Here is a 255,816-nt window from a genome sequence, read left to right on the forward strand (position 1 = left end):
GGGATGCAAATCAAAACCACAGTGAGATGCCACCAGGACAGGCAGATTAAAAAGACCAACACTCAGCCTGACCCAGCAAGTCCATTTCTAGGAATTTACCTGAGACAAACAGACTGGTACAAGGATGCTCGCGGCAGCTTTGTTAATAATAGCCCCAAACTGGAAACAACACAGATGTGCACGCCCAGGAGAATGGATAAACAAATTTGGTACATTCCTACTGTGGAATGCTCCTCAGCAACAGAAAGGATGCATGAACCAGTGCTTTATGAAATGTGAACCAAAACACAGCTAAGCAAGAGATGCTGGACAGAAAGAGTAACCTACATGTCCCGCATACATGAGGTATAGAACACGGAATGAATGCGTCTCGGAGGCAGGGACCAGCTCGGAAGGAGGGGAAGAGATTTCCCGGGGGATGGGAAGAGTCTGTGTCTCGATAAGGAATGGGTTACACAGGCAACGGCACTGGTCAAGACTTACTGAGTTGTACGCAAAAGAGCCATGCATCTCACGGTATATAAATTATTCCTCAATTTAAAAATCTTATATTTATTATTTTAAACTATATACCAAATAAATTCCACCTGGATTCAAGAGCTAAACTTGCAAATAAAATACTAGGAAATTGTACTGGAGAATATTTTTATAATTTGGAGGTGGAGGTCTTTCTAAATACAGTACAAAATCAGAAATCACAAGACAGATTTTACCACATAAAAATTTAGGTTCAGCATGGGTAAAAGGCTACAATATATAAAGAGCCCATACAAATCAATAAGAGAAATATAAACAACACAGTAAAATTTTACAAGGCAATTCACACAGGAGGAAAGCCCCAGCCGTAATAAATAAGACAGACATTCGCGTTTATCAGTAACCAAACAAGTGTGAAGTAGCACACTGATCATTTTTCCTCTAGACATTAGAAAAAGAAGTCCGACAGTGCTCAGTGCTGGACGTGGGGAAATTCACCCTCTTCGAGGAGGCAGAAATCAGCGCACGTCTTAGGAATGGGGTTTTGGCGACAGATTCCAAAATGTGACTCTGCAGTGCCCTTTGGTCTCTTCTCTAAGAGGGTAATTGCACAAGTAGAAAAAGATGACGCTCAGAATTCTTTCCGGCCCCGTGGAAACGGATGCAGCTGTCAGGAAGAGTGGGTGGGAGTGGCCCACTGTCCAAAGTTGGCAGGGCGGGGGACACCCCCAGGCAGGCGGGAGGCGGTGACAGGTTTGCCTTTGAGGAGTAAGTACAGCCGGGTGAGACCCTCACGCTCCAGCCACGTGTGCTCCGCCACCGTGGGAGTCCCCTGGCCTGCCTCCCACCCACCGGCCAGCCCTTCAGAGCCTCATACCTGCAGTCAGCGTCCCATGGAACAGAGACCCAGGCCCATCCCCCAGGCCTGCCAGCAGGATTGGTGGGGGAGCACCACACAGCCCCCAGGACAGGCTGACAAAGGAAGCAGCCCAGCACCCACTGCCGAGACGGCACCTCGTGGGGGCCCTCACCCCACAGACCTCCCCAGCACCCTAAAGGTTTGCAACTAGACTGTCTTGGTTCAACAGACAGTTGTTTGGACACCAGCACTGGCCCAGCACATAACAGGTGGACCGCCAACACACAGGGACCTTCGTCCGCTGCAGTCCCCTGGGCTTGGAGCCCGAGGGCTGGGCTGGGGGAAGGCACACAGGGCTGGCGGGTCTCAGGGCCTGAAAACCAGCTGCAGGTGGGCCCTCCCCGCCAGCACAGCCCCTCCTGTGGTCCTGTTGCCCTCAGAAGAGAAAGGCAGTGAGCCCTGAGGACCCAGCCCAAGTCCTCCGGGCAGAAAGGGCTCTTCGGGCGGACCAGTCACAGCTCAGGCTCCTGGCTCCGCACATCGGGCCTTATCCACGTCCACAGGGAAGGCACCCTGTTTGCGCTGTTTGCAAAATGCAGGTTCTGGATAAATGTCTGAAAGTGTCTAACTGAATGACGTCTGTGTATAAAAAATAGAGCATTCAAGCTGCTTCTTGTGTTCGGAGGCTCCCGACGAGTTTTGGGACTGGAGGTTCCGGCAGGAGGAGAGGGCCCAGCCTTACCACGTCCAGACACAGATCTGATTCCAGACCTCCGTCAGCCTCCAGAGAGCTTGGCACACACAGACGTGCCCCCCACGCACACGCACAGGCACACGCACGCACAGGCTGCCTGGGGAGGGGCGGGCCGCGTCCTCTCCGCAGGGATGAGTGGGGGTGTCAGGTCCACCTTCTCAGACTCGGCACAGGGCTGGGCCTGCCCACTGGTCCCCGGGGCCGTGTGGGACCCCACGAGCACCGCACCCCAAGGGAAACACGGGTATTTTGCAGAAACCAGTTGAAACATGATACCATGATGAAACCTCATTTAAAGTACTTCTTTTTTTTTTTTTTATTGATTTCATTGAAAACAGAACAAGAAATGGTCTGAGCCAAAAGACTGCTCTTAGAACTTGTCAAAAACATTTCAACAGAAAAAATAAACATGACTGCATTATGAATGTTTTAGAAGAGTCGCACAAAAAAACCCACTGTTACTGCACTAATTACAGTATTTAAAAAAGTATATGCCAAAAAAAAGTATATGACCTGGCAGGCCATCACACAAAAGGTGATGGCAAATTTATTCACACTACAAGACTAACATATTAAAAAAAGTTTTCTCCTGCATTTTATTCTAAAATCACTTTGTTCTCTTTATACAGTTGATAGTTTATTTTCACATGGTGAGTAGAAACCACACCAGAATCAGCACCGTTGTCTGTGTTTTCTGTTTTTTATTTTTTGTTTGTCCTAATGTCCAATAATGGTAGAAAATAAATCAGTTTATTCATCATCAGAGCGTGTGGCTTAGAAATCAACAGAAGGTACCGGCCTCACGGCACTCGCAGGACAGGTGTGGGTCCTCCGTGGGCCGTGGCCCTCCTGCACCCCCAGACCGCTTCCTCGAAAAGAAACACGTTAGAGGTCTGGTATATAGGACTAGATATAGGATTTCTTTAAAAAGCAAACCCACGTTTTCTCCAAGGTCAGTGGCAGCTCGGCCCTGACCTCTCAGGAGCGGTGGGGACAGGGTCTGCGCGGCCCCAGGAGCCGGCACCAGCCCCTCGGGCTGCGGGTGGGTGACGGTGGCTTTGGCGGGGCCACACGGAGGGGTCTGGGTCGACAGGACACTGCCCACAAGCCCAGCGGTGGGACAGGAACGACGGAGAGCAGAGGGGAAACGAGAAACGTGGAAACGACAAAATCACCATCAGAAACTCACGGGCGACACCAGTGCAGAGTCCCAGAGCGCCCACCGCGCAGCCCAGCCCCGCCAGCACCAGGCTGGGACCTCAGACGTCGTCGTGTGCGCTTCTCCTTTTCTCCCCGAACCGCAGCGTGAACGGCATCCGCTTGGGCGCCCAGGCCGTGGCTCTCTCTCATAGCGGGTCGGCGGGGGAGGAGCTGGTGTCGGGCAGCCCGTCCTCCTGGGCGGCCTGGGCGCCGGCCTGCCGCTGGGCCAGGGCGGCGCTGGAGTGCCGGCACTTGGGGGAGCCACAGCGGCAGCTGAACAGCTTGCCTTTGATGTCCCAGAAGCGCTCCCCGTAGTCAAACCTGGGGGGAGAACAGAGCTGGGCGGGGGTCCGGGCCCACCAGCACCTCCCGGGAGCCGGGCCCACCGAGCCCCGCCCGAGCCGTCCAGTCTGGGGCAGGTAGCGCGTGCGCCTGGCGGGCACCTACCCCAGCTGCTCCCCGGCCTCGATCAGGCGGGTGCTGAAGAAGGCGATCCTGGGGAAGCGCAGGTCCTGGTGGGACATGAAGACGCGCACAGGCACCAGGTTGGGCTCGCAGTGGTGGTTGATGAAGCGGCTGACGTTGCCATAGAAACGCGCATCGATGCAGTACAGCTCTCCATCCTGGGGGAGACACGCACTGAGCGTCCCAGGAGGGCAGGCGTGGGCACCGCCACTGCCACGCAGCGGACGCCACCCTCTCCTCCCCCTCCCTCCTGGGGCTTCAACTCCAGGGGTGAAAACGAGCACAAACATGGATAATCTATGTGGCTGGCACCGTCCCATCCGACGCTCTGATGCTGTCAGCACCAGGACAGAGGAGGACAGCATTATGGGAACCACGTGGGGTGGCTAAGGGGCCACATGGTCCTGTAAGGACCACTGGGCAGCACAACTCCCCAGGGACCTGGTGATGGAGAAGCAGGGATACAACTTAGCAGGAGTGGGAGATGCAGGGGGCACTGGGCAGGAGGACAGACGGGAAAGGGGAACAGAGGGACGGGGGGCAGAGGGGCAGAGGGACACGGGGACGGGGGGCAGAGGGACAGGGGGGCGGAGAGACAGAGGGACGGAGGGCAGAGGGACAGGGGAGCAGAGGAGCAGAGGGACAGGAGACAGAGGGACGGGAGGCAGAGTGACAGAGGGGCAGAGGGGCAGAGGAGTAGAGGGACAGAGGAGTAGAGGGGTAGAGGGACAGAGGAGCAGAGGTGTAGAGGGACAGAGGGGCAGAGGGACAGGGGGGCAGAGAGGCAGGGGGCAAAGGGGCAGAGGGGCAGCGGGGCAGAGTCGCTTGGGAGCTGAGGGGCTGAGGGGCAGTGGGACAGCGGGAGGGAAGCTGCCAGGTCGCTCACGAGGGGACTCAGAAAACCACAGACCCTTCAGGACAGAGAGGAGCCCCGGGACCGGGGTCCCAACCATGCCTCTGGCATTGCTGCCGCGGTAACAACACAGGGCAGAAGGGGCTGAGCTGACCGTGAGAAAGGGGCCTGGTCTAACCATCCGAGCCGTGGGAAAGAGTTTTCTCTGGAAGGATCCAGAGCACAAGATCGACCCAAAGTCAGAGGGGCCACACGGCGAGGACACCCACCCAGAACCGAACCCCTGAGCGAGCAGCAAGCAGACCCCCCGGAGCACCACCATGCCGTCGGCCACTGCGGGCTGACCCTCACGCCAGCGGCCAGGGGGCCAGGGGCCAGGGAAGAGCCTCAACTATACTGATTTTCTCCCCCTTTCTGTGTCTTTATCCATAAAGACAAGAGTAAGAAATCCTTGGAGGAAGTGAAACATGTTTTCACTTTTTCTCTTTTCTTTTTTCCTGAGCTGAACAAGAGACTAAAGGAGCAGCAGAAAGGGGTGGGTGAGAAGTAGGTGCCCGTGTGACGAAGGAAGGAGGCCCGGGGCTGGACCCCAAGCAGCGAAGGGCCCTGCGGACACCGCCTCTACCACCCAGGGGCGCGAGGCGGCCCAGACAGCCCCTCCCCCCTGGGTCCCTAAGGGGAGTCCCTGTAAGGGTCCTGCACGGAGACCCCGCCCAGAGCCTGCAGGACCCACAGGTGGCCCCCCAGGGACACCAAGGCTTCCTGGGGGACAAGAGGGGGTTCTGCCCACTGGCCCCTGGCCCTGGGCCCCCGCCATGCTGCCCACACTTCCCAGGAGTTATGTCCTGAGCCCTTGGTCACCGGCCTGCACCAAGCGGGGGCCACCCATCCTGAAGACCTGACCATTCCCCTCTATGAGGACCCTGCGTCCCTCCTGCGACAAGCAGCCTTTCTCGGTCTTTAAGATGTGTCCTTTCAGATGTATGTGCTGCCTTTTTAAAGCTTCTCTGATCCAGAAACCACCCACACCTGGTTCTGAGGCAAAAATACTGTGGGGAGGGAGCCCCACGCCCACACGAGCCACCCACATCGTGACTCTGAGAGGCTGAGGGCGTGAGGGCACCCGGGTTAACCAGGGGACTCGAGAAGAGGCTTGAAGCGGGAGGAGATGGGGACAGAGCAGGTGTTTGGAAGGTTTCAGAACAGCAAGGAGAGGGACAGACTCAGCAGCATGAGGACAGGTGATCAGACCCAGGAAATACCTGGAAGGCAGAACCGGAAAGTTTCCTGATGCCTCAAATGGTGGGTGGGGGAGCGAGGCACGGGCAGATGGCCCAGTGGGTATGGGCACTCTGACATGCCAACACTCGGGGACACACAGGCCTGAGCTGGAACGGCCGGGGGACGTGCTGCATCCGTGGCTTTTTACGTGCCCAGAACGAAAGACCCATGGGGTAAGACTGAAGAGGGCTACCTGCTCGGGCCCAGGAGGAGTGGACCAGAGCAAGCAGGAGACCCACACAGCTGGGGGCCGGGGCTGAGGGCCCAGAGTCAGCGGCACTCGGGTTGCCAGGACCCTCCCAGGGGCACAGCCCGGTGTGCGGGGCTGAAGAGACGGAAAGGCCAGGGGTCAAAGGCAGCGGTCGCAGCAACGGGAGGAGAGAGGGTGGCCATTGGAGAGATGTCCCTATGGGGGCCAGGGGCTGGCAGGGGTCCAGGAGCGGCTCAGGGGAGGAGCTGAGAAACAAGCACAGCAATCAGACAGGGTAACTCCACGTCTTAGAATCTGATAATTAAGAAATGGGCTTGGAATCTGCAGTGTTTTTACAGAAGCACCAGCCAGAGCAGTCTGGAGACAGAAAGCTCCTCCCAGACAGGTAAGCGGGGAACATGGAGAGGCCTGTGTGGGGCCCCCTTGGGGCCCCCAGGAACGCCCCCTCCGCCCCTCCCTGGACAGCGTCCGCACATGCCCCATCTGTCAAAGGATGTCGGTGAGAATCAGAGCGCCGACCTGTGGTCAGGCAAGCTGCCCGGTCTGCGGAGACTCGAGACAGCCTGACAGAACATTTCAGAAAAAGCAACAAAGAAAACGCCTCGTGAAGGAGCGGACGCTCCGGGAAGGCTCCTCCACGGGGGTCGAGCTCAGCGGCTGGCGTTCCTAGCTGCGCTGCACAGCGGGCATGAGGCCGGGGGGCTAGGGCCCTGCGAACCTTCCTTGCTACAGGTGGGACCCTGAGGGCTGCACCCCAGGGCGAGGGTCACTGCAGGGGAGGCTGGGCTAGACTCGGAGAGGCTGGCGGCTGCAGCTCAGCCCCGAACCACCCTCGTTCCCACAAATGGACCGAGTGATTCCAGATGAGGGCTCTGAAGCCTCAATGCATTTCTTCAGGCAGGTTTGCAAATACAGAGTTTGGAACCCAAACAAAAACGCATCAGGAACAAGGGGCAATGGGCAAACAGAATGAAAATAAGCAGGAAACCCCCAGACACTAGACACAGACCCACAGGCACAGATGCTAGCGGTGCCAGATGGTCGGGGGCAGGCTCTGGGGACACGTGCAGGCCAGCCTATGGGCCAGTGCAGGCCGACCACCGGCAGCACAACGCCCCGTGCTGAAGCAGGCGTGAGATTACAAACCAGTAATGATGGCCCAACAATGGCCCATAAAATCAGATTATCCACCATGTTACTACAGTAAGTACAAGAGAGATTGTAGGGGCATTTCAGCAGATGCAGAAAAACACTGAACACAGCCTAACGTCAATCCAGGTCACTCTTGGTGGACTAGGGACAGAGCTCTGAGCACCAGCGCCCGTGGGAGCCTGGGTTCTGGAAGCTTTTCTCCACCAAGGCAGGCACAGCGGCCCGGCCGGGAGGGGACCGTGTGCTGATGACACGATCGTGTCCACTGAGAAGAGAACTCACAAATAAATGCTACATCTAGTCAGTGAGTTTAACAGGTCACAGAGTTAAAAGTTAGTTGGGGGCTTCTCTGGTGGCGCAGTGGTTGAGAGTCCACCTGCCGATGCAGGGGACACAGGTTCGTGCCCCGGTCCGGGAAGATCCCACATGCCGCGGAGTGGCTGGGCCCGTGAGCCATGGCCGCTGAGCCTGCGTGTCCAGAGCCTGTGCTCCGCAATGGGAGAGGCCACAACAGTGAGAGGCCCGCGTACAGCAAAAAAAAAAAAAAAAAAGTTAGTTGGAAAAAAGTAACTATTTCTATGTATCAAGCAACTAAATCAGGGGAAAAAATGCCATTTACAAGAGCACTGAAATGGTCCAACACCAGGACCCTGCTCCCCACCACAAAGGAGCAGCCAGCACTGGACCTGCCCTCCTGCCAGGACTCTCCAGATGCTTGGGACACGTGTGCCAGGGACACGGCCGAGCCTCCCATGAAGCTGCCAGTCGCCGCCACGCGGCCCCAGGGGATGAGGACACGTCCACCCAAAGCCTGACACGAATGCTCTCAAAAGCTGCGCTAACCGCCAACACCCGGCAACAGCCCAAGCGCGTCTGCGGTGGGTGGAGGGGCAGCCCGAGGGGTATCCACACGACGGAGCAGCGACGACCCAACCAACACACACACGCGACACCGCAGACGAGCCCCCAGAGGCTCCCTCCAACGGGGAGAGGGCCAGACCCAGAGGCCATGTGCCGTGGGAATCCACCCGTACGACATTGTGGAAACGGCAAACGGCAGGGACAGAGGGGCCGGGTGTCCCCGAGAGCTGGTCTGCAAATCTCGGTGCAGTGGTGCTCACCCCAGCCTCGCTCGCTCACAGAACCCCACCCCCCTGGGCAACCTGTGACTCGCTTCTCACGAAAGCCACTCCCGCGATCACATCACACCGTGCATGGTTCTCCTGCTGGCCTTCAAGAAGGGGGCTGTGTGCTTGGGGCCCCTGGGAGCAGACAGAGCCCCGGCTGGACCTCAGTCCTGCAGCCAAGAACTTGCGTTCTGACAACCAGCATGTGAGCCCGAGGACTCCGAGGTCCAAGGTCCAGAAAAGACGCAGCCGGACCACGCCTGGACGGCCTGGGTGACCCTGAGCAGAGGACCCTGAGATCACCGATGGGGCAGGAACAAGGAGACGCCTGTCAAAACCAACAGAGCTGGACACATAAATGGGTGAATTTCCTGCATATAAATTAGGCCTCAGTAAACAAGTCAGCACCAGAACACTTCTACGAGGGCATCTACAAAAAGCTCACAGCTCACATCACACTTAGTGTTCAAAGAATGAATGCTTTTCCCTTGACAGAGACAGGCAAGGATGTCCCCTCCCACTGCTGAGACCCCAGCCAGGCTCTCAGCACAGACTTAGAAGGGCAAGGAAGAAGTAGAGCTGTCTTTACTCACACACGACACAGTTATGCATACAGAAAATCCTAGAGAATCGTCAAAAAAGCTACTGGAATTAACAAGTGGATTTAGCAAGGTCGATATACAAAAAACCAAGTATTTCCATATCCTAGCAACAATCAGACAACGAAGTAAACAGCAACACTGTTTACGAAAGCATAAGAGCATGGAATACTTGGGAATAAACTTAAGGGAACATGGGTAAGATCTACACCCTGAGAGCCCGCAAGCTCTGCGGACACCTGGACGCAACACCAGGGACCGGGAGACCTAACGCTGTGCAGACGCCGACGCCCTAAACTCAGCAACAAACGGGAGGTAACCCCAGCAGGGCTCCGGCCGCGGCTTCCTGTACTGATGCCCTGATTCCAGAATCTACAGGGAAATGCAAAGGACACAGAAAAGGTGAAACGGCTTTTGGAGGAAACAGGGTCTGAGCACAACGCGACCTGGTTTCAGGGTTTAGTCTCACAGCCGCACCGGCGCACCTTGGTTTGCTGAACTTTGCAGACACCGCATCCAGTGCGTCTGCGGGCTCCATTCTTCCAACAGTATCTGCTTACTTCCTGTCTCCGTCACATTCTGGTAATTCTCGTAGTATTTTAAACGTTTTCAGTACTACTGTATTTGTTACGGTATCTGTGGTCAGTGACCTTTGATGTTACTACTATGACCCGCTGAAGGCTCAGATGATGGTTAGCATTTTTTAGCAATAAAGCATCTTTTGATTAAGGTATATACATCATTTTTATAAGATAATGCTATTGTACACTTAATAGCCTATAGTATAAACATGACTTTTAGATGCACTGGGACCAAAAAAAAAAAAAAAGTGTGTACTGTAATACGCTCTACTGTAATATTCACTATGTTGCTGGTCTGGAACTGAACCCGCAGCATCTCCGAGGTGTGCCTGTGATCGGGACAGAGTGATGTAGGTTACGGATTGGCAAATAAATCAAAGGAAGAAAACATAGTCCAGACAGACCTACTTTCAATAGTGCAAGTAGAGACTTTACATTCACATGGACAAAAGGGAACCTCAACCCCTATCTTACACCAAAAACAAAAATCAATGCAAAACGTGAGACCCGAAACCGTGAGACTTCTAGAAGAAACAGAGGCGGGAAGCCCTTGCTATTGGTCTCGAATGATTTTTGGGATTTGACACCAAAAGCAAAAGTAAACAAGTGGACTACACTGAACTAAAAAGCTTCTGCACAGCAAAGGAAACCATGAACAAAATGAGAAAGCAGGTACCAGGTGTTCCCTGGTGGTCCACGGGTTAGGACTCAGCGCTTTCACTGCCATAGGCCCAGGTTCACTCCCTGGTCGGGGAACTAAGATCCTGTCAGCCGAGACGTGCGGCAAAAAGGAAAGAAAAAGGCAGCTACCGGATGGGAGAAAATATTTGCAAACCATGTGTCTGATAAGGGGTTATTATCCAAAATATATAAAGAACTCACACAACTCAGTAGCAAAAAAAAAAAAGCCAATTTAAAAAATGGGCAGAGGAACTGAATAATCATCTTTCCAAAGAAGACACACAGATGGCCAACAGGTACATGAAAAGATGCTCCACATCACTAATCATCAGAGAAATGCACATCAAAACCACAATGATTAATCACCTCACACCTGTCAGAATGACGTCATCAAAAAGACAAGAAGCACTGGCGAGGGTGTGGAGAAAAGGGAGCCCTCGGTGCACTGCGGGGGGGAGGTAAATCGGTGCGGCCACTGTGGACAACAGTGTGGATGAAGCTTCGTCAAGAAGGTGAAAACAGAACTACCGTGTGATCCAGCGATCCCACTCCAGGACATTTACGAAGGAAACAAAACCACAACCTTGAAGAGATATCTGCTCCCCCATGTCCACTGCAGCATTATTCACAGCAGCCAAGATACGGAAATAACCAAGTGTCCATTAATGGATAAGGAAATGTGGCACACACATACAGTGGAATACTATGCAGCCTTAAAAAAAAAGGCAATCCTGCCATTTGGGACAATATGGATGAACCTCAAGGGCATCATCTGAGATAAGCCAGCAAATGACAAAGACGGCATGGTGTCACTTTATGTGGCCTCTTACTTTTTTTTTTTTAAGGCAAACTTTCATGGAAACCGAGTAGAATAGGGGTTGCCAGGGGGTGAGGAGTGGGGGAAACAGGGAGACAGTAAATTTATAAAATGAAAAAGGTCTGAGGATCAAATGTATAACATGGTGACTACAGTTGATGACACTGTTTTGTACAGCCGAAATTTGCTAAGAGAATAGAACTTAAGTGATCTCACCAAAAAAAATATGTTAAGCGAAAAAAACAAACCACATACAAAAGTTCTTGAAACAGATCATAGATCTAAATGTAATTTTGCTAAAATACAAAAATTCTAGAGAAAAGAGAAAATCTTCACAACCTTGCAGCAAAGATTTCTTAGGACACATAAAGCACTAAACCATTAAAAACGTTTTCTGTTCTGTGAAGAGGAAGGAAAGGCAGGAGGGAAATACTCACAACACACGTTGGACAAAGGGTACCATTCAGGGCTTGTGAAGAGCTCTTACGACAAGCGGCCCGACGGAACAACCCACAATAAATTTTTAAAACTTCTCCACGAACGAAGATGTAAGGAAGCCACTAAGCTGTGAAAAGACACTGCCATATAATGAAGATGTGGTGCATACAGTGGAATATTACTCAGCCATAAAAAGGAACGAAATAGTGTCATTTGCAGAGATGTGGGTGGACCCAAAGACTCACACAGAGTGAAGTAAGTCAGAAAAACATATCATATAATACTGCTTATATGTGGAATCTAGAAAAATGGTACAGATGAACTTATTTGCAAAGCAGAAATAGAGACACAGATGTAGAGAACAAACATATGGACCCCAAGGGGGGGAAGGGAGGGTGGGATGAACTGGGAGATTGGGATTGACATATATACACTACTGTGTATAAGATAGATAACTAATGAGAACCTACTGTATAGCACAGGGAGCTCTACTCAGTGCTCTGTGGTGACCTAACTGGGAAGGAAATCCAAAAAAAAGGGGATATATGTATACGTATAGCTGATTCACTTTGCTGTACAGCAGAAACACAACATGGTAAAGCAACTATACTCCAATAAAAATTATTTAAAAAAAAAGATGCTGCCATCACGGGGCATCAAAATTAGTGTCTGAGCTGCCCTTTCCTGCTGGCGAGTGTGGGGGGAACAAGCCCTCCGGAAACTGTTTGCCGTTTCTTCTAAAGTCAGTAAGTGAACACTCACCAGACGGCAGTAATTCCACCCCCAAGAATTTACCGAGAGAAACAAAGACTCACATCCACAGAAGTCAAGTCTGAAAATCCACCGCAGGTGCACTCCTGGCCATAAAATCCAGAACCAGCGGGTCCACCCGCAGGCCAGCACACAGCCCCGCACGGCTATCCGGGTCACCACTCCCAACGGGAAGGAGCAGATGGCCCAGCGAACCATCACAGGTCAACGCTATGACCCTAACCGGATTCACAGGTCAGTGCTCTGAGCCTAACTGGTTCACAGGTCAATGGTGTGACCCTAACTGGATTCACAGGTTCAAAGCTCTGCCCCTATCCTGGTTTACAGGTCAGTGCTCTGACCCTAACTGGTTCACAGGTCAATGCTCTGACCCTAACGGGTTCACAGGTCAATGCTCTGACCCTATCCTGGTTCACAGGTCAGTGCTCTGACCCTAAATGGATTCACAGGTTCAAAGCTCCGACTCTATCCTGGTTTACAGATCAGTGCTCTGACCCTAACAGGTTCACAGGTCAATGCTCTGACCCTAATCTGGTTCACGGGTCAATCCTCTGACCGTAACTGGGTTCACAGGTTCAATGCTCTGACCCTAACCTGGTTCACCTGTCAATGCTCTGACCCTAACTGGGTTCACAGGTTCAATGCTCTGACCCTATCCTGGTTCACCTGTCAATGCTCTGACCCTAACTGGGTTCACAGGTTCAATGCTCTGACCCTATCCTGGTTCACCTGTCAATGCTCTGACCCTAACTGGGTTCACAGGTCAGTGCTCTGACCCTATCCTTATCCTTATTCATGGGTCAATGCTCTGACCCTAACCTAGTTCACAGGTCATTGCTCTGATCCTAACCTGGTTCACGGGTCAATACTATGATCCCTAATGAGGTTTACAGGTTCGATGCCATGATCTAATCTGGCTCACAGGTTCAATGCTATGCAATCAAATCCCTACAGGAGTTTTGTGGAACTTGTCAAGCTGATTTTAAAACTTATATGGAAACTTTGAGAGACCAAGAAGAGCAGACACTCCCAAGAACCCCAAGGTAAGGGGACGTAAACTAGGATAACTAATACAGTACAGGCTGCCCAAGGCAGTCGACAAACAGAGGCCAATCCAAGGTCTCGCAGACACCTGATATATGACAAAATCCACACTGCTGAGGGGTGGGGAAAGGACAATCTTTTCAACAAATGGTGCTCAGTCACACAGATGTCAATACAGGGAAGACAATAAAGCTTGGCCCCTCAGCACCCTCTGGGAAACAATATAAACGTGTGTCTCTGCGAGCTGGGTGTGGGAAGCTTGTCTTGGGCATTATAGAAACCCACCCGTATACAGAAAAAGACTGCAAAGTTGGGGGGCAATAAAAATAAGAACTTCTGTTCATTAAAAGACACCGTCAGGAAGTAAACAAGCCACAGAGGGAAGATATCTGCAAGTCAAACGTCAGGAAAGAGCACTGATCCAGAACATGGAAAGGACTGCTGCAAACCAGTAAGAGGCAAACTGCTCAGCAGACACAGGTGGGCAGGAAACCCGGCCCGGCTGCAGTGCCCCCCCCACACACACACGCGCACAGGCCGGGCAGATGGCCGCGGTGCCATGGGGAAGGCCTGGCCCCACGGCCCTGGGCTAGAGCCGCGCCCCAGGCTGCAACCTCCAGGAACACAGGCTCCTCTTCCAGACACTTGTCTCACAAATGCTGACCCCTTAGGGTGTGGCTGCAGGGGCAGCGCGGGGTCAGGCGATGAGCAGGGCGCTCTGAAGACACAGCCAAGAGTGGTAGGCACGGGAAGGGGAGCGCCTGGCTTCACCCGACCTACAGGTGGCTGTTCAGGGGTCTCGCAGCTGCTGCGGGGAACAGAGTACCTGTTTCCCCGCCTCCACCTGAACTCCCTCCCACTGGCAGCGACGGCGAGTTCTTAGAAGGTCTGAAGTCAGCAATTTTTGAATTAAGGAGCAACCCTGGGAGCCAGGACAAGGCAGGACAGGGCAGCCTGCGATGGCTCAGAAACTGCCCTGGGAACCAGGGCCCGGAGCGGATGAAGCCAGGGTCCAGCTCTTCTACCCACACCTGGGAGGGCACCGGGGTCACAGAGAGACGCACCCACCCTGTTCACAAGTGTGACCCTCACTCCACTCGAAGGCTCGACCCCCGTGCACATGGCCCCCGAGCCTCTTGGCGGCCCTCACCCTTGCTGAGAAGGAAGGTGGGGCTCAGAGGCTGGAGGGACATGTCCGAGGTCCCACACTCTCACGCGAGGCTCGCTGGGCAAGCTCAGGACCTCTGGGATCAGGGACCCAGCGCCAGTCTGGCGGGCGAGCCTCCTTACCAGCCCGGGCCCCGCCAGCAGGCCCCTCCACGTGGCACAGTCCCATCAGCTCTACGCCCAACCCCTCAGGACGCATTACCTTGTTGTCAAGGTCAAAGAGGTAAGAATCTTCCTCACGCACGTCAGCTTCCGAGTCAGAGATGAGCTCCCCGACATACCTGCGGAGGCGGAGGCAGACGAAAACGTGACAGGCGCATGTCCCCCAGGACCCAGACGCAGGGCACAGGGGCCCTGACAGAGCCCACATGACTGAGAATTCTGCCTGTGACTGAACAGGGACTTCATCCGGGTCCCAGAAAACGATGACACAGAAACCCTCTATCTGACCAGGGGTCCAAAATGATCATCCCCTACACGTCATGAAGTGCTGATGGATCTTCTGAAATAAGTTATGAGCTGGTGAGAAAGTGCAGGCAGAAACGCAGAGGTGGGCGGGGGCTGCCCGCAGCGTGAGCACACAGCCAGGCCCAGGCAGCCCCTCCCCGGTGAGCGTGGGGCCCCCCACTGGCCAGTGTGCACTCCTAGTCGCACCCTCCCCCGTGACAGCAGCAGCCCTGGGCTGACCGGGCCCTCACTTACTCGCAAACAAAGGTGCCCAGTGGGATGTCCTGCAGGGACCGCACGCCCCAGCCCATGTTCTGCGTCCGATAGAGCTGCAGCCTCGTCCTGGAAAACAGGATCAGCCACTCACGGCCACGTTCCACCACACTCAGCTCACACTCATGTTACCACACAAGTGACAGGAGTAAAAAACACAGAAAATACAACTTTCATGTCCGGAGATGCGTTAGAACTTCGCATGCAATGCAGCAGTGACACCTAGAGTTACCCCACCCCAACCGCGCCCCTGCACCAAGGCGCCACTCACAGCGTCCTTCACACCCTCAGGAGGCAGGGGAACCTCAGACACCAGCCTGAGGTCAGCGCGTGGAACATGGCCCCCGGCCCTCCCTGAGCCTCAGTGCCCTCATCGCCAACGTGTGACAAGGACCAAAGGGGTTATTAGCAGGCCCGCTGGTCCCAGGCTGCAATGCAGGCGAGCTCGGGCAGTGTGCCAACCACAGGGCTGAGCTGGCCCCTGGGGGCAGCTGCGGGGCCCCTCCCAGGCCCCGAGAGCTAGGGCATCCCGCCAGCCATTTGTGTGTCCAGTGGCGTGTCTGTCCTCACACCCAAGGCCTTTCTGCCACACGCCAGGACACAGAAGTATGGGCTGGTCACAAGTGCTGTAAGGTTACACTGATATTAATAGACCCCAAAATACCGTATAAACTTACATAGGATACAAATCCTCCCTCGTAACCTTTGATTTTCCAACTCTCGAGCATGTTCACGGAGGGAAGTTTCATGACCAGAACCCCAGGGTCTGGCTCTGGGTGGTCAGTGAACCAAGTGCCCGAGTACCAAGTGGCAACATGTTTTACATGAGACTCGGTACGTGGGTATGAGGGAAGCACATGAGTGCTCACACCAGATCAGGACCTCGTGAGCTTGGACCACACAGCTCTTGGCAAGCCTGCCTCTTGCCTTCGGGCCGTCTGACCTGAACCCAAGTCTGAGCGGGTAGGAAACATGGAAGGCTTCCGCTCTTTACGTCAACCTCTATAACATCAGCAGAGGCCAAGGGCTCCGAGAAAGCCACCTCTACGTGCAAACACACACACGCTAAACACACGCTGCTCCCGTTTGTGGACACACGCGTGAAACTAGAGAGCTGCCCAAGGGACTTGACTGCTTTCAAACTTTACCACGGAGACCCTGGCGCCAGCCCGCGGCACCTCACCTGAGGCCGTTTTGCACGACGCGGTTCCGGCAGGTCCTCCAGCAGGAGCAGGCGTGGTTGCACTCGAAGAGCAGGGGCGGCTCCGCCATGTTGAACTCGGGCAGGAGCCGGCCGTCCTGCGGACAGACGCGTAGCGAGGGCTAAGTAACTGACACCAACATGCCTCCTCAAATCAAAACACCGCCCCAGAAAGCATGGTTTCTGGCCAAACTCCACACCTGGGAGGACAGGGTAAGGCCACACGCTCACGCTTTGTCCAAGGCCACGCAAAGTCTCTGGCCAGGAATCTACATGGCTTTTGGAAACCTCTGGGACAGCTCTCCCTGGTCCCTGACTGTGGCCAGCCTCTCTGCCCCAGTCGACCTCCCCCCATCCCCGTCATCCTCTCTCAGCCTCCCTGAGGCCATCAGCTCGTGGGCCCCTGGACTCCTGCTCTGCAGCCTCCAGCCTGGACCCCCTGCCAGCACCACCTGCCACTCTGCAAACCCCCAGCTCCCGAGGGACCTGTCACCGCTTTTCTGTCCGACACCCGAGACGCAGCAGAGACGCTGGGCTGAGCCCAGGCTGTGCAGCCGCGTCCGAGGCCCTGCCAGCTCCAGTGGCTGCTCTGAACAGTTAAGAACTTGCCCCCTCTCAGCACGGCCAGGCTTCGCAGGAAACACCAGGAGACCTGAGCCCCGCCAGTCCTGCCCACGACACCTGAGCCTCTTGTCTGGACGACACTCTTGACGCCCCCTTTGCTGTAATGCTGACTCTGTGCCAGTGGCCTCCATGCCGGGCCTGTGTGCCCTCTCCATTCCAGGACACCCTGAACTCCGCAAACCAAAGCCAGGGAGGGCTCTCGTCTCAGAAACCGGCCTTGGGGGCCCTTCTCTCCTCGGCTCCCTCCAGGCCAGGCTCAGGGATGGCCACCTCTGCCGCCCAGTCAGTTCCCTCTGGCCACCCCCAGGGCCCACAGAGAATGCTGGCTCCATCCCCAGTACCCGGCCTCGGTCCCGCCCCTATCCCCTGGTGGCCTCTGTCGCTCCTCCCCAGCCAGGCCCCCACGCAGGCTCACCTTGTCGTACCAGCAGCGCATGCTCAGCTGGCCGCACATGCAGTTGCTGGAGGAGCAGTCGTCGATGCACACGCAGTACTGGAGGGAGGGGCGTGTCAGATGGAGCCCCGCCCCGCCCCCCAGTGCTGTTCACAACTCCAGTGACAATCCTCAAAATTCTGACTCTTGAGGACACGGGGGGCGTGCAGCCCCTCAGGAAGGAGGGTGTGGAGAGAACGCTCAGGCACGAGGCCTCGGGGGCTCGCAGGAGGGGCTGGGGAGGGACCCAAAGGAGGAAAGGAGGCTCAGACACTGGGTGGGCACAGCCCCAGGAGGGGAAAGACCGGCGCAGAGCCACTGCGGCCCTGAGGGCACCCCTCCCCGCTGCCCAGGCTGCTCTGGGGGCCGCAGAGGCAACATCCCACAGCAGGGCCCCCCCCCACCGCTGACCTGCAGGTGGGTAATGTTCCTGTCGATGTTCATGGGGGACGTCACACAGTTCTGAGACACGTACTTATAGTTGCTGGGGCACGGCTCGCTGTCCACACCGTTGACACACGGTATGGGGATTCGCTCATAGCCCCGAGCGATGTCTCTGCCGCAGGAAGGGGCCGTCAGCTTTCCCGGTGAGCCCTGGCCCAGCCCAGAGAGGCTTCCGCTCCGCTCCGACCCTCAACCCCGCCCGGAGGCAGGCCCTGCCTCGTGCTCCTCACCTGCTCACCGTCTTCTCCACCAGGGCGGGCCTGTCAGGGGCTGCATCGCGCAGCGCCTGGCTCATCTGCAGGGCGCTCCACACCTGCGAGTTGAGACTGGCGCACTGCAGGGGCGTCTCCCCCTCCTTATTCTTCAGTGTGACGTCGGAGTCCCGGGACAGGAAGAGGCTGGAGGGAAACGCAAGTCCACAGAACATTCAGATCTTAAGTCAAAAGATACAAGGATGAGCTTCGCACCATGACAACGATCAGTAAAAAGAAGGAGGAAACGGCATCCGCTTTCAGATGAACCAGCTCACCGGCCGGTGCTTCTGCTCACCACGGACAGACATCATTACTCTTCTCCCCCGTTTACTGTCAAAAGTCCTCCTTTTCCTCGAAGGGAAGAGCATGTAAATAACTAGGGATGGTAGTTGATTTTTCTTGGCTTTTCCGTTCAAAGGCACCCTCAGGATGAAAAGGGCAGCAATGCCTAGCCGGCCACGTACTCAGTTAACGCCCAGTAGGCAATCCGAGGCCTGACCCAGTCAGGGCCAGATGGTGCGCCAGAGCCCTGTGCCCCCAAGGTCCCTATCTGAGAGGCCGAGGGCCCCACCACAGGGGCATCCCCTAGTCCCAGGCCCCCATGAGATGAGAAGTGGGGGCCACTCCTCCCTGAGCTACCGCCAGGAGCAGAGCAAAGGCTCTGGACCTGACGGCAACGGGCAAAAGTGATGCAGGAGGGGCTTCCGGTGGTGGTGGTGGGCTCCCAGCTGGCCCTCCAGCCCTCCCGTGGGTGCCGCTCCTCTGGCCCCGAGCAGAGGTGTTAGGACGGGGCTCCGCTCCACGTGTGACCTGCGTATTTGGGGATTTTCACCACGATCCTCCCGAAGCCACGCTGACTGCAGGCGTGAACAGAAGAGCCTCGTCCGCCACAGAAAGTCCCCAGAGCACCCGGAGCCACTCACACGACACAGGCGTAGCGGTCCTCCCTGGCGGCGATGTGCAGGGGCGAGTCTCCATGGATGTTCACGGCGTGGAGGTCGCACCTGGCGGCCAGCAGGATCTCAGCGATGTCCACACAGCCCGAGAAGGCCGCCCAGTGCAGGCAGATGTTCTCCTCCTGCACGGAAGACACAAGCACATGAGGCCGAGGGGGCGGCGCGGCCCACCCGACAGAGGCTTCCTTTCCATTTTGTCTTGTTTTCGTTATAAAAGTACATTATCGGGCTTCCCTGGTGGCGCAGTGGTTGAGAGTCCGCCTGCCGATGCCGGGGACACGGGTTTGTGCCCCGGTCCGGAAAGATCCCACATGCCGTGGAGCGGCTGGGCCCATGAGCCATGGCCGCTGAGCCTGCGCGTCCGGAGCCCGTGCTCCGCAGCAGGAGAGGCCACAGCAGTGGGAGGCCCGCATACAAAAAAAAAAAAAAAAAGTACATTATCACAGTACAGAATATGTTAAAAATAGGAGAAAACATCAACCTCAATTAGACCACCCTAAACACGACACGTTAAGTAATATAACATCTAGAGATAGTTTATTTTTTAAATTATATTGACTCTGGAACACAGTTATGATTGCAGGATAGAGTACTACTTGTACAAGATTTGAAAAAGAGCCTCGGGAACCGTCGGCCTTGCAGGCCGGGCAGCAGCGCCTGCGGGCCTGTCGCCGGGCTCTTTGAGAGTGTTGGGGGGAGTAAAAAAAAAGATTTGAAAAAGACAAATTTGATTAATTAAAAATTTTATTTCATGAAAAACTAAAAACTTTAAATGACGCAAAGAAAACTTCGCAAAATATTTGTGCCATATGTGAAATAATATATGGTTTCCCAGGTATAGATTATATACGTGATGACAAAACTTTCACATTAAGTTTATCAGAAGACTACAATGTTTCTTCTTAGTAAGACTACAATTTTGAACAAATAAATGTGGAAAGAGAAGGAAAATAAAAAACAACTTACATAAGATAACAGTGAAGAATAACCCTAAAAACAAGAAAACGTCTAAACAAGAACCACCGTACATTCGACCTGCCACACTGGGGACACAGCGCGAGGAGAGCCACGCCCGCCCACGCGGCCGGCTGGACAGCCCAGGAGCCCAGCCGCCCAAGGAGCAGCACCCAACCCCCCACCCCCGCTCCCTTGCTCACCAGCCCCCCCCCCCCCCCCCCCGTCTCCCTTCCTCCCTCAGGGACGTAACCAGTGACGCTGTAGCAGTTCTCTTTCTCTGAGTTAGCCTCAGAGATGGGGCCGCTGCTGCCTGTTCTTTCTGCTCTGCGGGCAGGGAGTGTGCTTGGCTCACACAGCCGACCCCTTGGGAACCACCGGGACCAATGCGCAGCCTGGGCCCTGGGGCGCCGCCCACACCACCAAGGGGCGCAGCACGTCCGGGCGACCGGGGCACCCCCTGCACTGCCCAGCGCCCCATCCCAACACCCGCGTACATCCCACGCCTCCAGCTTAACCAACTTCAGGAAAGACAGAAGCGAAGCAGGAGCTAAGTGGTCTGTGTCTGTCACCCTCGACATCATCGGTCTGTTTCCAACGGAGAAAACTAAGGGCTGGCCCTGCCGTCAGCCCCGGGGTGTCCTGAAAAGCTGGGGCTTGTCTGGCCTCCCCTCCTGGGCATTACTCTCAGAAGCTCTCTACCCTCTGGCTTCCACCTTCTGCACATCTGCAAGCTCCTAGGTGAAACTGCAGTCTCCTGAGGGGCCTCTCTTCTCTTTCCTTCATCAGAACGATTTGTGACTTTATCACCAGAATTAGGTTCTGAGAACTTCCCAGGCCCCTAAGCCCTCCTGCCGGGGGGACTGTGCCATCTCCCAGCCTCTCTGAGGTCCACCAGCTACGTTACGACAGGCCTACACATCTGATGGGACTTCCAGCAAAGACGGGGCAAGAGGGACCACACTGGGTTTACCCCCCTCCACACCTGAAAGAACCAGAGTAAGACAGAACAGTCAAAACGTGTGCAATAACAGTTTTCAAGAACTGGACACCAGGCAGTGAAAGGCTGCCCCCCCGAGAGGAGCAAGGGAAGAACTGGACACCAGGCAGTGAAAGGCTGCCCCCCCGAGAGGAGCAAGGGAAGAACTGGACACCAGGCGGTGAAAGGCTGAGCCCCCGAGAGGAGCAAAAGGGGGCCTGTGGCCACCTGCTCACTGTTCCTCTCGGGCTCCAGGCCAGGGCAGCCAGGGCTGCAGAGCAGGCTGTGGGGCTGGGAAAGAGGCCTCTGGAGGGCTGTACGCTCCAAACCTGGACCTCCAGGAGGACACACCCCTGAGGCCAGGTGTAGAGGGCTCAGCACTGGCCCCACACAGGGGGGATGAGCAGCCTCGGGCCGAAACCTGCTCAGACCACCTAACAAACCTAGAAAGTGAAACCCAAAATGACCAGACCATTCCTAGGTCACTTTGCTGCACCCAGTGTAAGGCTCACAACAGTTCCAGGAACACAGAAATTCCCAGCAAGGTAAATTCGCAACGTCTCGTGTCCAGCGCAAGGTTACCAGGAGTGCAAAGACGCAGGAAACGTGACCCACAATGGGGAGCAAAACCAACGAATCAAACCCAGAACTGACACAGACCAGCAAACGAGGGCATCAAAGCAGCTGGAATAACTGTGTGTTCAGGAGAGACACATTTCAGAAAATACCAAGAAGACCCAAGCAGAATGTTCAGAACCGAAAACCATGATGACTGACGTGAAAGCACGCTGGATGGAATTAACAGCATAACAGACGCTGTGGAGGAAAAGGCTAGTGAGCTTGAACACAGAGCAACAGAACCAGCTGAGCAGAAACCCAGAGTGTAAGAATCATTTCAGAAAATGAAAAGCGCGTCAGAGAGCCGTGGAACAGCTTCAGGCCCCCTGGCACACGCGGACCTGGGGCCTCGAGAGGTGGAGTAGGGGCAGAAGCAGCACTGGAAAAAATGACTAGGAAATTTCCAGCTTGATAAAACCCCACACCCACAGACCCCAGGGGCTCCACGAAGCCTAGGCGCACTTGTGCACACACATAGCACCAGCCACCTCATAACCAAACTGCTGAACTCCAGTGACAAAGAGACAACCTTAAGAGCACCTGAAAGAAAAAAGACGTGGTGCATACAGAGAAAGGAAGACTTTCTCACTAGAAATGCATCGAGTGAGAACTCAGGAAAGCAGAATGTTTCAGGTACTGGAATTAAAAACTCTCAAGTTACAATTCTATATCCAGCAAAATACCTTTCAAAAGTGAAGGAAAAGGGCTTCCTTGGTGGCGAAGTGGTTGGGAATCCGCCTGCCAATGCAGGGGACACAGGTTCGAGCCCTGGTCCAGGAAGATCCCACACGCCATGGAGCAACTAAGCCCGTGCGCCACAACTACTGAGCCTGCGCTCTAGAGTCCGTGAGCCACAACTACTGAGCTCACATGACACAGCTACTGAAGCCCATGCGCCTAGAGCCTGTGCTCCGCAACAAGACAAGCACCATAATGAGAAGCCCGCGCACCACAACGAAGAGTAGCCCCCCCTTCTCCACAACTAGAGGAAGCCCGCGCGCAGCAACAAAGACCCAATGCAGCCAAAAATAATTAAAAAAAAAAAAAAAGTGAAGGAAAGTAAGGACTTCGCAGGCATTAAAAAGCTGAAAGAATCCATCACAAGCCGCCCAGCACAGCAGGAAATGCTAACGGACATGAGACGCACAGAAGCAAACAGCAGTGGATGGACGGACCTGAGGAAGAGGTGACCACGGGAGCTGACACGCCAGGATTATTATAGCCTTTTCCAAAGGTCACCGTTGTTTAAATAAACAACACTACTGTGGTGTTTATTTAGTAAAATGCACGAGAGGAACAGCATAAAGCTGGGAAGGGAGAAATGGAAGCTAATACTGGAAGGTTCTCCTTACAGGTCCTGAAGCTGCATTCAACAAGAGAGCACGACCCCAGCACTAAGACAGACCCCAGGTCAAGACCCAGAGGACTGAGTCCGGCCACAGGGCAAAGCCAATCTAGGGAGAAAGGCTGCTTTCTAAACACACTGCTGGAGTAGCTAGAGGTCCACACACCAGAAGAAAGAGCCTGGTCCCTACCTCACACCACGTATGGACATTAACACCTAAACCTAAGGGACTGCGATCGAAACACAGACAGTCTCTAGGGTCATGGGTTTGGCAGTGAATTCACATGATTCATACAAAAAGTAACTGATAAACTGGACTTCACCAAAATTAGAAACATGTGCTCCTCCAAAGACAATGGCTAGGATTTATGAGACACATGATCTGGTAAAAGACTTGTATCCAGAATACACAAAAACTCTCCAAACTAGAGAATAAGAAGCCAAACAATCCAGTAATAAACGAGCAAAAGACCTGAACAGACCCTTCACCAAAGAAGGTAAGGCCGACTACATTAAGTGCTGGGGACACCGGAAAGGAACCAGACCCTCCTACCCTGGAAACGGCTGCACCCACAGGAGTGGCAGCGCCTGAGCAGGAAGGCCACAGCCCCACCAGGGAGCCCGGCCATGATCCACAGGCGCAGGACAAGCAAGCGGACGGCCTCTCGCAGCAACAGAAAGGGAGGGGGGCCCACGCTCAGATGGGACTACGAGAAGCGAGGCCGCGACAGGAAGCAGGTGGGCTGGTCACGTCTGGTTAAGGGGGGCTGGTTAGGAGGCACAGGAGGAAACCGAGGGGTAAGTGACATCCACTGTCCTGGTTGTGTGATGGTGGCTGGGGTTAGAATTTATCTAATTGTACACTTTAATAGCACAGTCTGCCAGCCATACTTCAATGAAGCCTATTGAAATAAAACAATGACGCTGTTTCATCATATAAATAACAAACACACGACTCAATCAGTTCTTCCAATCCCTCAGAACAACCAGAGCCTACACTGCTGGACGCTGCGAGGCCGTGCGCTGCCCATGTGCCCAGACGGTCCAGTCCCGCCCAAGCACCCAGGGCCGAGGCTGCTCCAAACCACGACCCCATCCCTCGAGGAACAAGGCAGAGCGTGACTGCCGTGTGCTGTAGCTTCCCCGGACCTTGTCGCCTCCCTCCGCGCCACCCTCACCTGAAGCCCCCAGGGCTTCCCGGCCCTCAGCTGCTCTCGTCCCAGGGCCCAGCTCTGTGGAGTCGGCAAAGACGTCCCCAACCAGCTGTGCCTGGCCCTCGGCTGGGAGCTGCTGCTCCTGTTTCCTGGGTGTGGGAGGGTCCTCACACGGAGCAGCCAGGAGGACCGACCAGCCACTGCTCCCATCCTTTCTTCAAACAGTCCACTAAGGGCTCCGAACTGAGGGGTGGGCATGCCTTCCTGCCTTATTCCAGTATCAGTTTAACGAGCGTGTGGCTAGACTTCCTACTTATGGCTTGGGTAACGCTGTAAAGGTGGACACAGCTCCACAGGCCACACCCTGTCTGTGTCCCAGGAGCCCTGTCCCTCCGCCTGGGAAGCAGCACAGGGGCTCGTGCCAGAGCAGCCCCCCAACTCTGCCAGCCCTACCACCGCCCCGGTGCTGTGGGTCCCTGAAGCCCGCCCGAGAAATTCCCCTTTGAGTTCATCAGATGCGCCTGGTGCTGCCTGTGACCAAACAGCTCCACTGATACACAGCAGGGGGCTGTACCCAGAGGGACTGGCGAGTCCCCCGACCTTGGTCCAGGAGTGGGGTGAGCCCTGGGGCCTCGGACGTCACCACAGACATGGGAGCCAGTGTCTCTAAAGACCTCTAAAAATGCAGCTCTGCCCGAGGGGCAGGTCTCAGGGAACTGTGCCCCTCGGTTCACATCCAGCAGCTGGCTGACACACAAGATAACCACTGGAAACCGCACTGGGTCAACACATGGCTGGCGACTCAAGGGGAAGAGGTCAGAGCCACAGGCAGGTGCTAGGACGCTGCCACCCAACACACCCGTCCCCAGTCCTCCAGGGTCCGCCTCCCGGGGGAGACTCACGTTGTCCCGGATGTTGATGTCAGACCCCTTGGACAGCAGCAGTTTCACAAGGTCCACGTGCTTATACTCAGTGGCCCAAATCATGGGCGTCCAGCCGCCATCATCCTGATTTCAAAAGAAAGAAACAAACATCCATCACAGCTCCTCGAGACACAAGACGTGAGGCACCTCATCACACGGGACCTGCAAGGAGGCCCCAGGGGGCGGGAGCCAGCCTGAGTCCCCATTTTGTTGGAGGAAACTGAGGCTCAGAGCGCTGCCTGGGGATCCCAGCGAGCAGGCAGGGCCCACCGGGCAACTCGACACACCTGTGCACACATGACAGCGTCACCTAAGAAAAAGGCCTGAAGGCCACGGAGCAGACCCAGCTGCAGAGTCCGTGCCCGGCTGGCAGGAAGCACTGACCGGGACGCACCTGCCCACCCTTCTGGTCCCAGGACAGACTCCATGCACGAAGCAGGAGCAACAGCCAAGAACTACAGACAGACAGACGGATGGACATCAGGCCCAGAGATGAATGGAGGCCATGAAAAGTCCCAGCCTCTTCTTTAAGGGCCGGAGCAGAAGCTCACCAGGGCTGAACCCCCTGCAGGCTGGACCATGGCTGTGATGAGCTGGCTGTGTGCCGCTCTACCCCAGAGGCGACTCTTAGGAAACGAGTATTACGGTGCCAGTTCCTACTCTGCAAACACTCTAGCACAACATTCTCCACTTTCCAGTCGCCACATTTTCCTGGTGGATGCACACGGCCTCCATGACTAAAGAGAGATGGTCCCTGCAGGCCTACCACGGGCACTGGGGACACGGCAGGGGCAACACAGCCCAGCCTGGGGGAAGAAACTCACAAAACCCGACCGAGTGGGAGATAAAAAACCAAAACAGGGGAAGGGGGCCCGTGGACCCCACTAGAACAGAGGTTGGAAAAACCACACTGCAGGGAGCTGCATTTCTGGTCCGTCTGGGAGGGTCCCACAGCCAGGGTGGTGGGCACGTGAGCTGGGTTAGCAGCAATGGCTGGGCCAGAAGATGAGGGGGCGGGCTGTGATGGGAGATGGTCATCCCAGAGCTTCAAGTCATGGGCGGGCGGGGTCCTAGGGAGAGGAAGGGGGTCTCGGAGGACAGGAGGGGCCCCTGGTGAGTTAGAAGGCCCCACCCTCATTGGCTATCCCCAGCCACTCACTCGCTCAGCAGACACGCACAGGACCTGCTCTGTAACCAGGCACTGCAGGTTACACAAACACCACGCCGAGGTCCTGACAGCAGGTGGACAAGAAGCAAACACACAGGGAAGGAGGTGGAATGTCCAACAGTGGCCAGTGCTGGGAGGGACGATGAGCTGCCACGGAGATGGCACGGCACACAGGAGGCCAGGGACCCTGCTCAAGTAGCAGCATCTGAACACAGGCCACATGGAGACCAGGGCAGCCCAGGCGGACACCTCAGGACAAGCCTGCAGCTGGGCAGCGGCACAGAGCTTGGTGAGCGGCCAGTGGGCAGGCCAGGAGGGAGGTGGACGGGGGCGGAGGATGAGGCCAGGCCTTCCAGGACCTGGCAGGGGTGGGGGGTGGGGTGCCTCGGAGGGTGGAAGGGGCCAGGATCACCACGAAGGAGGACCACACCTCTGGCCAGCCCGTCAGGTGCCGTCATGAGTGGAGGAGGTGGTTTACCTGACAGTTGACGTCCATCTGCCCATTGGACAGCAGGTACTGAACCACATCATAGTGACCTTTCTTGGCAGCCAGGTGCAAACAGGTGGAGCCCTCTGCGTCCTGCAACACAAATGCATTTAGGTCCCGAGAAATCACAGCGTGATGGGGCAAGCTCGCCGTGCAGCCTGACACTTGTCACGGCGGCTGACCACCTCCAGGTTGCGTCCGCTGGCCGCCGGGCACACCTCCTAGCTGGTTTTTAGCTCCATCTTCTCAAGGACACTAAGGGTGCCACGTTAACGGAACCATCTCAACAGAAAGGCTCCTTCCAGATCGCCAGTCTGAATGCAACGGCTATTGTGCTGACACCGCTCGACACTTTTGCTACGTGTGTGTGTATCCACAAGTGACGGTTTTGTGTTTTAGACTGTCTATAAATAACATACCGTATACCTGTCTGCAACTCGTATTTAGTTCAACATTATGGTTTGCAGATTTCACTTTGTAGAGAACACATAGCACTAGTTCGCTTATGTCAACTGATGTAAAACTAGCCCGGTTTGTGCATTTGGTCGAGGAAGACTCGTTTTTCACCAATATTCACCAAACACTGCAATACATTTCCCAGATTCCTCGTGCAAGAGTTGCCCACGGGGTCCCCCAACACCGAGACCCCCCCAACAATGACACGCATGTGCTGCTCCCCCAGGTGGGCTCAGCTGTGGGCTTCACGGGGTTCTACGGCCAGGGAATGGGGTGTCTTGGGGGCTTGAAAGGCAGGCGCCTTCCCGGCATATCCCGGTCGCACATCGCTCCAGGGAACTGCCTGGTCACCTTCCTCACCCATTGCTTCCGGTTACTTTCTTTCATCTGTAGGAGGCCCTGATGCCCCCTGGCTGCAAAACCCTCTCCCGGTTGTAGCTGCCCGTCATGTACCTTGTGACATCTTTTGTTGACCAGAAATTCTGAATTCTAATGCATTTGACTTTATCAATCATTTTTGTACTTTTGTCCTGTTGAAGAAATCTTTCCCGACGCTGGAATCACAAAGCTAATCTTCCCTCTTAACCTCCAAAAGTTCTGTAATTTTGCCTTTTGTGTTTGATTCTTCTGTTTGCCACGTGCCTGACGTGTGCCCTGACCCTGCTCACTCAAGCCTGGTCCGCGTGTTAGCGTGTGTTCTCCAGGGAAGCAGAGCTGGTTCTCGCCTGCTCACTGGCTCAGACAAACGTCTGCCCTTGGCTGGAGGGCTTCATCCTCTGACACTGGGTGTAATTACGACACGGTTTTAGGGTTAGATGACCACCTTCCTATTTGTCCTACCTGTTTCTAGTCCTCTTTTCCTGCTTTTTAGTTACACAAGTATTTTTTAACATTCCGTTTTACTTCTTCTACTAGCTTTTTAAAAAGTTTTCCTGAAAGCTATACTTCTTTGAAATTATTGCCTTAATGTTCTGTAGGGATCACAAGCTTCAACTTTCCCATCCACTTAGGTCAGTACTTATTCCCTCCCAGGAAAGAACTAAAACCCGAGGACCCTGCTCACATCCACCACTGGCTCCCCCTGTGCTCCCGCTGTCCTGTCTCACTTCCAAGTTTGTGTAAACTCCATCTTACAATATTCTTCTTGCTTTAAGCAGCCTTTGTCTTTTAAGAAACTTAAAGAAAACAAGTATTTACCATTTCTAGTATTTTCATTCCCCAAGAACGGGATTTTCCTCCCACAAGCTTTAGTGTAAACCTGCTGGTAAGTCCTATCAGCTTTTGTGTACCTGAAAATGTTTTATTTCACAAGTGCTTTCTGAAGGACGCTTTTACTGGCTGTAGCATTCTGGGCTGACAATTTTTTTGAGGTTTTTTTCTTCCCTTTTAGCACAATAAGAATATCACTCCATTGTCTCCTGGCCTCCGTCGTTTCAAATGCAAAGTTGGCAAATTTTCGTAACGTTCGCTTACACGTATTGTGTGTCTTTTCTGGGGCTGTGTTAAGGTTTTCGACAGTTTAACATGAGGTATTTAGGTGTGGCAGCCTTAGTATTTATCCAGCTTGGGGTCTGCTGAGTTTCTTGAATCTGTAGGTTATTTTTCACCAAATTTGGGAAATTTATGACCATTTTTCCTTCAATAAATTTTTTTCCACTGGGTTTTCTCTCCTTTCTGGGACTCCAATTACACATCAGACAGCTCAATGTTGTCCTACAGTCTGCTTTTCAGACAGAATGGTTTCTCTGATTGGTCTTGGATTTCAAGGACCCTTTCTTCTACAGCACCCAGAGTGCTGCTAACAAGCTCATCGGTGAACTGTCTACTCCAGACCTCCTCCAATCACTTGTCCTGCAGGCTCCAGCTGCTTCTGTAAAGCCCTGAACACTGACCTCTTGCCTCTTCAGTGGTGCTTTGCTTGGGCGCTGGCTCCTGTGACGAGGCTGGGAAATCGTCCCCTGGCCGAGAACTGGGCAGAACTCACCCACCCATCCTAACGGAGAGGATTAATAACAGTTATCTATAGATAGTCATAGAAAAGCTAAAGGTTTCCAGATCTCAAAAACCACCAAAAGCAAAGGACTAAATACCAGCTTGAAAAAATATTCACAACAAATGTAAATAACTACATACAAAAAAAGTTAACTTTGAGAGAAGCAAATTAAAATAGTAAAAAAAAAAAAAAATAATCATTTTTGCATATCAAATTGTTAATTTTTTTTTTAACTGTAATGATCGGCACTTGTAAGAGTACAGGGAAACGAGTGCTCAGACACTCCCGGATGCAATTCAGAGAGAGGGATCAAAAGCCTTAGAAATGATTATATATTTTGATCTAGCAATTCCACACACACACCCAGAAATCTGTCTTAAAGAAATCAAACGTGCAAAGATTTAGCTATGAAATGTCTGTTGAAGCATTCTGTACAATAAAAACTGAAAATAACATAAATATTAAACAGTCCGCAAATCTAAAAAAATGACACAAATTGTATCATGAAATACAACACAGCCACTTGAAATAATGTTATAGAATATTTAATGACATAGAAAAACGAGTGAGAAGTTAATTTGATGGGAACAAGGAGTTGATAAATTAGTATGAACAGACGATCATTTTTTTGTTGGAAAAAATGTGTATTAATTTGAAGGGCTGTGGGATTTAGCATTTTTTCTGTTATTGCGTGTGTGTGTATATGACATAAAACTTGCCCTTTTAACCATTTTAGAGTGATTCAGTGGCAACATGAATTGCTTTCACAGAGCTGTACCATCACCACACTCTATTCTCAAAGCCTGTCCATCAGCCCAGGCAGAAGCTCGGTCACCACTCAGCAACAGTATCCCCCCCTCACCCCGGGTAACCTCCAATCTACTTTCAGTCTCTAAATCTGCCTGTCCCAGGTTCCGCACATAAGTGGAATCATACAATATTCGTCCTTCTGTGTCTGGCTTCTTTCACTCAGCATAACGTTCTCAAGTTCACCTGTGTTGCAGCCTTTGTCAGAATTTCCCTCCTTTTTGAAGTAAGGCTGAATAGCACTCCATCATATGGATGGACCACATCTGGCTTATCCATCGCCCGTCAATGGACACTGGGTTGCTTCCACCTTTTAGTTACTGTAAGCAATGTTGTGAACAAGGTGTGTACATACCTGTCCGTGTCCGCGCTTCCTGTTTCTTTGGGCACACACCCTGGACTGGAATTGCTGGATCATACAGTAATTCTATGTTTAACTGTTTGAGGAGCCACCAAACTGCTTTCCACGGTTAACTGCATCATGTTACATTTCCACCAGCAATATATGAGAATTCCAATTTCTCCACATCTTTGCTAGCACTTATTTTCTGATTTTTAGATAATAGGTGTCCTAAGGGTCTCACCATGGTTTTGACTGCATTTCCCTAATGACTAATGATGTTGAACATCTTTTCACGTGCTAACTGGCCATTCAAATATCTTCTCTGGAGAAATGTCTACTCACACTCTGCCCATTTTTGAGCTGGGCTAGAGTTTGTTATTGAGTGGTAGGACTTGTCAATATATTCTGGATAGTAAAGCCCTATCAGATACAGAATTTATGAATATCTTCCCCTTCTGTGGGTTGCCTCTTCACTCTCTTGAAGAGTGTCCTTTGATGGACAAGAGTTTATAAATTTTGATGAAGTTTAAGTTACCTAGTTTTTCCTTTTATTGTCTGTGCTTTTGGTGTCATACCCAAGAAATGATTGCCAAATCCAATGTCATACAGATTTTCCTGTTTTCTTCCAAGAGTTTTACGATTTTAGCTCTAAGTTTAGGTCTTTGATCCCCTTTGAGATAATTTCTGAATACACTGTAACCTCATCCTTCTGCATGTGGAAGTCCAGTTTTCCCAGCACTTGTGAAAAGACGCCCTCTCCTGCCATTGGATGCTCTGGGCCCCCTTAACGTTAATCACTTGATCATATCTGCGAGGGTTTATTTCTGGGCACTCTATTCACTGTTCTATACGTCTGTCTCTAGGCTGGTACCACATGGTTTTGATTACTGCAGCTCTGTCGTAAGTTTGTTTTGTTTTGTTTTGTGGTACACGGGCCTCTCACTGTTGTGGCCTCTCCCGTTGTGGAGCACAGGCTCCGGACGCGCAGGCTCAGCGGCCATGGCTCCCCGGCCCAGCCGCTCCGCGGCATGTGGGATCTTCCCAGACCAGGGCACGAACCCACGTCCCCTGCGACGGCAGGCGGACTCTCAACCACTGCGCCACCAGGGAAGCCCCTGTCATAAGTTTTGAAGTCAGGAAGTGGGAGGCCTCCAGCTTTGTTCTTTTGCAGGATTGTTTTGGTTGTTCAGGGTCCCTCAAGGTTCCCTATGAATTTTAGGATGGGTTTTTCTATAAGCTGTAAAAAAAGGCATTGGGATTCTGATAGGGATTGCACTGAATCTGAAGATCGTTCTCGGTAGCAATGACATTTTAACAATACACTCGGCACTCAGTATCCACGGATGCAGAACCCACGGATATGGAGGGCTGACTGTACCATTAAGGGACTCGAGCATCGGCGGGTTGCTATCTGCAGTGGTCCTGGAATCAATCCCCCGCAGATACTGAGGGAGGAAGGTACTGTCTTCTTCCAATCCATGAACACCAGATAATTTCCATTTATCTGTGTCTTCTTTAATTTCTTTCAGCATTTTTTAGTGTACAAATCTTTCGCTTCCTCCGTTAAGTTTATTCCTAAGTATTTTATTCTTCTCAATGCTATTGTAAGTGGAACTGTTTTATTTCCTTTTCGGATAGTTCATCACAAGTGTATAGAAATACAACTGACATTTCTGTACTGATTTGGTATCTTACAACTTTCCTGAATGTATTTATTAGTACTAACAATATTTTGTGTGGATTCTTTATGATTTTTTTACATATAAGATCATGTCATCTGTGAACAGAGATCATTTTTCTTCCCCCTTTCCAATCTGGATGCCTTCTATTTCTTTCTTGCCTAACTGCTCCAAACTGAAGACAGAAGAGAGAAGATGTGCCTATCCAAAGAAGGAAGCTGAACACCTCTGCACACAAACTCCCTATCAGATGCTTGACTATCGTCAGGCATAGTGGATCCAGTGCTCACTAGTATTTTCCACAAATAAACCGGTAACCAAGTAAGGTGAACTACCTACTTCCAGACAACCCGGTGGATGCTTGGTGGCTACCGATTTCTGAAGACGTTCCAGCAAGGAACCGGCCCTGTTCCTCTTCACGAGGAGCTTCTACATGAAACAGGGGTGTGCTTCTGAGCAGTGAGTACCTTCGGATCCACGAGGGCCCCGGCCTTGATGAGGTACTTCACCGCGTCTAAGTGGTTGTTTTCTGCCGCCTCCATCAGCGGGGTCCTCTGGTCCTCTGAGCAGGTGTCGATGTTGGCGCCCGCCTGGTGAAAAGAGGGACAGCTCAGGTGTGAGAGCTGCCACCGCAGCCACACCCAGCGAGGAAATATTTCCCAGGCTCAGCACTTGGAAACAGAGGGATCTCAGGGGCTACATTAAGTCTTTCTATCGACTAAGCCTGAATCTTCCAAAGCAGAATTCAGAGACATGGTTATTCTGTAACTATCAAAACTTTAGTTCAAGAAGAGCATTTCATTTCTAAGCTAATTGGGTAGAAATGCTTACAGTAACGTTAGTGACAGCACTTTTAGAAATAAGAAAGAAGGTTAGACCCCAGAACAGACAAAGAAGGGGTGCTGAAGGGGACTCAGCAAGGCAGGGCCAGGAGGCAGGCGGTGGCCCAGCCTGCAGGGACCGTGGGGCCCCAGCTCGGGGGCCTCAGAGACCTCTGTCTCCGGCTGTTCTAAACACCTGCCAAAACAAACTGAAGAAAAACTCATTCCCAGGATGCATTTTCCAATGGAGTGTGTACTTGGAAACCAACGAGCCAGGAGGTATGCTTGGGTAAATCGTCTGTGTGAAACTGAAACGCCCAACCTTAAAGTGGGTTTTCCACTAACAGCAAAGCAAGTGTTTGGCAGCTGAACGATTTAAAAGAGCTAATACTTATAAGGCTGAAAATAGTATCGTTTTTACTACTAGCAATTAAAAAACAAAAGTAACCCAGTTTAGTAAGAAATTTAAAAATAGACCTAGAATGGTACACATGGAAAGCCAGGGGAACTGAGGTGGTCAGGGATGGTGAAGGAGACTCGGCTGTTCCCACGGAGCAGAGCTAACGTCAGAGAGCAGGGGCATCCAGGCAGGAGATGAGTGGGGGACACAGGTCAGATGGCCCAACCTGAGCGCGAGGCAGAGCCAGGATTCCACAGCAGCTAACTTTAACAACGAAACTTGGAAAACCACACGAGATAAAGGTGCGGGGTGGGGGTCTGCGTAGCGCTGACGAGGCCAGCGTGGGGTCGGCCATGCTCTGCCAGGCTGCACAGGCCAAGATGTGCCCTCTGCCGGTGAAAGGCCAGGCGCCGCCTGTGACGGGGTGCACACACTTGGCAAGACCCCCCCACCCCCAAACCACCCTGAACACCCAGGGGTGCGAGAGCCCGGGCCGCAAGCCTGCCCGGGGGACGGCCCGGAAGGGAGGGGCCCACAGGCCAGGCAGCCCCCGACAGGGCCCATATCTGAGAGGCCCAGACGGGCAGATGACCAAGAGCAGAGCCATGGGCCGCACGGTGCAGAGGGTCGGGCTCGGAGGGCCAGGCCCTCCCACCCGACACCCAGGTAGAGTGTGAGGACGGCTGCTCGGTGTGCTTGTCTGAAACCTGCGCCGGCCAGTGACGGCCCCACCCACCAGCACGGAGGCCCCGCACAGGGACATGTGGGCAACCCAGGACCACACCTGGGAAGTCAGCCCAAAGGCTAGTGATCGTCACCAGGAAGAGGCAGGGGTGGTCAGGAGACAACGCGGAGAGATCTGAGACACGGAGGGAGGTGGAAGGAGGGCCTCCACCCAGAGGGAACAGAGGGCCCGGGAGGTGCGGGGCGAGCACAGCCCACGGCACATCCTGGGCTCCCAGGGGGCAGGGCAGCGGTTGTCGCTCTGTCCCTCCCCTCTGGGCCCATGACTGCTAGAAAACGCACCTTTTCCTATTAGTAGATGCCTCCTGGGCTCACGGCCTGCAGAGCAGGCAAAAGCAAAGCAGGCGAGATGGACCCCAGATGCAAGCAAACACTAACACGGAGGGACAGGATGGCGACAGAGCCGGCGAGCAGATGGAGACCCAGGTAGGAGAAGCCAAAGCAGTGACCACAAGTGGGGACACACCCAGGCCCGGGCCCGGAGAGCCGCGCGGCAGGTCACTCTGACCACGGGCGTGCCTGGTGCCGGCCAAAGGTTGGGGCTGGCCAAGGGTACCGGAGGGTGTCAGTGGCGGCGACCAGCACAGCTGCCCCTGACCTCGTGCCCCCGCACACCGGACATGCACCCGAGCGCCCCAGAATGCGTCCTGCTGGGGTTTCGTTTAATGTTGTTATTTACATTAAGTGTCCACCTGTGGCAGGGCCACCGCGCCGCAGTTGCCTGGATGGAGCTGTTTCCAGCGAGACCTCGGCATGAAAATTAAACAGACCGGGAAATACCCAAACCACTCCTCACAGGTGCTCCTCCACTGACCCCAAGCGTGAGCGAGGGTGCCTGCTGCCTGGGACCAAGGGCCAGAGCCCCTCTGGGGGCACGTGAGGTGGGCACCCACCAAAGCTGCGCCTCACCCTCGGATTCGGGGCAAAGCAAAGGAAATCCGTCCCACGTCGGATGGGTTCTGGGGAGAAAAGGACACAAGAGCACAGTCCCCAAGTCGGGGAGTCTGCAGCCTGGGCCACCAAATTAACCACCAGGCTGACAATCTAATCTGAAGTGATGTCAGGCGGTCACGCCTCCAGGCTCCGGGCAGACAGTACAGAGTCATAAAGATTGCTGATGTATAAAACGTTGGTTTTTTCCAAAATACATGTTTTATTCTGCAACAGCTTACAACTCACAAGAGGCTGCAAAACAGAACACAGAGCTCCTGTGTTCTTTGCCCCGGACAGTCTTCCACTCTCACGGCCAGTGGGGAGAAGCAGGAAACGGGGCAGCAGTTCAGTGAATGACTCTTAGGCTTTTGCTCTTTGAATGAAAGAGGCAGACAAAGAATTCACACTGTGTGAGGTTTACAAGTGGACAGAGCTGAGCCATGGGGTTGAGGACCTCTGTGGGGCTGTGAGCGCGCAGAAACACACACACCTGATCGTCACAACACAGGCTAGGAGAGCTGCCACGGGGGAGGGACACATGGTGCTTCTGGGGGGCAAGCAGATCAGGCCATGTCCCTTTAGAACCACTCATTAACCAAGACGTTTACGTTTCAATGATTTTTCTGTATGTAGCTCACACACGTTTTTATGTTAAAAAAAAAAAAAGTTGGGGTGTGGGGGGAATAGATTCTTTCAAAGGAGTGTGAAACTACCTTTTCCAAAGGAAGAATCATGTCAGAAGACCATCAATTGTTCCCCCTCCCCCTCTGCCCCTCCTCTTCTTCCCTCTCCTCCTCCCCCTCCCCCTCCCCCTCCCCCCTCTGTCTCAAGACTGAGCAAGTAACAGCCACTTGTTAGAATCACAGAGTGACCTCTGGAGGCAAGAAAGCAAAGACTATAACTTCCAAGCAAATAAAGAGAAAGGAAATGAGACAAAACAAAAGTCAATCCAAAAGAAGGCAGCAAAGGAGAGGGAAAAAAAAAAAAAGAAATATTTGTTTTAAGAGGTTGAGAATCAAATCTACAATATAAGAAATCAGAAATAAATTTTAAATGTCAAAAGTTACAGTAAGCATAAGTAGATTGAAGATTCCTATTAAAATACCAAGGCTGTCAGACAGAGCTTTTTAGAAGCTGGCTACATGCTACTTAAAGAGATCTGTCCAAACGGAGCCTCTGGCGTGAGCCAAACTTGGGAGGGTTCTGACAAATGGGTCTCGGGTGTTAGAAATCTAAACCAACAGGTAACCCCACTGTACAACACCAATGCAAAAGCAGGCTCCACACTTCATACAAGCACATCTTAGTCTGTGCACACAGCACAGGTGAGAAGAGGATGAAGCAGACACTCCAGGCCGACAGTGACACAGAGCAGCTGTGACTAGACAAGAGACCTGGGGGAGGGGGGTGTCCGTCCAGGGCCCCAACAGAGATGCCCACAGGACGGTCCTCTCCAGACACAGAGCCATCCCGAAGCCCACCCGACACGAAAACCTCCAGCTGACGGGCCCCAGCCAAGAGCCCACCACCGGCATTTCAGTCCTTTCCTTTACAAACAAACAGGATCCACCAGGCATTTGAGGGAAACCTGAAATAAGAAAGACCAGAATGAACAGACCAGTATAAAGCTTCCAAACACTGTGGGAAGACCCAGAGGCTACAGAAAAACGTGGCAGCACAGACGAGACCCCGAGAGGAGCCGAGGGTCACGCCGAGAGCGCCGCCCAGAAAAGCGGGACGGAGCGTGAGTCCAGAAGCTGCAGCAGGTAAACGTAGGCGCTTGCGGAAGGACCTGGAGCCCAGACAGAAAATCTCCCAGACCTGAACCTGGGCTGTGGGGAAACTCCAGACCCGTGGGTGAAAGGAAATTTCCTGAAGGCTCCAGAGATAAACATGTGGCTTAAGGGTGGCCTCCAGGAAACAGGGGCCCCAACACGGGCCAGGGGAGGGATGTCCCAGAGAGCAGCAGCACCAAGAGTAGACGATGTGCTTCCCAGATGACACAGGGCCAGTCTGCCTGCTCGGGGTGGATTGGGGGGCGGGGGGGGGGGGGGTGTCCAGGACACATTTACATGACCACGGAATGCAAGCTCTCAGTGCAGGGCGGGGGGTAGGAGGAGGCATGTGCGCATGCCTGGGCTAAACCCTCCCACGCCAGAAGTCGGTGACACTAAAAACCCAAACGAACTAAAACAAGTCAAACACCGAATGGCAGTGCGTCATCTCCAGAGGCGGCGTAACTGGCAGGAGAGGCAGCGGAGGGGCTGAGGGCACTGGGCAGAGCCAGGGCAGGTGGGCCTGGGAGCCTCTGGCACTACTGGGCGGCCCGGCTCTCGGGACCCAGGCCAGGCTGTCTTGCTTTGGTGGCCCCAAGAAGACCGCATCTGACCTGAATCAGCATGTGACAGATGTCCACATGGCCGGCCTCCGCCGCAGCATGCAGGGGCGAGCGCTTGCTCTGGTGCTCCATCTTGAAGTTGGGGTCGATCCCGTCAACTGCAAACCAACAGGAGGTGCCGGTTACCGCAGGTGCAGCCCCCAGAGCCCGGGATGGCGCAAGGGCTGGCAAGGCTCCAGGTGGAACCGACAGGCAGGCCTGTGGTCAGATACCCCCAGCACCTGCGCTCCTCCTAGACACCCTCATCTAACTCTGGGTTCCCCCGTCTCTCCCGTCCCCAGGCCTGGGCCCGAGCGTGAGGGTGGCGGGGCCCCAGGATGGATGCTCCACAGGGAGCAGGACCCCCAGGACAGGCCCAAAGGGAAGGCGGTTGCTGAGCACAGCTCCCAGCCTGGAATGGAGACGGGCTACAAGGCCAACCACGGACCGGCAAGGCGAACTCAGCATCGCACAAGGTCCACGAGGAAAATGATTAAAATCGCCATTTCAGTCAACATAAAATAAAACCTTTTTTTTTTTCAGAGCAAATTGTTAAGCTTCTTTCTTGACTTACTGTCAAGTTAAACGATTCTTAATCAGCCTTTTCAAGCCAGAGAAATCAAGCCTACGCTCTGAGCTCAGAATCAAAGCGCTGTCCCTTGCTCTGCAGGAGACGGAGCTGGGAAGGACCCGACCAGTACATTTTCAGGTGTTAAAAACCCATAAAGGCAGATACACACTGAAAACACAAGTGCCAGGTGGGCTGCACCCTGCACACGAGGGCGCCAACTCCATCCACACGGCACAACAGCCCAGCTGGCTAACTCTGCTTTCATGGAGTCGACATCTTTTCTTAACCTAATAATCACATACTTAATTCCTGTTTAAAAATGGGGAATTCCTGGGACTTCCTTGGTGGTTCAGTGGTTAAGACTCTGCACTCCCAGTGCAAGGGCCCCAGGTTCAATGCCTGGTCAGGGAACTAAATCCCGCATGCCGCAACTAAGAGCCCACATGCAACAAAGATCCCACGTGCCACAAGTAAGACCCGTACAAAAAAAAAAAAAACGAGGAATTCCTGGAGAATACTTCCACTGCCGTGACTGAGCATGAACACTGTGAACGGGCTGAACACCAGGGGAGCCCGTGTGCACCAACCAGAGAAACCGGACAGAGCGGGACACGGTGGACAGTCACCGAGAGACGCTGACAGATATGGCCACCTACCCAGCATGAGCAGCACCTTCTGCAGCTCCCCTTGCCGGGCCGAGAAGTACAGCTGCTTCGGGTGGAAGCGGAGCTTCTTGGGTCTGCGGAGAAAGCACAAGACAGCAGTGAGCACAGGCTACACGCGCACACACACACACACGCATGCAGGCACACGTGTGCGCGCGGCACCTGCAGGCTGGGAAGGCCTGGGTTGGGCCCACCTGCCCAGCCTCAAGGTCAAGGATGCCACACCCACCAGGCATCTCACAGTAAAAATAACCAAAATTAGTGAGCATCTCCTTCACCCACAGCACGAGAATGGTTCCTGAGGTTCTGCATTCTGTGCAGGGCACAGAGCGAGCTGCTTCTTCTCTATAGCATGAGGTCAAGGGACCCCCGAGGTGGTGGAGGCAGCATGTCACACCCAGCTACACCCACCCACTTCACAGTACAGAGTCTGGACCCGGTGAGTAGGGCAGGGGACTGGACAGTCACCATAAGACCAGGGCTAGAGACCAGGCTGGAGGCGGACAGAGAAAAAGCTGTGGGGACTCAGGAACGTGTCCCAACACTACAACTTCCCGAGAAGCAAGACAGGAAGGTGAAGCTCTGAGGGAGGGAGCCGCGCGGCCTGGCCAGAGCCCTGATCGTGGAACCCCATGACCAGTGGACACCTGTGGGGTCATGGGTCGGTGCACCGGGCCCTCCTGCAGAGCCACAGGTGGGTTGCAGTAATGGGAGCCGCAGGGACAACCGACGGGCCACCTGCTCCAAACTCTCCTTTCAGAGACGAGGAGCCACAGAGTGACACTGGCCCTAACATCCTGAGGTCAGAGCCACGGTCAACGTGTCCAGGGAAACATGTGCCAGAGCCTCCCAGGACTGTCCTCACTATGCCTTCAGAGGATCACTTTGCTCTTAGTGGAACGGACGATAACCTGCAATCGTTTCCCAAAGTAACGGAAGAGAAGGTGCATGGTCCTGATGACCAATGCTAACAGGAGACCTAAGGAAGGCCTCAGCGACCTCCTGGGAATGCCGTGGCCCTGGGGGCGCAGACAGCGGGGACGTGTGGCCCTGGCCAGCACCAGACGCCGCAGGGGGACAAGGACGCGTGCGGAAGTGCCGGCGGCTGACTCATGCAGGAGGACACGGAGGGGAAGAGTCTGCAGGAAGGGAGCGCCAGGCCTTACTTCTCCGAGTCCAGGGCGATGAGCGCGCTCTCCAGGGTTTCCTTCCCAGGTCCCTGGGAGAGGCCGGGCGCTGGCTTCCCCAGCCCGGCCGGCCCCATGGGGTCGAAGGCCTCGGGCACCTGGGGGGCTGTGCTCTGCGGCTTGTCATCCTCTGAGAGCGGGGGTCCAGCAGTGCTTCGGGGAGGAAGAAATAAGTGGAATTCTGAGTTTTAGAGACGTGGAACTCTCCCTTCGTGTGGAAACCAATGAAAACACAAAACATGATTCACTCGGACCCTCCAACGGCACTGCTCTTCTGAGAGTGAAAATGGTCTCAGGTTCACTGACCATCTGTCTGCTCAGCCCCTGGAGGGAAGAGCCCAGACTCAGAATCAAATCCCAGAGAAAAATGGCATTCAGAAGTGAGGGCGGCTTTCCCAGGACTTTTTGCCCAATGTTCAAATATGCTTTAGCGAATGAACTTCAGGTTGAATCTAAAGTCCACTGCCCTCCCAACGCAAGGGACACCTTGGAATTTTGACTCAAAAATCATTAAATTTAGGGCTTCCCTGGTGGCACAGTGGTTGAGAGTCCGCCTGCCGACGCAGGGGACACGGGTTTGTGCCCCAGTCCGGGAGGATCCCACATGCCGCAGAGCGGCTGGGCCCGTGAGCCATGGCCACTGAGCCTGCGCGTCCGGAGCCTGTGCTCCGCAACGGGAGAGGCCACAACAGCGAGAGGCCCACGTACCGCAAAAAAAAAAAAAATCATTAAATTTATAGATTAATACGATTAATACAGAATAATATGAAGGAGTCGACACCATTCCAATATTCAGTTTTGAATGTCTACAATTCGAGTCTCTTAAATGACCTTCAGTGAAGTTTTATAGTTTCCTTTTTTATCAGTGTAGTATCGCTTGCTTTTTCCTAGGTAGGTTACGGGTTTTGTTGCTGTTTTGAAAGGCTCTCTCTCCACCACCCTGGCTTCTAGCTGGACACACTAGTGGGGACGAGGCTTCTGACACCTTTTCTTACCTGATCCTCTGGCTGACTGACTCCATTTAGCTTTATGAGTTCTTCAGCTATTTCTACTGAATACTTCTGAGAAGAAAATTATGTTTCCAATATCAACCCTTCTCTTTTAAAGACTGTTTCTTCTGTGTTCAGCTAGGGCCTCCAAAACATGACGCAGTAAGAGCAGACTACAGCAGCTGACACTAATGTTTCATATCATACACTACACACAGGTACAGATGTTTAGGGACAGGTACACACAGGTACAGATGGGTAGGGACAGGCACGCACAGGTACAGATGTGTAGGGACAGGCACGCACAGGTACACGTGGGTAGGGACAAGTACACACAGGGACCGATGTTTCAGGTGTATACTAACAGCTACCTATGGGAGTACTGTGCTTCGACCGAAAATACTGTGATACCACATCAATTAGGATGGTGTGATACTGGTTCAAAATCAGGCAAAGAGATGTACAAAACTACACTGAGTGCAGAAGAGACATGTGCACAGTGGCAGCGAGCAAACGAAAGTCAGCATGCCTCACAGCCTCACGTGTCAGAAATCACAGCGAGTGTGAACCAGCTGGGAGACGTCTGGCAAGTCGGAAGACATGAGCAACAATTAAAGACGGGCATCGTCAGGTGAACTCTGAGGGCTCAGGGGACGCCGTACCTGCCTGTGGTGGTGTCGGCCCTGCCCTCCACTGTGGAGCCCTTCTCCTGCCCAGGGGCCAGCGTCACGGTGGAGGTCGTGTCTGCTTTTGCGATGGTCACCTCTCTGGCCTTGGAGGTCTCCTCCCCACAGTGGGGACAGTAACTGGCGTTATCGACTCGAGAGGCGCAGGCTTTGTGGAAACGGTGAGAGATGCTGCTCTCGGGCTGACATTCCATAAAATTACCCTAAAAACAAGGAGGCCAGAAATCTTCTTTTAATTGGGGCTAATACGCAGAGGAGCAAGCAAAGCCCAGAACTGAGCTCTGTGTGGGGGCAGTAAGCCAGAGCCCGGGGGGCTCCCAGCCCCTCTCCGGGTGAGAAGAAATGATGCCCTGCGTCCACGGGGCCCCTCCCAAGGCACGTCCACACACGTGCTATTTGAAGGAGAGAAAATCCCCATCCCCGCGCCCCGAGGAGGCCAAGGCTCACTCTCCAGCTGCTCTGACCAGGGGACGTGCCGCATCTAAGTCCAAAGACGGACCCACGGAAGACACACCCGGGAAGACACTCCCAGAAGCAAAAGCCCGAGGAGGGAGGTGCCGCCAACAGCCCTTGGCAAAGAGCGCCTGACACCATGCCCTCCGGGCGACCCGGCCTCAGGCCAGGGCTCTGGGCCGAGGAGCAGCGCTCTCCCTGGGAACCCCTTTTCAGCAGAAGCAGAAAAGCATGATGAGGATGGCGAGGGCACACAGGCGTGACGTCTGGAGAAGACCCTGGGGGAGAGGCTCTGGGCCCAGGAGCACAAAGGGCCACACGGAGACCAAGTGAGGGCCATGTGAGCCACATGAGCATCTGTGGATGAAGTCACTGATGGAGAAGGTCCCGGAGGCACTGGCGAGCAGGACGCAGTGGAGGGCCAGGCGGCCCTGCCTAGGTAGACACGTGAGCGGCAGGAAGGGAGCCGGGGGCCCAGGTGCCCCCAGAGGCCAAGGGCAGGACAGAGGGGGCCGGACACTCACGGCGGTGCAGAAGTAGCCGCAGCCGGGACAGCACTGGTGCTTCACCATCCGGCCCCGGTGGTCTTCACACAGCACCAGGAGCGGCGCCTTGCTGGACGGGCGCATCAGCTCATGCTTGACCACGCTGTTCGTGCACCTGCCCAGCTGCAATCAGACGAGACCGAGTCAGCTGCTGCCATGTCACAGGGCGGGGGAGGGGGATGTCAGGAAATCAAAGCAGGAAGGCGGCCGGGTCCTCCACAACGTGATGAAGGGCTGTGCCGCCGGTTCACGGACCAGGGGGTCACGGTGGCCACATGAGGAGAACAGCCTGGGCTAGGGGCTGGGGCATCAAAGGGAACAGGACACATGCCAGGAAGCACGACCAGTAGCGGGGAGCACAGAGAATCCACAGGACCCACCAGCACTCGGGCGGCCCACCTGCGCCCGCTGTCGCCCTGGCGCCTTCCAACAAGGACCCTGGCCTCCTGGCAGCTGGTGCGGGTGACGCACCCCCAGCCCCAGCTTCCTCCTCGCCTGTTCCTCAAGGGAGCCCGTTCTCAGAGACTCCATGGAGCCCAGAGATCGGGGGGGCAGATGGGGCCAATGCCCCCAGGAAAGAGGCCCAGGCGGCTCTGAGGCTGGAACAGGAGGCCACGAGGGAGGGCACAAAATCAAGCTCTCAGCACCAGAAATAGGAGGGAGAAGTGAAATTTCCATGGAAGCGCTGGGAGACGGAGGGAATTTTCTAAAGTAAAGCAAAAAGTCAAAAATGTGGAAAATGGAGAAGAGGTGAGAAGGCTGGAGGCTCTGCAGAGAGGACCCAGAGCGGGGGCCGGGGCTCCTGAGACACGGACAGCCCGAAGCAGACGGCAACGTGATCAGGACGTGAGAGGAAACTGCGCCCGTGAAGCTGTGGCGACAGGAGAGGATCGGCCCAGACCTTCCCCCCAGGAACCTCCCTCAAGGAGCTGCTGAGGCAACGTGCCCCCGACTGAGAGGGACCGATGTGTCCGAAAACCCTACAAAGTGAGCAAGTCCATCAGTTTGGGGTGGAATCGGTAACAGGCACAAAGGAAACAATGAGAAACGAGGCAATTACTAACTCTGGGAAAAAGGAAAGGTTGCTCAGGAGAGGAAACCCCTGGCCCAGCTGTGGACGCTTCCACGAAAACAGCAAAGAGCCTCCCTCGATCGACGGAGGGAGGGACAGACAGATGCAGACCGCGGTGCGGGGGCCGGGGGGGGGCACCCTTCCCACAGTAAGAACCCTCAGACAACACCTCAAAGGAGAGGTCAGGAAAAGAGGGTAGAAAGCAGGTATTTGAGAACATGGAGAAAATCCCAGGACGAAAAGTAAAAGGGGCCAAGGGTTGCTTGGGGGGAGGGACCCTGAGACCCACCCACGTCGTGGACATTCAGGATCTCCAGCAGCGGGTGGGGGGCAACAAACAGCCACCAGGACGCCCCCTACCACCACCAGGACCCGCGAGGCCATCAGGAGACACAGGTGGAGGCCTCTGACTGGCTCAAGTACACTCAGCGAGGAGGAAGTTCAACAGAAACCGTCGGACCCCAAAATGGGAAGAGAACGCAAGTGCGGAGCCTCCATCAGCTGTAAGACGACATCCCACGAGCCCGCGTCGAGTGGCTGGTTTCGGAAAGAGAAAAAATAAAGACACTGGGCAGGAACTGATTTTCTAGGAAAACAGAGACACCGGGTACAAGTCCAAGAAGCTCAGAGAAACCTAAAAAGGACAAACACCAAGAGAGAGCAGCACAACCCCACACCTCAGCCTCAGAGGTCAGCGCGGAGGACTACAGCAACAAAGGCCGCGGCCGCTCCTCGGGACCTTCAGACGGCAACACCGACCGACGTCCCGAAGTGCCCAGAATTCTGTACCCATCAAAGTGTCTCTCAAAACTGGAAGCAAAACAAGGACTTTTTCAAACAAACAAAAGAGAATTCATTATGAGCAGACTTGTACTATGGGGGGAAGGGTCCTCAGGCACAGGGACTGTGGTATCAGAGAGAAATCAGATCGGAACAGAGGAAGAACGCTCTGGATGCAGTTTAAATAAAGGGAAACAAGAGATGATTACGGTTACTCAGTCTAAAAGATGAGTATGTACAAAAATAATAGCATATATGAAACTCAAACATATGACAAAAGATGGGAGACAGGATTTGGGCCCACACATGTAAGAGTCTTACATGTTAAGCGGTACGATATCAATTCAAGCAAGACCGTGATAAACTAAGGATGTATGTTACAAACTCCAAAGCAACTGCTGAAAACGTGAGGAAAATACATAAAAAATAAAGCCAACAGTGGAATAAATTGGAATCATAAAAAATTTCAACCTGGGACTTCCCCGGTGGTCCAGTGCTTAAGAATCTGCCTGCCAATGCAGGGAACACGAGTTTGATCCCTGTATCCCTGTCTGGGGAACTAAGATCCCACATGCCTCGGGGCAACTAAGCCCACGCGCTCTGGAGCCTGTGAGCCCCAACTAGAGAGCGCCGGCCCACGCCGCAACAAAAGATCCCACATGCCACAACAAAGACCCAGCGCAGCGGGGGGGGGGGGGGACTCAATCCAAGAGGCAGAAAATGAAGAAAAAGGAAGAACAGATGGCATAATTCTTAGCACTATTAAGATGTCAGACTAACCCAACTACCTTGATAAGTGCAATGGGGATGATCCAAGCAAACCACTGGGAAGACAGAGACTATCGGGCCCTGTGCAGGACACGCTGTCTAAAGAGATCTCCAAACATACAGGCAGCACAGGTCTGGCAGCGGCGGGGCGGGGGGGTGTCCTGTGTCAGCACCAGACATCCCGAATCCCCAAGGACACAGTGGACCCCCCCAAGACGACAGGAGTCATGTAAAACCGGCCCGAGCTGAAGAGTCGACACCCCTCCCTCGCACAGAAATCAGAGGAGCGTGTTGGTTGCACGATTGTGTGCACCTGTCACACGTGTCACTCGTGTGATCTGAGTCACTCATGTCACTCATGTGACTCAGAGACACACAAGCAGAAAGGTGACCTCAAGTGTGTGAATTATGCCTCAATAAAGCTGATGGGAAGGAGACACAGAACGAAGGAGCTATTAGCTCTGAGGGGCCGCTGCCAGCTAAGGCCAAGGCAACCTGAGCAGCGAAAGAGAAAAATATTTTGGGGAACATAGCAGCAGCTTAAGAATTTCCTGGAATCCCACAGAAAAACAGAGCAACTAGACAGCAAAACCAAAACCCAGAGACGATATTTAAACCAAAACCAAAGGCCACAGGATGCAAATGGGTAAGGGTGGGCCTGCTAGACGCTGGTGCCCGGGCAGGAGGAGGGGAGAGGATGGGGGAAGAGGGACACAGCGAAGCAGTGTCTCGTGGACCCAAGGACAGGGGGGAACCAAGATACCAAAAGGTCCTCCCTGGGGCTGAGAAGAGCAGGCAACCTGGGAGAAACCCTGCCCAATCCCAGCAAGTCTGGGGCTGCCTAAGACCTGGGGCCATTGCGGGCCAGCCGCCAGGAACCCTCAAACCCAACGCGCCTGGACCCCCTTCTAGTTCGGGGCACGAGGACACCAGGACAAAGCTGAGCTGAAAGTAAGCAGGACAGGGACAAGAGAAATGAAGAAAAGAGAAGATCGACAACAATGGTTCTCAAAATCTCCGGGTTCAGTGCTCTTTTATACTCCTAAAAATCACCAAAGGTCCCAAAGAGCTTGTGTCCAAATGGGGTACGTCTATTAACATTTACCGTGTTAGAAATTAAGAGAGAAAATTTTTAAATATTAATTTATTTAAAAATAGCAATAAACCTATCACGTAAAGAACGTATTTTAATTAAAAAATTACTTTTAAAAAAGTTAATGAAAAATGTCATTGTTTTATATTGTTCACAAAACTCTTTAATATCTGGTTTAATAAGACAGATGAACCTCATAGCTGCTTCTGCATTCAGAGCAGGCAAAGGTGGACGTTCTTCTCTGACACCACAGCAAAACTCTACAAGGGGTAGTTTCTCAAAAGATTTGCTGCAATGTAAAAATCTCAATCCACTGTCCACAAGTTTAGTACCGTTACACTAAAATCCATCCACGTGTCTTGCACTGTGAATGATTTTGTAACACCATGAAAATCACTCATTCCCTGAGTTATACAGGTCTTGCAAACGTACAAAATGCCACTGTACACCCTGTGAAAGAGTAAGTGAAAAGGCACTTAACTTTTCAGTATTGTTATAAAAATACTTTTGACCATGCATATCCCCTAAAAGAGTCCAATATGAAGAGGGTCCTGCAGGCCAAGGGGTGGAGGGGGGTGAAGCTTCAATAATAATAATAATAACAACAACAACAACGATTAGAACCCGTCAAATCTGTTTAAACACATGAGTTCATAATGATATTTTAAAAGTAAGAACTGGCCAACCTCAGAAGATGACAGAGAACAAATTCATTACCTGAACGACTGGGAAATAAAGAGGAAGGCTCAAGCACCAGTGCGGTCCTTCCTCTGAGATGTTCTGCTGGCTAACAAAAGAGCAGACGAGATGACAAGGCTCTTCATGAAACCATCCAGCTAATAAATGAGCAGTAGGCGACACAACATCACCGTTTTGGAACCTCTGATGAATTAATAAACACAGGCGTGAAGACTCAACAGCTGCCCACGGCAGAAAAAGAGAGGCAACCAGATATCACGAGCCTTTATCTTGGACTAAACTCCCCTCAGCTGAGCCGGGTCCACTTCTGTATAAACTGCAGACAGGGGCGCTGGAGGCCCCGTGAGCACGGGAGCCACTGCTCAGACCACGGGGTCAAATGGCCCGGCTGCTCCACACATAAAGGGAAAAGAAGAGAAAGGACAAGTGGGCAACAGCGTCTAGGGACACCTGTATGGCTGGTGAAACCATTTAGAAAACAGAAGCCGGGTGGTAGCTATTTGTGGACAATCCCATTTCCTGACCCTGGGAAATGGTTACCAGAGGGCCCACCCTAGACAGACTCATTAGGCCGAACATTTGTCTTGTATTGTTTTCTGGATTTATATTTCATTTTACAACAAAAAATTTATATGTAACAGACTGAAAAGAGAAAAGACTGTGAGTTCCTAAGATGAACTTTGGGGATCGGGTGGGAGGGGCACCGGAAGGCGTCAAGGCACCAACTCATTACTCGGAAGAGCTGCAAAAGAGACCACGAAGTCACTACTTGTGCTGCGAACGCAGGATGAAGCATGTTTCAGGGGCACAAACAGCCCCAGAAGGTGAGGAAGTTCTGTTCCAGAGACACCGGAGAGTCACTGCAGGAGGAACAAGAGAACTGTGGAGCCGCCACTCCGCAACCTCTCACCGGACGATGGACCGAGGGCAGGAACTCGACCTCACAGTGCCCCTGCCAAGGCCGGCCGGAATGCAGTGACAATCTCAGCACCTGGACGAGCTCCGACCTCCAGTCCTAAGATTCGGGAACTAAAGGGAATGACCAGCCCCGGGCCAGTGGCGGGGCCGCAGGAGGGTGGGCGGAACCCACCCGGATTCAGCCAGAGCGGAGAACACAGACGTCTGACCACCAGCTAGGCGTCACATGATAATGGGAATTACTGTTACTTCTGTTACAGGAGACAAGTGCTAAACGCTGGCTCAAAGCCAAGCGAGCAGAGCGGGACAGACCCAAGTGCTGGCGGCTCGGACGCCGAGCAGCAGGTTCAGAAGGTCAACTGTAACGCTTTCATCACAGACAGTCCTTCTAAAGAAGGTGACGGGGCCCGTGGAGAGGCTGCGAGCAACCTCAGGTGCAGCTCTGCCTCTCACCCATCCACGTCCGAGTTCACAGCAAAGTAGAAAAGCCTTTGGGAAAGCGTGACCTCAGCGGAGCAGCGCCCGCAGCCGTGTTGGCTCCCAGCCACCGCGCCTGCCCGGCCACGCACACAGCACCATCCTCCTGAGCAGAGCCGGTGCTGCCAGGCGGGGGCCCCCCTCGCACAGGAACGCAAACCTGCTCACCTGATGGTCCACGCTCTCCGTGGCCATGCACTGGTTGTTGGCCAGGGTGGTGATCTCTCGGCTTTTCGGGGTCTCCATCCGGCAGCTGCAGAGGGGCACCTCCTGAAGGCCGTCCGTCTCGCCTACGTCGGGACCGTTGGCCAGCCCTGCGGTCACACACAATGCGTGTCAACACCACGGCCCAGAGAGCTTTGCTACACTCGGCCCCGCCCACCCCACCTCCGCAGGGCAAGAAAGTGGGGACACAGTCCCTGCAGACACGCCCGCGGGCAGCCGCCCAGGAGCCGAGGTCCAGGAGCCAGACCGCCTGGGACTTCGCTTCCCACATGCTTCCCAGCCAGGAAGCACTTGTCTTCGTCACTTGATTTTAGAATTGCAGCCACGAAGCGAACGTTCGGTTCAACCTGAAAGGGTTTGGAGGCAGCTTGTCTCCTGATCATCTAGAGCGCTCCTCACCCACTACAAGAGCACAAAGCGCCTGCTTATTAGGCGGAAGGAGGAAAGAATTGGGGAACACAAAGAAGAAAACTAGGATCACGAAGAAAGTGTCCGGCGCAGCACATCACCGCCTGACCCAACTTACGGGCAGGGCAAGGCGGGCAGCACCGGGAGGAAGGCCGCCCGCGTCTAGGCCGGCTTGCAGTGGGGACAGAGGCCGGTGGCCAGAAAGACCCCTCGACCCAGCCACGGCTTCCAAAGGAAGGCGCGTTTCATGTTCCGAAGTAGAGGTGTAGGGTAAGCGGGAGTCCCCACAGGTATGGCAGGCCGGCTCGCCTGGACTCCCACAAACCAGGACCCGTCCCCACCCTCCACACCCAGCCAGGTCACATGGCCCTTCTCCAAGGAGCCCCAGGCCCCCTGCCCTCCTGTCCAGCCTCAGGCCCCACAGCTGCCCCCCTAGAGGGTCTGGAACCCTAGCACTAAATGCACACAAAACTGGGGGACCTGACTCGTCCTTCCAAAGTGCTGACACCCCAGGCCCTGCATGACTGGACACATCCACGGGTCCCTCCAACGGTGGCTGTCAATCCAGGGAACACCCTCAGGGAAGCACCTTACATGGCACCCCGCAGCCTCTCCTCCTCCTCCAAGGGGCTCCCGCCAGCGTGGCCCTTACTTTTACCAGAAGCTGCACATACACATTAAAGGCAGAGGCCACCTCCCTCACCCTCCGGGGCTCAGCTCATATAGGGGCAGCAGACGCCCCTGCTGTGCTGCCCTCTCACCTCTGACCCCAGGCAATGTGGTAAAACGAGCACTACTTCCTGCTGGCGTCCAAGTCAGCACCTTCCTGAGACAAAGCTAAGAGCAGGTTTAGAAACAGTAAACACAGACGTCACTTCATCGGGAAGGAAGGCATGAGGTGATGACCGGAGAGGGGTTTCTGCTCTGTGTGCAGCAAGAAGAGCGGCTAACTTCTCTGACAGACAAGCCTACAATTTTCTTCTTAAGCTAAAGATGTGATTTCCTAAACTAAACAAGTAAACCCAAAGTCCTCTAGTGTTCAAAACGCTAAAAGCTGGTTATTTGTCCTTTAAGGAATGATTGGTTATACCCCGACAGCAGCAAAATCCATGGGGTGTAAGTAACAGGAATTTTACATTTTCCCCACGTTTCATTTCAAAGAAATTTTTCAAAAGAGCCAAACAGCTATTAACTAATTTCCACCGGTAAAGACTTTCAGACAGCGAGAAGTGTGTGGCCCCAGCCCCAGAGCCAAGGACCCCCCGAGGTGCAGTGCCAGGGACTTCAAGGCCAGGCTCCAGGTATGCCACCATGGGGCACCACCAGCTCAACACCGACGAGAAGACACATTTCCACCAACATTGCTGGAATCAGGGATCATAAAAAGGCCACGTTGTGCAGAACGACGCCACCTGCATGCAGCCAGGACACAGGGTCACCTCCCACTGGGAGCCCCATATAAACACGCATGGCTCGCAGGACTCCTGACCTTGGTGGGCAACTGCACCCGACCCCTGGGGCCGCCTCACTAGAGCGCCACAGGGACACAGCACACTGGCCCCGCGTCCTGCCCACTCGGCACCAAACGCACCCTCCCCCACCCCCGCCAGCTGGCCCTGGCCACGCACACGCTCACCTTCTGCGTCAGAGGCCAGCGTGCCCTTGACTCGGAGATCCAGGGAGTCCAGAGAAACCTCCATGTACCCCGTGCCGTCGCTGGGTGCCATCTGCTCTGCGCTTCCCGAAGACGATGCATACGCTTCGGAACCTGCGTTCAAAGGCACACACGTCAAACACGGTGCGCCGGGGCCTCGCGACCCACGGGAGGCGCCATGGGATGCTCGCGAGCCACTCAGACAACAAACACACATAGCATCCGGGCCCCCATCCCGCACTTCTGCTGGTTCCCATTTCCGCACGACCTCCCTGGGGAGAGGGCAGCCGTGTCGAGGAAAGCAAAGGTGTGGGCATGTGGAAACACCTTTCTCTACAAACACACCAGCTAGATAAAAGCTGATCAAATAATCAAGGACACATAAAAACGTCGTGCACATACGTTCTGTGAATATTACTTTAAAAATATAAGAGTAAAATGTGAATGGCAGCTTTGAAAGACCAGCTGCTGTACAGCAGCTAAAGAAGCCCCAGACGTGCAGCGTTGCTGTGGAACCAGCCCAGCCTCAGACACCTGGGCTGCAGGATCCACAAGGAAAGGCTGCAGGGCCGCAGGGAGCGTCCTCCTGCGAGAAGGGGTTTACGAAGCACATCACCCACCGAAGGGCAACACAATCTGAACACGCCAAGGAGAGGAATGTGTGTAAGTGAGGAGCCCGTCAAGGGAGGGGGCGCCTGTCCACAAGTCCCAGGAGGCCCACCCAGGTAACTGCCATTCTAAGGGCATTTCAATGAGGAAGCCTGTGAAAACATGCATTTACACAGGATAATACCACCACCAGCAAAGGGCAAACACCCATAGTTCAGAGCCAAGTTTTAAATACTTGTCATCGACATGTCTTCAACGATGGGAAATGAACGAGCCATAACACAGAGAGGTTTGGTGCCCAAAGACTCTGAATTCAGGCCACAGTCTGAACCTAGATCTGACAGGAAGGAGCCAACCACCAGCGAGAAATCATCAGCAATCTGAGGAACTGAGCAGCCTTTGTGCGATTTTAAACGCTTTACAGGAGGAAATAAAATTCAAACTCCCGTTTAAATAACTATTTAGCCAGGCATTCTACACATTACACACATGATGGTGAAGATGAAGCCTCTGCCCGAAACAACTTCTAGTCTTGGATCTACAACGGCTTTTGTCAGCCGACAGCAAAAACCACCCGGGGTATTCTGATCCTGGCTGATGATTCCTGGTTGAGAGACAAGGAAACGTGAGTGAAGGAGAGGAGGTTCACGGGACACGCCCATGTGCCTGGTGGGTCAACAAACCCCACCAGCCACCTGACTCCAGTCTGAAACTGACTGCCACACACGGGCCTCCAGCAGCCCTCTGCATTTCAGGGGCAGCTCTGTAAACCTGCTTCTCTCTCAGGGGAATCTAGAAGAACGCTAAAATAACTGTGCAAGACAGAAAGAAGTCCTGCAGCTTTGCGGTGCTGGTATAGAGAAAAATCAATCAATAAAACAGACTAGAAAGTCTAGAAACAGCCACACGGTGACTGTCAACAAAGTTTCAAAAGGTTAAGTGAAGAAAGAAAAGTCAATGCAATCAATGGTGCTGGAACAGCTGGAAATGCACAGGCAAAAAAGTGAGCTGCCCGACAACACACACACACACACACACATTCACACACACAAAGTGGATCAGAGACCCACATGTACGGGCTAACTATAAAACTTCAAGAAGAAAACATGGGACAAAATCTTTGCATCGTGGGTTGGTTAAGTCGAAGATTTCTGAGATCATGAAAAGCATGAATTTTAAAAGAAAACAAGCCATAAATTAGACTTCAACAAACATTTTTTAAAACTTTTAGTAGGTGCACATACTTGCAAAACATCTATCTCGCAAAAGACTTGTATCCAGAACACTGAAAGAAGTCACAACTCAGTGAGAAGATATACGCTCGGATTTTAAAGTAAGCAAAAGGTATAAACGCATTACGAGAAGACAAACCCTAAGATGTGCAACCTCGTTCTTTGGTAGGTAACCGCAATGCGACAGCACCACACACCAACCAGCAGCGCTGGAATCAGAGACTGACCGCGCGAGCACTGCGGGGGCCCATGCGGGGCTGGACCGCTCCCGTGCTGCTGACGGAACGCAGAGCAGGACGAGCGCTTCGGGAAACAGCTGGCAGCACTAAGAACTGAGACACACAGCATGACCCAGCCACTCTCCACTCCTAGACGTTTACCCCAGATAAACGGAGCATTTGCTCTAGAAACACGTGTACACAAACTCCGCAGCAGTTTATCTGTAAGGGCCAAAAACTGGAAAGAGACCAAATGTCCAAAAGGTGAGGGATAAACAAACCACAGACAGCTGCGCGTGGAACACCTCCCGCCAACACCACCACGGACGACCCTCAGTTACTCTCGGAGAAGCCATAGAGAAGGATCCACCCGTAAACGTTCTCCACAGCGCTAACCCATCTGCGGAGACGACGTGGAGCAGAGGTGCCCGGGCCGGGGGAGGGCTGGCTGCGGAGGGAAGGTCTCTGTCGCGCAGCGAGGGTGGCAGGGGTCTCCTGTCACATGCACGTGGTGAGGCCCACCAACCGAACACCTCAGCAACACACACTTCAGGCTACGCCAAGTCCTCCACGGCAAAGCTGCAAAGACGGGGCCCCTGGGCCACTAACTTTGACATCATGCCCTTCCCAGCTGTCCCTTTAACAAGGCTACCTCCAGATCAAGGGAATCTGAGCAAAGGGCTGAGAGCCACTGTGTGGACCAGGACCCGGCCCGCACAGGACACTGAGGGCGGGACACAGGGAAGGTGGGGGCGGTCAGCGTACAGCCATACCACGGGGGCCTGCTGGAAGGAGACCCCCTGGCATCACCTGAGGGTCTCCAATAAAGCTGTTTCTGATGCTTTTAGTTTTTTAAACAGTGGAGTCTTCTGTTCAAATGAAGTCCTACACAGAACCCCAGCCCCAAGCCCCCCACGGCCTGCTTCCACCCGGGGTCCTGTGTGTGGCTCTGTGTTTACCTAGCACGGAGCAGGGCTTCTTTTTACTTCTCCGCCTCCTCTTCCTCGCTGGCTTGATCCAGGGGCTGTCAGGCTTCCCTTTCCTCTTGAGAAACTTCTTCTTGATGCTGGATTCAGAACTCTGAGAACCAAGGGAAAGGAACAGAAAGAGCAAAGCATGGGCGCTCTGAAAGCAAAAGTTCTGTTTTCTTGCCATATCGTGATAATGCAACTAGAAAATTAATTTCACTTTTAGACATTTTTCTAGGTCACATTCTCAAAGACACTCATGCTTTTCCCTAAATATCACTGTAAGCTCAGTTACTTGAGTTTGGCACAAAAAAGAATAAGTGAAAAAGTTCTACCAGTAACTAAATAAGTAAGTTCAGTAAGAGAATCCCCTTTTAATTACATGCACCCATTCATCTCGCTCATGAGAAAAGGAACAAACAAAGCCTCAACGTGCATCAAATCTATGTCCAAATTAGCCATTACATGGAGAACAAGGAAAGAAATGATCATTAATTTACAACATTTCGAGATTCCTGTGAGTACATGTGTCTCAAATCTAGACGCAGAAAGGGCATCTAACTGCCACGAGTTACAGCAGATGCAGAGCATGAACCACTAGCCTTTCTAACGACTCCACCACCAGGATCTCACAACCCCTGTTAACTATGGATAGAAAAAGAAATTTTAAAATGTGTGTTCATGAGATAAAAGGATACACTAAGGGTGGCTCACTGGCCTTTCCAACAGTTGCCCTGGAGCCCGAGCCCTCGTGCTGGGCCCCCTGAGATGCCCAGGTGCCCTGTGCTCCCTCCAGCACCTTGTTCCTGCGCCCCCTTCACAGCAAAGCTCCGGGAAGAAAGTCTGCCAAGAGCAGCACCACAGCTCCCTGCGCTTCAGTCTACGACCCCAAAGGAACACGTTTATCGCCAGACACAACAGCCCTCCCAGTGCTCGTCTCCGCCACCCACGTGGCCACTTTCTCCTTCTCGAGGCACAGACTCCCTTCCCAGCCCTGCCTGATGGCCTGGGCCGCCCGCAGGCTCCCCAGGCTCCGCCCTCCCACCACAGCCCCGCCCTCTGACCCTGTCCCCGTGAGGTCGCATCGCTCGCAGCCCTCAGCTCTGAGCCACATCCAGCCCGCAGAGGGCCGGAGGTTCCACCTCGGAAGCCTCGATCTTCCCTCGCCCGGTCCACCCGGCGGCCCCTCCCTGGCTCTCTGCTCAGCCGCTTTCTCTGCGGCTCCCACATGGCTCCTCTGCCAGGAGCCCCGCGTCACCCGCGCACAGGTTACCAGATCAGACTCGTCTCCGTCCTCCTCCTCCTCCCCGGTGCCGGCCGACTCCTGCTCCTCTTCAGATTCGCCCTCCATCTGAGCAGCCCCGCCAGGAGCCAAAAAGAAAACAAACCAATGAGAGCCGCTGGTGGCAGGCGATCTGACCCGACACACCTTGGAGGTGCCCCCGCTCCCCAAGAGCCCGGCCCGGAAGGGCTGCCCCCATGCCAGGCTCCAGGCTGACCTGGACCACCGATCCGACGTGACTCGAACGTATGCAGATCAGTGCGCATGAGAGACTGCACTCACCGCAAAAAGGTTTTCAGAGGCCACAGACTAATATAAAACGCAAAACCTACCCCCCCGACCCACGAGCCCGCCCAGCCCCAGGGCCTCGACCTGCTGCCAGTGCTGGGCACCTGCAGGCGAGCACGGGAGTGTCTGCCTGCAGGGGCAGAGCACCCAGCACGCTTCTGCGTCTTACTCTCTTCTAATGAAAAGTACGCTGTGGGATCTTTCTGTAACAGAACAGCAGAAGCACCTGGGTTCACCTTCTCTACCTACACAGGAGCCGCGCGCCCCCTCCACCCCTCCCCGCGCACCCGGCTGTGGCTCCTCGAGGGGCCACGCAGTGACCGCACCCTCACAATCTCACAGGAAGGGTAAGACCCTCCGGACAAACAGCAGACACGTGCTCCCACCCGTGCAGGACGCTCCGGGTGTGGGGCGCCCACAGGGCACCCCCAGGCCCTCTGAGGGGCCGCACCACCCCCCGAGTGTCTCCCACGTGTGCTCCTCCATTTCTCCCATGCGTATTGTGTGACCACAGCCCCAGCCTGTACTTCCACTGGGTCCTTGCTTTCTTAGTAACTGCGGAAGCTACACACACACACCGTCTGTTAAATATGTTATAAACATTCTCCTATCAAGCTCTATAGGCTCTGCTTCTGCTATTTCCTTTTAAAGTAAAGCTTCTGGGCTTCCCTGGTGGCGCAGCGGTTGAGAGTCCGCCTGCCGATGCAGGGGACACGGGTTCGTGCCCCGGTCCGGGAAGATCCCACATGCCGCGGAGCGGCTGGGCCCGTGAGCCACGGCCGCTGAGCCTGCGCGTCCGGAGCCTGTGCTCCGCAACGGGAGAGGCCACAACAGTGAGAGGCCCGCGTACCGCCAAAAAAAAAAAAAAAAACACAAAAACTTCTGGGGTTTTCATCTGGACAAGTTGAACCTCTCAGTCTCTCCCTTCGTGGCTTCTAGGTTTGTGTCTTAAAACAGAAGGCCTTCATTTGAGATTAGAAAAACGGTTTCCAACCTTTTTCCCGCGCTTAAATATTTTGTGTTGACACTTTACATCTTCTGGAGTTTGCTTTCTTAAATAGCAGCCTTACGGGTTTATGATTCACCTGCCCTGAAATTCGCCCTTTCAAGCACACAGTCCAGCGGCCTTGAGTGGACTCAGCGTTGTGCAGCCGTCACCCCACTATGCCAGAGTGCAGGGCACATTTGCTGTGCACCTTGATCTAAGGGCCGGCCTTCACTTGGCCCCCAATTTTCCCAACAACATTTATTGAAAAGTTCATGATCCCTTGCGAACAAACTGAAAACCCAACCCTTACAACAAACTGTATCTCTGCAGACAGACAGGTGCACCGTGGCCACCCTGCTCCGCGCTCTCATGGCTCTGCCGTGCCTGCACGAATCCCCGCTTGAACCCCCTCCGTATCTGTTCTGCTAACCTCTCCCCCACCCCCCAGCCCGTTCTCACTGTGAACGGCTCCCGTGTCAGCTGGTCCCACAGAAAATCCTGTGGGAATTTTGATGAGAACAGCTCTGAATTCATGGATAACATGGGGAAAGGGAGATGAAAGAATGGATCTTCTCATTCAGACAAATAATGGGTCATTCCATGAACTTACTCTTTTTTTTAACCTCTTTCAGTAAAGTTTTACTATTTTCTCCTTATAGATAACACACATTTCTTGTTAAATGTATTGCTAAGCACTGTGGTGATATTAAAGACTTACAGCTAATTTTTAGGTGTGATATTGTGGTTTTGTTGTTCAAAGAATCCTTACCTTCTAAGGACCCACACTGATATACCGGCCTCAAGACCGTCCAGGTGGAGCAGGGACTCTGGCAAGCACCAGTGGCTGTACATATGCACAGCCTGACGTGTTCCGTTCAGGAGGTTAACAAGTATTGTCGGGTGTTTACTGATATTATTGACAAGCTGTCCTTATATTTTCCGACTGGCAGGACCACACAAGCTCAGCTCACTGGCTACAGCAGCCGCTCAACTGGTTTCCTTGGATTTCCTTAGATGGGTGATTATATTCCCAGCAAACTCCCTTGTCCTTTAAAAGATTAATGTTTCCTTCCGGTTTTCACCTTACAGCATCACAGCAAGAATGACCAATGTGGCGTGCTCGAGTGAGGGGAGGAAGTGGCAACCCGCACTTTTCTTTTCTTCCTTTTTTTTTTTTTGGCTGCATCGGGTCTTACTTGCAGCACGTGGGACCCTTCGATGTGGCATGCGAGCTTCTCTCTAGTTGTGGCATGTGGGTTTTCGCTCTCTAGTTGTGGTACGTGGGCTCTGTAGTTGTGGCATGTGGGCGCTCTCATCGAGTCGTGTGGGCTCAGTAGTTCTGGTGCACGGGCTTAGTTGCCCCGTGGTATGTGGGATCTTAGTTCCCTGACCAGGGATCGAACCCGCATCCCGTGCATTAGAAGGTGGATTCTTTACCACTGGACCACCAGGGAAGTCCCAACCTACACTCTTTTTATCACTGGTATTAGCAATGGTTTAAAACTTTCGCCATTAAATATAACCTTTTTTGTAGGATTCTGATATCTTTATAATAAGCTTTATTTAAATGTTATCTTTAAATTTCATTGGGTAGTTTCTTATTTTAAAAATACTGAGCAGTGAAACTACCCATCAAAGTGGGCAGATTAACAACTTCCAAAACTCCTGTGACTGTAAAGGGAGGAATAAGGAATAACTCCTTATAAGGAATAAGTACTTGAAAACTGCACACACAGCAGCTACAGAAACAGACGTGAGGCGCTTGGGGTGAGAAGGGAGGGGAACACCACAGCTGGCACCTGACTGGACAGACGGTGTAGGACTAAGCCAGGCAGAGGCCACACAGGGCGGGGGACCCGAGCCAGCAGGCCCCGTGAGCGCCCGAGACAACCCGCACCCACCTGCCCCATCCACACCAGTGCGGAGACAAGGACACCGGTCATCGGTGAGGAGTCAGCCCCCTACATGGAGAAGGAGGCACCGTGCTGGCCACATACGCACAGGGCCTCACTTGCTACAAATCGACTTTTTAGAAGGACAAATAACTACAGAGATAAACAGCTGGGTCCCAAACAGGCACTACACAAGAGAAGGCATCCAAACAGCAAATAAACATACAACAAAGTACCCAGGGCTTCCCTGGTGGCGCAGTGGCTGAGGGTCCGCCTGCCGATGCAGGGGACACGGGTTCGTGCCCCGGTCTGGGAAGATCCCACATGCCGCGGAGCGGCTGGGCCCGTGAGCCATGGCCGCTGAGCCTGCGCGTCCAGGGCCTGTGCTCTGCAACAGGAGAGGCCACAACAGTGAGAGGCCCGCGTAGCGCAAAAAAAAAAAAAAAAAAGTACCCAAGCTTCTCGGAAACCAGGGAAACGCAAATCAGAACTGCAGTGTGAGAGCGCTCAGCCGCGCCAGGAGGGCAGCCCACCAAGTTTACAAGCCCGTGATGCACACACAGGACGTGCAGCTCCCCTCGCGGATGTGCCAGACGTGGGCAACAGCCCCGCTGGAGCCCCGCACACACCCGTCCAGAGGGGTGCGGCCCCACTTGGCTCCCAACGCTCTGGCCTCAGAAACTACCGAGAACAGCCAAGGGCTGTGGGGGCCCGTGAGTCCGTGAACACGCGCCGCTGCAGACACTTACACCTGCGGCGTGGCTCCCTCAAAGGAGAGTGAGAAAGGCAGGTAACATCCCAGGACTATTATAACCCTGGAGGGTCTCCGAGACCCTGGGCCACCTTAAAAACCACCATCACACAACAGTGAAAATGAACTAACAGCATAAATAAATCGCACAAACACAACACAGAGTAAAACGAGCCACACTCAGAAAAAGGAGTGCCTCCTGCGTGATTGCACCGAAGCCCAGAACAAGAGCAGAGGCAACCCTGCCACGGGGACCGGAGCGGGGCGCCACCCGCGTGCTCCTGCCCTGGGCACCGCTGACCTGTGCCCCGTCCCCAAGTCCACGCGGCAGGGAGCTGGACCCTGTGACATGCCTTCCAGTCTCTCTCCTTTGCTCCGCTACCTCAGCAGGTCCTGCGAAGAGCTTTCCTGGAGGCCGCAGCCTCCCCTGCCCTTGTCCCCTGATACACGGTTGTGTCTGGCTGACTTTGAGGCAGGTTTAGCCTCAGAACCGGCTGGCGTGTCTCCCATCTTTCTCGTCTCCGGAACAGGTCACATAACAAATCCATGACTCTCTGTTACTGTCACTGATCTGTTGAGATCTGCTCCTGCCACCTTACTTTGTTTTCCACATTTTCTTCTTGATTCTGCTTTTATTTATTTCCTGATTCTTTTGTTAGCTTGATACCCATTTAATTTTCTTCCTTTGTATCAGTATCTAGACTAACTCAGTGTTACTCAGTGTTTAGATTCTTTCCGGAAGATGAGGACCTCCATCAAAATAGAGAATCCAGAGATAGACTCACATTCAAATGCCGCGTGGTATGTGACAGAGGTGGCATTTTAAATCAGCAAGGAAGCAAATGTCAGTCAATAAACAGTGCTGGCACACGCGGCTCACCATGTGAGGGAGGCCACACAACCCCGACCTCACGTTTTGTTCAAAAAGCTTTACTGAGGTATAATTTATATACCATAAAATTCACCCACTTTGACTGTCTCTACCTCACATTTCATCAAAAATTCTCTGAATCAAATGTTTATATATAAAGAATGAAGCCCACGAAGAGTTAGAAGATAGCTTACATCAACATATTCTAAATCGCCACAGGGAAACGTCTGTGTATTGTAATTAGAACCCCGAACCCAGAAATCATACAGAAACAGACTAGCAGCCATGAGCTCTGACATCGCAGCCAAGGCTGGACAGCACACACCTCCGAGCAACAGGTCAGCCCTGCGCTCACGTAAGGCTGCCAGACCACATGACCCAGCGGGAACGGGGTCGCTAGACAACAAACCCTGACAGCCAGTTGTGTGCGAAGCTGCCCGGCACATTCAGACCTGCAGCAAACACCGAGATACGGGGACATGCGGATGAAGCCTGTCCCTCCCAACTCACCGCGGCAGAGACCTGGAGATGCCCACATTCTACCTCTCAACAAAGCGCATGCTACGAGCCCCGAGTGCCGCCTCTAACAACAGGAAATGGCTTTACGGGGGGGGGGGGGGGGGGGGGGCCGCACCCACTGAGGGGCCCGGCCAAGAGCAGCTCGTGGAGCCACAGGCAAAGCTCCTTAAGGAGGCTGGACGTCCAGAGTCAAGTCCCCACTGCAGGCGGCAGGGAGTACAGGTCTGTAAAAATCACCGTTCAAAATACCACCACAAGAATTAGGAGACTGCTTCCTTCCTACACGAAAGGGAAAAAATAATAAAAGATGGAAGAGAAAAAAAATAAATGATATCTTAAATCATTTTAAAATTTCCTTTAAATCTCTAATGTCAGCATTTTCTACCAATTTATTTTTGAAAAATTATACCTTAATAGCTGGGCCAACATTTAAAATTTTGCCCCAAAACCTGCTAAAAAATAGAACTGGCATAAATGGCTAATATGAATCTGAAATTTAAGCAACACTAAGAAAAAACATGGCCAAACTCCAGAAGCTGAAAGAAAATGCTTTACACACGTCAAAGGCTGTACCCACAGGGCTGATGCAAAGTGCAAAAAGCTAATCAACAAAATCACACACTTCGAACAAGTCACTGTTGCCACAAGCTCACTGGAACGTCTCTGCCCATCCTTAGTTTCAGAATTACTCGTAAGGTGTAATGGTCCATCTTAAAGATGCTCCGAAGTTTTCTCAGACAAGTCTGAGGCATGGACAGTAAATCCACGGCTCCACACGTCTGCCTGGCTCTCAGCCGCAGTTTCGCCTTCGTGTCTAACTCACCCCTCCCCCAATCAGAAGGGCCCCAACAGCAACAGCCACTCTGCTCAAGTCTGCGCCCGGCACCCCTGGGCCCCCTGAATCACTGAAACCGTACAAGCCCCGTGGTCCCTGTCATGTTGCGGCAAAGACAGAAATGAGGGTCTTTTCTTTTCTGACAAACAAGGAAAATAAAGGAGCCATGGGCAGGCTATGGAAACAACATAAACTGGCCTGAAAGAGTTAATCAATCCTAGCTTTTCTTTTCTTTTCTTTTTTCCCCTTGGCTGCACTGGGTCTATCGTTGCTGCAGGCGGGCTTTCTCTAGATGTGGCGAGCGGGGGCTACTCTTTGTTGCAGTGCACGGGCTTCTCACTGCAGTGGCTCCTCTTGTGGAGCACGGGCTCTAGGGCATGCGGGCTTCAGTAGCTGTGGTTCGTGGGCTTCAGTAGTTGTGGCTCGCGGGCTCTAGAGCGCAGGCTCAGTAGTTGTGGCGCACGGGCTTAGTTGCTCCGCAGCACATGGGATCTTCCCGGACCAAGGCTCGAACCCATGTCCCCTACACTGGCAGGCGGATTCTTAAGCACTGCGCCACCAGGGAAATCCCAACCCTAGTTTTATTTTAACTGTTACTAATCTGTAGTGTCTGTAACTAGACTTATCCTTCACAAAGCTAACCTCTAACACTCTCTGACATTATGTGAATTACATCCTGCACTCCCCTGTAGGAAATCACCCCTTGTAGCGTTCTGCATTTTAGAAATGCAGCCGATAACCCAGCCGATAACAAACGGACCCAATTACCAGGCTGCCTGTCACCCGTTTTGAAATAATGCAAGAAGAAGAAAAATTCAAGACCTTCATTACTTTGATCCTTATCACCTATCCGCAGACTGCAAGCTCCACCTCTAAGACCTCTCCTGATTCCCCGGGGAGGGGGGGGGCACAGTTCTTGAGGCACTAGCCTGCTGTGTTCCCTTTTTGCCTGGCAAAGAATAAAGCTATTATTTCGTTTCCTCCAAAACTCTGTCTCCACATTTCTGTTCGGCACCGGTGCACAGAGAGCCAAGACAAGGCATCACCACCCCCAGCCGGTGCCACGCCTTCAGGGCCACCAAACCGCCAACTCCGAGCTCGTCCTGGGTGGACACGGATGAAGCGTCCATAACAAGGACACGCCAGCACACGTACCACCCCACAGGCCTGTCAGCAGCCCTGGGCACTCACTCCACTGGGAGGACAGAGGCCTCACCTGCGGAAGGACCACACCTGTGCCGGGTGCCTGGGACACCGTGCCAAGGCCAAGGGCAAGCCGTACTGGCACTCGGTCAGCCACGGTTAGCAGTTTGGGTTATTAATGGTATTATTCCTGTCACTCCCAAGCCTAAAAATGCTCAGGCCGTTTACTTCCATGAACGCTGCACGGGAAGACAAACACTTCTCTGATGAAAATAAACTACCTAAAAATTCAAGAGAAATAAAATACAAGAATCCCAGCCAGAAGTAAACAGGGGGCTTTATTAAGGCCCAGAAGCGCCCAGCCGCCACCCCTACCCCCACCAGGACCGAGGTCTGCGGTGTGCGTCCCGCCCACCTTCTGGCTGCGGTCAGGCTCCAGCGCACTCTCCTTGGAGGCCCTGCTGCCCTCGGCAGGGAACGCGGTGGCCGGCTGGGCGCCCTGGTCCTCATCCTCCTCCAGCTCCTCCGAGTCGTCCTCCTCAGAGTCCATGTCTAGGCTCTCCCCGTTCACGTGGAGGGAGCCGTCACCCAGGTCCTTCTCGCCCTGGAACACGCCAGAAGCCCACGTCAGGACCCCACCAACTCCTCGGGGCAAGGCCCACGGGGCGGGGCAGGGGAGGGGGTGGCGACTGTGCCGGAAGACGAGAGCTTGGGGCGGGCGGGGGCCACCCTGGAGCAGAGATGGAGGGCAGCCCCCGCAGCCTGGCCCGCACCCTTACCTTGGAGCCCACCGTGGAATGAGTTATGCTCTTAAACATCTCAATCACCGTCCTCTGTTTTAACACTTTGGTCTTTTTCTTAGGAACCAGGCTATAGGTTCCCATTCTTCGTTTTTTCTTCCGAGATACTGCAGCTGCTAAAACAAAAGGCAAGCAAGCTAAAAAAAAAAAAAAAGTCAAAAGGGGACGAGAGAAGAAAAGAAATGCCATTCAAATGTTTTTAGAGGTAGGTGACAGTTCACAAACTCTCATCACCAAAATCATCAGCACTCAACAGTGTCTTAAGTTGCACAGAGAAAGCTGAAAACCCGTCACAGATACAGGATTTGTCCACAAGGAGACACCGAGCTGTACGGAGGGCAAACGTGAGCACCCCCTCCCGAGCAGGCAGCACAACACCAGGAGACCCTCAAGCTGGCAGGAACGGGCCCGGGTGCACCTGGGACAGCCTCTGAGCAGGGCTCTCCGAGGGGCTGAGAAGGAAGGGCCTCCTCCAGACGCCCTCCTGCTCGTGTGTCCAGAGGGTCCACCGCCGACGTGCAGCCACTGAAGAGTGGACTTACACCACTGTCACCTGGACCCGCCATCCTCGCTCAGCACTTCACGGACCACGGGGAAGGATACTGGAAACAAGGGCCCAGCGAGCTATCCCTGCACACAAGGGCCAGGGAGGGAGAGGCCTGGGAGCAAGGTCTCCTGACAAGCGCAGCAGTGGAGGGGGTACCGAGCAGGGGCTTGGGGACTCGTGGCCCCTGACGCCATTCTGGGCAAAGCAGCCTCAGGTTTACTGCTTTGACAGAATGAGGGTCTCTGTGATGTTTTATTTGTGTAAAAAGTTCCAGGGTATAAAAAAAAAAATCTGAAAACCACTGCTTTAAACACGGAGGAACTCCACGAAAGGGCTGAAAGAAATACCTTACGTTTTATTTCTACGAAATGCAGAGAAGGGATACGGGGAGAAAGGATGCACGTCGGCCATGGGCGCCGGGGGTCAGAATGACAGCCCCTCGCAGGTGCGTGGCGAAGCCAGGACACTGAGGACAATCGCCACGTGGGCCACACGTGTTTACGTGGAAACGCCGACCGTCCACGCGCTGAACGGAGCACAGGTGAGCTGGCGGAGGTGCCCCCCCCCCAGGAGGAGGCGGGTGGGTTGTGAGCTCCGTGCAAACTTGCCATCTCGTCTCCGCTCGCGCCGCAGCACGACGGCAAGAGCAGGCCCTCCGGGGCGGGGCTGTCACCACAGTGACAAGAAGAGATGGCCCGAAAGCGTGTACTTCCTGTGACAGCGTAATGCACCGGCCAGGGGAAGTGGGGAGGAGGAAGGTTTGAAGAACGAGGCAGGCAGTTCCAGGTCTGCAGCGACGCCGTCACACAGGGCCACGTCCCCACGGGCCCCTGCTCCCCCACCCCCACCCCGGGGTGAGGACGCTGCAGGCACAGCAAGAGGGGCCTGCCACCTCCCTGGGGAGGGAGCCGGGCAGCTGCTGCAGGAGCGCCAGGCACCAGGCTGTTCACACTGTCCTGAGCCCGCAGGCCCCGTCTCCGCCTCCGGCCCTCAGGTAAGGAAACAGAGGCAGAGAAGGACCCACGTGGGAAACTGCTAAACACACTCAGCATTTCTGTTTAGAAAACTTGGATTGAACAGATAAGGAAATAATAAAGCTAAAATAGGAACAATCTTAATTTTTATTAAGATAAAAGATCCTTGTGGCTTGCAGGATCTTAGTTCCCTGACAAGGGACTGAACCCACACCCATGGAGTCCTAACCACTGGACTGCGAGGGAATTCCCCAATCTTAACTTTTTAACAGAAGTACCGACTCCTGACATTCCTTGCCAAGCCCTACACACATGGGTTTAATTCCACAGAGACATGCAACTCTGTCCAGCTTTAACTCTTTGAAACAAATAATACTGAGTTGAAATAGACCAAAAGTTGGAGGTGGTGGGGAGACAGACTGACCCTGTTTTCTAACCAACCACAGCGCTCCAACAAACAGAACAAGGACTCCCTGGAGACACAGCTAGTCCCAGGACTGGGGAAGGACAAGACGGGCTGGGTCCACCTGGTGTAGCCAGGAAGTCCTCACAAAGTGATGGGGTCACATCGGAGGACTCAGGAGCCAGCCTGAAGGGCAAACCTGGGGCAATTTGAACATGACGGTGACGGACTGGAGCCCAGAGACTCACAAAAGGATCCGTGAGTTGAGACAGAGGCAAGGCTGGAAAGGGGAGGCCCTTCATTCCAGCAGAAGCTCCACTAGGAAGTAAGGACAGGGCAATGGAATTGGAAGCCATCCTGGGACGATCAGTCTGGGAGTGGGTCCCTAGATGCTCAAGCTGCCAGGTGGGACCATGCAACCCTCTAAGTCCCGTCTCCAAAGACACAAAGGACAACAACCCAAGGGCCTGTAGACCCAGCCCTGCCGCAGCAGGACCAACACCCACACCCCACTCCCAGGGGACGCAGCAAGGACACACGCCCCTCGGGGACGGCAGTGACCCGAGCCTGACCCGGGAAGACAGCAGCGACCCCAGGGGGACGCTCCAGATGTCCAGACGCACACTAAGGGACTGCAGGAAGCCGGCCAGAAATGCCTCCTGGGACAACTGACTGGCAAAGGCGAGCGGGGCCTGAGGCCTGGACGACGTGTCACACGGGGGGCCCTTTCAGGCTCTGACACTACAGCGACTGCCCGAGAGGGCGCCACGCACAACAGGGACGCGCCCAGGGCCCCATGTCTGCAACTTCCACGCACGTTCAGAAGTAAACGTTACACGCTGGGCGGGAGAAGGATGCGCAACTGTGCACGGGGTGGAATGGAGGGAGGGGGACGGGGGAGGCCACAGGCATCCTCTGCAGAACCTCTGGTCTGAAATTACTGATAAGCAACAAGTGTCCTGAAAGTCCTAAGGAAGACAGGCCCCAACCAGCACATGACCACCCCAGGGCAGCCCCTCGGGGGGCCGCCTCCCCCTCGTCTGTGAGTCCTCAGCGATGTGAGCCGGGCCTGGCAGAGAGGCCTGTCTGCACTGGAGGGGTCTGCAGAGGAAGCAGGCTCTACGGGCACGCCTGCCACGGCAGCCTCCCTGGGGGCCGCTCACCAGCGCCCCCCTCCTGCGAAAGGCCCCACAAGGCACCCGATGCTCCTCCACGCCCCCAGGTGAGCGTGAGGAGAGGCGGCTCGGGGTGGGAGGGGGCCGCCCCACGGCGCCCCTGCAGTACTGAATCCATGAGCGGGGAGACCCCTCAAATCCAGAGCCTCCACCCAATCAGACCAAGGCCGCAGACTGTCAGAATGAAAACGATCTTCACCTGGAAGCTGAAAACAAGCGGAGGACGCGACACAGCACCGGGTGAGGGTGGAGCGGGGCCCGCGTCCTCTGTGGTGCAGGCTCGGGACACGCCCGAGAGAGGCGGCGGCAGGTTCCCTTTACCTGTCTGTGCCTTCGTGGTGGCCACGTAGCACTGGTTTTGAGGTAGCGACTGGTGAAGGGGCGGGAAGGGGGGTAAAAGCTGCTGTCGTCCAAAATCCGAGGCATTTCTGCTCAACTCCTCTTTCGGCTCCTCAGGGTCACGGGCGTCCCGGCCTTCCCTGGGGTCCTTACTGGCCGCGTGCTTCAAAACAAAGACAACGCGACAATGACGCACAGGCAGGCAGCGATGAAACAGCGTGCCTCTCCCACCAAACCACTCCCCCGAGAGATGTGCGCTGAGGAGAGAGGGGAGAGCGCAGAAACCCGCTGCCACCAGAGCGCCTGTGACAGGCGCGGGTCGGCGTCACAGGCCAAGAACAGAGTCTGCATTTCTGCAGGGAAGTAGCAGCGGCTGTGACACATGCGGCACCCAGAACCGGGACCGTCTCCCACCTGGGCCTTTACAGAAAGCCAGCCAGCCTGTGATTTAGGTAATAAACTATGACTACGTTTGCAAATACCCAGATGGGGCACATTCCAGGTGATCACGGCTACACAGTGCACATCCCCCAAGTGGTTTTCACGCCACGACAGATCATCATGTTACACCTTAAAGACGCTTTTGCTCAGTTTTACCCATTTCCTCAGTGTCTCGGCCTTAGCCTTCTGAGACCACAACAGCCTGTGATGTGGACGTCAACCCCCTGGCACCGACCAACAGCCCTGCCTTTGCTCCGGACACCACTCAGCACCCCACCACCACTTGCTTCCCCAGAGTCACCTACAGCCTTGAGACAGTCTGATCTGAAACCCGATTCCACTGAACCACATTTCGTTGTGCACAAAGCAGGTGTGATCCTTCAATGTATGGGGCAGGGAAACTGGACAGCCACCTGCAAAAGGATGGAGGTGCACCTTCACCTTATACCACTGACAGAGATTAACTCTGAGCAGATCAAAGACCTAAAACTGTAAGACTCCTAGAAGAAAACGGGGGAAGCTTCATGACATTGGATTTGGCAATGAATCCTTGGATATTACAACAAAAGCACAGGCAACAAAAGAAAAAAGATAAATTAGACTTTATTAAAATTAAAAATTTCTTATAGGGACTTCCCTGGTGGTGCAGTGGTTAAGAATCCACCTGCCAATGCAGGGGACACAGGTTCAAGCCCTGGTCCGGGAAGATCCCACATGCCGCAGAGCAACTAAGCCCATGCACCACAACTACTGAGCCTGCGTTCCAGAGCCCGCGAGCTACAACTACTGAAGCCCGCACGCCTAGAGCCTGTGCCCCACAACAAGAGAAGCCACCGCAGTGAGAAGCCCGCGCACAGCAACAAAGAGTAGCCCCAGCTCACTGCAACTAGAGAAAGCCCGTGCGCAACAACGAAGACTCAACGCAGCCAAAAATAAAAAAATAAAATAAAAAATTTCTTATAAATCAAAACCACAATGAGACATCACCTCACGCCTGTAAGAATGGCTATCATCAAAAAGACCACAAATAACAAACGTTGGAGAGGGTGTGGAGAAAATAGAACCCTAGTGCACTGCTGGTGGGAATGCAAACTAGTGCAGCCACTACGGAGGTTCCTCAAAAAGTTAAAAATAGAACTACTATATGATCCAGCAATTCCACTCCTGGGTATTTATCCAAAGAATACAAAAACAATAGTTCAAAAAGATAAATGCACCCCTGTGTTCACTGTAGCACTATTTATGATAGCCAAGATGTGGAAGCAACCTAAATGCCCGTCAACAGACAAATGGATAAAGAAGATGTGGTGTATTTATACACACACACAATGGAATATTACTCAGCCATAAAAAAGAATGAAACCTTGCTGTTTGTGACAATACGGATGGATCCAGAGGTACTACACTAAATGAAATAAGTCAGAGAAAAAGACGAATACCATGATTTCACTTATATGTGGAATCTAAAAAGCAAAACAAATGAACAAACATAACAAAACAGAAACACTCATAAATACAGAGAATAAATAGCGGGTAGAGAGGTGGGGGAGGACAGACAAAACAGGTGAAGGGGATTAAAAAGTACAAACCAACAGTTATATAATAAGTAAGTCATGGGGATGTAACACACAGCATGGAGAATACAGTCAACAATACTGTAATAACTTTGAATGGTGACAGATGGTAACTAGACTATTCCTGGTGATTCTTTTGTAATATATAAAGATATTGAATCACTATGCTGTAAACCTGAAACTAATATATTGTAAGTCAATTACACATCCATTAAAATTTTTTTTAATTTCTATGCATCAAAGGACAAAATCAATAGAAAGAAATGGCAACCTATAGAATGGGAGACAATATTTGCAAATTATATATCCGATAAGGGAATCATGCATAGAATATATAAAGAACTCTACAGCTCAACAACAACAAAAAAACCCAATTTAAAAATGGGTAAAGCATCTGAATAGATATTTCTCCAAAGAAGACATACAAATGGCCAAAAAGCACATGAAAAGATGCTTAATTTAACATCACTGATCATCAGGAAAATGCAACTCAAAACCGCAATGAGACCACCTCACACTCCTGGGATGGCTACTATCAAACAAACAGAAAACAAGTGTTGGTGAAGGTACGGAGACACTGGGGCCTCGGTGCGCTGCTGGGGGGAAGGTAAAATGGCGCAGATGCTGTGGACAACAGCGTGGGGCTTCCTCAAGAAGTAGATGGAATTATCCTATGATCCTGCCAATTCCACTTCTGGGTGCACACTCTGAAGAATCAAAAGCAGAGACTCGAAGAGCTCTTTGTACAACTGTGTTCACAGCAGCATCGTTCACGACAGACAAGGGGTGGAGGCAACCCAAGTGCCCACTGATGGATGATGGATAAACTAAATGTACATGCGTGTATACGTACACGCATGCAATGGAATATTATCCGGCCTTAAAAAGGAAGGAAGTTTTGACAGAGGCTACATTGTCTCGAGGACATTGTGCTGAGTGAAACAGGCCAGGCACAAAAGGACAAATCCTCATATGAGGGACCAAGCGTAGTCAATCCGAGACAGAAAGTAGATGTCAGGGCCCAGGGCTGGGGGTGGGGAAGGGGAGTGAGTGTTTAATGGGGACAGAGCGTCAGTCTGTGGAGACGAGGAAGTCCTGGGGAGAATGGTGGCGGCGGCCGCACAACAATGTGAATGTGCTTAATGCCCCTGAGCTGGATACTCAAAAATGGTTAGAATGGCAAATTCTATGTTATGCGTATTTTAATACAGCGTCCACATCTCTGGGAGTCGACATCGGGGAGATGCCAACAGGCCTGCCAGGGGCGGCCCTGGACTCGGCTTCTCCCAGCGGGACCCACGCTCAGCCCTCTGGCTCCTCTGCCAGGCTCCCCGCCTGGGCCCGCACGCAGCTCCTCCTCACACAGCACAGGCCGAGGCCTCCTCCGTGGCCTCCACCGCTAACGTGCCCTGGCACAGACAGCCCTGGTAAAGGTAACCTGTTAGCTGGGTCAATTCTCCAGTCCTTCTCAAATATGTGGGCTTTGTCTCAAGGTCACTGCTTTGACACGATCGCTCCCTCACTCCTCCCACGAACGACCTCAGAGACCACGCAGCTACCACCTCCACCAGTGCTTGCAAGACAGACGTGACACAGGAGCTTAAAGGATAAATGGATGAAGGCAGAAGCTAAATCTGAGAAGGCAACAGCCACGTGAGGCTCGTTCTCACTCGGGCACAAAATCCATTCTTTGATTCAAGGTATTATTTTTGAAAATCTAAAAAACAAAATTAAAAACTGCTGAACTTGAGTGAAGACCCTAAACTCTGTTAGGGCCCCATCATCTGACAAAGCAAACCCACCGAGGCGGAGCGGCTGGCGCCTGACCTCCCGGCGGGGCACCGCAGAGCCCCAGCCAGTCCCCCACGTGGAGAGAGGACCCACGCCAACACCTACCTGCCACGCGCCCGGGTCACAGTGTGTGACCCAGACGCCCGAGGGCAACCGCGCCTGGCCCCCGCTGGCCTCCCCACCTCAGTGCTCACTCTGCTCAGCGGCTCTCCCTTCCTCACCCCAGCCACTGTCGGGCCTGGCCCAACTGGGACGAGTCCTCACACCCACCTGGTGCCCCCGCTTCCGGGTGCAGCAAACACCCACCTGCACCCCAGCTGCAGGAGGACCCGCCCCACCCGGACCGAGAGTACCCAGCCAGGCCCGCATCTTCTCTCCAGAACCCAGGGACTACTGGGGGGCCGTGTGGAAGGAGCCAGGGAGAGCGCAGGGACACAGCCACCCAAGGAGAAGCCAGAGGTCCCCGTGTGGCACCTCCAGGAATGAGCACAATTCAGTTAGGGAGACGGGTCTACACTGGCGTGCCAATGCGGGATAAAAGGGTCTCCTTCCAGAAGTTCTCACTTCCTTTGCGTGAACGGTGGCTGAGTCTAACCCTGTGTCGGCACCTTCTGATGGCACAGGCATTGGGTCCGAGAGGCAAACTGGCTCTGCCCTGCCTGGGGATGCGAGGCCACCAGGCTGTGAAAACCCCTGCATTTTTAAACTCTTAAAGTACAATGGATTTCTTGCCATAAGCATGTAACACTCTTTCTATCGTGGGGATGACTGTTTTCAAAACGCAATTTTCAATAAAACATGCTTTCCTAAGAAAAGCAAACAAGACTAAACTGGGTCTGGGGAGAAAAGAAGCCAGAGGGCAGGAGAGGCCAGGTCTGGACCTGGGCCGGGAGCCAGGAGGGCACCCCCATCTCCACGTCTCCAATCCCCTCTTCCGGCAGGGGTCCCAGGAGCAGATGAAGTTTCCAGGGTGTGGAGCGGATGGGCTTGGTCTTCAGGAAATCAGGTTCCAAAGCCTCAAAATCCTTCCCTTTTCTTTCACTACAAGTGACCAGCCCGAGAGTGCTCAGTAATTTCCAACAAAGTATGTGTTGCAATTGACTGCAAGCTGCTACTAATCACAATAACTCCAACCAGAACAAAGCTAACCCTCAGATAAACCTTATGGTCAGAGATATTTCGTGAAATTAAATTTCAGATTGCTTTTTTTTTTAACCCCCTAGAGGGATATAAAAAGATGTTTGAGAATAAAAATACATTAGAATAAAATTCTAAAGTGGGGATGGAATAAGAGTACGATTTCGAGGAGATAAATAAACAATGTTGTCTGACATGCATTTTAAACTCGATAATGCTGGGCCAAAACATGGTAGGTGAATAAATAAATAAACTTCACCCTAAGCCTCAAATCTAACACAAAAATTAATTCACAACAGGCCATATATTTAAAGTTCACATAAAACTAAAAAACTATGAAAATTAGAGAAAATCTTCAGGATCTAGGGCTGGGTGAAGAGTTCTTAGGCATGACAGCAAAAGCACAGCCTTAAAAGAAAAAAACTGTGTAAGCTGGACTACATCAAAATGAAGAACTTCTGCTTTAAGAAAAACCATGGGGTCTTCAGTAGCGAAAGGATGAAGACCAGCTACAGACCAAGTGAAAATATCGGCAAACCAACACTTGGCAATGGTCCATATCCCAAACTCTCAAAGCTCCCAAAATATTTAATTGTAAAGTGGGCAAAAGATATGAAAGACATTTCACCAAAAAGGACATACAGATGGCAAATAAGCACATGAAGAGTTATTCAACGCCATCAGTCATTAGGGAGGTTCAAACTAAAACCATGACGAGGAATCACAGCTACGACAGAGAAGAGGCAACACCAAACACCCCTCTGGAGGACGCAGGGACATAGAATGTAGTAGCCTGTGCAGTGCAGCGTGGCGGTTACTTATAAAACTAAATATCCAATTACCACATAGCCTTGCAACTGAGCTCCTGGATATTTTACCCAGAGAAGCGAAAACTTTCATCCAAACAAAAATGTGTACGTGAATGTCCAGAGCAGCTTTAATGGAGCACCCCAAGGCTGAGAACCCCCAAATGTCCCTCGATGGGCGAGCGGTTACACACGCAATACTTGTCGACACGCAAAGGAGGGCCCTGCAGACATAGCCTGGGTGGGGGGTCAGGGGTGCGGAGTGAGGGAAGAAAGCCCCCGAACTCTGCCATCCCGCGTTTCAGAACACCTGAAACAACATGCCTCCAGAGATGGGGGACGGGGTCAGGGACGGCCGGGGTGACCACAGAGGGAGGCTCGCAGTGCTGGGTGGGCACGTAAACCCACACTGTGGTACCCTGGGAGAAACCGGCTGGAGGGGACATGGGCTCTCTCTGTACTATCTGTGCAGCCTCCTGTGAACAATTATTAAAAAGTTTAACTTTCGGCACGTACATAAAAATACTACGAAAGGCAGAAGTCAGGCCAGGGCTGGTCAGGCTGGGGGCGTCAGGGGCCCCACGCTGCGTGGGCAGTGGGCTGCGGCCCAGCTTCCAGCACCCCCCCGGCTCCACAGTCACAGCAGGCAGGCGACAGCCAGGCAACAGGGAAGCACAGAAACAAAGATGTGCACGCTTCTGGAGGAAAGTCATTTCAGGGGAAAAATCACCCGAACAAGAGGTGCCAAGGCCAGACAGAACCCCCACGTGAGGAGACAGGAGTTGTAACCAAGACCATGCAAGGGTTATAACTGTCTTTTGAAGGATAAGACAAAGATGTAACTAACAATGCAGGTATTCTTAAAAAACTAATCCAAGACACTGGATATGAAAAATATAACTGTCAAACTGAAAACATCAACATGTGGAATGACCAGCAAGACCAAAGTGCTGGGTCTTGAGGGACAAATGATGGAGCTGGAGAAGAGGGGAGGTCCAGGGAGGGAAGCCGTGCAGAACCTTCTAGAGCTGGAGAAACACACGGGTCAGGCCACGGGGCCCCTGGGGAAGGGTCCGACCCGCACCAGCAGCACCAGCACAAGCAATGCCAGGCGTCTGACTGCACACCCGGACTTCGTGCAGGAAGCAGGGAGCAAACCACGCCCTGTGTCTGTAGCGCGTCACTCCCGGGCCCCAGCCGCCCTCCTGCCTACTCACTCCCCAGAGAGACAGGCGGGTGCTGAGTCTCCCAAGCCAGTAACTCCCCAACGCGGACGAGGAGCTCCCGGTGAGCCCAGGCACCTACGAGGAGAAGCCCAGAAAGCAGGCTGACGGGTCACACTCAGGAACCCTACAAGGCCCGCAGGCAACCGTGGCTGACGACCCCACCACTTCCCGGCCTCTCCCCTCCACGCACAGAAGTCCACTTGCCATCCGCACACGAAACAAAAGAGGAGACAGACAGGAGAGCGGCCCCACCCCAACAGGGACGCGTTACCAGGCCCGGGATGGACTTCGGCATGGTCTTCCGAGCCCTGTGGACCTTGACGTCAGCGCCCGGGGCCGGGGCCTTCTTGTCCTCTGTGTCCTTGCTGCCTTCCCCGGGCTTGGCTGGCATGGCGGCCGGCGGCTGGGGAAAAGCGCCAGGAGTCCTCCCTTTGCCAGCCCCGCCAGGGAGGGTCTTCGCGGCGTGACCGGGCAGGGAGGAGGCCAGGGCGCCAGCCACCCGCAGCGGTGGCTCAGACAGGGGGGCCTTGCCGAGGAAGTAGCCGTTGCTCCCGACGACGGGAGTCTGAGTGAAGCCGTCGGCTCGGATGTGGTTCTGCTTCCCCACCTCAGTGTCTCTGTCCAAAATCCCATTTTCTGCTATCCGGGCCACCGGACCGGCTCCTTCCTGCGGGCTGACTCTCGTGCTTTCCTGAGTGTGCTTCACAGCGGCCGGGTGGCCGTTGGCATCGCTCTTGTCGCAGGACCCGTTGGTTTCCCCGTCTGCAGCCACATGGGCCTCCCCTCCCTGCTGCTCTGCCGAGCCTTCATCAGCAGCCATAGGTGACCCTACGGAAGGAGGAGAAGAGTCAGTGGCTGCCCCGCCTGCGACCCCAACACGAGAGCCCCCACTGCCCTGCTTACACAAAACTGTCTGAAGAAAAACCACTTTATTTCATAGACAAACATTTGAGTTCAGACGGATTAAATATAAAGTATGTCACAGACACTGTCTCGACAGTGAGTCAGTTAAGGGGGGAATGACCCCATCCCCAGAAGGGCGGTCTGCGCCCCGCCCCTAGTGAGGTGTGGGTGGGGTGTGGTCCTTGAAACAAACACCCCACTCCTCCAGTGAATTCTTAAAAGACTTCCAACACATTATGCAGGATCTACATATCCTCCAGGAACAAATTCACCACTGGAAAACAAAACTGGGTAGGATTCAGAGACAGGAAACAAGGCCTCGAGAGCAGCTTCCCAAAAACAGACCTAAAGAAAACAGGGTGAGTTTTCAGTCTGTCAGCCAGAAGCCTCGTTACAAACCCCTGGTCTCTGAAGCGCGTCTCCTCAACTTGATAAACAAGAAACACACTTCCCACCAGCAGATCGCCACATGCGGAGCCTCACTACAGACCCCAGCAGAAAGCTCACAGTTACAGCGCTGGGTGCAGAGGGGCTGTGGTCACGTCCAAGACCCCACCACCCATCACCCCTGTACCCCTGTTTACAGCACATCACCTGCCACGACTCCATCACGACTGTACTGGCCCCTGCAAGGAGAGGTCCACGTTCACTACTGTACCCTGAGCACAGAAACACAAGTGCAGTAAGTACTGTCTGAATGAATAAACAGCTATTAATTTTTTTTAAAACCCTTGGCAAAACTGAATAGGTGAAAACCTACTCAACTTGGAGAAGGCCGCATGCCAACCTACAGCAAAGATACACTTATTCAGAAATGTTGCATGAATTCCATGTAGGATCAGAAACAACATCAGGACATCCATTAACACCACAAAGGTTCACACAAGAGTGGGGTCCCAGATGACCCCACGGGAGAGAGAAACGAGGAGCAAGGCCTGGCGACAAGGGTTAGGCTCTCCTGCACACCTGGTCCGTCAGCAAGTCAAACACGAGTGCAGCAAGGCTGCCAAATCTGAAATCAAGTACAAAAACCAAAGGCATTTTTCTACGCTGGCCTTAACTTTTGAGAAAACATAAGGAAAAAAAAGACAGTATTCATAAAAAAGCAGGAAAAACTATAAAGGATATAAAACTTTAACCAAGATCATGCAAAGTCTCTGCAGAGAAAAAAAATTTTAATGGAAGTATCTCACGACCTTGAACGTGACGGCAAAAATACAAAGATGCATGTCGCCTCAAACTGACTCTCTAAGTTCAATGATACCCTAATCAAAATTCCAATCAGTGTATTGAGGAACTCCATAACCTTATTCTGAAATGTGCAGGGAAAACAAATTTTCACAAACAGCAAAGTAAATCGTGGAAAAGCACAGCAAAGGAAGGGGAAATGGGCCTCTCCCAACACAAAGGAGGACGGGGATGCGGACAGTCACGGGGCGTCGAGCACAGCCACCCAGGGGCCAGACGCTGACAGGTGCTCAGAAAGGCAAGCTCCTAGGACAAATGCATCTCAACTTGCAAAAGAATAAAGTTGGACCCTTACCTCACACCATATACAAAAATTAACTGAAAACGTTTCCAAGATCTGTAACTATAAAAAGAAAACACAGGCATAAATCTTTACGATCTTCTATGAAGCAATGGTTTCTTAGATGCTATAACAAAACCACAAGCAACCAAAGAAAAACAGGTAAGTTGGACTTTATTTTGTGCTTCAAAGGATACCATCAAGAAGGTGAAAAGACAAGCCATAGATTGGAAAAGAGTATTTGCAAATCACACATCTGATAAGGAACTTGTACCTAAAATATATTTTTAAAAACCTCTGACAATGCATTAATAAAAATCAATAACCAATTTTAAAAACGGGCAAAGGATCTGAATTGACATTTCTCCAAAGAAGATACACAAATGGATAATAAGCACATGAAAAAAATGCTCAGCATCGCCAGCCAGCAAGGAAACACACATCAAAACCACGACGAGATACCACTTTGCACCCACTAGGACAGATGGAACCAAAAAGAAGGTGCCGACGAGTGTTGTCGGGAGCCGCCCTCGCTGCTGGGGGGCATGGACGTGGTGCAGCTGCTGCAGGAATCAGTCTGGAGGTTCCTCGAAAGGAGGGCCCAGGCCTGGGCGCAGGGGCCGTGTGCAGAGGAGACTGGCACCTGGCATCACTCATCCACAACTTCTTTTAGAAAAGGGCCCAGGAGGGCAGACAGAGTGGGAGCCCAAGGAAGGGAACATTTCAAGGAACAGGGAGGAAGACAGCGCCAGAAGGAAAACGCTGAGGCAGGTCTTCAGAGGTCCCACCACTGTGAGCAAAGGGACAGGCAGGACAGTGTGCAGGGCAGCTCCGGGAGGGAAGCGCCCCAGGGCCAGCCGGGGTGCAGCAGAGAGGGGCCGGTGGGCCGGATGAGGCACCCTGAGGTGCAGGGCGAGGGCAGAAAGCAGGGCAGGGCCATGGCCTTCCGTCCAAGCTGGGCTGTCTGGAGAAGATGCCCCAGGGAGAGAGGGGGTGAGGCTGGAAACAGCCCTGGGAAGCCAGGCAGGCAGTTGCCCAACCCCCACCCCACTCAGCTCCCTGAGTCCCAACAGCTCTACTAGAACCTGAAGCATTTTGGTCACATGTTAAGCGACACACTCACAGGTAAGACGGTCCTGCCCTGTGGCCTGGGCTGCTGGGTCCCTTCTCTCAAGCAAGGCTGCCCTGCCATCAGCCCCAAGCTGGGGGCCCATACTCTGCCTTCACCCACTGTCACCCTCGGGTGTGCACGGAGTGGTCACAAAAGCAGAGGACCCCGTGGATGTGAAAAGGTGTCAGAGCAGCATGTGGGCCCACCAGGGAGGGGCAGGCCCGCAGCAGTTCCCATCGTGGGGGCCGCACCACAGCTCGGGAAAGACAAAAAGCGGCTGCCGGCCTAGGGCACAAGGTGGTCCCTGCCACCAGGCCACTCGAGGCCTCGTCCTGGGAGGCTCAGGGCCGCCCACACCGAGCTCACAGGTCTACACGGAACACTGGGAAACAGGCCTCCGTCTCCCTGCAGTGCCTGGAAAGGCAGGGCCCTCGCCTCCCACTGCTACACACACGGCAACCTCTCCAGACTGGCCTCTGCCACCCACGGGCCACTGTCTGTGTGTCTTCAGAGGATGCAGGGCCGGATGGGCGTCTGACAGCCCGGGTAAGCTCGCCTGACCTTGGCCCCGAGCCAGCCTCTTCCCCACCCAGCTGAGAGGTGGGTGGACATCGTCCAGGGACCAGGCTGGGGCGGTGGCGCGGGTGTGCAGCCGGGACCAGGCGGCAATCTCTGTCACAAGGGACAGGAGCGCGGTGCGGGCGCGTTTCCTCCCACGTCAGTGGGGACAGCGCCACACCACCAGCCAGCAGGACGACACTGAGACACGCTTCTCGTCCGCATGGCCCTGCTGTTCGCACAGGAGGGCCTGTGCCGACACGGCCAGGCGGACACCAGCATCTGAGGCTCCCAGGCGCCGGCCTCATGGTACCAGCCAGGACGCTGCTCTCCAAAGGGGTCTGGCTGGCACCCCCAGGCAGCTTGGGTGGGACAGTGGGGTTTACCTGTCACGGTCTGTCCCAGAGCCAGCACCTCCCAGCCTGACTCCGGGCCTGTCCCTCCAAAAGCTCCCCTATGTACCAGCCCCTCGCCAGCCTCCCTCTACCTCCTGGCACCTCCGCAGCAGCTTCCATGCCCCAAGACCTGGTGCGGCCGCCCCCCTGCTGGCCTCACGGCGCCCTGAGGACCAGGACGCACAGGGCCTCCACCCTCCTAGAGGACCATGAGCCCCGGGACCCCACAGGAGGAGGCCGTACGGCAGGCCTGGCTGAGGAGGGGTGGCCAGGCAAGGGGCCCCGGGCGCCCTTACCTTCACTCGGCAGCTCGGCTCCCAGGCCGCAGTCCTGCTTGGTCTCCCCCTTCGCCGGAACCGCCTGCTAAAGAGAAATAAATGTCAGCCGGGCTCCGCCAGCAGGACTCCTGTCCGTGGGCATCGCATCCAAACCAAAACTAAACCACCAAGGACAGGACGGACAGGGAACCTCGAGCCAGTGGAAAATGCTCTTGACACCGTCTCTTCGGGAGGAGGACCAGCAGTCAACCACAGCCCCGGGAAACCTCTACTTCAACTGTATTGGGGGGACAGTCTTTTAATAATAAGAATGCATGGCTTACGTAACTAAAATTGCAAATGTTTTCTCTATCATAGGAATGCTACAATTTATTTCAAAGCGCATTCTGCTGCTGACAACAATTCATCTAAGTATTTCAAATGTCCAACAACCTACAGAAAAGTTAGAGAAATGGATAAATCAAGAAAATTCAATGAAAACCTGAATCACTAAATATTTGAGTCTACCATACAGAGACGTGAATTACACGATGCCTCTTGCAATGGTTTTAAGACAAACTTCTTGCCTTCAGGAATGTGAGAGTCTGGTTAGAGAACGAACAGAAACACACAACACACCCTTAAGCGGGGTCTCTGCAGGTGTCCGGTCCACAGGGGGAGCAGCTGACGCAGACCCTCTAGGCATCTCTCTTAGCGACATCCAGAGTCTAGGGGCATAGCTCCCATAACGCTTGCGTAACGTTCTGGAATGTTTTCTTCAAGAGACACCACAACATATGCTCGCAACACTCCTCCTGAGCCTGGCTCCCACTGCTAATTTCACTGGGGTCAGGCGGCTCCCTGGAGCAGTGCCCACCCCCACCCGGACCCCCACCCCCACGGCGCCCTCCTTCCTTGGCACCTCCAGAAGTCCCCACCCGCTGACTCCACCACCCCAGGCCTGCGGGCCAAGAAGGGGCACAAGCACGGCAAGCTCCCTCCGGCCGCTTGCAGGCTCCACTCTCCTACCTTTCCAGGGCTCCACGTCTGGCCTGACCAGTGGTTTGAAACCCAGTGGTTTTCAAAGTGTAAGCTGAGGATCCCTGGGGCCCCTGAGAACTCCTCAGGGGACCTAAGAGGACTTGTTTTTTGAGGCATGTGTGCATGCACACACACAGGGGTAGGGTCTCACTGGCACTACCCGGTCCTGGCCACCAGACCACAGCCAATGGCGCCTGGGTGGACATCCACTCCTAGCTGGTCACACAGGGTCCCTTGTTCTAGGAGCTGAGGAGCTCCGTCGTGTACGTGGCCACATGGATGAAGGCCAGCCACCGTTCCTGAGCATCTGTTGTGTGCCAGGCACCTGCCAGCCCAAGGGGAGGCCTCAGTGGACAGCAGGGTCCAGGCCACAGGGCCAGCTGACAGTGGTTTTTACATCACCAGAGACCTATGAACAATAACGACAAGATGTGACAGAAACCTCTGTGGTCAAAGCCATGTGTGGTCCTTTTCAGAAAAGTCCTCAGAGCCCTGTTCCAGTCGGGGGATAAGAAACAAACACATTAACTTCACCTAGAGTGTGGGGTGCTGTGACGTTATAAAACAGGGGTTGCAAGGCTGCAGCGGTGAGGGGTAGCCAGCTGGGGGCTCTTCTCCAGCCCCTCCCAGTGGCCTTGTGCTCATACCATCTACAGGCCTGGATTAAACAGTCCTGGTCTGTTGGCACTGGCCAACTCCCTGCTGCCCCTTCTGCAGTTAGGAAGCTGGAATTTGGTGCCAGGCACTAAGGGAAACTCTTGAGGCCTCACAGCCTTCCTCCCAGAAGAAGGGGAGTACTTTCTTACGGAGTCAGACCTGACACATCCCTCCTCGTCAAGGAGAAACAAGCCTTCATCGTGGATGGCAAAGCCCAGCCTCTGCTCCCCTCGGCACCCCCTCCCACACCCTGATGCCAGCCTCTGGCCCTTGGACCCCGCCACCCCTCAGCAGGCCAAGCTCCACCTCCTCAGACAGCCTCACCTGGACCTCGCCTTGTGGCCCTGCTGGTCCCACCACCACCAGGCACACCACCAGCCTGTCTGCCCTGCCAGCATGAGCACTCAGGGTCCAAAGGGGGGAACCTGTCCTGTCCCCAACCTGTCGGCAGTGCCGGGCGGGAGGAAGAAGCTGAGAAAGCATGTGGCAGAGAAAAACAGGGTCTTCCTAGGGGACTGGGTGTGGCGCAAGCCTGAGGGGCGCTCTGGGACAGCCCAGACGCACAGTCCACACGTGTTGCGGCCACCCTGCTCCTTGTGGGCACTGCCAGTGCCACATCTGGAAGCCCAAAGGCCCAGAGACTGAGGCTGCGGGTGAGCTCGGCCCACGACCAGGGCAAGAAAGACAGAAATCTCCTGAACCCAGATGCTCTGTGAGTTGAACCTATATGTACCTAGCAAGAGGGAACATGGAGGCTTCCCTGGTGGCGCAGTGGTTGAGAGTCCGCCTGCCGATGCAGGGGACACGGGTTCGTGCCCCGGTCCGGGAAGATCCCACATGCCGCGGAGCAGCTGGGCCCATGAGCCATGGACGCTGAGCCTGTGTGTCCGGAGCCTGTGCTCCGCAACGGGAGAGGCCACAGCAGTGAGAGGCCCGCGTACCGCAAAAAAAAAAAAAAAAAAATAGAGGGAACATGGTTTTCGTTGCCTTTTCCAAAGGGCCAGCAACCTACAAAATCGACATCAACCAGGAAAGGATTACAGGTGGAACACGTAGCCCAAACCACTAACAAAACCAGACCCAAACAGAACTGCTGGCAGACACTTGAAACCCCTGCCAGCTCTCCCACAGGCAGGGGCTGTGACAATCCCGACAGTAAAAGGTGGATGGGTGACCTCAGTCTCTGCTTTGCAAGAAGAGCCTCAACTAACCCCAGAGTGAGCTTGGGATACGGGGCCACAACAGGAGGAGGAAAACCTCCAGAGAAGACGCGAGCCAACGGCAGTGCGCACAGCAGAAGCTCTGAGCAGTGCGAGGGCCCCTGGGCAGCAGCAGCACAGAATCTCGACTCCCACGTGCCACCTCCACGGAGAGACTGAGGCTCCTGGCAGAGAGGACCAACTCCAGGCAAGGCAGGGGCACAAGAGGAGCTTAGAACCTCGGGTTGTGCCTGAAAACGAAGCACTCAAACTGGCAGGGGGCGTCCAAGAACCAGGACAGACCCAAGGGATGCCCACTCCGGAGTTTACGACACTTGGAGCATCAAAATGAATAATGACAGGAACAGGAATTGTAAACCAGTGAATAAACACCAGCATTAAATAAATGAATGGATAACAAACAAATCCAACAGGGAAAGCTGCTTATCCTAGATGCCAACAACTGAAGGCAGAGAGAGGGCTGGGAGCTGAAGCCACCATTACAACTCGTGGAGGAAGTTTCGTAAGAAACGGGATCTTACAGAATCTCAAAGTATCTCGCCGCAACATTGTCCTCAAGTAAGAGGGAATTCCCTCAAGTAAAGGGAAGAGCAGTGACCTTCCGTGGAGAAACCTGTAGCCTCACCCATGGGACGGTCACGGACAAAGCGGCAGGTCTCCTGATGGGATGCACCCTAACCCTAACCCTTCCTGCCACCAGGGTTTCCAGAAAGCAACGTGATGTGCCCTTGGAAAAGGAAGACCGAGGAGCTGGAGTCCCCTCAACTCCCCGTCCAGAGCGGGAAAGCGCTGTGAAGGGACTACCGTGACGACTGCATGCACAGCGACCGGGCACCGTGTTCACGCGTGATTACCGTGACACCTGTATGCACTGCAGACCAGACGGTTGTGTCAACATCGGGTATCTTGATGGTTATTCAGAGAAATGCCCTTGTTTGTAGTAAATGAGAGCCTGGACTTACCTTTGTGCGGGACAGAGGAGACAAGATGCATGTGTGTGGTGTGTGTGCACACACGTGCACGTGTGAAGGACACAACAAGTGGAGTCTGGGTGAAGGGTAGATGGGAGCCACTGTACTAATCTTGCAACTTTTCTGTATGTTTGAAATTATTTCAAATTAAAGTGTTTTAAAAAGGAAAAGTTAGGAAAGTCTTCAGACTGGAAGCACGCTGTGTGGCCACAGGGCAGACAGGGTAGAACTGAAATGACGACAGCGCGTCTTGCAGGGAACAGAGAGGCAGCAGCAAGGACTTCCCAGAGGGGAACTGGTCCACGGCAGAGGCGCAGAAGCACAGGCTTGGGACCTGAGGACCCAGGCCCTATCCGGCTCCTCTGTCCCCCTGCACTTTGCCGAGGTCACCTGGCTTCTGCAGCTGCAAGGCAGGGACCGCTTGTTCCAGGAGCTGCTGTGAGGACGACAGACCTGGTGCCTGACGCGGAGCCAGCAGACCCGCAGCCCAGGATGCGTGAGGACACAGAACACGCGTGCACTGGGGGCTCCACAAACTGCTGCGCCTGCACCCCGTGTCACCGGGGGCCCAGGACCACGGGCAAACGCAAGGGTTCCAGCACTGGCTGTGGGACTCAGGTCCGGAGAGAGCAGGAGAACAGAGACATAAAGACAACTAGTGGCGGGGTGGGGGAAACCCCCAAAGGAGTAGCAGGCTCGGGAGTCAGACAGCACAGCTGTTTCCACCTTCAATGAACTATCAACATTTAAAAAGTAGCAGAGTTTACAAGAAATCTGGGTTTCCAGACTCTGAAACAGTGAAGAGCTGTGGCGACCCTGGAGGGGTGCCCGGACAGGCTCCTGGGGGGTTCCCCACAGAGTTGGCCTCTTGACACCCGGGACCAGCACCAAGTCAGATTCCACTTACTCCTGCATGTAGGTACTGATCCTCAGGGTCTAGACCGGAGAAAATGCCCTCCTGCCCAGGCCTGCTTCACGCATCTTAACTCATCCGCCTGCCCCCTGACCTCACTGGCAGCACCTGACTTGAGGCGTCACCTCCCAGGACCTGTCCTGGCCACATCTCAGTAATGATGCCATGACCTGTCCCCACCGGGTTGGGCCGTGGGGCCAGGATGTCTGATCCCAGGCCTCTGATTTCCCACTGTCCATCCAGGGCCAGGCAAGGCTGTACCTCATCTTTACCCTCAGCCCCACGTGGCCGGGCCTCACTGCCTCTCCCAGCCCATCACAGCTGCATCCCAACTGCCAACCTCCTACACCCTTCAACCCCCTCAAACAGGAGTTCTCTGGGGTCCCCAAGACCCTTCCAGAGATCAAGACTGTTTTCATAACACCAGCAGGATCCCACTCACCCGTTTCGCAGTACTGACATCTGCACAGATGGTGCAAGGGCAATGCTGTCGGCACCTTAGCAGGAATCAGGAGGGTGGCACCAAACGACACGCTTAGTGACTGAATTCATCCTCACTCTGGGGCCACTGCCCCACAGCAAGGACACCGGGCCCGCCAACAACACCTCTGGGCCCCGGGCCCTGACTGGTGACAACGGGTGTCTGGAAACAAGCTGGGCGGGCACAGCCCCCGGGACCCCATGAACACAGCAGGTGTCTAGAGACAAGCCGGGGTGGGCACAGCCCCCAGGACCCTATGAACACAGTGGCAAACCAGCTGCCTCCTGTCACAGCACCAGCCAGCCACACGTTCACCCACAAAATTATGGTTCATGACCTTTCCCCAAAAAAAGTCTGTTTTAAGAATATTATGGGGTTTCCCTGGTGGCACAGTGGTTGAGGGTCCGCCTGCCAATGCAGGGGACGCGGGTTCGTGCCCCGGTCTGGGGGGATCCCGCGTGCCACAGAGCGGCTGGGCCCATGAGCCATGGTCGCTGGGCCTGCGCGTCCGGAGCCTGTGCTCCGCAACGGGAGAGGTCACGGCAGTGAGAGGCCCGCGTACCGCAAAAAAAAAAAAAAAAAAAAAAAAAAGAATATTATGTAACACTCAAATAATGCCAGACTGGGCCGCTATTTTGCTCTGTGTCTACCCGAGTGCATTCAGGAACCCGCTGACGTGCTCACAACACACCAGGCCCTGGGTGAGCTTGAGACCTGGAAACAGCACCGCCATCTCTGCCTCACTTCTGTCTCCTACTTAAAACCCAAGCACCTCCTCGCTCGTTTCTCTGAGTGACTGTTGCCGGTGGCACAGGGTGGAAGAGGACCAGGGGGAGGGGGTGGCATGGGGAAGGAGGGAGGGCAGAGGACAGGCAGGGGTGGGCAAGGAGGGGCACACCCAAGCGGCTGACACCTGTAGGGCAAGGGACAGTGTGCTGGAGTCTGGGATGCTATGAAGTCTCCAAACGAAGGACACATTAGCTTATCAGATGAATATGAAAAACAAATATCAAAGAAAAGGAATACTCTCTCGGTCTGAAACTTCTGTACAAGCCTCTACCTGACAAAACCTGCCCTAGGGCTCTGCTCTAACATTTGCTGTGCCTTATTTAAGACACAGGCCCCACCAGTGGCCAATTTCTCTTGCATAAAAAGGAAGAGAAAAAAAAAGAAAAATAGGGCTCCCCTGGTGGCGCAGTGGTTGAGAGTCCGCCTGCCGATGCAGGGGACACGGGTTCGTGCCCCGGTCCGGGAGGATCCCACATGCCGTGCAGCGGCTAGGCCCATGAGCCATGGCCACTGAGCCTGCGCATCCGGAGCCTGTGCTCCTCAACGGGAGAGGCCACAACAGTGAGACGCCCGCATATCACAAAAAAAAAAAAAAAAGGAAGAGCAGCACATATTCGTAAAGCTCACAATAAAGAAATGTTACTGCTTACCTCAACCCTGTCTAGCCTAGCAGGTTATTCTTTCTCCGTTATTCTTTCTCCCTGATCGAAGCAAAACAAAACAATGGGTTAAAACAAAGTTTTGAGGTAATTATTCGACTTCAAATCAAGACCTTTCCATTTACAACCATCTACCTAGTTGTATGGGAGTGAAACACATTAATGTGCATGAACAACCAGCCAGCAATTCAAGTTCTTAATTAAGTCAACATGGCCGCAGAGGCACAGAACCCAAAGGCCAGTCTCTCACTCATACACAGACAACAGAATCAACACTGGTGAAGGTCCACCAGTGGCTAACTCGTTTCCCAAAAGCCTGGTCTCTTTCCTGGAAGAACTTCCAATAAAATCATCTAAACTCTCCCCCAGGCCACATCACTGATCAAGGTCACTGGTCAGGGCGGAGGCCTCCTCAACCTGGCTTCTCTAAAGGCACAGCCCCTGACCCAGTGCTGGCAGCTCACCCTGGCGGCCCTGCCCATAGCCCAGAGATCCATGGCCCCCGTGGCCTGAGACCCCAACACCCCACCCTCAGGAAGCCAGGAGGTGAAGGAATGGGCGCCCCCCCCCAGACGACCTGCCCCACTTTCCATCCCTCCTTCAGCACGGGCCGAACCTGCTCACCCTGCTCAAGTACCACGGCCACCGCCTAAATCACGAGGGCTTCAACCGCAAGGCTGGGCCCCATCTCCACCCCAAGACCCATGTGTCCCAATAAGGAAGGACCTGCACCTCCTTCACCTCCTCCTTGGAAGACAGACAACCCCAGAGTCAGACCCCACCCGCAAAAGCACCGGGAATCCGGACCGGCAACCTCATCCGTAAGCATCAGGCCTTCCGTTTTTCAGATGCCACAAACGTGGGCACGACTAAGAATCCACAGCTTGCAGCGGGAACCAGCGGGGACCATGTGTGCTCACCAGGTGTACACAAGGCACACACGCCGTACAACTCTCGTCCACTGCACCACCGAGACACGACAATTCCAGAAAAACAGCTCCTTCCAGGGCTTTTTGTCCTCTTTATCCTCAGCACATCTGCCCGAACTCCAGAACATTTCAGGAGCAGACTTCATATCACACTCCCAAACCCAGACTGAAAAAGGGAATCCTCTCAGAGCCTGGGATTTGCAGAGATTCTGGGGCTTCTTTCAGTCAAAGAGCCCTTTGCATACAAACTTCTAAATAAAAAGACATTCACAGGGTGAAAGCAGTGAGGAAAGACTGAAGGGAGGTGCGGGGTCCTGAGGGGTGGGGCTATACCCAAGGACACCCCTCTCTTCACAGAATCAGGAATCTTTACAGTCCTAAACTCAACATTGCATGTGGGTTTTAGTTCCCGGACCAGAGATCTAACCCAAGCCCCCTGCAGTAGAACCAAGGACTCTTAACCACTGGACTGCCAAGGAAGTCAGACTCAACTCTTCTTAAATATGCAAAAACAAAGCGCTCCCGCCTCGAGTGTCCACATTCCTTAAACAGAAGAGAAACCAGAAGAAAACCCTCAGACTCTGCACCATGTGGCTAAGGTCCATCTGTCCACTGGAGAATAGGCCGGTCCCCCTCCAGCCTTGTCCTCCATTCAGCCCTGCCAGCTGGTCCTAACCCTCCTCGCATCCTCACATTCGGTGACCTGCCGTTTTTGACAGTAAAACTGGAGCTGGGACCCCACGATGCCAGAACTGCTCACAGTAAGAGTCCCTCCACCAGCCTATCCAGACCCTCATTCGACTTCTTCACTGCCTCTGATTAAAATCCCAGTTAGATCCACCTGAAAGGCACCGGGGCGGGGGTACAAAGTCTGCCCAGGAGGTGGCCAGAATGGCCAGTGAGCGGCAGCGGCAGCACGCCCTTTGGGGAGCGCGACAGCCACATGCTCACTGCGAGCTGGGTCTGACCGCCCCTCCCAGAAGAACAAACTCTACCCTTTGGAGCATCAGTTTTCACATCCTAAAGAGCTGATGTGGCTGGAGAAAAAAGAAAGAAAACTTTCCAGTTTGTGAAGCTTTTTCCTTAAATGCAAATTGGCAGATTTCGATATACACAAACCCTAAGGGAAAAAACACATCCCAAGAGGTGAGGTAGAATCTGACCCCGTGCTGGATGTGTAAGGCCAACACAGGGCAGTGGGTGCAACAAGCTGCCCAAGACATGGATGTCCAGCGACATCTTAAGTTCAGATAAATGACAAGCCGTGTTTTAGCATGTTTATCTGAACTTTAAATGTAACTGGGCATCCTGTATTCTTTTTTTTTTTTTTTTTAATTTTCTTCACCACTTTAATATGCATCAGGCTCTGGTTTTCTTTTCTTTTTTAAAAAAATATTTATTTATTTATTTGGCTGCATCGGATCTTAGCTGCAGCGCATGGGCTCTGGAGCAGCGGACTTAGCCGCCCCACGGCATGTAGGATCTTAGTTCCCCAACCAGGGATCGAACCCGTGTCCCCTGCATTGGAAGGCGGATTCTTAACCACTGAGCCACCAGGGAAGTCCCGCATCTGGTATTCTTACTTGCTGAACTTGGCAGCCCTACACTGAGTCTGTGAGGATCAGAAAAGGACAGAAGGACCCTAGGTTTCTGTAATTCTGAAATGGCAATGCTTACATTTCAAAAGGCAATATTCTCTGCCCTGTGAAATCATACTCCTAAAAAGAAAAAGAATTATTAATCAAACAATTTCTTCATAAGAGAATAGAACACAGAAGAAAATAAAATGCAGAGGAAAAAAACCAAAGGAATTATGAAGTCCTGCTCTCACACCATCTCTTATGCCTTGGCATGGGAGGCCTTCCCTAACTTGGCTCCCTTTTACCACTTGGGAGACTGTCTGCCCCACTGGGGTGTTTGGCCTGACCCATCTCTGGGGGAAGAGGTCCCACCTGGACCACAGGGAGGTCGCTTGTTACCCATACCATATGCATTTCAATAAAAACATCTCAAGGTGGTGAAAAAAAAAAAAAGTCTTGCTAGGGTCTTCAGGTATCCTTACATAAAAGAAAGAACGCGGGCTTCCCTGGTGGCGCAGTGGCTGGGAGTCCGCCTGCTGATGCAGGGGACACGCGTTCGTGCCCCGGTCCGGGAGGATCCCACGTGCTGCGGAGCAGCTGGGCCCATGAGCCATGGCCGCTGGGCCTGCGCGTCCAGAGCCTGTGCTCCACGACGGAAGAGGTCACAACAGTGAGAGGCCTGTGTACAGCAAAAAAAAAAAAAGGAAAGAACACACCCACCACCCGTTCTACAAGGGTTAAGTCTGAGCCACTGCAGTGCTGACAGAGAGCGCACCCTGAGAGGCTCTCTGTGCTTTGGAAAAATAGGCCCCTTAGAGAGTAGATATCTCAGAAGAATTTTAATGAACCCAAATTCCTGCCTCTTTCCATACACAGAAAAAAAGGGCTAAAATCATTAATGGAAATACCCCTTCCCCGTGACTAGCAGTTACCTTCTACCGAGATGTGTGCTTGGCTGCACACACCCCCTGGCCCAGACCACACAGATCCTGGCCGCTCCCCCACCTCTTCAGAGCAGCCCCTCAGAGCTACTGAGAAGCTGTCTCCCAGGCTACAGTCCTCGGTAAGATCCAGAATAAAACTCAGCTCATGGCTCCTACATTGCGTATTTTTCCTGTTTCAGTCAACGCTCCTCAAGTTAACTTCCAATCACACAGCCCTCAGTATGGTTGTGGCCGCTCAGACACCAGAGTCCCGCCACCCCGCAGCTGCCCCGCCAAGAACCCACCCTGCCTCGCCTTGCTCTGGACCCTGCCTGCTCCCCACGCGCGGGACAACAGGGCACCCTTCCACACAGGGCAGCGGCCAGGACCTGTGCCAGCGACACAGACCGGTTTCAGATCCCACACAGCACATCTGTGCAGCAAAGACCCCCCAACTCCATGGAAGATGAGAAGCAGCTGAAGTACACTCAGGCAACCAATTCTGGCTGCATGATATTACAAAGAGTATCTCCCAAGAAAAAGTGTACAGTCGTTTGTTTTTAACAAAAAAGTGGGGGAGGGGGGAAATACCCAGATGCAAAGACCAGAGAAGTCATATTCTAAAGTCATCTTTAGGTGACACTGGCGGGTGGCTGTGTTCATTGTAGTGATGTCACAGGACAGGAGATAGCGACCGCGTTTCTATCACGAGGACGAAGACTCCCATCTACTAAGTCTAACTCAGATTTTCTTAGTGAGTAAAACAAATATCTTGTACCAGTTCTCACAGCAGCACCACTCATTTGGTGTCCCTCCCGCTAAGTGTAGCCACAGAACAAGCACGTAAGAACCACCTGCCGCTCCAACAGCGCTATCTGTAGGTGACGTCAAGGTAGCCTGCGTTCCCTCCTCAAGGCCCAGGGCCTCCATCCGCCCCCACTGGACATCACTGGACATGAGAAGAATGAGCACCAAGTGCAATCTGTCATGATGCAGTTAGCCTCAGTTTACAACATTTGCTTCTACATGCTTTTTAAAAAGACAGTTTTTGTTACACACACAGTTGGCCCCCTGTGTCGAGGGTTCCACCCCCGCAGACTCAACCAATTGCAGATCAAGTATATTCGGAAAAAAACTCCAGAAAGTGCGAAAGAACAAAACTTGAATTTGCCAGTTTGCGAGGCGCCGGCAGCTGTTTACACAACATTTACATCGTACTCAGAACTGTTTACACAGCATTTACACTGTATCCGGTATTACAAGTAATAATCAGAAGGTGATTTAAAGTATACAGAAGATGTGCTTAGATTACATGCAAACAATAGCACTGTTATTTCACATAAGAGACTTGAGCATCCACGATTCTGGAATCTGCAGGGGGTCCTGGAAACAATCCCCAACAGATACGAAGGGACAACGGACAGATACCGATGGACAACGGTACAGCACAGATCATTAAGGTTAGGATTCTATGAGGAGTCTCCACGAACTCTCCAGGAAAATTACAAGGAATCCTTTGTACTTAACTGTCAGACCCGTGAGCCTCCTCATTGGCACCTGCACCTGCTCACCCGAGAGGCGAGGGGGCCTTCCCACCCAGGTGACAGCCTTGGGCAGACCCAGACTCTCACTCCCTGCGCAAGAGGGTCCCACCGCTCTGCCTCCCAGGTGCCCACCCATCAATTTCTACCACACTGCTGACTTTTTTGTTGTTGTTAAATAAACAACGGATGGTGGGAGAATGATCATAGAAATTCTGACATTACCCCTTAGAAGATTCCTAAAATTCAAAGGTAAGTAAGGGCTAGATATATTTTGGATAATGTGTATTAAAAGGACAAGCCTATAGACAAATTATAGATTTCAATAACTTTCTCAATTTGCATGTTGAAGACAGGGACTTCCCTAGTGGTCCAGTGGTTACGACTCCATGCTCCCAGTGCAGGGGGCCCAGGTTCAATCCCCGGTCAGGGAACTAGATCCTGCATGCCGCAACGAAGATCCCCTGTGCCGCAACTAGACCCGGCGCAGCCAAATAAATAAATATATATATAAAAAAAAAAGAAAGAAAGAAAAAGACGATGTGGTCACGTCCACAAACCAGTAACAACAACCATGACAACGACCATCACCAGGGAGCTCGGTTTCTACCTCCCTTTGTGCCTGCTGCCCTGCCCGGGAGCTGAGAGTAAGACCCCCACCCGCTCAGCGGGGAGGGGTAAGGCCTCTGAGGGGAGGGAGCACAGGGTCCCGACCTCTCCAGGCTCCCACAGCGGGACCGCTCGAAGACCCAACCACGAGCTACCTTAGAAGTGAGCACCTTCCCACACACTCTCCCTGCACAGAAGTGCTAACCTCAACAATAAGGTTATAGTCACAAAAGTACCAGAAAGTTAAAACTGCCTCTAAATACTTCATCTTCAAAATGGTGTGCTGGGGACCCTGGACCACCCCCAGGGCCAGGCCAACCCCGAGGATGGGGCAGGAGAGCCAGCTCCAGAAAAACACAAAAGCTGACACAGCGGCTCGCAGACCTTGCACTCGCTGTGGGGCCAGCTCTGCGGCCGGGCCTCAGGCCTGAAAGCTGCAGGACTGGAGCCCCCGCCTCCAGCCAGAGCTGACTGTTTCCTCGGCCTCCGCAGGCCCAGGCCACTTGGCATCCACGCATGTCACATCACTCCTGCATTTGCACAGAACTCCTGTCTCAAACACAAAGGTTGAGAAGGTTCATCTTTAAGTGCTACACGCACATTTTAAGTTTAAAAGCAGCAAAAGCCATTTCGGAAAGAATTTGAGATGAACTCGACTAGAACCATGTAAAACAGCTCCATGCGCTGGGGAGGCGGGAAAGGATGCAGTCAGTGCCCCCAGGGAACTGCTGCCCTCCCAACTGGCCACCAGCATTTCTGTCCTGGCTCCAGAGGGCTGTGCGGCGCGTGTGCTGGATTGGGAGAGGGGATGTCAGCTTTCAGGCCTTATCTACCTGAGCTATAAAGAGACCCAACAACAGTACGATATTAAGAGAAAGGAGGAGAAACCCTCTCGACAATCATCTTCGTGGCAGGCGTGGCTCGCTCAGCTCACCCGATGACTACTGAAAGGAAAGCCCCTTCTCCACACTGGCCACCAGGCTTGCCTCGGCCTGCGCCCTGGAGACCACTGCACAGCACCCAGCACGGGGCACACAAAAGGGACCTTCTCTCCCATGAGGAGGGAGGTTTTGGTTCTAGCCATAACAGGAGATGCCAAACCCGACCTGCCATCTGCCCCTCTCTGCCCAAGGCCTGGACCAGCGGTGGCATCCCCTCCCTGAGAACCACAGGGATGCCAACGCCGGGCTGTAAGCAACAAACAGGTTCTCAAAGATGGGACGCATCTGCAGTCCAAGAAACTTCTGAGATGTAGAGCGCTACCCGCCCACCCCCTAATTTTAAACTATTTTCCACATACCAATTTCACTAGCTAATTATCAAAAGGGGTGGGGAGAAAAAGAATGAATCCTTTCAATGTCTCACAGATTTCCTTGTCCCTCTTTTGTCTTTTTGTTTTTCCCCTTGGCAGAAAAAGGAGAGTTAGTTCCTAAATTTGGAAAACACAATTAATTCCAAAGTGGCCCCATACATTACGTCTAAGGGATTTTGAAATATCAGAACAGACTCCCTTTCCATCTGTTACTTAACCATTAACTGGCCTCTCTGAAAAGAAGAAAACCAAAGGCGCTACCTCCTCGCTGTTCCCTTGACCTAGAACTCTCTCAGCTACTATATTTTTCCAAAGATGGCCAGACCAACATGTCTCCCATCCTCCACGCCCTGCTACTGGATGGTGCTCACACTTCCCCCCAAAAGGTGGGTTCTGTGTGCCCTGGCCACTCACTGGGCCTGGACCCTGAGATGCAGCTGAAGTGATTTCCCCCCTGATATCTAAAGTCAGGTCACGCAGGAGCCCGGACCACAGGAGAAGCTGAGTGCCAATATGCATGTGAGTGAAGAGCCTTCAGATGCACCCACTCCCAGTGCTGAGTCTTCCAGCTGAGACCCCAGACTCCTGGGCCAGAAAAGAGCCATCCTCTAAGCTCCACCGGAACCGCTGGCCCCCGAGAGGGACAAGGATCGCTGCTGTCTTGGGCACTGAGTTCCGGGGCACTGTGTCCGTTGGCAGCAGGCAACTCAGGTGGCGCGCTCCTCCTTCCGCTCTCCCAGCCACCGGGAGGCCCCCCACCGGGGTCAGGGCAAGCCCAGCCTGGGCCCAACAGCCGAGGTCTCCCCACAGGACCCCGATCCACGGGGAAGACTTGGCAAACCAAGAGATGCGCCAGGTGCTGTGGAAGCCCCCCCGCCCCCCAGAGAGCACGGGCCTCGCCACTCAGCACCCCACGCCCCAAGCTTCTACGGACTGAACCCCGCTAACTGGACCTGACTGTGGAGGAAAATGAGAACGAGCCACAAGCTCCCGAGGTGGCCGGCAAGCACTGGGCTGGAGCAGGCATCTGTCCCAAAGGCACAAACCAGGGAGTGGGGTACACAGCACTCACCCTCAGTATAACTTCCCTCGCAGCAGACAGTCACACCACAAACACGCTGACGTCCTAGTTCACACGTCTGTCTCTAATGAATCTGGATAGTCCCGTTGCCACAATGTGGTTTGCTGACAAAATCAGGTTTTCGGACCCTTCCACGGGGAGCACCACACTGCCGCTCCCACTGTACATGACATTGCCCCAGGGCCACGTGGCCAGGTGGCGGGCATGGGTGCCCACAGGCACACAACCCAACAGGATGCGGTGGAGATTCAGGACCCTCCCCCAGGGCTTAAGGCTGGGCAACTCCCAGCTCCTGTACTCCACGAGCCTGGGCTACATCAAGGTGAAAACCCTGGACGCCGTGAGAAGTCAGAACGCCTGGCTGGCAGAGGGCACAGTCAGCTGCGTGCCTCACTCAGGTCCCACTTGCACCACAAGGACTCAGCACACTGAGCGCCACCCTAAAAACCAGGGTCAGTCAGTCCACTCCAAACTCCAGGTTCTTACTGACTCAGTTTCAACCAAAGTTTCGGCAACATAAAACTATCACAGGGGAAATCACTCAGTATCACGTCATCTATCACACTTAGGTTATCAATATAAAAAGCAAAGTGGGCAGCATGGCTCATCAAATACACTGGCCCTAAAAAAATCATTAACAGAATTCCAGAAAGCGGGACATTCTGCAAGACCACTGACATAGTTTCCTCACCAAGCCGATGGTAGAAAGCTACAGCCGAGGAACTTAAACAGAACAACCATGCAAAGTGCAGGCTATGCTGGGCCCTGATTTGAACTAATCAACTGTAAAGTGACATTCTGACATAACTGGAGGGAAATCTTAAAATGGCTGGATGGGGCCTCCCCGGTGGCGCAGTGGTTGAGAGTCCGCCTGCTAATGCAGGGGACACGGGTTCGTGCCCTGGTCCGGGAGGATCCCACATGCCGCGGAGCAGCTGGGCCCGTGAGCCATGGCCGCTGAGCCTGTGCGTCCGGAGCCTGTGCTCCGCAACGGGAGAGGCCACAACAGTGAGAGGCCCGCGCACCGCAAAAAAAAAAAAAAAAAAAAGGCTGGATGATACTGAATGACTGTGGATTTTGTTAGAAATCAAAATGATATGTAGTTATGTCAAAAATGTCTATATTTAAAAAAACAATACACAGAGTGTAGAGGTGGAAATTTCATGACACGTATGATGCGCTTTGAGAGACCAATCAGCGCACAGGCCCAAGCTGTCTACTTTTGTATGTGATGGAAACAAATTCTTCAGAAAATTCCAGTGGAAAACTAGATCTAAGATACAGAAGATACCTGTATCGAAAGAGAACAGTACACGCCCCACCCCTTCGCGGGTGCCAGCGCCAGGCACCAGCGAACCTGAGCCCTGCCACCTGCCATGTCATCGCGTGATCCCGTCCCAGCTCCTCCTTTCTCCACCCGTGTGGTCAGGTCACATAAACCTCCCGCTGCCTCGCTGCTTTCTCACCTGAGGACAGTGCAGAATGCTTGAAGCCATTGGTGACACATCAGTGCCCAACAGACATCAGCTAGCTTTACTGTTCAATACACGTAGTAAGTGTATCACGAAGACATCTGTACCGTCTGCCACATGCCGAACTCCTTCTTGACAGTCACCCCCAAATCCAAACGTCCAAAGGCAAGTCCAGCCTGGAGCCTGGCCCGAGCCGCAGCCAGCCCACGCACACCATCTCCCCACATGAACAGCCACCACCAGACCTCTGCCACTGACCTCTTCCTCCAACCTCCCTTCAACCTCTGCTGGCCCCATTTCCAAAGGCACGGACAGGCTGAAGGAGGGCAGAGCCGCAGCCTGGCCCTACTCCACCCCGCCAAGCCCACCCAACTCTCAAACTTGAGACTGTTCTGGAGTCTACACATCCCACGACCCCTTTTGAAAGCCACCCTGGCCCTGTCCACACACATCTGTTCCCTCTGAGGCCAGCTCCTCCCCAAGTGCCCACAGCCTCACGTATGGGGCCTGAGAGCATCACTAGCTGTTTCTATTTCTTTCTTTCTTTTTTTTTTTAATAAATGTATTTATTTACTTATGGCTGCACTGGGTCTTCACTGCTGCGTGCGGGCTTCTCTAGTTGTGGCGAGTGGGGGCTAATCTTCGGCAGCTTCTCATTGCAATGGCTTCTCATTGCAATGGCTTCTCTTGTTGCGGACCATGGGCTCTAGGCACACGGGCTTCAGTAATTGTGGCACATGGGCTCAGTAGTTGTGGCTCGTGGGCTTAGTTGCTCCGCGGCATGTGGGATCTTCCTGGACCAGGGCTCGAACCCGTGTCCCCTGCATTGGCAGGCGGATTCTTAACCACTGCGCCACCAGGGAAGTCCACTAGCCGTTTCTAACACACACGGAGTGGGTACAGTCCAGGTGAATGTACAAGGTCATCTGATTCTTTCCTAGACGCAACAGACACATCTAAAAGAATGTTTTCTCATTTTTTATTGTTGTAAGAACTCCTTTCTAAAGTAAAAACATTTTTAAGTTGATTAGAAAAAAAAATATAGTGATGAAAGGCTATTAGAAATATCCAAAGGTAACACAGGATAAGTACACTTCATAAATGCCAATAGAGGGCCCTCCCCTGACAATATTTTGGCACCTTGAGCAAGATCGGCCTGGTGTTTTTTACAGTTCTCATTTCGTGTCATTTCCAAATTCTCCCAGAGTCCAGCCAGTCAAGCTTCTCATTAGTTCTGCCTATTTTGCACTTCAACAGAATCACCAATTTCCTGTGAAATTTTAGTAAACTGTGCTTCATTTATATTTCAGGGAAAGAAACAATTTTAAGAGCTCCCACATTGAAGAAGTCAGGGCACAAACACCTGGAGTCCGGGAGGCAGAGGGACATGGTCCTAACTGGAGAGGGCAGGGCGGCTGGTGGTCCCACAACCGCTATTCCCACGACGGGAGCCATGGGCACCCGCCTGGGGGCTTTCATGAAGAAGAGGGGCCAGGAACACATGTTGGTGAGCACGTGGAGAAACTGAAACACGGCTGGCCGGATGCAAAATGATGCAGCTATTGTGGAAAAGAGTTGGTGCCACCCCCAAACTCTAAACACAGAATTCCCAGATGGCCTGACAATTCCACTCCTGGTACACACCCAAGGAATGCCTGAGACTCCTGTCCAAATATGCTCAGCAGCGCTATTCAAAATGGTCAAAAGCTGGAGAAAACCAAGGTGTGCATCAACAGATGAACACAAAATATCATTCAGCCAGAAAAAAGAATGAAGTTCTGACAAATGCTACAACATGGGTGAACCTTGAAAACATGGTGCTAAGTGAAGTAAGCCAGACACAGAATGACAAATATTATATAGTTCTACTGATACGGAACATCTAGTTTAGGTAAATTCATAAAGATAGAAAAGGAAAAAGGGAAATTTTTGCTTAATGGGTACAGTTTCTTCTTGGGGTGATGAAAATATTTTAGAAACAGCGATGACGGTTGCACAACATTGTGAATGTCCTTAATGCCAACAAAAAGCACACTTAAAATGGCTAAAATTTATGTTTAAGTATATCTCACCATTAAAAAAGAGAGAAAAAAAGAGTGAGGTGTGCAAACCTACCCTTATAGATGCAATCATGAACTGCTTTAAAAAAACCAATCCAATTACTAGAAAAGACCCCTTTGAAGGAGAGATGTAATGCATTTACAAGAACAAAAATCAGAAAATACTACTTTGTGTAGTAAAAAAAGAAAAAATAGGGCTTCCCTGGTGGCGCAGTGGTTGGGAGTCCGCCTCCCGATGCAGCGAGCGCGGGTTCGTGCCCCGGTCCGGGAGGATCCCGCGTGCCGCGGAGCGGCTGGGCCCGTGAGCCATGGCCGCTGGGCCTGCGCATCCGGAGCCTGTGCTCCGCAACGGGAGGGGCCACGGCGGTGAGAGGCCCGCGTGCCACAAAAAAAAAAAAAAAAAAAGAAAAAATAGGATGTAGCCTAATAGTGCTGAATGCATACCATCATACAAATATATGTTGAGACATATATTATTACCTTCCTGATGTTGATGGTAGAGGAATATCTGTAGGAAACATACGCCACCACATCTAGGAACCGTGGGGCATCTACGAAGCAAGTTGATCTCAAAAGGCTCATGAAAAAAATCTCTTGTATTATACTTGCAGCTTTTCTACTACGTGTGAAAGTATTTTACAAGAAAAAGAAAAACAGCTTTATAGTCCAAAAAAAAAGGAAACATACAGAACAATACTGTATTGTGGGTGGGTTCAAACACCTCTCTGTAAAACACAGGGAAAGATCTGGAAGGACCCACATCTAACTCATCATGACAGAAGATGTGGGCTGGAGTGTGAGGGGCAAACAGGGGAGATCCTGCCTGAACAGGATTTGACTTTCAAAAGAAAAACTCATATATCATTGTATAATTTTATTCTTTAAGTAAAGGAAATTAATTGGCAAAAATTAAACAGTGAAAACTACCCATAAGCCAACAACTTTAACACTGGTTTATAACCTCCCAAACATTTTTCTGTGCAAATATGCTCATAAAGCTGTAACTGACACAGATTATATAAATGGGATTCTACAAATACTGTTAGGGAACCACTTCTCCCTTAACCAATGTGAACAAAAGGATCTACCGAGGCTTCCCTGGTGGTGCAGTGGTTGGGGGTCCGCCTGCCGATGCAGGGGACGCGGGTTCGTGCCCCGGTCCGGGAGGATCCCACATGCCGCGGAGCGGCTGGACCCATGGGCCACGGCCGCTGGGCCTGCGCGTCTGGAGCCTGTACTCTGCGGCGGGAGAGGCCGCAGCAGTGAGAGGCCCGCGTACCGCAAAAAAAAAAAAAAAAGAGAGAATCTACCGCATTGTCACTGGGGGGACGCACAGGGTTGGTGAGAGACCACCCACGTAGGACCCACTGAGGGACTCGCAGGGGATTTGCAATAGCACCATCTCCACGTAATACACTCCTCTGTATGTAGCTTTTTGTAAACTCCTCTAAGAAAGAGCCATAAAGGACAGAGGGACTTCCCTGGTGGCGCAGTGCTTGAGAATCTGCCTGCCAACGCAGGGAACACAGGTTTGAGCCCTGGTCCGGGAAGATCCCACATGCCACGCAGCAACTAAGCCTGTGCGTCACAACTACTGACCTTGCGATCTAGAGCCCGCGAGCCACAACTACTGAGCCCACGTGCCACAACTACCAAAGCCCATGTGCCTAGAGCCCGTGCTCCGCAACGAAGAGTAGCCCCCACTCACTGCAACCCGTGCCCAGCAACGAAAACCGAACGCAACCCCAAAATAAATAAATTTATATTAAAAAAAAAGATAAAGGACAGAGCTGGAGATTAAAGGTCTTCATTTCCTTACACAAATGACGTGCCCTGTGGCTCAGCAAGGGTCCTAAACAGACAGGTTTTCTCCTTCTAAGACTGAAATGCTTTAAAAAGATTTTTGAAGAATAACCCCAGGTCCTTTTCATTTTAATCTGTGTAAGAGAAAGGAAGCTCTCCCTGACCCAGGCCCCCGTTACCTGGGGCAGGACCCCCAGGATAAGCAAGCTCGGGAGGCCAAGCTGCAACGCTCAACAGCCTTTGGGGACCACGTGTCCTACACACCAGGGAACAGGCCCACAGACTGAGGCCACACACCTAAGAGCTGACGCACAACTAACTTCACACAGTCACTGCATGTTACCAGTCCTTAGACTAAATAATTAAATAGCTACTACTGAGTTGATTCTTACTATCACAAGGTAAATGATTAAAAAAATAAGAAAAAAACACGAAAGCACATGAACCTTCACTGTTGCTCGAGGCGATGGCGCCAGCACAACACAGCTCTCCTCCACACAGACAACACCTGATTTCTGAGGTCAGAGCCCCGGCCAAGGAGGCCACATTACCGAAAAGACATCCCCGTGACACACCATCAGCCCCAGCATCGCTCCTCCTCCTGAGGACAGCAGCACTGCTACAACCGGAGTCCTGGAGCTCCTCGGAGGGGCTGCAAAGAACACCGACAGCAGTTCTTTCTACAGAGATGGCCCCTCATCTAGAAACACCCCATTCAAACTGGTGGAAAAGGGTCCGTATCCCAGCTTGTAACCCACAGTAACAGCTTGACTGCTCTGATTTTAATAAAGTCTACTCAGGCTTCCCTGGTGGTCCAGTGGTTAAGAATCTGCCTGCTAATGCAGGGGACACGGGTTCGATCCCTGGTCTGGGAAGATCCCACATGCCATGGGGCAACTAAGCCCGTGTGCCACAACTACTGAGCCCGTGAGCCGCAACTACTGAGCCCATGTGCTACAACTACTGAAGCCTGCGTGCCTAGAGCCCTGCCTGGCAACAAGAGAAGCCACCACAATGAGAAGCCCACGCACCACAAGGAAGAGTAGCCCCCACTCGCCCCAACTAGAGAAAGTCCACACGCAGCAACGAAGACCCAGCGCAGCCAAAAATAAAATTAGTTAATTAATTAAAAATAAAAAATAAAGTCTACTCAACGAGAAGCCTGCCAAACGACAAGCTCCCTAATCCACAAAAAGTAAACCTATGTGACATAAACATGATTTGGGCTTGTATGCTTATTCATGTAACTGTGTGGAGTTTCTATGCAGAACTGGAATGTGAACATAAACGGCCTGAGAAGCACCAAGAATCCATGCAGTCGTGAGGCAGGGGCATGTGCAGCGTGGGGGGCCACCATGCTCAGGGGCCCCGCTGCCCTGAGCTGCCCAGAAACCACCCCTCTCTTGAGCCCAGGGGCCTGAGGGTCTGCATGGGTGCCTCGGCCTCCAGGCATTCCCCCAGGGTGGCTCCAGGCTGAGGGAAGGAGGCCAGGCCAGGGGAGGTCCTAACCCCTAAGCTCCTGGCAAGCAGTGGCCGGGCCCAGGACACAGTGGAAGCAGCGATGGGGACCGTGGCCACCAGATGGAACTGCACAGACGCAAGAATACTCAAAGTAGGCTACTCAACAGAGAACAATACCATGACGGCTAGGACATCCTAAACTTTCTACCAAAAACAATAATAAACCATTATTTCCTCACAAAACACAAAAAGGTTAATATTAAGGAAAAAAAGTTCACTTGCAATTTTTAACTGTTTAAAATTTTTATTATTATATATTTAATAAATCCCAAACCCGTGACTCTTTTAAAGAAAAAAGGCTTTTACATCTCGACAGCTTTCTACAGCATAGAAACTAATGTCAACTCAACCCTGGGGTCATTCTTCAGTCCCAGACGTGGAATGTGAACTTTCGGGGGGGGGGGGGGGGCTGAATGGCATCGCGCGTCCCTATCCACTCCCCCTGGGGGCACAGGGAGGTGCCAAGGTCAGACACGGTCGGTCAAAACCGCATAGGGAAGAGCAGGGTGAGGGCCCCCCACATGGAGGTCACCCTCGCCCCGAGGCTGAGACTGAGGACAGGAGGGGCACGGTGGGCACTGAGGCTCCAGGGAATGAGGGCCAAGAAAGGACCGGAACAAACCAACAGCTGGAAGAGGAGGGAAGTGAGGAAACGACAGGGTAGAGGCTGGTCCTGAGTTCCTGGAGAGAAAGCTGACCTTTCCTACTACCACAGATAACGAAGGAATTTAAGTAGGAGCAATTCTGTACCGATTTTATATCCATAATACATTAAATCAAATTACAGTTCCTCAGGAAGACCAATTGATTTGTAGGACAAAAGAATTTGCAGGACGTGCAATGCAGATACTACAAAATTTTAGCAAAATCCTGCTGCAGCTTCAGGCTGAATACAGTTCTCAGGATTCCAATCTGATTCCTGCACAATGAGGTGCTGATTATACATATGCAGCAAAAACAACAAAAACATGGCATGTTTCTGACTGAAAAGACATGGTTTCACGTGTCCCTCACACTGGCAGCACCTGCCTCCCACCACCTGCCTCGGCTGCTCAGAAACCTGTGAAGGATAATCTCACGATGGCAAAACTCCTAGTTACGAACACCGGTGCCTCATGGAGAAGAGGAACAACGCAATCTCTACCTTTCCCACCCAGTGGCCTCCTCCTTCAGTCCGTCCACTTGTGCCACTGGTGATCAGCCTGATGTTTTTAATAGTCTAAGCAACAAAACCCCACAAGTTAGACCATTAAACATCCAGGAGGATACATGATAATTACATTGATCAGTCATGACATGATTCTGTGAAAGAAAACGTACTATTGCCTATGAAAAACTCTTATATTTTTCATTAAGAACATTTAAGAGAGACTAGAAAAAGACATGTAAAAATAAGAATATAGTACATAACGAAGAGCCATTTCAAATCAGTAGAAAGAAAATAATTAATAAAATGGTCACTGAGACAACGGCTAACCATGGGTGAAAGGTTACCATAAATATAAATCAATGAATGAAACAAATATAAATTAATAAAACCATAAAAGCACTAGGAGAAAATACCTGATACCCCTGAAATGAGGAACTCCTGATTCTAAACATAACACTAAGACCAGCAGTCAAAAAATAAAAACTACAGAGTTAACTACCAAAATATTTTAAACATTTATGTGGCTAAATAAATAAACTTTAAAAGACAGAAAAACTGGGACTTCCCTGGTGGCACAATGGTTAAGAATCCGCCTGCCAATGCAGGGGACACAGGTTCAAACCCTGGTCCAGAAAGATCCCACATGCCACGGGGCAACAAAGCCTGTGTGCCACAACTACTGAGCCTGTGCTCTAGAGCCCACAAGCCACAACTACTGAGCCCACGTGCCTAGAGCCCGTGCTCTGCAACAAGAGAAGCCACCGCAATGAGAAGCCCGCGCACCGCAACGAAGAGTAGCCCCCACTCACAATTAGAGAAAGCCCACGTGCAGCAACGAAGACCCAACGCAGCCAATAAATAAGTAAATAAATAAATATTCCTTAAAAAAAAACAGAAAAATTATATGCAATGTATGTGGCTAAGTATAACACCCTTGATATTATTCTTAACTCTAGAAGGAAGAAATAAATAATAACTACAAACTAAATTTTTAGAAAAGACAACCACTGAGAAAATGGGCAGAAGAATTAAACAGGCATGCCTAAATGGCCAACAGACATACAGGAGACGTTCAGCCCCTTAGTAACCACGGATCAGTGAGAACTTGTTCCACAAGAAGAGTCTTACACAGAAGACAAAGTGAGTCAAAGACACTGTACGAAAACTACAGCTCAGTCCTCTCAGACACAGACTCAAAGATCATTAACTGAATATTAGCAAATGAATCCAGCTACATGTAAAAGGAATCACACATCCATGACCAAGGAGGATTCATCCCAAGAATGCAAGGTTGGTTTAACATCTGACAATCAATTGATGTAACAAATATCAACAGAATCCAGGACAAAACTCATGATGACCATCTCAATAGATGCGGAAAAGACGTGACAAAATTCTTTCATGACAATAACTCTTAATCTGATAAGGACATCGATGAAAGACTCATGGTTGACACCACACTTAACAGTGAATGGCCAATGCTTCCACCAAAGATCGGGGACAAGCCACAAAGGTCCACTCCCACCGTTTCGCCTCAACACTGCAACAGAGCACCGGGGCTCTGGCCAGCGCAGTGGGGGTGGGAGGACAATACAAGTAAGAAAAAAACTGCCCATAATCCTACCAGCAATAGTAAACATCTTAGTATACCCAGTACAGGTATTTTACATTCATGGATAATATAATATACTGGTTTCAATCTATTTTTTTCACTCAACCTGGTATCTGTAACATTATTTTTAAGATGTGCAGTAGTGCTGTGTCATGTGGTTACGACCAACTCCTTTTAGCTGCTGTAAACCCCACTGCAGCCATCTCTTTGCAAACCCTTATTAAGAACGTCAGTCACACTTCACCCTTGGTGCATCATCACCAAGCTCAACGCCTCCTCCACCGTCCAGACTCTGCTGCTACCTTCTTATTTTAAGCCACATCACCCCTGAAGTCACTAGTAGTAGGAACAGTCTATCAACTCATTTTCTCACTCCAGTCTCTCCCCTCTTCAGTCTAACATCTATTCTACAGTTAAAATCACCTCCTAAAACTGTGATCTTCCCATAATCTTCTCAAAACATCCAGTGCTCCCCCTGTCCACAAGCTCACATTCACACCTAACAACACAAAAGGTCACAAACTGGCCAATGGCCAGATCTAGCCCAAGCCCACTTGTGTGCTTCCCACCAGCTAAGAATGGTTTTTGTACATTTAAGTTAAAAAAATAACAAAGAACATGCATCAGAGGCCGTGTGCAGCACACACAGCTGTCCCTTTACAGAAAAAGTCTGCTGACTCTTAACCCAGCCCAACAATTTTCGGGTCCAAATTAGCCTGTCAAACACCCTTAGGTGCCAGCCTACAGCATCAAGCTACTCAGAGTCCCTGGGCCGGGACCCTTGGTCTTGGGCCGCCGCATGTGTCTTCCTCCCAGCTTTCACCCCTGAAGGTCCAGCTCTGCACTGAGCCCTGCAAGGTCCCACAGCCCTACCAGCTTCTGTGTGCTCTCGGGATGCGGAGTCCCCAGGAAACTGACTGAGACTTACTCATCCAAGCAAACCCCAGCACCCAGCCTAACAACTGCCCCACGACACACATTCCATGACTGTCTGAAGAGCACATTTAAAGGGATGACTGAGGGCTCCCCTGGTGGCGCAGTGGTTGAGAGTCCACCTGCCGATGCAGGGGACGCGGGTTCGTGCCCCGGTCCGGGAAGATCCCACATGCCACGGAGCGGCTGGGCCCGTGAGCCATGGCCGCTGAGCCTGCACGCCCGGAGCCTGTGCTCCGCAGCGGGAGAGGCCACAACAGTGAGGGGCCCACGTACCGCAAAAAAATAATAATAATAAAAAATAAAGGGATGACTGACTATAAAGTGCAGGCCTATAACATCGAGAGATAAGTCACGGAGTCACAGAAACACTGTACAAAGGAGAGCCCCACAGCGCCACACTGATCTGCACTTGCTCTTTAAGACTAGACAGAAAAACAAAGGCAACAAAAGGAAAAGCTCTAGAGCCGGGAGCCAGCGAGCATCCTAGGCTCTCTGCCAGTATGAAAGTGAGTCCGGCTGCACTGAGGGGACTAGGAAGGAGAGGGAGCTTGGAGGGTTACCACCGTCACGTTCTTAGATACACGCCAGTCAAGACTGTAATCCTGCTTAGCTTCTTCTGGCTCCTAGAATTTGCTTCGTAAATACGGCTCCGTGAAGAGACTGGCGCCCAGGAGGCCCTGGGGTTTACACAGGTTACAGATGCAGCGTGGTCGTCCCGGCTTCTGCCACCATCCTGTGGACAAAGCCACGGCCGTCAGGCCCCACATCTCTGCGCTCCAGGACAGGGACCCACATCTTCCGAAGAAAGGACTGGGTGTTTCAGAAACTCTCCCACCAGGCGCCCCACCTCTGTCACCATTTCTCCTAGCTGTATGGCAGAGTGGGAATGGGGTGGCTCTGGCCTGTCATCCACGCCCCCAGGGCTGGTCAGACTGCAAGCTCGATCCCAGACCAAGGGTAGTCCTGCTCCAACCGCACGTACAGCAAACATGGAGTCACCTCCAGGGCCCGCTCGGTACGGGCCGGGGGCTGGGTGAGCAGTACCACCACGTTCACGAGCTGCTCCTTCACGCAGGCAGTGTGACCAGAGTCATGGAATTGTGTCATTTCCTATCCTCTCATTGGTACATACTTTTCACAATGACTAACGTGAGAGGAAGGGCCTTGAAGTGTTTTTTTGTTTTTTGGTGTGTTTTTTTTGCGGTACGCGGGCCTCTCACTGTTGTGGCTTCTCCCGTTGCGGACCACAGGCTCCGGACACGCAGGCTCAGCAGCCATGGCTCACGGGCCCAGCCGCTCCACGGCACGCAGGATCCTCCCGTACCAGGGCACGAACCCGCGTCCCCTGCATCGGCAGGTGGACTCTCAACCACTGCGCCACCAGGGAAGCCCTTGAAGTGTTTTTGATGAGAAGAAAGCTTTCAATCCGCTGAAACACGGTGGATGTGATACAGGCTCCCTGAGGGCAGCACGCGTGTCTCTTCCTGGCTGAAGCGCAGCCGGTTTAACTGTGGGCTGAGCCCCGGGCACAGTCCTGGCCATCGGTCGGGGGACCCCAGCAACTGACCATGTCCCCAGGCCGGAGTCCCCGTGGCCCTGCGTGGGAGGGAAAGCGAGGCTAGACGGAATTTATACACCAAGAAAAAGGAGAAACCTGTTCCCCTCTTCAGATCTGAAGAGCAGGACCCCTCTCCAAAGCATCACAAATAAGAAACAGCGGCGGGGGGGTGGGGGGATGTCAACCCCCGAGGGCACGTGGCCGTCTGCCAGGCACCACAGAACCACCAGGCTCCAGCACGAAGACGACAGACGGCTCGAGCATCTGCTGGGCAGGAGAGCCCCGAGGCTTCCTGCGACGTCGTCCTACAGCCACAGTCCTGGGAGGAGGACCAGCCCTTACTGAGCAGGGACTTAACGGGATCGGCTTCACTGGCAAAAAGGCAGCCCCCGGCTCATCGGGACGGGGCGCCATCTGGTGGTGAAAAGCGTAAGTGCAGGCTACGTGCAGAAAACCAGAGAAATTCATTAAAAAGTTTTCCTTCTAATCAGAAAGGTTCTTGGGAGAAGACCATATTCCTAATATTATCGGAGGGTTTTTTTTTAAATCTTTCCATAATACTGCTCTCTAATAGGACTGAAATACCACGGGAAAAACAAGCACAGTCATAGCTGAATTTCATTCAAAACCCCCATTTTGACAAAAAGACTAAGCACGGTAACAATAGTAAACCAAAGGAGGTGAATATTTTGAAGCATGTACCACAAAATTTGGGATCTGTTCCCCATCAGAATGAAAGCTCTGTGAGCAACAGGAATTCTGTGGGGTTCTGATTCATCGTTGTCCTACCACGCCCTCCAGCAGCTCTGAGAACAGCTTAGCCCCAGAACCAGGTTACACCCCAAAGAGCACGGAGCAGCCCAGAGGTTTTGCTCCCCTGGGTTACAGCTGTTACCTACCATGTTAGAAATCAAAACTGAGACAGTCCATCACTTTCTTTCAAAATAACAATAAACACATTACATGTTAACATATAATATATTTACGAAAAATAACCATGTTTCAAAACAAAACAGTAGAGACAAGAGTGGCATTGCTTTACTCGTTCACAAGTGTCTTTCTTGGCTTAACAGAGCAACGCTCATACCCTACACGCGGCCCAGGGCCTATCATGTCCCAGGCTGCTCTAGAAACCTGCGCCCTACGCTTAGGACTAGACGAGAGGGGAAAAGGCAGATAGCAGTCTGACCTGACAGCCCTGGAAGGGCCTTGGGGCCCCTCTGCTGTGGTGTCCACTACACAGTAGGTGCTGACGGCGCTCTCCTGAGTGGAGGGACAGAGACTGAGCAGGGGCTGGTGCTGAGGAGCCGGGAAGAGAAGGGCAAGGGTGGGGAAGGATGAGGTGCAGCCCGGGGGGGTTGGGGGGAGTGTGAGGCCTGGGCCCTCGTGCTGCAGGGGGAACTCTCATTTTGTATCTGATTACAAGTACAGGATGCAATTCTTTGGGGCAGCTTTGTTTTGATAGAGCATTTCAATTCAGGGTCATCTTCTCTTCAGGATTTTAATGCTCTTTTTTTTTTCTTTTTTTTTTTTTGCAGTACGCGGGCCTCTCACTGTTGTGGCCTCTCCCGTTGCAGAGCACAGACTCCGGACGCGCAGGCTCAGCGGCCGTGGCTCACGGGCCCAGCCGCTCCGCGGCACGTGGGATCTTCCCGGACCAGGGCACGAACCCGTGTCCCCTGCATCGGCAGGCAGACTCTCAACCACTGCGCCACCAGGGAAGCCGCACTCTTACTTTTTAAAAATACAGTAATCGTGAATCAAAGTGCATACAAATGAGGGTTTGTATTAATTTGTTTTTACTGTAAAACTAATACATGCTCATTATTTTTAAAAAACTTATATTCCACAAAATATTTTAAAAATCACTGTCAATCTCTCGGACTTCCCTGATGGTCCAGTAGTAAAGAATCAGCCTTACAACAGAAAGGAAGCAGGTTCAATCCCTGGTCAGGGAACTAAGACCCCACATGCCGCGGGGCAACTAAGCTGCGTGCCACAACTACTGAGCTCTCGCACCTGAACTAGAGCCTGCGTGCTGCAAACTACAGAGCCCACGCACCCTGGCACCTGCAGGCCACAACTAGAAAGAAGCCTGCGCACCATAACGAGAGATCCCTCATGCTTCAGTGAAGATCCTGCATGCTGGTACTAAAACCCAACGCAATCAAAAAAAAAAAAAACACCTCACTGTCAATCTCAATCCCATAATTCACAATATCCAAGTTAACTACTGGTATATTTCCCTCTGTTTTTTTTTTTTCCCAAACTTAGTAAGACACTTAAATTTAAACTCATCTGTAGTATATACAATTACTAACAGAATAATAATAACTACAAAGAGGAAACCCTCACTAACCCATCATTTAAATTCTACAAGGGATCCAGGGCCTGCAGCAAACACGGGGTGGGCCTCCCAGGGGCTGCCCCCACGCACTCGGCCACATGCACCAGTGCCAGGTCTGCAGCCCTCACAAATAGTCGTGAAAGACATAGCTGGAGAGGAGCTGCCAGCCAGCTACAGCCCTGTTGCTGTCCAGCCCTGCCATCGCCAAGAATGTACCCCAAGAAAGATGCCCTTGGAAGGAAGAGAGCAGCAAACACAAGAATGGAAGGACAGCCCTCCCCTCCCTGGGCCCTGAGACCAGGGTAACAGGCAGGGGAAGAGCCGGGCCAGCTGCCCCAGGACAGCACCTGCCCTGCCAGCACACCAGAGATGATCAGGACACCAGTCGAGGGGCAGGAGCATTTGGACGGTGGGAGAGGCTGCAGGGGGTGGGGGTGGGGCAGGCAGAGGTCTGTGGGGCAGCACAGAGGGCAGCTGGGGAGGCTCCTCTCTGCCCCAGGTTCTCCGTGGAGCCAGAAGATTCCAGTGGACCATGAGCACGGGGAGGCAGCAAGGACAGTGTGACGGAGAAGACAAGGTGATACCAGCTCCAGTCACCTTCACCCCTGCTCTGATCCTGCTGGTCTCCCTGGGTCAGCTGAGTGAAGCCTGGAGGCCTGATACTCTCCAAGAGCTGACTCCTTCCAGCACCCAAGACTCCTCCACAGCCAGGCAGGCTCCCACCTCAGGGCCTTCCTTTGCATTGCATTCCTCTCTCCAGGACCCACACCCTCACCTCCTTTAAGTCTTTGATCAAATATCACTTTCAAAGGGACTTCCCTGGGTTCAAGCCCTGGTCCGGGAAGCTCCCACATGCCATGGAGCAACTAAGCCCGTGCGCCACAACTACTGAGCCTGCGCTCTAGAGCCCATGAGCCACAACTACTGAGTCCACATGCCACAACTACTGAGCCCACAAGCCACAAGTACTGAGCCCGCGAGCCACAGCTACTGAGCCCGCGTGCCTAGAGCCTGAGCTCTGCAACAAGAGAAGCCACCACAATGAGAAGCCCGACACCACAACGAAGAGTAGCCCCCACTCGCTGCAACTAGAGAAAGCCCACGAGCAGCAACAAAGACCCAATGCAGCCAAAAATAAATAAATAAGTTAATTAATTCATTTAAGAAAAAAAAGGCTGCTGCTATTTAAAAAACAAAAATCACTTTCACATAGGGAACAACAAAAAGACTAGATAAACTGGACTTTTACCAGAAATAAAAACTTTTGTGCTTCAAAGGACATTCACAAGAAAGTGGAAAGTCAACACACAAAATGAGAAAAAATATCTTTTCACATTAATATCATAATGCCAATATTATTTTTTGGCATTATTCATAATAGCCAAAGAATGGAAATAATCCAAATGTCCATCCACTGATGAATGAAAAAACAGTGTGGTCTATCCACACCATGAACTATGGTTCGACTATAAAAAAAGAAATGAGATACTGATACACAAGAGGACAGGATGGTCCTTGAAAACAGTAAGATAAGTGAAAGAAGCCAGTCACAAAAGATCACATACTGTATGACTCTGTTTATGTGAAATGTCCAGAATATGCAAATCTACTGAGACACAAGGTAGACTAGTGGTTGCCAGGGGCCGAGGGAGGAGGAAGTAGAGAGTGACAGCTGATGGGAAGAGACTTCTCTGAGGGATGATGGAAATGGTCTGTGTTTTTCGTGCTCCACTGATTGACATACCCCAGCTTCTGGACTAGTAATTCTGGTTTATAATAGGTAAAAAGTATGTGACAAATGGAGGGGTGAGGGGAGGGGGGGAGGGAGGGAGGGGAAGAGGGAGAAAAAGAATGGAGGGAGGGAGGGAAGGATACCCCTCCTCTGGAGGGAGCCTGGAAGTCCCTAGAGGTGGACGAGGGGGCACCCAAAGCCACCTCCCCTGCCGGCACCTTCCTTCGTTGGGCTTCCTTCTGCGCGGCTGCATCTCAATCGGCCTTGCCTCTTCTCCAAGGCAGAAGCAAGAAGTGAGGTCTTTGAAAGTCCACAAAGTAGAAATGAGCTCTCTCCTGTGCTTAGCACTCTGTCACTTTTCTTTTTAGAAGCAAGTCTGTGAGGGACTTTCCTTGGAGGTCCAGTGGTTAGGGCTCCATGCTTCCACTGCAGGGGGCACGGGTTCGATCCCTGGTCAAGGAACTAAGATGGCGCGTGCCACGTGGCCAAAAAATAAATACAAAAAACTTTTTTTAATTAAAAAAAAAAAGTGGGCTTCCCTGGTGGCGCAGTGGTTGAGAGTCCGCCTGCCGATGCAGGGGACACGGGTTTGTGCCCCGGTCCAGGAAGATCCCACATCCCACATGCCGCGGAGCGGCTGGGCCCATGAGCCATGGCCGCTGAGCCTGCGCGTCCGAAGCCTGTGCTCTGCAACGGGAGAGGCCACAACAGTTAGAGGCCCACGTACCGCAAAAAAACAAACAAACAAAAAAAACTTCTTTAAAACAAAGTTTGTGAACTGGAAATGTGTTGTAGGAAACAGGCCTCCAGGAGGTCCCACCTGCCATCTGCCACAATTCTCAAAAGTGGTTTATCTTGGGGCTTCCCTGGTGGCGCAGTGGTTGAGAGTCTGCCTGCCGATGCAGGGGACACGGGTTCGTGCCCCGGTCCGGGAAGATCACACGTGCCCCGGAGCGGCTGGGCCCGTGAGCCATGGCCGCTGGGCCTGTGCGTCCAGAGCACGGGAGAGGCCACAACGGTGAGAGGCCCACATACCGCAAAAAAAAAAAAAAAAGTGGTTTATCTTGAAGGTGAGGACAGTTTGGATGGGCTCTTTTCTGGATCCTATGAAACCCACCAAGCATCACTCACTCTACATAAAACAAATTCCTATGAGATGTCAGATGCCAAAAAGGCTGGACCATTGTGATAAGCAGCTAACAGTATACCTTTCAACCCTCAGTTCTCTAAAGAGAAGATAAAATGCTTAAAGGAATGTATTTTTAATTTTAAAAACCCACCAGAACTTTTATTTCACTTAAATAAACTTTTCCGCTTTGGTTATATTGTTCTTATTCCCTTAATGCCGTGATCCAAAGACGATTCATACTGCTTTAACCAGAAGATAAAAATCTTATATACCCTTTAAAAAAAAAAAAAAAGCCCATCTCTAAATTTCTCTTAAAATGAAAAGCAAAAAAAAAAAAAATAAAAGCAAAAGTCTACCCAAGCAAAGACCTCCCCGCCCCTGCCCAGCCCCCACCTCAGGGCTGCAGTCTGCACCTGCCAATGAATGGTCTCCCTTGGTCCACCCTCCCCACAAAGGGAGCTTTCTTCCCAGGAGGAGGTGGGGATAGAGGGGGAGGGGGAGGAGGGGGAGGGGATGCAGAACCTGCCCTGTGGGCAGGACCTCACAGCTTGGGAACTATCTCCTCTAAAAGCACATTTCTGACTCAGAAAAGACGAAAATACCTCCTTTAAGGGCTGAGCGGCTAACCTTCACCAGCAATGAAATTTACAAAGGCACCCAGGTAGAAGCCTCCTCTCAGAACCCCCCCCACACACACACACACACCCCACCACCACCACCACCACCACCAACCTGGGCAGCTCAGATGAGCCGCCCCTCTTGTCCCCTCTTCCTCATCTGAGGACTGAGCTGGGGTTTCCTCAGATCCAGGAGAGTGGCCTACCCTCCCCCACTCTTTTGTTCTAAGAACAAGTTCTAGAACAGGCTGCCTATGAACCAATCTGCTCCAATCCTACTATTTCTGGTATATTTACGATAAATAAAACCTTGGCCCCTCACTAGGTCGCCCCCCAAGGTGAATCTAACCTTCTTAACCACTTATACACCGTCTTGCTTTCCTAGGGAATCAATCACCTAGAAAACCCAAGCCGAAGCTCTGCGGCCTCGGGTCTCTGCCTCTCTCCCCGGACTCCTTGCCTCCTGGCTGTCAGGCCAAGGGAAATGGAGTCTCGCAGGCACCGAGGCGGACAGGGCGCCCCTGTCAAGGGTCAGTGCCCGTCTCACGCCCACCTGGCTCCCACAGGCATCTCAGAGCCGCAGGAGCTCGGCCAGCCTCGCCCCAGTCACCCCGGAGGCTCCCAGGCGGCAGGGAAGGAGAACACTAGAAAACATCAGCAAGAAAACTCCAGTAATCTATTTATAAATGTTCGAGCAAGAGAAAAACTACTGAGTTATCGTCGGACTGAGAAGTCACAAGCTCCTCATTGCCTTACCTGGTTTTCAACACCTGCAGCTTTGGGAGGACCTCCAACCCCACTCCCAAGACATCAAAACAGGATTATTTTGCAGGGCTGGGGGCAGGGATGGGGGTGGTTAGGTTAGGGACCGGGGCGGGAGGTGGTCCCACCAGTACAACAGACAACCCAAGCTCCTAGGCCCTGACCAGGTAGCCTACCCGGGCTTCAAGCCCACACGGCACAACCCTCATCGAACAACATTTGTAAACAATCAGTTTTCTTGGAAGGAAACTGACTGACTGTACATTTATTGTCTTCACCCTAAAAATGGTGAAGGTCCTTCTACAGAAACCATCAATACAGTTCATTCCCCTCCGCCAAAAAAAAAAAAAAAAAAAATCGCTCCTAGGAGGGTCTCGCAGGATCAGCTTCACTTAAAAAACCTAACAAAAACCTAGGAAAGGACTCTAAGGTCCACAAGAGTGGCTTGACCAGCCCCACCTTAGAGATTCACCTCTAGAGCCAAGAGCCCATGTGACTAAACCTCAGAGAAGCAAGGCTACAGCTCATCCACCTCACCTCACCACAGGGCCTCAGTCCTCCTCCCAAAAGCCTGCAGAGGGGCAGGGTCTCAGCGCCCCAAACTCACCACGGCCACCTGCACAGCCAGCCTCCACCCTCAAACATCTCCACCCATCCCCCACTCACAAACTTCCTCTCACAGAGACCCTTTTACAGCCGTGCCAGCCCTCCAATCAAGTCCAAGTTGTAGCTCTTAACACAAGACAATAAATATTTGAAGTCCTTTTTTTTTAAAGGAGGCAATAACTCAATAATAGTCTATTCAGGTTTCATGCAAACTGCAACATAAAAACACAAATAGGGACTTCCCTGGTAGCACAGAGGTTAAGAATCCAACTGCCAATGCAGGGGACACGGGTTCGATCTCTGGTCTGGGTAGATCCCACATGCCGCAGAGCAGCTAAGCCCGTGCGCCACAACTACTGAAACCCGCGAGCCTGGAGCCCGTGCTCCACAACAAGAGAAGCCACCGCAACGAGAAGTCCGTGCACCACAATGAAGAGTAGCCCCCGTTCACCGCAACTAGAGAAAGCCCGCGCACAGCAACAAAGACCCGATGCAACCATAAATAAATAAATACATAAAAATAAAAACACAAATATAATTTCCTATTGTTTAGGTCATATGAAAGTAAATACTACCAACCTTTCATATAAATGCTCTTCTTTAAACCCCCCACCCACTTTCAGTCTTTTTGGTTGGATGCTGGTGTTGAACCTGGGCCTCCAGGCTGTCACCGGGATCACGTCAAAAAAATGAGTAACAAGTCGTTCCCTCTTAAGTGCCCGGATTCCACTCAGCCAAGAGCAAACCAGGTGCCGGACTTGAACTTCAGATGCAAAAAACAGCGTTGACAGACCCAGGTCATTTACAAACTTGTTCAGCTAACGTAGAGCACAGAACCATCCCACCCCATCTCAGATAGAAAAGGCATGCACGGGCTAATAGAAATAAATGTAACTGCTCACTCATTATTAAGAAAATGCATTTAAAGCAACAAAAGTATCATTTTCCACCTATCAGACTGGCAAAATATTCTGAAGTTTGATATCTGAGAGTATGGATAAACAGGCAATTCTCATTACTGCTAGTGCAATAAGATTAATGAAACCTCTGTGGGGCAACTTGGCAATATTTGTAAAATTTAAAAGCACACATAACCCTTGGCAAAGCATTTCTACTCTTTAGTTTACTCTCAGATACACTTGGAAAAGCTCTCCAAATCATAGTAACAAGGAAATTCACTCGGCCTTCTTTCTTCATTAGACAATCTAAATATCCAACTAGTTACACAAATTGCTACATCCCTACAAGGCAATAATACTAAAGGCTCCTGAAAAGTCGAAGAATAAGCCATGTCCTACTGTGAGAAAATCATGGTGACTAGCCAAAGGTCAGGTAAAGAATGGGGCGTCTGCGAGATCCCCGTAAGAGTAGATGCCAGCATGTGAATAAAAATCTTTTTGGAAGGAATTATAAGAAAGTATTAATAGCGTGACCTTTGTAAGTAAGATTAAAGCAGAAAGGGAGATGGAAGGTTACTTTGCAATATGCACCGTTTTTTACTAGTTAACTTTTTTTGTTCTTGTTTCTTCTTTTGGACCTAAATGTACTAGGAATTCTGATCAATCCAACTCCATAGATGACGCACTGTCACCACCAGACCATGCTTTTCTTCACTCGTTCAATTATTTTTAATTATGTAGTAAGGACCCATTAGCCCACCAACCACAACAAAACTAGGACCCTGACAATAATCTGTCTAACCAGCCACATGGTCTCCTCACCCCATTACCCCTGCCTCCTCACACCCAAAGAAACTACCAAAACAGAGCCTGTGGACTGCAGCTTCATGAAAAAAGAAGTCCCCAAATTAATGCGCTAATGACAAATTCACCTAAAGAAGGTACAAAAGAACAATAAAATAAATCCAAGAAATGAGAAGGAAGAAAATCATAAAATGAGTGGAAATTTCTATTATAAATACAGATGAAAGCTTCTATACCAAGTATGATTTTTTTTTCAAGTATGATTTTTAAAACTCAATATATCAGGAATAGAAGAGAATCTTCCTTACCCTGATAAAGAATATTAAAAACTAATAGAGTAGGCCTTCCCTAGTGGCGCAGTGGCCTGCCGATGCAGGGGGCACGGGTTCGTGCCCCGGTCCGGGAGGATCCCACAAGCCGCTGGGCCTGCGCGTCCGGGGCCTGTGCTCCACAACGGAGAGGCCACAGCAGTGAGAGGCCCGCGTACCGCAAAAAACAAACAAACAAACGAACAAAAGACTAATAGAGTAAACATCATCCTAAATGAGGAAATACTGGAAACATTCCCTTCAAAATCAAGAATGATCATAAAGGGGGATTCCCAGGCAGTCCAGTGGTTAGGACCCCACGCTTCCACTGCAGGGGGCATGGCTTTGATCCCTGGTGGGGGAACTAAGACCCCGCAAGCCACGCAGCGCAGCCAAATAAATAAATAATATAAAATAAAATTGTAAAAAAAAAAAGAACGATCATGAAAAGCAAATAAAAACTAGACAGAGGGACAGAATGATAGAACAAACGTGGTAAAATGGCAACACCCGGGGAATCTGAGTGAAGGGCACATGGAAATTCTGCGTATTATTTGTGTAAGATTTTTAAGTTTGAAATCATCTCAAACTGGACAGTTCATTAACTAATAAAAATAAAACCAAGAACAAGGACCTCACGTCCATTCACCATTGTACTGGGAGTCCTAACCAATACAGTTAGACAAGAAATTTGCAGCCTGAGGACCAGAAAGGAAGAACTACAACTGTCATTATTTGTTATTATATGACCTACAAATTACTAGGAACAACAGTAGAGCTTAGCAAGGTGACTAAGATATAAGGTTAAATCATCACTTAGTGAGTTGCCTTGCTATACACCATCAGTGAACAATTACACACGGTAATTAAAGAGAAGACATACATCATTTACAAAGGCATCAGAGAATCATCAGTTATCTAGAAATAATCCTACAAAAGATGGCAAGACCTCTACAGGAAAAATACAGTTTCACTGAGATTTTTTTTTAACTAAATGAAATAGTGAGATATACTATATTCACCAATAGTAAGGCATAATACTGGGAAGATGTCAATTCTCATCACATTGATCTACAGACTCAGTATGCAATTCCAATTAATATCTCAACATAGTTTTTCATCAAATTTGATGATCCTAAAGCTTATACTGAAGAATAAATGGCCAAACACATCCAGGATGCTTCTGAAGGAGAGGAGCACGGGGCAGTGGCGCTCCCCGGGTGTACGGAAGGCCCAAGTCCAGAAGGAGCCTCAGGCTCATGTGAGCTCTGGGAGGTGCTGTGTCAGATTCGCGGAGAAAGGAAGACTTGCTCAATCCCTGAAGCTAAGAAAAAACAACAAAGCACATGGAAAAAGGTGACACTGAACCACTACTCACATGTTTTTTTAAAAATTTTACATACAAGAAAAAAGCCAACTCTAGAAGAAATAAGGAATTAAACATCAAAAACACAACTTAAGCTAAAAGTTCAAAATCTAAGTAAATTTCTTTTAGACTGCGAGATAAAGGCAGGTTTCTTAAAATACAAAAACAACTAATTGTAAAACTAGGAGAACATATTCACAATACCCACACCTAACAAAGAATTAGCGCCAACGGGCTTCCCTGGTGGCGCAGTGGTTGAGAGTCCGCCTGCCGATGCAGGGGACACGGGTTCGTGCCCCGGTCCGGGAGGATCCCACGTGCCGTGGAGCGGCTGGGCCCGTGAGCCATGGCTGCTGAGCCTGCGCATCCGGAGCCTATGCTCCGCAATGGGAGAGCGGGAGAGGCCACAACAGTGAGAGGCCCGTGTACCACAAAAAAAAAAAAAAAAAAGAAAGAAAGAAAGAAAAAAAAAAGAGCGCCAAGAATATACAAAGAACTGCAAACTAATAAGAAAAGTACAAAGCACCAAAAAGCAGACCAGTGGCATCTACAGACATTTCACAATAAAAGGAAATACATTCAGTCAATAAACACGAGATGTCCAACATAATTCGTGATCAAGGAAATACCAATGAAGACAATAAGAAGATGCCATTCACACACATTCAAGTGACTGAAAGCAAAAGGCCTGGTAGGGCCACCGGCCTCCCCACCCTTCCTGTCTGCTCTCCCTCGAGCGGGTGCCCTGCTGAGATACAGGTGTCTGTCCATCCAGTTCACTGCTATGCACCAAGGGCGACAGAGTACAGGCAGGCTCCAGGCAGGCACTTGCTGACTGAGCAGAGGAAGGTGGAGGACGAGCAACCAGAGGTCCAGTGGGACCCCTTCCACAGCCCTGCTTTGGGGTGTGATCCCAGCCCCCACTCTGGGCCAAGCCTGGGGCCAAGGCGGTCAAGGAAAACAAAGCCAGTTTGAGCTCCTTCCTACAGATTAGTACGAGCCGATGTTTTTGTTTATTAGGAAGGTAACAGTAAAGGGAAATTTTGAAACAACCATCACCACATTAACTCAAAATTTCTCGTTTCCTTCCAGTTTCTCCTCACACGTACACAATTCACATGACTGATCCGTACCCGTGATTTTCCCTTAAACATGCATGACATCTCCAGTCACCACATTAACAGTCGTAGAACACATCATCAAGCTTCTCTATCGTTGACCATCTGTGATTTTTCAATTCATCATTACTTTAAAAAACACTTTAATGTCTCCGTAAGTGATAATAACCGTGAACTCATCCATTCATTATTCAACGATACTGAGTGAGCACTAATACATGCAAAGCATCGTCCTCTCTTTAGGTAAAGCCCTATCAGTGAGACTCCTGGATCCATGGGTAACAATAATTGTTGGTCTTTTTGACCAGCATCCACCAGCAAGGCTGCCAGCTGGAAACAACTGACATGTTCCTTCCTACTGACTTCACCTCACACGGAGGGTCCCTGACACCTGCCTCTGCCCCCCACCTCACACTGGCTTGTATGAACCATCATCGGCAGCACCCACCACCCCGCCCGGACTCTGACCACCCTGGAGGCTCAGTCCCACGTGCTTGTTCCCTACACTTAGCAACTACAAAGACACCTCCCAGGGTCTGTCTACCCAATAACACACTTTGGCCTTTACACCAGTCTTCAGGTCTGTGTGCCTCCCTCTCCATATTCCCCAGTCTGGCCCATCCCATTGGGACCCAATCCCCATTATGTCTGTTGGTCTGCGACTCCATTTGGATATCACCAAACATTTGCTTGTGTCTCCTGACATTAGTTATATATACATGACTCCACTCAAGGGTAATTACATTTAAGAGAAAACCCAGCACAATCCCTATCAGGATCTCAGATGGCTTCTTTGTAAAAATTGACAGGTTGACCCTAAAATTCACATGGAAACTTAAGAGACACAGAATACCCGAAACAATCTTGAAAAAGAAAAACAAAGTTGGAGGATTCACATTTCCCCATTTCAAAACTTCCTACAAAGCTACAGTAATCAAGATGGTGTGATACCTGCATAAAGACAGACATTTGATCAACAGAATAGAGAGTCCAGGAATATGACACCAAAAGCACGAACAACAGAAGAAAAACAGAGAAACTGGACTTCATCAAAATTAAAAATGTCTGTGCTTCAAAGGACACCATCAAGGAAGTGAAAACACAACCCACAGAATGGGAAAAAATATTTGCAAGTCATGTATCTGATAAGGAACCTGCATCTGTAATATACATATAAAGAACATATGCAACTCAATAATAAAAAGACAACCCAATTTTATAATGAGAAAAGGATCTGAACAGAAATTTCTCCAACAAATACAAATGACCAATAACCACATGAAAAGATCCTGAACATTATTAGTCATTAGAGAAACGCAAATCAAAACCACAATATACAGTCTCACACCCACTAAGATGATGATAATGAAAAGATGCACCATAACAAGAGCTGGTGATGACATAAAGAAATTGGACCCTCGGACACTGCTGATGGGAATGTAAAATGAGACAGTTGCTGTGGAAACTGTAAACAATCCCTTACTGAGATAACTGTAGATTTACATGAAGTGTAAGAAATAACACACAGACCCCCTTGTACATCCTGCCCAGCGTATTAGTCCCCAGGGCTGCCATAACAAAGTGCCACAAACTGGGTGGCTTAACACAAATCTGTTTTTATCCTTTCACAGTTCTAGGGTCAGAGGTCCAAAATCAAGGTGTTGGGGACTTCCCTGGTGGTGCAGTGGTTAAGAATCCGCCTGCCAATGCAGGGGAAACGGGTTCGATCCCTGGTCCAGGAAGATCCCACATGCCATGGAGCAACTAAGCCCATGCGCCACAACTACTGAGCCTGCGCTCTAGAGCCCGCGAGCCACAACTACTGAGCCTGCGTGCTGCAACTACTGAAGCCCATGAGCCTAGAGCCCGTGCTCTGCAACAAGAAGCCACTGCAATGAGAAGCCCGCGCACCGCAACGAAAAGTAGCCCCCACTGGCCACAACTAGAGAAAGCCCACGCGCAGCAACAAAGACCCAACGTGGCCAAAAATTTAAAACAATACAAAGCCAAGGTGTTGGTCGGGCCACACTCCCTCTGAAGGCTCCAGTAGCTTCTGGTGGCTGTGGCAACCCTCGGCATTGCTCGGTTTACAGAGGCATCACTCCAATCTCTGCCTGTGTTGTCACATGGCCGTCTTCCCTGTGCCTGTGTCACTGGAGTTAAGAACACCACCCTAAGTCCAGGATGATTTCACCTCCAGATTCTTAATAAATTACATTGGCAAAGATCCTATGTCCAAATAAGGGCACATCCTGGGATTCCAGATGAACATGAATTTAGGAAGACACCATTCAACCCACTAATGTCCAGTTTCCCTAAAGGTACCATTTTGCAAAACTACAGCATAATATCATAACCAGGCAACCCACCAACCTTATTCAGATTTCCTCACTTTTACTTGTATTCACACGTGAGTGTGTGTGTGTGTGTGTGTGAGTGAGGTTCTACACAGTTTTCTCACCTGGTTAGCTGGCCGATCTACTATCACAGTGAAGATATTGAGCAGTTCCAACGAAATGTATGAAGGATCTGTCTGACTTTGGGGCAAAGAATGGATGGGATAGATACAGCATGGGAAGCAGAAAAACTCAGAAGACCAGTTAAGGGGTGACCACTACAATCCAAGAAAGGTACCATGGCAAACTGGACCCAAGCAGTGATGCCGTGAGAGACAGTGGTGAGAGCAAAAGTTGTTCTGAGGGCACAGCCAGCAGGATTTTCCGATGAGCTGACGCGAGATGCGAGGAAAGGGTAGAGCCGTCAATGATTCCTTGTCAGTATTTCCACAAGGACAAAGGCACACCTGTGTAGTAATTTCGGAGAATTAACACTTTCATGATGTCCAAGAACAAGAACTGTCTCTCCAGGGCTCAGGTCTCTCGTTGTGGGAGTGCTTTACACTATTCCTCATATAAATTCGGCACATTATTAAACCCATTTCATTTACTTTATCTTTTGTGTTGTTAAAAAAGGGTTACTGTTTTGTACATATGAAGGCTGTTGACTTTGATATGTCAATTTTATACCCAGTTCCTTTAGAGAATGATTTCACTGTCTGCATTTTAGCACTGACTCTCTTAGGTTGTCCAGGTACAGTTATCTCACTTACAAACAGTTCTACCACTTACTTCCTTATTTTTCATCTCCAATAGCTCTCTTAACTGATTACATGGCTTAATCCCAACAACAAAATGTTAAAGATTCGTGGAGATGATAAGCAGCCTAACTTTGTTACTGACCTCGGTGGGAATGTCTCCAGGGTTTCCCACTAAGAGAGAGAGAGAGGGAGAGGGAGAGAGAGATAGACAGACAGACAGATAGGGAGGGAAGGATGGATGGGTAGGTTTAAGATAGACAAAGAGCAAGCTTGGAAGCAGATCCCAGCCTAGTTGAACTCAGACAGCTCTTCCTGTTTGCAGCCTGTTTAGGAGACCCTGACTCAGAGGGCCCAGCCTGGGGTCCTGACCACAGAAGTGTGAGATGACAAATGTGTGTTGTTCTAAGCTGCTAAGCCTGAGGAAATTTGTTACACAGCAATGAATAATTGACATGCTATCTTTACTAGAGTAAATTTTGGTAAATTATATTTTCCTAGGACAGTCTCCATTTCATCTAGGTTTTCATATTTATCTGCCAACAATTGTACAAAATAGTCTCTAATAATTTTGTTATCCCACAAAGTAAGAAGGTGCTCAAAGACTAATTGGAATCATGTTTAAAAGACAAAGAATCTTGGGACTTTCCTGGCGGTCCAGTGGTTAAGACTCTGTGCTCCCGGGACTTCCCTGGTGGCACAGTGGTTAAGAATCCGCCTGCCGGGCTTCCCTGGTGGCGCAGTGGTTGAGAGTCCGCCTGCCAATGCAGGGGACGCGGGTTCGTGCCCCGGTCCGGGAAGATCCCACGTGCCGCAGAGCGGCTGCGCCCATGGGCCATGGCCGCTGAGCCTTGTGCGTCCGGAGCCTGTTGCTCCACAAGGGGAGAGGTCACAACAGTGAGAGGCCCACGTACCGCAAAAAAAAAAAAAAAAAAAAAAAAAAGAATCCGCCTGCCAATGCAGGGGACACGAGTTCGAGCCCTGGTCTGGGAGGAACCCACATCCACGGAGCAAACTAAGCCCGTGCACCACAACTACTGAGCCCACGCTCTAGAGCCCTTGAGTCACAACTACTGAGCCCACGTGCCACAACTACTGAAGCCTGCGTGCCTAGAGCCCGTGCTCCACAACAAGAGAAGCCACCGCAATGAGAAGCCCGCGCACCACAACGGAGAGTAGACCCCACGCGCCACAACAAGAGAAAGCCCACTCTTAGCAATGAAGACCCAACGCAGCCAATAAAATTAATTAAATAACTAAATTAATTTAAAAAAAATACTCTGAGCTCCCAACGCAGAGGGTCCAGGTTCAAACCCTCATCAGGGAACTAGATCCCACATGCTGCAACTAAAGATCCCGCATGCCGCAACAAAGATTCTGCACACAGCAATGGAGATCCCACATGCCACAACTAATACCCGGTGCAGCCAAATAATTTAAAAAAAAAAGACACAGAGTCTTGCTTGAAGGGCTCAATTGGCCAAATCTGGGATAATTTCAACATGAAAAAGAAAAATGATAATTAGAACATGTTTAATAAATACTCTGTAGCAATACCAAAAAAGTGTGGTACAAAGAGGGAAAGAAAGTTCTTCTTAAAGAAGACCGTCAGCCGATAAATGTGAACGAATGAGAGAACTGGTTTACTGATGAATCATGAAGAAGAAAAGAGGCAGCAACACCCTCTTCACCAACCAAGGAAACTGCGGGATCAACAGGATCAGGACAAACTGACCTGTGACCCCCGATGTAACAAAAAGTCCACAAGGTCACCTGTGTAGCATTCTAGCCAAAACTATTTCACCTGAATCTAACACCTGATGGTTAACAGTACTGACTAACCATCTGTTAAATTTCCTGAATTTAATCATTGTGCTGTGGCTATATGAGAAGTTCCCTGTTCTCAGGAGATACACACTGAAAAACAGGGGTGAAGGGTCATGACATCTGCAACTTAACTCTCTGATGGTTCATTAAAAACAACAACAGGGGGCTTCCCCGGTGGTGCAGTGGTTGAGAATCTGCCTGCCAATGCAGGGGACATGGGTTTGAGCCGTGGTCTGGGAAGATTCCACATGCCGCGGAGCAACTAGGCCCGTGAGCCACAACTACTGAGCCTGCGCGTCTAGAGCCTGCGCTCCGCAACAAGAGAGGCAGCGACAGTGAGAGGCCTGCGCGCCGCGATGAAGAGTGGCCCCCGCTCGCCGCAACTAGAGAAAGCCCTCGCACAGAAACGAAGACCCAACACAGCCAAAAATAAATAAATAAAATACTGAATACATAACTACTTTAAAAACAAACAAACAAACAACAACAACAGGGCTTCCCTGGTGGCGCAGTGGTTGGGAGTCCGCCTGCCAATGCAGGGTACACGGGTTCATGCCCCGGTCCGGGAGGATCCCACAGGTTGCAGAGCGGCTGGGCCCGTGAGCCATGGCTGCTGAGCCTGTGCTTCGCAACGGGAGAGGCCACAACAGTGAGAGGCCCGCGTACAGCAAAAAAAACAAAACAACAACAGCATGTCCCAGAGGGAGAGACTCGTGATGGACTAAATGATGAATCCAGGTGAAGGGCACATGAGTGCTCACTGAACATTCTTTGACATTCCATAAAGGTCTGAAGCTTTTCAGAATAAAAAGTTGAGAAAAAACCTTTAGCGTTACTACTCTGATGTACAATTTAATTTTTAGCTTTTTAATTACCCAAGTTTACATTCAAAACTATAAGTAACATTCTTGTTAGAAGAGCTTGGGTTAAGAATGAAAGACTTCACTGTGGGAAAAGATTACCTTTGTTTTTAATCAACAGATTCAGCAGGTCAGGTCATAAAGGTTTAAAGGCTGACAACAAACAAAAAAACAGGTCAAGTCCTATTATAAAAACTCCTACCAAAAAAAACCAAAAACACTCCTACAACTAAAGTGTCAGCATGCAAATTTCTCATTAGAGTCACATTTCTGCCAACAACCTTCAGACACAGCCTCTAACCAACAAGCAGAAACAGTCAAGGATTCTAACTGAAGACTCCCAGGGCCAAGGTAGCGGCTGCAAGTGCCGCCTCAGAGCTTCCCAAGCACCCAGCTGGTCTAGGTTGGCACAACTCGCCAGGCCCGGAGACCCGGTTTCCCAGCACACAGCAACTACATGGGGTGAGAGCGCAGTCAGGCAAAGGAAGCAGGAGACGCTGGAGCAGGCAGGGCAGGGCCAGGAGGCCGCCGGGCCTGGAGTGCAGACAGTCAGGGTAAGAGGCAGGAGAGATGGCATGCGGCCTAGGGCCAGATGCCACACAAGGCCTTGTCAGCCCTGGTGAAGAGCATGGAAGCCACAGGAAGGCTGCCCACAGAGCAGAAACACGATGAGGACGCCCAGGCCTCTGAGCAGAGCCCAGGCCATTGGAAAGCAGGGAGAAGAGGTGGGCTGAGACCCCAGTGGCAGCCCCCATGAGGGCAGAGGATGTGCTAAAGGTGGACCCACTGCGTCCCTGAGGAACAGGTGGCACCGGCCACAGTGGGACAAGCAGAGCTCAGAGGTCAGGGAGTGCTGGCGTTTCACACTGGGCTGCAGGTGCCCACCCGCCCTCCAAGCTCTCAGTCAGCACGTCCCCAACTTGGGGGCAGGCAAAGGTGCGGCTTGGGGTCAGAGACGGCTCGGCGTGAGGACACGGAACCAGGGCACCAGGACAGATCCCCAGGGCCCTTCAGTATCTACAGGTCAGGCTCAGGGCATGGGTCCTGCAAACAAGACCAAAAAGAAAGGTTCAACTGGTAGGAAAAACCAGCAGAGTGAGGTGATCTGGAGGCCAAATGAAGATAACTAATCACTCCTTTCTTCTTGAATTTGAATGTCAAATGCTGTCATGAGGGCCAATAAAAAGGAGAACTAACCAATGGATTTGGCAACACCTAGGTCAATGGTGCCCTGCTCGGAACCGCCTCAGAGGGCAGGCCTGGGAGGTCCTGGAAACAGCAAAGATGGAATGAAGTCTGAGTAACTGGGATTTAATTTACAGAAAGGTCAAGAAGCGCGTGCGCACAAATACCCGCATTTGAGAATGCGGATGTCCAAGGATGACAGGATGTTCAAGTTGAAAAGCAGCTGAGACGTCTACTATTCCAACCCCTCAGTGCTCAAGGCCAGGGGCAATACAGGACCAAAAGCCCCCACTCCCATCACACACACCTGGCAGGGCTGCAGACACAGACAAGAGAGCGGCATGGCACACCGGCCCCACATCGCTCTGTTCCAGCCGCTCTGACCCACACTTGAGCCCTGACCCAGGCTAGGCGGCCGCCACCAGCCCACATCCTAACTGCCGGCTTCTGCCCAAGCCAGGGCTCCCCTCACCCCAACGGGTGCGTTCCTCCCGCCTTCCACTCAGAACCCTTACTCTTTAGCCCTCTTCCTGGAGAATTAACCTGTCATTCTCCCCCTAGACTGCAGGATTCTTGTCCTAGATGGGCCAAAGTCAAGACAAACTCGAAAAGTCTTCAGCCCAGGGCAACACTATCCAACGGTAACACAGTATGAGCCACAAGTATAATTCTACATTTTCCAGCAGCCATGTTAAAAAGCAGAAATAGGAGTAATTAATTTTGATATATTTTATTTAACCCAGTACACATCCAAAATGTTACCAGTTCAACATGTAACCAATTAAAAAAAAACACAAGAAACAAAAAAAAAAACAGTACCCCCGAAAAGCACAAAACATCTCAAAAGCCTCTGAAATCCAGTGTGCACGTCACACTTACAGCACATCTCAGTTTGGTGTGGACAAATGTCAAATGTTCACAAACCACACAGGGCCATGGCCAGCTTGTTGGAGGTAGGTGGCAGCCACCTCTCCACTCCAGTCTGAACACGTGCAGGAGCCAACCCTTCGCCAAGATTCCATCTGGATTCCTGAGCCAGAGAGCCATGGTCTCAGCCTGAGGCAGGAATGAGCACACGGGAGCCCTCCCTAAGCACCCCAACAGGAAGGCATTTCCCCTATGCTGCTCCTACACCTTCTCTCTCTTGAGAGCAATTTTAATAGCAATTGCTCTCTTTTAATAGCAATTATCAAACTGTGTAACTGTGTGTCTTTCTCAAAACTAGAACACAAGGACCTCCATAGAGACAAGGCACCACGTTTATTCTCATCTGACTGCCAATTCAAAAGCCGACACGCAGAAGGCATTAAATTGTTTGTTATAGGGCTTCCCTGGTGGCGCAGTGGTTGAGAGTCCGCCTGCCGATGCAGGGGACACGGGTTCGTGCCCCGGTCCGGGAAGATCCCACATGCCACGGAGCAGCTGGACCCGTGAGCCATGGCCGCTGAGCCTGCGCGTCCGGAGCCTGTGCTCCGCAACGGGAGAGACCACAACAGTGAGAGGCCCGCATACAGCCAAAAAAAAAACAAAAAACTAACAACTGAAAGGAAAAGAAAATTCAACAACAGTTGGCAATTCCAAAACCCTACTGTCACTAACTGATGCAGTAACTAAAAAAAAAAAAAAAAAAAAAAAAAAAGGAGGAAGGATAAGAAGACTCAATACTATGGGCCATCTCACCTGACACACCTGGACTTCAGAGTCCACATTCTGATCAAGTGTTCATCAAACATTCCCCAGGACAGAATATAATATAGCCATTTAAAAAAAATCTAGCAAATCTAAACAAACTGAAATTAAAGTATGTCCTCTGACCATAGTGGAATTATATTAGAAATCAACAAAACAGGGAAATCCAGGAAATACCTAAACATTTAGAAATTAAACAACACAATTCTAAATAACCCATGGGTCAAAGAAATCACATGGGAAAAGAGAACATATTTCGAAAAGAAAAAAAAAATGAAAACACAACATATCAAAATTTATAGGAAGCATCTTGTTTTGTTTTTTGTTTCTGTTTCTTTTTTTTTTGGCTGCATTGGGTCTTCACTGCTGTGCGTGGGCTTTCTCCAGTTGCAGCGGGCGGGGGCTACTTTTCATTGCGGTGTGCATGCTTCTCATTGCAGTGGCCTCTCTTGCTGCGGAGCACAGGCTCTAGGCTCACGGGCTTCAGCAGCTGTGGTGTGCGGGCTAAGGAGTTGTGGCTTGTGGGCTCTAGAGTGCAGGCTCAGTAGTTGTGGCACATGGGCTTAGTTGCTCCGTGGCATGTGAAATAGGATCTTCCCAGATCAGGGCTCGAACCTGTGTCCCCTGCACTGGCAGGTGGATTCTTAATCACTACACCACCAGGGAAGTCCAGTATCTTGTTTTGGTTTTCTAGGGCCGCCATAACAGAATACCATAAACTGGGTGGATTAAAACATCAGAAATTCATTGTCTCATAGTTCTGGAGGCCAGAAGTCCAAAGTCAAGGTGCCAGCTGGGCCATGCCCTCTCTGATGGCTCTAGGGGAGTGATCCTCCTTGCCTCTCCAGCCTTTGTGTTCACCAGCAATCCTTGGCATTCCTTGCCTTGTAGACACTCACTCCAATCAGATGGCCACCTTCCTCCTGGGTATCTTCACATCGTCTTCCCTCTGTGCAGGTCTATGCTCACAAGGCATTCTCTCTGATGCTGACACCAATCATACTGAATCAGGGACCCACCCTACAACCTCATCTGAACTCATTGCAATGACCCTATTTCCAAATAAGGTCACGTTCTGAGATACTGGGAAGTTAGGACTTCAGTGTACCTTTCTGGGGAACATAATTCAACCTACTACACAGGAAAGAAACACTTTGAGGGAAACAGTATAGATTTAAACTCCTGTATCAGAAAAGAACTCATGCCAAGATCCTAAGCTTCCACCTTAAGAAACTAGAAAAAAGAAAACAAAACCCAAAGCAGGCAAAAGGAAGGAAAAAAAGATTAGAGTGGAAATAAATAAAATAGAGAACAGAAAAACAATGAGGAATCAACAAAATCAGAAGTTGCTTCTTTGCGGGGAATACCCTGGTGGTCCAGTGGCTAAGACTCCACGCTCCCAATGCAGGGGGCCCAGGTTCAATCCCTGGTCAGGGAACTAGATCCCACATGCCACAACTAAGAGCCTGCATGCTGCCACAAAGATCCCACATGCCACAACTAAGACCTGGTGCAGCCAAATAAATAGAAGTTACTTCTTTGCAACTTCAACATAACTCAAACCTTTGACTAGACTGACCAAGAAAGAGAGAAGACTCAAATTATTAAAGTCAGGAGGGAATGTTACTACCAACCCTCTAAAAAATAAAAAGGAAGTACTATAGGAACTACTATAAGCAACTGTATGCCAAAAAAATAGATACCGTAGGAGAAATGAACAAATACCTAGAAGGATACAAAACACCAAAAATGACTCAAGAATAATTAGAAAACCTGAACACCTATAAAAAGTGAAGAGATTAAATAATCAAAAAACTTCCAACAGGGAGTTCCCTGGTGGCCTAGTGGTTAGGATTCGGGCTTTCACTACCATGGCCCAGGTTCAATCCCTGGTCAGGGAACTGAGATCCCACAAGCCGTGAGGCACAGCCAAAAAAGAAAAACATTTCCAACAAAGAAAAGCCCAGAGGACTTCCCTGGTGGAGCAGTGGTTAAGAATCTATCTGCCAAGACTGGGGACATGGGTTCAAGCCCTGGGCCGGGAAGATCCCACATGCTGCGGAGCAACTAAGCCCGAGAGCCACAACTACTGAGCCCGCGTGCCACAACTACTGAAGCCCACAGGCCTAGAGCCCATGCTCCGCAACGAGAAGCCACAGTAATGAGGAGCCCACACACCACAACAAAGAGTAGCTCCTGCTCACCGCAACTAGAGGAAACCTGTGCGCAGCAATGAAGACCCAACGCAGCCAAAAATAATTAATTTTTTTTAAAAAAAAGAAAGTCTAAAAAAGAAAAGCCCGGAACCAAATGGCTTCACAGGTGAATTATACCAATTATTTAAAGAACAAACCCTTCACAAATGCAAAAAACAGAAGAGAAGAATACGCTTCCCAACTCATTCTACGAAGCCAGTATTACTGACACCAAACACACGAAGACATCACACAAAAAAGAAAACTATGGGCCAATATAATACCCCTTATGAATACAGATGCAAAAATCCTCAACAAAATACTAGTAAACCAAATGCCACAAGCTGTAAAAAGGATTCACAACCATGACAAAGGGAATTTGCTGCAGAAACACAGAGTTGGTGCAACATATGAAATCATGTGCCATATACCATATTAAGAAAATAAAAGAAAAAAATCGTATGATCACCTCAAAAGATGCAGAAAAAGCATTTAACAAAATCTAATACCCCTTTCTGATAAAAACACTCAACAACTTAGGAATAGAGGGAACTACCTCAAACTGATAAAGGGCATCTATGAAAACCCAAGGCTAATATCATACTTTAATAGTGAAAGACTAAATGTTTTCCCCTAAAAATAGGAATAAGACAGGGATGACTACTTTCACCACTTCTACTCAACATTTTACTAGAGGTTCTAGTTACAGTAATTAGGCAAGAAAAAGAAATAACAGGAATCCAGATTTAAAAGGAAGAAGTAAAACTAATTTGATTCCCAGACAACATGATCTAGTATACAGAAAATCCAAAAGTACCCACAAAAAAACTATTAGACCTAATGAACAACCTCAGCAAGGTTGCATGATACAAGATCGATATATAAAAATCAATCAGATTTCTATACACTAGCAATGAACCACCTAAAAATGAAATTAAGAAAACAATTTTGTTACAAAAACATCAAAAAGGGACTTCCCTGGTGGTCCACTGGGTAAGACTCCGCATTCCCAATGCAGGGGGGCCTGGATTCGATCTCTGGTCAGGGAACTAGATCAGGCGTGCTGCAACTAAGAGTTCGCATGCTGCAACTAAGACCCGGTGCAACCAAAATAATAAATAAATATTTTTTTAAAAAAAGAAAATTAAAGACTTAAGCAAATGGAAACACATCCTGTATTCATGGATTGGAAGACTTAAGATGGAAATACCCCAAACTGATCTACATATTCAACACAATCCCTATCAAAATCCCAGAAGGCTCTTTTGCAGATATCAACCTGTTCCTAAAATTCATAAGGAAGTACGAGAGTCCCAGATGAGCCTAAAGAGATCTTGAAAAAGAAGAACTAAGCTGGAGGACTCACACTTGCCCATTTATTTTACTTATTACATAACTACAAAAATCAAGACAAGGTGGTACCGGCAGAAGGACAGACATATAGCTCAATGGAATAGATCTGAGAATCAAGAAATAAACTCTCACATTTATGGTCAACTGATTTTCAACAAGGATGCCAAAACAATTCAATGGGGAAAGAACAGTCTTCAACAAATGGCGGTGGACCAACTGGAGAGCCACACACAAAAGAATGAAGTTGTGCTCTTACCTCATATCATACACAAAAAGCAACTCAAAACAGAGTAAAGACCTAAATACTATAAAACCCTTACAAGAAAACCAATTTCATGACATACGTTAGGCAATTATATGGCACCAAAAGTATGAGCAACCAAAGGAAAAATTTTTTTAAATTGGACTTATCAAAATTAAAAACTTGTGCTTACACTCCAATAAAGATGTAAAAAAACCCCAAAAAACAAAAAACCTTGTACTTCCAAGGACACCATCAAAGAAAAATTAGAAAGTGAAAGACAACCACAGAATGGAAAAAAAAATTTTTTGCAAATCATATACCTAATAAGAGACTTGTGTCCAGAATACATAAAATCTCTTACAACTCAATAATAAAAAGACAACCAAATTAAAAGTGGACAAAGGATCTGAATAGACATTCCTCCAAAGAAGATACATGAATGACTAATAAGCTCATAAGAAGATACTCAACATCACTAATCATCATCAATGCAAAATAAAACCACAATGAGATACCACATCACACTCACTAGGATGGCTACTACCAAAAAGACAGACAGTAAAAAGTGTGGGCAAGGATGAGGAAAAGCTGGAACTCTCACACACTGCTGGTGGGTGTATAATAGCCACCTGCAGAACAGTCTGACAATTACTCAATCAGTAGTTACCATATGACCCAGCAATCCCAACCCTAGGTATACAGCCAAGAGAAGTGAGCAGAGGTCCACCAGACAAAAACCTGCACTCAAATATTCACAGCAGCATTATTCATAAAACCCAAAAAGCAGAATCAACCCAGAAGTCCATCTACCGAAACAGAGAAACAAAGTGTGCTATATCCACACACGGAATGTTACTTGGCCATAAAAAGGGATATGCTGACACATCCTGCAACATGGATGCCCCGTGAGAACAGGATGTTACATGAAGGAAGATGATCGCAAAAGGCATGTACTGTAGGACTCCATTTATATGAAACATCCAAAATAGGCAGATCCATAAAGACAGAAAGTAGATCAGTGATTGCCAAGGGCTGGGAGAGGGAAGAATAGGGAATGACTGCTTACAGGTACGGCGTTTCTTTTCAGGCTGATAGAGACGTTCTGGAATTAGACAGTGGTGATGGCTGCAAAACTCAGGAAAAAATACTAAATAGTACACTTTAAAAATGTGAAGTTTACGATATATGAATTACATTTGAAGTTTAAAAAAAATCATATACTCCTAGACTGATACTGGCATTTGGCAATACTTGTCAGTGTGAAGACATTTTCAGAGATACAGAAAACTGTGTCAAAGATCAGCATCGGGGCTTCCCTGGTGGCGCAGTGGTTGAGAGTCCGCCTGCCGATGCAGGGGACACGTGCTCGTGCCCCGGTCCGGGAGGATCCCACATGCCGCGGAGCGGCTGGGCCCGTGAGCCATGGCCGCTGGGCCTGCATGTCTGGAGCCTGTGCTCCGCAACGGGAGAGGCCACAACAGTGAGAGGCCCGCGTACCGCCAAAAAAAAAAAAAAAAAAAAAAAAGATCAGCATCAACAGATGAACATTTCCAATAGATTTTGATGACAGGGAACCAACTCTAAACCCAAATTTAAGTAAAATATCCTTCCAAAACTTCCATTCTTCTGATTAGTAGATCTGTATTACCAAGAAGGGGGAGAAAAGCAGTCAATTATTATTACATTTTTACTTTTGTCAATAAAAAATTATGAAATTATCCTTAATTTTGCTTCTTGGTGCACAAAGCCTAAAATATTTACTATCTGACCTTTGCCACCTCTGGAACAAACGACACCTGGAGCTGACCTGAGCACGTCTGTGCCTGTTTCAACGAATGGAACCACCATCCACTCTGTTGTTCAAGTGGAACCCAGCATCTGGCCCAGGCCTGGTCGCCAGGAACCACCCTCACCCCTCGTGCCTCATCTGCCACATCAAACTGGCCACCACAGGGAAGGAGCATCACCCATCTCCTCGAGGACTGCTTCCTCCACTGCTGTTGCTCTACAATCCATTCCTTACACAGCAGCCAGAAAGACCTTCCTAACATGCACACCTGACCACGCCACTCCCATCCCTAATGCTCTCCCACTGCCCTTAGGATAAGGACAAGAATCCCAAGCTTGGCTTCTAACCGCTGGACCAGCTACCTCAGCTGGCTCCTTGCCCCACGTTGCACTACACCCTAGGAGGATGATAAAAGAAACATCCACAAAGCACTTAAACAAGTGGTCTCAAAACATTAATACTCATAACTGTTCACACTTCATAAGGCTTATTCACACACACCATCTCGTCTGACTCTCAAAATCACCAAGCAGGGCAGGTTAACCTTCCCTGTCGGGGCTGGGGTTGCGGTCAGCAGGACTCTCCTCCCCACCAGCAGTGGCTCTATGCTCTGCACCCCATCACAGAAACTCAGGCTTCGTCCTGGTGACTCAACTTCTCTGCATTTTCCAGAATTAGGGTGGAGGGTTGATTCTTCGCACTGACATCTATGATGTACCCTCTGTGATTTCTTCGTGACCTTAGAACGCCCCTCCACAGCACTTTCCCATGTGTGCCCGGGCAGAAGTGGCTCTAACACTCGTCAGCCATGAGGTAAAGTCACCGAACATCTAGAGAGCATGACAATGCCTGCCACATACAGGCGATGCTGAAGTTATGTCACATACGGAAGACAGCGGTTTCCTAAGGCCCCCAGTAAGCCACACACCGTCACACGCAAGAATCAGCTGTGAGTGTCCATACACCTGCTCTCAGCAATGGCAGACAGACTGGCCACCTGTGTTCTCGCACCACTTCCTCCACGTTCTCCGCTGTTTCGGTCTCCTTCGCTGGCTTCCCCTGGGGCCCCGTAGCGTGATCTTGGGGGCCTGGGCTCCACAGCCCTCTTCAGCACCAGGTGCAGGCCCGGCCTCTCTTCTGGATTTTGTGGACCCACCTTCTCCCTGTTCGACGATCACCTCTGAAAGTCTACCATCTCAAGAAATGACAACTGCATTCTCGAGGGTGCTCACTTCTTTCACACCCCTCCCCTTTTGCTCTTCCTTCAAACACACACTGACAGTCTGACCTATTCTTAGCACCTCAGCTGTTCCCACCCTCGTCCAAGCTCCACCGCTCACCAGCATACTTCAATGCCTTCTGGCCGTGCCCCTCCGCCCCTCCACCCGAGTCCCTCCAGAGACTGCCCACCCACCTGAAGTACAAGGCCTCACTGGGCCCGCCCTCCTCGCTCCGTCTCTCTGTCCTCCATGTCTCCCCTCGGCCACAGTGCCCCAGCCTCCTCCAAAGAACAGGTGACTCGTCTCCAGCCTGAGCCTCACCTGTAAGGCTGACTGAAGGCCTGCGTGATGGTAAACAAATGAACCAGGCACAGTGCTCACAGTCTACCCGCCACAGGCAAGGGGAGCGCTCTGCAAGTGGAAGGGCCCTGCTGCCCTGAGAGTGCCAAGCTACCCATTCATCGTCTCCGTTGGAACTAACAGACGGCAGTGTTCTTGCAAAGTGGTAATAATCCTGGATATGGTACAAGAGCATAGAAGAAAGAGCAAACACAAAAGCAATATTCCAGGAAAGAATACATGTGACAACCCACAAGGGCAATTTGTTGATTCCCTCAACACGTTCTGAAACAGTTCACACATGTTCCAGAATATCAGGATCTAAAAGTTCTGATCCCCATCTTAAAACCATGCCTAAGGGCTTCCCTGGTGGCACCATGGTTGAGAGTCCGCCTGCTGATGCAGGGGATGCAGGTTCGTGCCCCGGTCCGGGAAGATCCCACATGCCGCAGAGCGGCTGGGCCCGTGAGCCGTGGCCGCTGAGCCCGCGCGTCCGAAGCCTGTGCTCCGCAACGGGAGAGGCCACAACAGTGAGAGGCCCGCGTACCGCAAAAAAAAAAAAAAAAATGCCTAAAAGTTCTGGGTCTTCCCTGGTGGTCCAGTGGTTAAGACTCCGTGCTCCCAATGCAGGGGGCCCGGGTTCGATCCCAAGGAACTAGATCCCGCATGCATGCATGCCGCAACTAAGACCCAACACAGCCAAATAAATACATAAATATTAAAAAAAAAAGTTATACTTCCATTATAGCACCCAAAAGAGTTTGCACTCATTGACTAATTGCTCGTAAATTAAAACAAATCAAAACAAGGCAACCCTTAAAATCAACTGAAGCAGTCAAGGCCCACCCAGTGAAGTTTCTGTCCCTTTTGAACAGTCTTATCACAATACTGCCACAGAGCATTTTATTTTCACACACCAGACAGGTAATAGTCCATGGCTATCAATTCCATCCTAAGACACAAGGCCAGGTAGATGGACTGGGTCCCAATGCCCAGTCAGCCTACATCCATCCTCACTTCAGCTGACCAGCCCTTGAAGCGTTGGTGGTGAACAGAGTAGGCCCTGCCTTCCTCTGGGCAGTGGGAGAGAGCAGGTAAGCTCTTCCCTCACTCCCGTGTCCCGCTAGGTCCCCAGCACCAGAGCACAGGGACTGCCTGGGTGGGCCCACCAGCATCCACCACACTCCCAGGGAAGGGGAGCCCCTCGCACCACTGACTGGAGGCAGCCTCAGTCCTGGCCCTCAAGGACCTCAGAGACCCTGGTTCTCTGCCCAGCAAACGTATGAATTCTTTCAGGTCCTGCCCAAACGGGACCTCCCAGCAAAGTCCTCGTTCACCCCAGCATCCAGCCCCTCTGGACAGCAGGATGATGCACAGGATCCCTGCTGCTGACCCTTCTGGAACACCCGCCGGGCTGCTCCACCCTGGGGTGCTGGTGCGCACAGGTAGTGCCCCAGAGATCTGAACCAGGAAGGGGAGGCCGCCCCAAATCTCAGTTCAACATGCTGAGTGTTGACTGACAAAACCCAAAGCAAGGACTGCACACCTGCAGGAGAGAAGTCTGAACCTGAGACCAGGGAGGAGTCAGTCTATACGGCGGCACAAACAGAACAGGAGGGCAGAGTGGCCACGAGGGTGGCATCATCCTCACAAAGGACTTTCCGACCAGGTCTCTGCACACACCCCGGGGGCACTGCCGTCCTAGGTCCCCACACACGGAGAGTGAAGGCCGAGCAACCGAGGCAGTGCGACGGTGTCTCTACAGTCACAGCGGTGTCCATCGCCAGGCTGGGGTCCTTGAGAGCGAGACCCAGGCCATCTTCCTACAGCAGGCGCTCAGCAGAAGCTTCTCTGTTCCAGAAGGGAGGAGGGAGAGGGGACAGAGGCAGGAAGGAGCCTGGAGCCCACCCATTTCCTTCACACATACAAATTTTATAGAGCAAAATTATATGACCTGAAACAACAGAAACTAGAAACATAAAGGGTAAGGATGAAGGATAAACCTGTATCTTGAACACAAGAAGTACCAGGCACTGCTTTGCACAATGATCAAATAGTTCACAGCAGACAGGCCAAAACACGGAGACAGAAACTCGACAAGAGAAAAGACAAAGAAGGAGTAGGGGTTACACGCTTCCCGCAGAGCTGCCTCAAATGTCCCAGGACCACGCTATGCAAGGGAAACCCAGCGAAGCCCAGCACCTGCGGGCGACCTGCCTGTCCCACACGCTGGGTGGCACGCATGCACACACAGGATGGACTGTGCCTCCCCGTTTCGTCCCGGTTTGCAGCTAAGACAGTTTATGGGTAGGAAACCTGAATTTACATGCTTCTCTGACCTTCAGAGGTTTTACTGTTTTGCTATCCTTTGGTCTGAACTTCACACTGCCTGGCTAAAAGCACAGGCAGAACACCACATCGCCTCCTTTTCCTCCTCTGTGAAATGGAGAAAGTGGGACGGTAACCCTATCTGATAGGGTGGTTGTTGGGATTAAGTGAAAAACCCCACATAAGTCACTTAGTACTTACCTCGTAATACACACTAGAAAAAAATCACTAGACATTATCATGATTATTGACCTGCTGGGTCCCAGCAAGAGCCTTTTTAAAAAGGTAAAAGTGCATCCACGTGAATAAATGGACCCTTGCAGGGGCCAATGGCAGGGTCCACCCGACCAGACAGGACTCATTTCCAGAAAACAGCAACTCCATTCACTGACGGCACTTGAGACGGGCTCCCAAGCTGCCCCCCGTTCAGTGTGTCCCCCAAGCAAAAGTCCACTACTGAAAATTCCCACACCCCAGCCCCACACTTTAAACTGTCTCACAACAAAGCACCCCGGCTGCAAGAGCAGGGGTTCCGCCAGTGCTGCGCACTCGGCCTCCTCACCCCAGCCCTACCTGCCCCGCCAGCCCCCCTCCTGGAGGCACCCCAATGCCTGGTGTGCTTCTCCCATGGCTCTCTCTCTGCCAGTGCATCCTTCAACCCGAACACTGTGCCATGCACATCGCAGGATACCAAACAACGTGTGTGAAAGAAAAGACTGGAGGAGGAGGAGGAGGGCACGATCATCTAAATACCTGCTCTGAGCCAGGCACCTGGCGTGTGTTGTCACCACAAGCCCACGCGACAGCGAGAGGACTACAGGGAGCTGCAAGATGTGCCAAAGGTCAAGGTGAGGCTGGCAGGTGAATGCTGACTGTCTGGCAAACAGTCCACAGTCTCAACACGACACCTGGTCTCACGTCTACAGCAAACAACCATGACGACGTCCAGGTGTGGGCTGTGAGACACACCATCCACCTTCCCCTTCCCCACTGTATCCCATTACATGTGCAGGGAAAACAGCCTGCACAGGGGGACTGAACACACAGCTTCAACCCTAAAGAAAACGCCACCTGACTTCAACTATTTAGTGACCTTCTACCTGTTATCAAGGCTGACAGCAGGGACTTCCCTGGTGGTCCAGTGGGTAAGACTCCGCCTACTAATGCAGGGAGCACAGGTTCGATCCCTGCTTCGGGAACTAGATCCTGCATGCCACAACTATGAGTCCGCATGCCACAACTAGGGAGTCCATATGCTGCAACTAAGGTGCAACGCAGCCTAAATAGATAAATAAGAACATTCCTTGTTTAAAGAAAAATGCTGACAACAGAAGATAGTAAGGATTTACTACAGAAAAAGTCTATTCTAGAGCCTCACATCTGTGGCTTTTTCTCATTTATGGCAAAAGCAACACTGAAGTACAGTGGATAAAGGATGGTCTTTTTAGTAGATGATGCTGGTTCAAGCGCACATCCATATGAAAGAAGATGAATCCTGACCCCTACACCTCATGTTTTACACACAAAAACCGATCCCAGAAATGGCAAACTATACCCAAAGGAAACAGAAGAAATAATAAAGATTAGAGTGGAAATTTAAAACTAGAGAATAGAAAAACAGAGACTGGGAATTCCCTGGCGGTCCAGTGGTTAGGACTCTGCGCTTCCACTACATGGGGCACAGGTTCAGTCCCTGGTCGGGGAACTAAGATCCCGTATGCTGTGCAGCACGGCAGCTCCCCACCACAACCTAAAAAAAGAAAGAATAAAGACAAACAGAAACTGTCAACAAAACCAAAAGTTGATTCTTTGAAGAGATAACAAAATTGACAAAACTCTAGCTAAACTGACTACCAAAAAAAAAAAAAAAGACATTGAAAGAAGGTAAAGCAGACCTAAACAGATGAAAACACACCCTCTGTTCAAGGACTGTTGGACTAAGTATAATTATGAGGATATTGCTCCCCAAAGCGAATCACAAAATCAAGGCAATCCCTATCAAAACCCTCAAAGGCTTTCTGCAGCTATGGACAAGCTAATCCTAAAATTCACATGGAACTGCAAGGGACCCAGAAGAGCAAGAACAAAGCTGGTAAACCCACTTCCCAAGCTACAGTATTCAAGATCGCATGCGACGGACACAAGGACAGACATATAAACCAATGTACTAGAACTGAGAGTCCAGAAACGAGTCCTGACATTTATGGTCAATTGATTTACAACACAGGTGTCCAGACAAGCCAGTGGGGGGAAAGAACAGCCTTTCAACCAGTGGTTCTAGGACAACTAGATCTCCACTTGCAAAGAATAAAGTTGGACCCCCTACCTCAGACCATACACAAATTTAAGTCAAAATGGATCACAGTCCAAAATATAAGAGTTAAAACTATAAAACTCAGGGCTTCCCTGGTGGTGCAGTGGTTGAAAGTCCACCTGCCGATGCAGGGGACGCGGGTTCTGTGCCCCAGTCCGGGAAGATCCCACATGCCGCGGAGCGGCTGGGCCCGTGAGCCATGGCCGCTGAGCCTGCGCGTCCAGAGCCTGTGCTCCGCAATGGGAGAGGCCACAACAGTGAGAGGTCCGCGTACCGCAAAAAAAAAAAAAAAAAAAAAAACTATAAAACTCAGAGGAAAACACAGCGGTAACTTCATAACAATGGATTTGGCAAGGGAGTGTTAGATATGACACCAAAAACACAAAGAAGAAAACAGATAAACTGTACTTCATCAAAATTAAAAACATTTGGCGCTTCAAAGAACAATATCAAGAAAGTGAAAGGACAACCTACAGAATGGGAAAAAATATTTCCTAATCATATATCGATAAAGGATTTGTATCTACAATCTTCAATATACAAAAAATGTTTACAACTTACCACGGAAACAATCCAACTGAAATGGGCAAAGGATTTCTATAGACATTTCTGTAAAGAAGATACACAAATGGCCAATAAGCACATAAAAAATGCTCAACATCATTAGTCATTAGGGGAAATCCATATCAAAAGCACAATGAGATATCACACCACATCCAACAGAATGGCTATAATCTAAAAGACAGTTAATAACAAGTGTTGGCAAGAATGTGGAGAAACTGGAATCCTCATACACTGCTGACAGGAATGTAAAATGCTAAAGCTGCTAAGGAAAACAGCTTGGCAGTTCTTTACCACAGAGTTAACACATGCCCAGCAAAGCCACTCCTAGGTACACACCCAAGAGAAATGAAAACGTATGTCTATACAAACACTGTTCATGAATGTTCATAGCAGTATTAGTCATCATAGCCAAAAAAAGGAAGCAACTGATAAATGTATAAATAAAACACAGTACATTCATACAAGGGAATATCATTCACCCACATAAAGGAATAAAATACCCCCACCAGCAGGGAAAGAAAAAAAACAAGTTTACGTAGGCACACCCCAAAAGTGTCTAAACAAAATAATCAAAAAGCATACTGGTGGGCTTCCCTGGTGGCGCGGTGGTTGAGAGTCCGCCTGCCGATGCAGGGGACACGGGTTTGTGCCCTGGTCCGGGAGGATCCCACGTGCCGCGGAGCGGCTGGGCCCGTGAGCCATGACCGCTGAGCCTGCGCGTCCGGAGCCTGTGCTCCGCAACGGGAGAGGCCACAACAGTGAGAAGCCTGCGTACCGCAAAAAAAAAAAAAAAAAAAAAAGCATACTGGTGCTTAACATCAACAGTCATCAGGAAAATGCAAATTAAACCACAATAAGACACACCTACCAGAATGGCTAAAAAGAAAAAGACAAACAATATCAAGTGTTAGCAAGGATTTAGAGCAACTGGCGCTTCCTTACACTTGTACTTTAGTACAACCACCTTGGATACGTATGCACATTCCATGACTCAACACCCCCACTCCTAGGCACATACCCACAGAAACATGCACCTATGTTCACCAAAAGACACATATAAGAATGTTCACATCACCTTATCTGAATACCCCAAAACTTGAAACAACTCAAACGTCCATGCATAGTACAATGAATAATGAAACTGTGCTATACCCAGACAATGGAACATTATACAGTAATGAGAATGAACGAACTACCACGGCACACAGCAACGCAGATGAATCCTAGAGACAAAATGTTGATCAAAAGAAGGCAAACGTAGTACACACTGCATGATGTCCTTTATACAAAGTTCAGAATCAGGCAAAATGAATCAAGGTAACAGAAGTCAGGATAGCAGTGACCTTTGGGCAAGTACACGGCAGACTGCAAGGGGCCCAGGGGGGGCTTCTGTGGCTCTGGTAATGTTCCCTGTTTGATCTAGGGTCTAGAGACATATATGAAACTAGACACATAATGTGTGCATGTTTCTGTATGTATGTCATATATTAATACAATTTCCAAAAAAAGTCTTCATGCTTTGGTTACATGTCTTATTGCTATTGAATCTGGTAAAGATATGGTGACAGATACTACAGAACCATAATGACAGATTCGAGCAGACCATTTCTACAAGAGAAGGAAACAGAAGGGCAGACTGAGCCAGAGGTGGGGGAACTCCTGACCATTCACTGGCCCATATGACAACTGGCATTTTGTTTCACCCTAGTGTTCAAGGAGTTCACAGAACACAGGCAAACAGCAAGGACGAGGAAGTAACCAAGACTCTCTAAGCCTAAATGCCAGCCTTGGAATCTGATGGAGAGGAAAGGACCTAGACTCCAAGGAGAGAAATCATCTTAACAACCAGCTTAGCAAACAATTTTCAAACTACACAGGACAGAGAGCTCTCTGGCCCTTCTTAGGCTAGCATTTATTAGGAGGCTACTGGGTGTCAGTCCCTCTATCAATAGTATCAAGAATCTATACCTCCTGCCCATATGAGTTGTACTTCATGTCACTAAACAGTTTTTCTTTGTATAAGTATTCCAGCTAACGAATAAAGACTTCCATTTTGCAACCCCTAATGAGTTAACGATTCTGAGCAATGAATATCGATGACTGTTAATATCACAAAGCAAGATTTACTGTGCCTGATAAAAAACTTAATACCAGTTACGACATATTCTTGCTAAAATGTTTTAAAAGACAAATCTATTATACATCTGATGGAGCCCCCAGCCCAGAGCTGTCTAACGGAAAGATAATGTGAGCCACGTATGTAATTTTTAATTTTCTAGTAACCACATTTAAAACAGGAATTAGACAGACTTTCCTGGTGGTCCAGTGGTTAAGACTCCACCTTCTAATGCAGGGGGCACACGTGTGATCCCTACTTGGGAAATTATGATCCCACATGCCATGCCGTGTTGCCAAAAAAAAAGAAAAATTAGAAACACAAATTACTTTTAATAAATGTTATTTAACCTAATACATCCAAAATATATATTTCAACGTGCAAACAATATTTTTTAAAGTATTAACATGATATTCCATTCTCTCTTTCACACTAAGTCTTGCAAATTCTGCATGTATTCTGCACTTACAGCACATCTCAATTCACACTAACCACATCTGGACTGCTGAAGAGCCACATGTAGCGAGTGGACATCACACTGGAAAGCAGCAGCTCTAGATCTTAAATATCAATGGCAGGAAGTAGAGGACAAAGGAACATGTTAAACAACATGGTAAGAATGTCATCAGCGAAATGAAGGTTATGGGAAACTTTGGGACACATAAACCATTATCTTCAAAACTTAATTACGGGCTGGGCTTCCCTGGTGGCGCAGTGGTTGAGAGTCCGCCTGCCGATGCAGGGGACACGGGTTTATGCCCCGGTCCGGGAAGATCCCACATGCCGCGGAGCGGCTGGGCCCGTGAGCCATGGCCGCTGAGCCTGCTTGTCCGGAGCCTGTGCTCCGCAACGGGAGAGGCCACAACAGTGAGAGACCCGCGTACCGCAAAAAAAAAACCTTAATTACGGGGACTTCCCTAGTGGCACAGTGGTTAAAAATCCACCTGCCAATGCAGGGGACACAGGTTCGAGCCCTGGCCCGAGAAAATCCCACATGCCGCGGAGCAACCAAGCCCTCGCACAACTACTGAGCCTGCGCTCTAGAGCCTGCGAGCCACAACTACTGAAGTCGGCGCACCTAGAGCCCGTGCTCTGCAACAAGAGAAGCCACAGCAATGAGAAGCCCGTGCACTGCAACGAAGAGTAGCGCCTGCTCGCCGCAACTACAGAAAGCCTGCGGGCAGCAACGAAGATCAAACACAGCCAAAAAAATTAATTAATTAATTTTAAAAACTTAATTGCAGGACTTCCCTGGTGGTCCAGTGCATAAGACTCACCACTCCCAATGCAGGGGGCCCAGGTTCGATCCCTGGTCAGGGAACTAGATCCTGCATGCCTCAACTAAAAAGTCCACATGCCACAACGAAGATCCCTCATGCCACAATTAAGACCTGGTGCAGCCGAATAAATAAATATTTTTTTTAAAAAAACTTAATTGCAAGAGAAAAATAAAGACGTGGAAATCAATATACTGAGAATTAAGAGATACCTATGAAGGGCAATGAATAGACCATATTTTGAAATGAAATGAAAAATCTGAACAGTGACTGAATATTTATTGACTGAAATATCCATATTAACTGAAATACAGATGAAATATATCTAAGAACTGCTTCAAAATATTTGAGGATGGACTGGGGAGTGGCCATGAGGAGACAAACTGCTGACATCGGGGGACAGGAACATGGGGCTCATTCTACCACCACATGTACTTCTGAGTAGTTATGAAAAAGTTCCGCAGTAAAAATTCTGAAATATCTACATATGCATTTGTCTGTATACGCTCAATAATTATAATACCGGTAGCCTGCCAAAAGAAGAATTGAGTGGTTAGAGGACAAAGAGGCAGATGTTTCCCTTTATAATTTTATACTTTTTGAATTCTGAACCATGTAACTAACTCATCTACTCAAGATAAATTTAAACACATATGCCTTGACTCAATCCACCACAGGGCCCAAGCCTACTCAGTGGTCTCCCTGCTTCCATCATCTTTTTAAAATGTGAATCCCTAAAATAATCCCTTGCTGACTGTCTATACTGCTCGGGAGACCATCAACTTGTTACCACAGCGACAAGGCCCTCAGTGACCCAACCCCACCTGTCCAGCTTCAGCTCGTGTCCCTTCTGACCCATAATTCCACCGTGTACCAAAGGCTTCAGTGTCACAACCCATAACCGAGGAAGCTGGGGCATCTATAAAACAAACACCACGTGGCTACCGAAAATGTTAAAGGACACAGAAGCACGTGAGATGATCCATGAAAGAAGAGTGCAGACAGCACGCACTCACTGATTACAGCCGATTTTAAGTACGAACGTGCACACTCAGATCAGACACAAACAGATGACAAATATTTGGCATTCTTAGCTTTCTAGGTTTCAATTTTCTAAATTTTCTAAAATGCCTGATTTCTTTTTGAAAGGTACAACTGTACCCTGCACTTCCATTTCACGTCTTATCTCCTTTAGGACCTGGACTAACTTATTTTCCTCAAGCGGCCTTTCCCAACACAAGTCTGCCTTCAGCAATTAGCGCAACAGCACGGGCCTTTTCTTGTTTACTTTGAACTGATTCCATCTCAGTTCCCGCTTGGTAATATTTGCTCTATCACACTCTTTAAATTTTGTGAAATCAGAGACCAATCTCATAAACTTGCATATCCTCTTACACAGTATCTAGAATAGCACCTCATAAAGAGAAGGGGCTCAACAGCGCTTATAGACCGCTTGGAAAGAGCATTTTAAATATACTCTGATCAGAACTTACAAACCTATTAAAAGTGGGATGCAGAAAGCAGTCCAAAAACTTTTCCAAAGTAAAATATCAACTGACAGTGACGTTACGGGGAAAGTGACTTCTGACTTCTTATCTGGGAAGACACCACTTCAAAGGAAATGCCACCTATGAAGAGTTAAAGGAACCACTTCAGGGACTTCCCTGGTGGTCCACTGGTTAAGACTCCACGCTCCTGATGCAGGGGGCCCGGGTTCAATCCCTAGTCGGGGAACTAGATCCCGTATGCCGCAACTAAAAGAGCCCACATGCTGCAACGAAGATCCCACGTGCTACAACTGAGACCCGGCGCGGCCAAATAAATAAATAAATACTTTTTTTAAAAAAAAGAACCACTTCATCTTTTGTGTTTTAAAATCCAAAACCACTGAAGACGTTTTTGTTTTGTTTTAATAAATGAAAATACTAGAAGTTAAATAAAAGTGGGACAGTAAGTGGGAGAACTTCTCAACTCTGGAACTCACGCCCTTTGTACCACCCTGCGGTAGGCCAAAATAACTGGTCCCCAATCACCATTCCCTGTGTGATTTGCTGAGCAAGCAATGTAAACTGAAACCAAATTGCCCACCTACCGTAAGATAACGGCATCCGTCAAACATGCTAAGTCCCATGAAATAGCAAATAACATAAAGTTCCTAAAGGGAAGAGCCCAAAATATGGTTCCCATAAGCTAAATTATCTTCAAAGACCAACTCAGTAAAATGTGGTCAAACGTACAAAACCGTTTTGTGCTATGGCAGTACGCGGGGCTCTAGTCCCCATTGCGGCACGGACCACGTGTGGGATCTCCAACAACTAAGCTACCCACAGATGTCCTTTTGGGCATCAGGGCTGAGGTACGTTTACTGCCCTTGCTAACCTCTGTTATGACTCCAGAACCTTCCCTGGTTATGATCCAGAACCACATACTACATAGTAAGATCTGAGATGGGCAGCCCTTTCCACAGGATAGCTGTGCTTTTAGTGTGGGTGAAAATCTGCTTCTCAAGATTTATAGCAAATGCTTCTGATTTCTGGATGCAGAAAAGACTTTCCACTCCCCTCTCTTATCAAAAGATCAACAAAAGACAAGAACAGGAAAGAGAAACAGGCACTCCACCTAGGAAACATTTCAAACCCCTACACAAAACATGAATAGGAAGACGGAGGCTGGAGGAAACCTCGATCACTCCACAGAGCAGAGGAAGGGGAAACCTAACAAGGTAGTCACTGCTGAGGACCAGGCTGACTGGCCCCACAGAACCATGGAAAGTCTCTAAAGCCAGAGGTGATGCCTGAAGCTGAAAAGGGATGTGGTGTAAAACTCCAAGTAAGGAATGTTGGACCCTCAGGTCCCCGGGCCCCTCCTGCACACTCAGACAAGCACTATTCTATAGCCACAAGCCACCAGAATATACCACACCTGGGGAGAGCAGCACAAAGAAAGACGGGAGTAGGCACCTCACTGAAAGCAAGGGAATTAGGCAAAGGCTACCCAGTGAACCCTGGGAAGACCCTCTCCTTCCCCCTGCCCTTTAACCTAGCTCCAACATCCATCCCACAAGGCAGAGACTGAAGGCTCCCTTTCCAAGGAAACCGAACCAGAGGACAGTAACATTTGGAGGGGAGCCACTAAAAAAAAAAAAAAAACATTAGTCATGACCCTCCAGTGAAAGCAACGACAAGTCCCCCAATACACTCAGCTTCCCATTTTTAGTACTTTATTCATAAAGATGAATAAACAGCCAAGGATCACCAGACATTGGAAGAAGGGTTTCCAGCACGAATGAAAGAGACCAAAAGATACAACAGCAAAGAGGAATGCATAGGGAACAGAAAAAGTGAGGGAAACAAAATTTAATTTTATTTTTTTAATTTTTTAAAAATTTAACTGTAATTTTAAAATTTTAACTGAAATTAAGAGATAAGCAAAGATACTGTATACATAAAACAAGAAAAGGAGGCATTAAAAAAGGAACAACAACAAAAAAAAAGGAACAAAGAGGGCTTCCCTGGTGGCGCAGTGGTTGAGAGTCCGCCTGCCGTTGCAGGAGACGCGGGTTCGTGCCCCGGTCCGGGAAGATCCCCCATGCCGCGGAGCGGCTGGGCCCGTGAGACATGGCCGCTGAGCCTGCGCGTCCGGAGCCTGTGCTCCGTGAGAGGAGAGGCCACAACAGTGAGAGGCCCGCGTACCGCAGGAAAAAAAAATAAAATAAAAGGAACAAAGAACAGTAAAGAACATGAAAATATGAAAGAAGTTAAAAATTCAGTAACAAATTGGAAAATTGTCAAACACACTCCCAAAAAGTAGAACAAAAAGATCAAGCCATGACGAGGAGGAAAGATTTTTAAAAATTAGAATATTCAGTACAGGAAGTCCAACATTCAAATAAAGGAATTGGGGGGCTTCCCTGGTGGCTCAGTGGTTAAGAATCCGCCTGCCAATGCAGGGGACACGGGTTCAAGTCCTGGTCCAGGAAGATCCCACATGCCACAGAGCAACTAAGTCCGTGCACCACAACTACTGAGCCTGCACTCTACAGCCCGCAAGCCACAACTACTGAAGCCCGTGCGCCTAGAGCCTGTGCTCTGCAACAAGAGAAGCCACCCCAATGAGAAGCCCACGCACCGCAATGAAGAGTAGCCCCCGCTCACCTCAATTAGAGAAAGCCCGCGCACAGCCAATGAAGACCCAACACAGCCAAAAAATAAATAAAATAAGTTTATTCAAAACAAAAAACAAATGAAGGAATTGGAAAAAGAGAACACAGAGAAAAGAACAAACTATCTCAAATACATAATACAAAACCTCCCTATAAATAAAATGACATCAATCCCCAGATTTCAGGGCTACTTAGTACCCTGTATGATAAATGAAAAAAGGCTACAGCTAAGGCCTATCATGAAAATTAGGAAAATCAAGGATGCAAAGATCCTAAAAGTTTGATGTGGGAATAATGCTTACGAAGGATTAAGAATCCAACTGGGGAATTCCCTGGCGGTCCAGTGGTTAGGACTCCGCACTCTCACTGCCGAGGGCCCGGGTTCAATTCCTGATTGGGGAACTAAAATCCCACAAGCCACGCGGTGTAGCCCAAAAAAAAAAAAAAAAAAAAATCAAACTGGACTTCAACAGCAACAACAAATACTAGAAGATACTGGATCAATAACTTCCAAATTACTTGCAACCTGGAATGCCAAGCCCAGCCAAACTTATGCTTTAAGTGCGGTGGCAAAATAAAAACATTTTCAGACATGCAAGTTCTAGAAGTCTGCCTCCCAACAAACTACTGGGAAGCTACTGGAGACGGAGTTCCACCACCATGAGTGAATGAACACACAGAGGGGAGCGTTAGAGGCAGAGAAGGGGCCAGAATCTCCAGGATGGGGACGTGCACAGGCCCAGAAAACAAGCATCCCGCCTGGGCTGGGGTGCCTGAGGAGCACTGTGGAACCGGCTGGTGAGCTGACAGGGCTGAATGGTAAAAACTTAAATTGAGAAACATTTTACAGAATGAAAGGTGCGGGAACATTATTCCGAGGTTCAAGGGGAATCAGGCCAATGAAAAATAAAGCAATTACTAACTCAAGGGAAGTAAAAAAGTCTGCCCAAGAAAAGAAATCCAATTGTGGTTTACCATCCAGCTCAGCACGGCACAAAAATGACCTGAACAGACTGACAAAGATTCTGATACAGATTTAACCACAACTGTGAGTTACCTAAATGAGAGACAGAGTATGAGAGAACTGAAATCGTCATCTACCATTAGTGGAAGCCAACAGATAATGCCTCAAATTGGTGAATGAAGGCATGACAACACAAGCGTGTTATTTAAAACGTGAGGCAAAGGCTAAGAGTGGATGCTCCCTCTCTTGAAAAGCAGGAGAGGATGGCAGCCTCTTTACTGCCTTTTAGCACTATTTGACTTTCTAAACTCTGTGCATGTGCATGCATTATTTTAAGAAACACAAAACAAGGTTAAAGAAAGAGACACGTAGTAGCCACCCTGCTAGAAAAGCACAGAATTTGCCTGGGAAGGCCCTCCTGCTGAAAGGTAACGTCTTGCTGGGTCAAAAGCCTTAGGTGACCCTGAACATACATTAAACCCCAGGAGCCCCCACTTACTAATCCACAAAACAGGGGATGCATTTCATCACCTCAGCAGTTCTTTTCAGTGTGAAAAAGTGGTGACCTCTTTCTAGGTCAAGGAAAAGAAGAAAAAGTAAATATACAGTCAGATAAATTTCAAGTGTCCACTTTCTGGTTTAATCATCTGGCAACTGGGAAACCCTGACCCAGGAACCATTTCGCCGATTTAGTGGCAACAGATGACCTCATGCCTACCCACTGTCCAGGAGGCCCCTCACCTAACGTGCACCTCCATAATAAACACTTAGGATCACGAATCTAAGCCCAGAGTTTTCATTAGCTTAAAGTGACAGCCACAGACACAGCTCAACAGTCTCTGGAGGCAGACCACCTGCATCCATCTTCTCCACCACAAGCTCCGTAACCTGGGGCCACACTGTGCCTGTTTTCCTCCAGTGCAAATGGGGATATAACAGTACCCACCTCAAAAGATCGCTGTCAGGCTTTAATGAGTGAATTCACGCAGCTAAGGCAGGGCTGGACACAGGTAAGGGCTTAGTAAACAGAAGCTGTCATTGCTGTTGTCTCAGTCAAGCCCTCTATTCAAGGCTGCCCGTGGAATCAGAGACATCTGGGACGATTTGTTCATCAATTATTAATTAAAAGCCTACTATGTGCCAGACACCAAACAACTGCTAATCCTGTAACTGGCTAGGCCAAGTCATTCAATCGCTTCCAAGCCTTGTTTCCCGCATCTGCTAAATAGAAAATAACAGTACCTGCTGCACAGAACAGAGAAAGCTAAAGGAGAGGACTTACCTAAAGGGCTTGCAGTGCCCGGGACCCGGAAGTTGCTCAATAAACGATATCATAATCACTACACATCTTCTCTCCTACAAGTGACTTGGGGTTATCTAATTCACCTTTTCTGTTTTTCTGAACCTAATACACTCCTTGAGTGTTGAAGGTGCTAATAAACAGTCCTTGCGTTGAATTCAGGAACTTCCCTGCACCTCCCCAGTTTACTTACATCCACACCCCCCAAAACTGCAAGAGAAAATTAAAGAAATGTTAAAAGATTGTGCATTACCTGGATAAAAATATACTACGTCTACACACCAGGTTATTGCAAAAGGGCCTTATCACACACCTTAGCTTTCTGATCTTCAGAAGTCCCCGCAGTTACTACACATGGAGCAATTTCACAGAGAAACTGCTAGATCATCACTTTTTTCCAAACTGGTCCCTCGTGTCAGCCCGGAGAGCGCACTGTTTCTGCACTTCCCCGGGCACACCGCCTCCCGCCTGCTTTTCCCTTCTGCGGGAAGCTAGTGGCCCATCTCGCAAGAGTTTGCTTTCTCTGCTGCTACAAGCAAGGGAAAAACTATCCTTGAGGACGAGCAAAGGGGAGGCCAGGAACATTAACAAAAGCATGGGAACTTTTTACATGCAAAGCCCGCGTGAGCGGTTTGCCTGGAAATCAACCGAAGTCGTGCATTCCTGCTCCTGACAGCCACCGGGGCCGGCAGCATTGTCCGGGGAGAAGCGCGCCGGCCCGGCCAACTTTTCCTTCAAGACCGAGCCATCCTCTTCGGAACAAAGTGAAAGGTCAGCGGGCGCAAGAGCGGCGCCGGGAGCGCACAGCCTCGCCTCGCTCGCGCCGCCAACTTGGCCGGCTCGCCCCACTTTCCCTTTTGTCCTCCGCCCCTTCCGCGGGGCTCCCGGCCGCGGCCTGGGGGCGGGGGACGGGGGGCGCCGGCGGGGCGGGCGTGCGGGCGGGGCGGGCGGCGGCTCCCCTCGCCCGCGCCCCCGCCTCGCCCGCGCCTCGCCGGCGCCCTCACCTCGCCCGCCAGCCCGCACAAAGCGCGCCCCGCGCAGCGCGGCCCGGACGCCCGGCCACCTCGGCCCGGCCTCGGCCTGAGGCGCGGCGGCGGCGGCGGCGAGGAGGCGCCGGCCAGCCCGCACCCCGCCCGCTCGCGCCCCCGCCCGCGCGCCCGCCCCGCCCGGCCCGCCGGCCCGCGCCCGCCCCCGCCCCCACGCCCGCGCCCGTGCCCGCGCCCGCCGCCGGCCCGCTCCTCACCTCAGCATCGGCGGCGGCCATGGCCCGGGCCCGCAGCGTGGCCCCGCCCCTCCCGCGCGCCATCGCCCCGCCCGCGCCTCGCGGCCCAGGGCGGGGCGGGGCCGGTCGCGCGCGTCTGCGCCTGCGCCCGCCCCCGCGCCTGCGCGCTGCAGCCCGAGAGCGGCGTCCGCGGCGCGGGCCTGCCCCGGCCGGAACCGGAGCGCGATGGCCGGCCGCGGGGGTGGAGCCCGGCGCAGCGGGCTTCCGGGGTCGGCGCGGCGCCGGACGTCGTCCTCCCGTAGTCCTCCAGTTTGCACTATATTCTCTCATTCTGCGTAGGCACTGTAGCGGGCCGGCCGGGGTAGGGAAGGACCCCTGACCTCTAACCCCGGACACACATCGATTCCGTCTGCCTTCACAGAAGGCGGACTTGGACTTGCGTCCTAGGGCGGTGCCCGGGTGGGGCTTGTGCCCGGTTGGGAGGGGTGCCCCGGTTGGGGCTGCATCCGGTTAGAGAGAATGGCCCAGCTCGGGGGTGGGGGTGCTTCGGTTATGAGGTGTGCCTGGCGGGGGGCGATGTCTTGACTGAGAAAGCTGCCCTGAGGCGGGAGGGGGGATGTCCCTTTGGGGAGGATTGCCTGCGTTGGCGGTGCTCCAGTTGGGGGAGGTGCCCCAGTTAGAGGGACTGCCCCAACGCTGGGGTGCTCGGCTGGGAGCATGTCCGGACTGTCGGGGAGGATGCCCTGATTAGGGAAGGTGCCCCGCTAGGAGGCTGTGCCCTGGCTGGGGACAGTGTCCTGGTTGGGAAGTGTGGGTAGGGTGGGGAATGTCCAAGGCGGAGGATTGTCCCTGTTGGGGGCGGGGGGGGGGCGCTCTGGTTAGGGAAGATGCCAGGCTTGCCGGGGGTGGTGTGCTCCAGTTAGGAGGTGGCCCCAGTTGGGCAGCCTCTCGGGTCACCCCAGCCTTCTGCAAGCCCCCCAGTTATGCACAGGGCGAGACCTTTCCTGCATATCAAGCAGCCTTCACTGAACAGCCCACGTAGACTGGTTTAGGCCACCCACTCCCCGTAGCCAGACGTGTTTCTGCCATCCCCTGGGAGTTGAGAAAAGCAGCATAGACTGAAATTGGGGTTCTCTGGCCAGTCTTCACAACAGGAACTGGGGAGGCCCTGAGTCAAAGGGTAATCTGGGCCTCACTCCTGTGAGGGTTCAATCTCGTGGAACATGAGACTCCAGGAAAATTCCACTAAGTGCACTGACGGTGCACTCAGCTGCAGAGGAGGCAGTGGACGATCCTAAGTACCAAGGAAGACTTCCCAGGTTTGGGGGGACAGCCTGAGTCAGCTCCTGACAGGCCAGGAACCCCAAGCTCTGTCTGGAGCCTCAGGACGGGAGGCTCAGGAGCGGTCTTGCTTAACAGCCTGCACAGCTCCACCAGCTTTCACCCGCACCTCCTTCTCTGGCACCAGCCTTTCTCTCTCCACTCTTGCCTTGGGCCCTAGTTTGCCCCTACTCTGAAACACTTATATCTCAGGTATCTGTGTGGCTCACTTCTTGACAATCCTTGGGTCTTAAATACCACCTCTTCAGGGAAATGTCCACTTGCCCCTATTTAAAAACAATACTGCACCCCAAAACTTCCTTGCTTTCTTTTACTCCATAGCATTCCGTTGCCATATTGCCTGTCAGCCCCACTAAGTCCAAAAGGTAAGGGATTTTTGTTTTGTGTGCCCTAGTACCTGGAACAATGTTTGGCATGCAGGAGACAAAATATTTGTTGAAGGAATAGATAAGATGTGAAAAAAAGTCCTTCATTAGGCAAAGACCGACTGTAAATGAATGTGTCAGAAGTAGGTGATGTTCCCATTCTGCACCATCAGCCCGACCCACCCTATGCTGGTATTGTCGCCGACCAATGATGTTAGGTGCTCTTCTCGGCACATGATGTGTTACGTGTTGACTCAGTGACCGTCAGTTCAGTCCTGGGATGTGGACGTCGTTTTCATCCACATTCTGTAAGTAAGCAAACCAAAGCAGGGGTGTGCCTTCAAGGCCACACACTGTCGGGAGGCAGAGATGGGATTTGAAACAGGCAGAGTCTCAACTATGAGGCTACAGCTTCTAGTAGATGTTTCACAGGTTATCCTTCTTGTGGCATGCTTTGTGTTTTTGTCCAATATTCATCCTCTCCTTGTCCCACAAATAGTAAAGTTTTAGGGTACATGGCTGCCTGTACAGTTCCAACTGTAAAGGGTGGCCAGTGGGATGTGTGCAAAAGTGATACTATTTACTTCTCAGCGTGAGAAGCAGCATCCCTCAGAGCCAGACGTGGCAGTGGTGACGGCAGGGGCAGGAGACTTGAGGCCAAGGGTAAAGGAACTGGGGAAGCCTGCTCCCTCCCCCCGACCGGATTTCGTCTGGCACACGAAGTCTAAACTGCGTAGCCTGGAGTGGTGGGTGCCAGACGGCTAGCCCAAGATGTATGCTAACAAAATGGAACAGCGGTGGTCTTCTCCCTCTGTCACAAGGCCACTTAAGTTGATGCTGAGGCTCCAAACACGCAAGCCCGCCTCCGAGGGCAAATCCTGAAGCCGAACCGGGAGGCCAAGCGCCTGGCCCGGGCCTGGTTAACCGCCACGGACGATTCCCAAAGCTGCTTCTGCTCCCTGCCCGGATCGCTCCCCCGCCCCCCCCACCTTCCGGTCCAAGACGCCCGGAAGGAGGAGGGACCCAGAGCGGAAGGGGGTGGGGGGTGGGGGAAACGACGGCAAGGGGCGGGGCCGAGGAGAGGGGCGTGCCCCGAAGAGGGCGTGTCGTGCATGGATGGGCTAGGCTGAGGGGCGTGCCCTATAGGGAGGGGAGGGGCTGAGAAGCCCGGGGGCTTGGGCACACCCACAACAGCCACTACCCGAACAGGCACACACACCCGGCAGAGGAGGGCGTCCCACAGGCCACTGTGCCCAGCTCTACAAATGAAGCTTTTTATTTACACCAAGTCTCTCTAGGCCCCAACCCCCGGGGAGAGGCCGACTACAGGGGGGCTGCGGAGGCTGGTCGGGGCAGAAGCTGGTCCGGAGGCAGAGGCCGCAGGGAACGGCGGGCAGCGGCGGGTCCTGAGTGGGCCGGGCCAGGCCGGGAGCGAAGGCACGAGGCCCTGGGAGCCTAGTCCCAGGGCGTAGGTCCGCCCGTCCGGAGAAGGCGACATGGGGTCAGCTCCCTGGGGTTAGGCCAGGGTCCACACCGCCACAGCTCTGCTCATAGGATGGCGGGGCCTCTGCAGGGAGAGAGCCAGGTCTGCATGGGGCCCGTGGCTCCCCCTCCCTGCCAGGCCCCAGGCCCCCACTCACCATAGGGGTAGCCCCACGAGCTATACTCAGGCGGGAGGATCAAGGTACTGGTCGTGGGCACCGGCCCTCCAGAACCCTCTGCAAAGTAGGGCACGGTGGCACCTGTGGAGATGCACAAGGGAGGGGGCAACGGGTGGGGGGCAGGGCTACCATCCTGAGGATGGGGTTCAGGGGCGCCAGGCACAGAGCCGAGGGCTGCAGGCGGCTGCTGCTGCTGTGAGTGGCTCTTGGTGGAGAGGGAGACAGGGTCCGAGAAGAAGTGGGGGCCACCAGCCACAGCCTCCGCCTCCTCCTGGGGTGGCGCTGAGGGCACCACCAGGCCTTGGCCTGGCCGGGGGCTCAGTGGGACGTGGTTCACAGCGATGTTGCCGATGAAGACCGGGAGGGTCACGATGGCTTCCGGCGTCTTCAGGGAGACCTGGGGAGGTTATGCGAGTGAGGAGCCAGGCCACCGGCCCCTCCTCCCACCCCACCCCTGTATCCCTACCACCTGCAGGTAGTAGTCCACATGGATGAGGCTGCAGCCCGGCAGGGCGGACTGGGGCAGGGCAGGCACCAGGATCTGCTCTTGCCACTGAGCCCGCCTCCAGGCCTTGACGCCGGCGCCCTCCACCTCGGCGATGGTCCGCACGTCATAAATCCAGCGCTTGGCCTTGTAGGACACTTTCTGGGGAAGGGCCAGCCTGTGAGCCTGGGCAGGCCAGCCACCTACCCCTCCTCTGCCCCGTGGGGCCAGGGCCCAGCAGGCGAGGGGACTCTGACCTGCAGCAGACTGGCCACCACAGGGCTGGTGTCCTTGCCTGACTGGTTCTCAATGTCAGCCTGCAGCCGCAGCACCTGCCCCACCACGTAGCCTCGGAGGTCGGTGCTGGCGGTGAGGACTACGCTGCCTGTCTTCACCAGCTTGTAGGAGAACTTCTTGGTGGTGGAGGCCACATTGGGTTGCTTGGGAGGAGAACAGAGAGGGGGTTTGGCAAGTGTGGGTAGGCGGGATCCTCGGGTCAGCTCAGGACAGAGAGGCCGCTGCCCTTCCAGACCCTGGCCGCCTCACCTGTGCTGGGGACAGGGTGTCAGGCAAGGGTGGGCCCACCCAGGAGGCCACTGCCCAGGCTCACCTCGATGTCTGGGATGCTATTCAGGTTCAGGGGGCTCAAGATGTAGAACACGCGGCTGCACTGGTGATCCTTGGAAAAACGTGGTGTGTCGATGGTGGCCCGTACCTGGTGCACAATCTTCCCAAAAGGGCCCTCAAAGGACGTGGGAGCTGTGGCTGGAGAGAGAGCAGGGACTGGTACCCGACTGCCCCCCACCCCACCTCCCACCCACCCTCGCCAACTGCCACCACCTGGCCTGGCCAGGCTGGGCTCTCACCAGGAAGCAGGAACTGGAAGGGGAAGCTGTGCTCTCCAGCAGGCAGGCTCCCTGCAGAGACAGAAGGGAGGTAGGGGAGAGGGGACAAGGTGACCTCACAGGGTCCAGGACAGAAGCAGGCCCTGCAGCCAACCAGCTCACACTGCATCTGGCTGCTGGGCTCCTAGCCTCTGTCTCCAGCACCTCAGCAGCACAGGGCTGTGGCCTGGGCAAAGGATGGGGGTGAGAGCTTGGCTTGAACAGGAGAGGGGGCAGGGCTGTTCCGGGGGCCGGAGCCCATCCAAATCCAGGAGAAGGTGGCCCTCTTCAGCCACCCAGCCCCCATCAGGCAATGCCCTGTGCCTGCCAGGGAGGGAAATCCAGCAAGGTGCACAGTCCTGGGAGAGGGTGGGCTAGCACGGGGATGCCAGAGGCGGATGGGGAAGTCAGGTGGACAGACCCCACTCTCAGTGGGATGAGGTGAGGGAAGGGTTCCCAGACTCACCCTTGTCGGCCAGGGACAGAGCGCTGTTGAAGTAGCCCTCCTCCACCACCCACGCTGTGTCATTGGCCTTGCTGGAGACCTTGCAGGACCCCGTGCAGGTCACCCGGATAGCTGCAAGGGGGGGACAGCATGAGCCCCAACCAGACTGGCCTGGGCCCCTCCCTAGCCCCAGCACAGGGATTCAGGCAGGACGGGCAGCACCCAGGACCACCCAGCTAGGCCCTGGGAAGGCCAGCACATGGCCTGCTACCCTCCAGAGGACACTTCCTGTCCGTGCCGCATCTTCAGGTGCTCTCAGCGAGCCAGGGTGGCGAGGCACAGAGTTCTACCTGTCGTGCCATCCAGAACATGAAGGCCCTGACGGTCACCCAGATGACCCCTGGGCAAAGCCCCACCCCCAGCCCCCGCCCAACCAGACCTGTGAAAACCCAGCTCCCTACAGGGGTGCTTGGGAAACCCTAGGTGAACAGAGGCAGCTGTTTGGGGCAGCTGACGTCTGACCCCACCTTCCTGCTGCCTCTCAGGCAAGTCAGTTAGGCTGGGAGGCACCCCTTCAGGCTCCAGGAAGCTACCTATTAGCCCTCATGCTGCAGGAATGTGGTCAGACCCGCCTGAGCAGATAAGGAACCCAACAGTCTGGCACACCAGAGGGTGGGGACACCTTGGCTTCCTGGGCCAGTACTGCCCAGGAGCGCTGATTTCTGCATCGAGATGGCTTGGTCCTCCCCCACACTCCCCAGGGGAAGCACACACACCAGGAACCAGGCAGCAGGGTTGCTGCCGCCTTCCGCCCTGTGATCAGGAACACAAATTCCTCCGTCCAGAGCCCACTACAGTCAGAAGGCCATGGCTGGACCAGGCCCAGCCGAGGCCGGTCACCAGAGGGGACACCATGGCTGGAGACCCAAACAGGGCAGGGGGTGGGAGCTCAGTGACAGGTAGCCCTGTGGCTCCCTCCATTTCTTCCTCTCCCTGTGGGGCTGAGTCAAGGCCAAAGGCTTTAGCCTGCCTGCCCAGCTGCCCGTCCTCCCCTGACCTGATGGACTGGTGAAGGGAAGGTAACTCGGAATCTGACACCCTCCTGACAAAGCCATCAGGCAGGAAGAATGCAGTGTCTCAAGTGCCCAGGGCCAGGGGCAGCCACACCAGGTCTGTCTGTGGTCTCCCCAGGCAGGCCCCACCTTGCTGATGCAGGCCTCCTGTTGGTCCCACAGTGCACTGGGCTGCCCTCCACGAACCCGTGACTCGGCCTCCGCCCCATCAGCACTGCCAGTGACCAGCCCTCAGCCTCCGTGCCAGCCCAGGCTCACCACCCGGACCTCGGCCCTAATTTCTAATCCACGCTCCACCCGTCATCCCCTCCTAGGGCCAGACCTGGAACTGTTCCCACCCTGGAGGTCTGGGACATCAGCAGTGCTCCTACAGACCAACACATCCCAAGAGAGGCACGGCGTGGAACGAGCAGAGAAGGGGCAGCCTGACTGTAAAGTAACTAGAAGACGTCCTGGTGGATTGCAGGCGTCACACTTCTGGAAACATTCCTCCTGGAGAGGGTGCGTCCCCCCTTGAATCCGGCTGCCCTGGGAATGCTGGGAACAATGGAGTGTGCTGGAAGGGGTGCGATGGTCCCCAGACTGGCCCAGTGACAGCTGAGCACTGTGAAGCACTGTGAAGTGACCCCAGTGGATGGGACACGGAGCTGAAGAATCACCCTGCCGAGCTCTGCCCAAAATCCTAACCCACAACAGCACAAGTTATAATAAAATGGTTGCTTTAAACAACTTAGTTTAGGCGTGATTTGTTTGCTTAGAGGTGACTTTCACACAGCAGCAGATAAAGGAATAGCTGTCTAACCTCACTAGAATTCACGGAAACTCATGTGACTTACCATTTAACACATCAGATTGGCAAATATTAAACATTCTGATACGTGTCATAGAGAAGGTAGAAAAACAGACACTTGCTTATAGCAATCAACCTGTCGGCTGATACGACGGAGGTCCTGGAGAAGAAGCAGGCAGATCTGCTGTAATTTTACACACGCGTTCCAGGGATCCAGCAGATCCCCTTAGAATCTCACCCTGTTCACCCTGTTCAACACTGCTCCTAATAGCAAACAACCTAGGCATAGCCTACGCGTCCAAAAGCAGGGTGGCTGAAACAGGCACACACTCAGCCAGGACCCGGCCACACAATTAAGGTGAACAAGTCAGGGTGGCACCTGGCCCCAGAAAAACAAACCGGCCCTCGAACTCTGTGAACTTCCCAACGACTGTGCCAGGGCCCCCTCTGCACATATGCTGTGAGGCCCCTTCGGGGACCCTGCCTGGATGAACAGTCTCCAATCACCAACTGGAAACAAACTCCCATCCCTGTCCAATCTCTCCTCCGCAGGGGAATAATGGAGGCGCAGGGGCAACTGGAGGTTTGGGGCTGCTCCAGTTCTCTAAGGAGAATCATCATGTGGATCCTGTGCCAGAGTGGTTTCTGGAACTTTCCTCTTGAGCCAGCACTCTCACCTGTCCAGCAGCCCTCCTCCTATGTACCACCTGCAGTCTGAACACGAAGACTTCTGCTTGCTCCCCGTCTGCTTTCTCCCCCTCTGGTCCCCAAGGTCTGTCCCAGCCTCCATCAGCTCCCTCAAACCTGGGGCAGCCCAGCCTCTGCCACATCCTTTCACTACAGCTCTAGCCTGCAAGCCACTTCCCTCTGTCCTGTTTCCAAATCTGTAACACGAGAGGAATGACAACACCCACCTCCCAGGGTTGCTATGAAGACTGATGGATTGGTCCTTGGGAAGTGGGAATGGCATCTGGCCCACGGTGAGAGCCCAGGGAGCCGGCAGAGCTGGCAGCTGGCTGCTACTGTTGTCCGGGCATCACCCTCCCTCGTCGCCCACCTCGAGAGCAGAGCACAGGGCAGCCCCGCCTGACCCCCAGCCTCCAGATGGGCTGGACCCAGTCTCCAGCTCCATCTCCAGCCTTCTTCCACATCAGCTCCCAAGGCAGCCGGCGTCCCCAAGGCTGAGTGCAGACCATCACTGACACTCCTCAGTCAAGTGTTCAGAGGCCTGCTGCCCCCCACCCTCCATGTCCTCCTGGGGGCCCCCCTATTGCATCAATGCCTGGTAACAAGTGTCTTTTGAGGGAAAGGAAAAATAAGAACCATGGTCTTTCCTCTCTCACACCCCGGCAGGGCCGGAGGCCTACAGAGGCCCCAGCACCAGCATCCCCCCTACCCCTGGGGGGCAAACTTAAAATAATACCCTCTCTGGCGCGAGGCCAGTCGTTGCTGGACTCTCCAGCCTGTGACCTGACCTGCTTCTCCCTGCCTCAGGGCTCTTACAGTCAGGGACTCCCTCAGCCTCCTGGGGCCCAGCTGTCCATTTACCCACATCCTACCCACCACGTGGAGGCTGCGGGGCTCTAACCAGCCCAGGTTAGTCACGCACAGCTCAGGCCACCCCTTCACTGTGGTCAACAACAGCCTGTTCGCCCTGGGCCCCAGCTACAGGGGGTGACAGGGCAGCAGGCCAGGAGGAGAGCTCTGCGTGGGGTCTCTGTGGTGTCCGTCTGTCCTCCAGCCACGGCCCACCCCTCCTTCCTGTGCCCTGCCAGCCGCACTCACCTCTCACTGGTGCCCCAGAGCAGAGCTGCACTGTCCCCCCGGTGCCCCTGCCACAAGCACACCTACCCCCACCCAACCCCAAACTCCAACTGGGGAGACAGGAAAGAGGCGACACGTTACGGAGGTGGGCGGTGTCACCGGTCCGGGACGGAGGAGGCAGCTGCCCAGAGAGGACGGTGGCTCTGCATCCTCAGCGGGCACCCCAAGCGCTGAACGGTCAACCACACGGGGGCCTGGAAGGTCAAGGCCCAGAGGGAAGCCCGGCAGCTGTGGTTCTGGCCAAGCACCCCAAGGTAGAGAAGCGCCCCAGGACGGACACACCACGCAACCTCACACTCAGAGCCGGGGTCAGGAGAGAGACCCCGCCCGGGCTGCGGTTCGCCCACGGCCCAGAGGGACCAGGTGTGATGTCCCCCGCAGGGCCCGGTTCACACCTCAGGCAGCAGACAGACGAGGCCAGCGCCGGCAGGGAGCCCTAGCTAGGGGCGCCGCAGCAACCGGATCCCCGGTCTCAAAGTCCCAGATATCTGCGCCAGCAGAGGGACCGGCCAGGAGGGCTCAGGTTCGGCTCCCAGATGCCCGCTACGGCGGCCTACGGCACGCAGGGATTATCAAGATCCTCCCAGCCCTTAGGGACTAGTCTCGGGCTGGGTGTAAGCAGTGCCCTGCAGCCCGCCCCCGGGGACCCGCACACTCGGCGGGGCTGCCTGGGTGTATGGGAGAGAAAGCCCAGCGCGGGCCGGGCTCCAGGTGAGGGCCCAGCAGCTGCAGGGCGCGGCGGACCGGAGACCCGACAGAGAAGGTCAGAAGCGTCGCGGGTCCAGGTCAGAGTGGCCTTCGGCGAAGTAGACAGGCTCGAAGCCCGCGCCCCGAGTCTGGACGGCCCTTGGCGGAGAGGACAGGAAAGGCAGATGCGGAAGGACTGGGCCACCCGGGCCTCCCTGCTCCGCCCCGACCGCCGCCGGCCTCCCACCCCCGCGGTCCGCCGCCCGGCCGGCCGCCCCGCGGCGCCCCCCGCAGCCGGACGCGCGCCCCCGGCCTCGCGTGTCCCGGGCCCAGCGGCCGCGCGCCGCTTCGGAGCCATGTCCGGCCCGCCGCAGGTGCGGCCCTTCCCGGACCCCGCGCCCACCTCGGAAGGGCAGCGGCGCCGCCAGACGCACGCGCACGGCCCCCGCCAGCGGCTCCCCCGGGCTGTAGACGACGCGGCCGTGGCTCAGGCGGACCTCGAAGAGCTGCACCCGTCCCATGCCGCGGCCCTGCGGGGCGGCCGCGCGCTGCCGCCCCCGCCGCTGCCGCTGCCGCTGTCGCCGCGCGCCCAGCCCCGCCCCCGCTGCCCCGCCCCGGCCTCCCGCCCGCCCCCGCCCCGCCCCCGCTCCCGCCTCGCCCGGCCCCCTGCTCGCCCCGCCCCCATCCCTCTCCCCTCTTGTCCCCACCCCTCCCCGCCCCCCTCGGCCCCCCAGCTCCCCACGCTGGCTCCTGCCCGCCCCCCAGCCCCGCCTCGGTCCGTCCCCCCAACCCGCCCTTCCCCGCCCCGCCCCGGCCAGCAGGGTGGAGCTCGGGCGCAGCCCGCGGGAACCCGGCGCACCTGCGCCCCCTGCTGCCTCACCTGTGGAGGGGGCGGGCCGGGCCGACGCCCCCTCTCAGGCTCCGCCCCGGGGTCTCCACCGTGCAGCGTCTCTACACTGAGGGAAGTCTCCAGGCTGGGCTTGTGTCGGGGCGGGGAGCGCTTGGCCTGCAGCAGCGGCAGGGAGAGGTGAGGGGTGGGGCTCGATACCCAGGGGCGGATTCGAGGGCAAATCCGGGAGTCTAGGCGAGAGAAGGCCGTGCTTGGCTTAGAGAAGGTGCTGGGCGCCTACTGGCAGGTTAAATATGGGGTTGCTTGAAGGAGGGCGTCAAGGTGAGGCCAAGTTTTTGTCCAGAACAGCTGGGCGAATGGGGTGGCATTTTTTTGATGGAGACAACCGGCCTAGATACAAGTTGTTTGGGGGGTGGGGAAGGGGAGAAATCGTGACCGGCAGAGTCAGAGGTGCCTGTTAGGCACCCAAGTGAACTGGCACTCCTAGGCATGAGTCTGCGGGAGACAGAGGACGAACGATTTGTTAGACCCTTGTTTGTAGATGGTAACTCTATTCAGGACACTGATGACATCAGAAGTGGGGGTGAAGCCAGAGAAAGCTAATCTAGCCCTCCAGCAAAAGGAGAGGGGCCTCACAGGCTGAAGGGTCCACTGGGCCAGGCTGAGGAAAGGCAGCAGCCAGGGAGGCCCTGAGGGCCAGGGGTCTGCAGCAGGCGCCAGGTCCACCTGGTTTACCCGGGATTCTGATGCTTCAGGAGGGAGGGTCTGACTGGCCAGCTTGACACTCTCCTGTCAGGACTGTGCAAACTCCCTGAACAAGGAGTTTGGGGTGCCCATGGGATAGGGAGGATGGCGGGCAGCCCCAAAAAACAAGTGTCCATGGCAGAAATCAAAAAGGAAGTGTTTGAGGAGGCAGAGAGAGACGCTGTGTTGGCTGCTGCTGAGATGGAGGAGATGGGGGCAGAAAATGGGTGACCTTACCCCAGGTCACACCTGTTTCCTACAATCGCACCCTATAGGGCTCTGCACGTCCTTTCCTCTGACCCCCTCTCCCCTCTAGAAGCTCTGCTGGTGTGCCCTCATGTCCACCATCATCACCACCCTAACTTTTGCTTTTCTCTAAACATTCCTTTCCTCATGCTCTCATGGAGCCCGGGCTTCCCCTGGAGGCTCTAAAGTGTAAATGTTTATTTTCGTACAACCCCTGTACCTCTGGGCCTGCAGGTAGGGTGGATGCTCTCCTGACTCCTTATGACCACTTCCAGACCATTTTCCCCTTTGCCCTAATAGCTGCCAGGCTTAACTCTCATTTTCTCAGAAGAATAATTCATTCCCCCCTCCACTCTTGCTGTTACCTCCAAAGCCAAGGCCTGCCCCCTTTATTCTTTGGGGATTTCAGCTCCTGACTCACTCACTGTCATTCTCTCCAGCACCACTTGTGCAGGAATTCTGACTTCCGAATCCACATAGGTTTCCTTCCAACCTCAACCTCCTGGCCTCTGTCTTAACATGAACCCAGGATTTGTTTTAATCAGCTATGGTAAGGTGACAGACACAAAGCCAACTGCCTTGAAAGAAGAGTTTAGAACTTACAGCTCCCAAGTGGGGCACGCCACACTATGCAGGGCCACATGGGGAAGCGCCAGTGCCATCAGGAACAGCAGGGAGAGGAGAGCTCGGCCAGAGCCTTTACCGTGTTTTCAGTGGGAAGGAGGCAGGGTACGCAAGTTTGAGCAAGTTTAGGATTGGATAGTTTGAATAATTTCAGCGGTCTCTAGTGGTCCAGTACCTGGCCCTGGGTGATTTAGGCAGGGAAATACTGGCTGGTGTACTGGTGACAGGAGGTGGTTGGGGTGTGGGCTCTGGATCGGTTGGTTTGCAAGTGAAAGGTGTGTTGGTGGGTGAGTTGTTTGCTGTCTCTAGGAATTAGCCAGCCTGGGAAGGGCAGTCTCTCCCCAGCCAGCAAGGCCCTCAAGATGTCAAAGCATCAAAAATCTAGAAAATAAAAAACATGATCAAGGCAGTGCTCATTCCCTTGACTCCTGTCCTCTGAGAACCTTCCCCAGCTGGCTTCAGCAGCCCCTCTTGTGGCTTTACGTTTGTCTGAACGTCACCCAACAACTTCTCTCACCCCTTTCCACTCACGCCGTTACTCCCATCAGCAGGTGGGTTCCACCCCTCCCACTGAATGGGGCTGGCCCCTTGACTTGCTTGAACTGCCCGAGAGAGAGATGCCATGCCAGTTTCAGGCTCTATGAAAGGCTGGCAGCTTTTGTTCTCATTCCCTGACAGTCCTGAGCTGCCATGTGACAATACCTGGCTAATCCTCTGGAGAGATCACCTAGAGAGAGAGGGAAAGCCTGGACGTAAGAGTCTCAGACTTCTCGCCTCACTCACACATCCTGACTGTGGCTCCGTGAGGGACGCTGGCTGTTTCGGCTGTCTATTGTTGCATGAAAAACCACCCAAATTTATTACTTACTCTGAAAACTAGGTTGCATTCAGCTGGGAGGCTCTTCTACTCTGTGTGGTATCTGCCTGGGTTAGAATGGCCAAGATGTCTGGCACCTTGACTCGGGTGGCTGGGACAGCTGGGGGCTGCTCAAGTGTCCCTTCCCTGAGGCCTCTGCACATGGTTTGCCTGGGGTTCTGCACAGCATGAGGGTCTCCAGGTAGTAAGACTGATTACCTGTGAGCAGGCCCCCAAGAGGGAGGAAGGTAAACCTGCCAGTCCTCTAGCCTGGGCTTGGAAGTCCCAGAACTTTCTACCAGATTAAGTGCATCAAAACAGTCACAGGGGGCTTTTCTGGTGGCGCAGTGGTTAAGAATTCGCCCGCCAATGTAGGGGACACGGGCTCGAGCCCTGGTCCGGGAAGATCCCACATGCTGCGGAGCAACTAAGCCCGTGCGCCACAACTACTGAGCCTGCACTCTAGAGCCTGTGAGCTACAACTGTCGAGACTGCGTGCCACAACTACTGAAGCCCGCACGTCTAGAGCCCGTGCTCCACAACAAGAAGCCACTGCAATGAGAAGCCCGCGCACTGCAATGAAGAGTAGCCCCCACTCACCGCAAGTAGAGAAAGCCTGTGCACAGCAACGAAGACCCAACGCAGCCAAAAATAAATTAAATAAATAAAATTTAAAAAAAAAACAGTCACTGGAGGGAGATTCCTGGCAGTCCAGTGGTTAGGACTCAGTGCTTTCACTGCTGTGGGCCAGGTTCAACCACTGGTCAGGGAATAAGATCCCACAAGCTGCAAAGTGTGGCCAAAACACACCCCCAGAACAGTCACAGGACCAGTGAGGACGGAGCATCACACCTAACAGGGAGGGAAGGAATTGATGGTGAGAATTTGAGACAAATTACCCACCAGCCAATAGCAGAAAAGTCAACCAGCTGAGCCCAATCTCATCACGGAATAATTAGAAAATCAACAGTTGTTTTAAGCAATTATTATGCAGCCGCACATACCTGGAACAGACACTGACACTTAAAAGTGAGATGCTGCCTCAGAAAATTTACAAACAACAAATGCTGGAGAGGGTGTGGAGAAAAGGGAACCCTCTTGCACTGTTGGTGGGAATGTAAATTGATACAGCCACTATGGAGAACAGTATGGAAGTTCCTTTAAAAACTAAAAATAGAATTACCATATGACCCAGCAATCCCACTACTGGGCATATACCCAGCGAAAACCATAATTCAAAAAGACACATGCACCCCAGTGTTCATTGCAGCACTATTTACAATAGCCAGGTCATGGAAGCAACCTAAATGTCCGACGACAGACGAATGGATAAAGAAGATGTGGTACATATATATGATGGAATATTACTTCAGCCATAAAAAGGAACGAAATTGGGTCATTTGTAGAGGCGTGGATGGATCTAGAGACTGTCATACAGAGTGAAGTAAGTTAGAAAAACAAATAGCGTATATTAACGCATAGATGCGGAACCTAGAAAAATGGTACAGATGAACTGGTTTGCAGGGCAGAAATAGAGACACAGATGTAGAGAACAAACGTATGGACACCAAGGGGGCAAAGTGGCGGGGGGTGGTGGTGGTGATGGGATGAATTGGGAGATTGGAATTGACATATATACGCTAATATGTATAAAATAGATAACTAATAAGAACTTGCTGTATAAAAAATAAAATTCAAAAACAAAAAGAAAGTGAGACGTTGCCATCACAGAATTCTGAAATGTGGCCCTGACTTTGGAACCAGGCAGCAGGAGGACCTGGCAGGCAGTAAGGACATTGCTGGTGGAGGCCCGAGAAGGGCGGAGCCCAGTCAGGTATTGGCGGAAAAGTGGGACACCATTGCCTGTGGTAACGGGGAAGGCAGAAAATATATCTAAGGATCTGATTTTCCTGGCAGAAAGCTTAAAGGGCCAACTGGCTTCTTTCAGTCATTTATGCCAAAGTGAAATAAAGAAAAGAGAAATGAACTAAAGAAGTAATGTTCCATGTTCCAGCAGAAGTTGGAGGAAGTATTTCAAGCCAGGTCCTGCAGCTGGAAAAGAAAAACTATTTCTCAGCCTCAGCCTTTCCAGGCAGCAAAGGTTCTCAAGGTAAGAAATGGCATCGTGGGGAAGATCAAATCCAGGACACTGCAGCAAAACACGACCTCAGGGTTAAGAGAAATCCAAGGGCATGGCATATGACCCCTTGTTAAGACCTCTGAAGATTCCCAGGGGACGGGACCCTCATAGGTGCTGTCAGCCATACAGAAGCGCCTCCAGGCGTCTTGAGGTCTTTGTGCCACAGCACAGGGCTCGATGTCCACAGCAGAAAGGAGCCACTCAAAGATATTTGCAGTGTAGCTTCTGTCTAATAAAATGTGTTATAATTTGATACCTAGAAAATCCACAAAGTTTTTTTTAGGGGTTGTATTTGCTTGAACTACGATGGACAAAGTTCAAAATAAAAGAGGCCTCTGGGCTCTCAAGTGTCTCCAGGCAAGAAGCAGGCTGAGGAAGCTACTCAGCAGCAAACAGGGCCCATTTCCCATGGAAAAGGGAGGATGACCGAGCATGCAGGGCCAAGAGGCAGAGGGAGAAGCCACTGGGAGCCATAAAAAAGGGTGGGTGCGTTAGGGAAGCACTTGCCGGGAGCAGACAAGCCCTTAAAGGAGCACTGTGACAGCTGTCTGCTGGATTTCAACATTGCTGTGCATCCGTGGCTGCAGGGGGCACACCCCCTTTTCCTTTTTGAACCGGGTGTCTATTCACTTATCCTGTGCTTCCCCTTGGAACGTTGGGTCTTGGGGGGCAGACAGCTTGCCTCTGGCCTTGTTGCACGTCATAAGCCAAGAGCCACGGTGAGGTGGGGTTCTAGGGTCTTCACGTGGGAGGAGCAGGAATCATTAGGGGTCAGAGGGTGGACGGGTGGGGGGCAGCCTGTTCCACTGGTAGCCCCCACAACGCGCCACACTTTCAGGACTCATGCTCTTGTGCGCACCCCTCCCACACGGCCTCCAAGCTCGCCTGCGTGACTTGCTTTGGCCAGCGGGATACTAGCAGGTGTGATTCAAGCAGAGGCCCACTGGGACCTATCACTTAGAGCAGAGCCTCCACACGGTAAGCAGTCCAGCTCTCCTGCATGGATAGGGTCACATGGAAGAAAATGAGGTGCTCCGGGCAAATTCCCAGCTGAGTCCAACCGAAGGAGGTATCCGGCTGACACAGTGTGGAACAGAAGATGCCCAGTCAGTCACAGAATTGTGCAAAATAATAAGTTGATGTGGTTTTAAGCCATGAAGTTTGGGGGGGGGTTGTCACAGATCAGCAGGTAACAGAGACACCATCACCCCTAGCACCTGCAGCCCCTTGCAAAAGTCTCTGAAGCACTTCCCGTCCTCGCTCACTTCCTCTATCAGCGATCCTTTGAACCCACTGGGACCTCCGACCCCTCTGGTGTCCTCTCTTCTTTACTTGCCGAGCTCAGATGCCCCGGGCAAGCATCCCTCTTAGACAGCTCGCTGTCTCCCCCTCACCTCACTGCACTCACCCAGCATAACCGCAGTCCTGGCTGAATCCAGCTCTCCTTTCTCCTCGCCTTCTCGGGGGCAGCCTAAATAGGCTGGAGGAAAACACACAGTCACACGGACGGGTCCCCTTGACACTGCCGGGCCACCCTACTGTCTTTTCCTGGTTCCCTCCTGGTCCTCTCTCCTTGGACCACACTCCCCTCTCACCTTCAACTGATGGCCTCGTTCTCATTAGAAGAGAACCCCCCAGATTCCTACACCCACATCCACTCACCTCTCAGACTCCTCTTCAAGCTGTGGCTGAGCTGAACCACCCAGGCTCCTGTCAGATGCCAGCCCCCGCCCTCCCCTCTCAGGCGATTGCCTCACCTCTTTCTCCTCCATGGGCTCATTCCTGCTGGTGGACAACATGCTGCTTCCTTTCCCACTATAAAACCAACACTCTCTCTGGACTTGCCTTTTCTTTCTCGCTTTGGCCGTTTCTCTGCTCCTTTTCAGCCAGAACACCCCAGAAGAGTTGTCAGTCTCAAGGTTTCCAAGCCTCTCCTTCCACTCCCCCTTAGCCCGTTCAGTTGGGCTTATTCCTCCATCACTTACTTGTCAAGGTGACCAGTGCCCTCGTGCTGCGTGCTCTATTGACTAATTCCCAGTGCCCACTGACCAGGACCTCTCAGCAGCATCAGAGAAGGCTGATCCCTCCCGCTCACCCTAGCACTGTCTTCACTTGGCTCCTGGCCTACTGCCCTCTCCTGGTTTCCCTCATACCTGACATCCTCATGCTCTTTACCAGCTCCTTCTCTTCTCAAATACTCTCTTAGTATGAGAGTACCCAGGGCTCAATCTTCTCCCTCTCTTTTTCTCTATTTGCATTTCCTCCCATGGTGAGCTCATCAGCTGTATGGCTTTAAATACGACAAGTATGCTAATGAATGCCAAATCTGTACCCCAGGCTGGACACCTCCCTGAACGCCATATTCACATATTCAACTGCCTTATAACCTTAACGTGCAGCCTGAGGGAGAAATACATTTTTATTTTGCTAAGCTGCTGAGAATTGAGGGATGTTTGTTACTGCAGCATAACCAGGGCTATCCTGACTGCTACAGAACACTGCCACCACAGGTGTCCCAACATCATCGTTTCTTGGGTGGGTGCTTGCATTAGCTTCCTAAACAGCCTGCCTGCTTCCACTCTTTCTGGCACTGTCTCCATCAGACAGTGTAATGCACTGAATAGCTATTCCTCTGCTCCAATCCTCCAGTGGCTCACTTTTCTGAGTGTGAAAGTCAAAGTCCTCACGAGAGCCTACATGACCCCCTTCCCATCCTCCACCTCTCTGGCCTTGTCCCCTGTTGCTCTCATGCACTCCTTTGCTCACGGTGGCCACCTCCATTTTTCAGACACACCGAATGTGTTCCCAATTTATGGCCTTGGCACTGGCTCTTCTCTCTGCTGGAGATGCTCTTCCCCTAGAGCCCACATGGCTCACTCCTCCTCCTCCTCCCAGTTTGTTCAAATTACTTGGCAATGAGGCCTACCCCGCCCACCACCTTTCCTGGATCCCCAACTCCCTAATGCTGATCTACTTGTTTCCCCATAGCACTGATCACTTTTTAACATGGCATATAACTCACACGTCACGGGCCTTTTCTGCCTCCCTCGCTAGAACAGGGGTTTTCAATTTGTTGGGTGCACCGGTGTAGAGTGGTTTCATCAGGCGCTGGGGCTGAGAGCCCGCTGGAGTGGTTGTCAGGAGACAGGTAAAGCCCCACCAAAGTCCTCAGCCCTTGGAGCTCCTGTTCAGGAAGGACCTGGCCCAGGCTGTTCAGCGCCCCGGCTCGAAGCCCAGGGAAGGCTGGTGTAGCCCGAGGATAGGCTATAGCGGCGGTCTCCAACCGTTTTGGCACCAGGGACCAGTTTCGTGGAAGACAGTTTTTCCACAGACCGAGGGCGGGGGCCGGGGCGGATGGGGGGGGCGTGTTTAGGCGGTAATGCGAGCGATAGGGAGCGGCAGATGAAGCTTCGCTCTCTCGCCCACTGCTCACCTCCTGCTGTGCACCCAGGCCGCGGACTGGTACCGGTCCACAGACTGGGGTTTGGGGACCCCTGGGCTACAGGGTCCTGATCCGGGCCCCTGTGTGGAGGCGGCCAGGGAGGAGGAGGGCGGGCCTGTCGGCACTGGACCCAGCCCCTACGCCACGGTGGCCCCTGGGCTCCGGGTCCCTGTCCCCACTCCGGCCTCCTGCCCGCTGTCCGAGGACGGGGGACGGTTTACCGGCAGCCGCAGCCAGTCCCGCAGGGACCCCGACCTGCAGAGCCCGGAAGGCCCGGGGCGCGGAGCCAGGCCGCCCTCCTCGAGGGGCGGGGGCCGGGTCGGGGTCGCGGGGGCGAGGGCGGAGGCCGGGTCGGTGTCGGGGTAGAGGGTCGGGGCCGCGAGCCTGTAGGTTGGCCTCCCGCACAAAGCTTCCCGCGAAACTGACGTCGCGCCCGGCGGCCGCGCAGGCACCGCCCCCGACCGCGCCCCTCCCCCGCGCTGGCCCAGCTCCTCAGCGCGCCGGCGCACTCGCCCTCCTGCCATTGGCTGCGTCGTGGCGGCGCGCGCCGGCCGGCGCACTGCGCGCCCCACCATTGGCCGGGCGGCGGCGCGCGGGGGTGTGTCCGCGTCGAACTCCGCCCCTGGCCCCGCTCGCTGAGGAGCGCGCGGCGGCGGCGGCGGCGGCGCGTGGCAGGTCCGGCGGGCGCCAGGAGGCGGCGGCCCGACCCCGGCCCAGCCTCGTCCCGCCCGCCCGCCCGCCCGGCCCCGATCCTGACCCCGACTCATCCGACTGGCCCGCCCGGCTCGCCGTGGCCCCGCCCCGGCCCCGGCACCTCCTGAGGGAGAGGCGCCGCCGGCCGAGCGCAGGCCCGGCCATGACCGACTTCAAATTGGGCATCGTGCGGCTCGGCCGGGTGGCCGGGAAGGTGAGCGGCGCGGGGCTGGGGCAAAGGTCGTGCCGGGGGACTGGGGCGCTGGGCCGGGGGCCGGGCCGGCTCTGGGAGTAGGGGGCCGGGGTGCGAGGCAGGGGGCCGGACCGGAGCTGGGGGTGGCGGGCGGGGTCTGGGAGTCGGAGTCGGGGGTGCGAGGCTGGGGGACGGGGGCTGGATCGGGGGCCCGACCCGGGCCGGGGCACGGGCAAAGGCCGGGCGGTTTGCGGGCGGCGGGCCGACGGCGTGGTTCCCGGGGCAGCCCTCCTCCGGTTGCGGCCCGGGGCTCCGGCCGTGCGCCGTGGCCGGGGGAGCAGGGGGCTGTGGCTGCGCCTGCGGCCGCGGGGAGCGCAGGCCCTTCCGAGGCGGCGCGCTCGCTCCTCGCCGAGACCTGTGTGTGCGCGCCGCCTGTGCCTGCCGGTCTGTAGTGAGCTTCGGGCAGGGTTCGTGCTGCCAGCGGCGGCCCCGTCTGGCTGAGCCTCAGTGGGCCTCGCCAGAGCAGGGCCTCCCTCTGCTTCTCTCCCTTACCTGGCCCCGCCCTCCGCGTGTTCGAGGCTGGGGCTTCCTGGCACCTGTGGGCATTGAGGCTTGGCTGTTTCCAGGAGCCGGCCGGCCGTGCAGCTGCACCAGCCACGGACCTTACCCTGGATGGGAACCCTGTTCCCATCACCAGCGGCGGAAGCTTCTGGTGGGAGAGAGGAGCAGAGGCAGTCAGATGAAGGTAAAACCGATTCAGATGCTAGAAAAAAGCTTTCCAAGCGAGAATGACACTGGTCCGTTTTGGGGACCGTTTCCTGCCCTTCCTGCAAGGGGATGTGACTTTCTAACTAGGGAAGGGTGGGCTCCCCATCAGCTCTGAGGTCCCTTCTAACTCAGTGACTGATTGCACTAATGTCATCCCTTAAAACTTTTATTTGGAACATTTTAGACAGACAAAGAGGTAGGAAGGACGATTCAGTGAGCACCTGTGTGAGGACCACCTGGCTTAATAAATAAATGTTAACTGAAACCTTCTGCATATTCTGCCTCAATCCCGGCCCCCTCCCTCTACTCCAGTGACGTCATACTCTTGGACTACGTTTATCAGCACATTAAAATGCACAGCTTAGTATCTGTCCAGTCCTGTGGCACTTCTTTTGGTTCTTCGCGAGCAGATGGGAAGTGAAGCCTGATGCCGCGACTCTGCGCAGTCAGGAGTGGGGAAGGACCAGGCTTTGGCACCTCTACCTGCTTTCAGAGTAGACGGCCGCTTGCCTGCTGAGCTCGCTTAGTCTCAAGGGGCGGCTCCTGCTCATTGTCGGTACCTCGTACTGATTCCAAATGTAATGTCTTGAAACGTTAATTTCCAGACCAAGTACACATTGATAGATGAGCAGGACATCCCGCTGGTGGAGGGCTACTCCTTTGAGGTAAGGACGCCGTTCCTTTGCCAGCATGCCCTTAGTCATGCCCAGGAGGGTCACAAGGGGTGGGTTTTCTTCCCTGTGATGTGAGGGCAAGACCTGGTATGCGAGCATCTCAAGCTGTCTGTCACTGCCCCGTGGAGCCCCCTACCGCCTCTGCGATGCTGGTCTTCCCCCACTTCCGCCTGGTTGCAGGCTCTTCCTGAAAAGGAGACAAATTGTGTCATGTTTGTGATTGAGTTCAGTTGGACAAGCTTCTGTGCCCTGGGAGACTCTCTAGGGCTGCCCCCCCCTTCTCTCGCCCTCTGCTGTTCCTACCTGATGAAGCTCTTCGGCCTCTAGTCCTCACCTGCGCACTCCTCCTTCCACGAGTCTGTGGACCCACTCTTACCTCAGATGTCACCCTTTTACACTTGCTTGGTCTAGGGCTTATCTTTTTTTTTACTGGGTGGGGGCTTTTTTTTTTTTTTAAGGATAGGAAGATTTATTTTTCTGTGTCCACAATGTTTTGCAAAGAGTGGTTCGTGACTGCGTCTTGCCTCCACAAGAGGAGAGTGCTTCTTGGTGCCACGTGTCTGGGAGACTCCGGAGACCCCCAGGGTCCCAGGCATAGGCCTGGGATTGTCCCTCTGGCTTGTTTTTTAATTTGGAATGTTGTTGATAATCAGAGGCTTTTTAACAGAGCTTTTTCTTGTTTTCTCTCAGGCCCGGATGGAAGTAGACGCAGATGGAAATGGTGCTAAGATATTTGCATACGCCTTTGACAAGAACCGAGGAAGGGGGTCGGGAAGGCTCCTTCATGAGCTGCTGTGGTGGGTGTTCCAAGCTGCTTGTTTGCCCTGTCGGGTTTGCGCAAGCCCTGAGGTGCACGGGGCCCGTGGAGCCAGCAGACCCCTTGTTGACACATGGTGCCTTCCCCAGGTCTCCCAGTTAATTCTGTGTCATTGTCACTATCCCGGAGGGGTGGCTGCTTTGCGACCTGTGGCACTGGCAGGGCAGCCAGAGAGTCTGCAGGCTGAGCGCCCTTTCTGCTCGGTGTGTTTGGGACACAGCCTCCTCTGGGGGTTGGTGGGGTCTGGCCCCTCCTCCGGGTTGGGGAAGGGCCTTTCTCTCTTTGTGAACAGCGAGGTTCCGAAGTGCTTGGGACCACGCAAGTGGGGTGTCCTCCAGGCTGTGTGTGAGATGGTTTCGGGTTCCCTCCTTGGCTCCCTGCAGCCTAGCTCTTAAATCCGGGGGCTGGGCTGTCCACGTGGCCTGTCCTGTTTGGGCCACAGACTGACATACTTGGGTTCCTCTCTGTAGCCTTGCTCCTGATAGGTCCCGTCGGTGTGACCAGGGACCAGTTCAGGGCACACGGCTGAGGCGTTCAGGAGGGTTGGGAGCCCATCTGGAGCATTGTCTGTTTCCTAGGGAGCGGCACAGGGGGGGCATCGCCCCTGGGTTTCAGGTGGTGCATCTCAACGCTGTCACTGTGGACAATCGCCTGGACAACCTGCAGCTGGTGCCATGGGGCTGGCGGCCCGGAGCCGAGGAGACCTCCAGCAAGCAGAGGTGGGTCTTCTTGGGGCCTGATGATGTGGCCGAGATGCCGCTGAGGGCGGCCCCTCCAAGCTCACTGCTAAGAGGGGCCCGTGACTACTCTGTGCTCTGAGGCTTCTGTGGGTTTGGTGACCTTGGCCGTTTTCTCTCAGTGTGCGGGGGTCCCCTTTTTCTTCACAGGGGGAGGAGACCGTTTGGATGCTTATCTTTCTGGGCTGGTCTTCTGAATTGGCTCTTGCGGGGAGAGGGGTTGTATGGGCCGGTCCCCTGTGGGTGGGCAGGACGCCCTTGAGATGTAGGAGCCATCTCCATCTCAGGGATGCCTCTGTGCACACAGATGGGTCTTGCAGTCATGCTCTTTTGTAAGCAGTTTGTCTGGTCAGTGGTTTAAAGGAAGCAGGACAGTGTGGCTCGGGGGTTGGCAACTCGGCCTCCACCTTTCCTTGGTCCTGAGGACTTGGGCGGAGGGGATGCTCCGAGGGCAGTTCCCGTGGCCCCAGAACAAGCCGCTCTGTGACTTCATGGAGCCCTTAGGAAGAGCTGGGGGACCAGCAGGATGGGAGCCAAAATGAGCCAGGGTGTCCCTGGCCACCTGTGCATCATTTAGGGGCTCCCTAGGGCTTCTGTGCATCTCCTCGGGCCCCTGGGCAGCTTCTCCTGACTTTGGCGGTGCTGGTACTGACTTCCCCTACAGGCAGAAGTCGGTGAGGTTGGTGCGGGGGTGTCAGTGTTTCTTAGGATGGAGACTGGGTGGCATCTTTGCAGTGGTCACCACTGGGGTCTTGGTAGAGCCCCATGCACTGGAGGTAGGAAATGGCAGGATTGCCCGGCCAGCTGGGCTTGCTGGTGGGGGATGGTCCCCAGATGTAAGAAGGCCGCATCCAATCTGATGCTGCTATAGCTCTGGAGGGGTATCCATAACTCTGTACGGGGTGGGGGGGTCTCCAGGCGTTGGGGGTCTCTGCTCTGTTGTTAGAGGCTGATCCTAAGACCCCTCCTGAGGGAGGCTGATCCTCTTGTGGTAGCTGGGTCAGGATTTTCATCTTCCTGGAGGTTACGTGAGTCTAGACTTCTGGTTGCAAGTGACAGAAACTAAGCCCAATTTCGCTGAAGCAAAGATAGGACCCTTAATGGCTCCCCTGCTGAGATGTGGAAAGCCACAGAGCCACCTCCAGGTCTCAGGAGTGGCTGCCAGGGCTGCACACCCGCTTTCCTCAGCAGTGTCTGGTGGCGTGGGGAAGTCAGCTTGTTTTGAGTCACTTCTGTCTCCGTGCTGGGGGCAGGAGGGTTCTTTCATCAACAGAAGGAAGCTTGTGTCATCAGGACAAGTGTAAGGGCGGCTGAGCGGAACACCAGCCTCTGTGGATTTCCCCCAAGTTGTCCAGCACTCACATGGGTTCAGGGTAGGCCTGGGGCTCACCCTCCCTGGCTCCATGCAGGTCTGCTGCTGCCCATTGCAGACACTGGAGGGACACTGCCCACCGTGTCACCCAGCGATGGGTCTGTCTTTCTGGGATCTCAGCATTTGTCCATCTGAGCACCACGTATTGTTGTGAGATGAGGTGGCCACGGTTAAGAAGACCTGTTTGGAAAAGGGTCTGTGACACCCAGGGCTGCCCCACCGGTGGTCTCCCCCAGGCCATGGCCCAGCTGCCCCATTCTCCTTCAGACCACTCCCAGGAGGCCCAGGACCACCCCAGGGGCCTCTCCCTGCTGGTCGGCCCAGGGGCAGAGGGGTTGGGGTTGGCCTTAGTTTGCCGGCCTGGGGTCGGCCCGTCAGCAGTCCTCCACCTGTCGGGGCAGAGCCAGCCCAAGGGTGGCCTGAACTCCCCGCTGGCCCGGCGTCACGTATCCTTCCATCTCACTCAGTGGCCTCCGCATGGCGGCTCTTTGTAGGAATCACCCCATATGTGAGGCGGGCGGTTTGGCAGCACAGCTCCTGCCAGGCACCTACCTTCTGCTCTGCTTTCCTGGCGTCACTTCAGTGGGGCCACGAGGGCGGCCCAGCCGGGTGGAAGGTGCTCTTTGCAAAGGTGCATTTCCCTCCCTTTCTGCCCTCGAAAGCCGGCTGGGACTGAAACTCACCTCTGTCTTCCAGGACTTCATTGAAGGGCTCAGAAAGTAGCCAGTTTTCTCCCACATCCTGACTTTCACCCTTTTCTTCTTTAAAAAAAAATCTTTTTATTGTGGCAAAATACAGATAACATTTACTGTCTTAACCACTTTTAAGTGCATGGTTCCGTAGCATTAAGCAAATTCAAATTGTCGTGTGTCATCACTACCATTGTCTCTAGAACTGTCTCATCTTCCCAAACCGAAGCTGTGTCCCCATTAAACACTAATTCCCCACCCATCTCCTCTGCCAGCCCCTGGTACCTACTGTTCTGTGAATTGCCAAGTCCTTGGACCTTATCTGAGTGGATTGATAAGGCATTTGTCTTTCTGTGTCTGCCTTATTTCACTTCGCCTCAGTTATGTCTTTGAGGCTCATCCATGTCATAGCATGTGTCAGAATTTCCTTCATTTTTAAGGTTCAGTAATACTCCATTGAGAGTGTGTGTGTGTGGGGGGGGGGGCACATTTGGTTTATCCATCATCCATCAGTGGGCACTTAGGTTGCCTCCACCCCTTGTCTGTCGTGAACGATGCTGCTGTGAACACAGTTGTACAAAGAGCTCTTCGAGTCCCTGCTTTTGATTCTTCAGAGTGTGCACCCAGAAGTGGAATTGCAGGATCATAGGATAATTCCATCTACTTCTTGAGGAAGCCCCACGCTGTTGTCCACAGCATCTGCGCCATTTTACCTTCCCCCCAGCAGCGCACCGAGGCCCCAGTGTCTCCGTACCTTCACCAACACTTGTTTTCTGTTTGTTTGATAGTAGCCATCCCAGGAGTGTGAGGTGGTCTCATTGCGGTTTTGAGTTGCATTTTCCTGATGATCAGTGATGTTAAATTAAGCATCTTTTCATGTGCTTTTTGGCCATTTGTATGTCTTCTTTGGAGGAATATCTATTTAGATGCTTTACCCTTTTTTAAATTGGGTCGTTTGTTTTTTTGGTTGACTTGTAGAGTTCTTTATATATTCTGGGTACAAATCCCTTATCAGATATATGGTTTGCAAATATTTTCTCCCATTCTATAGGTTGCCTTTTCATTCTATTGATTGTCTATTGATTGTCTCTCTTTTTTTAAGTTTTTATTTATTTATTTAGGCTGCATTGGGTCTTCATTGCTGTGCGCAGGCTTTCTCTAGTTGCGGTGAGCAGGGGCTACTGTTTATTGCTGTGTGCGGGCTTCTCACTGGGGTGGCTTCTCTTGTTGCAGAGCATGGGCTCTAGGTGTGTGAGCTTCAGTAGTTGCAGCATGTGGGCTCCGTAGTTGTGGCTCTCGGGCTCTAGAGCGCAGGCTCAGTAGTTGTGGTGCACAGGGTTAGTTGCTCCGTGGCACGTGGGATCTTCCCGGACCAGGGCTCGAACCTGTGTCCCCTGCACTGGCAGGCGGATTCTTAACCACTGCACCATCAGGAAAGTCCCTGATTGTCTCTTTTGATGCACAAAATAATTGACTTTTCATGGAGTCCAATTTGCCTATTTTTTCTCTTGTTACTGTGCCTTTGGTGTCATATCCAGGATTATTGTCAACTCCGATGTTGTGAAGCTTTTGTCCTGTTTTCTCTGAGAGTTTTATTGTTTGGGGTCTTACATTTAGGTCCTTGATCCATTTTGAATTAATTTTTGTCTGTCACATTAGAAGAGGGTGACCCTTCCTTTTTTCTTTTTTTTTTGGAAGTATAGTTGATTTACAGTGCTGTGCCAGACCCTTCCCTTTTTTATCCAAGTCCCTCCCGGCCCGGTCTCCAGAGAGGGCGGGTGGGTTGAAGGGGATGGTCCACCCATCCGTTTGCTCTCGAAGTGCGGGAGGTGCCTCCTTCGGAGGCCAGCCCCAGGGCGGGCCGCTCACTGCCTTGTGCTCACCCCACCGCCCGTGCCTCTTGTGGGGCAGTTGCGGGCACTCACAAGCTTCTGGCCCTGTCCAGCCAGAGAAGTGTTCGGGCGGTGTAGAGCAGCTCACAGCAGTCGGGCAGGCAGGCCAGCCAGGGGCAGATGTGGGCGCCCCCGGGGCCGCGAGCACGTGCTCTCCGTGCCTGTCTTGTGTGCAGCCGTCCCAGGCGTTGGGGAGATTGACGAGCAAGGCAGACAAAGCCCTGCCCTGTGCCTTTTAGTGGGAAGATGAAACAGGCTACATACTGGATGTTCCAGAGAGGTGAGCCCAGGCAGTGGGGTGGGCCAAAGGAGAGTCAAGCTGCAAAGCTGGGGGCGGGGCAGCCTGAGAAGAGGAAGCAGCTGGTCCACCCTGGGGTCACTCATTGTCACCTCCATACCTTGACCCTTCCTGGCCAAGGCATCCTGAAGCGCCTGCTTCTCTCTTTAAGGGAGCAAAGCTTATACTGGCTGGCGATTCAGCAGCTGCCCACGGACCCCATAGAGGAGCAGTTCCCTGTCCTGAACGTGACCCGGTACTACAACGCCAATGGGGACGTGGTGGAGGAGGAGGAGACGTCCTGCACCTACTACGAGTGCCATTACCCGCCCTGCACCATGATGGAGAAGCAGGTGCGCGGTGGGGGAGCCGGGCCTCCCCTAGGACTGCCCTCTCGCGGCTTCTCCCCTGCGGTGGCCGTTCCTTTGTCACTGCCTGACCGGGGCCCAGACCCTCCGGCCTCGGCGCACGGACGGCCAGGTCCTCGCAGGTCTGCCGTGTGACCGGAGCGCTGCTCTTCTGTGTCCTTTCAGCTCCGGGAGTTCAACATCTGCGGGCGCTGCCAGGTGGCGCGCTACTGCGGCTCCCAGTGCCAGCAGAAGGACTGGCCGGCCCACAAGAAGCACTGTCGGGAGAAGAGGCGCCCCTTCCAGCACGAGCTTGAGCCGGAGCGATGACCGGGCAGTCAAGTGGCTTCTGATCTCCCCAGGCTGCGGGCTCTGCGGGCAGCTGGACCGGGGCCACCAGAGGGGCTGTTCCTGCACTGGCTCCACCACCGGAGGCCCCCGCACCCCGCACCCCGCGGAGCAGAGACAGCTGGGAGGCCCCCCGGGACGCTTCTCATTATTTATATGTTAATATGTTTGTAAACTCATGTACAGTTTTTTTGGGGGGGAGGCAGCGGGAGGGTTAGAAAGTACAAATAGGGTCATTTGCTGTAACACTCACTTTCCGGGCGGCTGAGCCGAGGAGGGCGGCCCGCCCGGGTTGGGGCAAAGTAAAGGGTGGGACCGCCCTGAGTCCTGGCTGCTGTCTGCGCTCCGCCTCGGCCGGCATCCGTGGTGTGGGTGCGGGTGCAAGGGCTGCCATCCCCACCCCCAGGCTGCCGTCCCCACCCCCAGGCTGCCGTCCCCACCCCCAGGCTGCCTGGGAGCGTGAGGGAGACCCAGACGTGTCCCTGTCCTGCGGCAGGAGCTGCTGAGGGTGGTTAGTTGCTTGGCCCCTGTCCTCAGCCCCTTTGAACTCATACAGTGGGCGCCTGGAAGCGCAGGGCGGGGCGGGGCGGGGGGGGGGGGGGCTTCTCCCAGCAGGACTGCTGAGGTCCGCCTGCGACTTGGAGCAGCCCGAGGGGTGAGAACTGCTTTCCTGTGCTCCTTCTGGGAGCCGCAGATCTCAGGGCTGGGCAGCGTCTGGTACACCTGGCCAAGCCGCCTGGGGGCCATAAGCTGGGTGGTGTGGCTGGGAACTTGCTGGTCTCCAGGGAGAGTGAAGGCTGACACCCGTCTTGGGTCATCCCTGGCCCCACGTTGGTCCTGCAGGCTCCTGCCACGCCCTCCTTTCTGCAACGTTTCTGCAATCTCCCAGGACGCCCTGTGTGTGCTCTGCTTCCCTGGCTGGGGCTAGCCCCTTTGTGGCCTTTGGTCTGTGAACTGAGCTGAGCTTTCCGTAGCTTCTTTTGCAGAACTTGGAGGCCTCCTGGGCAGTGCGTCCTGGAGAACAGGACTGGGGAAATGGGTGATAGCAATATGCGGGGAGCAGGAGGGAAGGCTCAGTTCCAACCCCGAGGGAGGGGTTTTCTGCAGGTGAAGGGACTCCACGTGCCCACACGGGTTTTTGCTGAGAAGACCTTGCTACCGTGCAGGTCAGCTGTGGTGCCTCTTCCAGGTTGGGGTTTTTTGTTCCGGGTTCCCCCAGACCCCAGGTTGAGCACCAGTGGGGGCTCAGAAAGCTGTCAGAGGAGAGGCTATGTGATCCTGAGAGACTGTCCTACTGACCACAGCTGGCCCGAGCCCTCGGGACGTTCCCAGGGACAGGACGACTCCCAATTCAGAGGCCAGCTCTGGCCAGGCCCATGGGGGTGGGGAATCCGGTGTAGACCAGCGTGTTGAGGTTTGGGTAGTCTTCCAGGCATGGGGCCCTGAGTGTGCTCAGTCTGCTTTTAAAAACAGGCTCCTGGGATGAGGAGGCCCTGGGCTACAGGCTGTGTGTCTTGCCTGTGTCCTTTGGGGAGCGGCCAGGTCGGCCCTCCGGGCTTTTTACGTTTCCTGACCAGGACTGTCTTGTGATCAGCTATTCCTTGGAAAATTACATTGAAAGGGAAGTGCCAGAGTGTCGGCCGACCCATAGGATGCCACGCTGGGTCCTGATCCCGGGTGCTTGCCGCCGTGGCTCATGGCTCATCTGGAATAGCCTTGACCTGGGGATCGCTGTTCAACGTGGCTGCAGGAGCTGGTGCTGTAGTTTAGTTGGCTGTCCCCTCCTGATGGTGCTGTGTCTTGTCCTACTTGTTAGAGACTCTTTGAGTCTGGGCTGGAGCTAAGAGGGTGGTGGCCATGGGGGCCTAGGGTTTGCTCATATCAAGTCTCCTGGAGTGGATGCCCTCGTGAAGCTGCCCCAGGGTCCACACAGTGTTTTTATTCCCCTTTGCTTCCCTTGTTCTTTATTTGATACCCAGCCCCTGGTTTCTTTTCTCTTCTAAAGGCCCCGAACCTCTTAATTTTTGTAGGCACACATCGGAGAGCGTCTGAAAGTTCAGCATTCATTCATGGTTAAAACGTGGGCCATGTTTCTTACCTGTTTGGAGCGAGGTGTAGGGGGCTGCTTGGCCTGACTGCCTTTTGTACCAGATCAAATCAAGATGTGTGGCTCAGCCATTTCAGGCTGTCCTGTGGCTTCCTGACCAACTTTTCTGCTTCTCTGCTTCAGCTGCCATCTGAGCTGCTGACTGGTATCTGTATTTCTAGTGATAGAATCCACTTTAAAAACCACAGGCTAACTACCCAGGTAGCCATGTGGATTTGTCTTGTCCCATTTGCTGGAGCTGCCATAACAAATTATCTCAAGCTGGTGGCTGAAAACAATGTATGGTCTAGGTCCTAGAAGCCAGAATTCTCAAATCAAGGTGTGGGCAGGGCCATGCTCCCTCTGAAGGCTCTAGGGAAGGTTTGTTCCAGGCTCTCCCAGCTTCCGGCAGCCTCAGGCGGTCCTTGCCTCATAGAGACCTACCAGTCTTTACATTGTCTTGTCTTCCGTTGGTGTCTAACAGACCACACCTCCCCTTCCTAAGGATGCCAGTCATAGTGGATTAGGGCCATCCTAATGACCTCATTTTAACTGGATTACTTCTGTTACTAAAGACCCTGTTTCCAAAGGTCACATTCTGTGGTACCGGAGATAAGACTTCAACCTATCTTTTTTGCGGACACAATTCAATCCATAACAATATCAGACACTTGCCTTCCCCAAACGTGTTCTGTAGAGTTCACTGACTTTATTGAATGCTGTCGGCACATACCTGGTTTACCAAATCAGATCGTGGCTGTGCTGGGTGTCCTCCCCTTCATCTAAATCTAACTGGCGCACAGACCCCTGCCGCTGGGGCTTAGACGCTGGCTCTTCTCCATGCCTTCTGTCCACCTTCCTGTCCACCACCCGTGCTCGGGGCCCTGTGGTCGACCCTGTCTCCTTTCTCTGCTGTCCAGTCAGGCACATGTGCGCCCACCGGTGCGCCGCACTTACTGCCCTATGGGCAGCTCCTTGGGGGTGGACATGACCAGGGAGAGGGAGGGCAGCCCAGGCCCAGCCCTTTTGGGTCAGACCCTGGACTCTGCTCCCTGGACGCCCAAGCCCTTTGCACACCCCACCTCCATGCCGCGCTCTCCTCTGCTCCCCCTTCAGAGCTCAGCTCGCCCGTGACTCTGTGCTGGACGCTCGGCTGTCCCCTCCCAGGCCCGCGTCTCGCCGCCACGGCAGGCGAGCTGGGCTCTGTCGAGGCCCGCCGGCCGGCAGGGGGCGTGAGATCTCTGCCTCACGCTGGCGTCCACGGGGGCCGGAAGTCCCTCCCCGGAAGGAGTCATGGGGACGACGGCGGAAGTGGGAGAAGTACCGCCCCTTGGGCTGTGCACCTTCTTGGCGACGCGGGCTAGGGGACCCTGCTGTCAGCCTGGCTTCCTCACTTCTCCGCCGCCCGCTATCCGCCACCCCGGTCGCCGCCGCGTCCTTATCCGAATGCTGGGCGGCCGGCAGTCGCGTCCGGCTGTTGCAGGCGGTGGACACGGAGCACACCGTGGACTCGGTGGAGTGGTGCCCGCTGGAGGGCTGCAGGCACTTGCTGGCGTGCGGCACCTACCAGCTGCGGAAGCCGGAGGACCAGCCCGCCGACCCGGAGAGCAAGGTGCGCGGGGCCATCGTGGCCTAGGGAGGTCTTCACCGTGGGTTTGCAGGTCTGCGATCTCAGGTGGCATTTCCCGAGCACCTAAAGCCCCAGACTCGAACTCCTCTCTCAAGAAGGGCGAGAAAAGTGTCTTGAGAGGCAGAGCCGACCACAGGCTTTGAGATCTCTGTGATCTGCTGCAGGGGAGGCTGAAAGGGAAAAGTCTTGTGTGGAGTCGTTCAGGAGGTGTGGATGCGACCTTGGCCTTGTGGCCAGAATGTAGGTTATAGACAGGGCATCCTGAAAGCGGGATGTCGTCTCTCTGCAGGCGTCGTCAAGGTTATGGATGAAGTCTAGAGCAAAGAGAAAATGGGATTTCATAGGAGCTGTACGTAATCTATTGAAGGCATCTAGTTATGCAGATCCAAACCAGGATAGTTTTAAGAGTGAACAGTGGCACTGGAGCAACAGGCCTAAGCCAGGACTCTCCCAGGCAAACTGTGTCCTGTGGGGACCCTAACTGTAGCTCCTGCCTATTGGCCCATTTAGAAGGAGCATCCCATCCTGGGTCCAGCAGGGTTTATCCACCTACTCACTAATCATGTACAAGAGAAGAGACGTTTCTCCAGCTCAGAAAATCATCGGTGCTGCTTCCAGGCAGAGGTCCGGAGTCTTGGCAAACCTCTTCTTTCCCTCAGTCCCTTTTCCCTCCCTTGGGTTCCTCAGTATTTATTAAGGTAATCAGAGAACACATTTGCATTTTTTGTAGAGTGGACTGGATGTTGATGAGCCTCAAATTCGTTTGGGTCGTCTCTACCTGTATAGTTTCAATGAGGACAGCTCTCCTTGCCCCCTGGTTGAGGTGCAAAGAAGAGATACTTCGGCGATCCTGGACATGAAATGGTACAACTTTGATAACCGTTCCCCTTGCTTGGAATTTGTCATGAGTACCTAATTGTTTGGTCAGAGGAGCCTGATGCCTGACAGCATGCAACAGGACGGGGAAGTGTCTGAAGTTTGGGTTCATTTCTTTACTGTGCTGCCTGCCTGCCTGTTGGCACTTGGAGGATGCTGTAGACTTGGGGCTCGTTTCCTTTTTCAGTTTCCAAGCCCTACAGGTACTGTCAGTCTGGGAAGTGAGGCTAGTTTTCTGCTTCCTAAGCTGAGTGATCTTGTTGGAACAGAACTGTAGGCTCCAACCTAGTTTTGGAGCTGAAATAAGTACACTTATTTATTTATGGCCGTGCTGCGCGGCTTGTGGGATCTTAGTTCCCCGAACAGGGATCGAACCTGGGCCCTCGGCAGTGAAAGCGCAGAGTTCTAACCACTGGACCGCCAGGGAATTCCCTGGAGCTGCAATGTAAACAGTGAGTTACTGGGGCGCATAGTGTTCCCCTGTACTCCAGCACATCCTGTGTTGTGACCCGCACGTGCGTTATCTCCTCAGGTGCCACATCGCGGTGGCCGGCCATGCGCTCTTGGGAGTGGCAGACGCTTCTGGGTCCATAGAGCTACTCCGCCTGGTGCGATCCGAGGTCAGTGACTGGGGCCAGGCTTAGTGGAGGGTGAAAGGAACCTGGATGGAGGGAGTTTGGGAGGGAGGCTGTGCTGATGCAAACATTTTTCTAGGGTAGTTTCTGTTCAACGGTGAACTTTACCATAAAACATTCCAAGGTAGCACACGGTCTATTTTGAGTTACTGGGTTCTGTATCTAACTCCAAGGGGAGGACACCTTGTGTGTCATCAGCAGAGGGGCTGTCAGCGGACCTGAAAGTCCTGTAAAGAAAGCCTGGGCCAGCATCCTGGGTTGATGATGCTGGGGCTAAGAAGAGCAGCGCGTTTACTGGGTAAAAGTGGTGTTTCTCATTGATAATTAGGGGAGCACGTGATTCCTACACGTATTTTCCCAAGCATCTGACAGTGATCCTGTACCGTGCATTTGTAAAATGACCACGTGTTGGGGGAGGGAGGGGACAGGGAAGGCATATAGTGGGTTGAAGGAAACAGCCCACAGACCGTGCCCTGTCTGTGGGGGGACCCACTCTAATGTAGGTGCTGCAAGTGGGACTGGAGCAGAGGTCCAGCTGGCCTTGGATTCACAGCACCTGAGGGCTTGTACAGCAAGGTCCTTGCTTCAGGCCAGCTGAGAGCAGCAGCCCTGTCTTAGGAGAGAGGGAAGAAATATCTGAGGAGGATATCTAGAACCAGAGCTGGAGGCAGGAACAGGTAAACCCAAGAGAGGATACAGCTGCTGGAACCCTGTTGATGGAGTTGAGCGCTGTCTAGGTTGCTTAGATAGTAAAACTTAGACCTCAGAAAAGAGAAACAGCATTTTAATGGCAAGCTGTGGCTTCTGAAAGAGAATCAGAGGGAAGTTCTCCTTAGCTCTGTCCCTGGAGGCCTGGGCAGTGGGGAACCCGCACCAGCAGTGCTCCCTGGAGCCTGCAGTAGTCTCCAGGAGGGCTTGGACAGCGACGGGTCTGAGAAGCAGAGACCTGCTTCCCCTGGGGTCACATGTGTGGGAAAGTCCTCCTTCAGGTGTGAGCGCTTCTGGAGGGCCTGGGCCGTCTGCAGTGTCCTCAGGTTCTTTTTTTTTTTTTTTGATTTATTTTTTGGCTGCGTTGGGTCTTCGTTGCTGTGAGCACGCTTCTCGTTGTGGTGGCTTGTCTTTATTGCAGAGCGAGGGCTTTAGGTGCGCAGGCTCAGTAGTTGTGGCGCACGGGCTTAGTTGCTCCACGGCATGTGGGATCTTCCCGGACCAGGGCTCGAACCTGTGTCCCTTGCATTGGCAGGTGGATTCTTAACCACTGTGCCACCAGGGAAGTCCCTGTCCTCAGGTTCTGCTGTGAGTGACTGACACACGTTGTTCACCGAGTAGATGAGGGAAGCATGGCATACCCAAGCCAGGAGAATAGTCTCCTCAGGGTTCCGGGGCTGTTCCTCTCTGATGGCGTTCTTTTCTCTCCAGCAGAACTCTCACACACTACAGCCGTTCTCCCACTTTGCCCTGGAAAAGCAGTGTCTGGCCTTGTCCTTGGACTGGTCCACTGGGAAAGCCGGAAGGTGAGGGCCAGCGGTGACGGGCCTGAGTCTTTCCTCTGAGGGTCCCTTCGTATTTTCATGCAAGAGAGAAGGAAAGCCGCCTTGTGCTAGCCTTGACTGCGGCTCCCCAAGCCTGGGAGAATCACTGCCAGTCCTCACCTAAAAAGAGTGTTTTCATCAGGGGAAGCTGACCCTGGTTTCTTTTGACAGGCTACTGGCAGCTTCGGTCTCTGCCCAGGCAAGCCTCTTAAGAAGTGTGTCCCCGTACCAGGTCCTGGAGAGCCTCTCTGTGACAGGTCTTGGGGCCATAAAGCGTCACTGGTTGGGAGCCAGAAGAGGCGATGAGTTTGGGTCAGTGGATGTATTTCAGCCAGATTTCCCCACTGCTTCCCTGTGTCCAGGGCCAGTGACCAGCCCTTGAAGATCATTGGCAGCGACTCCAGTGGGCAGCTCCATCTCCTGCAGGCGCACCAGGCAGGGCCAGGAATGCAGGCTGTGGGCACGTGGCAGGCCCATCACTTGGAGGCCTGGGTTGCTGCTTTCGATTACTGGCAGACGGAAGTCGTGTATTCAGGTCGGTACTCCTCCGCTGGGCGCCCCTCTCTGGAGATTTGCTGAGGAGGCACGGGCCAAGGGCGTGATTCTGGCCACGTTGGGATCTCAAGGACCTTTTTGGAGAGTCTGTTTTCTGGGGCAAAAGCTGTAGTTGGTGCTCACTTAGCTGCTCCTCGGAGAGTGACGTGCAGTTTGCTGCAGGCACTGCAGGGTCTTGGTGGCCCCCGTGTTGGAGCCGCCCCCTGGGAGCCGCCGCCCCCGCCCTCGCTCTGAGTGTTGGATGCTTCTTCTCACACTCGGAAATCCAGTCGGAACTCCTTGCTCTCCACCTGGTACTTTGGGTCCGGTAGTGACTCGTCATGCATTTCAGGCTTGTCTGTTCCCTTTTGGAGTAGTTTATCTTCCTAGGGAAAGGGAAGCGTGAGAGAGAGAGTGTTGACTTCCTGGTACTGAGAGTGGTGTGTATGCAGCGGGATGCTGACGTGGGAACGAGGTCGTTCAGGTCAGCTCCTTTCACGCTCACGGCAGGGGAGGGCATGGGTCTCTGAGAGAAGACAGAAGAGGAGCTGCTGAATTTGCAGAGGCAAGAAACCATCTGCACCCGTATCCCTTTCTGCGTCCAGTTGCTGGTAGTGTTCTGAGCTCCAGGGCGAGACGGGGAGGCCAGGGCTGCAGGGCTGTTCTGCTGGCCTGTCAGGATGCTGCACAATCTCACTGGGCCCCCAGAAGCTCCTGCTGAGGCCCTGAGGGACAGCTGTGGTGCCCAGTCCAGGGAGCACGTCAGCCTCGTCTTGGCCTCTCAGCGGTGTTCACGTGCCCGACCCCTCGCTCCCCGCACATTCTTTTCCCTGGGTCATCAACGCCATGCCATCTGGACTCTCCCCTTCTTTCTCCGGCTTCTCTTCCTTCTGCTTTGTGGGCTCCTTTCCCTCCGCACAAAGGGTTCACGTCCTCTGACCTCTGTGTGGGTCTCCCTCTCGCTCCGCACTGCTGCTCTCCTGACTTCAGTTACTGTGTCTCTTCCACAAACACTGTGTTTAACCAGACCTTGTTTCCTGAGCTTTTCTGCATTGTCTTGCCAGCACTGCAGCGCTTGTGCAGGGATGCTCCCAGCGCCTACTCCGCGGGTCTCCAGCTGAGCCCCATACTCCCTGTGTTGCCCTGTCACATACCTGTGCCTGCCTAATGTCCCAGCCCAGGACAAGGTCTGCTCACCCAAATCACACATCTCTGTCCGCTCACTGCTCCTCTGAGTCTGTGTCTTGTTGGTTTTCTCTTCTTCTTTTCAAAAATTAATCAATCAATTGATTAATTTTTTAGGCCACGCTGTGCAGCCTACGGGATCTTAATTCCCTGACCGGGGATCGAACCTGAGCCCGCTGCATTGGAAGCATAGATTCTTAACCACTGGGCTGCCAGGGAAGTCCCGCTCATCCTGATTATGATTTTGTGTTTAATGCTTCTTTTCGCCTGAGAGAGGATCCTTTCTGGGGTTTTTGTTGTCACATCCTTGAACAGACTCAGGGAGAACGATAAAGATTTAATTTTTTGAGCTATCATTTGTAGATTAGTTCTTCTATCTTGAGGCTTAGCTAATTCAGAGCAAGGGTGTAGTAGGACAGTGATTCAATAATTCAACACCAATTCATTCATCCAACAAGCATCTACTGAGCACCTACTACGTGCCAAGCACTGTCCTAGGGGTTCAGGAGGCATCCGTGAGCAAGAGACAACAGTCCCTGCTTTCATCGCACTTCCGTCGCTTGTGGGGAGATGGACAGTGAATGCTAGGCGTACTATGCACTGCAGGTGACAAGGGCTTTGGGAAGAAGAAAGCTAGGACAGGCTGAGGGCATCAGGTGCTGCAAGCAGGTGCAGATTGTCGCATTATAGAGACTGGTGTGTTCAGAGTAGCGAGTGGCCAGTATGGCCAGAATGACATGAGTGAGCAGTAGGATAGAGAAGGCAAGGTCAGGAGTCACAGAGACAGGGCACGGGGCCTTGCAGGCCGCAGGGGGGCCTTGGGCTTTTGCTCGGAGTAGAATGAAGCCATTGTAGGATATTGAACAGAGGAATGACATTTTCCGACTTACATTTTAAAATTTAAGAGGATCTGGGACTTCCCTGGTTAAGAATCTGCCTGCCGATGCAGGGGACACGGGTTCGAGCCCTGGTCCGGGAAGATTCCACATGCCGCAGAACAGCTAAGCCCGTGTGCCATAACTACTGAGCCCGTGCACCTAGAGCCCCTGCTCCGCAACAAGAGAGGCCACCACAATGAGAAGCCCGCGCACCGCAATGAAGAGTAGCCCCTGCTCGCCGCAACTAGAGAAAGCCTGCACACAGCAACGAAGACCCAACGCAGCCAAAAAATAATAATAATGATAAATAAATTTTAAAAATAAATTAAAAAAAAATTTAAGAGGACCCCTTCAGCTAATATGTTGAGTATAGATTGCAAGGGGGTGAGGTTCTAGGCTGGAGACCTGCCATGCAGGTGAGGTATGAGAATGACTCAGGCTAAGGTGGGAGCAGTGGAGAGGAGGAGAAGTGGGAAGACTGCTTGGTGTGAAGGTCGATCAATAGGATTTCCTGGTGGAGCAAATGTGGAGTGTGAGAGAAAGAGGAGAGGCCGCTGGGTAAAGAAGCCACACAGGTTCTCCTCACAGGTTTGCCACACAATGGTAGCTTGTATCTGAGGCTCACACACAGGCTCAGTGCCTGGATGGACTGACTCTGCTGACCCACCTTGTCATAGATCCTGTGTCTATGACACAGGATGTGTCATGTTCATGTTCATCCCACATCCGTTTTGTCTGATACAGGGATTTGTAGTGTGCTCAGTAAGTACCTGTGGGTGGGTAGATGGGTGGTGGATGAATGGGTGGATGGATGGGTGGTGGATGGTGGATGGGTGGTGGGTGGATGGTGGATGGGTGGTGGATGGGTGGGTGGGTGTGTGGTAGATGGATGGGTGGATGGATGGATGGTGGATGGGTGGTGGATGGATAGGTGAATGGATGGTGGATGGGTGGGTGGATGGAGGATGGGTGGTGGATGGGTGGGTGGGTGGTGGATAGGTGGGTGGGTGGGTGGTGGATGGATGGTGGATGGGTGGGTGGTGGATAGGTGGGTGGGTGGGTGGTGGGTGGGTGGTGGATGGGTGGGTGGGTGGTGGATGGATGGTGGATGGGTGGGTGGGTGGTGGATGGATGGTGGATGGATGGGTGGATGGGTGGGTGGGTGGGTGGGTGGTAGATGATGGACGGATGGAGTTTCAGGCAGACGTGGTTGTTCTTTTGCTCCTTTTTGTCCTCTCTGTAGGTCTTCCTCTTCAGTGTTTCTCCCCTTTTCCCTCGAGATACCATGACATTCTATTGTTGATGTTGCTTTTCTTCAAAGACTGGTTGTGGGTCAGGGCACCAGCTCCCTCGTTCTTTCTATCCTTTCAGTTTCCCCCAAACAAGCACAGGGCTCTTTTACTGTAAGGTTACAAAGGGCATTTCTCTTTAAAACACATGGCGGTGTGTCAAAGTTTCCAGAACCTTACAGAGCCTCCCTGTCTGATGCCTCCTGCACGCAGGTCTGTTCGGAGCACTTCGACGGGGCCACTCTGGTTCCTGGCATCAGGAGCCCGAAGGGTTGAGTCTTGTGTGACCTGGTCATTCTGCCCCCATAGGTCTGCCTTTTCCTACGGGTGTAGCCTCTGTCTTTCCCTGCAGGTGTCTGAAGACACGGTTACAGCACAGGGGTGACTGTTTCTGGGGCTCCCCTGCCTGTGGCAGCCTGAAACCCGAGAAAAGCCACCCGTGGGAATTTCCTCACAGACATAAACCCAGTCCCTGAGAAATGGCCATCAGTGCCCGTCCTCATCAGTGGCTCTTTCTGTTTCCATGCAGGTGGGGACGATGGCCTTCTGAAAGGCTGGGACACCAGGACCCCTGGCACATCCGTGTTCACAAGCAGGAGGTACGTCACCGGGGGGCCGGTGCTCGGCGTGGGGGGCAGCCCTCCCTGCCCGCGGGCGGAGCAGCGCTGCCGGGCTTCTGCTCAGGCTCACCCTTCGCTCTCAGACACTCCACGGGCGTGTGCAGCATCCAGAGCAGCCCCCATCGCGAGAACATCTTGGCCACGGGAAGGTGAGCCCCCTAGGGTCCGTGCGCATGGGTTCCTCCTGCACCGTCGCTTCCTTCCCTGCTGTTGGCCACTGTGATGCTCGACTGGGCCAACTCTCCACCCAGAGCGCGGGCGTCGGGGTTTGGGAAGGGAACCGAGTCCTGGAGGGGAAGTGGGCCGGGTCTTCCGGGAGGTGACCCCTGCTGCCCCGGGGCCTTGCTCTCCTGCACGCTCTCTGCGGCCAATGGGTTTCAGCTACGACGAGCACGTTCTTCTCTGGGACACTCGGAGCATGAAGGAGCCGTTGGCGGACATGCCCGTGCAGGGCGGGGTGTGGAGGCTCAAGTGGCACCCTTTCCACTCGCACCTGCTCCTGGCAGCGTGTATGCACGGTGGCTTCACGATCTTCAGCTGCCAAAAGGCCATAGGTGAGTGGGGGCCTGGGGCGGGGCTCCCAGTTTCCTGCCTGCTTTTGCTGCACCAAGCTCTGCTGCAGCCTCCACGCGTTCCCAGGGTCTCCCCGTAGGCCTTGCCATGATTTGTAAGTCTGCCGACTTCAGAATCTCGGTTTCAAGCGTGCTGCTCTCTAACCGTGGTTCTTCCCTGACCATCTCAATTGTTTTGGTACCTTCTGCATTCAGCAGTCTGCTGGCCCTATTGGGACCTCTCCACCAGAGGTGTTAACCACTGGTCGCTTTCCTAACCATCCTTGTCCCACGTTCTGCCAAGTCTTCCTGCTTGCGGACAGCGTAGGCTCCACGGCCTTGTGTTCCAAACATCGTTAAACTCTTCCCCTTGCTGCTTCCTCGTACCCTCTGGGCAGCATCTAGCACTGGTAACCCCAGTCTGCTTATGCCTGAGCCACAGAACGTGGCTGAGGGAAACAGCCATGCAGCGTGATCTCACCGCAAGTTTATGCTACCGTGGGTCCCTTGTCAGGCAAACCTTGACCTTTCTGTAGCCAGTGATTCTTCACTGTCAGGGCTGTTCCACGTTTTCTTTTCTTAAACCCCCACCCCCTGCGCTCCCCGCCTCACGCATCCCTCGTGATCTCCCGTCCCCCTCCTCTGTACAAACAAGGGATTATAGGCGCCTCCCATCATGGTTCCAAGGTCAGTGTCCCCTGTACTGGCTGTTCTCAAGGGCTTCGTCTTCTGAATCTTCAGTCCTCCGTCTACTGCGTCATTTCTGTTTATCACATGAATGTGCTCTGACAGTTCTCGCTGTAAAACAAGTTGCAAACTTGCTTCTTTCTAAGCATAGGATTTACAGTGATCAGTTGCCCTCTAGGCTCTGCTTTCACTGCATCCCATCAGTTGCTTTTTTTGCTTGCTTGTTTTTGTTTTTTTTCCATTTTTTTTTTTTGGCTGCATTTGTTGCTGCGTGCGGCCTTTCTCTAGTTGCGGCGAGCGGGGGCTACCCTTCGTTGCAGTGCGCGGGCTTCTCATTGCAGTGGCTTCTCTTGTTGCGGAGCACAGGCTCTAGGCATGCAGGCTTCAGTAGTTGCAGCACGCGGGCTCAGTATTTGTGGCACATGGGCCCTAGGGTGCATGGGCTCAGTAGTTGTGGTGCATGGGCTCAAGAGCGCAGGCTCAGTAGTTGTGGCGCATGGGCTTAGCTGCTCCGCGGCATGTGGGATCTTCCCGGACCAGGGCTCGAAGCCGGGTCCCCTGCACTGGCAGACGGATTCCCAACCACTGCGCCACCAGGGAAGCCCTATTCCTGACCTTGGTAGGGTCCCTGCTGGTTGCCATTTGGTTTGATGATATATAAGGGCTAATGTGTGTGCTTAGTATTCATCAGTCCTGTTTTCGTGAGTGTTTTTTTAAATCAGGAATTGTTGACTTTTTTGTTAAATGCTTTTATAACATCTATTGAACTGTATTATTTTTCTCCTTAGATATATTAATATGGTAAATTTTGTTTATGGATTTCCTAATATGGAATATATTCCTGGAGCAAATCCCACTTGCTTATGGTTTTGTTTTATTTTAGTTGTCAAAAACTTTTTCTGAGGTATAGTTGATTTACAGTATTTTGTTTTATGTATACAATATACTGGTTAACAGTTTTTAAAGGTTATATTCTGTTTATAGTTATTATAAAATATTGATTATATTCCCTGTGCTGTACAATATATCCTTTTCTTGTTTTTGTTTTGTTTTTTTGGCCACAGCATGTGGGATCTTAGTTCCTCAACCAGGGATCGAACCCATGCCCCCTGCAGTGGAAGCACAGAGTCCTTACCCACTGGACTGCCAGGGAAGTCCCTGTACAATATATCCTTGTAGTGTATTTATTTTATACATAATAGTTTGTACCTTTAAATCCCCTACCTCTATCTTGCCCCTCCCCCCCCCCTTACTGGTAACCACTAGTTTGTTCTCTACATCTGTTTCTTTTTTGTTATATTCACTAGTTGTTTTATAGTTTAGATTCTACATATAAGTGATATCATATAGTATTTGTCTTTCTTTGACCTATTTCACTAAGCATGATACCCTTCAGGTCCATCCATGTTGCAGATGGCAAAATTTCATTCTTTTTTATGGCTGAGTAATATTCCGCTGTATATATACGTCACATCTTCTTTATCCATTCATCTGTTGATGGACTCTTAGGTTGCTTCCATATCTTGGCAGTTGTAAATAGTGCTGCTGTGAGCATTGGGGTGCATGTATCTTTTTGAATTTTTTCATTTTCTTCAGATAGGTACCCAGCAGTGGCATTGCCAGATCATACAGTAGTTAGTTTTATTTTATTTCTTGAGGAACCTCCATACTGTTTTCCACAGTGGCTGCACCAGTTTACACTCCCACCAACAGTGTAGGAGGGTTCCCTTTTCTCCACATCCTCACTGACATTTGTTATTTGTGGTCTTTTGATGATGGCCATTCCGACAGGTGTGAGGTTGTATCTCATTGGGGTTTTTATTGGCGTTTCTCTGATGATTGGTTATGTTGAGCGTCCTTCCACGTGCCTTTCGGCCATCTGTGTGTCTTTGGAAGGTGTGTTGTTTTTCCAGCGCGGTACTGGGCTCTGGCGGCACCTTACTGGGGACTTGCATTAACGTTCAAAGGAGACACAGACTTTCTTCTGTGCTATTTAGCAGCATTATGTTTGGTTCATGTGAGAATCAAAACCAAAAGTGTGAAAATTTTTCTTCATTTTCTCTTGAACAATTTATATGCCATTTGGATTATCTTTTCATTCAAGATTTGGTAAAAAAAAAAATCTCCTGTGAGACTGCCTGGGCCTGATATATTTTTGAATGATGGTTCTGTGTTAACTTTCTCTATATTTTTCTATGGAAGTTGGTTGTTTATGCTATATGTCTCTACTGGGGTCAATTTTGTTTTCTTTTTTCTTTCTTCTTTTTTTTTTGGCCATGCCAGGCGGCATGCGGGATCTTCCCTGCCCCCTGCAGTGGAAGTGTGAAGTCTTAAGCACTGGCCCACCAGGGAAGGCCTGGGGTCAGTTTTGAACTGTATTTTCCCAGGCAGCTATTCATTTCATCTACATTTTGAAATTTATTTGCCCAAAGATGTGTAAAGTTACTTGGATTTAAAAAAAAAAAATTTCTTCTCTAATAGTTATTTCCCCTTTACCATGTTTTACTTCGTATACTTATGCAAGTACACAATATTTTTTATGTCTTTTTCCTTAATTAGGTTAGTTACTAGCATGTATATTTTACTTCTTTTAAAGAAGCAGGGTTTTACTTTTTTATTATAGTCCGGTGGTTTCTGTTCTCCACCTCATCAACCTCTCCTTTTATCTTTGTTGTTTCTCTCCTTGTGCCTCCTGTATTTTTCTAGCATTTTGAGTTGGGAATACAATTCACTTATCTTTATTGCTTTGTATTGAGTGTTTTTATGTCTGAATTTTTCTCTGATTTAAGCACATTGTTAGGTTCTGATATGTAGTAATTTCACTTTCATTTTTATGAAGAAATTCTATGACTTGAGTTTGTATTTCCCCTTTTACCCAAGTGTGGTGTAGTAGAAGTTTCTAAAATTTGTAGGTGGAAGCAATTTTTCGTATTTTGACCACATTATTAAGTTTGTTTTATTGCGCTGCGATCAGAGTGTTGCTTGTACTGTTTCTACTTTATAGTACTTTTCGACTTCTTGTTGCCCAGCATGGTTGTTCAGTTCATGCTACACATGCACCTGAGTAGTGGATGTGCTGTTGCTGTGTGGTATTACTGTGTGGTAGGAAGGCTGCTGTGTCCACCTGGGCCACGAGCGGGTGCTGCCACTGGTTGGATGTACGGCTACAGTGCGCCTTAATTGTCCCAGTGACCCTCGCCTCCCGGTACCCCAGCGTGCACACCATGGAGCGGGAGGTCTTCTGGGAGCTTCCTTCGGTGCTGGTGCCAGGGCGCCTCTCTGCTCTCAGGGTAAGCTTGGTGTCCAGCTCCTCTGCTCTAGGGTAAGCTTGGTGTCCAGCTCCTCTCTGGAGCCGCCTCTGCTCAGGCAAAGCCCTGGGTTACGGAGGAGGATCTCCAGGGCCCTGGTTGTATCATTGGTGTGTTTCTTGATGCCAGCTGCAGGCTTTCCGCATCACTGCTTATTCTAGTCGTGATTCAGATTCCGATCACAATTCAGAGTGCAGTGGCACTGATCCCTGCACTTGGGAGGTGGCAGTGGCATCCAGGCTAAGTGAAGACTGAACGGCCGGCCACTGGGCCTTCCGGCTGGTGACAGTTTTCTAAGCCCGCATCCCCAGCTCACTGGCCACTAGTTTTCTGAGGCTGCTCTTGCCAGCCTCGGCCTTGCCCTGGACCCTTGACCATCTCAGGTTTGGTGACACCTCATCATTTCTTTTTCTGGTCGCATATTACTTTCACACTTTCTCAGCCATGTTCTGTCCAGAATAAGGCCGGGCCTTTGCCCGTCCTGCCCTCTGTCTTCAGAGTTGCCATAGCAACTCACCATAAGGAAAGCTGCTCACGCTTCAGCTCTTCAGTGAGTTACTCCCTTTCCAAGCTCAAGTCCAAACTCTCTAATGCAGCACGCTGAGCTCTGCATCACGGGACCCTTCTGACGTGTCGCCAGTTCCTGACGACACCTCAGCCACGTCCACTCATGTGTGGTTCCTCACACACGCCAGGGTCTTTCCACCTCTGTGCTTCACACTTACGGTTCCCTTTATTTCTTCTCATACACCCCTTTCCCTCCGTTTGGCTCACTCGCTTGTCCTTTGCTTTTAAGTCTTAACGAGAAGCTTCTGCCGAGTCCTAAGGGTTCAGGTTCGGGTTCGGGTTAGCTCTGTAGGGTTAGGGTTAGGGTTAGGGTATGGGTTAGGGTTAGGGTACACGTTAGGGTTAGCTCTGTAGTGCAGGCTGACTCCTCTCTCAGGAACACAGAGTGCATTCCCTGCAGGATGATGGTCTGTGCTTCTCTGCTTGTCTGTCCACGTCTTGATAGTCCTCTGCGTGACACACAGTGGTTGCTCTTGGCACAGCGTCTCGCTTCAAGGGTGGGTAGGGCCATCGGGTGGGGATGATGAGATCAACCCTGGGTAAGTTCCCCATGTCCTCCTGTCTCCCTCCAGAGGAGAATCAGGAAGTGTGCCCAGTCACTCTGTCCTACACCTTGCCCAGCTCGCTGGTGTATGGAGTCGACTGGTCCTGGCTCTACTTCCGCCGCTTGCCGCAGACCCATCCGTCATTCTGCTTGGGGTCCTCTCCTGGCAGCGACCCAGGAGCCAAAACAGCAGACCCAGTCTCTACCCTCAAAGTTGCGGCCCAGTCGCCAGCACCCTGTTTTGAGCGTCTAGCTGATGCTGATGGAGAGGGTGGTACCAAACACCAGAGTGGAGGCAAGCTGCAGAGTCCTCTCCAGCCCTTTGCAGAGGAGAAGAGCGGCGGCCGGCTGCATGCCTCGGGGGTCGAGATCTGTGACTGTGACCAGTACCTGGAGGCAGCCACCTCTGACGCCAGCCTTCTAGCTACTTGCTCCTTTTATGATCATGTTCTTCACCTCTGGAAGTGGGAGAACAGCTGAGCTAGGGAAGTTACTTGGTTTGACATCGTAAAGACCATTTCCACCAATAAAACCAAGAGTATGTCTACCTTTTCTGAGAATGAAGTATCCTCAGACCATCTCACTGACATTCTGGCTGCATGCAGGTTTTCTGTATAGGGCTCAGTGCATCTCATGGAATCTCCAGGTAGGCAGTCAGAAAAGCTGTTGGCCTCTTAAATAAGCCTTATCTGCTGGGGCCCTTCAAAATGGTGATTCTGTGGCAGCAGGGGGCAGGGTGTGGGTGGGGCATGGTTCCCAGCTCTGTCTTGTCAGTTTCCTGTGTTTCTGACTTTCAGTTCTTCATACTTATTTAAGCAACTGTTTGTATTAACTAAAAGGAGTGGCTTTGTTTTCTTAAGCTACTTTAAAACACCAGAAGTAGTTTTATATGAACATTAAAAAAGCTCATGTCATGGCACCAGAAGTGCTTGTATAGCCTCCACTTGCTCATTCGGTCGGCGCCCCGCACCAGGGCGCGAGCCGCCCCGCTCAGGAGGCCCATGCTGGGGCCCGAACGACGCGAACGCCCTCCGACCCCCGCAGCAGGGCGCGAGCCGCCCCGCTCAGGAGGCCCATGCTGGGGCCCGAACGACGCGAGCGCCCTCCGACTCCCACACCGGAAGTGCTTGTACAGCCTCCTGTGCAGAGAAGCAAAAGGAAGTGTATACACGTTCTGAGTTGCTTTAGCATGTCATGAACTTGAAATACGTTGTCATATGCTGAATTAGTCATACTTCCTCACTGCGGCTTCAGTAAACCAAGTAGCTTCCAAACCTGGACACGGTTTAACTCCAGAAACATAACTGGGTTTGTGACTGATCTGACTCCCATAGATCAGTTCCTCCTTGTCTCTCTGGAAGGAACAGATGTTGAAGTATAGGCCACTGTGGAGTTTGTCAGCTCCTCAGCATCCACTAATAAATACAACAGATACGTGTTCCGAGTTAGAAAACACAAGCCTCTACCCTTTGCTTCCTTATTTTCTGACGGTGCAACACTGTGTGCCAGTACAGGTCAGAATGTGTTAATGTTGAACCCTCCTCCAGAGTTTATTTTAGGATATTTCACTTAAGGGTCAGTTAAATATGAAACAGAATGAGAATCTGAGGGATTATGCACTGAAACAGGAAAACACAAGGAGGAAGGAGACTATAGATTACTAGGGAAATACGAGTTTGGCATCAACTTCCTGTGTGGCCTTATCTTTAGGTTTACCCCAAGGGGGGCTGTCTCACCTGACTCCCCAAAATAAGCTGCTTTGGAACCCATAAGTATTCTCATTGGTGGTTCCTTGGGGTGAATTTTGGGGGATGAATTAACCAGTGCTGTCGTGTGGCTGGATCTGCCTTGTGAATTCTCTTTCTCCTGCAAGCTAAGCCACGTGTTCTTGCCTACTTCGCAGAACCTGTCGGTTGGGGTTCTGGTTTGGCTGGAACCTCAGAACGTCGCCTCGGTCACTACGCCCTAGCCTGTTACGTGTCACACTTTCCTTTTCAAAATGACCAGCTGCCCCGAACAACACTGTAGGGTAGCCAAGGTCTTTAATAGAAGCTAAACGAGGGCAACGCCTCCCCACCCGCCACCCGGGAGCTAGGCTCAGCGAGGAGGATAGGTCGAAGTCCTCAGTCGCAGGCACACCCGACCGCCGCCGACTGCTCCTAGCGCGGGAAGTTCTTGGGGTACAGCTGGAAGAGCTTGCCTTCCTGCGTGGGCTCAAAGCCGTACTTGTCCAGGCGCTCAGGGTCGAAAGTCCCGGCCTTGAAGTCCTTCTCGATAGCAGGTGCCGCTGTCTCCAGAAAGAGCTGCTTGGCCGTCAGGGGAACGTCTGTGCCCTCCGGGGCGCGGTAGTTCACGTACGGCTTGAGCTTGAAGCCGGCCAGATCGGGGACCACCAGCTCCGGGACCATTTCCTTGACCTGCACGAACTTGCCGTCGCGGCCCCGGAAGCCAATGCCCTTGGCGCCGCGGCTCTTGTAGAAGGTGCGCGGGCCCCGCTTGCTGGTCCACTTGCTCATTCGGTCGGCGCCCCGCACCAGGGCGCGAGCCGCCCCGCTCAGGAGGCCCATGCTGGGGCCCGAACGACGCGAACGCCCTCCGACTCCCGCGCACAGCCACGCGAACCCCGGCAACCCAGCGCTCTGCTTCCGGCGACCACTGCAGCTTCCGACACCCCCTGGCCCCCCGCGCCAGAGCAAGAGCAGCTCCGATTGGCTGCGACGCGTCCAATGTGCAGCCTTGGCCCTGCGGGGGGGCGGGACCTGTGGGGGCATGGCCAATGCTCGGGGAGATCCCGCCTCTGGGCGGGCCGTCAGGAGCGCGGCCGTGGGGGGCGGAGCTTCGAGGCGCAGGGCCGGACGCCGTGAGTGCGGACGTTAGGGGCGGGGCTTCGGGAGGAGCGACGGGAGTGCCGGGTGTCGGGGGCGGGGCGTCAGGATGGAGTGACGGGAGCGCGGGCGTCGGGAGCGCGCGATCCTGGTGAGTCGCAGCCGAGCGCCCCGAAGTGGCAGACCTGGGGGTCCGGTTCTGTGAGCAGAGGTAGCCATCCCCTCCCCCATGCATCGTCGGGACGTACACTGCCCCACAGGGCTGTCGCCGGTGACGCACCTCAACCCAACTGCCCCCAACCGGACGCCTCCCAACCTTACTGCCTCCAGCCCCGACTGACCTCAACCCAACGCCCCTCAGCTCGACGCCCCCCAACCCGACTGCCCTCAACCCCGACTGCCCCCAACCCCGATGCCCCTGCAGCTGAACGCCCCCCAACCTGACTGCCCTCAACCCGACGGCCCCATAATCACTGCTCTCCAGCCCTGCGCCCTAACTTCCACGCCCCCCTAACCACCATCTTCCTAACCTCGATGACCCCAACCGCGCCGCCCCCGGCCCCCCAGTTCTCCTGCGCTCTGTCTCCTTCCCTCCCGTCCCCTGCGCTGTGGAGCACGTGCAGCAGCTGAAGGCGGTTTGGTTGTGTGGCAGGTGCTGGGGCCTTGAGCTCTGTCGCCTTTAAGCCTGGGAGGCGTGGGGAGACCGCCCTGGTCAGGGCTGGGCGGCAGAGCTGGGGTCAAGGCGTTGCTGGTCCTTGAGGAGACATCTGAGAAGAAAGGGTTTCCCACGGGGCCGGCAGGGACCTTTGACCAGTGAGCAGATGCAGGTGACCCTGCACCTACCTTCTGCTCCCTGACTTCTCCCGGTGGGATTTCGGAAGAGACAACCCTCTCTTACTGTTGCCCTTCCAAGGGACCTGGGAGCCACAGGGTGAAGGCCCTAGACGGGGCTCCTCCCTGCGGCACGGAGGCCATGTGAGCAGAGCTGGTCCTCAAGTTCACCACACCCCAGACCAACACACCCACCTCCAGGGCTCAGCCGCACTGCGGGGGAAATCCTGTGCACAGGCCACTAGGGAGGGTCTGGCTCACAGCCTGTAGTGGCCACGCACCCCTCCCCAGGTGCTGGAAATCCCTGCTGCACTAGGCCTTTGCCCGGCTGCCCACACTGGCCCTTGACTGGCTGGGAGAGGAGCCCGGGACTTGGCTGCAGTTCTAGGTTCCTGGGCAGCCACGCGAGGGCTATTTACAGAGAGGGAAGGGGCTCCGATTGCTTGTGAAAAGAGCTTCTCTCCATGGAGAACACAGTTTTTCATCAGGGTTTTCCTGTCAATAGAAACATAATTTAACGTGGACAGGAACCTGGGGAAGGGCTGGGAGACACTGCTTTGCACGTGAGCGTGAGGTGGTGGAACGTGTGCCCTCCTTGGAACCAGTCTCTCTTCTTTTGTTTCACTTTTAGCCATGGAGCAAGAGGGGGACGCCGGCCCAGAGGTGCAGAACCTGAGGATTCCAGTGAGGAATCAGCCTTAAAATTCCCAGTTATGGCCACTTCAGGACAAGGAGAAAGGGTCCTTTTAACATCTGCCCCGCAGCAACTCCTTGAAGCCTGCGGCATGTGGGGGTGGTGTGTGGGGCCTGTTTTCCCCTTGTCAGGGCTGAGGCCCTCCCTCCTCTTCCCCAAGGTCACTCTTGTGAGTTCCTGCTTCCCCTTAGGAAGTCTGCTTGCTTTGTCTTAGGGCCTGTTACCCGTGGAACATATATAGCCACATTACAAGGGCCTTTATCTCTAAACCAGAAACGTAGATGCATTAAAACAACCGTGAAAAGCTGGAAAGTCTGAGATGCCTGACCACGAGAGACCGTATAAATAGGCCTGGGGCGTCCCCGTGACCCTTCCTGTGGACAGCCCTGGCTGCCCCCCAGGGGGTGGCTGAGCTCGGAGAGACACACTGAGGAGGAGGGTGCTCATCTGCTGCCTGGTGGATGTCGTCTTTAGCCAAGCACGCAGTCTGGGCCGGGGGGCCTGGACGCCTCACTGTGAAGCAGAAGCTCCCACTGCTTCCATCTGCCTCCTGAGCTGAGTTCAAAGGGTTGAGCTTTCTGAATCACTTCCTGATTCTGTCTCGATGTGACATTCTGCTTTTGAAATGCTTTTCTGAGCGCATTGATTTCCTTGGGTTTTCTGGCATCGATGCTGTGTGTGATCCTGGCTCTGAAGGATCAGGCAAGCTGCTTTAGTCCTTGGCACTTGTGTAGAAACTTGAAAGGATTAACAAGTCCCCCCACCACTCCCCCAAAGCCATCCTGTTCCTGGCTGCTTGGAAGGAGGTATGTGGGTACCGGGAGGAATGGAGCGTAGCTACTTGTTTGGCTGGTTTCTTCAGCTTTGGGGGGAATCTGCCAGCATCCTGTGTATGGGCGGCCCCAGCCGTCTGCCCACTCACCATTCCACACTCACTGTTCTCTCTTTTTTAAAATTAATTAATTTATTTTTGGCTGCGTTGGGTCTTCATTGCTGTGCCCGGGCTTTCTCTAGTTGCGGCGAGCAGGGGCTACTCTTCGTTGCGGTGCACGGGATTCTCATTGTGGTGGTTTCTCTTGTTGCGGAGCACAGGCTCTAGGCATGCGGGCTTCAGTAGTTGTGGCACGTGGGCTAAGTAGTTGTGACTCGCAGGCTTCAGTAGTTGTGGCACACGGGCTTAGTAGTTGTGGCTCACGGGCTCTAGAGCGCAGGCTCAGTAGCTGTGGTGCACGGGCTTAGTCGCTCTGCAGCATGTAGGATCTTCCCGGACCAGGGCTCAAACCCGTGTCCCCTGCACTGGCAGGCAGGTTCTTAACCACTGCACCACCAGGGAAGTCCCTCACTGTTCTCTCTTACCTTCCTTTCTCTCTCCCTGGGGTCTGGGCTTCTGAAGCCCCTTGCTAACTCCCTCCCTGGGAGCCCTTCTCTGCTGTGAGCTGGTATTTAATGCTCTCAGAATCCAGTTGACTCCTTAGGGTTTCCCAGCACTGCTGCTGTGTGGGCTTCTGTCTGCCCCGAGGCCAGCAGCACGTGGTTCTGTTGGTGACGAGAGGGCACTGAGAGGTGGCCTTTGTACCCACTGTGGCCAGCCGGGCTTGCTCCTCTGGATTTGCATCCTGAGGAGCAGGAAAGCTGAGGATTTAGGATTCAGATGCGTTCATGATGCCTGGAGCATTTGTTGTCAACACAGCACAGCTGCTGGCCCTGCCCAGCCATGCTGTGGGTGGCGCTGCACCAGAGCAAGTGAGCTCAGGGGACCTCAGCGTCCTGGAAGGTCGCTTCTTTCTGGAGGTCTCCAGGGCTGCTGACTTCTCCCTGACCCACAGCTCTGTTGTTACTCCCTGGGGAGCCAGGGCCGTGCCCATCCTGGCCCTTCCCGACTGCAGACTTCCCCCCTAGGCATGCTTCTACCTGGCCACCCTTCGGTCCTGGGGTCTGCAGCTGACGGAGCAGCGTTCCCAGTCCACCAGGTGACCACCTCACTGCCCCCGGCTAATGGGCGGGCCCCAGAATCAGTGGCCTATTGCACCCTTGGCTGCCCTGGGTCCTTTGTGTCCAGCCTGTGTCTGGGCTTGGGAGGGGCCTCATGGCACCTTGCTGACGGGTGCTCTATCTGTGACCTCACCCAGCTGGTGGTTGTTGCAACTGAAATCCTCCTGGCCCTGGCCCTGGACCTTATCGGCATGACCATCTTTTTTTTTTTTTTTTTTTTTTCTTGCTGTACGCGGGCCTCTCACTGTTGTGGCCTCTCCCGTTGCGGAGCACAGGCTCCCGATGCGCAGGCTTAGCGGCCATGGCTCACAGGCCTAGCTGCTCCGCGGCATGTGGGATCTTCCCGGACTGGGGCACGAACCCGTGTCCCCTGCATCGGCAGGCGGACTCTCAACCACTGTGCCACCAGGGAAGCCCGATGACCATTTTTTGTGTATAGAAGTGTTAACTGATTCCGTGAGTATCTTGCTTCAGACTTTAGCCCTGGGGGACCGGGAGGAGGGCTTGAAAGGGTGGGGGAGGCCCGGGTGGTGGCTTTTGTTGTTAACTGCTGGCCTGTCCACGAGGCTGAGCTCGTCGGATCCATGCAATTCGAGTCTGTTCTGAACTTCCTTGGCTCACGTTTCCAAGAAGAGTGAAGTCCCGCTTCCTCTGCAAGGGTCTGTCGCAGCCCTGGGACGAGGTGCTGTGTGACTGGGGGCGGGGCGGGGGGCGGGGCCAGGCAGGGGCAGGACAGCTTAGTGTGTACACGTGGCCGCCTCGCGGGTCCCAGCCGTGCTCAGGCAGCCCCTTGGCTCCCCTTGCAGGACAAGGGCAGCCCACTCCTCAGTACAGGTTCCGGAAGAGAGACAAAGCGATGCTATACGGCAGGAATAGCATGAGGAAGGTAGCTCGCGCTGCAGGCCCAGGCCTCCTCCCCCTCAGAGGTGTCGGCACCGCAGGCCTATGCCTGGGGGCTGTGCAGCGGCTCTGGGGCTCGGGGAGGGTCTGGGAGGGCATGGCTGGGCGGAAGCATTTGGGGAGGAGACCCCGTCACCCCGTGAGGTGGACGTGAACTGGAAGGGAGGACAGAAGACCCCCGCCCGGAGCATCCCTGACGTGTGGCGGGTGGAGGGTCCTGGCTCTGGTGCTGAGATTGCTGGTCCAACCAGGATTTGGGGCCAGGCTCCGCGAGGGGGAAACTGCAAGGCCTCGCTTGCCAGTGTCAAGACCCACCTTGGGAGGAGCAGCCGCGTCCAGCCTGTCCAGCAGCGGGCCCCCTGCGCCCTTCTCTGCCTGAGGGCAGGAGGTCTCAGCAGACTGCCTGAGGCTGCCTGTGCTTCAAATGCACGCTTGAAGCATTTGCTGGTATTTAAAAATATCTTCTCTTTGTTACTTTCCTCGAGTTACACAATCGATTCGTGTTCTTCGTGGGTAAGCTTGAGCTGTCGATGGGGAGTCACGTGGGTGTCCTCACGTGGCTCTTCCTCCTCAGTGTCAGGCGCTGTGGGAGGCCGGTCGGTTGGGGCTGCTCTGTCTGGCGGGTGGGCGCGCAGGGACAGTGGGCGGGCCCCCCGCAGGCTCGTGCAGGGCCACATGGAGTGACTCCCTGCAGGTCTCAAAGGCACTCAGGCGTGTGTGGTTGGGTGGGGGGCTGTCCCCTGGTGACCCTGCCGAGGACTGGGCAGCGGCAAGCTGGACCTGGGCTAAGGACAGGAACATGGTCCAATGAGGCCAGGACGCCTGGGAGGGAAGGAGGGGTTGTGGTGACCGCCCACCGACAACCACAGCTGGCACCGTGGGGCAGATGCAGCTCGGGAGCTAGGGGACAGCAGGGGGCAGTGGCTGCCCGAAGAGGCTGGCTGGTGCCTGGCTAGGAGCCAGGCCCTCCGCGCTCCCCGGTGCTGCTGTTTGGGGCAGTCCGGTGGGCCTCGACTGTGGGGGAGGGTGAAGAGCCTTCCAGACTGGGAGGACTGTGCAGGCACTCGGGTTGTCGTGTGTGCCAGCGTGACAGGTGTGGGGTGGAGAGCGTCAGCCTTCTAGGCAGAGAGGACGCAGGGCTGAGGACTCAGAGCTCTCAGAGCATGGGCTGTGTGGGGACATGGCCACGCGGTATCGCTATCATCAGCGCCAAGGATGGTTCCCTGTGTCCTGGGCAGGTGAGCAGGGTGGGGCCGGGCCGGGATGCTGGTGTCGGGCTGCGGGCAGGCCAGGTCCTGAGGGCTGGGACTGACCCTGAGGCTGAGAGCTGGATCCACCGGCTGCAGGGTCCAGACGCGGCCTCCCCCTTTCTCTCTGCAGGTGACCACACTCCCCCACGCGCTTGTGGGGAACACAGCTGCCCCCCGGCAGCAGGCAAGGAAGAGGACCAAGGTGCTGTCTTTGGCCAAGAGGTACTGGGGGTGCCCTTCAGACTAGGCACGTCTCAGCTGCCTTCCCCAGTGGGCGCTGGGGAGGCCGCGGACGTTGCGCCGCCCGTGGCTTCCCTGCCATGGAGTTCACAGCGCAAACACCATCTGCGTTTGAACCCCTTTGGGCTTCTGCTCCAGGTGCACGTCTCTCTGCTTTGTAGCATCCTGCGTTTCAAGCAGGAATACCCCACCCTGCAGCCAAAGGAGCCCCCGCCCTCCCTGCTGGAGGCCGACCTCACGGAGTTCGATGTGAAGAATTCTCACCTGCCGTCAGAAGTCTTGTACATGCTGAAAAATGTTCGGTAAGAGAGAAGTGGACACGGGAGGCCCGCCATGTGCCTGCGGCTGTGCTCCGGGGACTGGCTGTCACCTGGCCTCCGAGGTTTCCTTTCTCTGTGGCCACCGTTGGTTGTGTCGACAAAAATAATGAATAAACAACCTATAATAGGAATAAGAAGAGTTTTATTTGAGCCAAACTGAGGACTATAGCCTGGAAGACAACCTCTCAGATAACTCTGAGGAACTTCCCCAGAGAAGCATAGTTTTTGGCAGTTTTATGTCTTGTCAGAACAAAGAACATTAAGCTAGTCAGGGATACATTCCTTCAAGGTTTCAAAAAAAACAGATAGCAGGTACATGGTGAGTCAGTATGGCCTCGGCACCTGGGAAGGGAGTCTTAGCATTGAAGGAGAACGAGCATTGGCACCCTAGAAAGGGAGGCATTTAATCTTTATTTTTTACGTGGACGTTTTGTTGTTCTTGTTGTTTAATATTTATCTATTTAATTTATTTGTTTTTGGCTGCGTTGGGTCTTTGTTGCTGCGCGCGGGCTTTCTCTAGTTGCGGTGAGCGGGGGCTGCTCTTCACTGCAGTGCGCGGGCTTCTCATTGCGGTGGCTTCTCTTGTTGCAGAGCACAGGCTCTAGGCACACGGGCTTCAGTAGTTGTGGCACACAGGCTCAGTAGTTGTGGCTCGCTGGCTCTAGAGCGCAGGCTCAGTAGTTGTGGCGCACGGGCTTAGTTGCTCCGAGGCATGTGGGATCTTCCCGGACCAGGGCTCGAACCCGAGTCCGTGTCGCCTGCATCGGCAGGCGGACTCTCAACCACTGTGCCACCAGGGAAGCCCCGGACGTTCTTTACTTCTGGCCGATGTGCCCTTTAATAATTAAGCAGACGTACAATATGTGTTTGATCAGCCGCAACAGGCTATTCTATCTAGTGAGCGTGAAGTGGGAGTTAACTCACGTGTAAGCCAGAATGCCCGCCCCCGACCCCAACATGTGAACACTGCTTTCATCAGTTGGGAAGTCTTCTTGCCATCGCTGCCCTCCCAGTGGTGAGTGGAGCCTCCTCGCCGGTTCTTTCGTGTGTCTGTCTGCTTATCAGAGTGTTCACCTTCAGGGCGACATGGAGCGAGTATGGGAAGCGTGTGGCTGGATGGAAAATTGCAAGTCTGGTTCCCCATTTCTCCCTGGAAGCCCCGACTCCTCTGTCCAGCGCTTCACTACCTGCCCTCGTTTATGCGTCTGGTTCAAATTCACGCTCACGGCCTGAGAGTTCTCTGAGCTCATGGAACAGTAGCTGATGGAAATGCCTGCAGCTTAAGCTTCTGTCCTGCTGGTGCCTGTGCTGTGGGCTCTGCAGCTCTTGAAAGCTCGCTCTGTGGTCTGGCCGGCAGGGACTGTGGCCTGTGTCCCTTCTCCCCTCCTTCCTGTAGGTGTCCCATGTGCACTGTTTCTTATAGGGTCCCGGGTCACTTTGAGAAGCCACTTTTCCTGGAACTTTGCAAACACATGGTGTTTGTGTAGCTTCTGGAAGGGGAGTACGTCTTCCGGCCAGGGGAGCCAGATACCAGCATCTATGTGGTGCAGGACGGGCGGCTGGAGGTCTGCATCCAGGATTCGGTGAGAGCCCTTGGGTGGGGCAGGGCTGGGGTCTGTTGTGTTTTCACTTAGAGGTCTGCCCTCTTTAACATTTGTTAAGTTTTCCATTGAAAAGTTAGTACCAAGTTTTATTTTATTATATTTTATTTTATGTAGATAGGAGATTCATATTTTATTTCTCCAGTGGCACTTTTACAGTTGAATATAAATTAAAGGCCTGCTTGCCCACCAAAGCCAGGTTCTTTAGGTGGTTCAGTCAAAGAGGTAAGACCTCTGGCTGTGGCTCCCATGAGAAGCGTCCACTCCTTAGCCCAGGTTTTGGGATTTTGCCAGCCTTGAGTTCATCAATAATTTCTTCAGTATCCTTAGGTGTCAGATCCTCATAGTAGCTGTCATTTCTTTGAACCATTGGTGCATTTACACAGGCCCCTAAATATTCCATTTCTATAAGAGTGAAAAGTTTGTCAAGTGTAGTCTCCCTGACCTTTATTCCAAGCTTTTTCTGAGTGGCCTCCAGTATGCTGTCAGAGTTTCAAAGCATGCAAGGATAGTAGTGCAAACTTGAATATGATTCTTTCCAACCGCTTTTTGATTATACATTGTATAAAAAGCTGCTTCTTCATATATTCTCATTGGAGGTACTTGTAACTTTCTGCAGCCTTGTTCATAGCAGAGATGGGCAGCCATCCATTCTGCCTTTGGGCTAAATCCAGGACTGGAAGTACAGCTGCTGCTTTGTGCCCTTATGGGTAGTTTTTTTACAGCTACCTCTATCCTCTTGTACTCTTCCAGTGTGAAATCAAGTGGAGTATCTGGGTTATTCTCAGGAGTGTCTCTGTGCACAGATAAGCCTCCTCCAGCTCCATTTTGCACCACCGTCTTATGCAAATTTCCTTGTATGTCTTCCCCCCTGAGCAGCGAGGCCACCTGTGTAGGCCAGCACGCCGCGGAGAGAAACATGGTGAGCCAAACTATGGGCCTTCGGAGTGCAAAATTTAAATTTTTTGTTCTTTGGAGGAAAAGGCACATTGGACCACAGCTGCCCTTGACGCAGGTGTGTCAGCTTCTGCTGTACAGGGGCTGTGCATGGTGGCTCACCTCTGCATTTCCCCAGACACATTGCAAGCACTTTTTAAAAATTAATTAATTGATTAATTAATTTATTTTTGGCTGTGTTGGATCTTCGTTGCTGTGCGTGGGCTTTCTCTAGTTGCAGCGAGCAGGGGCTACTCTTTGTTGCGGTGCGCGGGCTTCTCATTGCTGTGGATTCTCTTGTTGCAGAGCACAGGCTCTAGGTGCGCAGGGTTCAGTAGTTGTGGTTCGCGGACTCTAGAGCGGAGGCTCAGTAGTTGTGGCGCACGGGCTTCGTTGCTCCGTGGCATGTGGGATCTTCCCGGACCAGGGCTCGAACCTGTGTCCCCTGCGTTGGCAGGCGGACTCTCAACCACTGCGCCACCAGGGAAGCCCACATCACAAGCATCTTGCCGTGTCTCTCCCACTGCCTTGGAACCCCTCAGTGGTTGGGTATTGATCTATGATGATCATTAGCACCCTTGCCTTATTTTTGGGTTTCAGGCTGTGAATAGTTTTAACTCTAAGAAAATAATTCAGCTGGAAGCTACCTCTTTGTTTCCTGCCACTGTTGACTTATATGCTTGAGTCACAGTTGCCAGGGGCACCTATAGACCCGGACTCCTGAGGGCTTGTGGGTTTATTTGCCTGCTGGTGGGTGACGCAGCCTCCCGCCGCAGACACAGTGAACCCTGGACTGCACGAGGTCGCCCCCACCCCGGCCACGTGAAGTTCCCGCCTGCCGGGCCCTGGGTGGGCCCTGACCTCGCACAGCTCCTGCATGGTCTTCGGGCTGCTAGACCACAGTGTCGTCAGGGTACAGGTCTCACGTGTGTCGCTTTGTCTGCGGGTGACCTGGTGGGACAATTAGAAAAGGCGTGGCTTTCGTCCAGTCTCCTGGGGCGGGGCCTCCATGTCATCCACCTGGCAGGCCTTCACCAAGAGGGCCGGAGCCTTTGGGCCGGATGGAAGGGCTCCTGGACAGTGAGACCAGTGCCAGGTTTGAAGAAGTTCACAGCGGTTCCCTGGGTCACACTGCGGTGAAGTTCCTATACTAAATCACCAGCATCACATGGTTTTCTTTTTCTTTTAATCCAGTGGAAAAATATGTCAAAATACTATTATTTATACTGGTGGCTAGGGTTTGCATCTCCCTAACGACTAAAGATGTTGAGCACCTTTTCATGTTTTCATTGGCCTGTTGTGAACCTTTTTCATTTGATGTAGAAATGATCACTTTCAAAAGCTTTGATTTAGAGCTATTGTTAATTTGTAATTGTGATAATTGTATCATTGTTGTGATATTTTAGAGATACGACTTCAACTATTAATGGATAAAATGCTATGTTTGGGATTGTCTTCAAAATTTTGGGGGTATGTGTGTGAAATAAGATGGGTGGAGCTGGGTGATGGGGGGGGGTCCACTGTACTCTTCTCTCTACTTTCGTGTATCTTTGAAATTTTCCATAATAAAATGTGGTTTGTAAAATTAGCTCCAGTTGGGCTTCCCTGGTGGCGCAGTGGTTGAGAGTCCACCTGCCGATGCAGGGGACACGGGTTCGTGCCCCAGTCCGGGAAGATCCCACATGCCGTGGAACGGCTGGGCCCGTGAGCTATGGCCGCTGGGCCTGCGCGTCCGGAGCCTGTTGCTCCGCAACGGGACAGGCCACAACAGTGAGAGGCCCGCGTACCGCAAAAAACAAACAAACAAAATTAGCTCCAGTTAATAGTTTGTTGCTAGATTAGTTGTATATAAACCAGACTTCTTTTCAGCTTCTGTTTTGGACCACTCTGCTCAAACTACGTCTTGTCTCACGTCCTAAAATTTGGACAGTTTCACTTGCATCTTCCATGGGTCTTTGACACCAGAGTCCTGGGGGTAAGAGAGGGTCTCCAAGTTAGCTTGCAGGTGGAGGGCTGGCTGGCAGGGGCTGGGGACACCGGTTGCCGTAGCACGAGGTCTCAGGGCCTGCTCTTTGCGTAGTCAGCCCAGAGCTGTCGGCTGTAGATGGCCAGGAAGTAGCCGGCGGCTGAGGCTTGCAGAGGTGGCGCCTGGTGTCGGAATCACCTCATCACTGCTTTCACCTTGCTCTCCGAGATACTTAGGGTTACTGAAGCTGACAGCGGCTTCTCTTTTCGAAAGTGATGCGTACTGCATGCAAGAGCCACAGAAGCAGGCTTCCTGTACAGTACATCCTCTCCCATCTTGCGAACTTTAGCAAATTAAAAAACTTTTAACTCACTTTACTCATGCAAAAGCCCTTAAAAGTAAATTACAGGTATTTTGACATTCCAACCTTAGATACTTGAGTCTGCAACTCTAAAAATTTAGAATATTAACCAAAATAGCATTATTATATTTAAAAGGTAATTCTTCCTGGATATCATGTAAAGCAGCCCATGTCCAGCGGGCCAGGCACTCAGCATCACGTGATGACCCTCGGCTCTGGGGAAGGCCCTCGTGGCCTGCCTGCGGGCAGTCGTGGCTTCCCGGTGCTGCCCCGTGTTTTCCGCCTGGGAATGAGAGGAGATGCCGTCCCGGGCAAGGTCCCAGGCCACGTGCCCCGCACCTGCCTGCGACCAGACAGCAGCCACATCACCTTCCACTGCTTAGAGTGGTTTACAGCCGCGGCAGTCTTGACACCGTGGGTCTGAGGCAGCGGCCCCCAACCTTTCTGGTACCAGGGACTGGTTTCGTGGAAGGCAATTTTTGCATGGACTGGGGAGTTTTGGGGGGATGGTTCAGGCGGTAATGCGAGCACGGGGAGCGGCAGATGAAGCTTCACTTGCGCTAGCCCGCCGCTCATCTGCTGCTGTGTGGCCTGGCTCCTAACAGGCTGCGGACCGCTACTGGTCCAGGGGCTGGGGACCCCTGGTCTAAGGTGCTTGCTTGGCGTCATGGTTTAAAGTGTGTGGTTGAGGTCTCTGTTCTTCCTCTGCCCCCAGGTTGTGACTCGCTGATTCACCTCTTGGGCGAGAAGATCCTGGTCAGCCTCCAGCAGGGAACTGCGACGGCTGGGTGCCTGGGCCTGCAACCTGGGAGCCCCGCCCACCCCACTCAGAGCCCCGCCCAGAGCCTCTACTTAGGTTGAAACCCCCCTCACAGTGTTAGAACTTTTGCTTTCAGCCGTCAAACACATTTAAAACTATTCCCTCATCCCGGTGTTCCAAGCTTCCTCCTGGTATCATTTTCCTTCTGTCTGAAGACGTTCCTTTAATAATAGTCCTTTTAGCGCAGGTCTGCTGGCTACAGATTCTCTTAATTTTCCTTCATCTAAGACTGTCTTTACTTCACCTTCGTCCTGAAGGATACTTTTTGCTGGATGTGCAATTCTGGCTTGACAGTCCTTTTATTTCAGCACTTTAAACATTTTGTACCACTTCCTTCTGGTCTTCGTTGCTTCTAATGAGAAATCCAGACATTCAAATTGTTCCCAAGTAGGTAGTGCATCATTTCTGTCTGGCTGTATTTGGGATTTTCCTTTGCCTTTACTGTTTGGAAATTTGATTTTGGAGTGCTTGGCGTGAATTTCTTTGGGTTTATCTTGTTTGGGGTTTGCTCATCTTGAATCTGTAAGTATATATATATATTTTAACTAAATTTGGAAAGGTTTCATCCTTTATTTCTTCAGATAGTCTCTCAGCCCTGTATTCTTTCTCCTCTTCTGGAAATTCACAGAAGCAAATGTTAGACCTTTTGTTATTGTCCCAGTGTCTGTGGGACACTGTTTGTTTTTTAATCTTTTTTCTCCATCTGAGGTTCAGATTGAGTACTTTCTTTTTTTTTTTTTGCGGTACGCGGGCCTCTCAGTGTTGTGGCCTCTCCCATTGCGGAGCAACAGGCTCCGGAAGCGCAGGCTCAGCGGCCATGGCTCATGGGTCCAGCCGCTCCGCGGCATGTGGGATCTTCCTGGACTGTGTCAGGAACCCGTGTCCCCTGCATCGGCAGGCGGACTCTCAACCACTGCGCCACCAGGGAAGCCCGAGTACTCTCTTTTGATATGTCTTCAAGCTCACTGGCTCTTTCCTCTGTCTTCTTGATTCTGCTCCTAAGGCCACCCAGAGAATTTTTAATTTCAGTTATTATATTTCTGCATTTGCTTCAAGACAGTCCATGACAGCTGTCTCTGTCTGGTTATGATCACTGCTTTATTGCCTCGTCAAGGACTTCCAAATTCTGTGACATGTTGTCTTTTTTTTTTTTTTTTTAATTTATTTTTGGCCGCGTTGGGTCTTTGTTGCTGTGCGCGGGCTTTCTCTAGTTGAGGCAAGCGGGGGCTACTCTTCGTAGTGGTGTGCGGGCTTCTCATTGCGGTGGCTTCTCTTGTTGAGGAGCACGGGCTCTAAGTGCGCAGCTTCAGTAGTTGTGGCTCGCGGGCTCAGTAGTTGTGGCACACAGGCTCTAGAGCACAGGGTCAGTAGTTGTGGTGCACAGGCTTAGTTGCTCCGCAGCACGTGGGATCTTCCTGGACCAGGGCTCGAACCCATGTCCCCTGAATTGGCACACGGATTCTTAACCACTGCGCCACCAGGGAAGCCCACATGTTGTCGTTTTTGTCTGTTAATTGTCTTCTCCTGTTCAAGTTGAGATTTTCCTGGCTCTTGGTATGCCTGGTAATTTTGGATTGCATCCTGTATTTCGAGTATTATGTTATGAGAGCCTGGTTCCCATTTAAATCTTCTATTTTTGCAGACTGTCAATGTGCTCATATTCACAGAGCATGTCCTGGCCCTCTTCCTTGGGCTGTGTTTGAATGTTAATTTAATTCTCAAGGCCTTTGCAGTACTGCTCTGGTCTGCTGTGCTTGTGTGCTACCCAGAGCCAGTGTGAAGGCTGGTATGCCACACTGGATTCTGTTCTCAGAGCCTCTGCTGTGCGATCCTGGCCAGTTTCATGTATGGGCTGCTTGGGGGTGAAGCCAGGACTTCATACTAGATCTAGAGGACTCCCTTGTCCATCTCCCCTCTCTAGTGCAGGGAATGGAGAGCTGGGGGCTCCACCCCACTGTGTCTATCGCCCCATGCAGGAACTTGGGGCCCTGGAAAGCCCCCCTGGAGGCAGCACCCAGTGCGGAGGGGGAGGCATGGACCCCACTTGGCTGTAGCTGGGACGGGGCAGTGGCACTGCTACCCTTGTGGCATTAGCAGCGTGGTCTTCCCACGAGTCCTGGCTCGTCTGCACTCCTCTTCACGCCCCTCTGGGTCTCCTGAGAACTGTGTCCAGAGCCTCCGTGTAACTGGTGGCAGTGGTTAGGTGCGATATGCCGGCTCCATCTCCTTCTTGGTCAGAACCAGAACCTCCCACATGCCTTTCTTAAAGACTAAAAGAAAACTGTCAGAAGCTGGCAATAGAATCCCCCTCTGGTTCTACGTCAGACGGAGGGTTCTAACGTCAGAGGTCACTGGGAAAGAGCGAGAGGAAGGGGATTCCCCACAGAGAAGCTGCCAGAAAACCGGTGAAAAGGGGCCCCCTGCTGCCTCGCATGCAGCTGCCAACTGGCTCACAGCCCTCACTTTCTTGCCCTGCCCCCAGGTTAGCTCTTAGGGGCCCCTCTCTCTGCCTTCTGCAGCCCCCGCTCTGGCTTCTGGGTCAGGCCTTGCAGGAACCCACGCTCTATGCCTCAGGACCCACCGCTCCTCCCCAGGGACGAGACCAGCAGAGTCAGAAATGGATGCCCTCTTGGCGGAGCTGGACCCTCCTGCATGGCCGGTGCCTGCACCTGGCACCTGGCCGTGCCCTTCCTGGTCGGGAGGGTCTGTGCAGGAGCTGGGCTGGCACAGCGGCCAGCCATGGGGGCCAGGAAGAGAGCCCTCAATGTGTTGGGGCCCCAGAAGACTGGGGTCTGGCTGGGACGTGGGCGGCAGGAGGGGTGAGGCTGCCCGTTCAGCCACGTCCATGAAAACAGGAGGTGCTACTTGCCAAGCAGTAACTTTGTGTTGGGAATGAACTTCAGCCGGGGACGCTCGGACCGAGGCTGATGCGCTCGTGGGCACGTGCCCGCTGCCTCCGTCCCTGCTGCTGTGGGGCTTCCTGGCCTCACGTCTAGAGAAGGGGAAGCCTGTGGCCTCAGGGACAGGCATCCCAGGACCCAGCCCTGACCAACCCTGGGTTGTTTTGTGCCTCACCCCGGGGTCTGGAAACCCCACGCAGACGAGGTGGTCAGACTGTTTGCTGTCTCTGGAGCAGTCAGTGGAAGAACTCCAGGAAGGGGGGCAGGTCAGAGGATGGGCCCTCCCCTGGCCGATCCTTTCGACTCTGCGTTTTCTCTGGGCCTCACAGCCTTCTCTGCATCCGTGCATCCGTCTCCCCTTCAGCGGGCCCGGTCCTGGTGTGTATGAAACGCAAGGGCGCCACAGTGTGGTTGGTAATTTCAGCGGGAAAGGCGGGGCTCTGGCTGTGGGGACTCGGGGCCGACCCCGGTGCCTGTTCCATCTGCCGAGGCCTCTCGTGCCGTGGTGTCACCTAGAAACATCCAGGGACACCGAGACTGTGCGAGTGGCAGCCCGATCCCTCAGGCCAACGCACGCCCCTGTGCTCTGCAGGTCACCAGTTTGGGCTACATGCTGTAGGGAGCAAGTGGGACTCGGGGAACCCTGCCAGCAACCTCTCCACGGTGGCCGTCATGCCCGTGTCAGAGGATGTGCCCCTCACCACCTTCACCCTGGAGCTCAAGCACGCCCTTAGCGCCATCGGTAAGCCCTGCCCAAAGGCACCTGAGGTCCGGTTGGACCCCCTCCTCCTGCTTCTCATCCTTCCAGGTTCTCCTGAAAGAGCACTTAGTGTTGCTCGCAAGGCTAAACCCTGCGCAGGGGGTGGAGAGGGGTGCAGCGCTGGGGAGAGGACCGTCGCAGTGAGACGGGCGCCTCTGGACAGTCTTGATGGGCAAACCCTATCTCACAGGGGCTGGTGTGAGTCACACCGCACTGCTCCTCCCAGCTGAACTCTGGGGCCTCCAGGGGCACAGAGACCCCTGAACCGCCCCCCGCCAGCGGGAGCCCATCTTGGGGTGTGAGCCTGGGGTGGGTGCGTGCAGCTGCTCCACTACTCGGAGGGGACACCGCAATGGCTGGGGCAGCTGACTGACCACGTGGAGAACACCCGCAGCTGGGGTCAGGCAGCTTAGGTCATGTTCCCAAGTTCCACGGCTGTTAAGTTGGGGGCTCAAGAACAAGAAACTGAAATTCCTGAGAACCCTTAGAAATTCCCCAAATCATAAAGTATTCCATATTCTTAACACTTTATGTATATGTTTTTATAACTGTGAGCGACCATAGTAAGAGACAATAAGTCAATTTTCTGAGATAGGGCTATTCTAAAGGTTTCAGGGGTGTCTTCAAAAATGATATAACAATAGGTGCAATGAATGTTACATTACTATTATGGAACAATACGTTGTGACAAGAGTATGTATCTTAATATGGCGAAAACGTCCGCTATCTGAAACAGACACTTGATAGTAGAAGGCATTAAATAAATGCCAAATGAAAATGATTTATGAAATTGAAGATACTACTATAAATATTTAATATGTAAAAGTTACTCTCCAAGGGAAAATTTAAATCACAGAAAGCGTTAATTTGGATTCGTCTTGGTCTTTGTTTTATAACAAATATTCTGGAGGTAGAAAACATCATACATTTTTCAGTGACGTTGGTCAGACTGTCCAGGGCACACCCAAAAGATCTGCAGTTGCACAGTGGAGATGTGTTGATTCATAAAAGCTTATTCCCTTTTTTAAAAAAACAAACCAACCTTTTATTTTGAAATAATTACAGATTCACAGGAAGTTGTAAAAATAGTAAAGCGAGAGCCACACACCACCCCCTGCCCCAGGTTGCAGCACAGCATCCAGACCAGGAGGTTAGCGTCCGTGTGGTGCGCTGATGTGACATTCATGTGTGTCCACGCAAATTTCTATTTCTTCGAGGAACTGGGGATCTTGACAGGGATTGCACTGAACTGTTGGTGGCTTTGGGTGGCACTGACATCCTAGCAGTGTTAAGTGAAAGCAGGCATCCTGCCTCGTTCCTGATCTTAGGGGGAAGCGTTCAGTCCTTCGCCTTCAAGTAGGATGTTAGTGGTCAGTTCTTCATGTATGGCCTTCAATATGTTGAGGAGGTTTCTTTCTATTCAGAATTTGTTGAGTGTTTATATCATAAAAAGATGTTGAATTTTGTCAGTGCTTTTTCTGCGTCAGTTGAGATGATCATACTTCCCCCCCTTTGTTCTGTTAATGTGATTTATTACGCTGATTGATATTCATATGCTGAGTCATTCTTGCATTCCAGGAATAAATCCCACTTGGTGTGGTATGTAATCCTCTTAATACCCTGCTGAGTTTGGTCAGCTCCTGTTTCCTGAGGATTTTGCATTGTCAAAGGTGCTCGTCTGTAGTTTCTCCTGGCGTCTTGGTCCCACGCAGACTTTGGTACTGGTGGGGCGGGGCGGTGCTGGCCCCACGGAATGAGTTAAGAAGTGTTCCCTCCGAGTCAATATTTTTGGAAGAGTTTGAGGAGGATTGGTGTTAATTTTTCTTTAAATATTTGGTAAAATTCCCTAGTGAAGCCACCTCATGCAGGGCTTTTTTTTTTTTTTTTTTTTTAACTGGTTCAGTTTCTTACTGGTTATAGGTCTATTCAGATTTCCTGTTTCTTCATGGTTCAGTCATGGTAGGTTGTGCGTTTCTAGGAATTTGTCCATTTCATCCAGATGATCCAGTTCGTTAGTTTGCAATTGCTCACTGTACTCTCTTGTATTACTTTTTATTTCTGTAAAATAGCTAATGTCCTGTTATTTCTGCATTTAGTAATTTGAGTCTTTTCTCTTTTTTTCTTTATTCCTCTAGCTAAAGGTTTGCCAATTTTATTGATTCTTTCAAAGAACCAACTATTGGTTTCATTGATTTTCTGTTTTCCTATTCTCTATTTTATTTATCTCTGTTCTGATCTTTATTATTTCCTTATTTCTGCTAGCTCTGGGTTTAGTTTGAGATTCTTTTTCCGGTTACTTAAGGTACAAAGCCAGTTGTTGATCAGAGATCTTTCTTCTTCCTCAAAGGAGGCATGTGTAGCTGTAAACTTCCCTCCTAGCTATGCTTTCGCTGTGTCCAGTACATCCGGGAATGTTGTTATTTTTGTTTTTATTTCTCTCAAGATATTTTCTCATTTCTCTTGTGATTTCTTTGACCCATTGGTTGTTTATGCATGTGTTGTTTAATTTCCATATATTTTTGAATTTTCCAGTTTCATACCATTGTGATCAGAAAAGATACTTTGTGTAAATCCAATTTTTAAAAAATTTTTTCTCGGAGCATAGTGCTTTACAATGTTGTGTTAGTTTCCACTGTACAGCAAAGTGAATCAGCTTTACAGATACATATATCCGCTCTTTTTTGGATTTCCTTCCCATTTAGGTCACCACAGAGCATTGAATGGAGTTCCCTTGCTATACAGTAGGTTCTCATTAGTTATCTATTTTATTTTATTTTTTCAAAGAAAGATTCCATTTTCTCTCATTTCTTTTTTTTCTTAAATTAATTATATTTTAATTTGGTTGCGCCAGATCTTAGTTGTGGCAGGCGGGCTCCTTAGTTGTGGCCCGAGGGCTCCTTAGTTGTGGCGTGCATGTGGGATCTAGTTTCCTGACCAGGGATTGAACCCAGGCCCCCTGCATTGGGAGCGTGGAGTCTTACACACAGAGTCTAACCACTGCGCCATCAAGGAAGTCCCAGTTACCTATTTTATACACAGTATCAATAGTGTATATATATCGGTCCCAATCTCCCAGTTCATCCCACCCCCCCACCCCCGCCTTGGTATCCATATGTTTGTTCTCTACATCTGTAAATCCAATCTTTTTGTTTTTTTTTAAGTCTTTATTGAATTTATTACAATATTGCTTCTGTTTTATGGTTTTGGCTTTTTGGCCCCAAGACATGTGGGATCTCATCTCCCTGACCAGGGATCGAACCCGCATCCCCTGCATTGCAAGGAGAAGTCTTAACCACTGGATCACCAGGGAAGTCCCTGTAAATCCAGTCTTTAAAGTTCTTTAGGACTTACCTTGTGGCCTAACATATAGTCTGTCCTGGAGAAAGGGAAGAGTGTGTGTTCTGCAGCTGGGCGGGTGGCCTTTCCTCTTTGTGCATTTTGATGAGTGTGCAGTGGTATCTTGTTTGGGCCTGAATTTGCATTTCCCAACAACTAAGAAGTTTGTTTGTTTACTGGCCATTGGGATACCTTCTTTCGCAAGTGCCTGTCAAGTTGCCCACCCTTTTTATTGGCTTGTTATCTTTTCCTTGTTGACGGGCAATCTGGATACAGTCGCTTTATTGGATGAAAGTGTTGCAGATATCTTTCCCTCTGTGGCTTGTTTTTTTTATTCTTTTAATAATATCTTTTGACAAACATAAGTTGTTAATTCTAATATAGACCAATTTATTTATCAATTTTTTCCTATATTATTACTGCTTTTTGTGTTTTATTGAAGAAATTTCATGCTGCCCCCGAATCAGGAAGAGGTTCTTCTAAAAACCTTAGGGTTTTACCTTGCAAGTTTACAGTTCATTGGAGATTGATTTTGGTGATGATGCGAGGTAGAGTCAGGATTCCTTTTTCTATAGGATCTTCAGCTGCCCCAGAGCCCTCGCTTAGAAGGACTGGACTCTGCCCTGCAGTGATCTTTTGCTGACAGTCAGGTGGCCACATTTGTGAAGCGTGTTTTTCGAGTGAGGATCTAGGCCAGTGGTCCTTTTCTTCCACTTGTGAAGGTGTCAGTCCACTTCCTCTGGCTTCCAGAGCTTGGGAGAGAGGCTGTGTGACAGCCAGGCTGGCAGTGACTATCCAGGCCAGATCCGTCCTGGAGCAGCAGCCGTGCCCCACGGAGCCGACACATAAGTGCCTAGGCGTCAGCCTGTGTCCACGCACTGCCCTGGACCTGCCCATGGCCTGGGCCCTAAGCAGACCCTCCCCCGGACGGAATGGTCACCACAGTCCTGACTGCCTGGGGCTGCAGCCCGCACCTCGAGAGCCCAGAGCGCCACCTCCGGGGGGCTCCACACTTTCCCAAGGGCCTCCTCCGAGCCTTCCGAGTCCAGGCAGGCGGGCCCAGAGCAGGAGACGTGCCCTGAGGGCAGATAGAGCCCAGCCTGCGGTCCGCTGAGGACCTCAGGGCTGCGCTCCGCTGTGTTCCTGCAGCCAGACACGGCCTGCCTGTCCCGCCTCGTCCTAGACGCCCAAGAGGCGGACGGGGTGAGCCACCGCAGTGCCCAGGAGTGCCGGCCCTCGCAGGCACGTGAGGCATCAGCCCCGAGAGGACGCCCTCTCTCTGTCAGACCCACGGAGGGTGACCAACTCGAGCTTGAAGCTCTTCCCGACCTGGCCCGACCTGGCCTGACCCCCAGAGCAGGACTGCAGCCCCCAGGGGGACCAGCGCCCTTTGCCCCGAGCCCCCAGAGGAGTTGCTTCCCCGCATCAACGGGCTTCTGCCATTTGAGTCAGAGCTGCACAGACGCACAGGTCAGTCCAGCAGCCACATCACAGGGCACCACCCTGTGAAATGCACCCTTATGCTTGTGCCTCCAAGAAAGCAGATGCTGCCAGTTAAACACAAGGCGGTGATTTCTTGTCTCTCACCTTCTGATTACAAGCTCTCAGAGAAGCTCAGGTGTAAGCGAGGGTGTAAGAAGGAAGCCATGGGGAAGAGCCCGGCCTCTCCTGCAGCAGCGGGACTTCTGCATCCTCAGGGCGGTCCAGCAGCCTTCCTGACACTGAGGGCCGCTGGCCTCTCAGCTTTTGTCCCTGCCCCTGGCGGCCCTCTCACATATTCTGACGCTGGCCCTCCTGGCTGAGAGCAACTGTGTCTGTGTGGACAGCAACTCTAAGACCCTGTAGATGCAGGAAGCACGCTGATCCCTGGTGATAGACACTGGTGACCCGCACCTGACTGGAGCCCAGCCAGCCGGGCTGCCTTGGATTTGGGAGACTGTCTAATCTCGCACTTTACAAGCTTGTGCTTCCCTGCCCCCACGCATACACAGTCTCAGTGCCGCAGAGATTCAACCCCTTCATGTGTAGAGGAGGAGACTGAGGTTCAGAGAGGCCGCCCCTCCCTGTACTTGCTGCAGCCCTTCCACCGCCACACCTGCAGCCTCACCTGCCCAGAGGGTCTGCTTCAGGGCCACAGGCACTTCCTCATGAGTGGTGAAAGGCTTATTGCTTTCCAGAAGAGCAAACTTCCAGGAGAAGGAAGGGCCTCGCTTGTCCTCCAGTGTGAGCTGCCGGCACAGTTTTCTGTATTTGGTGGTTGTGTTTTCAGGCCCTGCCCTGCTGCTGACCAGCGGCAACGTAAAACAGCGCCTTGTCTCTGCTGCTCTGGACAGGTACGCCGGCCTCCGTGTCGGAACAGCCTAGCCGAGCTTGGCTTGCTGCTCTCAGTGGGTCCCAGCCCGGCCTTGAAATGTGCCCTGGCGTCTGCGCCCCTCTGTCTGTGCCTTCCAGTATCCACGAGCACCGGCTGTCCAGCTGGCTGGGGCAGCAGGAGGACATCCACCGATCGTGCTCTACCAGGTGGACAGCACGCTCACACCCTGGACCCAGCGCTGTATCCGGCAGCCCGACTTCATCCTTGTCGTGGGCCTGGGCGAGGTGAGCCGGCCTGCGTGAGTGGGGCAGTGGGCGGGGCCTCAGCAGGTGGGGTCCGTGGCCAGGGCTTGAGGGGAGGGGCCGGCCGGCTGCTGGGTTGGGCCAGGCAGTGGGCGTGGTCAAAGGGCTGCAGGCTGGGCAGGTCTTGGCGGGAGGGGGGCCCCACTCTCTCCTCCAACCCCTTGTTTCTCTCTTGTCCTCTGAATGAAGTATTTCAACAACTCAGAAAGGGATGGATAATAAGAGCAGACACCCAGGTATTTGCTCTTGTAAAGTCAGAGCCTCTGTCCGTGTTTCACGTTTTTACTATGTGTGTATATGGCACTGGTTTTTTTATATAAATAGTGCTCGAGTTTATACCATCTTGAAATTTCCTTTTTACTCAACACTTACACTTTTGAATTGTATCCATATTGTTTCACTCGTCTCATGGCTGTTTAGTTTCTATTTGTGAATGCCCCACCATCTGTCTCTTCTCAGCCAACGGACTGTGAAGTTACTTCACTACACGCGTGTGCAGGGGTGTCTTCAGGGCACCACCTGGAATTGCTGCTGAGCGGCAGAGGCTGTGTGTCTTCAGGTTCAGAGAGCTGCCAGACTGCAGTCCTGTTGTGCACGTGATGTGGGCGAGGTCTGGGGCTCCATGCTCCCTGCTCTGCACTGTCAGTCCCCTGTGTTCCCAACTTCCTGGGTGTGAAGTGGAGTCTCGTTGTCCCTTCATTTTGTGTTCCCCACCTCCTTCCTCTGCCCCGTCGTCTGTTCTCATTTCACGCTTCCATCCCGGTCCTGGGACAGCTACAAACTCGTCATCTCCGATGTGGGTTCCTGTTCTTACCAGGAGTGATGCTCCCTTGTGGGGGAGTGTTTGCAAAAGAAGGTTGCAGTGTGTGCGCCGCCTCCCTTCCTGCAGGCCCCCGGAGCTCCCTCATGCCCCCGCACCCAGCCCCGCACCCCCTGGGTCACAGCTTCACAGAGGAAGGGCCAAGCACGCCACAGCCGGGTCGGTCTTCAGAACCAGGGTGCCACCCGCCAAGGCCAAGACCTGTGTTGGGCTAGGGCGTGAGGCGTGGTCCCGTCCAGCCTGGGACGTCTGTGGACAGCCCCGCGCTGGCCTTTGGCTTTGTCCTGCTCGAGCCTGCGGCCTCTGCTGGGCTGCCTGACGCGGGGCTCCGCTCTCCCTTAGCTGGAGCGGGTGCTGGAGAGCGCGGCTGTGCGTGCCCAGAAGCGCCGGGAGGACGGGCCTGCGCCGGCCCGCACTGTGCAGCGGCTCAACCTGGGGGCTGCTGCTCCGGCCACCTGCACCCCTGCTGCCCTCGCCGCGTCTAACCAGGAGGAGCCTGCCCGAGCTGGTGAGGCCCGGGGCGGCTGGGGGCCCCGCCGACCTGCTTCGGGCCCTTTGCCTCTGACTCTGCTCTGAGCCCGCTGGCTCTGATGAGGGCGCTGGCTCTCCACGAGCTCTCCCGCTCCTGTGCACACATCTGCTTGAGCTTGGTCTTCGGATTCCCGGGGCCACAGGGTGACATGCCCCCCGGATGGGGGAGCCCCTACGGGGGGCCAGAACCCCAGAGCGATGGGCCTGAGGTTCCCACCTCCAGCTGAGGCCTCAGAGAGCCCGGTGGCCTCAGGTTGGCACTGCTTCCTCCTTTGGACAGCAAAGCACACAAATCCTGAGGCGCCTCCTCCTCAGGGGTCCCCAGCCCTGGCGGCTGTGCGCGGGCCGTGGTGGGAGCGCAGGGGCCGCCGGCTGGCCACAGCCCACCCAGCCCCACAGCTTGGTGGAGCCGCCCTGCCAGCGGCGTCTGCGCCCAGGTGGCCAAGCCCTGAGCGCCCTCCACCTCGGGGCTGTGGGCTTCGGCTGGGCCCGTCGGTATGTGGCCCAGCTGCCCGCACTGCCCGCCCCACCCCAAGAGCCCTCCCAGGTGAGCCCGGGCGCCGAGGTGACGACTGGGTCGGGATCAGACCCACCGGCCGTGTCCAGGAGGAGCTTTGGGTCAGGAGTGGGGTAGAACAGCCAGGCCACGTCGGGTGTGCGAACTCGGCCCGGCCCCCCGCGTCTGCCGGCCTCTCTCGCAGGTGGAGCCGTCGGAGCGGGTCTGCCAGAGGCCCCCGGACCGGCGCTCGGACTTCTCCGGCCTGGCGCGGGTGCTGACCAGCAACGCTGTCGCCTTGGTACCCGGGGGAGGGGAGCCAGGTGAGTCCCGCCCCTTCCCGCGGGCCACGAGTCGGTTACGTGTGCGCCTGCGCTGATCCTCCCCGGCTGGGCTGGCGCACGCGCCCGGCAGTGTTTCCCACGGGCAGGTGTCCCCTCCCTCCACAAAGACAGTGGAAGAGAATGTATTTCTCGTTCCGATTGTCTCCTCTTCTGAAAACTCCATTCTGACCCTTTGCCAGTCTTTCCGCTGGGCTGCGGGAGAGTTTCTTTCCATTTTAATGCACACTTTATGGAACAGTGATCTGCTCTGCTCACGACCGTCGTGAAGCAGCCTTTAGTTTCTTGGGCTGGTGGGTTCCTTTAAGGACTTTTAACCCAAAGCACTTGTACCCCAAGTTGCTGCCATTCTCCTGACCTTGGTTAAAGAGAAAAATACACGTGGGGGCAGAAACGGAGGGGCAGGTGTGTGGTGAGGGTGTGACAGGCCAAGGGCCCCGGGTGAACCGGTCGGCGCGAGGAGGGGCAAGGCAGCACCTCCTGCAGCATCTGTGCTGGACCCCCGCCCCTCTGAGGGCCAGGTCCCAGGGCCAGGGGTGCCCTGTGGGGTGGATACCCTCACACCCCTGGCCTCGGAGGACGTCAGGCCAGTCGCTGGGCTGGCGGGCTTGTGCCGCTTCCCCGGCACTGCAGCGAGGCTCCCTGAGTGCCAGGCCTGGGTGCCAGCCCTGCTTACCGTGCTGGCCACCTGTCCCCAGGGCCTGACGGAGGAGCCTGGCTCGCCACCTGCCTTGGCCCGAGGATGTCCCTTCCAGAGGACGCTGGAGTCACTGTGTGTGCACCCTGCAGAGTCGGGGCTGTGCTCGCGCCCGGCCCCTCCACTCCTCGGCTAATTGTAGCTGGAGAGGGTCAGAGAAATGATGCAGGTGAGCCTCAGAACTGCTTGTCTGGCCAGATTCACGCTCCTTACTTCCCCACTGTTGGAGACTCGGAGGCTCCAAGTTCTGGCCTGAGACCCTTACAGCCAGGAAAGTGGGGTGGGGACGGGAGGGGCTGCCCTTATGGAGACCCCGCCTCCTCACCCCCAGCCTCCTCACTGGCCTCCTGTGCCTTCAGCGCACGTTGTGGCCTCTCTCCGAGGGCTGCACTGCAGGGGAGGGATCCCGCGGTCCGCAGGCAGCGGCCAGGGTGGAACGCCTGCACGTGTTGGCCCTGGCCCCCTGAGTGCGGCCTGGCCTGGGTGGTGAAGTAATGAGTACCCTGCTCGTTTATTTGGGGTGATTTGGGGGCATCGTGTAGTGCTGTGTTTTTACCTGAAAGCTGAGCCAGTGGGCCTAGAAACTCGGGTGATTTACCCAAAGTTGCCGGGATGGGGGTAGCACTCAGCCTGCTTTCTGCGGGGCTGGGACAGTGAGGTGCCCTGGAGCAGCTGGCTTGCAGCAGCGTTTTTAATGAAAATTTAGTTAAAGTAATACTTAGTTTAAAAGCCATGTGGCCATTCTGTAAGGCCGTATGGTATTTGCATAACACACAGCAGTCCTCTGCCCCACCAACAAATCCAGAGATATCCCGCAGACAATATCCCACAGACAATATCCCACAGACAGTATCCCGCAGACAATATCCCGCAGACAGTATCCCACAGACAATATCCCGCAGACAGTATCCCACAGACAATATCCCACAGACAATATCCCACAGACAATATCCCACAGACAGTATCCCACAGACAATATCCCACAGACAATATCCCGCAGACAATATCCCGCAGACAATATCCCGCAGACAGTATCCCACAGACAATATCCCGCAGACAATATCCCACAGACAATATCCCACAGACAGTATCCCACAGACAATATCCCACAGACAATATCCCGCAGACAATATCCCGCAGACAATATCCCACAGACAGTATCCCGCAGACAATATCCCGCAGACAGTATCCCACAGACAATATCCCGCAGACAGTATCCCACAGACAATATCCCACAGACAATATCCCACAGACAATATCCCACAGACAGTATCCCACAGACAATATCCCACAGACAATATCCCGCAGACAATATCCCGCAGACAATATCCCGCAGACAGTATCCCACAGACAATATCCCACAGACAATATCCCGCAGACAATATCCCGCAGACAATATCCCACAGACAGTATCCCGCAGACAATATCCCGCAGACAGTATCCCACAGACAATATCCCGCAGACAGTATCCCACAGACAATATCCCACAGACAATATCCCACAGACAATATCCCACAGACAGTATCCCACAGACAATATCCCACAGACAATATCCCGCAGACAATATCCCGCAGACAATATCCCGCAGACAGTATCCCACAGACAATATCCCACAGACAATATCCCACAGACAGTATCCCACAGACAATATCCCGCAGACAGTATCCCACAGACAATATCCCACAGACAATATCCCACAGACAATATCCCACAGACAGTATCCCACAGACAATATCCCACAGACAATATCCCGCAGACAATATCCCGCAGACAATATCCCGCAGACAGTATCCCACAGACAATATCCCGCAGACAATATCCCACAGACAGTATCCCACAGACAATATCCCACAGACAATATCCCACAGACAGTCACTTCCGACTTTTCTTCAGCTGTTTCCTCATTTACGTTTCTTTTTTTTTTTTATTGAAGCATAGTTGATTTACAATGTTGTATTGGTTCTAGGTGCACGGGAGAGTGATTCAGTTTTATGTGTGTGCGTGTGTGCGCGTGCCTGCGTGTGTGTGTCTGTGTGTGTATATAGTGTACATATATTGTTTTTCAGATTCTTTTCCATTATGGATTATTACAGGGTATTGAATATAGTGCCCTGTGCTATGCAGTAGGACCCTGTTGTTTATCTGTTTTTTCATTTTTTCCAGTTTTAGATGATTAAGTTCCTAACCGCCCCCATATATGCACAGGGTCAAAGTCTGTTTGTGTGTCTCTGTCTCGTATCCTCCGTCTATCCTCCTCCTCAGCACGGGATCCCGGTGTGGTCCCCGCCCTAGTCAGCCATTGCTCACTGTTTGCCTTGCAGCAAGATGGGTCTTTGGAGCTAAGCCTTATCCTACTGTATATACGGCAGTGTCTCCCTCCTCAGAGTAATAATTGCTCAGTAGCCCACCGCAGATGCTGCTGGAGACGCAGCCCCCTCAGTGTGCTCAGACCACCAAGTCATCGCTGCTGAACTCACTCTGGAGCGGCCTCCTCTCAGCTCTGCTGCTTGCTCCCCAGTCATGCCGCTGGGATGTTGCCTTGGAGTTTCCCTTCACCATGATCCTGGGAACTGCCTTTGTCTCTCTCCTGTGTCCAGCTCCACTTCTGGATACCATGTCTTCCCCTTTCTTGATACATTCCTGATTTTGGTAGAGTTCATACTCTAGAAGTTTCCTTAAGAGAAGCTGCATGGGAGGGAAGAGTTTCAACGCCACGCTTAGCAGAAAGTTCCCTCACTCTGCTCTCACACTCGCATGACAGTTTGGTTACGAACCCTAGATGGAAATACTTTTCCCTGAGAACTTTACGGTGTGGTCCCATCATCTTCTTAGCTTCCAGTATTGCTGCTCTGAAGTTCAGTGTCGTGTTCTTCATGAAGCCTGTTGCTTCTGGATCCTGTAGGAGACTCTCTTCACTCTTGTGTTTCTGGAAGTACTTGAGGATGTGCCTGGGTGTCTTTTCCCCCGTTAGGCTGGGCAGACTCGCAGTGGGCCCTTTCAAATTCGGGAATTCATCACCTCCAACCCTCGGAGCGTTGGCTAAGGCCCGCACCCCTGCTCCCTGCTCCCTCTTCTGGAGCACAGTGCAGACGACCCCTCATCCTCTCGTGCTCCCATCTTTTCTTTTCTCTCCCAAGTTTCCATCTTTGTCTTTTTGTTCTACTTTCTGGGTGATTTTTCTCAGATGTATCTTCTAATCGATCTTTTTTTGCTAAGATGTTTCTGATGTCTGAGTGCTTTCCTCAGTTTTTTTCTGTTTGTTCTAGTCGTGCAGTTTGAACTTCTCTGAGAATAATAATGCTTGCTTGCTCGGCTTTCCGTTCCGTTCCGTGCCGGCCTGTGTCGGCTCGGTCCCGTGAACTCCGAGTCTCTGAGGCTGTCTGTGTGCGCTGACCGCACCCGTGGCGTCGCCGCATGGGCCCCTGTGGGCCCCTGTAGTCCTCCTCCTGTCGACAGACACCTGGGTTATTTTCTGGGTCTGGTTACTGTGCACAAAACGGCTACAAGCATTCTTGTGCAGATCTTTCCTGTGCACATATGTGCTCTTCTCTTGGGCTAATACCTGGCAGTGGAGTTACCTGTCCACGGGGTAGTTGAGCAGTTTTACACCCCCGCTGGCAGTTTTGAGAGTTCGGGCTGCCCACATCTCTGTCGCCCTTGGTATCGTCCGGGATGGAAGTTGTGGCCACACCCCTTGGTATCGTCCGGGATGGAAGTTGTGGCCACACCCCTTGGTATCTGGCCACACCCCTTGGTATCGTCCGGGATGGAAGTTGTGGCCACACCCCTTGGTATCGTCCGGGATGGAAGTTGTGGCCACACCCCTTGGTATCGTCCGGGATGGAAGTCGTGGCCACACCCCTTGGTATCGTCCGGGGTGGAAGTCGTGGCCACGCCCCTGGTGGGAGGAGGCCGTGCCTCACCGTGAGTCTGATCTGCATCCCTGGACTCGGGTTCCAGGCGCCTCTTGGTCATCAAGTTCCACGCGCCTCTCTCACAGGTGGCTTGCCCTCTACTATTTAGTTAGAGGAGTTATTTATATACTCTGAATACGAATCTTTTTTTAATTTTCTTTTTTTAAATTAATTAATTTTATTTTTGGCCGCGTTGGGTCTTCGTTGCTGCGCGCGGGCTTTCTCTAGTTGTGGTGGGTGGGGGCTACTCTTCGTTGTGGTGCGTGGGCTTCTCCTTGAGGTGGCTTCTCTTGTTGCAGAGCACGGGCTCTAGGCGCGCGGGTTTCAGTAGTTGTGGCACATGGGCTCAGTAGTTGTGGTGCACGGGCTTAGTTGCTCCACGGCATGTGGGATCTTCCCGGACCAGGACTCGAACTCGTGTCCCCTGCATTGGCAGGCGGATTCTTAACCACTGTGCCACCAGGGAAGTCCCTGAATACAAGTCTTTTACCAGATATGTTTATTACTAATATTGTCTTCAGTCTTTGACTTTTGTTTTTGTTGTAATGGCATGTAATGGCGTTTTTTGATGAGCACGTTTTAACTCTGATGAAGTGTGATTTCCCAGTTTTTTACAGTTTTTTAATTTCTGGTGCTCTGGGGGCTCTTGCCTAGGCTACATCTTCTCAAAGCTTGTACATCTGGGCCTGCAGTCCACCCACAATTGTTTCCTGTGAGTGGCGGGGTGTGAGGTGAGGGTATTCTACATGGTTGCCTAGTTGAAGACTTTCCCTCCCTGCTGAGCTGCTGAGGCGTCTGAGTGAAGCACCAAACACCTGCCCAGGTGTGAGCTGCACGGAGGCATGTGTTCTGTCCCAGCCACACCACTACACTGTCTTTGTTACTCTAGCTTTATGGGAAAGCATCCGGCAGTGTAATTCCTTCAAATTCTTTTTCTTGAAGTTGTTTGGATTGTCCTAGGTCCTCTGCATTTCTGTGTAAATTTTAGAGTCAGCTAAGTATTTTATGGGTTTTTTTGCTATTGTAAATGGTATGTTTTTTTTTTTAATAAATTTATTTATTTTGGCTGCGTTGGGTCTTCATTGCTGGGCACGGGCTTTCTCTAGTTGCGGCGAGCGGGGGCCACTCTTCATTGCGGCGTGCGGGCTTCTCATTGTGGTGGCCTCTCTTGTTGCAGAGCACGGGCTCTAGGCACGCGGGCTTCAGTATTTGTGGCACGCGGGCTCAGTAGTTGTGGATCGTGGACTCAGTAGTTGTGGCTCGCGGGCTCTAGAGTGCAGGCTCAGTAGTTGTGGCGCACGGGCTTAGTTGCTCTGCGGCACGTGGGATCTTCCCGGACCGGGGCTCGAACCGGTATCCCCTGCATTGGCAGGTGGATTCTTAACCACAGCGCCACCAGGGAAGCCCTAAATGGTATGTTGTAAATTTCATTTTAAATTGTTTGTTGCCACTATGTAGAAATACAAATGATATTTGTAAATTAATGTCATGACTTACAACCTTGCTAAATTCACTTCTTCCAGTACCTTTTTTTGTAGTTTTTTTACATTTTGTTCTTCTGAGAATAAAGACAGTATTTCCTCTTTCTTTCCAAAATACCTAAATGCCTTTGTTTCTTTTTCTTGCCTGTTGCACTGGTTAGGGCTTCCAGCGCAGAGCTGAGCAGAGGTGGTGAGTGTTGGGGAAAGCATTCCCTTTAAGCGCTAAGTGCCATGGCTGCCAGCTCGGCTCTTGGGTTTTGTAGATGCCCTTTATCAGACTGAGGAAGTTTCCTTCTATTCTTAGTTTGCCGAGTTTTTATCACGGGTGTTTTTTTTTATGGGTCTGTCAGATTGTGTGATTCTGCTCCTTTATCCTGTTAATATGGTGAATCACACTGAGTGATTTTAAAGTAACATCAAACATCACCTTCTTGGGATGGACTCATCTGCCTGTGGCATGTGGCCCTGTTTCTGTGTCACCTGACCCCTTGGGTCTGAGCAAGGTGGGCCGTGCTTGTCCTTTCTTGAAATGTAGGCAGGTTTGTTTGCCTACCTTCCAAAATTCAAAACTGAATTGGAAGGTGCTGCTGCTTTCCCTGTTCTCTGGAAGGTTCCAGGTGGCTTGTGTTGGTTTTCCTTAGATGTTTAGTACAGTTCACTAGTAAAACCATCCGGACATGAAATTTTGTGAGGATTTGAAAATTAAAGATTCAGTTGTTTTGATGGTTATTGAACTCTTCAGGTTTTCTACTTCCAGCGTCGGGTCTGGTAGGTTATGTTGGTCTAGGGATGTGTCCATTTTATCTGATTTTTCCTACTTACGGCATGAAGCTCACACTAGCTTCTTACCTTCTTAATTGGAGCATCTGTCCAGAGGTTCCCTTTCTCAGTCCTGATATTGGTTATTAAGACCTTCTGTCTCCCTCCTCCTCCCTCTTTCTCTCCCTCTCCGTCTCTGTCCCTTTCTCCCTCCCCCTCCACTCCCCGACCCTGTCCGCCTCCCTCCGTCCCCCGCTTTTTACTTTTATGGACCAGTCGTACCTGAACTCGTCCTTTCGGGGATCCTCTCTATAGTGTGTTTGTCTTCTGGTTCATTAACTTCTGCTCTTTATTATTTCCTTAATTTTACTCTTTTGATTTAAACTGTTCTTTCTTTCCTAACTTGCGGGCCAGCAGGCATTGTCTGTGAAGGGCCAGATGGTGAGTCCGCGGCCTCGGCAGCCGGCGCGGAGCAGGGGAGGCCAGCTCTGTGTGTGCTGGCCCTTTGGAGGCAGCGCGCCTTTCTGTTCTCAGCCTGGTCTGAAGTTCTCTTCGTCTCGGGTTTCCAACAATGTAGGGTTTTTTCCTTTAATTTACGCTCAGCATTTAGAACGCTCCTTGAACCCGACGCTCAATGTCAGTCATCGGTTCTAGAACTCGGGTGTTGCCTCTGTCCACTTGCACTGTCTGTCCCTCCTCCTGGCTACAGTCACACGCTCTCTTCCGCTCACACATGCTGTTTCTGGTTGTGTGGCGGACATCACACACGAACAGTGGCCACAGTGGTCTCAGCCCGCGCTGCTTTCCGGTGGTGGCTCGTCCGGCCCTGGGGGCCTCCACCTGCCTCCCCACCCGCCCAAGTCTGTTCAAAGCCTGTTGTTTCGGCTTCACAGCCTCCCAGACGCCAGCGGGTGGAGGAGGCTGAGTGCTGGCTGCCTCTCGAGAGCGTCCCACTTCCTCTCTGAGTTGGCATCTTTGCCCCTCTCCCTGTGGCGTGTGCAGGACTCAGGCACCGAGGGGTGGGGTGGAACGGGACGGCCGTCCCCGGGGTCCTGGCGGCCCGGCGGCGCTGACTGCCTGCTCCATCCTCCTGTTGGCGTAGAGGCTGTGCCCAGGTGGGCATCATCCGGGCCCTGACAGAGGGCGGCATCCCTGCGCACGTGCTCGGACGTCCACCAGGGCCTTCACAGGCGCCCTGTGCTCTGAGGAGTGGAACTACAGCCAGATACGGATCCGGGCCAAGCAGTGGGCTGAGGTGAGGGGCCCTGCAGGGCCGGGGACGCAGGAGGGCATCGAGACGGACGTGGCTCTGCAGGGCTCTGGCCTCAGAGCGTGGCTTGTTGGGGCAGGGAGGGCACAGAGAAGCAAGGGCGTCAGTGTTGTGGGATGGGCTCTGGTTCATGCCTGGTCTTGAGTTGTAAAGGTGACTGAGGAGAGGTTAGTGCACCCACAGTTCCCCGCATTTCCACACCCACCCCACAGGGCCATGGGGGCACCAGTGCCGGTAGGCAGGCAGGGGGCAAGGCCTAGGTCGGGGCCCTTATTGGGGTTTCTGTGGGAAGGGCAAGGCGGGGCAGGGCACACAGCTTAAGATCTGCCCGTTCGAATAATTCCGGCGGGTTTCTGGGCATAGCTGCCTGGCACCTGGCCCTGGGTGATTCAGGCTTGGGGTGTGCGTTAGACACAGGTAGTCGGGTGTGGGCTCTGGAAGGGCTGGGTGAGCCCAGGTCTGTCTCTCTCCCCCGGTGTGCGGGACCCCAAATGCCAGAGCATCAGGGACACATAAAGTAAGAAATATACGTCGTTGGTACAGTTGGCCCTGCGGTGAACGGACGCCAGGGGACAGTCCAGGATCTGGGGACCCACCCGGGCAGGCGGGCTGCAGCCTGCCCTTCTCAGGGCTCTGCTCGTTTTTTGTGGAGCAGAATGGAGCCCTGGCTGCAACCGAGAGTGGGCTCAGAAGTGTTGGCATTCTCATTTTTAAAAGAAAAGATGGGCCTCCTCTGAGCAGAAGCTCTCAGAGCAGGCCATCTGCCCGATGCACAGATCCCCAAGGCGCCCAGTCTCCCTGGGGGCTGCGGGCTGCTCGGCTCCGGTCACTAAGGACAGCCTCCGAGGGCAGTGGCCGCGGGGGACGGTGCTCTAGCCTCAGCAAGGGTCTGCGTGCAGGTCGGGCAGAGCTCTCCCACGGGTGTGGGAACAGCCAGGGGGCTTCGGGCATCATGTCCTGCCACCCTGAGTTTGCGCTGGGCCAAGGGAGCCCACTGGGCAGCCACCCTGTGGGCCATGGGGGATGGACCCCCCAGGCTGCTCTGTGGTCCCACCTGTTGGCACGTGGAGGGGGCACGGTGGGGTGGCTGCGGTGCTGGGCAAGGGCCTCCTCGGGAGTGAGGGCCTTGCTGCCCGCAGAGGACACCAGGGATGTCCCAGGCTGTCCTGGTTCCCTGTCCTCCAGGGGCGCGTGTGTGCCTTCTGCTCGTCCACGAGTCTCAGTGAGAGCGGCTGGGGGCGCGTGACTCACCCCCAGCTGGGGGCCCACGCCCACTTACAGCCCGTCCCAGCGTCTGTCCACACAGAGGCAAGGAGGACCCTTCCTCTCCATCCCTGACCCCTGAGGAGTCAGGCATTCTTGGGCCTGTGCCCTGTGCTCACGGGTCCTCACTGAGGAAGGATGGGCATCGGTCCTACCAGAGATCACGGGGCTTTGGCAGTGAGGGCCCGTGGTAGGGCTGCTGCTTCCCAGGATCAGAGGGGTGGAGCGTCTGCCGCGGTGGAGTGTGAAGGCCAAGCCCAGGCCAGCCCGGAGGGGCAGTGGTGGACGCTCAGCTGGCCCTGGTCCTGGATGGGCCTTGTCCCAGTGAGCCTTGAACCGTCCCCGCTGAGCGGGCGGTGAGGGCCCAGCTGGCCAGGCCTGCCCGGGGTCAGCAGGCGTTCCTCTGGGACCTCCAGGCCCTGCCATTCAGGCCACAGTGTTTGCTCCCCACAGGCTTCTATTCGCAGAAAGCGCACGTGAGTGCCCAGGTCCCTGCTCCCTTCTCCTGACGCAGGCTCTTGGTGTTCCCTCGGGGTCGCCTGCTGCTGGTGCCCGGAGAGGGAGGCAGGGGTGAGCCCCTTCTCCTCTGCAGAGGCCTCACACGTGCCCCCGTGTGCCACCCCCCAGGATGTGATGTCGATGGTAAAGACCATGCTGGACCTGACCTACCCCATCCCCTCTGTGTTCGTGTTCTCGGGGGCTGGCTGCAGCAGAAGCATCTGCAGTGTCTTCAAGGACAGGCAGATCGAGGTGCACCCCCAGCAGAGCCCACGGCCTCAGCCTGCCTGGGTCTGGACACCCTGGGCCCACAGGGTCGAGGGCTGGCAGCCGGGGGTGGTCCCTCTGAGTCCCGTTCCCCTCGCAGGACCTGTGGGTCCCCTACTTCACCATCACCACGGACATCACAGCCTCTGCCATGAGGGTCCACACAGATGGTGAGCACCTCCTCCCGGGGTGCAGGCTCCCCAGCGGGGAGGGGCGTTAAGGGGCCAGTTCCAGGCCAGGCCCAGGGAAGCCCCAGGATCTCCCAGAGGAGGCAAGAGGCTCGGGGAGCTGTGAACAGAGATGACTGCTCTGGGCCCAAAGGCTGAAGGGTGCACAGGGAGAGGTAGAGATGGGACGGGGGCAGAGGGGCAGACTGAGGGCCCACGTGGGTCACAGCTGCGTGTGGGTCGGAGCAGAATGCTGAGGAGAGAGCCCATCTGTGGGTGGGCGGCTGAGGCCCTTCTCCAGGCCAGAGTGTTTTGGGAGCCCCTTGAAATGTGTCTGCTTAGAAGTGAGTGGGGTGGCAGGGCTGGCAGAAGCTCACGGCAAGGGGAGATGTGGGCAGGCCCAGAGCAAGCCCGGCCCCCCTGGGCTCCGTCTGAGGGGGAGGATGTCCAGGAAGGGTGTCATCTGCCCGGGCCTGGTGCTCTCCGCCGGAGGCCAGACGTGCAGGGCTCAGGACCCATGTCGGCGAGGCTCTGAGCCGAGGGTCCAGGGCAGGAACTCACCCTGGGCAGCGAAAGGCTCCTTTCCTCTCCCCCGATCCCTCTGGACCCCCTCCCAGGCTCACTGTGGAGGTACGTGCGTGCCAGCATGTCCCTGTCGGGCTACATGCCCCCGCTCTGCGACCCCAAAGACGGACACCTGCTGATAGACGGGGGCTCCATCAACAACCTCCCAGGTACTGTGGCGGATGGGGGGCGGCCGCCCGGCCCCGCCTCAGCCCCACCGCTCCTGCGCGCTGGGGGTTACGGGCGTGCGCACGCTCGGCGCTGCGTGCTCCCAGCAGATGGCTCTATTTGTCGGCTCAGCAGTGCTCAGAACCAGGCCAGGTAGAGGGGCCGGCCGCAATTAGGGCCCGTCTGTGCCCACAGTCAGAACTAACAGCCTGCAGGTGTCGGGTCTGCTGTGGGCAAGGCCCCTCCTGGGGCACACCTGTCACCTGTTGGACAGCTCTGTGCGCTTGGCCGACCCCCTCCGCAGGCCCAGGTGTGAGGGTGGAGAGGAGGCCGTCCCCACCCTCCAAACCCTCACCCCCGTCCCCCTACTCTCAGCGCCTCTCAGGCAGGCTCTGCCCCCAGCCCTGGCTCCACCCCAACTTCCCCCAGCTCTGACCCGTCACCCCAGCCAGGCTCCCGCCTGGGGCTCTGCATACCTGTCCCCATTGGTGACCAGGCCACTTCCTCCCCAGCAGATGTGGCCAGGTCAATGGGGGCAAAGGTGGTGATTGCCATCGACATGGGCAGCCGGGATGAGACAGACCTCACCAACTACGGGGATGCGCTCTCCAGGTGGTGGCTGCTGTGGAAGCGCTGGAATCCCTTGGCCACGAAGGTCAAGGTGGGGGCCCAGCCCTGCCTACCCCAGCTGCTCCTCCCCACATCCTGGCGCCTGTGTCCCTGAGACCCTGAGATGGGCAGGGAGGGGGTGCACCTTCCAGGCTCTGGGTCCAGGAGGGTGGTGGTCGGTCACTCACCATCCCTGCCCGCCTGGGACCAGCTCTGGGAAAGGAGCCAGGCCTAAAGGCTCCACACACCCCAGGACCCCTGGCTGGGTGCCCAGCCTCCCCCCAGGCCTAGTAGAAATTGCCTCCCCTTGGGGGGAGGGAAGGGGAAGGAAGGGCCAGGGCAGGAGACTCAGTGGCTGTGCCCAGATGGAGGCCAGGGGCCACGCAGGGACGGGAGAGCCACACTCAAGGGCTGTGACATGGCAGGTGTTGGACATGGTGGAGATCCAGACGCGCCTGGCCTACGTGTGCTGCGTCCGGCAGCTGGAGATGGTGAAGAGCAGCGACTACTGCGAGGACCTGCGCCCCCCCCCCCAACAGCTACGGCACCCTGGACTTCAGCAAGTTCGACGAGATCTGTGTGAGTGTCCAGGCCGGCTGCCCCTCCCAGGCCTCCCTGCTCTCGCGTCCCGATCACGGGGTTCCCGGTGTGTGTGCAGGAGGTGGGGTACCAGCACGGCCGAACAGTGTTTGACATCTGGGGTCGCAGTGGCATGCTGGAGAAGATGCTGCAGGATCGGTAGGGGACGAGCAAGGTGAAGGCGTGCGATGTGAGTGCCTGAGTTGGCACCCCTCCTTCCTCTCCCACTCCTGTGACCCGTCCTCTGCTGCCCAGTCCAAAAGAGAGGCAGGGCTCCCTGCAGCCAGCAGCACGTTGGCACACCCTCTCAACTGCTCAGGCCTGCAGGTTCCCCTGCCCCGCCCCAGGGGCCAGAAGACAAGGGCAAGGGCAGTGGCCCTGGGGGCTGTCTCTTGGCCTCTGCCCCCCTTTGACTCTCCACCCTTGAAGTGCTCACGTGGGAGAGGATGTCACTGTGGGTGGGGGGCTGCTCAGGACTCTGCCTGTCATCCGTGCCCCACCCGCATTCCAGGGCTAGGACCACAGAGGGTCATAGAGAGGGTGGGGCCGGCTGCGGTCAGGGGCTTCGCCAGATGTCTCCTTCGCCTCTGCCCCCAACGTGCTCACCTGCCCCAATGCCTCCTTCATGGACCTCACTGAGATCGTATCACGTGTCGAGCCTGCCAAGGTGGCTGCAGCAGATGGTGAGTTGGACCCCGGGCCATATGCCCGCACAGCTGAGGATGGTAGTGGCAATGTCCCCTCCTGACCCTTGACACTCTCAATAAGCCACCCTGGCCACCAGGCTCCCTCTAGCAGCCCCTGGCCCTGGTAGGCTGCATATGGGGACCCATGCCGGCCCCTGCCCCTGCTCTCAAGAGGATACCTGCATGGCCCTGCTCTCTGCCCAGATGAGTCTGACCACCAGACCGAATACAAGGAGGTGCTGCTGGGCAGCCCCAGCCGACCTGGGCTCCGACTCAGTGAGCTGCCCGGACACCCTGTGCTCCCCAGCTGAGCTGCCAGCTCCAAGGGCTCCAAAGCAGGCCAGCTGCTCCCTCCCTGCTGCCCTCCTGGCTTGCCCCCACCTTGACCTTGACCGTGTGTGCGGTTTGCTTCCAGGAGGACAAGCCCTCGCTTTGGCCTCGGCACTCCCGTCTGGCTTCCCCTGAACCATCCCAGGACTCCTCGTCCCCCCTGGCCCTCTGACCAAGATGGGTAGAGGTCTCTGCTCTGATGCACCCTGCAGCCAGCAGCTCCTGTGGGTGGGTTTCAGAGAACCAGCTGGCGCAGCTCCTGCAGCTCTTCCCCAGCCTGCCAGGGAGACCCTGCTGGGGCCCAGGGCCCTGCTGGCCGGTGTTGGAGTGTCTGGGGCCTCTCTGCGCCGGCCGCTCCTGGTGGGGCACTGGGTCCTGGCATCCCCTGCACACACAGCAGTCCTGGGGGGCTGTGTCGGCCCCTGCGGGCCCCCTGAGGCCTCTGAGATGTCAGAGCCCCTGATGCTTCTGCTTAGCCTATCAATAAAGGTAGATCTGATTGTGTGGGACATGTGGTCCCTGTGCCGAGGTCCCCCGGGCAGGGGGCAGCACCAAGATGGGCAGCCCCACAGTCCTGAGGCTGCAGGGCGGAGTGGTCACCATGCGGGGACCCCAGGACCCCAAGCCAGGCAGGCAGGACACCCAAGGTCTGGGGTGCAGCTGGGATCCCCCCAAACCAAGGATGAGGCCCTCCCGAGCTCTCAGGCATTGTTTCCATTCTGTACACACAAGAGTCTTCCCTAAGATGATGCCCACACCTTACTTTTCAGATCATTAAATAGCGCCAGGGGGGTCCTTTTGTACAAAAAAGGAGACCTGTCAGCTCTATGACTTTGGAGTCCACGATCCCTGCAGGTCTCGGAGCAGGGCACATGGGTCTGCGAGAGCAGGGAGACCCTTGACCGGAGGGCCCAGGACCCTGAGATCGGGGGAGCGCAGGCCTCAGTTTCCCAGCTCCAGAGGCAGCTTTGAGAGGGCGGAGAGATGGTTGGTCCCGCCCCCTGCCGCCCAACCCGGCCCCCTGGCCCCCCGCCCCCCCACCTACTGCCGGTGTGGTGGGCGAGGCTTCAGCGTAGTCTCTTCTGGGCCCCGCCCGGCTCTGACGTTACGGTGGGCGGAGCCTTCCTCGCCCTGCTTTGGCTGTGGACGGCCCGGCCCCAGGCCTGACGTAACGGGGGCGGCCCCGCCGAGCCCCGCCCCTTCCCTGACGTCGCGGTGGGCGGAGCGCCACCCCCGGGCCTGGCAGTGCTGTTCGGTGCGGCGGAGCGCGCGGAGTGATCGGCGCGGCCATGCGGAAACCGAACCCGAGCCCAAGGCTGAGCCCGAACCCGAGCCCGATCTCCGGCGCGGCGCGGCTCCCCCGACGGAGGCGACGGGCGCGGGGCGCGCTCTGAGGCCTGGGGATGCGCCGCCGCCTCGACCATGGGCGCCGTCGCCTCCCGGAGGAGGGCGCTGCGGAGCGAGGCCATGTCCTCGGTGGCGGCCAAAGTGCGGTGAGTGCGGCGGACCGATCGCCGGGGCCAGCGCCGCCCCCGCCCCCGCAGCGTGATCGCAGCCGGCGCCCCGCCCCCACCTCCGTGCGGTTCCCTTCCCTGAGGCTGCGGTGGGCGAGCTGCACGACCTCACGACCCTCACACACACTGGGTGGCAGGGGCTGGATGGAAAGCAGACCTGGGCCCAGGTCTGGCCAAGGTGCACCGACACCCAAGGGTCCCCGAACTGCGACCTGCCAGCCCTGGGCATTCTGAGGTGGGATGGGAGTGCTTGCTGGGGGTGACCCCTGAGCCCTCCCTTGCTGGCGCCGAGGACCTGGGTGGGGTGGGGACGCCAGGGTGGGTGGTGTGCACTGACGGCGCACCCCGCTGTCCACCCCTCAGAGCAGCCCGAGCGTTTGGCGAGTACCTGTCCCAGAGTCACCCCGAGAATCGAAACGGTGCAGGTAAGGGCACGTGAGGCAGTGCCGGGACGGGGTCCACCCACAGCCCCCCATCCTAGGCGAGAGGATGCTGTCTCCTGTCCAGGTCAGGCCCAGCCCGTGCTTACTGTGGGGCGTGAGCAGGCAGCTAGTGCCCTGCTGGGCTGGCTTCCTCACGCCCCCTGCCCCGCCTGGCCCAGAGCCCCAGGAGGAGCTCCGAGTCACTCATCACCACGGCACCCACCCAGCTTGGGCTGTTGGCATGGCAACAGGCCTCCTGGCACCCCCAGGACTGGCACCACTGTCTCTGGGGGCCAGCTGGTAGGGAGGAGGGGAGAAGTTGGCACTGGGCACATGGGCGTGGTGGCAGGCTGGGAGGTGGCCTGCTTGTTTCTGGCCCCCCCCCATCACCCACAGGTAGCACAGCCTGTCGCCCACACGCACGTAAGAGGGGCTTGGGGCCCCGATAGGCGTGAGACGTGAACCTCTAGGGGGAGTGCGCAGCTCAGAAATACCTCTTCTGAAGTCATCAGGGCCCACGGTTCGTTCAGCGGGCCAGGCACCCGCTGGGTATTCATTCCCTGCCTTCAGAACACCCGGAGACTGGGAGGGCAGGGCCAGCAGGCTGCAAGCTCACCTGGTGCCTCTCCCCCAGACCACCTGCTGGCTGACGCCTACTCTGGCCACGACGGGTCCCCCGAGATGCAGCCTGCCCCCCAGAACAAGCGCCGCCTCTCCCTCATTTCCAACGGCCGCTATGAGGACAGCCTCCCGGAGGAGGCCGTCAGTGGGAAGCCGGCCGGGGAGGGCCCCCAGCCCCGTGTGTATACCATCTCCGGGGAGCCGGCCCTGCTTCCCGGCCCGGAGGCCGAGGCCATCGAGCTGGCTGTGGTGAAGGGGCGGCAGCAGCGGGAGCGGCACCCCCGCCACCATAGCCAGCCCCTGCGCACCAGCCCGGGCGGCAGTCGTGAGGACGTCAGCAGACCCTGCCAGAGCTGGGCGGGCAGCCGCCAGGGCTCCAGGGAATGTCCTGGATGTGCCCAGCTCGCCCCCAGTCCTTCCCCTCAGGCCTTTGGGCTGGACCAACCGCCTCTGCCTGAGGCCGCCAGCCGCCGCAAGAAGCTGGAGAGGATGTACAGCGTTGACCGTGTGTCTGGTGAGGGGGCTCGCTGGGGGCCTGGGCAGCTTCAGGCAGGATGCTGGTGCTGGGGTCGGCCAGCCAGGCAGCGAGCACTGTGAGGCTTGGGCAGAGCAGGGTGCCCAGGTCACGGCCTGCAGGTGGCGACCTGCCGCCACATCCCGTGCCCCACCTCAGGCCTCATGGTTGGCTCTAGCCTTGCCAGCACCAAGTCACCGGAGGAGTGCTTCCCCGAGGAGGGGGCCTGGGAGGGTCTTAAGGGTTGAGCAAGTAGAAAACCTGGCTGAACGGGAAGATCGGGCTGCCTCCAGGGAGTCCTGGGGAACAGTCCCTGCCCTGGGGCCCACTCACCAAGGGAGGCGCATGATTGCCTGGGCCCAGCCAGCTAGTGGGGCTCGCCCCAGGATGGTCGAGCTGTGCCGGTGGCTGCGGAGCCCCGGAGGCCTGCTGTCGGCAAGAGGCCTCCCTGGGACATTCACGTGGCCCCACGCTTCCTGGCTCTGAGGTTGTCATCTCCTGAGAGCAGAATTCTACCTAGCAGACCTGGCACGTCCTCTCAGGGCACCTCTTGGGCCTCCAGATCAGCAACCCAGCTGGGCCTCAGGGCACAGGCCTGGGGTGTGGGCAGTTCACCTCCACGACCTCATGTTCCTCTGATGCACCCAGGCCAGGGGCTGGGACGGGGGTCAGGGAAGAGAGTAGAGCGACCCACTCTGTCTAGTGGCTGTAGGGGCCCTGGGAAGGGGCGGTCTCCACCTCGCCCTCCGAGAAGGGTCTGGGAGAGGGGAGGTCCAACCAAGTGGACGCCAGAGTGGGCCGCAGAGAAGGCCCTGGAGACCCCAAGGAGAGGCTGCAGCCATTTGTCCCTGCCCTTCCCCTCCTGCTTAAATGGAGACAAAATCAATCCTTTCCCTGGGCACCCTGGAGGCAGGCTGTGCTCTCAAAAGAACACTCGTCAGCTGTGGGTAGCAGAGGGAGAGCCAAGCAAAGACAAGCGTCACCAAGCCGCTGAGCTGTTGTGCCTTGAAGAGCTGAGCGGACACCCAAGCCTGCTGGCCCTGCGCCGGCCTCCCGACCTGGGAGGCGGCTGGGGAGCCCTGGCGCTTCTCCTCCACCGTCTGTGGCAGAAGCATCCCCTTCCCCGACAGGTGGGGGTAAAGGCTTCAGGAACCCCTGAGCCAGCCTAGTCACTGCTCCTTTGGTCTTTTCCAGATGACATCCCCATCCGTACCTGGTTCCCCAAGGAAAACCTCTTCAGTTTCCAGACAGCAACCACAACTATGCAAGCGTGAGTCCCGTCTGATGTGTGCCGGGCCCAGGCCGGGCGCCGCCTTCCTGGTGCTCAGGAATTACTGCCGGACCCTCTCCCGTCCTGAGCCCACCTGCGTGGCTGCTTCTGAGCAGCCCCGTGTGCCGTGTACCGCCCGCTCTGCCTGAATGTGTCAGCCTGAAGGAAGGCAGGCCTGGCTGCTCTGAACTCCCGCTGCCCCTCCCCCGCCCCACCCCTTCCCCACTGCCCTGTCCCTCAGTCCCTCCAGTCCGTCCATCCTGTCCTGCGGGGACCTGGCTGGGGGCTGCAGCTGATGCAGCCACCAGCAGAGGTGGTTCGCTGCCCTGTGTCACCCAGCTCCGCCTTCACGCACGCCCCAAACAGCGGCCCACTTGTGTTTCGTGTGTTGCAAGCGATCACAACTTAGTCCCCTGGGGGCGTGCTCTTGACCTTCGCACAGCTGGGTGTTCTGTCAGGGCTTCCTTTCAGGGAGGGACTCTGCTGCAGTGTCCACGATACCAGAAGCTTCCTCCTGCGTGTGCTACCCTGGGGAGCGCACCACCGCCCTTGGGCCGGACGGGGGCCGCTACCTTCGCTGCTGGACCCAGGGTCGGCAGGGCACAGTCAGGCCTCTGTGCGGCCTGACAAGGTCACAGCATCTGGTGGCCTGGGCCACGGTGGCTTCCGCGTCTGCTGCCCTTGCAAGGGCTGGCCTGCGGCATAGCCGGCACCCTGCTGGTGCCCGTGTGCCTGTGAGGGATCCTCCAGGTCAATGACAAGAAAGGAACTAACTGAAGGGCGGTTGGGGGTCTGAGGGTCTCTGCTCACTGTGTCTTCTCTCTCACGCTGCCCCTTCCCGCCTCGACTCTAGCATCTCGTAAGTACCGTGTGGACCTCGAGCCTGAGGGCATGGCGGTTGTCCCTGGGGGACTCTCCCACCCCCACGTAGGTTGGGGCAGGCCAGGGACCTGGGCCTTGACCACGCTGGCGTGCTGGGTCCCAGCGAGCGCCAAGGCTACAGCAGGGCCTGCGGAACTGGGCCGCGGACGGGCGAGGCAGGCCAGGACCTTCTGCCTGGCCCAGCGCCCCGGGTGCCCGCTGGGCCCTGTGCTTGAGCCGCTGCCCCCACGTCTCTGTCCCTCTTGCCTGCGGCCAAGGGCAGTGCTGACTCGTGGTGGTTTCCCAGGGTGTTCAGGGGCTACGCGGAGAGGAAGCGCCGGAAACGGGAGAATGATTCCGCGTCTGTAATCCAGAGGTAGGGCCTGCCAGCCACTCGCCACCAGGGTCCGTCTCTTGTCTGTCCTGGTCTAGCCTGGGCCCACCCAGCTCAGCAGACCTGATGGGGGAAGGGCGGTGGCGAACACTGGCCTGGCCCTGCTCTGGGGACGCGGCAGGCAGGAAAGGTCAAGCGGCCTGAGCCCCTAGGCCTGTGTTTTGGGGGTACAGTGACAGCTGAACTGCAGCCAGCTGGCCCCCCTGTGCCTTTTTCTGGCCCTTGAAGCCCGGAGCAGTGGGGTCAGCAGCCAGGCTTACCCTCCCTAAACCCCACCCACCTCAGAGATGTGTCCAGGAAGCTTGTCTGTCCATCTTGGAAGTTGGGCTTTGGCAGGGCACAAAGTTTGGAGTGAAGGAGACCTGCTTCTGAGGTGGCCCAGGGACACAGCGGCAGGGGAGGGGGCAGCTGCCAGCCCCTAGCCCACCTCCCGCTTGGGGACAGTTGTGCTGCCCTGGCCACCGTGCGCAGGAAGCAGGAGCCCTTGACCACGGGGGGCGGGAGGCTCTCGGGGTTCAGAGTACCTGGGCGCAAGGAGAGAAGGGAAGCGTGGGCAGCGAAGGTGGGAGACCCGAGTGCACAGGGTCGCCGAGGGAGCTGTCCTGGGAGGGGGTGGGGCTGCAGGAGGAGGCTGGCTTATCGTGCCTTTGTACTGGCAGCAAAGGGGGAGCCCGGGAGGAGTCTCAGGAGGAGAGGGACTGGGTGGGATTTGCCTGTGGGAGAGCTGGGGGCGCCGGGAGGGCATCCCTCACGGCAAGGGGCAATGTTGGGACGGTGGCCAGCAAGCAGTGGGGAGGGGAGCGCGTGGGACGGGGCGCCACCCTCGCGGCCCTCACCAGCCCCCGGTGCTTCCGCCCCCAGGAACTTCCGCAAACACCTGCGCATGGTCGGCAGCCGGCGGGTGAAGGCCCAGAGTAAGGCCCGGGAGCGGCGCGGGCGGGCGGGGGCGCGCTGTTCTTGGCCGGCTGGGGCTTTGCGTGCTGCTCTCTGCGCCCCAAAGGCCCGCGTCCCCAGGCCCCGCTGCGGCCCCGCGGGCGGGCACCTTCCCACTCCCAGGCTCCGCCCCAGGACAGGGCCCCGCCCCTGCACTCAGACTCCGCCCATGTCCACCTAGCACTGTCCTTGTCCGCCGTCGACCGTCCGCACTCCCCACTCCCGCCCCTCCCGCCGCAGTGGCGTCCTCCACTCTCCGGACCCCCTCACGGTCCCCACGTCCTCCCCAGCCAGCCCCTGTCCCTGTCCACCTCGTGTGGCTGCAGGCCCCGCCCCTAACGGGTTCTGCTTTCGCTGCAGCGTTCGCCGAGCGGCGCGAGCGGAGCTTCAGCCGGTCCTGGAGCGACCCCACCCCCATGAAAGCCGACACCTCCCACGACTCCCGAGACAGTAGGTGCCCGGCGGCGCAGGCCAGCGCATCTCTCCCAGAGGCTCCCCTAGGCCCCCAGTCTTGCGCTCCCACCCCGGGGGAGCAGCTAGGCTTCTGCGCCTTTGCTGAGCCTCAGTTTACCAGACTCGGGGGGGCGCCCTGGCACCTCCGATTTTCTGGGCAGGGGTAACTAAGGGCTGCGGCTCGCTGGCTGCCCTGGCCTGGTGCCGCCCTCATGCCCGAAGCCTGAGGAGCAGTGCCAGACTCCTCCTTGGCCCAGGCGACAGGCACGCCTGGCTGGAGCTGACCCTTGCCCTCCGGCTCCCACTGGCCTACACCAGGGTCCACCGCCTTCCAGCCGCCAGCCTTGCCAGGCTGCTGGGGTCCTCAGCTTGGCTCTCACCCACCCTGGGTTTCCCCCTGACCTGGAGGACCCTCTGGGACAGGGCTTGCTGGCTCTGGCCTCCACGCATCTCTGGGGGTTGCAGCCGGGACAGGAGGCGCTGCAGCTGACCCTCAGGCCCGTGGCACATCCTGCCCTACAGGTAGTGACCTGCAGAGCTCGCATTGCACCTTGGGTGAGGCCTTTGAGGACCTGGACTGGGAGACGGAGAGGGGCCTGGAGGCTGTAGCCTGTGACACTGAGGGCTTCGTGCCACCCAAGGTCATGGTGAGGCCCCACACAGCTGTTGCAGGCTGCTCAGCAGTGGGGGGGGGTCTCAGGGGGGCTCCTGCTGCCCACTGGCTCCCAGGCGGCCAGGGCACTGAGTGGCCCCCTTGTTGTTCCCAGCTCATCTCCTCTAAAGTACCCAAAGCTGAGTACATCCCCACCATCCTCCGCAGGGACGACCCCTCCATCATTCCCATCCTCTACGTGAGTGCCTGCCCAGCCCCCATCGCGGTGTCGGGTGGGGGGTGCTGCCTGAGAAGGGCTCTGACGTGGGGCTGGCTTCCATCTGTCCCAGGACCACGAGCACGCCACCTTCGAGGACATTCTGGGTAAGTACTCCGCCCCCCCCACCCCGCCCTCTGGTCTTGGGGCTGCTGGGGGCGGCACTCACACGTCTGCCTCCTGCAGAGGAGATAGAGAAGAAGCTGAACGTCTACCACAAGGGGGCCAAAATCTGGAAGATGCTGATTTTCTGCCAGGTAGGGCTCAGCCCTTCCTGCCCAGGGGTGGGGGGTGGAGGGTGCCACCTCCCTGGGCATGCACGTTTGCATCTGCACGTGTTGAGGGCAGCGGTGGTTGGACACCGGTGCGCGGCCCCGTCTGCTAACTGCAGTCTCTCACAGGGCGGCCCAGGACACCTGTACTTGCTCAAGAACAAGGTGGCCACCTTTGCCAAAGTGGAGAAGGAAGAGGACATGATCCAGTGAGCTGGGGGGAGCTGGGAGGCTGGGGGGCTGGATGCAGCACCTGCTGGGGCGCCGTGTCCCCGCAGTGCCTCCTGTGATGCCCCCTCACACCTGGGGGTCGGGCTGGAGGCCACCTGTGACCACCCCTCCCCCGCCAGCTTCTGGAAACGGTTGAGCCACTTGATGAGCAAAGTGAACCCGGAGCCGAACGTCATCCACGTCATGGGCTGCTACGTCCTGGGGAACCCCAACGGGGAGAAGGTATGGGGCCCAGACCCCAGACCTGTGAAGGGTTGGTAGAACCCCCATTTCTCTCCAGATTCCCTTTCCCTTCTCCTCCCAGAGAAACCCCCATGCCTGGGCCTAACCAGCTGGGGGCGTCCTGTCCCCCACCCCCCATTCTCCTCATCCCTCTCTCTTCCCCTGCCCTGAGCTCATGGCCCACCCCCTCTTTTCAGCTGTTCCAGAACCTCAGGACTCTCATGACCCCTTACAGGGTCACCTTCGAGTCCCCCCTGGAGCTGTCAGCCCAAGGTGAGTTTGCCGGGCTGGTCCCCAGTTGTGGGGTGGGTTCCCGGGGGCGGTGGCCTGAGCCCCGGCCTCGCCCCTCCTGCCTCAGGGAAGCAGATGATCGAGACCTACTTTGACTTCCGGCTGTACCGCCTGTGGAAAAGCCGCCAGCACTCGAAGCTGCTGGACTTTGAGGACGTTCTGTGAGGGGCGGGTCCACCACCCGGCCGCTTCCTCGGACCAGCGACGGGGGCTGGGCCGCTGTGTGCTGCCCAGTACCGTGTGGGTCCTGGTCTTCACGGCCACTTCAGGGCACCCTCAGACGTCGCTCAGGTTCCCTCCCAGGGGTCTGCTCCTCAAGGCATCACGGGTCAAAGAGGTCCCAGCCCCCGCGCCTGGGAGGAGCCGCCGCGGCCGGTGGATGTTGACCGGGTCTAGGCCTCGGCTGGAGGCCGCAGCTCTGGGGCGGTTCCTGTGCAGGGTCATAGAAATAAGTGCAATTTTCTACAACCCCTGAGACGATTCAGAGGGAAGCAGCATCGCTGGTTAACTAGTTAAGTGCTACGTTACTAGTAACGGCGTAGACCACCCGGCTCAGCGTGTGTTCAGGACCTTGTCTGCCCCAGCGCCCCAGCCCTGCCGTATCTGATCACCAGCACCAGGGCGGCCCGCCTGCCCGGCCTGGCTCCGTCCCTGGCCGAGTCCCTGATCGTCTGTGCTCGCGCTGCTCTCGCCACCCCGCTTACCTGGCCTCGGCCGCGCCGGCTCGGCAGGGGTGCCTGGGCAGCAGCTGGGGGGCACACCTTCCTTTCTTTCAGAGCGGGCCCTGCCTGCTCCCCGGCCTCCCAGGCCCGCCCAGCTCCCTGCTGCTGTCCAGCTCAGCTTTTGGCGGCCGAGTTCTGAAGGCCTCTCCTAGTGCAGAGCCCTGGGGTCTCGGCGGGGCCTGCTGGGGCTGGGTCCTGGTGGGTGAGAACCCTGCTGCACTCCACGTAGGGGCCTGGACCCTGCAGCCGGGGCCTGAGAGCTGGGCGGCCGGTGTGCTGTGGGCTCGAAGCCTGGCCCGTGGCCCAGTGGGTGGGCTCTCTTGTACATAGCTGGGGCTCGGGGGCTGGCCCCCCTTTGCAGAGCCTGGTCTGAGACACCTGGCTGTGCCCCCAGCCAAGGGGGGGCGGGGGCTGAAAAATGTACGACTTTCCTTAGAGTGACCATTAAATCTGATTCTCTGCTGCGGCTGCCGCGTGGGTCTCCTCTCTCAGCAACCACCGTCCACTGCCTCCCTGGGCCCAGAAGATTCTGGGCCCGCTGGTCTGAGGTTGTTGCTGTGGTGGCCGCCTGCACATCCTGGCCTGGAGCAAGGGGGCTGGAGCGGCTAGGCCTGCCCTGCCAAGGGCACACTCTGCGAGAGGTCTGGGGACGGGGCCCCCAGGGCTCCGGGGAAGCGTCTGGGGAAAGAGCAGGTCCTTGACACGGCTGCAGGATGTGGTCCTGCAGAGGAGCCAGGTGATGTCGGGAGATGAGGGCAGAGACACCCTCCTCCTGCAGCCTCTGCCCCACTCCCGGGCACAGAGCGGAGGGCCATTCCTTCCCTCAGGCCATTCTCTGCATGTGGTCAGCAGTGTGGCCAAGCTAGGAGGTGGCTAGGAGGTGACCACAGGACCAGCTGGCCATCACTAGCCTTAGTCATCCCCAGATGTGCCCATTGCCACCACCCTCCCCTCCAGTGGCCAAGGTGCTTTGGGGTCCAGCCAGGCTTGGCTACCCTGGTGGCTCCTGGTCCAGTTGCCTGTGGGCAGATCAGCAGGTGCCAGATGGGTGCATCCAGGGCCACCAAGGGCTGGGGAGGGCGGGGGGCTGCCAGGGGATGGCGTGGGTGAGGGCTGGGGGCCTGGAGGCTGGCAGCCTGGCATCAGGGGGTGCTGCCAGGAGAATTCATGTCCGGAAGAAAGCCCACGCAGGCCACGAGGATAGCTCCCGGCGTGACCCAGCTGCTCTCACCGTGTGCTTCGAAGGCACGATTACCGTGTGACCTGCAGGCCTGACCCCGGGGCTGCCAGAAGCTTTGTCGCGTGCCCCTGCCCCTCCCCCAGACTCTGACGGGGGACCCTGTAGTCGAGGGACTGGGGCTGCGGAAGCAAGTGGGCTTGCCCCACAGTCTTCTGGGTCAGCTGCTGTGGGTAAGGGCTGGTGAGGTCCGCCCGTGGGAGGCTTGAGGTCTTGCATCTGGTTCACAAGGTTCCTTCCCTCACACCCCATAAGCACCAACCAGCGTGTTGGAGAAAAGACATGAAGCCCAGTACAAATGAGGAAGGCGTTTTGGGAAAAGAACAAAACCGAGGGGAGGGGTGGCCGACCCGGAGGCAGGCTGGGTGGGGGCGGGGCACGCTCAGGTCTCTGTGGCCTTCCCCGAACACCCAGCCAGCTGGGAACCCGCGGCAGCAGCAGCCAGCGAGGGCTGGGGGAGCAGTATTGGCGACTAGTGCGCGAGGAAAAGGCTTAAGGTCCTTAGCATGTGAGGAGTTTTGATGTATTGACAAGAAAGAGACAAAAACCAGCAGAGAAAAGTGGGTAAAGGCCTGAACTGACAACTCGCAGAGGAGAAAGTCAAGCGGCCGATGAAAAGCCAGTGAAGGGGAAGAGGTGCTTGCTGCCTGTTTGTTTGGCAAAAATTTAAAGGGTATGAGTCACCCTGTGCTGGTGACTGTGTGGGGAGGAGATCATGTGAATTGCCATAGCCTTATTAGAAAACAGTCTGGGAATAGCTCTTAAAATATAACTGGTAAACACTGAACCAGCACCTCCCACTGGGGCCTTCTGCGTGGATGTCCATGTCCCACAATTCACGCCATTAACTGGGGCAAGGCCAGATCATGTGGACGGCTATCCTGGAAGAGGCAGATTGTTTAAAAGGCTTGTTGAGGGAGAAGTATGGTTGGGCCTGCAAGAGGCCCGAATACTCTCTGTTTAAACTGATGAGGTCAAGCTCACAGTGATGAGGTGTGTTCCGCTCACCCACTGTGACACACACGCCTTTATAATGTCTGATGTCCAGTCCTCACCTCCTGGTGACAACGTGGACAGAGGTGGCCCCGGCCTGCCCTGTCTACCTGTGCTGCTCTCTCCAAGCCTTGCGGTGTGCATGCCCCAGCCTACGTGGCCAGGCTCACCCCCTCAACCCCAAACAGCCACCCCCCGTTACCCCCTGCCCTGGATGTGTGCCCTAGAGGGACAGACCCCACCCTGGGGAGGACAGACTCAGGGCACATCTGCCTTGTCTAGAACCTTCCATCACCATTAGGATGAAACTCAGATCCACTGTTTGCCCTACTATCCGGAAGGGACACGTTGTGCCTACAGCTCCTTTAGGAGGTCTGTGTGGGGGGAAGAGAGTCGCACTTGAATTCCCAGGGAGGGATCTCCAGAGACCAGGGTTAGGAGGGAGATCATCAAAGCCACTGTGGAGGCACCCTCCTGCTGGTCCCACCCCACGCAGCTGTCACCCAGACAGGGCCAGGGTCTTTCTGGGGACCCCAGGAAGGCAGTCGTGGACTAGGCGTGCTGTATTCATTGGACATGGCTCAAGGGCCAGGAAGGGAGACCCTGGAGGGGGCTGGGAACTAGGGACCTGGAAAGGTCAGGAAAACCACCTGCAAAGGTGTTTATGAGCCCCTGGACCTGCTCCCAGGCCTGTGTGGACGGGACCCAACCAGCGCCCTCAACAGTGGGCCAGCCCATTCCCAGACCCACCACTGGGGGCGCAGCTAAAACCCCAGCATTCTCCATGGGATGGAGGCAAGACCCCAGTCTCAGAGTGGAATTCAAAGTACTAGAAACCAGAAGAACTGTGGCACTTGCAGACCATGAAGAGCTTGACCAGCAGGCACCACGGATGAGAAGACACAGGTGTTGAAATTATCTGACAAAGACTTGGTAGAGCTGTTGTAAAGATGCTCACATGAGCTGTTGATCGAAAATAATAAAACAGCCAGTTACTTTACCAGCAATATGGGTTTATTCGGGAACAGTAAAGAACTGGAATTCAGGACAAGCAGTCTAAGGTGAACCACAAGCAAGTGCGGAGAACAAGGGAGCAGAAACTCTTTTATAGAGGAGAAGGCGGGGTTGGGAGGGGCTGTTCTAAACAAAGTGTCAGTTGGAGGAAACGGAGTTCGCAGTGTGGTGGCTTTTCATTGGCTGAACTGTAATGGTCTCTCATTGGCTGGGCTGTTGCTGGGCGGGGAGAAAATCTTCCTTTCTCCTGCTGGGTAGTAAGTAGTAATCTTCCTGTTGGGCCTGCAATTGAGGCTGCACGGTAGGCCGTGGGCGCTCCCCCTTCTGGCCTCCTGTTAGATAAGCTTTCTGTTTATTAATTTCCACGTTTCTCCTTTTTGATCAAGATTTTTCTCTGAAAGCATTGCTTATCAAAAATCAGTTTTTTGGGCTTCCCTGGTGGCGCAGTGGTTGGGGGTCTGCCTGCTGATGCAGGGGACACGGGTTCGTGCCCCGGTCCGGGAGGATCCCACGTGCCGCGGAGCGGCTGGGCCCGTGAGCCATGGCCGCTGAGCCTGCGCGTCCGGAGCCTGTGCTCCGCAACGGGAGAGGCCACAGCAGTGAGAGGCCTGCGTACCGCAACAACAACAGCAACAAAAAGATCAGTTTTTTATGGATTCAGTGACTTTTTGTCCATCATTGCCAGGGAGGACCTTTCCTGGGTACCGTGTCCCTCGTGGAAGGGCGAGTGCACAGATTGGAAACCTCTTGAGGTCACATTCAAGTAACAAGGAGGGGTAGGAGGGAGATCTCTCAGGAATTTCCCATCTAAAGTCTGTGTCTTAGAATAGTGAATACAGCAAGGGAACAGTCAACACAGAAAGAAGTAAGCACTTTGAGAAGGCACAGTGCAGGAATAAACGTGAAGCCGTAGCTGATAAATTTTCCCCCAAATAGCAAAACTTCAAGGACTTTTAATTTATTTATTGCAATTGAAGTATAGTTGATTGACAGTGTTGGGTTATCAAAGACTTATTCATTTGAAACTAAATGTTTGTCAATAATACAGCCTGTAGGTTACAAATTTAGACCATGAATTTGGATAAGGATCCGGAGTCAGTTAATAGTCCAGATGAAAGAGAGAGACTAGTGTGAATTTGAAACCTAACAGGCCCGGTTCTGATATCTGGTCAGATGTCGTCTTCTTCAATTCGGGGAAATCTTTACTTTCAGGTCCCCAGTCGGTGCGCAGCTTCATTCAGGCATGAGTCACCTGAAGCCAGGGGTCTATTCCTCGGAGTTTGACAGCACAAGGGGGGGTTAGCAGTGCCTGGTTCGGGCCTTCCCAGTGAGGGTGAAGGGGGTCCTTACGGGTCTTTTCCAACAGAGTCTCCGGGCTGCAGGTGCGATGCTAAGCTCTTCGTCTCCCGGGAGTGTGCTGTGGAAAGATCGCTCTTCCAGGGCATGACTACTTTCAACAGACGCATTCAGGCCTCTATAATATTGAAGTGTGCCTCCGTTTACCAGCAGTGGGTGAAAAGAGGCGGGTCTCAGGTGCATCCGAGGTCTGGTGACTGTCTCAGGGGTGAGAGTTTATGAGTTCCAAAGGGAGTGGTCTGAGATTGAGAAGGATAAACAGCAATGCTTTTGGCCACGGTAGTTGGAGAGTCTCTGTAAGTTTTGCCAGTCGGGTTTTAATAGTGCGATTAGTGCATTCGAGTAACCCTGTGGATTGGGGATGGTAAGACAGTGAGAGTGTAAAGCCGGCCAAACAGTACGGACTAGTCGAAGTACCAAACCAGCAAAGTGGGTTCCCAGGTCACTGTGAAGGACTACCCAGGGAAGGGGATTAGGGATTACCCAGGGAAGGATGATCTTTTCTAACAAAATGTTAGCCTTGGAAGAAGCAGTGGCCTGTCTACAGGGGAGAACTCTGGTCCAGTGAGAAAACATACAGCTCATGACTAAACATGTTTGTATCTGTGAGGTGGGGAAGCTGTGTGAAATCCATCTGCCGAACCTCCAGTGGTCCGTGAGGCAGTTCAGTGTCCGGGAGCAGTGCGAACGGGTTTCCCTGGATCGTGTTTTGTTTCTCGTGGAGGTGTTTTTGGCCCCACCGTGTGGCACGTGGGATCTTAGCTCCCCAACCAGGAATCGAAGCCTCACCCCCTGCATTGGAAACGCGGAGTCCTAACCACCAGACTGCCAGGGAAGTCCCTGCCTGGATTGTATTTGGACAGGTGAGACAGGTGGGACAAGCCAGGTGGACACTTTCTGCAGCCTTATGAATGTTTCCGCACCGACGCTGGTTCCTGAAGGCTCTCATTTTGTCAGTGGACCTACCAATGGTGAGAAGTGAGAACCTTAGAATTTCTGGTGGAGGCTGGATTGTTACTTGGCCCAAGCTAGAGTTCTTTTTCTCGAACCAACAGTCACTAGATTTCCAATACTGTTTTTCCTTTTCTGGGGCCAATTGTTATGCATTTCTAGTCAATTTTTCCAGATTGTCGTCTTGGGGAGCATGTCTTTGGACCGTGACAGAAGTTTGGCCATTGATTCCTTTGAGAGCAGTGGTTTTGGAGGAAATATCAGTGACATGGCTTCCTTTAGCCTCTGGGGAGTCGAGTCTGGAATGCCCAGGGATCTTAATAACCGTCAAGGCGGCCGCGAGGGTATGGTATCTGTTGGATTTGGACATAGGAGCCATTTTTGATCTTTTCCCCATTAGCGGTAAGGAACCTCGTTGTTTCCATCAGCGTCCCAAGGTCTTGGGCGGCCCCGAAGACATGCTGACGGTGTAAACATGGTGCTTTTGCCCTTGGCTGAAGCGCAAGCCGAGCGAGAGCATGTGGTTCAGCCTGTTGGGCCAAAGTAGCCAAAAAGTAAAGGCGTTGCCTTGGTGACTTCGGGGGGGTGTAGCAGCACACCCAACAGTGTTTGCCGCCGCCGTCTTCAACAGGACGCCAGTGAACCCCGGGAAGTCCGCCCTGGTTAGAGGAGCCCCTGTAAAGCGGCATGGGGCATCAGCAGGTGGTCTGTCAGTGTGAGGCAGTCATGAGGTTGGCAGGGAGGGAGAGAGCAGAACAGCAGTGGCAAGGTTGCTACAACGGGGAGAGCTGTGCGAGGAGCTGTTAGCAGGGTTTCATGGGAGGTGGGGTGACTAACTGGAAAGCGTTGAGTGTGTGAGAATTTGGGAGGGCTTCTACCGCGTGGGGTGCAAAGGTGGTGAAAACTCTTTCTCTGGTGATGATTCTTTCTCTGGTGGCCTTGACTGGAAGGGCAGTGGCAGGAGTGGCTCTGAGACCAGGGGGCATCCCCGTGCCACAAGTCCAGCTGTCGGCTGTAATACTCAATGGGTCAATGGCAGCCCCCATGTTTTGGGGCAAGTACTCCAAGGGCGTTCCCATCCTTCTCACATACAAAGAGGCAAAAGAGAAGCTGATAATTAGGACGTCAAGGGCAGATGGTCTTGTTAAGCTTTTCTTCAAGGTCTCAAAGGCTGTGGCATCTTGATCTTCCCAAATAATAGTGTCAGTTTTGATCTTTTTTAATAGGGTATATAGGGCCTTTCCTGATGGTGCAGTGGATAAGACCCCGTGCTCCCAATGCAGGGGGCCCGGGTTCGATCCCTGGTCAGGGAACTAGATCCCACATGCATGCTGCAAGTAAGAGTTCACATGCCATAACTAAGGAGCCCGCCTGCCACAACTAAGACCCGGTGCAACCAAAAAAAAAAAAAAAAAAATAGAGCATATAGGGGCTGGGCCATAAGGGAGAAATTTGGAATCCAATTTCGACTGTAGCCAGCTAACCCAAGAAAAACCTCATAATTGGGGCTTAGTTTTAGATTTGGGGATGTTCAGGATGCCATAAAGAGTACACAAATCCAAGTGTCACCCTTGTTCCGAGATCATGTGCCCTAAATATTGATCCTGAGTTTGAGCAACTCAATTTTTCCTTGGAGACTTTATGTCCCTTTAAGCCCAAATGTCTTAACAGGTGGATGCTGTCTTCCTGTGAAGAGGTTTGAGGAAGCGAGCAGAGCAGCTTATCGTCTGTGTAATTGGCCCTTGAAGAACGCGGTGTTTGGGGCATCCACCCCCGTACAGCTGAAAATCCACGTGTAACTTTACAGTCAGCCCTCTGCATCTACGTTTCTGTATCCATGGATTCAACCAATTGCAAGTTGCACAGTACAGTAGTACTGTAGTATTTATTGGGAAAAAAATGCATATAAATGGACCTGCTCAGTTCTAACCCATGTTGTTCAAAGGCCAACTGTATATTGTAGCAAAGTCAAGCCTGCAGAAAACTTTGTCATCCAAGTCAGCTTTCAAGATTTGTGGAAAGTAAGAGGGATTTTTGTAAAACCTGGGGCATTGCTGTCCAGGTATATTTTTGTCCTTCCCAGGTGAAGGCAAAAAGGTACTGACTGGCTTTATCATCTGGAATGCTGAAGCGTGCACAGCACAGATTAATAACAGTGAAAAAATGTGCTTTCAGTAGGAACGGATGCGAGTGGAGTATGGAGGTTAAGAACAACAGGGTGTCGAGGGGCAGCACGTTGATTATTGCCTGCAGGTCCTGGACAGGCCTCCATCCTCAGCCGTTGGGCTTTCTCACGGGTTATATTTAATAGTATTACAGAGACTAGCACAAGGGGTAGTGAGGCTCTGAGCCTTGGAATCCTCTTACGGGCTTTACACCTTGAAGGGCTTCTTTCCTCAGAGGGTATTGATTAGTTCTGGGGAGAGGTTTCGAGGGACCTATTTGAGTCTTAATGGGAAGAGCACTGTGGGTTTTGCCAATATCAGTTGGAGACGTTTTGCCCATAAGGAGGATGGTAGCTGACTCAGCAGGGACAAATGATCAGCGTCTCCCGAATCAGCTCCAGGACCGTCAGAGACAAAGCAAAGCCAAGCCAGTGAAGGATCACTGAACTCACCTGGTTGGCTATTTTGACTGTTACTGTGAAATTCTAGAATTATTTCCCCTTTTGGGAGAAAGAAATTCCAGCATATTTGCTGAGCTGTCTTGGCCCAATAAATGAATAGGGGCAGAGAGACTAAGGAGGGAAGTGTGGGTATCTCTCAGGGGCCTAAGCAAAAAGGAGCAGGTTCAGAGACAGGACCCTGTTGAGGTTCATCAGAGAGCCCCACTACTTGGATCACTTTCGTGCTCCGAGGCCGGGGCTGCTTTACCGCAGTTGAACTGAGAGTGAGACTCTGGTGCCAAGAGATTGATTCCCAATCTGGAGAGTTGTTTTTCTGAGCTGATGAAGAGGGAGGGTTGGGAAGAACCCCTGTGGTTCCTCAGAGGCCCGTTGGTGGTGGTCAGGAGGGCGTTGGAAAGGCTGGTTAGAGGGCTGAAGGCACTTGAAGCACTTACACTTGTGACAATCGTTTTCCCAAAGTCCTGGCTTTTTGCGATAATAGCAGGAACTAGGAGGGTTTGGGTTTTGTTTAGGGACCTTTATTTGCTGGAGTTGAAATTAATCTTTTTTTTTAATTAATCTTTTAAGTGACTCATCTAGGGTGTGAGTGAGCTGATTTGCCAAATTAACTAAATCTGGAGTGGACATAGCTTCCCATTCCATCCTGGTCCTTCTAACTAAAAGGAAAGATCTCCATTCAGCCCATTAATAAACAGAGTTGAAGGCTACCCTGATGGACTCAACATCTGAAGGAAGACCAGATTTTTTTTTTTTTAAACTGTCTGAAGTTGATTGTAATAGTCATGAGCAGGTTCGTCCGATTTTTGTGTGCAAGCCTGAAGTTTGCTCACAACCACAGGCTAAGGACAGGCTAAGGACAGGCTAAGGACAGGCTAAGGACAGGCTACTCTAATTGCTTGGGGGAGTCCTCCAGCAGGTGTTCTCACCTCTTGCCAAAAGTTGGGGGTTGTTTCTCTAAATCCCTTTCAGGATGTTCCCATCAGGCAAGTTTCATCCAATGTTTGGCTTGACCCCCATCCGCAAGCGTATAGATCTGGGGAAACCAGGCTGGTATGTTTGGATAATGATGTTAAATTCTTCAGCAAACCTGTGGGGTTCCTCACTGACTTTAGGACACTCTTTTAGGGCTCTCAATTTGGCCTTAGTCTAGGGAACATGAACTTGGGTTTTGTTGGAATCTTCAGAAGACTTAAGTTTAAAGGGGCAGGTCCTGAACTAATGGTTACGGGGGGAAGGATGGGGGAGAAGGATAGATTGGGAGTTTGGGATTGACATGTACACACCGCTATATTTAAAATAGATAAACAACGAGGACCTACTGTATAGCACAGGGAACTCTGCTCAATGTTCTGAAATAACTTAAATGGGAAAAGAAATAGAAAATGAATAGATACATATATATGTATAACTGAATCACTTTGCTGTACACCTGAAACTAATACAACATTGTTAATCAACTATGCTCCAATATAAAATAAAATTTTAAAGAATAAATAAAGAGGCAGATTCTAACAGGTTCAGAGGAGGAAGTTGGGAGAGGTTTAGGGAAGCACAGTGAGAGAATTGGAATGAGACAGCGGAGGGCAGAAGAAAAGAGGAAGATAGCGTGGGGGGTGGGCGGGGGGGTGCTGAGCACAGGGGCTGCTTTGTCCAGAGACAGGGGATGGGGGCCGGGGGAGAGTCCTCAGAAGCCAGTTTTTCTTCAATTGTTTGTTTGCCTCAGTTAATTTAAAAATTGTATTTTGCTAAGTGGCAATTTCAGAATCTTGATAATGTTTGGAAGCCTCAAAATACCAATCAAAATAGGAATCCCGGGCTTCCCTGGTGGCGCAGTGGTTGGGAGTCCGCCTGCCGATGCAGGGGACACGGGTTCATGCCCCGGTCCGGGAGGATCCCACGTGCCACGGAGCGGCTGGGCCCGTGAGCCATGGCTGCTGAGCGTGTGCTTCGCAACGGGAGAGGCCACAACAGTGAGAGGCCTGCGTACCGCGAAAAAAAAAAAAAAAGGAATCCCATTTAGTTTTGAAATTTTTTAGAGCCACGGCTGTCCAATTCGTCTTTAAGAAAAGTAAGCTTGGAAAATTTAAAAGTTCCCCATAATGACCATCAGTGTTATAAATTACTTTGGGTTAAGTTGGTCCATTTAATTAGAAATGTGCATGAGAGGGAATTCTCTGGTAGTCCAGTGGTTAGGACTCTGTGCTCTCACTGCCAAGGGCCTGGGTTCAATCACTGGTCAGGGAACTAAAATCCCACAAGCCACACATGGTACGGCCAAAAAAAAACCCCAAACCACAAACAGACAAAAAAAGAAATGTGCCTAAGGAAGGACCACAGTTTTTAAGCATAAAACTGGTTGAAGGGGATGGAGGGGGCACTGTCAAAACATTTAGATTGCTGGGATCCCTTTTCTTAGAGTTTTTTCTCTAGAGCAAAGGAAATAAATTTTTAAACAGCACAGTTCCTATAGGAATAACCCAGTTCCAAAGGAATTGGACCAAAGGCTTAGCAGTGCAGTTTCAGTAGGAACAGCCTTATTTCAAGAGACAGGCCAAACAGGTACTCTCAGAAAGGACAAAGCCTGTAAAGAAAGGATGAAGTCTTCCAAAAAAAGCAGATCTCAAATAAAGCCTGGAGAGCCTCAAAACACAAAAAGAGTGGGGTTTGAACCCTGGAGAAAACTTAACCCTCAAACTCCAGGGTCAGCAAGAAAGTAGTGAGCTCGATAGGCTCTGCAAGTCCACACCTGTTTGCTCACTGCCTTGGAGTTCTTAGGGGTCTTCTCTGGGTCCCTCTTCTGACACCAAGTAATGTTGACCTAAATCAATGAAACCATCAGTTATATTACCAGCACAAATGGTTTATTTGAGAACAGCAAAGAATTGCAATTCAAGGTACACAATCTGTGGTGTACCACAGGTAAGTTCGGAGAACAAAGGAGAGGAACTTTCTTTTATAGAGGAGAAGGAGGAGTTGGGAGGGGCTGTTCTAAACAAAGAGTCCTTTGGAGGAAACTGGGAGTTGGAAGTACAGTGACTTTTCATTGGCTGAGCTGTGCTGGTGAAGGAAAACTAAGAGAATTTGTAGGCAGCAGACCTGCTCTAAAGGGACAGTTAAGGGAGATTCTTCAGACAGAAATCAAATGATACCAGAAGGAAACTTGGAACACCAGGATTAAGGAAGAGCAACAGAAGTGATACATATCATAGACTATTCTCCTCTCAAGTTCTTTAAAATATGTTGGACAATGAAAGCAAAAGTTACAGCATTGTCTGGGGGGATTTCAATGTCAGTGTGATGTATAAGACAACTATAACGTGAAAGGTGGGGAGAAAAGAGACCAACGTGGTCTCCAACTGAAGTGGTAAACACTGATTACAAACAGACTGTAGAAAGTGATGTATGTATTTTGAATTCCCTAGAAAAACCAGTAAAATTTTATACAAAACAGATATAGTCAAAATCATAAGAGAAAAATTTTAATGGCATATGAAAAAAAATGTTCAAATAACACAAAAGAAGGCAGGAAAGGGGAAAGGAGGAATGAAGGAAAAAAACCACCAAAATAATAAAATGCTAGACCTAAATTCAAAGTACCGTTTTGAATTGAATTGCCAAATACCAATTGAATTACCAAATTCAAATTATCCATATTACACTAGGTGTAAATGGATTTCTCTCATAGCCTAGGAAAGTGCAAGGGTTTTAGGAACTGAGAACCAGAGACAGATGAAGACCAAATATATATTTCTCATTATAAATCACAATATCTAAATCTGTTTACAAGAAACTTACTTCAAATATAATGATAAAGTAGATTAAAGTAAAAGGATGAAAGATGATATACCATGCAAATACTAATCAAAAGAAGACAGGAGCGAGTGGTTTTGTTAATATCACACAACATAAACTTTAGAGCAAAGCGAATTACCGGGGATAAAGAGGGACATTGCATATTGAAAAAAGGGACAATTCTTCAAGAAGCCATAGCAATTCTAAAGGTAGGCACCTGAAAACAGAGCTTTAATAGAAAAAAGTTTTGAAGCAAAAATTGACAACTGAAAGTAGAAATAGACAAATCCACAATTACAGTTGGAGTCAGCAGTACTTCTCTCTCAGTAACAGATAAAACTAGTAGACAGAAGACCAGCAAGGATATAAAATAAGTGAACAATACTATCAACCAACTGGACATAATGATATTTACAGCACACTCCACACAACAGCAACAGAATGTATATTCTTCTCAAGTGCACATGGAACATTCACCAAAATAAAGCATAGCTTGATCTGAAAAAACAAACCTTAGCAAATTTAAGATCATCCAAAACATACAAAGCATGTTGTCTGACTATAATAGAATTAGAGTAGAAATCAATAAGAGAAAAATGTCAGGAAAATCTTTAATCACTTGGGAATTAAACACCACAATCCTAAATAATCCACGGATCAAAGAGGAAGTCTTAAGGGAAACTTAAAATATTTTGAACTGAATGAAATTAAAATACAGCATGTAAGAAACTTGAGAGATGCAGCTAAAGCAGTGCTTAGAGGGAAATTTATAGTACAAATGCTTACATTAGAAAAGAAGAAAGGTCTCAAGTCAATAATCTAAATTTCCATCTCAAGAAATTAGAAAATGATGAGCAATATAGACCCAAGTCATGCAGAAGAAGGAAAATAAATATAAGAGCAAAAATCAAAAGAATGTGGAAACCAAAAAGCAATAGAAAAAAAATTGTGAAAAAGCTGATTCTTTGGAATGATCAATAAAATTGATAAACCTCTAGCGACACTGGCAAAAAAAAAAAAAAAGTGCAGACACAAATTACCAGTATCAGGAACGAAAGAGGTCTGTCACTACAGACATCACAAAAGGATAGGAAAGGAATGCTCTGAATAACTCTGTTGACATAAATTCAATAGCTGGAGTGCCACGGACCAAGTCCTCAAAAGCCACAAGCTACCAAAACTCACTCAGCATGAACTAGATAGCCTGAATAGCCCTATTACTACTAAAGAAATTAAATCTATAGTTAAATATCTTCTGAAAAAGAAAGTCTCATAGTTTCACTGGCAAATTACACTAAACATTTAAAGAAGAAATACAAAGTCTACAAATCCCTTCCAGGAAATAAAAGGGGAAGGACAACTTCCCAACTCGTTTACCAGTCCAGCATCACCCCAGTACTGAAACCAGCACTGAAAAGAAAACAACAAACCCTTGTGAACATAGCTGCAAAAACCCTCAACAGATACAATTATTCTTATTCTCTGAAGTAGTTCTGTTCTATGAAGTCACTGCAAACTCCAAGTTAGCCAACACCGAACCACTGCTCCCCAGGGGAGATAGAGGCTCAGGTTCCTGAAGGCACAAAAGCACAAAAAACATGGCACGAAACAGACCGTGAAAAGGACGCTTGTTTACAGCAAGAGCTGAAACAAGAAGGCAGTGTCGCCTTGCTCAACCTCAGCTGAGGACGTGCAC

General features: G+C 53.2%; 7 protein-coding genes and 1 long non-coding RNA gene across 17 annotated transcripts; 5 read left to right on the forward strand and 3 right to left on the reverse strand.

The window, feature by feature from the left end:
* Positions 1-639: 639 nt before the first annotated feature.
* EHMT1 (euchromatic histone lysine methyltransferase 1) lies at positions 640-148,658 on the reverse strand. Of its 5 annotated transcripts, none has more exons than XM_060013667.1 (27): positions 148,611-148,658; positions 78,081-78,144; positions 73,561-74,117; positions 66,297-66,477; positions 62,856-63,013; positions 62,492-62,680; positions 54,781-54,858; positions 53,499-53,619; positions 50,463-50,594; positions 48,362-48,507; positions 42,366-42,509; positions 41,365-41,591; positions 39,693-39,866; positions 38,518-38,600; positions 37,303-37,409; positions 32,483-32,605; positions 26,729-26,830; positions 25,062-25,166; positions 19,077-19,231; positions 18,130-18,297; positions 17,867-18,011; positions 17,438-17,515; positions 16,381-16,496; positions 15,180-15,266; positions 14,680-14,758; positions 3,738-3,913; positions 640-3,611 (listed from the first exon to the last, which is right to left on the reverse strand). In XM_060013667.1, exons 1-27 carry the CDS (start codon positions 148,629-148,631, stop codon positions 3,437-3,439), a joined length of 3,891 nt encoding a protein of 1,296 aa, XP_059869650.1. In that variant the 5' UTR covers positions 148,632-148,658; the 3' UTR covers positions 640-3,436. The 5 variants fall into 5 exon arrangements, with proteins under 5 accessions (XP_059869650.1, XP_059869651.1, XP_059869649.1 ...); XM_060013668.2 differs by having other exon boundaries at positions 62,856-62,992; positions 78,081-78,147; positions 148,611-148,652; XM_060013666.1 differs by having other exon boundaries at positions 78,081-78,147; positions 148,611-148,652.
* A 129-nt stretch (positions 148,659-148,787) lies between these two features.
* On the forward strand, positions 148,788-155,692 carry LOC132426880 (uncharacterized). The gene is made up of 3 exons (XR_009519776.1): positions 148,788-148,950; positions 150,252-150,295; positions 155,005-155,692. It is a non-coding gene; the product is annotated as an uncharacterized lncRNA (long non-coding RNA).
* Positions 151,554-158,724, reverse strand: ARRDC1 (arrestin domain containing 1). Of its 3 annotated transcripts, none has more exons than XM_060013674.1 (8): positions 158,547-158,724; positions 153,791-153,901; positions 153,307-153,357; positions 153,051-153,205; positions 152,698-152,880; positions 152,426-152,602; positions 151,936-152,341; positions 151,554-151,862 (listed from the first exon to the last, which is right to left on the reverse strand). In XM_060013674.1, exons 1-8 carry the CDS (start codon positions 158,662-158,664, stop codon positions 151,798-151,800), a joined length of 1,266 nt encoding a protein of 421 aa, XP_059869657.1. In that variant the 5' UTR covers positions 158,665-158,724; the 3' UTR covers positions 151,554-151,797. The 3 variants fall into 3 exon arrangements, with proteins under 3 accessions (XP_059869657.1, XP_059869656.1, XP_059869655.1); XM_060013673.1 differs by having other exon boundaries at positions 151,936-152,353; XM_060013672.1 differs by having other exon boundaries at positions 151,554-152,353.
* Positions 158,725-167,759: 9,035 nt separating this feature from the next.
* On the forward strand, positions 167,760-176,139 carry ZMYND19 (zinc finger MYND-type containing 19). The gene is made up of 6 exons (XM_060013220.1): positions 167,760-167,952; positions 169,305-169,364; positions 170,064-170,170; positions 170,769-170,909; positions 175,330-175,510; positions 175,691-176,139. Exons 1-6 carry the CDS (start codon positions 167,902-167,904, stop codon positions 175,832-175,834), a joined length of 684 nt encoding a protein of 227 aa, XP_059869203.1. The 5' UTR covers positions 167,760-167,901; the 3' UTR covers positions 175,835-176,139.
* Positions 176,140-178,938: 2,799 nt separating this feature from the next.
* Positions 178,939-194,664, forward strand: DPH7 (diphthamide biosynthesis 7). Of its 3 annotated transcripts, none has more exons than XM_060013675.1 (9): positions 178,939-179,550; positions 180,299-180,432; positions 180,977-181,064; positions 182,499-182,593; positions 182,974-183,146; positions 187,027-187,096; positions 187,201-187,266; positions 187,499-187,671; positions 192,803-194,664. In XM_060013675.1, the coding sequence occupies exons 2-9, from the start codon at positions 180,425-180,427 to the stop codon at positions 193,252-193,254; spliced, it is 1,125 nt and encodes a 374-aa protein (XP_059869658.1). In that variant the 5' UTR covers positions 178,939-179,550; positions 180,299-180,424; the 3' UTR covers positions 193,255-194,664. The 3 variants fall into 3 exon arrangements, with proteins under 3 accessions (XP_059869658.1, XP_059869659.1, XP_059869660.1); XM_060013676.1 differs by having other exon boundaries at positions 192,775-193,165; XM_060013677.1 differs by having other exon boundaries at positions 192,852-193,165.
* Positions 194,665-194,804: 140 nt separating this feature from the next.
* On the reverse strand, positions 194,805-195,453 carry MRPL41 (mitochondrial ribosomal protein L41). The gene has a single exon (XM_060013678.1). The coding sequence runs from the start codon at positions 195,339-195,341 to the stop codon at positions 194,934-194,936; it is 408 nt and encodes a 135-aa protein (XP_059869661.1). The 5' UTR covers positions 195,342-195,453; the 3' UTR covers positions 194,805-194,933.
* A 5,674-nt stretch (positions 195,454-201,127) lies between these two features.
* On the forward strand, positions 201,128-232,543 carry PNPLA7 (patatin like phospholipase domain containing 7). The gene is given in 25 exon segments (XM_060013636.1): positions 201,128-201,254; positions 201,397-201,488; positions 201,668-201,808; positions 203,250-203,409; positions 204,307-204,349; positions 207,406-207,486; positions 211,003-211,152; positions 216,776-216,839; positions 216,958-217,010; positions 217,013-217,104; positions 218,285-218,375; positions 218,378-218,422; positions 218,425-218,450; positions 219,175-219,286; positions 227,257-227,328; positions 227,331-227,416; positions 229,322-229,444; positions 229,560-229,629; positions 230,244-230,360; positions 230,871-231,019; positions 231,393-231,491; positions 231,493-231,546; positions 231,626-231,731; positions 232,140-232,229; positions 232,437-232,543. Coding segments are annotated over 25 exon segments (2,298 nt in total). The 5' UTR covers positions 201,128-201,179.
* A 1,219-nt stretch (positions 232,544-233,762) lies between these two features.
* NSMF (NMDA receptor synaptonuclear signaling and neuronal migration factor) lies at positions 233,763-242,619 on the forward strand. Of its 2 annotated transcripts, XM_060013679.1 has the most exons (15): positions 233,763-234,055; positions 234,440-234,501; positions 235,133-235,633; positions 236,828-236,903; positions 238,072-238,140; positions 239,020-239,072; positions 239,452-239,541; positions 240,067-240,191; positions 240,312-240,395; positions 240,487-240,520; positions 240,600-240,670; positions 240,815-240,894; positions 241,036-241,138; positions 241,336-241,411; positions 241,497-242,619. In XM_060013679.1, the coding sequence occupies exons 1-15, from the start codon at positions 233,985-233,987 to the stop codon at positions 241,592-241,594; spliced, it is 1,593 nt and encodes a 530-aa protein (XP_059869662.1). In that variant the 5' UTR covers positions 233,763-233,984; the 3' UTR covers positions 241,595-242,619. The 2 variants fall into 2 exon arrangements, with proteins under 2 accessions (XP_059869662.1, XP_059869663.1); XM_060013680.1 differs by lacking the exon at positions 238,072-238,140.
* Positions 242,620-255,816: the final 13,197 nt, after the last annotated feature.

Source organism: Delphinus delphis, chromosome 6, assembly GCF_949987515.2.
Source record: "Delphinus delphis chromosome 6, mDelDel1.2, whole genome shotgun sequence".
NCBI lineage: Eukaryota > Metazoa > Chordata > Mammalia > Artiodactyla > Delphinidae > Delphinus > Delphinus delphis.

Coding starts and splice junctions, on each gene's coding strand:
- EHMT1 (XM_060013666.1), bottom strand. CDS start 148,631: ATGGCCGCCGCCGATGCTGAG. Junction 53,620..54,780: donor ACGGAGACGAGTCTGATCTG/GTAACCTGTGCG, acceptor CTTGGTTCTCAG/AGTTCTGAATCCAGCATCAA. Junction 32,606..37,302: donor TCTGTCACATGCTGATTCAG/GTCAGATGCGGT, acceptor TCTTTTCACCAG/GCGGGCGCCAACATCGACAC.
- ARRDC1 (XM_060013672.1), bottom strand. CDS start 158,664: ATGGGACGGGTGCAGCTCTTCGAGGTCCGCCTGAGCCACGGCCGCGTC. Junction 153,902..158,546: donor GGCGCCGCTGCCCTTCCGAG/GTGGGCGCGGGG, acceptor CCCCCCTTGCAG/CTATCCGGGTGACCTGCACG. Junction 152,603..152,697: donor TGGTGGCCAGTCTGCTGCAG/GTCAGAGTCCCC, acceptor GCCCTTCCCCAG/AAAGTGTCCTACAAGGCCAA.
- ZMYND19 (XM_060013220.1), top strand. CDS start 167,902: ATGACCGACTTCAAATTGGGCATCGTGCGGCTCGGCCGGGTGGCCGGG. Junction 170,171..170,768: donor CTCCTTCATGAGCTGCTGTG/GTGGGTGTTCCA, acceptor TCTGTTTCCTAG/GGAGCGGCACAGGGGGGGCA. Junction 175,511..175,690: donor GCACCATGATGGAGAAGCAG/GTGCGCGGTGGG, acceptor GTGTCCTTTCAG/CTCCGGGAGTTCAACATCTG.
- DPH7 (XM_060013675.1), top strand. Junction 181,065..182,498: donor TCCGCCTGGTGCGATCCGAG/GTCAGTGACTGG, acceptor TTTTCTCTCCAG/CAGAACTCTCACACACTACA. Junction 187,267..187,498: donor AACATCTTGGCCACGGGAAG/GTGAGCCCCCTA, acceptor AATGGGTTTCAG/CTACGACGAGCACGTTCTTC.
- MRPL41 (XM_060013678.1), bottom strand. CDS start 195,341: ATGGGCCTCCTGAGCGGGGCGGCTCGCGCCCTGGTGCGGGGCGCCGAC.
- NSMF (XM_060013679.1), top strand. CDS start 233,985: ATGGGCGCCGTCGCCTCCCGGAGGAGGGCGCTGCGGAGCGAGGCCATG. Junction 236,904..238,071: donor GCAACCACAACTATGCAAGC/GTGAGTCCCGTC, acceptor GTGGTTTCCCAG/GGTGTTCAGGGGCTACGCGG. Junction 241,412..241,496: donor CCTGGAGCTGTCAGCCCAAG/GTGAGTTTGCCG, acceptor CTCCTGCCTCAG/GGAAGCAGATGATCGAGACC.